At 40.6% G+C, this 288,358-nt stretch overlaps 15 protein-coding genes, 1 non-coding gene and 1 pseudogene across 50 annotated transcripts; 13 read left to right on the top strand and 4 right to left on the bottom strand.

Annotated features, from left to right (window-relative positions):
• Positions 1 to 9,368: 9,368 nt before the first annotated feature.
• On the top strand, positions 9,369 to 11,090 carry LOC144713182 (uncharacterized). The gene has a single exon (XM_078587694.1). It carries the CDS (start codon positions 9,711 to 9,713, stop codon positions 10,836 to 10,838), a length of 1,128 nt encoding a protein of 375 aa, XP_078443820.1. The 5' UTR covers positions 9,369 to 9,710; the 3' UTR covers positions 10,839 to 11,090.
• A 12,124-nt stretch (positions 11,091 to 23,214) lies between these two features.
• LOC144713269 (DExH-box ATP-dependent RNA helicase DExH12-like) lies at positions 23,215 to 30,721 on the bottom strand. Its single transcript, XM_078587830.1, has 5 exons — positions 30,548 to 30,721; positions 29,551 to 30,318; positions 27,182 to 29,464; positions 26,683 to 27,072; positions 23,215 to 26,570 (listed from the first exon to the last, which is right to left on the bottom strand). Exons 2-5 carry the CDS (start codon positions 30,244 to 30,246, stop codon positions 23,358 to 23,360), a joined length of 6,582 nt encoding a protein of 2,193 aa, XP_078443956.1. The 5' UTR covers positions 30,247 to 30,318; positions 30,548 to 30,721; the 3' UTR covers positions 23,215 to 23,357.
• Positions 30,722 to 31,227: 506 nt separating this feature from the next.
• LOC144713270 (squamosa promoter-binding-like protein 15) lies at positions 31,228 to 35,045 on the top strand. 3 transcript variants are annotated; one of them, XM_078587833.1, is made up of 10 exons: positions 31,228 to 31,940; positions 32,050 to 32,246; positions 32,321 to 32,880; positions 32,974 to 33,048; positions 33,130 to 33,237; positions 33,305 to 33,422; positions 33,486 to 33,621; positions 33,718 to 33,856; positions 33,929 to 34,477; positions 34,539 to 35,045. In XM_078587833.1, exons 1-10 carry the CDS (start codon positions 31,462 to 31,464, stop codon positions 34,917 to 34,919), a joined length of 2,742 nt encoding a protein of 913 aa, XP_078443959.1. In that variant the 5' UTR covers positions 31,228 to 31,461; the 3' UTR covers positions 34,920 to 35,045. The 3 variants fall into 3 exon arrangements, with proteins under 3 accessions (XP_078443959.1, XP_078443958.1, XP_078443957.1); XM_078587832.1 differs by having other exon boundaries at positions 33,697 to 33,856; positions 34,542 to 35,045; XM_078587831.1 differs by having other exon boundaries at positions 31,229 to 31,940; positions 33,697 to 33,856.
• A 12,339-nt stretch (positions 35,046 to 47,384) lies between these two features.
• On the top strand, positions 47,385 to 49,294 carry GALS1 (glycosyltransferase family protein (DUF23)). The gene is made up of 2 exons (XM_078587551.1): positions 47,385 to 48,739; positions 48,834 to 49,294. Exons 1-2 carry the CDS (start codon positions 47,673 to 47,675, stop codon positions 49,177 to 49,179), a joined length of 1,413 nt encoding a protein of 470 aa, XP_078443677.1. The 5' UTR covers positions 47,385 to 47,672; the 3' UTR covers positions 49,180 to 49,294.
• A 48,095-nt stretch (positions 49,295 to 97,389) lies between these two features.
• LOC144712654 (uncharacterized) lies at positions 97,390 to 99,892 on the top strand. The gene is made up of 6 exons (XM_078586923.1): positions 97,390 to 97,422; positions 97,524 to 97,662; positions 97,716 to 98,209; positions 98,609 to 99,228; positions 99,289 to 99,476; positions 99,672 to 99,892. The coding sequence occupies exons 1-6, from the start codon at positions 97,390 to 97,392 to the stop codon at positions 99,890 to 99,892; spliced, it is 1,695 nt and encodes a 564-aa protein (XP_078443049.1).
• A 3,454-nt stretch (positions 99,893 to 103,346) lies between these two features.
• Positions 103,347 to 105,058, top strand: LOC144712946 (uncharacterized). Its single transcript, XM_078587377.1, has 4 exons — positions 103,347 to 103,796; positions 103,859 to 104,059; positions 104,151 to 104,366; positions 104,451 to 105,058. The coding sequence occupies exons 1-4, from the start codon at positions 103,521 to 103,523 to the stop codon at positions 104,757 to 104,759; spliced, it is 1,002 nt and encodes a 333-aa protein (XP_078443503.1). The 5' UTR covers positions 103,347 to 103,520; the 3' UTR covers positions 104,760 to 105,058.
• Positions 105,059 to 123,981: 18,923 nt separating this feature from the next.
• On the top strand, positions 123,982 to 124,053 carry TRNAD-GUC (transfer RNA aspartic acid (anticodon GUC)). The gene has a single exon. It is a non-coding gene; the product is annotated as a tRNA-Asp (tRNA).
• Positions 124,054 to 124,448: 395 nt separating this feature from the next.
• LOC144713251 (Serine/Threonine-kinase, putative (Protein of unknown function, DUF547)) lies at positions 124,449 to 127,273 on the top strand. Of its 18 annotated transcripts, none has more exons than XM_078587804.1 (12): positions 124,449 to 124,943; positions 125,024 to 125,078; positions 125,163 to 125,217; positions 125,301 to 125,352; positions 125,433 to 125,487; positions 125,557 to 125,781; positions 125,842 to 126,161; positions 126,224 to 126,323; positions 126,404 to 126,448; positions 126,517 to 126,606; positions 126,676 to 126,807; positions 126,894 to 127,273. In XM_078587804.1, exons 5-12 carry the CDS (start codon positions 125,440 to 125,442, stop codon positions 127,185 to 127,187), a joined length of 1,254 nt encoding a protein of 417 aa, XP_078443930.1. In that variant the 5' UTR covers positions 124,449 to 124,943; positions 125,024 to 125,078; positions 125,163 to 125,217; positions 125,301 to 125,352; positions 125,433 to 125,439; the 3' UTR covers positions 127,188 to 127,273. The 18 variants fall into 18 exon arrangements, with proteins under 18 accessions (XP_078443930.1, XP_078443932.1, XP_078443934.1 ...); XM_078587806.1 differs by having other exon boundaries at positions 125,298 to 125,352; XM_078587808.1 differs by lacking the exon at positions 125,301 to 125,352 and having other exon boundaries at positions 125,166 to 125,217.
• Positions 127,274 to 127,287: 14 nt separating this feature from the next.
• On the bottom strand, positions 127,288 to 149,532 carry ZWI (kinesin-like calmodulin-binding protein (ZWICHEL)). 2 transcript variants are annotated; one of them, XM_078587787.1, is made up of 24 exons: positions 149,346 to 149,532; positions 148,668 to 148,858; positions 148,309 to 148,381; positions 146,349 to 146,480; positions 145,991 to 146,229; positions 145,555 to 145,882; positions 133,010 to 133,109; positions 132,731 to 132,912; positions 132,503 to 132,618; positions 132,298 to 132,400; positions 131,795 to 131,947; positions 131,555 to 131,701; positions 131,258 to 131,458; positions 130,756 to 130,920; positions 130,528 to 130,665; positions 130,275 to 130,415; positions 130,007 to 130,201; positions 129,807 to 129,933; positions 129,514 to 129,716; positions 129,253 to 129,435; positions 129,052 to 129,147; positions 128,747 to 128,944; positions 128,383 to 128,657; positions 127,288 to 127,574 (listed from the first exon to the last, which is right to left on the bottom strand). In XM_078587787.1, exons 2-24 carry the CDS (start codon positions 148,781 to 148,783, stop codon positions 127,403 to 127,405), a joined length of 3,783 nt encoding a protein of 1,260 aa, XP_078443913.1. In that variant the 5' UTR covers positions 148,784 to 148,858; positions 149,346 to 149,532; the 3' UTR covers positions 127,288 to 127,402. The 2 variants fall into 2 exon arrangements, with proteins under 2 accessions (XP_078443913.1, XP_078443914.1); XM_078587788.1 differs by having other exon boundaries at positions 149,482 to 149,524.
• Positions 149,533 to 161,926: 12,394 nt separating this feature from the next.
• LOC144713006 (Tetratricopeptide repeat (TPR)-like superfamily protein) lies at positions 161,927 to 177,153 on the top strand. Of its 2 annotated transcripts, XM_078587457.1 has the most exons (22): positions 161,927 to 162,044; positions 162,132 to 162,209; positions 162,297 to 162,515; positions 162,592 to 162,714; positions 162,939 to 163,022; positions 163,113 to 163,163; positions 163,436 to 163,528; positions 169,858 to 169,998; positions 170,104 to 170,184; positions 171,739 to 171,986; positions 172,061 to 172,232; positions 172,298 to 172,413; positions 172,485 to 172,545; positions 172,940 to 173,005; positions 173,526 to 173,738; positions 173,839 to 173,890; positions 173,996 to 174,366; positions 174,456 to 174,550; positions 174,995 to 175,213; positions 175,289 to 175,938; positions 176,040 to 176,243; positions 176,874 to 177,153. In XM_078587457.1, exons 1-22 carry the CDS (start codon positions 162,036 to 162,038, stop codon positions 177,065 to 177,067), a joined length of 3,540 nt encoding a protein of 1,179 aa, XP_078443583.1. In that variant the 5' UTR covers positions 161,927 to 162,035; the 3' UTR covers positions 177,068 to 177,153. The 2 variants fall into 2 exon arrangements, with proteins under 2 accessions (XP_078443583.1, XP_078443584.1); XM_078587458.1 differs by lacking the exons at positions 161,927 to 162,044; positions 162,132 to 162,209; positions 162,297 to 162,515; positions 162,592 to 162,714 and having other exon boundaries at positions 162,962 to 163,022; positions 163,113 to 163,140.
• An 18,961-nt stretch (positions 177,154 to 196,114) lies between these two features.
• CRR6 (chlororespiratory reduction 6) lies at positions 196,115 to 199,261 on the top strand. The gene is made up of 4 exons (XM_078587410.1): positions 196,115 to 196,420; positions 197,027 to 197,143; positions 198,041 to 198,261; positions 198,881 to 199,261. The coding sequence occupies exons 1-4, from the start codon at positions 196,198 to 196,200 to the stop codon at positions 199,088 to 199,090; spliced, it is 771 nt and encodes a 256-aa protein (XP_078443536.1). The 5' UTR covers positions 196,115 to 196,197; the 3' UTR covers positions 199,091 to 199,261.
• Positions 199,262 to 199,435: 174 nt separating this feature from the next.
• On the top strand, positions 199,436 to 210,671 carry LOC144712962 (uncharacterized). Of its 4 annotated transcripts, XM_078587396.1 has the most exons (21): positions 199,451 to 199,887; positions 200,203 to 200,779; positions 200,911 to 200,999; positions 201,124 to 201,222; positions 201,487 to 201,592; positions 201,989 to 202,120; positions 202,193 to 203,269; positions 203,393 to 203,513; positions 204,083 to 205,554; positions 205,644 to 205,737; positions 205,806 to 205,899; positions 205,988 to 206,071; positions 206,425 to 206,580; positions 206,704 to 206,859; positions 207,219 to 207,314; positions 208,349 to 208,492; positions 208,585 to 208,764; positions 209,481 to 209,591; positions 210,035 to 210,217; positions 210,298 to 210,342; positions 210,425 to 210,671. In XM_078587396.1, exons 1-21 carry the CDS (start codon positions 199,795 to 199,797, stop codon positions 210,557 to 210,559), a joined length of 5,244 nt encoding a protein of 1,747 aa, XP_078443522.1. In that variant the 5' UTR covers positions 199,451 to 199,794; the 3' UTR covers positions 210,560 to 210,671. The 4 variants fall into 4 exon arrangements, with proteins under 4 accessions (XP_078443524.1, XP_078443521.1, XP_078443522.1 ...); XM_078587395.1 differs by having other exon boundaries at positions 199,450 to 199,887; positions 201,487 to 202,120; XM_078587397.1 differs by lacking the exon at positions 199,451 to 199,887 and having other exon boundaries at positions 200,350 to 200,488; positions 200,572 to 200,779; positions 201,487 to 202,120.
• A 5,337-nt stretch (positions 210,672 to 216,008) lies between these two features.
• On the bottom strand, positions 216,009 to 218,772 carry LOC144712966 (hydroxyproline O-arabinosyltransferase 1-like). Its single transcript, XM_078587409.1, has 8 exons — positions 218,101 to 218,772; positions 217,661 to 217,728; positions 217,348 to 217,549; positions 217,158 to 217,255; positions 217,009 to 217,078; positions 216,852 to 216,923; positions 216,655 to 216,768; positions 216,009 to 216,306 (listed from the first exon to the last, which is right to left on the bottom strand). The coding sequence occupies exons 1-8, from the start codon at positions 218,527 to 218,529 to the stop codon at positions 216,247 to 216,249; spliced, it is 1,113 nt and encodes a 370-aa protein (XP_078443535.1). The 5' UTR covers positions 218,530 to 218,772; the 3' UTR covers positions 216,009 to 216,246.
• A 235-nt stretch (positions 218,773 to 219,007) lies between these two features.
• LOC144712963 (F-box/LRR-repeat protein 14-like) lies at positions 219,008 to 226,286 on the top strand. 8 transcript variants are annotated; one of them, XR_013583913.1, is made up of 10 exons: positions 220,738 to 220,878; positions 221,268 to 221,446; positions 222,418 to 223,005; positions 223,085 to 223,255; positions 223,370 to 223,509; positions 223,581 to 223,691; positions 223,773 to 223,849; positions 223,971 to 224,234; positions 224,314 to 224,550; positions 224,647 to 226,286. XR_013583913.1 is itself a non-coding variant. In XM_078587404.1 (7 exons), the coding sequence occupies exons 2-7, from the start codon at positions 221,318 to 221,320 to the stop codon at positions 223,810 to 223,812; spliced, it is 1,098 nt and encodes a 365-aa protein (XP_078443530.1). In that variant the 5' UTR covers positions 220,738 to 220,878; positions 221,268 to 221,317; the 3' UTR covers positions 223,813 to 223,912. The 8 variants fall into 8 exon arrangements, 7 of the variants coding, with proteins under 7 accessions (XP_078443531.1, XP_078443527.1, XP_078443529.1 ...); XM_078587404.1 differs by lacking the exons at positions 223,971 to 224,234; positions 224,314 to 224,550; positions 224,647 to 226,286 and having other exon boundaries at positions 222,499 to 223,005; positions 223,773 to 223,912; XM_078587399.1 differs by lacking the exons at positions 223,971 to 224,234; positions 224,314 to 224,550; positions 224,647 to 226,286 and having other exon boundaries at positions 223,773 to 223,912.
• On the bottom strand, positions 223,897 to 225,403 carry LOC144712965 (uncharacterized). Of its 2 annotated transcripts, XM_078587407.1 has the most exons (5): positions 225,074 to 225,403; positions 224,579 to 225,001; positions 224,424 to 224,503; positions 224,273 to 224,344; positions 223,897 to 224,195 (listed from the first exon to the last, which is right to left on the bottom strand). In XM_078587407.1, exons 1-5 carry the CDS (start codon positions 225,401 to 225,403, stop codon positions 224,042 to 224,044), a joined length of 1,059 nt encoding a protein of 352 aa, XP_078443533.1. In that variant the 3' UTR covers positions 223,897 to 224,041. The 2 variants fall into 2 exon arrangements, with proteins under 2 accessions (XP_078443533.1, XP_078443532.1); XM_078587406.1 differs by having other exon boundaries at positions 224,579 to 225,403.
• Positions 226,287 to 247,817: 21,531 nt separating the features above from the next.
• Positions 247,818 to 254,498, top strand: LOC144713176 (uncharacterized). Of its 3 annotated transcripts, none has more exons than XM_078587686.1 (9): positions 247,818 to 248,488; positions 248,566 to 249,985; positions 250,060 to 250,202; positions 250,273 to 250,350; positions 250,430 to 250,582; positions 250,651 to 250,814; positions 250,906 to 251,053; positions 252,225 to 252,435; positions 254,215 to 254,498. In XM_078587686.1, the coding sequence occupies exons 2-9, from the start codon at positions 248,575 to 248,577 to the stop codon at positions 254,403 to 254,405; spliced, it is 2,499 nt and encodes an 832-aa protein (XP_078443812.1). In that variant the 5' UTR covers positions 247,818 to 248,488; positions 248,566 to 248,574; the 3' UTR covers positions 254,406 to 254,498. The 3 variants fall into 3 exon arrangements, with proteins under 3 accessions (XP_078443812.1, XP_078443813.1, XP_078443811.1); XM_078587687.1 differs by having other exon boundaries at positions 247,859 to 248,488; positions 252,225 to 252,347; positions 254,215 to 254,364; XM_078587685.1 differs by having other exon boundaries at positions 247,862 to 248,488; positions 250,285 to 250,350.
• Positions 254,499 to 254,863: 365 nt separating this feature from the next.
• LOC144713010 (ethylene-responsive transcription factor ERF084 pseudogene) lies at positions 254,864 to 255,717 on the top strand (annotated as a pseudogene).
• Positions 255,718 to 288,358: the final 32,641 nt, after the last annotated feature.

Genomic DNA, 288,358 nt, shown 5'->3' with positions numbered 1-288,358 from the left:
ACCTTTATAGTCTGCCTTTGCCGCTTGCCCTTCTCGCATCTGTTCCATCTCTTTTTTAAACTCTTGCATCATCCCCAACATTTGAGCTTGCATTTGCTCCATCTTATCTTGTTTTCCTGCACATTTCTATAAAGCTCATCATAAGACGGGTTAGGGTTAGTGTTAGGCTGAAAAGCCTTTTGTGGACCACTGGATAGAAATTACGTTGCTCTTGTTGTTGGAAAGATGATGGGTTAGAGGATAAGATGGCCTTTGCATGTTAGGTCGGTTGTATGTGATATCCCTAGGGTTCCAAGAATTTTGACCTATAGGCCTATTCATTCCTTGCCGATCAATAGCCATAACCTGTTCATGTAAAGGACAATCTACCTCTACGTGATCAGCACTAGAGCAATGATGGCATAATGACATATCTATTTGGGATGGTCGATGTTCCTCGTGAATGCCTATCTTATCTAATCGACTAGTTAGTTCAGACGACTTTAACTAATTGATCAATACGTAAATCAGGTTCAACTGCATTCACGTCAATCATCCCTCCCCTTTTAGGATTTAAATTTCTCCCATTGCGATTAAGAGCAGCGTAGTATGCATCATTTTCAGCTAGTGTTTCCAAAATGCCTAGTGCTTCATCTAAATATTTATGCATAAACGTACCTCCACTAGCTGCGTCGATCATCTTTCGATCTTGATCTCGTAATCCTGCATAAAATTTTTGTACTATCTCCCATTCTTCTATGCCATGGTGTGGACATTTTCTAGTTAATTCTTTTAGCCTTTCCCATGTCTCCTAAGGATTCATCGGGTCCTTGACAAAATTCTCGTATTGCTCGTCGATATGAATTCGTTTTCCAACAGAGTAGAATTTTTTAGAATGCAATTTCCATCTCTTTCCATGAATCAAAATTCAGAGAGAGATGTAAACCAACTTCTAGCTTTATCTCTAAGACTGAAAGGGAATAACCGCATTTTAATCACCTCATTTGTAACATTACGAAAGTGAAATGTTTGACAAATCAAAGTAAATTCTTCCAAATGCTTATAGGGCTCTTCTTGAGATAAACCATGGAAATTAGGGAGCGACTGAATCATATGATGATCAATTTTAAAATTTGAACCCTCGTCGATAGGTGCATTAATCTTAGTAAGGGGCTCGTATCCTAAAGGAGCAGAAAATTCGTTCAATCTACGACGTCTATTTCCTTCATTTATAACACAATTCTCAGGGTGGTTGTTTTGATTATTCGACGCATCTCCTTTATCTCCTTCACTTTCATTCTCATTCTGTTTTTGTGATCGTCTACCGTTCATGATGAAAGATAAAACTAAATAAAGAAAATATAGAGTTTAAGACTTGTACCTTTTCTTCGTGTCTTTGTTGGCCTCGTAGAGCAGTCTGAACTATTTAAATCACTCTAAGAGATAAGATCACAAAAATAAAAGAACTTAAATCCTTAATGGCTATCGTTCCTCGGCAGCGGCGCCAATTGATAATCTCAATTTTAGGGTTAAAATTCGTCGTTGGTGATTGAGATTATTCAATAAAATATATTTGACCGTACTTGAAAATACGTAGTTAGTGATGAGTACGGATCGTCTCCACAGGGAACGATGATTAAGGAATTACTTTCTTAAACTAGTGATGATCAATGAGCGATCGACAAAAACACAATTCAAGGATATGAGCGAGTGATATCGATTAAGAAGTACTTAATTTATATGTTAATTTAACTTAAATAAAAGAGTAAGTGATTGTGACGGACACGATAATGAACTATGGTATGAACGAGGATAGTGGTTGGATATGGAATGGTACGATGGCAAGGATGGAGAGATGAGAGAGTGGGGACGTAAGTGAGTGAAGTGATAAATGAAACGTTGATAAAAAAAAACTATAACTATGATAACGATGATGTTGGGAGAGAAACAACGTAAGGCGAAGACACTTACCTTAGATCCTTACGTTCCGCCAGGATCACGGCGATTTGCGAGTGCCGGTAAGCTCCCCCTCTTCTCTTTTGTCTCTTCCACACACCCCAGACACCAAGAACACTCTTGATGGATCTCAAAACTCACTCTCTTTCAATCAGCCCACAAAAGTGGGAAGCAAGTTCAAGATGGTTTTTACAATGATCCAGGCCTCTATTTATAGATTAGAGGGTATGGATAGAAAGAGGAGGGGAAGATGAAAAGTTATGGCCGTTGGAAGTTGAAGCAATCCTAGCCTTTAATTTCTTCTCACTCCTCATCAATGTCATCAGTTTGTGCCTGTTAAGAAGTCAAAGCAATTGGTATTCTGTGGCTTTTCGTATTCCGTAGCTTTTCATATTCCATGGCTTTTCGTATTCCGTGACTTTTCATATTCCGTGCCACATGTACATGTCAAAAGGACAAAAAACAAAGAAAAAATCTCTTTCTCAATGCTGATGTGGCGGCGCATCCGCACGCCACGTCACACTATGCCATAAAAAAAAACAAAATACTTAAAAAATTTCATATTAAATCAAATAAAAGCCCAAAAAATACGTATAAATATATTTTTTGAATCAGAAAAATCATATCTTTCCAAATTTAATATCCAAAACTTCCAGAAAAATCATATTCTTTCTCAAAAAATTATATTCTTTTAGAATATACTATTAGAAAAATCCTAAAATATAGAAAATTCAGAAATTTGTTCTAAAAATAGATTTAATCATTTTAAGCTTGATAACATGCAAATATGAGTAATTTAATGCATAAAGCTGCATAAATATAATAATATAAGGCACTAAAAATGCATGTTATCAATCCCAGTTCTGGATTGTCGGATAAAAAGCTTGGAAGTTGTATGCGCGGCGTCAAGTGGCTGTGAGGGCGACCGGGGGCACAACGGGTGCGCGCGGGCTGCGACCTGCGCCGGCCACGGTGGTCTGCGTGGGCTGCAGTTTGTGCGGGCACTAGCGGTCTGCGTGGGCCACGTTTTGTATGGGTGACGACGGCCTGTGTGGGCACTGGCCTGCGCGGGCAGAGGCCTGCATGGGCGGCAGCCTATGCAGGCGGCGGCAGTGTGTGCGGCCTACGGCTTGTGCGGGTGGCGGTGGCCTGCGTGGGCTACGGCCAATGTGGGCAGCAGCGGCCAGCGTGGGCTACGCCCTGTGTGGGCTGCGGCCTGTGTGGGCGGCGTCGGCCAGCGCGGGCTGCGACCTGTGCAGGCGGCGGCGGCCTGTGCGGGCTGTGGCCTGTGCGGACGATTTGCCTGTGCGGGTGGCGGTCTTGCGAAGAGGGGCGGTGGTGGCAACAATGAGCGGCGACAGTGGCGATGTTGAACAGAAGGGGACGGGAGAGGGCTAGGGCAAATCTTCCAAGAAGAAAGAAACTTCAATTCTTGAAAATAAATTCGCCAAATGTTTCTTGCAACATTGTCTTACATATAGGCCTTGGAGGAAAGAGAAAATACGGGGCGTCTCGGATGATGGCGGCGACGAGTCCAAAGATGATGCGTTAATGTTATCGTCACCAGTTTCCTTTATCATCTTGTTAGAGAGTGACACATGTGCGCCATGTGTTGCGTGACAGCTCAACGGGCATCGTCATCTTTGAGCATTTCAAGGAGAGACAGGGGGGAGTTATTGGTATTTTTAATGGGTCTTTGCCTCGGTTTATGTAGCACATTTATTGCAAAAAATAATGGCTTTTTTTCTGATTAGTCCACATCTTGTGTGCCAGGAAAATTCAAAAAATCATTTTTTATCTATTAAATGTCATTATAGCATCACAATTAACGATGCCATAATGGTTTTACCTGAATGATTGCCTAACGCCAACCAATAACTGGGTTGATGATTGACTATCGCCAATCATTATATCTAACTATGATTCGTCGTCTTTCGATAAATCAAAAGGCGAAACATGGCGTCACGCATTAAAAGATTTAAAATGAGTTCTAAAATTCATATTTAATAAAATTAAGGCCCAAAAATACAAATAAATATATATATTTACATAGAAAATCCTATCTTTACAAATTTAATGTTGAAAAATCCATAAAAACTATATCTTGACTCAAAAAATTATATTCCTTCAGAATTTGATATCAGAAAATCCCCAAAAATATAAATAAATGCTTAAAATTCTGTATATCATTCTACAAATAAATTTAATCATTCTAAGCTTGATAACATGCATATATAGTTAATTTAATGCAAATAAATGTATAAATATTTTCAGATTAAGCTACTAAAATGCTTGTTATTGTGAAGGTTTGACTCGTTAACTGTAACTTTAGAATCAACTATGTCAAATATGTAACTCAATGTAATAAGAATCCATATGGATTCTAATGCATGCTGATTGTCTTGGTAAATGTCTTAAGCGTGTGTTGATCATGGATTGACCATAAGTTGGTTAATTTTTTACTTCAAGTTACGCTCTGGAATTTCTCCCATTTAGAGTCATAAAAGGACTCCCACTTGGAAATTCATCAAATGACTTTCTGACCTGAAATTCAATGGTCCTCAATCTTCATATTTTGACATCTAAATTGATTTTTTATAAATGCATGTCATTGAATCATTCACTTTAATTTCAAACTCATGACATGTTGTTTTTGTTCTCGGTCGCATATTTAATCTTCATCTTGTTCATTTATCTCTTTGCACTTGAGAACCATTTTTTCTACCTCTTAATTAAAGGCAAAACACAACAGAGTATATCTTTTTAAAATGTATTTCACACAGAATTCTTTTTTCCCTCCAAAATCATTGTATTTTGTTTCTCAGAGTGTTGACACGTTTAGTTCCGTAACTAGGATGGAGAGACATGATAAACTAGCGTATTTATTTTTTCTTTGTTTCTCTGATTTGTTCCTTCAGGAAGTTTCTGACTTCTTGATGTTAATTAGGTTTCTACTTGGTATCAATCAATGTTCATAATTTCATCCATATCATAAATTTCTTCTGCATTGACCATATGATAGATTTCATCCCCTTTGTACCTAAAATCATTCACATTACACTCCTGACATTGCTGAATTTTGGTCTGAAATATGTCATGGGATACTTAATTTCCATTTGAAATGTATGTCATGTTGTTCGTGGGAGCCTTCACACATTTTCCAATGGCACTACAATGGGGAGACACGATGACATGATAGGATTCTTTGATATGTTGGAGTCTTATGTCATTAGAAATATTATATTATTATATTAACTTTAATTTATTATTCAATAACTTATAGTGTTTTGTTTAAATGTTTTTGTTCACCTGTTTGTGCTTCTTATTGCATCTAAAATTTAATATATTGAGGTTCTTATTTAATAATGTTAGAAAATCTTTTTTTCCTCTTTAAAATAAAATAATGTGATATCTCTTACATGCTTTTAGAAAGTAGTTCTGATGCATGCCCAAGGCATGGTATACTTGTCGGGTCATGAGACCGTGATTACCATGAACCATTAATGATTCGGGTAGTGGAAGACAAAAGAAAATCATAATGAACATTTAAAGTACAATGATTGAATCACCTTGACACAAAACATGTCCACAATTTCTAGTTTCCCTGGTGAGTCGTGTAGAAAGATTCAATTTTTGAGTCTCTAGATGTATCAATGTGATTCTTGACACATCAAACTTTCTACTTCATCTTGATGAGCCCCATTATTGGTCCACCATCATCGGTTTGTTTTGTGTAAATGTTTGCATATGATCCAGTGGGCCCATGTATCAGTTTAGTTAATGACTACGATGCCCCACTAACCTTTATTAGTCAGACTTATTAATTATGACTTAACTATTGTCCAAGAGGAATGAATCGAATATTAAAAATGTGGGATAATTTTTGTACCATAATTCTTTTGAAGTTCCCTTCCATTTTATGTCGTGTTATTTACAATTTTAAACATGACTAATTTGAATGTTTCTATCAAGTTCATAAGACATAACACTGTCGGACTTCTGAGGCAACACCTGAATGATGTCTAGTTGGATGTAGTGCGACGATCAAATGGAGACAAGCAATATTAGAAGGAGAAAGGGGACCATTTTCTGGAACCCCATGAAATAAAAACATTATTTTTTGTGTGAAAAAAATTATTTTATCCACAATTTATTTAATAAAATTTATAATATATCATTCCTCATAGTGAAATATTATATCTCTTATTTTGAGCTATAAATAGATGTATAGTAACATGTGATGCGACAACCAAATATGTAAAATAACTCGCGATGGTGAGAAAAGGAGAAAGAGGGGCCGTGTATAGTGGAGCCCCTTGAGATGGGACCAATACGTTTTCCGAGATTGATTTAATACACTATTCTTATATGCTATTCATCGCGAGCTATGCTGATAGAAGATGCCTAGTTCGGTGCAATGCGATGACTAAATGAACTAGGCAACTTAAGAAAGATTAGGCGAACTAACAAGAGATGTCTTGTTGGCCACAACACAAGGACCCTATTTACTAGAACCCCTTGAAATACAAACATTATGTACCCCACAACTGACTCGCTACATTAAATTGTCATAGTCAAAGTTCATGCCAATATCTTACTTGACTTTTGGCATTGGTTCCAGGAAAAAAATTGAATGTTTATCTTTTAATATCATCTCTTAGCTCTTTACTCAAGTCAAAAACTATGACTTTGACACTGAATAGCCAAGCAAATAGGACTGATTCTAGACTAGGTCTGTCCTTGTCCTTGACCGCACCAAAACTAGAACTCTGACTTTGCATCTTTGACTTTTACGGTGACTAGTCACCCTGACCTGTCCAAGAAAGTATAAGAGCCCGTGAGAACACCACACCCAGATTCCCAGACTGAAGTGAACTTCAGGTCAAAGTTTTAAGTTTTTCCTGAAACGGATACGGAGAGGGTGACGTACCATAGATTTGATTTAGACCCATCATCCCTCCATCAGCCATAACTCCCCCATCAGCCAAAGATCTGTCATCTTCCCCCATGGCTTCGCCAGTGGCGTGACGGCGCCGCCAGTGAACGGTGGAGCGGGGCAAAGAAACGAGCCGCGGTGGGCCGCGCTGGTTCGTGTGGTCTGGGAGGTCCATGGGAGCGAGGCGGCTGGGCCCGAGCTTATCCGCGCCAGCTCGCAGGACCGGGGCGCCACTCGATCGGAAGGCAAGGATTGAACGGGCGTGTGATTGGCCGGAGATGCAGGAGAAGAAGAAGGCTTCTCTCCCGGCTCGTGGGGATTCGGAAATTCCTCGGCACGTGGAGGCCCACGCAGTTCAAGAAGATGACGCCGCCAGCCACATGAGTCCGCGCAAGTGGGCGAGAACGCCGTTCTTTTTTATTTGTTTTTCGCGGTGGTTGAATGAATTTATGCGCAAGTCTGGAAAGCTTCGACCGGAAGTTCGATAAGGCCTTTAATCTGAAGGGATCCAGCGCAAATGACGCGATATATCCTCTCTAGTCTCTATCCATCTCTGTCTCGCCTCTATTCTCGGCCGGAGGTTTCTTTTTTTGGAAAGAGAGCGATAGACAGAGGAAGATCCGAAGAGGGCGAGTTAGAGATTCGGAGAGAGAGAGAAGAGAGGTAGATGGAAAGATAAAGACAGAGAGAGAGAGAGAGAATAGGGATTGACATAAAGATGAGGACAGATGGAGAGAAGAGAGATAGATGGAAAGATAAAGACGGAGAAAGAAGAGAGATAGAAAAAGACCCAGAGAGAGAAGAAAGATAGATAGAAAGATAAAGACGGAGAAAGAAGAGAGATAGAAAAAGACCCAGAGAGAGAAGAAAGATAGATAGAAAGATAAATACAGAGAGAGAGAGAGAAGAGATATAAATAGAAAGATAAAGACAGGAGCGAAAGATAGACAGATAGATAAGACATAGAAAAATAGAGAGAGAGAGAGAAGATAGACAGATCGACAGATAGACAGAGCGATAAGACATAGAAAAATAAAGGGAGAGAGAGAGTGAGAGAAGATATACAGATCGACAGATAGACAGATAGATAAGACATAGAAAAATAGAGAGAGAAGATATATATACATTTATAGATAGATAGATAGATAAGACAGAAAAATAGAGAGAGAGAAGATAGATAGATAGATAAGACATAGAAAAATATATATAGAGAGAGAGAGAAGATAGATAGATAGATACGGCATAGAAAAATAGATAGATAGACAGATAAGACATAGAAAAATGATAGATAGATAAGACATAGGAAAATAGAGAGAGAGAGAGAGGAGATATACAGATCGACAGATAGATAAGACAGAAAATAGAGAGAGAGAAGATATATATACATATATAGATAGATAGATAGATAGATAAGACATAGAAAAATAGAGAGAGAGATAGAAGATAGATAGATAGATAAATAGATAGATAGATAGATAGATTAGACATAGAAAAATAGAGAGAGAGAGAAGATAGATAGATAGATAAGACATATAAAAATAGATAAGACATAGAAAAATAGAGAGAGAGAGAAGATAGATAGATAGATAATACATATAAAAATAGATAAGACATAGAAAAATAGAGAGAGAGAGAAAGCGAAGATAGATAGATAGATAGATGGAGCATCAACCAAGCTGTCAACTATGCCTCACATCAATGCTTGTCAACACCTCAATGCTCTTCAAGTCACATGCTCACCGGAGCTAACTCTCATACAAGTGGTGTTTGCCCAAGGGCACCTAAAACAATGTACTTGAACGTTCACATTATTAAATTTATTTTTATATAAAAAAAAGATAGATAGATAGATAAGACAGAGAAATAGAGAGAAGAGAGAGAGAAAAGACGTAGAGAATTAGAGAGAGAGAGATTGATAGATAAGACAGAGAAATAGAGAGAGAGGAGAGAGAGATAGAAAAGACAGATAGAGATATAGAGAGAGATAGATAAAAAGATAAAGATATAGATAGAAAAGAGATAGAAAGATAAAGACAGAGAGAGAAAGAGAAAGATAAAAACAGATATTGAAATAGAGATATAGACAAAGAGAGAGATATAGAAAGATACAGAGAGAGAGGGAAAGAGAGTTAGAAAGAGAGAGAGGGGAGGGAGAGAGATACAGAAAGAGAAAGATAGAAATAAAGATAAAGGGAAAGAAAGGTAGAGAGAGAGAGAGGCAGGGGGGGGGAGAGGGTATAGTGCAGAGTCCACGAATGATGGGGACGCGGTTAGTTTACTGGTTTAGACTGGTAAGGCAGACGGTGGGGGGCTTTTGAGAGGGGCGCTTTCCGCCGCCGAGTAGATGAGCATTCCGCAGAGGGAATTCAGGATTGGCGTGGCACCGATGGCGGCTTATTTTCGGGGTTATTTCTCAAATTCGTGGGACGATAAATTGTGTGGCTGATGGGGAGACGCGGGAAAGACGAAGAGTTCTTGGCAGGAAACGGAAAAGCGAGCACCGCACTGGAGCTAAGCGGGGCCTTTTCCCCTCCCCTTTTTCATCCATCAGGGCCTGCTCTCTGATCGCAAGACGCCGAAGATTCACTCACACTGCGTTTAAAACCGAGACATTGTAGTGAACCAGCCGAAGACCGCACGGTGGGGACTAAGGTGGAAAGAATAGCGCTTCTTTCTCCAGCACGTTATAGAGAGAGAGAGAGAGATGGTGGGTGCAGCTGTGGAGAGCGCTGCTGACGACATGAAAGGTATATTGTCCTGGCTTAGAGCTCTTCTCGAGTAATGAACGTTGGAGGGGGGCCCCGAGCGTGGGAAAGATGAAGGAAAGAGAGAGAGAGTGATGGATGGCTGGGAGAGAGGAAACGGGCCGGCGCCTATAAATACCACCCCTCTATCTACTTACCACTTCTCATCAACGCAAAGAAAGAGCTTTCCTTCTCCGAAACCTCGTGGCACTGTTGCATGCCGCCGCAGTCATACTTGGTACTCAACGCCTGCCTCCGATCCCTCTCTTGGCCGGATCCTCGCGCAAAGCTCGCGTCTTTCTCTCCCCTCTTTCTCCCCTATCATGTCGTTTTTCGTGTCAGAAAAGTACTCTTCCTTCGCCTTAGACGGGCTCGGAGAGGGCTCTCGCGGCCCCTCCCCGTCGATGAACGGCGGCGATTTTGACACATGGCCCGCTTACGTCCACCCTCTTCTTCGCCACTCGGCGCACTCTCTGAGCCAGAAGAGCCTCGAGATGTGCACAGAGAGCCTCGGCTCGGAGACCGGCTCCGACGAGATGCTCTTCTCCGCCATGGACGACGACTACGACGACGACGATTACCCCCGCCAGACCATTACCTCCGTCGACGAAGAGGTCAAGGAGGAGGAAGAAGAGGTGCCGCCACCGCCGGCGAGGAGAAAAGAGCCGGCGGCGGTGAATTATCACTGCTCGAGCGGCAGGTCTCCTGTGCGCTCCTTCCCTCCCCCTCTCACTTCAATCTGCCGTCGAGACGGCCCGTGCTTTAGCATGCGACGGCGCCGCCTGGACGGCCGCCTCGTCGTGGAGGCCGTCCCCGTTCCGTCGCAGAACTATCTCCACGTCCAGCGGTGCAACGGCCGGCTACTTCTCTCCTTCATAGACACCACCGCAGAAGAAATCTACCCCAACGGGCCTCCGCTCGCGGAGATCGAGCAACTCCCCCGCTGTGCCACCGAGGAGGAGATAAAAGACGAAGAGGCAGAGGAAGTAGCGGAGGTTAAGCTGAGCACGCCGCAGATCGACGGCGAGGTCGCGTGGGTAGAGAAAATCGCCCCCCCGGCGGTAAGCGCGGACGAGGCGCTAAAGAGCCACGCTCCGGAGAAGCTCTACTTCACGTCCAAGGGGACGATGAACAGAGGAGACCTGCTACGTCAATTGCGAAGGTGCAGCGATAATCGCCGCCCGCTCTTCTTCTGGGAGCCCTGCTGTGTCGCCTCTTCTTAAGTTTAGCCGCTAACCTCCGTCTTCGCCAATCTCTCTCCCCTCACCAAACGCGCAGTTCATCCCCCACAGATTTTTACTGTCGTTTGTCTTTGCCGAGTTGTTTCGGTTGGAAGAGAGGCAAAGAGACGTTGCTTTCCCCGGCTAGATATCGCCCTTCGGTGCCTCCCCCCTCTCTCCCCCCCCCCGCCTCCTGTACTTCCTTGTCCTCGTCTGTTCATAGATTGCGAGCCTATCTACTCTCTTTTTCTTCTCTCTCTCTCTATCGCTGTCTGAGTAGCTACCAGCCATTGCCAGCCAAGAACAGGAAGGAAAGCGTTTCAAAGTAGGAGAGATGAAAGGCGAAGGTCCTACGATCTTCAGGGGTGAGCCATGCACGTTTTGTGGTGCAGGGGAGGTGGACGGAGGGAGTAAAAAGCGATGAAAAGAGAGGCAAAAGACCGCTAAAGATTGGCGAGGAGTTTTTCTATTGTAAGAAAGATCTTTCACAGGAAACAGCAGTAATCCTGCTCCGGAGGGGATGAAAGCCTAATCCAACGAGTCTCATCTCTTCAGTCCTGTTCTTGTCCAGTTGTGCTACGCCATGTGATCTTCGGAAGCGGCGAAGATTCCTTCGACATGACGGCTTGGTAATTGTTGGGCCAAGCCAAGGCCCACTAACACCGTGACAGACTTGACAAAGGCCGATGCCTATCCGGTCCGGTTCACCTAAAGAGGAAGATGGGGACTGGGCAAAGACCCTAGTATGTCGTTGACCCCAGAGTCAAAGAAAGTTGTTGTCTAGTCATTTCTATCACTCTCCAAATCATTCATCGTGGTCTGTTGACTTGGCAACAGAGCTCACATGAGTGACATGTGTGTGATTGCCATGGTGTGACATGTGGGAAGACCATGCCTAACCTGATCCATAGTGGAAGGCAATGTATAATACAATAACACATGCATTGCCCTGGAGGTGGAATGGATTGATGGGTCCTAGTGTTGCAGTGTAGAATGGATTGTGCAAGCTCTTGGTGCTATGGGTTAAAGGAAGACAAACTAAGAGGGGAATTGGAATAATCTGTGGGCTAGGATGTTGTGCCAGTCAAGACAAATGTGGCACATTGTTGTCCAGGGAAACGGATCACTATGAACTCCATTTTGGGTGTTTAATTTATTTTTAATATATATGAGGAAGTATGGGGAACATAGTAGATATATGAGGGAAATTACAGAAATATGAAGGGTGAGAAGGATGATAAGTTGCAATTGATATTACTATAATAACAGCAAATATTTATGTAAAATAAGGGGGATGGTGGACAATAATGACTGGTGAATTAGATAGGGATGTATGTTAAGAAGAAGACAACAATGTAAGTGCAAGGAAATCACGGTAAATCCTTATATTTGTCATGATCAAGGTAATTTAATTCTGTAGAAGAGTTCTGTTGCTTTTCTTTTGCCTTCCAACATTCAAAAAATTTTCCACCTAGAAACTTGATGGATCCCATAGCCTACCAATGTGGGAGAGTATTCTAGATGATTTTTTCATTGATACATGGAGCTAGAATTATCTAATAAAAAATTTGTACCAAGAAACTTGTCGGATCCCAAACTCACTTTTATTTAACTAGTCCTACCAATTTGGGAGCTAACTATAGATCATTTTGACATGGATACATGGCTCAATTTTCCATATCCAATGGTATGGACATGGGGGGGTGAGAGAGAGAGAGAGAGAGAGAGATGAAGTTGCCTTCAAATTTTCAGCCCGAAGCTCCTAATGGATCATCAGATACTACATTTTAAAATGGGATCATCCAAAGCCATTTATTTTTTCCTCTCCTTGTCAATCTAGGTGTCAGATTATCAGTGTGTCAGGAAACCCTCTGATATTCAGCCACATTTATATTTTTAGTTGTTTATCTGAACCATTCTCAAATTCATCAAAATAAAAACCATTGACTGATTCGTTCTCCCAAAAACTCCTCAATCCACCATTCTTGTCCTCCCACTTTGGCTGTCCATCAATTTTTCAATCTTTGTGATGAATTCATGATGATATTGATAACATGCATTTTTAGTGCTATATGATCATATTTACATGTTTATCTGCATTAAATTATTTATATTTGCATTTTATCGAGATTAAAATGATTAAATCTATTTTTAGAGTGCATTTCTGAATTTTCTGCATTTTGTGTATTTTTTTGGGAACTTTCTGACAATAGATTCTTAAATAATATAATTTTTGAGTCAGAATGTGATTTTTTCTAGAAGTTTTTGGCATTAAATTTGGAGAGATATGATTTTTCTAAGTCGAAATATATATTTATATATATATATATATATATTTGACTTTTATTTTAATTAATATGGATTTTAAATATTTTTTAGCCCTTTATTTTGCGCCGCCACATGTAGTTTTTTGATTTGTCGAACTACGACAAATTAGAAATGATTGTAATGATTGGCGACAACCAATCATTTTGTCACGTAATCATCGCTTCACGATTCGCGAAGCGATGATTGCAATTATAACTAACAAATCAAATTTTGAATTTTCTGCGCAGGATGACATGGACAAATAAATAAAAGGCGCTCTTTTTTGCAATAAATGTGCGCATGGTCGAGGGAGAAGAAGACAAAAAAAAATTTTAAGCTTTCTCTATGTTGTCTTTTCTTGGTTGAGCAGGTAGCGATGTGGCCGCGCCACCCAAGGCCATGTGTACACGTGGCCCACACAAGGCGATGTGGCCTGCACGCGGCTATTGTTGAGAGGAGAAAGAAGAGGCCCACACTGATGTGGCGCGCCCTAACGCGCCGCCACATCAGCTGCAAGGAATCCTTTTTTTTCCTTTTTATTTTATTTTTGTCTTTTTTGTCTTCTTCTCAGGTACACATGGCGCGGAATCTAAAAAGCGTGTGTGCGGAAGATGAAATGACACAGAATCTCAAGCGATTGGACCATTTAACGGAAAGGGGAAACGAGGACAATGATGAGGAGAGAGAATAAAATCAAGGTCTAGGATTGCTTCAACTTCAAACGACCATAACTTTTGATCTTCTAACTCCGATTTAGCTGAAATTTTCAGCACTGCTTTGTCTTCCCCTCCTATTTCCATTCATATGCTTCGATCTATACATAGAGGCCTGGATCATTGTGAAATTCATCATGAACTTTCTTCCTACTTGTGTAAGCTGATTGAAAGATAGTGAGTTTTGAGATCCATCCAATGTGTTCTTGGTGTCCTGTGTGTGTGGGGAGAAGCATTGGAGAAGAGGGGGAGCTTACCGGCCCTCACAAATTGCCGTGATCGTGGCGGAACTTAAGGATCTAAGGTAAGTGTCTTCGCCTTACGTTGTCTCTTTCCCGACACCATAGTTAACGTAATAAGGGTTTATAATCGTATCTTCACTCACATTTTACTCTCTTATCTCGTCTCTCTATGCTCTCCATCCTACCACTCCACATCCAATCTCTATCCTTATTCATACCATCGTCCATCATTGTGTCCATCATATTCCCTTTTTTCTTTAAGATAAATTAACACATAACTTACGTATTTTTAATAGATATCACTAGCTCATATCTTCGAATCTTGCCCATACCTATCCTCTCATTGATCATCACTAGCATAAGAAATTAGTTCCTTAATCATCGTTCCCTGTGGAGAGGATCCGTACCCATCACTAACTAAGCATTCTTAAGTATGGTTAAATATATTTTTATTGAATAATCTCAATTACCAACGACAAATTAAACCTATAAAATTGAGATTATCAGATATCAATATCCATATTATGTGATGTCACCATGTTCCACTTTTCCATTGAAATTATGGAAATGTTAATTTCAATATTTTGGAGTTCTAACAGGTATCTGTTGTACCCAAATATATTATTGCAAATAAATTAACCGTTTTCCCGGTGCCATGTGTCAGTGTGCATTTAAAAAATGGATTTTATTTTCAAATGAGTCGGACTTACAAATTGCAATACAACATAACAGATCTTTTCACAATGTTTGGGAAGTCTAATCCTTTGTCCCAGAATTAGATAGGTCTTGGCCAATGGTTAACCTAACCACATTAATTGGAATGTGATACATGGAAAACTCAAAAATAGAACCAGAAAATAATACATCCCTGATAACACCCTAAATTCTGTCTTTATTACATGTTATTAGCACAATTTGATGCATTTAAAGAGCTTAGAATGGGGTTGTTATCATATATTTACATGAAAATAGTGTTTTCAAGTGATTTCTGATTTTTCCCTAATTTTTTGTTAATTCTATGAATTTTAGAGGATTTATTGAAGCTCGAAATAACTATTTTTGAATGAAAATGGCAAGTTTAATATTTAATTTTGACATTTATCAACATGGGGATGAATCAGTGAATTTTATAGAATTTTCTATAATTTTTTACGAATTTTTAGGATTTTTCTGAGATTTATTTGAAGAGGAAATGTATTTATTCTAAGGAAAAAAGGTATATTTATAAGAGAAAAAAAGTATTTATATCATTTTCGAACTTTGAAGGGCCTTTTTGCAACGTTTCATTGCAAAAGACCCTGAAAACAGCTCTCGGTCGCCACTGCAGGCGTAAAGATGTAATTTAAAATCTTCCAGGGTTTTATTGCAATTATTTAATATATTTTTTAATGTCTTTAGGAGAAACCGGAGGAGAGAGAGTGCGGTAGGGGCATATACACAATTACTTTTGGGCGGCGTCCAACATCAATTCCAGGCTTTTTAAGGACTTTTCTGCAAAAAGAAGGATCCAAAATGCGCCAGCCAATGAGAGAGCGACACGTCATGCGTGTTTTAAAAAAAAATGAATAAATAAATCAATTTTAAATCCAATGGATTAAATTGGTTTAAAATGGATTTATTAATAACTTTTGATCCTGAAGTCCGATTGAGGTGATTTTTTATGGATCTGTTCTTCTTGATTGCCTGTTTCTATCTGTACGGTTGGATCATTCAGGTCCAGCCTACATTGATAGATAAATATTAATTACTAAACGGGGGTAAAATGGTGAGTTTTACCATATAACCCAAGTATAAAAGCTAAATTTCGAGAGGGGGAGCTCATTCTTGATGGTGCTCTATCACAGATGCAAGACAGAGAGGAGCTCCAGCTTGGATAAACCTATTTGGTACTTTTTATTTCATTGTATTTGAATTTTGGTGCATTTTGAATGAAATCAGTTAAATTTCTTGTTTCTTCTTCTTGATTCTAATCTGAACTTCTAAATCGCTTGGCTTGAGCGGCACGTACAAGCCCTGATTAGGATTGAGAGGAAAATTTGAGGGATTTAACTAGGCATTCAACTGCATTCCCAAAGAAAAACTCTAAAAACATTAGATTTGATTTTTAGGAGATTAAATTACCCCCATTTTATTTCTGAATTATCAAACTTACAAAACCAACCCAACTCAAATCAAAACTTCCCTCTCAACCTCTCTAATTGACCTCTTGGACCCTTTTATTTGGATCAAAGAAGCCAATTTAGAGCTCCTTATTTCTTCTATTCATCTCATCTCTTCTACTCCCCTTTCTAAATTTCTCTTCTAATTAGGGTGATTTGATCCTCATTGAATATCAAATTCACTCTAATTAGGAATTAAACTACCAAGAAGATCATCAAATTGAATTCCTTACTAGCTTCCCTTGGACGACACTCGTACTTATCACTACACACCTCAAGTAGAGTTTTTATAAATTTTATTGTATAAGCCAAAATTGACAACGACAAGGGTTCAAAATTGCATAATTTTACCCCTATTTTTGGCTTGTCAATCCCCCAGAATAATTTCATAAAATGTATTCTAATTATGAAAACTATAACAAAATATAAGTTTAAAAGTTATTTTATGTACAGATATAATCTCAAAAAAAATTATAAACATACTTAACCAGTCAGGAAAAATAAGAATAATATTCAACATTTAGATTTACTTATTTCCAGTGTGATAGCAACCTCTCGTCCTGAAAGTTAAAGGGGTTAGCGTTAGCGGGATAAGGAGTCAAGGAGGTCGGATTAGATTAAAAGATAGCACACATGTATGGTCATTTTTCAAATAAGAATATAATTCAACATTTAGATTTCATTATTTTCAGTATGATAGCAATCTCATGTTCAGAAGGTAAAGGGGCTGGCTGTTAGGTAGGTAAGGAGTTCGGGGAAGGTGGGTTAGACTAAAAGAGAGCACATATATATGATCATTTTTTTTCAAATAAGAATAGAGCTCAATATTTATGTAACTTCATTTTTAGTGTGGTCGCAATCTGGCACTTTGGAAGGTAAAGGGGCTGGATGTTATGTAGGTAAGGAGACAGGAAAGTCGGACTATATTCAATATTTGAAATGAATATATGATGATCTCACTATCCAGATTATGTGAAACCACCATGTTCCACTTTTTCATTGAATAATGGGAAGGTTAATTTCAATTTGTTGGTATTTCGTGACATATAACATAAAATCCATATAACATACTCACATGCCAAATGGGCTGAGTGGCACTTTCCCTTCAAGAGTATTGAATTGAACACAATTCCTTCAATTCTTTGCCCTCAGAACATGAGAAAAAAACTAAACAAGATTATGAATCAGTAAAATACTCCGTTAATTGCAACTAGGAAAAAAAAACAAGGGTGGCATTTTTACAAGGACATGGATTTAGTTAATAGATCATAGCTAGAGGATGGATAGAGAGGATAAAGAAGAAGATACCCTCAAATGTTCAGCCTGAAATTTCATTTTGGATCAAGTTGAATCATTATTAAATTTTTATCTCTCCACCATCTAGATTGTGGATTGACAACATGTCATGAAGGGAAGACTAAAAACAGTAGAAAAAACTCATAAAAATATTTAGATAAATTGAAATTTGTATTGAATCTCTTTTAAAAATTTAATGACTTGTAAAAATTCCATAAATTTCATAAAATGAGTAAAAATCAGAATATCATTATAAAAATATAACATAACCCTTCAATTATTTCAAAAATCCAATATATATATATATTTGACTTATAAAATTGTCTAATTATGAATTGGATGTTATAAAACTCCATAAATGCCAGAAAATTAATAAAATCAGAATTTCATTCTAAAAATATGGTAAGCCCCTAAAAATATTTCTTCATGAATTTATTGTTAGAAAAATCAATTGAGAAAAAACATAAAATCATTCTAAAAATTTATAAAAATCATAAATCATTGAAAGAGATACTAACCTACATTTATGAAACTTATAACTATAAATAGCATGTTATTTATAGTTATAAGTGTCACAAAGGGCCTAAAAGAATACAAGGGAAAGCCAAGATGTCTCATTATCCTTATATCATTTAGGATTTATCTTATTTTTTATATATTTTCAAATTTTATATAAATTAAAATTTGGCATTCTGATTAAAGGTCTAATAAAATATGCTTGTGATTCTCTAGCACCATAAAATATTCTTCCAACGATAGAAGCAAAGATTCAAGTACTTGTTGTAGTTGTTGGATTGACCCATGAAGTCTCGACAACCCTTCTCTTACTACATTTAACACTTCTCCTTTCTAAGGTTATTCCTATTTCTCTGTTGTCATTGTACTAACATATCAATACTTGAGTGAGCTTTGTAACCAGAATAAGACAGTTTTATCCATTGAGAGAGCCAATCAAAACAACCTTCTAGTAAGAAATCCCACTCCTAATCTCCAAAGAAGCTTAATGTGTTAACCAAATGATCTCTCGGTTAAATTGATGGTTTTAAGAGGCTCTAGAAAATTTTATTTGAGTTTCAATATCCTTTTTGGGGCATGAAAATATACATTTTCAGGGTAGGGTTTCTAGACAGACATTTTTTATGGAAATATATGTATTGGGAAAGCCAAATGCATTCCATGTCTCATTCATGTTCATTAATACAATGTATACATTATAGTGCATCAGTGATGCTTATGATGAAGTCCATGAATACATGAGCAGACTTAATGAATTATGTTGAGATTACAGTACGGAGATCACTAGTATTTAAGAATTTGTTCTAAATATTCCTATTAGAAGGATACTTGAGAAGATCATCAAAACATCGAGATAGAATACTGTATAGCCTCACTCATATGATGAGTATGGCCAGTCTTATATCCATTAGTGTAGATACATTAATAATATATAGTGAATGCTCTTTAGTGGAAAGAATTTAATGAATTGATCTGTACAAATCCATGAATGATATTATACCAAAATGTCGATCAGGTTGATTCATGTCATGGTTATGTAAGTGGTCTTTAGACCGAAGACATCAAAGATGTCTAGTGGATGGACAATTGTACTTTGACTATGACTTCTAAGTTCCTAATCATGAAATTCTGAATAATCTTAACTTCTCCTACATCTTAACTACTTTATCAAGGGATTTAGTTACATTGTCTTCCTTGAGTCAATCTCCTCCTATACTAAGAATGTACAATCACATTTTGACCACTCAATCAGCGAAGTGTACTTCTTACTATATTTAAGATAAGACTTATTTGAATCCCATGGTTAGAGACTTTTACGCTGTATTTAAGACATAGTTGTCCATCCACAAGATGTCGTCGGTGTCTTTGGTTAATGAATCACTTATGCAACCGTGACATAAATCAATTGATTAACTTTTAGCTATAATACCATTCATGGATTCATACACAAATAAAACATGAGTAAACTCTTTCTTCAAAGAGTATCCACCGCCTATCCATAGATTCTCTGCACGTCTAACATAGTGTTATGTAATCCCATTTAATTCAATATTCATCTCAACTATCCATCTAATTGGAATATTCATAATGTGTGTTTAAAGCGGAACGATCATTGTGTCATGATCTCATAATAATTTACTAGGACATTGGATGTATTCAAGTACTTCATTATAAACATCACACAGGAATAATAATGGATCAAAAAATATTTCTTTCAATGAACTTAAATAAAACATGGTGGTGTGATTGGTTTGATGACCAAATAATATACATCACTGACCATTCATTGTATAAGTTCACTATATTCATAATTAGGGAAGGGCATGGTCTGACAGAAGCTCAGTCAGATCGGACCAAACCAGACTGTCAGTCCTTTTTAGGGCTGACCAAACCTTCCAATCTGGGTCCGGTTCGTAGGTCAAACTAGACCGAAGACCGCCCCTCTCTCTCTCACCCGATCCCTCTTCTTCTCCACCTCTCTCCCTCTTGTTCTGTCTCCCTCTCTCTCTCTCACCCTCTCTACTGCTCTTGCTCTCTTCCTCTTGGCCTCTCTCACTCTCTTCATCTTTCCCTCTCATTCTCTCTCTCTCTCTCACCCTCTCTTGCTCTCTTCCTCTTACCCTCTTGATCTCTCTTCCTCTCTCTGTCATCCTCACTACCTCTCTCATGCTTGTTCTCTCTCCCTCTCTCTCTCTCTCGTCTCTCCCTCTCTCCTGCTCGTTCTCTCTCCCTCTCTCTCTCTCTCGTCTCTCCCTCTCTCCCGCTCGTTCTCTCTCCCTCTCTCTCTCTCTCATCTCTCCCTCTCTCTCTCTCGCCTCTCCCTCTCTCCCGCTCGTTCTCTCCCCCTCTCTCTCTCCCTCACCTCTCCCTCTCTCTCTCTCTCGTCTCTCCCTCTCTCCCGCTCGTTCTCTCTCCCTCTCTCTCTCTCGTCTCTCCCTCTCTCCCACTCGTTCTCTCTCCTGCTTGTTCACTCCCCCTCTCTATTTATAGATTTCTCTTTTCCCCCCTTCTTTCCCTCTGTTTTGGTCTCACTCTCCCTCTCGTTCGTTCTCCCTCGCTCCCTCCCTCTCGCCCTCTCTCCTGTTCTCACTCTCTCGCTCTCATTTTATTTCCTCTATCTCTCTCTCCTCTCCCTTGTTCATTCTCTCTCCCTCTCTGTCGTCCTCTCTCCCGCTTGTTCTCTCTCCCTCTCTCCTGCTCGTTCTCCCTCCCTCTCTCCCGCACATTCTCTCTGCCTCTGTGTCGTCCTGTCTCCCGCTAGTTCTCTCTCCCTCTCTCACTCTCGTTTTGTCCCCCTCTCTCTTGTGCGCTCTCTCACTCTCATTTTGTTCCCCTCTCTCTCTTTCTCTCTCTCCCTCTCTCCCTTGCTCTCTCTCCGTCTGTTCCAATCTCACTCTCCCTCCCTTGCTCCTTCTCACCCTCTTTTCCATTCTCACTCTCTCCATCCCTCTCATCTTCTCTCCCTCTCCCTGTCTCTATCATCCTCTCTCCTCCCTCCCTCTCATTCTCTCTTTCTCAATATATCTCTCACGCTCTCCCCCTCTTGCACTCTCTCCCCATGGAATTCTCTCCCTCTCTTTTCCCCTCTCTGGCTCTCCCCCTCTCTCCCTATCTCCCTCTCACTTCCCCTCTCCAGTTCTCCCCCTCTCTCCCTCTCTCACTCTCTTTGTCTCCCCCTTTTGTACTCTCCTTCTTACCTGGTCCCTCTCTCCCTCTGTCACTCTCTCCCTCTTGCACTCTCTCTCTCAGTCTCCCCCTCTCTCTCACTCTCTCACTCTCTCCCTCTGGTATTCCCTCTGCCGTGCACTATCTCAGCGTCACTCTCTCTCTCTCTTCCTCTCTCATTCTCACACTCTTTCACTCTCTTATTTAATTTCTCTCTTTCTCTCTCCGTTTCATTCTCTCATTATCCAATACTGCTTCGGCACAGGGGGCGACATTAGATGCAGTGAGACGACCAAGTCAAATTAACATTGACTTTCACATTGACTAGTCAACATGACTGGCCAAAGACGGACCGAGACCGAGACTGGACCAAACTTCAGGTCTAGGTCTAGGTTTTTGGTCAAATCAGACCGAGACCGGACCGTGTCGTTCCCTAGTCACAATTCCATCATCAATCCTATCCTGCCATTTGTCCATGATGTAGAATGGAACTAATGCTTGGCTACGGATGCCGAAATAGATGAACTAAAGAAAATAGACAAGAAAGAGCTAAGACATGCTCTAGAGATTAATGGCAACATACAAAACTTTCTCATATTAATGTAATGGGATACCATGCTTGCACTGTTTTCAACTCTAGAATCCTCGAGATGAGCTTCTTCTTCTTCTTGAAAACAGAACTCTTGCCCCCAAAATGAGCTTCTTCTTCTTGTTCCTCTTTTCACACTAATTTATCCTAGTATCCTTCATTTTGTTGTTATTTTTTGTCTTCTTTTTCTTCTTTATGTTATTGTTGTTGTTATCGTACTCTCCACCAATTTCTCAGTCTATTAAGAAAAGGGGGAAGCTGAATTTGAATGGCCTGACATGAAGAAGTGCCAAAATCATTGTCATATTCATGTTGTCCTGTTGACAACAATCGACATCATTGTCCTCGAAAACGGACATCCTCATCAACGAGAGTCATCCTCATCAATTATAGTTCTTCTTGTTGACTAGTTATCTTGGATGAAAGTTTTCATCTTGTTCAATTACAATCATTCTCTTCATCAACCACAACCATCTGCGTCAACAATATTCATATTTATGACAAACAGTCATCATCATCGAGAAAATTTCATCCTTGAAAGCATTTGGCATCGTTCTCTTTGTCAATAAAGATCATCATTGTTGTCGTCACACTAATCATCATCATCACTGTTGTTGACAAAAGTTCAAAGTTCATGGAAGTTGTCATCCTCGAAAGTTCATGACAAAACAATTTTGTCATTCATCAACGACACTTCATCATTGTCCACTGTCATCATACAATAGTCTTCATCATCATAAAAAAATCATTGTCAACAATGATTATTGTCCTCGTACATGATAGTAATAATAGTGGTCATCATGTGCAATAGTCTATGTCCTCATTCACATCATCGACATTTGCTATCCTCATTGACGACACTTTCGACAATGCTTTCCATTGTTGTCATTCTGCAAAAATTCATCATGATCTATTGTCATCATAATGAATGTCAGTCGTCAATGCTTCCATCGGCATTGTCATAATATTGATAGTCAATCATCTCCGGCAATGAGCATTATAGTCCTTATCCTCGACAACAGTCATCCTTTATAACAACAGTCGTCATCCTCTTCAATAATACGAAATGTCGTCAACAATAATCATCATCAGTGACAATTGTCATTGTCATTGATGACACTTCTGTCAATGTTGTCAGTAGTTACCTATGCATCAATGTCTGTCATTATCACAATGATAGTCATAGCCATAAGAGATTAGCTGTAGAGAATGTTATTTTTCAATATATTAAATGTAATATAGATTATAAAGTTTACAACTTTTTTTGTTTTTCCCCACTTTTCTGTCCTTCATCTGTCATCTGCCCATTGTCAGCCATTTCTGACTGCTGACTGATGAGGTAAATGTTTTAATTCAGTAACCTGTCTACTTGTCTGGACAATGACAACCATATTTTGGGATAAGCGTCATTAAAAGCCACAAAAAAAGCTACATAGTTGGCTCGCAAAGTGGGGCAAGGCGACAAGTAACAAAGAAATGATAGATATTTAGTCAAAAGTCAGCGATAAAGCCGACAGGGAACTTAGTGAGAGTCATCATTCTTGGTCCATGATGTCATCGCGATCAACTTGGCCTGCCTCTCGGACATCGACATGGAACTCATACTCCTGATCGCAGCCGAGATAGGAGTCGCACATGAAGTAGATCATGTAGGATTTGTCGCCCAGCTCAGCCGGGGCGTCGAAGTTGAGCTCCACCTTGGATCTCCGCTGCAGGGACAGGCGCTTAATGGCGAGCAACTGGTTGCTAGCTGGATCGCCCACCACGAGCCACCACCCCTCCTCCTTAGCCTTGGGGAACCGCGGGGCACACACTGGCCCCACGTCCCCCGACCGTCCCTCGGCATCCCGCTCCAACGTCACCTGCACTGTAATCACCCCTCCAGCACCGATCTCCCCCGGCCGGAGCACCTCATAGGCCATGTCGATGTTGGGGTAGCGGTTGCAGAAACGTGCCACGTCGCGAAGCTCAGCTTCGGACATCTGCAGGAGGCGGCGCCTGTCCTCATCCTCCATCTCCATGAGCTCAAAGACCATCTCCACGGGGCGGCCTGGGTTTTCCTTGCACCGCTTGGCCAAGTCACGGGTGAAGTGGGGTAGCTGGAGCAGCAGAGGGTCACGGTCCCACATGGCCTGGGTCACCATCTGGCTGAGCTCCATCGCAGAGATGGCGAGCGCGAGCCAGCCACTGCTGGATATGACATCAACCATGGCTCGCAGCAACCGGTGAGCACACAGCAACACTTCCTGCTGGTCCACAGCGAGGTTGCCAACGACAGTGTGGCGGGACAGGTGAGCCTGGAGCAGGGCGTTGGCCTTAACGTGGGGGTCAGTGCAGCGAGGATTGTCAAAGGAGAACCTCTGGTGATTGATCAGCTTCCTCAGGGTCTCCTCCTCCCCGGGCCGAAGAGGCAGATGGGCGTATTCAGAGGCCGAGACCAACACCTCAAGCAGCCCCTTCATCTTGGTCTTCTGAGTGAGGGAGGAGCTGAAGCGCTCGATGGTGGTGTAGCTGATGTAGTAGTAGGACGCGATCATGCCCAGGTTGCGGGCAGAGAGGTACATGTCCTCCTCCACGGCGACGCACTTGCTGGCTTCAAGGTCGGCCAGAGTGGTCTCCACCAGCTCGGAAAGGTGGTCAGAGAGATGGCGGTGGCTCACTCCCTGAAGATTGTAATAGTTGGGGTTCTTCGTCAGGCGCCGATACATGAAGGTCCAGGTGATGTAGTCCACCGCATCCTGCTTTGTGAGTACTTCTTCCACAACGACCTCTGCGTTGAGGTGGTCGTGGAGGTAGTGGTGCAGGTGGCTCTCCACGGGGAATGCCTCGTGGAGGAACTTCTTGTAATACTCCTTGCGCGGGGCATGGCAAAGGATGATGCACTTGCCGGTGGCATCCACAAGCGGACGGCTGGCCCGGCCCATCATCTGGAGCAGGTCTGAGACGGGATAGTCAGCATGTGCATTCTTGTGCCCATCGTAGTACTGGGTGCCCATGACTACGACCAGATGAGCGCTCAGGGGGGTGCCCCAGCAGAGGGACCCGCTGGCCACGCACACCTGCACCCACCCTGCCTGGAACAGCTCACGCACCACTTCCTGGTCCATCTCTGCCAGCCCCTCGTGCAGATAGGCGACCCCGTGACGCAGTGTGGCGCTCAGAGCAGAATCCTTGACCCCAGCCAGAAATGGCTCTAGCTCCTCCAGCGGGCGGCGGAGAAAAGTGCTCGCACCAGATGCACCGCCATCGGATGCTGCAGCAGCATACGTGACCAAGTCGATGGCAGTCAGTCTCGCATGCTTCCGGGTGGGAACAAATACAAGAGCAGGCTTGCCATTGCGGGCATGTTGGACGATGGCTGCAAATACTGGCTTGGTCATGGCCTGCATCCGGGCTTCGAAGTTGGCAATGTCAATGCCTTGGATGTGGATCTCCAATGGCACAGGGCGGACACCAGGGGGGAAGTTGAAGAGCCCGTGAGAGGTGGCACCAATCCAGTCGCCCAGGTCCTTGGCGTTGGCCAGCGATGCAGACAGTGCCACCACCCGCACCTGCCCGCCACCCAGATGGCTTGAGACCCGCCGCATTCTTGACACGATCACCTCCAGAACAGGGCCACCCTGGCCCCCGATGAGGTGGAGCTCATCCACAATGTACAGGCTCACCTGCTGCACCGCCTTGAGCTTCTTCCAGCGCCTAGAGAGGGCGTCCCACTTGTCCGGCGTGGTGATCACGATCTGGCTTCGGTCCAACAGCTTCAGGTCAGTCGCTGACTCCCCGGTGAGCTCGGCCACACGCAGGCCCAGGGCCTGTCCAAATTTCTGCTGCCAATCGCGGAGACGCTCTTTGGCTAGAGCTTCCAACGGGGCCACATAGACCACACGCATGGCTTCCCCGGCCTTGTGGTGATTCCTCAGCACGGCAAACTCAGCGCAGATGGTCTTCCCACTTCCCGTGGGTGCTGCCACAAGCACATTGTCATCCGAGTTGTACAGCACAGTGAAGACCTGGGTCTGAATTGGGTTAAAGTGCTTGAACTCTTCGTACAGGGCCTCGTAAGCAGGGTTCCTCAGTGCCGTCACCGGCAGGGGCTGCAAGTCTAGTAGCTCTGTTGGAGGAGGGTACTTTTCAGGTAGGATCAGGTGCCGAAAGCAGACGGGAAGCACTGTCTGGGACCCCAGCCACTTGTCAGATATCACACAGATGAAGTACTGAGGAGGCAGAGGCTCGTAGATGGGCACAGTGAAGTTCACTGTGTGGTCCTCATCGATGAACTGCTTCTTCAGGAGAAAGTATTCATGGTGGAGGACGTACTCCCCATCATTATCCTCCACGATGATCCAGAAGGGCTCGACAAAGCCATGGACCTTGTCATCCCATTGGAAGTCGGGGGTGATGGTCAGCTCAAAGCTCAGAACTGTACGGGTGATCGGCTGCACGTGAGCGGCGAGGTTGAGCTTAGGCAGCTGGTGGATGCTCCTGTGAAGTTGCCTTCCCATCTTGGGGAAACGGATCAGCTCCCCAATTTCTTGAGAGGAGAGGTCGTAGTACCTCTCCCAGGACAGATCCTTCTTCTCTAACTTCATGAGGATTTCATTGGGTATGCCGTGAAACTGGCGGAGGGGCGTCTGCACGCCCCACATTCTCCTGTTCACCATCTTGCACATGTTCAGTGCCTTTTCTGCCAACTGAGCCCACCCTCTCTTCAATGCAATTTCAAAGAGTGCCCGCAACAGACGACCAGCGCTCTGCAACCAGCGAGAAAATGAGTGACCCATTTTGCGAGTAGATTTTCCTTTTTTTATATTTCTCCGAAAGATAATAATTATTTACAGGGTTAGATAGGTAAGAAGAGTGCACCTGGGTAATGAAAACCATGTCAGAAGTCAAGGAAAGCCCCTCAAGCTTCAATTTTGAGATGTACGCCTGAAGAAGAACGTTGATCTTAGCGCTGGATTCTTCCACACTTTCTTTAACGGGAATGGGAACCCGATCGAAGAGCTTCGCCAGCTCCATCTTCTCATCTTGCCTGACACTCACGTACTTGAACTCTTCACTGAGGGAGAACAATCGACAGAGCTCAATATCTCCCATTGTTGGCTTCAGATGCTCATTATAGGTTGATATTGTCCCGTGGGTAATATAGTAGTAACTCGCGATCCTGCCCAGATCTGTCACTTGAAAGTAGCCACTCTTGCGATCGTATTTTACCAGGTTGTTCTTGTCTAAAATACAAGCGGCTGAGTGGATCTGCAGCGTGCCAAGAACAAAGATGTTAGTACATTCGAATTGTATTAAAGATAAAAAACACAGATATTTATTCAAAGATATAAAATTTGAAAAAGACTGGATAGAATACCAGGTCAGCACGTCTCTCCTCCAGATACGGATCTTTCTCAAGAATATCAGCCGCCACACCATAAAGAGTCGGATTTCTAAGCATACGAATGTACAAGTAGGTATATCCTAGCCAATGGCAGGCCTCTCTTGCGTTTTGAACAGTTCCGAGGACAATCTCCGCATTCAATTGATCGGCTAATTTAGAAATGAACTGGCTCTCAATCGGCAGCTGCTGATTCATAAGCGACAGATAATACTGCAATTCACTGTGACCAGTCAGTATTATTCCCTCTCCATAAGAATCATACTGAGGCCTTCCGGCACGGCCAAGCATCTGCATGACATCAAGGGGACTGAGCTCCGTCCATGCTCCCTTCTCTGGGTTATAAATCTGAGTGCCTTTGATGATCACAGTATGCGCTGGTAAGTTGACTCCCCACGCCAGAGTGGCTGTGGATACGAGCACCTGTACGTGGCCCTCAGCAAAAAGCGCCTCAACGAGATCTCGGTCAACCCTAGCCATTCCCGCATGATGAACTGCAAATCCATAGGGCAAGAGATCCTTCAAATCCGTGTTCTTGACAAGATCTGTCTGACTCTGCAGAATCTCCCGGCTGGCACTATCATCCTTGAGGAATCGGCTGAGGGTGTCATTTGCCAAGGCCGTGTCGCGAATTGCTCGAGCCGTTTTTGCCGTTTCTTTTCGTGAATGTACAAAAATTAGAACCTGGTGTTTCCCGGCCACAGCTATGACCTTTTCGTAGCAAATCTCATTCATCAGCTGGAACCGCTGCAAAGGCTTCTTTACTGTAATTCCTATATATTGTTGGGCCAAGGGAACTGGTCGGTAGCTGTTGTCAAAGTGAAAGAGGCCACACACTTTTTGATCCTTCTCATCACTTTTCTTACTCTGAACTCGTAGAAACAAGGCCACGTCTTCATAGTTTGGAAGAGTGGCCGACAAGCCAACCAATCGGATGTGCTCTTTTGTGGTCTCAATCTGCCTGACAGTCCTGGCCACAATGCTTTCTAGCACAGGTCCTCTATTATCGTGAAGAAGATGGATCTCGTCAATGATGAGGAGCTTCACCAACTGGGTGTAAGTCCTGTCCCCAGATTTTCTAGTGACGATATCCCACTTCTCTGGTGTCGTGACAATTATCTGAGTCTCCTCAATCTGCTGACGCGTCAGCGACACATCCCCACTAAGCTCCCTCACAGTAACATTGTATGACTTGAGCCGATTGGATAAGTTCCCGACAACTTCAGCAACCAGGGCCTTCATTGGAGCCACGTAAACAATCTTGTACGCACTATGGTCGAATGAACCGTCTGGATTCTGAACCCGATGAAGAGCAATGGTTTGAAGGATGGCCAACATAGCAACGTTTGTTTTACCAGCACCGGTGGGCGCACACAGGAGAATGTTATCAGGCTTCTTCAGAGCAACTTCATAGACTCTGCTTTGGACTCTGTTTAGCTGTTTCATGCCCTCAAATGCCGGTTGCGCCCACTCGGGCATCTCTGATATCCTCACAAACTTTTCATTATCCTCCATTGGCTTGGGCTTCAAAGCTGGAACATGGACTTCTTCATAACCCTTGTGAGGAGTGCGAAAAGATCCCGAAGGCAGCTCACACTTCTTGTTTGCCATTAAAAGACCTCCCTGGTGGAACATGATGCTGTCGAGGTCGAGCAACTGGCGTTGACCCTTCAACCACCCGCTCTCCACCTCTCGATCAACAGCCCTGCGATATTTCTCGCCGTCATCGCCTCCGTGCTCATCTTTCAATCGTCTTGCTTCCTCTCTAATACCCTTCTCCAAATTTTTCTGGCGTTCTTTTGCAGACGCTCTCGTGGAATGCAACTGTTCCACAATTGCCGATAGACTCGGACCCAAAGCAATCATCTCCTCTTCAATCTTTTTCCTCTCTTCCTGGTCCTCAGCCCTCGCGAGGCGGGTGCACCACACTATCTTCAGTCTGTTCTTCACTAGCAACTTGATAAGATCAAATTTTTCGTAGTCCAACAGCATCACCAGCTGGTTCTCCACGTCCTTGCCCTCTCCCTCAGCAATAATCTTGAGTACATCCTCTGCAAGTTTCCTGCTTTGCTCCGGATCAATCCCTTGGAATGCCTGAGAAATCCTCCTCTGGAGCCAATATGCATCAATATCTTGAACATTTAACGACAATCCTTCATTTTCCTCCTCCATGTCTTCATCATCGATTCCACCCATCTGCATAGCCCCAGCGCCATTGGAGTCCAAACCTTCGTCCTCATCATCAGACTCCTCCTGAACCTGTAGTGAAGAAACAATTTAAGACAAGATTTTGGAAACAACTTTAGACAATCAAAAAATTATCGATGTTTGTGGCCTCAATAAACCTGGTCATAGTCGCTCTCCTCTTCTTCCTCATCCTCTTCAAACTCAACAGCAACGCCAACGTCATCCAAGTCCTCATCCTTGCCATCCGCCCCGGAGGGAGCAGCCGTATCGCCTCCCTCCTGATAATCTGTGATGAGTCTGGCTATAGAAACAAGCTGATCAAAAATCTGGTTTGAAACGGGGTTCAAGAGTTTCTCAATCTCCTTTCTTTTGTCAGGGTTCTTGAGCTTCTCGTTCTTTAAAACAGAGAGCACTTCATCCGCTGCCCCACTGAGGATATCCTGGGGCTGCCCACCAAACTGCTGTTGAATAACACTCAGAAGAGCTTCATAAGCAGCCCGTGTCTCCTTCGTTTTGGGCTGATACATTCCTTCTTCTGCGAGAGAAAGAACACTCTCCTCTTGTAATCGCCTCCGTTTGCTGTCTCTTCGATTTTCGGCGACGGCAGCAGGGTCTCTTTCCTTCTTCTTCTTAGATTTCTTAAGCTTTTCCTCAAGCTCTGGTGGCTTACCTCGATAGGCCCGATCTCCAAAGTTCCTCGGATCGATTTTCCCCCAGAGAGTCTCTGGCTCGCCTGTAGGCTCATGGGTATCTCGCGGGCGAGAGTCTGTGGTCAGAACAAGACTGGAATTTGCGCGGTACTCGTACTGTTTAAATCGGGCATGAGCCTCTGCACCACCGCCGAGATGGGCCATGGCGTCAGTTCACCAGTGCAAATCCGCAAGTAAGTCGTCCTCTAGGGTTAGGCTTCGCGATAGAAGCCCTTCCTACGAAAGACAACAACCCAATGAAGAAGAGCTCAATAACACGGAAAATCCAATGTCATCTCTCGATTACAAAGCTCCCGCAAGAACGAGCAGAAAGCGTAATCCGGAGGGGAATCAGACGAGCAAAATTTTAGCAGCACAACAGCGAGGAAATTTTCAAGACAATTTCTATCCCAAATTGAACATTCCTAAATCAGAACGAACATAGAGAAAAAAAAATGCAAAGTACCTTGAATCGGACGAGGAGGAAATACCGCAAATCCTCGCAACCTTAGAACAGCAGCGACGGCAGCTTTCTACTGAATCGAAACAATCAAAGATCAACAAAAACCCTACAGCATCAATCGATCGTCGGTAGCAACCCGCTCTTCCAAAACCCTAGTACCCCATCAGAAAAACTCAGAAGAAACTTTCAGCTCTTTTATTAGCGAGCCAACCGACTCCTCGACTGACGAACTGCTCGTTCAGCCAAAGTGGGCCGGCCCATTAACTAATTAATGGGCCCATACCCAGTCCAATACAATTAAGCCACACAGACGGACCCGCTTGAGGATCCGATAGCGGGGACCCGATCCGCGAAATTCTCACGGCCACCGTTTCTCCAAGCCCTTTGCCTGACTTTTCAACACAATTTTAAACCCCTCGAGGCTTTTAAACAATCCCCGGAATTAAAAAGGGCTTAAATGAAATTCTACGCCGTCCCCGTTAATTTTGACGTTACGTAAGCCTTCCCCTGGCACTTTGGAGGCTAGTGAGGGCGGCTCACCGCTGGAGCCCATAATCAGTCTTCCATGTATCTCTCTCTCTACTCTCGGCAGGAGTAGAAAGAGAGAGAAGTGACATCCATTGAATATTACGATAATGCCACTAGTGGAGGAAGAAGCGGGGGAGGAGGAGAGAAGAAGCGTCGAACGCCACTTTTTTCCTCGCCCTCTCGTCATCTCAAAACATGGGTCGTCTTCTTCCGCGCTCTGCTCTCAGATCTGCGCTCCGGAAAGGGATGATCATCGGCGGGGGGAGGCCGGTTTGATCGAATCGGAGGTGGGTTTGGCGAGCTCTCCGTTATCGATTTTGTATGGGCGAAGAAGAAGAATCAAAAGGGTTGTGAAATCGTGAAGAGATTTGGGGATTGAAGAGGGGGAAATGGAAGGAGAGGTTGCTCCTCCGATATTTCTCCGGCAAGGGCTGCCGACCCATTTCTTGGCGAGGAAGAGGGATTTCCCATGGCAGGGCCAAAGCCCCAATCTCGCTCCTCCGTCGCAGCCCAGCGAGTGGGAATCAGCGAACTGGGCTTGGGACAGCGCGGCCTTCATCGCCCAGCCGGCCCCCGAGGAACCCCCTTCGAAGAACAAGACGAAGAACGAAGAAGAACGTTTGACGTTGAAACTCGGCGGGCAAGCCTACGGGATGGATGAATCGGCCGCGAGACCCAGCAAGCGGGTCAGATCGGGATCCCCCGGCAACGTGGCCAGCTACCCATCATGCCAGGTGGACGACTGCAAAGCCGACCTCTCCAACGCCAAGGACTACCACAGGCGGCACAAGGTCTGCGAGGTTCACAGCAAGACGACCAAGGCGATGGTGGGCAAACAGATGCAGAGATTCTGCCAACAGTGCAGCCGGTAAGCTTGATTCCCGGCCTTCAATTTCATCAAATTTATCTCATTTTTGATGATTTCGTCTTCAAGATTTCATCAAGTTTCTCTCTTTTTCGATGATTTCGTCTTCAAGATTTCATCTGCTGGCGGAATTCGACGAGGGGAAGAGGAGCTGCCGGAGGAGATTAGCGGGGCATAATCGGCGGAGGAGGAAGACGCAGCAGGCCGACGACGCGTCTTCTCGGCTTCTTCTCCCTCCAACCGGGCAAAACCCAGGCGGCGCTGATCTCGACATTGTCAATTTGCTGGCGATATTGGCTCGTTTACAAGGTTTCTTCTTACCCCGCTCGTCGGAATTCTTCGATCGAATGCCTCTCACTCGATTGTTTTCTTCATCCGCCCAGGAAGCAGCGGCGAGAAGGACTTGCTTCTTCAGCTTCTGAGCAGGGTCAGCGCGATCCCCGCTTTGAATCCTTCTTCGCAGTCGTCTAAACATGGGGGATTCGATCTCAACGTCTGTCAAAGCGCGGAAGATCAGGGTAATTCCTCGGCCGATCTTATCACGATCCTGTCCGCGGCGTTGAAGGCTGCCGACGGGGTAGCGTCGTCTAAATTGGCCGGCGATGCTTGTCTTCCGTCGAAAGATCTCTCAGAGCGTCGTCGTTCGAGCGATAACGCTGGCCCGAGCTTGCAATTGCAGCTGTTCAGCTCTACGGAGGAGGATAGCCCGTCCAGACGGAAGTATCTCTCGTCGGGAAGCAGCTATCCGACGGAGGACAGGTCACATTCGTCGTCTCCGCCCGTCGAACGGAGCCTCTTTCCGTTGCAGTCGACAACGGAAGAGGCTCCGAAACCGGCCGACGGGGCGGCCGTCAGACGCTTGGGCCGTAACGCGTATCTTGCTGGGTATTCCTCGTCGTCTGGCTCCGATCACTCGCCGTCGAGCTCGCACTCTGATGGGCAGGTAGATCTTGCTCTTGTTTTATCCTCTGCTTGATCACAGCAACGTTTCATTGATTAATTGATTGATTGATTGGCTTATTATATGATAATTCAGGATCGGACGGGGAGAATCATCTTCAAGCTCTTCGACAAGAACCCCAGTGATTTCCCCCCGAGCCTCCGCTCAGAGGTTGGACTAACTGAGAAGAATTGATTGATTCTTTGGAAACATTGATTGAATTATTGACTTCTTCTTCTTCTTTTTTCTCAGGTATTGACTTGGCTCTCTCACAGCCCGTCTGACATCGAGAGCTACATTCGACCTGGCTGCGTGGTCTTGTCCATCTATCTTTCGATGCCGTCGTTCGCCTGGGAGGAGGTGCGTTGTTGTACTGCTCGGAAATTACGGAAATGAAACTAATTTTCTTCTTCGTTTCGTCTTGCAGCTTCACGAGGAGTTTCTCCAGAGGGTGACTGCGCTCGTCCAGAGAAGTGAGTCTGATCTTTGGAGGAGCGGGCGATTTCTGGTTCAGACGGACAGGCGGCTGGCATCACACAAAGATGGTATCTTTCTAATCTTCTATAGTTTTTTTTCTCATATTCTACATTAATTGGATTGGTTGGCAGGGAGGATCCGGCTGTCCAAGTCTGGGAGAAGTTGGACAACACCGGAGCTGATCTGTGTCTCGCCGTTGGCAGTGGTCGGCGGGGAAGAGACCTCCCTCGTTCTAAGAGGCCGGAATCTCGGTGCCCCGGGAACCAGGTGGATATAATTTCCTCAGTCTAGCCCTTAATGCCGAGACCCGTCTTCTCACCGATAAAGAAACGGATACTTCAGGGTTCATTGTACTCTTACCAGTGGCGGGTACTTGTCCAAGGAGCTTGCCTCGCCTGCCCGCCGTGGCGCCGAGGAGATCTGCGAAGAACCCACGAGCGTTGATGCCTTCGTCTTCCCTGCGACGCTGTTCTCTGATCACTTCGGTCGTTGCTTCGTCGAGGTGAGAGCAAGCTCTTTCATTGAATTGCACCGTAGATTATTGTATGGTGATGATAATAATTATGAATTGTAGGTGGAGAATGGCTTGAATGGGAGTAGCTTCCCACTCATCGTGGCAGACAAATCAGTTTGCAGGGAGCTCTGCCTCCTCGAACCGGAGATAGAGGCTGACCCTAGGTCGAGAGAAGACGCGCTCAACTTTCTTCATGAGCTCGGATGGCTCTTCCAGAGACGGCGGCGCCGCCCTCCCCTCTCGCTCGACTTTGCCAGCTCGAGATTCAAGTTTCTCCTTGCCTTTGCCATAGACAGAGACCTCGTCGCCGTCGCGAAGAAGCTCCTTGACGATCTCGCAGCAGCGCAGGGCAGCAACAGGGCCTCTGCTGAGGAGACTCTGGCCATGATCGCGGAGATCCAGCTGCTGCACCGGGCTGTAAAGAGAAGGTGCAGGAAGATGGTTGACCTTCTCTTACATTTCTCCGTTGACGACCAAGTCAATGCCTCAAGATTCTTCCCCTTCACACCGGACGCCAAAGGTCGCGGTGGGCTCAGCCCTCTCCATCTCGCCGCCTCCATTCAGGGAGCGGACGACATCGTCGACAGCCTCACTAGTGATCCCCTGCAGGTAAATCAAACCTGAGTATTACCTTAGTTGACTAGTGGTTGACTTTTTTTTTTGGAAACAGAAGGGGTTGACCTGCTGGGCATCGTCGGTTGATGATAATGGGGAGACCCCCTGCGACTATGCCACCATGAGGGGCAACCACTCCTACATTAAGCTGGTGGCCGGGAAGATGGCTGACATCAGGAATGCTCAGGTGTCAATAACGATAGTCAAGGGTGCTGATGCGGCCAAGTCATGTGCTCAGTGCGCGGCAGTGGCCGCAAGGATGGCGAGAACGAGGTCTGCATGGCAGCCACAGGCGCTGCTTCGGCGACCCTACGTTCACTCCATGCTCGCCATCGCTGCCGTCTGTGTCTGTGTATGCCTCTTCCTCCGTGGTGCGCCAGAGCTCGGCTCGGTGGCGCCGTTTGAGTGGGAAAACCTCGGCGTCGGCACGATGTAGATCACGCTGCCTTGTCTCTACTTCCACCACTTGACCGCTGGGCTCCGGCTCCTTCGGAAGAACATTTTATATATGTTGCGGCATCTGGATTATTTTTCCTGATCACGCCAGGTTTTGTTTGCTTCATGCTAGGTTTCATCTGATATTTTACATACGAGTCATGCCATGTCTTGTGGCTAGAGTGAATTTACAAATAAAGTTCACCAGAGATCCCATTTCTGGTATGAGAGACGACGTTCAATAGTTGGTGCACAGGAGGGGACAGGCAAGGTCTTTCTACCCAATTTGTGAGGTCTGGCAGACTGGCCATAGCTAGGCTTTGCTCTTCAGCCCAGTCCTTGACAAGCCTAGTGTTGTTCAGGGTCTTACGAGGAAAGTTCCATAGGCAAAGGCAAGGTCAATAACAAAGGCTTTGGTTTAACTCAGAGCCCGCCGAGCCCATTACCTTGCATGGAGGAGCATCGTCTTACAACAGGGGACAACAGTGTGGGTCTCAATCCTATATTTTATGATCAGGTCTGGTCCTAGCAAATTGGTTCTTTAACAGATCCTTGACTGGTCCAGTCCCAATCGCAGTCCCACAAGGAAACTCAAAGTCAAAGATAAGTATTAAATAAAGTCGAATTCCATCGGAAACTTTTTACCTTAGAAGTAGATGCACTCCTAGCTAAAAGTATGTGCTGGAATGGGATCAGTCTAGTCTCAATGTCTTGGTCAAAGCTTTATTTGAAATTCATAAAAATCAATGCTTCCCATCTAACATTGAGAAAAACTATTCTTTAAACAAGCGTGGATAAGATTCTATATTTTTTTATAAATCAAATGGTCTAAAGAAATATTTAATAGTTATTTGATAAGGTTCTTAAAGCAAGCCTCCATCCTTCCTAAAACAGCAATTTGGGTAAAAAAGGAGCATACACGAAGGAAGAATTAATTTGCAAAGGTGGTAGTGGGTGTGCCCTGAATATTCCATCAAGAAAAAAATACAATCCCTATAAATTTAATAGCTATATGTTTTAATGACTAAAGCCTCATAACGTAAAATCTACAAATTGATGGCCTCATCAGCCAAAACTGTATAAGTAACATTTTTTATCCAACTGAATAAATATACTGATTTTTTTGTCTCTGAAGTTTCATGTATTTTTAATAACTCAATTGATAAGTGACATCTTGCCAAAATAAACTTCATATATATAATACATAAGGGAGTATGATATTCAAATACTCACAATGATTTTTTTGTAAAAAATTCACACAACCTTCAAATCACGTACTTCAATAAATAATTTCAAAACCCTAAAAGCAGTTTTCCAGAAATAATGGATACGATAATGGTATTGGTTTTTGTAGCGATTTTTTGAAAATTATCACTAACCTGACCTGTAAACCTTTTTTTTCTAAGATAGCACAAAATCTAGTTGAGTGAACCATCAGCTAAAAATAAATATTATATCAACTGAAATATTTTAGTAAATTTGCATCTTTCAAATATTAACCCCACCAAACAATATTTTTTAATCGAGGGAAAATCACATCCAACTTACCATTCAAATCACCATGATGTGAGAGAAGAAGAACAAAGAAGATAAGAGAATTGGGAAAAGAGAATGTATGCTTGAAAAATGTGAGAAGAGAGCACAATCAAAGTAAATCATAAAAGCCTATCATAAGCAGTACATAAAATAAATCAGTAGTAAGAGTAGAATGAAAAGAAAAAGGAAAGCATGTAACCTAAGAAAACAGATTTCAATGAGAACACTTGCAATGATGGAGGGAGAGAGATGAATCAAAATTTCATTACCTGCCTCGTAGTCCATGGTAGAGTTTCACACAAGCGTGTTCTGTCTGACTCTGCCAATTCAACCCAATCCACCGATTAGATCTTGTAACAAGCTATAAAGAAAATCACTTTACTCCATTTTCCCTAAAACAAACCAGTCAAACTTAACTATAAATTAAACTATACATTATACTGTAATGCGATGATGACTCTAATGATAAAAGAAAGCGGGATTAGTAAAAATGCTTAGTTGAACTGATATCCTAACAAACTATTCGAGAGTTCAACGATCATATCTCGAATAAGTTCTTAATGGAAATTCTCATAAACTTTGGAAAATTTGGAAGACCTTGAAAGGAGAAGATACTTGTAGAATGAATCATAGAACTGGCTTGGACTTTTACATATATTGTAACAAATATATAACCTAAATGTCAATTGTAAGCCTTATTGGGTCTATTTGCCTAGAACAATGTGTGGCCACCTGTAACCTTTATAACTAACAACACCTCCCTCAAGCTGGGAATGAATATCCATCATGCCTAAATTGTACAACAAAAAGTATGATGATCTCTATAGTGGCCTTTGGTTAGGACATCAGCCAGCTGTTGCTTCATGTTGACAAAAAGAATCTCAAGAATCCTTATCTCTATTTTTTCTAATGGCTGTTAATCCAAATATGATTGGTGCTGTCATACTGAATGTGATCATGGACAATACTAACAGCCAAATTTATTATTGCAGCAAAGTTTTTTAGGTCCTATGAGGGGGATGCCTAACTATTGGAGAATAACCCCTATTTCAAGGACTTCATTTACTATATGTGTGAGGGACCTGAGTGCAGCCTCCGTACTCCGTACAAGAAATGATAATTTGCTTCTTGTTGCACCAGGTAACCAGGCTCCCACCTAGAAGTGATCAATATCAAGTAGTGGATTAATGATCAACCTGCCAACCAGCATTAACAGAGTCAGTGAACATCTCAAGAGTCAATACGTTACCTAGTTGGAATGTGAGGCCAAGGCCAATGGCCCATTCCACTATCAAAGCACTTCGATGTGCACATAGCTTTGATATAAGAGAGTATGGCCACCATTACATTGTTGATAATTAAGGGTTCACATAGCTTTAATACATTTCTCAAACCAGAATTGTGGTGATTGTTCCATACCCTGTAGCGCCTTTCTCAAGTGACACACTTGATAAGTTGATATGTCATTTCTAAATCACCATATAAAAAGACATTTTTTTACATCAAATCATTAAAGGTCCCAAAGTTGATTGGTACACAGGGATATGATAGTTCTAATTGTGTTACTTTTTGCTACATTGTTAAATTTCCCACATATTCGGTTCCATATTTTTGGGTGTTGCCTTGGACAGCCAATAAGGCTTTATAACATTCCAGCTTACCATTTGTCAAATACTTAATGGTATGAACCATGGACATCCGGTCGCCTTCTTTTTTGGTAGCAAGAGGAAATATATCACGTGTGATTGTCATGAAGTGCAACCATTTCAACATTCATTGCATGTTTCCATTGTGGATGATTGATAGTCTCAAGAATAGTGTGATTGTTACCAGTTGAAAATTTAGAAGAACGGTCTTATGTGTCAGTGAAACATTCTTTTAAGTTAGAATACTTTCTAGAGGATAAGTAGTATGAGCGTAGAGTGCCCCTTTGTGGGTGGAGATAATGGAGGGCCAGTTATCAAGGTAGGAAGGGATAGAGATGTCTGAATAGCTGGGAAGAATAGAACTAGGTCAGAATAAAGTGTTTTGGATGCCAAGGGAGGAGTCCTTTTGATGAAGGACGACTAAGGGAGACGGGATTGATGACAAGGGGTGGAAGACGTGGAGCGGCTATGGGAGAGACAACTAGGGAGACGGGTATGACAACGACGGTGGAGGATGGTAGACTGGTTCGGGTAGAGGAATAAAACGGGACACAAATTCACATGTTCGAATTCAAAAACCTAGAACCGATGAAATGATGGTGGTGCAGCACCGTTCCTCGTCGATGGCGGGAGTGCTGTCTTCAACCATCGCGACGATGCCGAAGCACCAAAACCAATTCTCGAATTCACGTTGCGTAAAATCTCTCTAGAGGAAGAATTTTAGCGAAAGGACAGAGAAATTCAAATCGAATCTCACGACGGTGGAAGAGTTCCCGTGGAACACTGGACGAAAAACACTTGACACAAAAGAGTTCAGGCGTACCTTGGCACCAGAGTGCGTGAAGAGGTTGCAGGGAATTCTCATCGTAACGAGACTAGATGCTCCGGGCATTGAATGGCCCACTGGACGAGAGGATTTGGACGTTCCGGGCGTTGGGCGGCCCTGGTGAGGAGCGTGTGGAAGAGCGACGAACACGGACGATCGGTGGGCAGAGGCAATGGAGTGTGCACGGGCAGGATCGCATGGGCGCCGGCGAGGCCGATGTGCGCAAGCGCCGGTGGGTCTGGTGCACGTGGGCATTGGCGCGGCTAGCACACATAGGCGGCCTGGCCGGGGTGACCGGCGCTGGGCGCAGGTGTAGGCGGCCTTGGGCAGCCCTGGGTAGGTGGCCTTGGGCTGTCTAGGGCGGGCGGCCTTGGGCGGCCCTGGGTGGGCGGCCTTGGGCTGTCCTTGGTGGGCGGCCTAGGACGGCTCTGGGCAGGCGGCCCTGGGCTGTCCTAGGTGGGCGGGCAGCCTTGGGCGGCCTTGGGCGGGCGGCCTTGGGCTGTCCTGGGCGGGCGGCCTTGGACGGCCCTGGGCGGGCTACCTAGGGCTGTCCGGGACGGGCGACCTTGGGCGGCCCTGGGCGGGCAGCCTTGGGCTGTCTTGGGTGGGCAGCCTTGGACGGCCTTGGGTGGCAGGCGGCAACGGAGCACCCTTGGGTGGGCGACCGACGCCACATGGCTGAACCCTAGGGCTGACGGACCAAGAGGAAGAGAGGGAAGGACAGAGAGAGAGAGAGAGAGAGAGAGAGAGAGAGAGAGAGAGAGAGAGAGAGAGAGAGAAAGAAAGAAAGAGAGAGAACGAAGGAGGAAGAAGGAAGAGTGGGGAGGAGGTCGGCGACGATGACGACGGCGGTGGCGGCAGCAGTAGTTGGGAGGAGACGGGATAGGGGAGGCTGGACAGTCCTACAAGAAGAGTTAAAACAAACTCAATTCTTGAATAATGACTGCCTAATTGTTTCTTGAAACATTGGCCTATACATATAGGCCTTGGAGGAAAGAGAAAATACAGTTAAAAGAAATAAAATAAAGACGAGCGACGTGACGAACGATGCGTTGTCACGTCACGTCAGGGGGCAGTTCTGGATCTGCCTTTGGCAACGCGTCAGGATGCGTGAAGGAGCGTGCGTGGGTGGAGACGTGCCTGATGCTGGCATGTTGATTTGATCCAGTGACATGTTTGATGCTGATGTGTTCACTTGATCCTGTGACGACGGCGGCATGTCTTCAGCGGTCGTGTTGACTTTCGAGGACGGTGGTGACGCGTCCGGTGTCGATGCGTTGACGTCGTTGCCACCACCTTTAATGGGATGACTCAGTTCCTTGAACCAGACCTCTTGAGTTTCCCCAGGATCAAATCATCCTTTTGCACCAATCTCCAAAGTCATCATAGAAATCACCACATCGACCTTAGTGTGCGGATCATCATAATAGAAGTGACTTCCATCAAATGTGACATATTTGGAGGTAATGATTTTTCTTGTTAGAGAATGATAGCACTTGTATCCCTTTTGAGTGCTAGAGTACCCAATAAATTCATGTAACAACAGATTTTAGATAATATTTTAACAAAGATCAAGCTCATATAAATTTGGGACATTTAAGATATTGGTTCAACTTGAATGCTACCAATGTCCGCGATAGTCAATAATGTGCCATCAGTGGTTTAGACTCTCTTAGTGCTACATCATGTTTAGTATGTTTTAAAAATGATTTTCAATGTGTAATATGATCGTGAGAACCTGAATCTAAGATCCATGAATCAGAAAACATAAATATTTTACTATGCAGGGGAGCTGGACCGACTAATATCCATATTTTCATTGAGTGACATAGTGGCGAAAATTTTTCTTTGACTTGTTCAATTTCACTTTGAGGCTTTTACATACTAGGCTAGGAAGTATGATCATTGTATTCATATATGTGAATCTCGTTGTTTCTCTTATTGACGAGATTGGATGCCTAGGTAGGGTGACCATCAATCTTCCCATAGGTGTTCTTGGTGTGATGGGAAATTTCTTAGTGGCTACACATGAGTTGGTCCTTGTCTTCATTTCATATAGCCTTGGAATGATAGTATTTTTTGTCGAATAAATTTTTGGATGTAGGGGTAGAGTTTTGACTTTGGGAATGTAGCGGCTTTGAGACATTCACCCCTCTCAGTTAGAGGCTTGATTATGAAAACAGAAGTTTTCACAGTGTTCTGACTCTGAAAACCAAGGAGGCTTTCCATCTTTAACGAGAAAATAAGATATCACTTGAAAATTAATATGACTGTCAAAGGAAAAACCATTAAAAAATATTAGCATTGCACTATATGTCTTGTTAAAAAGTACTTTATTCTTGTCCTTCTTTTAGTGCTCGAGGTAGACTATATCACTATTAGAGGGAATAACATTCCCATGCTGAATTCCAAAAGCTTTAAGAATTAGAAAAAGGATGTCATCATTTCTCTTGGATACTAGAATATTTACTATGTAATGATGCATAATCTGTTGGGTTTTATGGCCTTAATATAGATGAAAAAGTGGATTCTTGTAGTATAAAACTTTGAACGGAATCAAACCAAAATCAGTAAATCAATCAAATCACATGGGCATGGATCAAATATGTGATTTCTTGGATCCTTGAGTGAGACTACCTGAACTGCTCAATTGTGCAACCTCTAGACGTATTTGCATGATTTGTGGCACTTCAAAACTCCTCCTTTGCCTTGATGAGCTGTGTTCACACTCCATCGTCATATTACATCATTTTGATCGTATCGAGAATGGAGAGGAGCTATGAGGAGAATGGAGAAGAAATGAGATATCTCTGAAAAAATCTGTCATGGTGTAATTTTGCTCAGGGTCTTCCCATACTTTTACTAAGTGAGTATTTTGCATAAAACCCCCCAAACTTGAAGTATATCTTCTAAAGTCCAAAATACTATTTGTTTGCGACCTTCTAGGCCCATATATCAGTCTAATTAACTACTCCATTATCCTAATAACCTTTACTAGACTTCCAAATTAATTAAATATGTCATCATATAGATTAATTAATGTCATATAGATTTAACCCAATCAATAGGTTGAGACTCCTCTCCAAGCAACACCTCATGCTCTAGAAGATACAAAGGAGTGTGTATCGACTCAATCATAGAGCATGCCTTTCATTGGTCATCAGAGTTACCATTTAGTCCCTCATCCACTTGAATCTCATAGGATGACATAGGGTATGATCAACAGTCAAACCTGAATTTGTCATCAGAGTTAGTACCTATGCATTCGAATATGATCAGAGAACTCTTCTCAGATATTCCACTACCTTTGACAAGGACTTCACCACATCATCTTTTTTAAGCTGTCTCCTCTTATATTGAGGGTGATGGAAATATATGTGGCCGGCAAGCCAATCACACATTCCGCATCTCATTCCATATTCATTAATAGAACATATTCATGATAGTCCACGTGTGATGCTCATAATGAAGTCCATGAATACATGATCAGACTTAGTGAATTACGATGAGATCGTAATACGGAGATCACTCGTCTTTAAGCATGTGTTCTAAAGATTCCTATTCAAAGGATACACGAGAAGGACATCGAAGTATCCGGATAGAATAGCACTATCTAGCCTCACTCATATGATGAGTATGGTCGGTCCCGTAGCCATTAGTGTGGCGACACTAAGGATAGATAGTGGGTGCTCTTTAGTGGAAAGAGTTCACTGAATTGATCCGTACGAATCCCTGAATGGTATTATACCGAACTGTCAATCAGGTTGATTCACGTCACGGTTGTGTAAGTGGTCCTTAGACCTAAGACACCAAAGACGTCTTGTGGACGGGCGGTTGCACTTTGGCTATGGCCAACAAGTCTCTAATTATGGGATTCTAAACGGTCTTAGTTCGGGTGCATCAAGAATTACACAAAGGCGATTGAGTGGTCAAGATGGGATCGTCCACCCTCGGTATAAGAGGCGACAGCTCAAGGAAGACGATGCAATGAAGTCCTTGGCCAAGGCAGTGAAATATCGGAGAAGAGTTCTCCGATGATTTCCGAATGCATCAGTACTAACTCGGATGACCGATTAGGGTTTGACAGTTGACCATACCCTAAGTCGTCTAAGGAGCATCAAGTGGATGAGGGATTATACATACATGGTAACCGATGATGAACAGGTTCCATGAGTGAGTCGATACACATTCCTTTGTATCTTCTAGGACACGAGGTGTAGCTTGGCACCCCACGTGTCGGAGTCTCGACCTATCGACTGGGTTAAATCGATCCGACATTAATTAATCTATATGATGATATAGTTAATTAATTTGGAAGGCCAATAAAGGTTATTGGGCCGCTGGAATCGTTAACTAGACTGATACATGGGCCTAGAGGGTCACACGCAAATGGTCTTTTGGACGTTGGAAGATATACTTAAGTTTTGGGGATTTTTATGAAAAATACCCACTTAATATAAATAGGGGAAGGCCCTGAACAAAATTCACCGAGGACAGAATTGTTCAGGGGCCTTTCCCCTTCTTCTCCACTCTCCCCACACCCCCTCTCCATCCCTGATCTGATCGGGACGACGTAACGACAACGACAGAGAAAGAATGGGGCTCGTCAACGAGAAGGAGGAGATCCGACGCGCTGAGGACCGTGTGGATACGTTTAGAGGCTGCACACTTGAGCAGCTCGACTCGTCTCGCTCCAGGATCGAAGAAATCACGAATGAGATTTGTGCAAAGGTACCTCGTTTTAATGGTTTTTTGATGATGCCGTTCGATTCGCAAAGAGTCTTCCGCTGCGCATCGTTTTGTATTTGTTCATCCATCTCAAGGCCCCTAGAACCCAACAGAGGGAAGATGATCCCATCTTGACAATTCAATTGCCCTCGTGAACATCTTAGTACAACCTACTATGACAATTTAGAATTCTATGATTAGGAACTCGTAGGTCATAGTCAAAGTACAATTGTCCATCGACAAGACATCTTTCATGTATCTGGGCTAAGGATTACTTATTTATGATGTGATTCAACCTAATTGATAATTTGGTATAATACCTTTCAGGGATTTAATTCCATGAAATGTGACCGTAATTTTTATGGATCAATTCAAAGAACTTGTTTTGCTAAAGAGCACCCCCTATGTATTCTTAGTATATATGCACTAATGGCTACATGACTTGCCATACTCGTCATGATTTACCAAGTTTGATGATCTAGTCATAGACTTCATTACAAGCATCAGGTGTGCACAATAATGAATACATTGTATCAATGAGCAAGAATGTGATTTACAATTTGTGATTGGCTTGCCGGCCGCATATATTTCCATCATAATCAACCCATACAACGTGATCATCCCTACTTGGAAGAGTGATTGATCAAATCGTCTATGCCTTATGACTCTTTGGCATGTCGCACCAGATTCCCAACAGGCTGACTTGAAAAATAAAACATTACTACACTAGAAGTTATTAATGAAATGGAGAAGAAGTTTGCAACACATTATCAAGAACATATTATTGAGACGCAACAAAGATAAGTGAGCTACTATTAAAGGTGACACCTATCCAACAGAACCAAGGAACTAGCATAAGATAACAGATTATAGAGAGAGCATCTATTGATGCAAAGTTGAATTGCTTGGGCATGGACATACCAGAATTTTTTTTTGCACTTCATTATGAATTCACTTCCTATGAAGTATTATCAATTCAAGTTAATATACAATGTTCATATGGGCCATTGGATCATTAATGAACTAATATCACTTTGCACTCAATAAGAAAATAGACTAGTGGAGAAAACCATGATAATTTTCATTTGACCACAAAGGTCATAATGAAGAAGTGGTCAAAACCAAAAAAAATGTCACAAAATTCCTTATTAGGCTAAAAAAATAAGCAAGATAGGTTCCTTAATTTCTTCCACTATCGCAAATATGGACACTTCAAGAAAGACTGTCCCTAGTTTTATTATTGGCATGTCAATAAAGATAATCTGATTTCTAAAGTTTGTTCAGAAGTTAACCTTACCTTTGAACCCAAAGATATGTGCAGGATAGATTCTGGTGCTACTATTCACATTAGTGTATATCTAAAAGATATAAAAATGTGATTATCTACATGCGCAATGATAATATACACGAGCAATATATTATGAAAGATATATCTATACAAGCAACGGCAATGTTGCAAAGTAGAGGCGATCATAACATTTAGGATGCTTATAAAGACTAACCATCTATTATATCTGAAAAATACTTTTAAAAAACTAAATTTGAGATGAAACTTTGATTCAGTTTCCAATCTAGAAAAAGATAACCATTTTAATGCAAATAAATATATAAAAATTACGTCATTGATCTAATAAGTAGCATGGTAACATTTATGAGTTATATTTTACTCCTCTTCCGACTAGAGAATAAGTGGCTCCCAGGTGATGCAAGCCTACCTTATGGATAGATGGACATAGACCTGTTAATTAAAATTTAAAATACAGTAATTTTAACTATTTCCTAATTATTCATTATGAAAGTTTTAATCCGATTATAAAGTTTTATTTTAAACTTTGTAAGATGACTACTTGAGACTGGTTAATGTAATTCAGTAAATTTGATAAAAAAATTGATAAATGTTTTCAGAACCATTGAACACAAGCATTACTAAAATTTTAGATGTTTTGTGACAATACACAATTAATGTGGTCGTGCTTTATACACTTTGACCTTGGGACATCGTAGACTCACTGAATAGGCTTAAGGGAGGGAAATATCAATTACTACTCACTATTCTATGCTGATTAAAATGACTAGATATTTTTTTTTCACAATATGCAATTTCTCTGTCACATTTTCATTGACTTGGGGGAGAGAAATTAGGGAAACGAAAGAAAATGACAAATGCCTCATTAGTAATTAGCAAAAAAAATGGAGAGACTAAATTTATAAATTTGGAAGTGAAATACATCCACAATCTTCTGAAATATTGTGCTAGTTTTCTTGATTTGTTGCATTTTATTACAGAACCAACACATTTTTGGGCTCCACCAGAACATTCAGTAAATATGGATAATATTAAAAAATTTGGGTTAGACCATTGAGGACCAATGCAAGACTATCCATGTCTTAGTCAACAGGGTAAATTTATTTCCAGACTAGACCAACGCATACATGTCATACTCAAGGCCCGCGAGAACTGGACCCTCCCACTGCCTTTCATGTGGATGCCACAAGGTATGCATGTGGGACAACAAGGAATGTAGGAACCCAACATTGCTATTCACCATCCATTTGACTAACTGGTTTATATATAATTTTTAAATGTTATTGGTGTACGACATATTGCCTCAATGTTTGCTACTTTCCGATATCCGGTACCAGTGTGTACCACCATCCATATGCCACCATATGGCAGTGTCACCGTCATATTCAATATTGGAATGTCCCTACAATATAGAGACAGTTTTTGAAGGACAAACACAACTATCAGGACGCTTATGGAAGGCTTCAAATATTGTTATATTTTAAAGAAGAAAAAATGATTTAAGACATCACTTACAAGTTAAATTTGTGAGGACATCAGTCATCGGTCACGTGTTCCGCCCCTTACTGTCATCAGTCATCTATCGCGATCTCGGGATAAGAACAGAACGAAAGCCATAATGCATTCCATTCCATTCAGTCACATCCAGTTCCCTCCTCTAAAGTGCAGGGACATAGATGGGACGATTGTTTCGTCCGTGGACGAAAATTTTTTCCTGTCAGGACTTTGCACGATTGACGTGACGAAGAATCGTCCGCCCATCCTCAGACGGGACGGTTGCTTTGAATATGGACAAAATAAGCATCTCGTCTGGGGCTTGGACGGGGGACGGGACAGTAATTTCGTCCTGTGAGAGTTTAGTATGCACTGGCAGGTCCAGCTGCCCGACGTACGTACTGCACCATATGTCAATTTCTGAGTGGTCTAATGCTGACACACGCCCTGTTTTGTCCTGGGACGTCGGATGGGACGAGAATTTCTTGGATGGGACGGTTTCGGAGGGGACGGGACATGGACGAAAAAATATGGGACGGGATGAACCCTGGACAGGACGATTTAAACAGACTCTAAAAATTCGGAAATAGGACGGGACTAACTTCGTCCCGTCCCGTTCCGTCATCGTCCACGTCTCAGACGTTCCAGAACTTTACCTTCCTCTGGTGCCACTGATTTACTCTAGGGTTGGAAGGTAATGGGCCTAATGGGCCGCATAAGCAGGAGACCAACCTCTGGAACTTTCTAGGTGGGCTGCTAAGAGGGGGGACCCACTGGGCTAGCAGGCTGGCTCGTGCCTGGCGACAACGGGGCCAGGCCGAGATTATTCGTATACGCCAAGATTCTGCCAACTGCAGACTCTTCAAAAGCTAGCGAAAGATTCAACAGCGAGTCATAAAAAGTCTCTCCCAAGCATGGACAGAGATAAATTCAGCTGTAATCGACCCAAAGTGTAATCTACCGGCTGAGCTCCGAGCTCCAGCTGCCCTCTCAAAAACCTCACAGCGAAACCCAGATGTGTTTTTTTTTTTCTCTTTCTAAAATAACCCATCATGCAACGATCACGATAACATGATTTTAGCTCTGTCAAGTAATCAATTATCGGCTCGGCGGCGGTCTTGCAACGTGGGCTATCGCTGGATTTCTTGAAAAACGCCGAGAAGGGGCGGCTGGTGGAGAGGTTCGTGAGCTCTTGGAGGAAGATAGGGACAGCGACCAATGAGGAAGGGCGACGGCTTCAGCGTCGCCGTCGGGCACCCCTTGGCCTTCCCTTGCCTGGACATGAAACCCTTCATCGCCACCCTCGTCGCGCTCTCTCTTCTCACGGCGTTCTGGCAGCTCCAGCCCTACGAAACCCTCCTCTCCGCCCGTTCTTGCGCCATCCCCGCCATCCCCATCTCTCAGATTCAGAAGAAGCTCTCAAACTCCTCCCCGAACAAGCGGGTCTTCCAGCCCTACGGCAGCGCGGCGGCGCTCTTGGTTCAAATGGGCGCTTACCGCGGCGGCCCCGCCACCTTCGCCGTCGTGGGTCTCGCTTCCAAGCCCACCCACGTCTTCGGCAAGCCCTGGTTCAAGTGCGAGTGGGTCTCCAACGCGGCCAACTCCTCCGGAATCCGCACTAAGGCATTCAAGATCCTCCCCGACTGGGGCTACGGCCGAGTCTACACCGTCGTCGTCGTCAACTGCACCTTCCCAGAAAACCCCAACAAGGATAACCTCGGCGGCAAGCTCTTCATCAACGCCTACTACTCCCCTTCCCCTCGCCGCTACGAGCGATTCCTCGCCCTCGAAGAAGCCCCCGGGTCCTTCAACGGGTCGAGCTTCTCTCCTCCCTTCGCCTACGACTACCTCTACTGCGGGTCCTCCCTCTACGGCGAGCTCAGCGCGAGCAGGATCAGAGAGTGGCTCGCCTACCACGCTTACTTCTTCGGGCCGCGCTCGCACTTCGTCTTCCACGACGCGGGCGGCGTCGGACCGGAGGTGCGGAGGGTGCTCGAGCCGTGGGTCCGCGCCGGGCGAGCCACGGTCCAGGATATCCGAGCCCAGGCGGACTACGACGGGTATTACTACAACCAGTTCCTCGTCGTCAACGACTGCCTCCACCGCTACCGCCACGCCGCCAACTGGACCTTCTTCTTCGACGTCGACGAGTACCTCTTCCTCCCCGGCGGCGACTCCCTCGAATCCGTTCTTCGCGAGTTCTCCAACTACACCCAGTTCACCATCGAGCAGAATCCCATGTCGAGCAAGCTCTGCGTCGACGACCCTCGTCACGATCACTCCAGGTTCTTCTCGAGATTTTCTCTTTTCTAAGTTCTAACGCTGTCGCCATCGTGAAAGATTCGATCTTTGACCGAGAATTTCGGTGATTTTGAGCAGGGAGTGGGGGTTCGAGAAGCTGGTGTTCAGGAATTCGATAAAGGGGGTGAGGAGAGATCGAAAGTACGCGATTCAAGCTCGGAACGCGTTCGCGACGGGGGTTCACATGTCGGAGAACGTGGTGGGCAAGGCGTTACACCAGACGGAGAAGAAGATCAGATATTATCACTACCACGACTCCATTAACGTGCTCGGGGAGCCCTGCCGAGAGCTGGTGCCCAAGCCGGATGCCGGCAATGTCACCTGGTTTGAGAAGATTCCCTTCGTCTACGACGACGGGATGAAGCGGCAGGCCGCCGCTGTCAAGCGATTCGAGGAGGAGACGATCGGAGAGTTTCGAGCGTGAGTCAGAGTTTTCTTCTAGGCTTTCCTCTTTTTTCCATTCTTACTTGTAATTAACCATAGCTTTCGTCTCTTACTTACCTTGCCGCCATTATCGAGCTTCCTGCTCTCTCAGAATCTCTCTTTTTCTCTCTCTCTCTCTCGATCTCTCGATCTGAATGGGGTACGGTTGGCCTGCCATGTCTGAGCTCCTCGTGAGAGGTGAGGTGGGTAGGAATTGAGTCGCCCGGGTAATAATCTCAGCGTCAGGAAGTGCCCGTTTTCTTGTCTCGCAGCGATGGGCCCGTTCTGTCATCGTCAGTCGAATCGAATTCTGTCATGGAGACCTCCCAGACTTGCGAATCTATGAAAAAAAGGAGAGAAGCCGATTCAAGAATTAATCAAGATTAACACCTTTCAATTATGAATCCTAAGCTTTTCTCAGTTCTCAGAGCAAAGGTTATCAATTTCTAGCTTTCTTTACTCCGGGTAGGTTTTAATAGTATGATGCCTTGTCTCTGTGCTTGGATCGGCTTTAAAAAACTGGGGAAATGAGCCAAAGTGGACCAAATAGCTTCTATTCTGGTACCTTTACATGCTGCGGTAATGAATGAGGCGTTGTCTCACAAGAAGAGAGTGATACAGTTTTTTATTTTGGCTTTTGTGGAGCCCAATTAATTAATGGTATTTTTTTCCTAGGATGACCATCAAACGTGTTGTAATCTTTTTTATTCCCAAAGTAGACAGAATATCTTCTAACCGAGTACGTTAACATGCTGTGGTAATGAATGAGGCATATTCTCACAAGAAGACAGTGACACAATTTTTTCTTTTATGGAGCCCAACTTAGAGGAATTTTTTTTTTTCCTTGGATGACCACCAGACATGTAATCGTAAGATCTTCTTGATCTCTAGTGTTGGTCGCTTCCACTCTCAGACCTTGTTCCATCGTTCAGCTTATTAGAGCCTTCTCAGTGGCTTTCCTTCATGTTCAGTTGTGAGATTCTCCATAAGAGGGTGAGAATTTCAGAGCAGGAAAAACTAGAAAAAGGAAGAACTATGCATGGACTGATTGAGAATGAGACGAAGAACACAATTTTGAATTGTAATTTCTTATATGGACAGTACTATGCTTTATTATTTAATCCCTAGCTAGAGTGATCCATTATAATAATCTTGGGATGAAGATATTTTATTATGCGTGGGAATTAATTACTGTGCCAAGAATTTAAGTCGAACTTGAGGGGACCAGTCCTTGAGCCATAGATATGATTTTCCCTGAGAGATCCCATTATTCTCAAGAGCCTGGACTCTTGCCACCTGTTGACTCAAAAGACTATCTGTCAAGGTCAAGACCTCTATTGAATCAGGTATGTTATCCTAACTTCACGTATATCAGATCACCAATATGTTCAGTTATTTATGTTCTATCGATCATTGATTCACCCTTGAGATACCAATACAAGAGATCCTGAACATTTTACTCCGTTTGGTATCAGATCAACTTGCATAAATTCTTTTGGACGAATAAGATTACATTCTTAATATGAGCTCACTATTGACCATACCCTCCTTGTTAAATTGATTGGAGATGAGTATCTAATGTGGTTTGTGAAAATCTCATTAAAAGAACATTGCTTTTGGAAAAATACTTTCTCAACCACATTTACTTCTCATTTATATGATGGAATCAGTACAATTGGAGGTGCATCAGAGCCTGCTCTCAAAATCGCACAAAGGTACGGATGCCATCACCAATGATGCCACTTGGTCTAGTACGAGGCTAAAGCTTCAATCCACCCTTAAATGCAAGTTAACAATGGCCATATTCTGGCCACCTAATACTGGCTGCACTTTACAAATAATTCAGGGACCAACCCACATTGCGTCTACGAAGTTGGCAAATTCTTGGACGATTAAAGTTAAAAAAGTAAAAAAAATCTGCTTTTAGAATTTCATCTTCATATGATTTGAATATCAGAATAGCCATTATCAGGGTGTGCATTTTGGGCAGCCCATATTGGGCCCTTCCTGGGCCTCCTTAAAGTAGATTTTATTCAGGATGACCCGAAATGGGCCAATTACTTTAGGCTACTAAATGAGCCATCTCTTTCTAGGTACTCAGAAATAGCCCGATAAGGATCAAACTATTTAAGCCCACTTCAGCTAACCCATATCAGGTATTCCCAATTGCGGATTGTGCTTGGAAGTGGCCCAATCTTAGGCCTACAAATTTTGAACGCCCAAAACGGATAGCGACTAGTAGTACAGAAATTGGCCCAATACAAGCAACACTAAAAAATGGAAAGGAATGGGCAAATAAACAGATGGAAGGCGATTAAACCTATGGACATGAAAACCAATCTATTCAATGGGGTCATATGGAAATCTTATTTCCTCTGCAGATTTTGTAAGTCTTGTCGTATGTCACACCAAGGTACCACTTGCAGTTAGTGTTGGCATCAAAAGATGAGGCATTAATAGGCTACCAGTATCTCATAATGAGATTTTACTTAAGTTGCTATTTGGTGCATCATGTCCAAGGTTAGTGTTATCTCATGCCAAAAGGAAATTTGGCACTAGACGTGACTCATAGGGATATGATAATGAGATATTGCTTGCAAATTAATGGATTACCAATTGATGAAACATTAATCTTTTACCATATGTCTTGCAGAAAAATTACTATTTTTTCAATTCATAAATCTTTTGTGAGTTATTCTTGTCCTTTCAGCACGCTGGTCAGAATATAACACTATCCGAGGGAATAAAATTCCCTTGCTGAACTCCAAAAACTTGGATATGGACATCATGATTGAAAATAGGACATCATGATTGCTCTTGGATACGGACCATGCAATGATGCATAATTGACCCACAGAATGTGATCTTGATGACTTGGAAGAGTGTGATAGATAAAATTTTGTCTTATGATTCTACAATGTGTTGGACTAGATTCCTATAATGATGACCGTGACAAAGAATACATCCTTGCACTGAAAGTTATGAATGAAGTTGAGAAGAAACTTTCAACGCATGACAACAACAAAGACAAGCTAGCTACTGTTGAAACTGACATTGATTAGGTACAAGTGGGAGCTAACGCAAGAGAATCATATTATCAAAATGTTTTTCCATTGCGCTAAAGCTGAATCACATGGGTACGAACATACCACACAAAATACTTATGCAATCAATTATGAATTCATGTCCTATATAGTACAATCAATTCAATCTAATATACAATGTTCTAGAGGACTTGTGGACTATTAATGAACTCATATCACTCTGTACTAAGAAAGAAAAGAGACTGAGTTGAGAAAAGAGACTATTAATGGCATGAGAATTTCCATTTGACTATGAATTCGAAGGGCAAAAGAAAGAAGTGGTGAAAACCAAATAAATCTATGTCACGACCCTAATAAACCTGGAAAAATAATCAAGATAAAGTGCTTAATTTCTTCCACTATCCCAAGGCTGGCCATTTTCAGAAAGACTGCCCTAGGTATTATTCTTGGTGTGTAAAGAAAGGTAATCTACTTCTCAAGTTTGCTAGGAAATTAATCTTACCTACAAACCCACATGGACATGAATGATAGATTCTGGTACTCTTATTCACATTAGTGTATCTACATAAGGTGCCTCTACTGCCAGAAGCCAAGTGATGTCGAAAAAGACATACATACATAGGAAATGACAATATTATAGAAGTAGAGGCAATTATATTATTTAATATATTTTTTTCTAAAGACTGGCCATCTCGTTGATTTGAAAGAGACTTTCTATGAATTTCTTTTTCTGTTTCCAATCTAGAAATAATGGGTTATATTCTTCATTTTCGTTATAATAAATTTTCTCTCTTTTATGAATCAAATATAGTTGGCACACGATATTCAGTACAAGATAATAACCCATACATACTTCATGTAATCGCCTCACGAAATACACTCTTGCATACATATGCGAAGGGGGACAAATAAAACTAACTAGCGAGAGTTATAATGCACAATGGCGCAAAAAATTAGGTCACATTTCTTGGAAGAGAATTGACCATCTATCTTTAAATGGAATCATTGATCAATTGATCATCAGGATTTTAACACATGTCAAATGTATCAAGGGAAAACTAAAAAGCATATGAGGAAACATAACCTATCGACCGTCAAACATCTGATAATTGATACATATAGGTGATGTGATCCATTTTCTACGACATAATAGAGTGGGAAAACATACTTTATCACATTCATGCATGATTATTCTCGATATGATTGCCTATCTCATACTCATAATAAATCAGAATCTCTGGACATGTTCAAAATTTATGACTATGAAATCAACTCAAAAAATAGTTAATAGACTGTGAAATGAGATCATGGTGATGAATATTACAACTGATATGATGGTTCAGGTGAAAAATGTCTCAGACATTTTGCCACATACCTAGGGGTGCGGTATCATTTCTCAATACACTATGCTGGGTTCTCCCATACATAATGGTGTGGCTGAATGACAGAACCAAATACTATAAGGTATGGTCAGAAGTGTGATCTCTGGCCCAACTCTTACAATTAACCTTTGGGGTGAGACATGAAAGACCACAACTTAAATTCTGAATAGAGCGCCAACTAGACCAACTTTCAAAACCCCTTATGAACTTTGGACATGAACAAAACTCATTCTCTGGCATTTACGTATCTGGGGTTGCCCAGCAGAGGCTGACTCTACATGGAAAATGAAAGAAAATTGGAATCTAGAACTAGTTTCTAGTTTTTTTGATACTGTGAAAGACCATCATTTTATGATCCCTCTACTAAAGTAACTTTTGCGGTGAGGAATGGCCATTTCTTTGAGAACCATGAGTTTCAGGGGGGAGATCAAGTTTGAGATATTATATTTCAAAGAGATTAAGTCTTTACCCCAATAATTATTGAAGATGATGGATGATAATATGCAATTTATACATGTTTATGTATGACAATTCATGCATTTCTCGGGTTAAATTGACAATTCATGCATTTTATTATCTAAAATTTCCTTAAAATATAAAATAATTAATTTTGAATTAATTTGAATATAATTTGATCATTAAAGTTATTCCAATGGAAAATAGAATTTTAAACGATAAAATTTGATGAAAATTTCATGTTAAAAGGAAGAGCAAATCAAAAGATATTTAATTTTGAATTTTTGGAATTTATATGGAATTTTTTGAATATTTTCTTAGGTTAAATTCACAAAAGGAGGCTCATTAAACCTGGTTGACATGGCAGGCGCCCCAGCATGGTGTGCCATGTCAGCACCCAAAGGGAACAGAGTGGCGGTGACGGGGCACGCGTGGGCGCACACGTATGCATGTGCTAGAGGAGCAATGGGCGCAAATGAGGAGTTTTAATGGATTACACCTGACTTTAAAGAAAAGATCCAACGTTTAAATCCAACGTTGAAAAATGATCCCAATTATGATGATCAGACAATCCGATGGGTGAGGATCATTCCAATCATAAAAAAATTGAGAAAATGCCATAAAATATTAAAAAAATCAGAAAATGCCTTAAAATAAAAAAATCCTTAAAAGGGGCATTTTTCAAAGGGCCATAACTTTTGACCCGGAGGGCTTTTGACTCGAAATATTTTTGGTGGTTTCCTCTGATAAATACCTATTTTCTGACCTATAGACCCCCTATAAAAGGCCTCAAAGTAATTTTAAAATTTATGTTTTGTTCTGTACTCAAAATTTGGAAAAGTTGCAAAATAAAAGAGTTTTCATAGCATCCAGTTCTTCCATTTTCGCGTGGCTTCTAGCAAATGCCTAGCCGGAGTGAAAAAAAGCCTAAGGAGACGTAAAGAATTGTGTTTTCATCGAAAGGTTCATGAATTTATTTTCTTCTCATTAGTTGATTCATGTTTGAGTTAGATGCCAAGGCACCGGGCAAAATGTACGGGTCCATGAAGATATGAACGTGAAGAGAGCATCACTCACACAGAGTGAAAGCAAGGCTAGATTAAGAATAGATTTTGTTTTAATAGTTTTATTACAATCAATTTAGGTTTAGATAGATATCTCTAATTTAAATACACCACTTAGATCTTTATGTTTTGATCTACGGAAGGAGATAAATACATAAAGATAATTCCATCATCCTTCTCATCTTTCCATATTCTTAAGGAAATCCTAATTAAAATCTAAATACCTTTCATCCCTGTGGATTGATCCTTGCTCACTCTATATTAGGTTATTTGGTGATTACCGAGTTATACATTTATGGTATAAGTTGATTTGCCTAAAATGACACATCATAAACACTTAAAATCGACTTATCAATGGACATGATAATTTTAGTTTATAATGGCTAGGTTATGCCTGTGGGGGGGGGGTGAATTAGACCTTTTCAATTTTCTAGTTTAAGTTACATATAACTAGATATGATTTAATACATATCTAGTTTAGGATGGTTGAAGGAGATCGGCAAACAGATTTTTATATAGGTTAGTGCTAGTCCCTTACTCCTGTGTTGGCAATTTTAATGTCCCCCAAGAAAAAAAACTTGGTGAAAGGGAATACAATAGATATCAAAAAATAAATTTTTTTTAGGAGTTCAACGTCCTTAGCCCCCATGCTTTGTCGGATGTGTGCATCCTCTACCTTCTCAAAGGTTGCTCTTTCCTTGGCGCACTTAGCCTAGTCTAGATGATGCAAAAAATCCTCTAAACTTTATTAATAATTCAATTAATAATCAATAAAACTCACAAAATGATTTGAACGATTTTCAACTGTTAAGCACAAGTATTTGACATATAATTTGTGTCCATGATAATATGTTTGAAAAATAATGTATATTCAGGAAACTGTGTACTCAACAAGATATGCATTCAAGATGATATTAAATACAGCTCATTAGGTATCAGGTTTTTATATCTCTCTCTTATTCAATACTCTTTCCTATATTTTCTCTTCAATCTTCAACTTCCTCTCCCTTTCTTTCAAATCTTTCTCACCTCTTTTCTTCTCAATCTCTTCCATATTTTCTGAATCCAAATCCAAGAAACTTCCCTCTCCTATAAGGCCTATGACAAATAATAATGGAAATGGGAAACTTTTGATGATTCAAACCTTAGATCTTTGCCTCTTCTATTTTCCCTTGAAATTTCATTTTTCATATTCTTGTTTCAACTTCCACAAAGAGAAGATAAACCCATATTTACACAAAGAGAAGATAAACCCATATGTACCAGCAATGTTGAATGAATCCTTGATTCTTCCTCTTCCCTTGGTTTTCTTGTGAGAGATGATCACAATGGGGGCAAAAGCTTGAAGGCCTTCTCTATCTTTCTTTGGATATCTTACTTGCAGAGAGAATGATTGAGTATAGGACTTTCAACTTCAAACACTAGGGTTAAAGAAGGGGACATTCTTACCCTTTAAATGCAAACAACTTTTGAGTTAACATGAAAAGACTTACTTTCTTGTCCTTTTCTTTCTCTTCCCAATATAACTTTAAGTAAGAGCATATTTGAAACTTCTCGAGATCCTCTGAACTCCAAAAAATGGCATCAACTAGTCCAGGTAAAGAAGAGAATAAATATATAAAACAAGGACAAGGTAGCATGGTCAAACATCAACTTAAAGATGTTTGGCTGATGTGCACCACCTACATTCTCTTATACTTGTTAGAAACCTATAAAAAATAGTTATATAAATATCAATTAAAATTTCATAATCTTCATTTTGACAACTTCCATTGATTTGATCTTTATGAACAAATAAAAAAATGTACAATTAATTGATGCTGGTTGACTCAAAATGACATGCATAAACTAGTTGATATTTGATCTACCTCAATCTGCTACATATATATTCCTAAAATTCTGTAATTAAATTCCATAGGTTATTATTTCATATCAGAGAATATTATATTTAAAAATTAAACATTTATTTGATGTACATTTTCCTATAGAAAATATTCAATTCAATCAGTCAAGGTTATTCGTAAACAGAAGTCATATCTTGGTCGATATTTTTGACTGAACAAATGAATGTCATTAATCTATAAATTTGGGATCTAGTCACCCAGGAAGTATATAGTTTACTATCTAAATTTAGAGTCAATATTTTTTGGTGTGTTCCATTCACCTTACCCGCTAAGTTCACTAAGTCAAAGAAATCCATGTGCATAGGATATGTGTGCATGCATATGATGGTTTTGAATGTCCAACTCATCCAAAAACTCTCTGGATATGATTTCAAATTAGTTTGAAAATAGAATTGTTATTAATTGATGGAGCTTCAAGGCTAGAGCTCCATGTAGACTTCATAAGATAAATTCATCAATATCCATACATTGACTTGAAGTCGATGGCCTCAGTCTTAATATATGATCATCCAAAACTAAATATTATTCAAGAGAATGATCCTCTACCCTCGACACTATAGAAAACTCAAGAACTAGTGCCATTAAGAAGATCCAATAGACAAAGAAGTGCAATTCCAGATGGTTACTTTATATCTCCTCATATAGATGAGGCTGATTTTGAGACAAGGGAAGATGATTATTTCCACCTAAGACAAGCCGTTTGGAGTTCCAATTATGAAAAGTGGATAAATTCTATGAATGAAGATATGAGATCAATGTATGACAATGTCATTTGGTATCGTATCCTATTATTGAAGGTTCAAAACCTGTTGGCTGTAAATGGTTATTTTAAGATGGATTGAAAAGGCAATATAGAATGATAGAAAACTTTTTCTGTCTCAAAAGGATTCATTCAATGTGAATTTATTGATTACAAAAGACCCTCAATTTAGTGTCAATGAAGAACACTTTTAGACTAGTAAGGCTAATAGTAGCTCAAATTCAACCTTGAGTTACATCAGATGGTTGTAAAGACATCATTTCAAAATGGAGACATTGACAAGACAATCTACATGATGCAACAATATAAGTTATAGTTTGAGACCTTAAGTCAATGATTTGTAAAATAAAGGAATCCATCTATGGGAATAAATAATCACCTCATGAATGGTATCATAAATTTAATCAACTCATCATTTTATTAGGTTTTGAAATGAGTGTATAAGATAAGTTCAGTCAAAGTAAATTCATCCTCGCCATAAATTATGTTACCATATTTCATGAAACAGAGCTTTTTTATAGGAAGGATGACAATTATGATGATTATTGTTAAATCACAATCATACTCAAAACATTTTAGGTTTGTTACAGAAGGGCTATATAGAAAATATACTTAAATGGTACGACATGCAAGATTTCAGACCACTTGATACCCAACTTGCTAAATGATACTAGCTTAGTCTGAGCCAGTGCCCTAAGAACAACCATGAAGTTCAACACATCTTTAATATACCTTATGCAACAATCATAGGAAGTCTTATGTATGCACATGTGTGTACTCGTCAAGATATAACACACATAGTGTATATGTTGAACTGATATATGAGTAATACATGGGTGGATCATTGGAAATCTGTCAATAGAGTCAAGAGACATCTTTAGAGGGAAAAATATTACAGTCTCACGTATAAGAACTCATATCACCTGGAGATCCTTAGATATTCCCATTTTGGCTTTGCTGGATGTGCTGATAGTAGACTAAATACTTCAGGCTAGGTGTATTTTTTGGCAAGAGGAGCTAAAACACAGATAATTACTGACAGATACTTATAGAACCTTCTACCATTGCAGCTTATTGATGAGCCTATTTTGAGCCATCAAAATATACACATCTTAGAGCCATTCCATGAACCATCTTATTGATCTTATCTTCATTTTGATACAAATTCTCATTTCCTATATTTATTCTAGAATGATCTTAGTACCAACCATTTAATGATAATTCTACCTAAATTTATTTTAATGAAATTTATTTTGAATGCCAAACGTTGTCATTCAGAACATGTTTCAAAATTATTATCTTCAACTGAATTAATTCTCGTGCAAGTTGGATATTGTACATTTTGAAGGGCATAAATTGAATAAAAAAGTTTAAATAAGATTTTGAATAGGCCAAGAACCAAAAGCTAAAGGAGGTGCTGGCAGCGCTCAAGCCAGTTTCAAGCTGGCAAGCACGAAGCGCTCAAGCTGGCAGGCAGCCTGTGAGCGTCACCACACAAGGAGCCCTTGTAGCCTGCAACTAGGAACCCACTGAAGACTCACATTCACAAGGCACAACATGCACATACTCATGGCCGGCACATGCACATAAGTGGGGAAGTACTTTGTTTAATTCAAGTGAATTCCTAACCAGCATTTATATAGGATTTCAAGTTCTTAAAATTTTTTATATGGGATAATGTGTTAATGGATTACTTCAGTGCTGTGACGGGCAGGGCTGAGAAGCAAAAAGAGGGATCATGCCCAAACAGGCCACGATCTTTATAAAAATACAAAGGAAATATGACCGGGCTTTGACCTGCGCTGGCGTAAAGCCAACATCATAACATGCCAATTTTTAAGTTGGTATTCAATCTCAAATGCCAATATTGTTAAGGAGATTGGATGGTATATTTTATATCCCATGTTCTTTTATATTATTTCCTTTTTGACAGCCTCTGATTTGTCGACGATGGCTCATGAAGGTGGTGGGGCCAGTGAATGGACCAATTAGAGAGGGAAGTGTTGACGGGGTTGATGTTGTGGGGACTAATAAGGGTCCATGGAAAATTGAGGGCTCCACAACTATGACTTAATCACAGCCATTGGACCCATCAGAGGGAGATCAGATGGACAGGGGTAAACTCATCCTTCTTCAACCCCGACCATTATCCTCATTAGCTGGCCGGTAGAGGCCGGTGATGGAGGGACCACATAAAAATCCAAAGGCTTAGAGAGGGCTATGTATCAAGTCTAGTTGTTTGGGGGGGGGGTTGAGAAAACTTCTCTTGACCCTTTAAAATTGATTTTCTGAAGCGTCATGGTCATCTTCATTGTAGGACTCTTGGAAGAAGCCTGGTAGCTGAAAGGTGGTTGTGACATGTCTCTAACTACTCGAAGAGTTTTCATGACGATCAAGGAAGGGCCATGGCACCACAGAAATGTGCTAGCATGAAGGAGAAGATTAGGCAACACACACTGAGGTTGGTATATGACAAACGACGCCCTCATTGCTGCCTTTTGAATCGTGGCATTTTGTAAGTTCGGAATCCCCTGGATCATTCCCCAGTTGTTTTCATTATCCTTTTTTGAACATAGATCAATGTTGCTTGAAGGTCCATTGAAGCATTTCACAAAGACGTTTTCTCGGATTTCATTTTGTCTGATTTTTACTATTTCTTCTCATATTTCTCTTATTTAAAAATACTAAAAAATATATCTATAAATATTTAAATCATATAAACCATATTATGCTTGTATGTGGTATTCCCTAACTAAACGTTAATAAGTATAATTTATATTTAATTAGTACTACTCTACCTATTATCTTCTACTTCTCTCTCCCCTTTTAAATCTTATTCTAAAACTAATTAAAAACTATCATATCATTCCTCTTATTCTTAAACTCCTATATATCAATAATCATCCTTCTTCCCCGTTAGACCTATCTATCTACATATCTTACCTTACGTCAAAGAGCTAAACATTACTTCAAATATATAAGCACACTAAGTATATATCCTAAGGATAATAATATAAGCACACAATGTATATCAATTATCATCCGTCTTCCTTGTCAGACTTATCTATCTTTTTATCTTATCCTGATTCGAAGACCTAAAAATTAATTTAAATATATAAGCACAATAAGTATAACATATATTTATATTTTAATTTCTCTGCATACATATATTAATTTCTCTTTCTCTCTATACATCAATTCCTAAGGATAATATATATATTAATTTATCTACACCCTATTTCCCCCTATATATACTAACAATTCTCACATTCGCTATCTTACCTCGTTCATCATTGGTGATATAAGTAAATTTCACTCTCCACTCACTCACTATCTCCAATATCCATATCATTATTAACACCTAAAAAAATACCAGTAATATTTCATCTTATAAACACCTTACTTCTGCCTTATTTATTTCTCTCTTAATCATACAGCTAATTCAAACTTATTTATTACTTATCTTCCATCACTTCACTATTTTCATTATTATTAGTATCACTTCTCTTACTCAACTTAAAACTAATCTCTTTATTTACCCTTATTACCATCCTAAATTCTCCATAACTCTTAAAAATTAAATTCACCTATAAAGGTCCCCTATGGAGATGACCTCACTAGTGCTATACATCTATGTGAGTGGGTTTGTATTATTAAAAAAATTATTTGACTAAGGTGAATTGAACTTTCAACGACAGTAAACATATACGTGTAATTTGCCTTCATCACTTACTATACAGATTTGTATGAAGCATCCAACCATGAAAGTTTGCTGTTGAACTTTGTCTCCAACTTGAAACTGGTTGATCAGCCAACATTAAAGCTCTACTGTGACAATCACAACATTTATGTTTTACAATGATATCAGGACCTTGACGAAGTTCAAAAACATAGAAATCAAGTTCTTAATTGTTAAAGAAACAAAACTACTACTTTTGAAGGCCTTCCATTAACATACTTCTCATATGGGTCTGAATGTGTTATGATAGTATGTAATATGTAACATACTTCATAGATAGATGTACCTTTATTATCTTGTGCAATAAAAATATTTCAGGTTATCTCCTTTCTGGAAAAGCTTCAAGTGATCTGTGTTCATAATTCAGTGGAATAATTTGGAAATGTATATGTAGGAATTGTAAGAATTGGTGGCCTAAAGAGCCAATCAAAGTACATTCTTGAGTTTATAGTTAATTCTATCGAGACTCTTGTTTTCATTATTTCTATATTGTACATATATGATTAATGAAGTCCCAGGTAATGTCCATATGTTTGAGTGAATTATGAAGAGTTCATAATTTAGGGATCACTAGACTCAAAGGACATTAACCTAAACAATCCCATTCGAAGGAAGTCTAGTAAGGGACACTAGATATTCCGGAAAGAGTGGTGACATCTTTCATGATCACTTGGATGATGATAATGGCCGTTCCCAATAGCCATTTGTGTGATGACACTAATGATGGATGTCAGGTGCTTCTTGGTAAGAAGAAGTTCACTGTATTGATCCGTATGAATCACCTGGATGGTTAAACATCTAAGTCAACCAGGAAGATTCATGTTGTCATAGTATCAATGGTCCTTTGACCTAAGGTATCAAAGATATCTTGTGGTACGAAAGTTGTGCTTTGATCATGTTGACAAAGGCTTCTATTTAGAGGCCGGTATAAATATGATTGGGCACTTCTAGAGTATCATGGAGGTAATTGAATAGCCGATTAGGAATCATTCAACTTCGATGAATAGAAGTTATGGTCTTACTAATAGATTGCAGTGAATCTCTGGCCAGAGTAATAAAGGAGATTCCAATGATGTGATTCATTGGAGATCTCTTATGCAATCATATTAAAATTGATTCATATGATTGGGATTTGACTGAACCACCATATCCCAGATATCAATCATGAGATCATTAATGAATGAAGGACTATATTGATATGGTATTGATAACAGAAAGGTTTTCATGAAGCAAAATGCATGGATGAAATTCATTTGTCTTCTAGGCTAATGCAAGTGAAGCTTGTCCTTATGGCATGGCAGGAGACTCAACTAACCAATTAGGTTAAATTGGTCAAGGTCAATTAAATTATAAGTGAGTTATGAATTTAATTGACTGGTAAAGTTGATTGGATGATCATCAACTATTAGAGTCATTAAACTAGAATGAGAAGTGAACCTATAGGGTCACACACATAAGATCTTATGAGGTGAAGTTATAATTAATTGATGGCATAATGGAAATTAATGCCAAAGGACATGTGGAGAGCCCTATTTAAGGAAATGTGGGCCCTGGGCACAAGCAACCAACTCCAGGTCGAATTTGGTTCTCTCTCTCATCTTTTCTCATCCCCTTCCTCTCCTACTCACTTGGAATTGGAAGAATTCCAAAGAGCATGCAAAGGAGAACAAGGAGGGGTCAAAGAGAAGGATCTGTGAGAGCACCAGTGAACTCACCTCCAAGGGAAGATCGTGTGGATACCGGTAGAGGCCAAACACACGGGAGGCGCAAAAGTCCATCATCTTCTTCAAGAGGAAAGCTTCTTAGATCAACTTCAACCATTTCATCATTACCAATGGCAATGGTATGTTATTTATTTGCTTTATGATGGAAATGTGTTTCATACAATCATACTATGAATAGATGATTGTAATCCAGTTGAGTTTGAGGTTCAAGAAAAAGTTTCAAACCCCTAGAACTCATAAGAGAATCATAGAATGCTTCCGCTTAAGTCACGTTTTTGACCAAGTTAGATATCAGAATTCTAACAAATGGTATCAGAGCATGAAAGTAGACATCACAAGCTTTCCAAAACATCCAAGATCATCAAATTTGGACTAAAATTGGAGGAGTTATGATCATTTGAATTGTTGTGGCAAAAATGGCGCGCTTGGCGCGGCGCTGCCTGTGACCTGGCGCACGCTGCGCGCTGCCTGGCGCTGCGCTGAGCCATGGCGCGCAAGTGTGCGGCGCAAGCGCAAGGTAACCGCCAAGGTGGCGGTTACCGCGACGTGTCATAAGATAACACGCCGCTTAGTGGGGCCCGCGCCCAATAAAAAAACCATTTTTTTAATTTTAAAGGGGCGTGGGCCCCACCGGTTATATTAAATAACCTCCACCATGCCACGTCATGTCCGCGTGGATGACGGTCATTCGCGGACAATGACGTGGCATGGTGCCACATGGACAGATGATGTGGACGGTGCCACATCATCGAAACCCTAAATTTCAAAAAAAAAAAAAAGAAGGGGAATGTTCTTCCCCAAATTGGGGATTCGATCCCCGATCAAGATTGATCGTTAATATTTTTTTTTTTGTTTTGTTTTGATTAATCCTTTTGAAGGATTAGTCGATTGAATCTGATTCAATCGATGAAATCAAAAAAATAATAATAATAATGGATCGCGGGATTAAAATCCCGCGATTTATGTTCTTCCATCCGGAAGAACATTGACGGCGGATCGAATGATCGCCGAGAAAAAAAAAAAAAAGGGGTTTCAATCCATTAAATCGTTAATGGATTGAGAATCGAAAAAAAAAAAAATTTTGTTTTGTTTTGGTGAATCGCGGGATCAAATCCCGCGATTCAGTTCTTCCGTCCGGAAGAACGAACAATCATTTAAAAAAAAAAAAAAATTAATTAAAACACGAGATCGCAGATTTTGAATCTGCGATCGTTCGTGACAAACTTCGCTGCGCGCGGTGAGCACGCGAGCAGGTGCTGCGCGCGCGCAGGCGCTGCGCGCATGTAGCGCGCGCCTTGAGCGCTGGCGCTGCGCGCACAAGGCAGCGCACAAGCGCGCGCTGGCGCCAGCGCGCCAAGGCTGCGCAGCGCGCGCCTGCGCTGCGCGCGCTGCCGCAGCGGCGCACGCACAGGCGCCCGCGCAGTGCGCCGCAGCGCGCACGCCGCAGGCGCTGAACACGGCGCGCGCGACGCGCTGCACAGGCACTCTGGCAGCGCACGCGCGCTGGCGCAACTTCCAGCGGCAAGCGCTGCGCCGGCGCGCGCACTGCGCCCAAGCGCGCGCGCGCACGCGCTGCGCAGCGGCACAGCGCCTGCGGCCAAGCGCGCATGCGGCCCAAGCACGCAGCGCGCACAGGCGCTGCAAGTACAGCGCACGGGCACAAACACCAAATTAGAAAATTTTAAAATAAATTTTTATGATTTATTGTTTCAATTTTCATGAGATTTTTCATTTGTGACTTCATTGTTAAATGAAAAATGTATTGTTTTAAAATAAATCCCTCAATTTTAAAAATCAATGACTTAAATGCATGATTAACAAATCTTGCATGGTCCTCCTATGTTATAATCAATATTACATCTTGTGCATTGAGGGAATGATTGGAGTTACCCCAAATTCTCTTCCTAAGTGCTTGATGGTAATTATGATTAAGTATGTGATACAAGGCTTAACGATGAGGTAGCATGAATCTGATTGGAGTTACCCCAGGGTTCTTGTGAACTCATCGGAAAGCAAGTAACATGGGTATGTCTTGACTGAAATCGATGGTTGTTTGGAGCTACCCCAGGCCATTCGAAAGTAAGGGACCGAATATGATTGGATGTCATAGGTGTATGAATCTTATGAGATAAGTTCCTCTGGAACATAATGTAATTGTTTGGAGTTACCCCAGATTACATTATGAGAAGGAGGATTCCGATCCCCACGAGAAGATAATCAGAGTCTTCGAGTAGAAAACATACTATTGAGGGTTATGTTTCTTAGTGGGAGAATTAATGATTGAATTGACTATTTTTCTGCCTAATATAAATTTGTATGGTTTTCTCTATGTTTGATAGGATACCATGATGGGCCCTAGTCCTCTACGAGGGATTATGGAATCGCAAAAGTTGACGGGTCCAAATTTCGCTGACTGGCTTCGTAATCTCAGAATCATTCTGAAGAACGAACGCCGTCTCTATGTCCTTGATGAAGATGAACCCGAAATGCCGCCAGCCGGTGCCCCTGATGAAGAACTTATGAAGTTCGAAAGATACAAGCTAGATGTTGACATAGTTCAATGTTACATGCTTGGAACCATGTCAAATGAGTTGCAAAGGCAACATGAGGACATGCACCCTCGGACAATGTTGGCTCACTTACGTGAATTATATGCCAAGAATAGCCGAACAGAACGCTATGAACTTGCAAAGAATTTGTTCCGAGCAAGGATGCCCGAGGGGTCTTCGGTAGAAGCTCATGTTCTTAAAATGATCGGACTCATTGAAAGAATGGCTTCTTTGGGTTTCACATTCACTCCGGGACTTGATATCGATCTCATCTTGCAATCACTCCCTAAGACTTTCTCCTCTTTTGTTATGCAGTATAACATGGGCAAGTATGAAAATACTCGCTCGGAACTCCTCAATATGCTAAAGGAGGCTGAGGAAACATCCTAGCGGATAAATCCCAGGTTCTTCTTGTTGATGAGACTAGCAAGAAGAAAAGAAAGCCCAATTCGAACTTTGTAAAGTACAAAGGGAAGAAAGCAAAGAAGGAGAACCTCAAAAAGAGGAAGAATGCTAATGTCTCAAAGGACAAGGGAGAATGTTTCCATTGTGGCATCAAAGGCCATTGGAAACGAAATTGCAAGAATTATCTTGAAGAGATAGCCGCCAAGAAGAAGCATGCCAATGCTTGGGAGGTAAAATCAATATGATTGATTGTTACTTGTCTTCTTGTGATTGTTCATTGTGGGTAATAGATGCCGGATGCACAACTCACATATGTAATGACATGCAGGTGATGACAAGTAAACGAAGTTAGCGCACGGGGAGATGGTGATGAGGCTTGGCAATGGGGCAAAAGTTGCTGCTATGCATGTGGGAAGAGCCAAGCTATCATTATCTCCTGATTTCTCGTTTTTCATAGATGACTGTTATTATGCTCCCGATATCGTATCGAACATCATTTCAGTTTCATGTCTAGACCTTGCTGGTTTCTGTTTAACCTTTGGAAACAAATGTTGTTTGATTTACTTTCAAAGTAAATTGGTTGCTACAGCTCCTTTAGTGAAAGGGTTGTATCTTCTAGACACGTCGAAAAATGAAATAAATCTAAATGTGACTTCTAAGAGAAGTGAACATGAGGTGAACCCCACTTATCTATGGCATTGTAGATTGGGTCACATTAGCACAAAAAGAGTTCAAAAGTTGCATCAAGACAAAAGGTTGGGTGAGTTTGATTATGAATCATTTGACACCTCACGAACCTTGTCTTATGGGCAAGTTGCCAAAGCAACCTTTCAAGGGAAAGGGAACTCGTGCGGATGACATATTGGAACTAGTACATACTGATGTATGTGGTCCAATGTCCACACAAGCAAGGGGTGGATATTCCTACTTCATCACATTCACGGATGATGTGTCAAGATACGGATATGTCTACTTGATGAGACATAAATCCGAATCCCTTGAAAAGTTTAAGGAATATAAGCTTGAAGTAGAGAAGCAAACCGGGAAAAGTATAAAGACTCTTCGATCCGATCGGGAGGAGAATACTTAAGCACCGAGTTCACCAACTTCCTAAAGGATAATGGGATCCTTGCGCAACTTACGCCTCCCTATACCCCACAATTGAATGGAGTTTGGGCGTCGGAATCAAACTTTGTTAGACATGGTTCGATCCATGATGAGCGCTGCCGAGGCACCACGTTTTCTATGGGGATATGCGCTGGAAACAGCAGCATATTATATCAACATATTGCCTAGCAAATCCGTATCTTCTTCACCTTATGAGATTTGGTGGGAGAAGAAACCAAGTTATAATCATATTAAAATTTGGGGATGCTTGGCTCATGTTAAGAAACATGATCCGAATAAGCTAGAGTCTACTTTTGAAAGGTGCATGTTTGTTGGTTATCCTAAGAATTCTTATGGATATTATTTCTATCGTTCTCAAGAGCAAAATGTTTTTGTCTCGAGAAGGGCAATTTTCTTAGAACAAGATTTCATCTTGAATAAGAAAGTTGGAAGTAAATTTGAGCTTGAAGAAGCTCAAGACCAACAAACGGAATTGAGATCTTCAGAAGATTCTCAATTGACAGAATATGTTGATCCCGATACGCAAGAACCACGAAGGTCTACAAGGGTGACTAGAATCCCTGATCGATACATTGGACGTATTGATGTAGAGGATGAGGAGTCAATCACCACTATGAGTGGAGATCCCTTGAGCTTTAAAGAAGCTATAAATTGTTCTGATTCCATGAAATGGAAAGAAGCTATGGATTCTGAAATCCAATCCATGTACACCAACCAAGTTTGGAACTTGGTGACATTCCAAAAGGTAAGACACCCATTGGATGTAAATGGATCTTCAAGAAGAAGATTGGTGTAGATGGATCCGTTGAGACTTATAAGGCCCGGCTAGTTGCGAAGGGTATCGTCAAAGGCAAGGAATTGACTATGACGAAACCTTCTCTCCCGTGGCAATGATTAAGTCGATCACGGATACTTCTTGCAATAAGCTGCATACTATGATTATGAGGTATGGCAAATGGATGTCAAAACAGCTTTCCTTAATGGAGACCTAGAAGAGGAAGTGTATATGACACAACCTGAAGGTTACACATCCAAGTCCCATCCAAACAAAGTATGTCATTTTGTAAGTCCATTTATGGACTCAAACAAGCTTCAAGAAGCTGGAACAAGAAATTTGATCATGCGATCAAGACCTTCGACTTCATTCAGAATGGAGATGAACCTTGTGTGTACAAGAAGACTAGTGGGAGCTCCATTACTTTCTTGGTATTATATGTAGATGATATTCTTATCATTGGGAATGATAAAGTGATGTTGAATTCAGTGAAATCATGGTTGTCTAAGAACTTCTCCATGAAAGATCTGGGAGAAGCAACTTATGTATTGGGAATACGGATCTATAGAGATAGATCAAGGAAGTTGCTTGGATTAACACAATCCATGTACATAGACACGATAGTCAAAAGGTTTGGCTTGTCGAATTCCAAAGGCGGGTATCTACCAATACGCCATGGAGTTAAATTATCCAAAGGATTGTCCAAACAATCCTGAAGAGATAAAAGCATCTGAATCGATTCCTTATGCTTCGGCTATAGGATCGATTATGTATGCCATGTTATGTACACGACCAGATGTAGCATATGCTCTAAGTGTTACGAGCAGGTTTCAATCTAATCCAGGTTTCAAACATTGGATTACAGTCAAGAATATTCTTAAGTATTTGAGAAATACAAAGAATGATTTTCTTGTTTATGGAGGAGGTGAACTCAAAGTTCAAGGATTCACTGACTCTAGCTTCCAGTCTGATCCAGATGACTCTAAGTCAACATCTGGATTCATTTTCATGTTGAATGGAGGAGTTGTTTGTTGGAAGAGTTCCAAACAACCAACAGTCGCTGATTCAACTACGGAAGCGGAGTATATAGCGGCTGTTGAGGCGGCTAAGGAAGCGGTATGGTTAAAGAAATTTGTTTCTCACCTAGGTGTGGTTCCTTCAATAGAAGAACCCATTCCTTTATTGTGTGACAACAATGGGGCGATTGCACAATCAAAGGATCCAAGGTCTGGACCAAGATCAAGACATGTCTTGAGACGCTTCCATCTCATTCGTGAGATCATAGAGAGAAAGGACATAGTCATACAAAAGGTTGACACATCTGACAATGTGGCAGATCCACTTACCAAGCCAATGACGAAGAACATGCTAGACGAGCATAGAAGATCTATGGGTCTCAAATGCAAACCTGATTGGCTTTAGTCCAAGTGGGAGATTGTAAGAATTGGTGGCCTAAAGAGCCAATCAAAGTACATTCTTGAGTTTATAGTTAATTCTATCGAGACTCTTGTTTTCATTATTTCTATATTGTACATATATGATTAATGAAGTCCCAGGTAATGTCCATATGTTTGAGTGAATTATGAAGAGTTCATAATTTAGGGATCACTAGACTCAAAGGACATTAACCTAAACAATCCCATTCGAAGGAAGTCTAGTAAGGGACACTAGATATTCCGGAAAGAGTGGTGACATCTTTCATGATCACTTGGATGATGATAATGGCCGTTCCCAATAGCCATTTGTGTGATGACACTAATGATGGATGTCAGGTGCTTCTTGGTAAGAAGAAGTTCACTGTATTGATCCGTATGAATCACCTGGATGGTTAAACATCTAAGTCAACCAGGAAGATTCATGTTGTCATAGTATCAATGGTCCTTTGACCTAAGGTATCAAAGATATCTTGTGGTACGAAAGTTGTGCTTTGATCATGTTGACAAAGGCTTCTATTTAGAGGCCCGGTATAAATATGATTGGGCACTTCTAGAGTATCATGGAGGTAATTGAATAGCCGATTAGGAATCATTCAACCGATGAATAGAAGTTATGGTCTTACTAATAGATTGCAGTGAATCTCTGGCCAGAGTAATAAAGGAGATTCCAATGATGTGATTCATTGGAGATCTCTTATGCAATCATATTAAAATTGATTCATATGATTGGGATTTGACTGAACCACCATATCCCAGATATCAATCATGAGATCATTAATGAATGAAGGACTATATTGATATGGTATTGATAACAGAAAGGTTTTCATGAAGCAAAATGCATGGATGAAATTCATTTGTCTTCTAGGCTAATGCAAGTGAAGCTTGTCCTTATGGCATGGCAGGAGACTCAACTAACCAATTAGGTTAAATTGGTCAAGGTCAATTAAATTATAAGTGAGTTATGAATTTAATTGACTGGTAAAGATGATTCGATGATCATCAACTATTAGAGTCATTAAACTAGAATGAGAAGTGAACCTATAGGGTCACACACATAAGATCTTATGAGGTGAAGTTATAATTAATTGATGGCATAATGGAAATTAATGCCAAAGGACATGTGGAGAGCCCTATTTAAGGAAATGTGGGCCCTGGGCACAAGCAACCAACTCCAGGTCGAATTTGGTTCTCTCTCTCATCTTTTCTCATCCCCTTCCTCTCCTACTCACTTGGAATTGGAAGAATTCCAAAGAGCATGCAAAGGAGAACAAGGAGGGGTCAAAGAGAAGGATCTGTGAGAGCACCAGTGAACTCACCTCCAAGGGAAGATCGTGTGGATACCGGTAGAGGCCAAACACAAGGGAGGCTCAAAAGTCCATCATCTTCTTCAAGAGGAAAGCTTCTTAGATCAACTTCAACCATTTCATCATTACCAATGGCAATGGTATGTTATTTATTTGCTTTATGATGGAAATGTGTTTCATACAATCATACTATGAATAGATGATTGTAATCCAGTTGAGTTTGAGGTTCAAGAAAAAGTTTCAAACCCCTAGAACTCATAAGAGAATCATAGAATGCTTCCGCTTAAGTCACGTTTTTGACCAAGTTAGATATCAGAATTCTTTCAGGAATAACCTTTCACATAGTGTATATGCTACACATCCACACTTAATCTATGTCATATTTTGAGTCAATATATATGACTACTATTAGGGTTAAGTTATTATTTAATGTGACAAAGCTTCTTTTGTTCTATGTTGGTTCCACAATGGATGAGATTTGAAGAAATGTCTTATAATGATAATGTTTAACTCATTAACTTATTGTTTATGATGTCAGGTTATATATTTGAAGTCCAACTGGGAGATTGTTGATTTATATTTTCAAATAAGATATAACCTATCATTAATACCCAAATAAATTTATCTAATTTTATAATCTTGGGATAATGATATTTTGTTAAGGGTGAGAATTAAGTATTGTATGTAGACTCTAAGTTAAACTTGAGAATAATGATGGGTTAATTCTTCAAAGGCGCGAGATGATAATGATGTTCATCTTGCCTATAAATAGGGGCTAGTCCTTGAATCACATGTATGACTTCTTTGAGATATCCCATTATTTGTAAGATTAAGGATACAATCTGTTAACTCAAAAGACTACCTCTCAAGATCAGGGTCTCCATGGAATCAGGTACGTTATCCTAACTTACTCATATGTTGTTCGACTGGTGAGATTTCTTCCTCTCCAGTTGATGATCCTCTCTTTGTCAGCCACAAAGACACCTTTTTGGCAGGGGATGAATAAATCAAGAAGGAAAACATTCTATTCTTCCATGATGGACTAAATGCCACTCGCCTTCAAAGATAGGTGGGCCCACTTACTAATGTGAGTTATTCTTAGAAGAAGTCAAGTGAAACATATTATTGTGGGCCACTTATAACTGTGACCCACAAATGAATAATATTGAATACTTCTAATATGTGTCCTATTTATAGTACTAATAAAAAAAGAGAAATAAAATAAATTAAAATAACAACTCTAATCAACATATGTCAAACAATATGTTCAACTCTTTATGTTTTGTCAATTATTGTTTCATCTTTAAGATATTAATACAAGAGACTCTGAGGATTTTAGGTCACACATTGATCCAATGGCTGTACAGACCTGGTTTGATGCTTATACATTTCCTAGGGAGCATCTCATGTACGCGTAACTACATCTTCAACCATCTTTGTTAGTTCCTCCCTCTTTTCTTCTTTCTTGCTAAAGTGGGCCTAGTAACTACATCTTCTTTCCTTCTAGTCGTTTGGGGGGCTACATGTGTTTATAGAGCACTAACTAAATACAAAATACCAAAAAGAACAAGTGAGGGGTGGGTATCAAATCAAATTCTCAGTGAAATATTTTGTTTGAGTTAGATCCCTCAAATCCGCAATCATTCAATATTCTGTAAAAGCAACTGATGAATGTACTTCCTTTTGACTGAACTTCAAGTGAGCTTCAATGCATCGTGGACCTTATTACCAGAAGTCATTTCTCTCTACTCCAAAAATTTAGTTTCATGGGCATCTGGTTCACTTTGATCGCTTACTCTTCATGAAGTACTTCAATTCTCAAGTATGAGGTGAGTTAACCCTGAACACTCCTCTCAAACCTCTTCTTCATTTATCTCTTTAACTAAACGTGATAACACTTCATCCACAACCAACTTAAAAATTGAAATCATCGCATATATGAAAATAAAGATGTTCTTATGCACTTATGATGAAACAAAGACTGTAAATACTTTTCATTTTTGGTGTGCCTTGCGTGAGGGCTTTTCCTTTAACATATAGATATATTTTTACATTTTCAATACATGATGCTCTCTCCCTTCAAAAATAAAACATTAGAATTGACAAACACAAATTACTTCTCATCGGTTTCTGGCCATGAAAAATGATCTGAATCTGCTTTGGGATGCAAAATAAAAATGACTCAAAAGACATAAAAATAAAATTGAATGAAATTCGCTACACTTTGGTTCTTTGAAAAAGTTATCATGAGCCCCATAAATATTCTACCACTACATGTATTCATGAAATCCTTAGCATGTCAGATCTCCTCTTCTTCGAGTCATCAAACACGCCATCAATCTGGAGGGATCTACTTGATGTTACAAACACACATAGTGGGAAGGGCACTTAAGAACAACACAATAAGGGCTGTGTTGGGTTCAAGAGTCTTGGATCTTGATGAAGAACTTGAAACGATTAGCATGGGAGACTTGAACAAAATCATAATAACATCAACAAAACATGAAAAAAATCAAATGTGCATGGATCTCAACAACAAAATCCTCGAGCAAGATGAGTAAAACTGCTTATGTTTGCAGCCTCTAGACATATGCTATTCTCGACACATCAAATCTCTTCCTCCACCTTGGCTTATGTTTGCAGCCTCTTTTTTTATTTTGCATCCCATAGCAGATTTAGATCCCATATTGACCACTAAATCGTCTTCATGAACTTCTTGATGTCTAAACTAAGACTATTTAGAGTCTTGTGGGTCATAGTCAAAGTACAACTATCTGTCCACAAGATATCTTTGGTGTCTCAGGTGTAAGGATCAATAACACACCTTGATGTGAATCGACTTGATTGATAGTTTGTATACTACCATTTAGGGATTCGTACATATCAATTCAATGAACTCTTTTCACTAAAGAGCACCCACTGTCTATCCTTAGTGTCTACATAAAAATGGTTATGGGACTGCCCGTACTCATCATATGAGTGAGGATAGATAGTGTTATTCTATACATAAATTTTGATGTTCTTCTCGAGTATATTTTGAATAGCAATATTTAGAACACATGCTTAAAGACTAGTGATCTATGTATTACAATCTCATCATAATTCGCTAAGTTTGATCATGTATTTATGGACTTCATTTTACGCATCACACATGCACTAAAATGAATATGTTCCATTAATGAACATTGAACGAGATATGGAATGCGTGATTGGCTTGTCGACCACTTATATTTCTATCAAGTTGGCCAAAATAAATATTCACACTATTTTTATGGGGTTTTATATCATTTTATACAATGGCATTTTTCATAAAAATCTGCTAGCTCAATCTAACATTATTAGTGTTATCCTTTAGACCTATATACCAGTCTAGTAAATGAGTCCATCAACTGAACAAGAATTTATTAGTAACATAATTGTATACTCAATCCAACACATATTTTATTTCTATTAAATTTAGCTTATGCAATCAACAGGTCATCACTAGTTGCTGAGGTCCTAGCTATATTGTGTGCTCAAGAAGGTATAATAGAGTTAATCAATTATTTCATGGAAGCTTTCTTTCATCACTTATCATCTTAGTTTTTATCGATACGTTTGAGAAATCATTAGTAGGGTTTAAGGACTGATTATAACTAGTATGAATGGGAGGAGTAGAAAAGAAGAAAATTCAGCCAATTATCTATTCATTAGTGTTTCTTCATCAGATCTTATCCCGAAATGTTTATTTTCCAAAATGATGCATGTCTAGGTAGAAATTCTGTTTTGGCCCATCCTCCATCATGAACCTTTGCACAATAGGGACTAAAGTTAATGGTAGTTGAGCTGAAATTATAAGGGTAGCTTCATCTCTTTCTCTCTCTTATATCCATCCATACCATCTGATGTACAAGTGAATCCTCCCATTTTTGAAAAAAACACCCTTATATTTTGTTCCTAATGATGATCAACAGAGTGATTTTCTCATTCAAAATCTCATTTAGGCACATTCTTGCATTCCGGGAGTGAAAGATTGAAGGAGTGACATCTTGATCAATATGCACACGAAAGGAAAATCACCACTCAGCTCACTGGGCATGTGATGACAATTTTAGTGTATTATTCATATTTTTCAGGCTCACATCTTTATCCTTTCCCCTAGCATTGAACATTTCTTACATCATATAGATATATATGCCAACATCGACTATGACACTCATTGGTGCATATCCACCTGGATCTCTATCATCTGCAATAACATTAAACATGTACCACTATCAGGTTTCTCTATTTGTCGTCACATATCTGCCACAATTGCTATAACAATAAGTGGTGGTATTTCATTCATCATCATCAGTTGATTCATCCAACCACTATCAACCATCATCCTTAAAGCTCTAACGGGTTTAATTATAACTAGTTAGTAAAAAACCATTAAAACTCCCAAAATTATTTTTAAAATTGTGTATAAATCAGATTAAAGAGTAAATATATTTTCTCATTATCTATGAATTATTTTAAATTGGTTTTTATTAGTTTAATTTATTAAATTACATATAATTATTAAAAAATATAAAAAATCATAAAATACAAAAATTGAAATTCTCTTTTTCAGCACTTGCTTCTTGGGGATTCGACCCTTAATTTTTAATAACTTATAAGCAAAATCATAAACATTGTCGTATGGATCAGAGACCTTAAATGGTGTAATTTAACTTTATTTTCTAGTTTATTAGTGATATGTGACCCTAAAAATCATTTATTATATCACAATGAATGTGTTTTCAAAGGCCAAAATGGAGAGATAAATGTTTCAGCCTCAAAGTATGACAATTTAATTCACAATAAATGCTACATCATTTATGGAGAAAGTGCATACTCATGGTGTTTTTTTTCTTTGTTGAAAGAGAATAAATGAGGATTACGAATCATACATTTAGGAGAATGTAAGGTCACACTTTTGTAAAATCTATGTATTTGCTGACACTTTGGAAATCTGACACATGTATTGATGAGGGGGGATAAAATCCAATGATTGGGAATATATCAATCTATTTTTGTAGGTTGAGTGGAAGAAAATGATTTGGAGATGCCTCAAGTTTTCCTGGTGCCCATTGTTGATCTGTGTGCTAGATCCTGGAAGAATGTAATGTTCTTTAAGTGTCTTGCCTTAATCTTAAGTCATCATCTTCTCAACATACATCCATACACATTGATCCATCCTTATCGTTTTCACTCATCATCATCATTCATCATGCCTAATTTTACTTATTCATTATCACATATGTATATATCTACTTATCAGCCTTCTCATCTTACCATAATTCTTATTTTATTATATATATCTTCTCATTCCCTAACCACCAATTATAATAATTCGTAAAAATATATCCCCAAGGAAACGACCCCTTATCACTACCATGTCATCTTCTTTCAACAGTTAAATTAATTACTCATATATTAATGACACAGTAACACCACAAATTTGATTGCGTTTGTTTCTACTTTCTGAAACCCTATCAAGCTTGATATCTCAACAAGTAGTTCACCCTCACATAGAGAATATTTTGGTATATAAGGACACAAAATTTGTTTCATATTAGTTCCGCCCTAAGCAAATCCCAACCCAGACTTGTTCCACCCCAAATGCTACATGTCCTAGGACTATCCATAATTCAGACCCTCCATGGTTAACATCTTCAAGAAGAATAAAAGAACATCAAGCCATAAATTATTTGACATTATGACAACATGATTTGTGATGCCATAAGGACACTTTTGAAAAAATATATGTGCCCATAATTGACTGTAGCCTTCATTGGCTGCCGCCAATGATTAGCTGTATTCTAAATGCATAGTATTTCTAAAAGTGAAGACATGTGAATGAACCTGGAAAAATCACAAATCAGTTTCAAATTTTCTAGAAAAACATTTTCACACAGAAAGTAATTAAAAAATGTATTCTAACTTGAAAATATTTTATTAAGAAATTTAATGTTACAAATTTTAGAAAACTATTTTCCTAGTTAGAGAATTATTATCTTCACGAACATAATGTTAGAGATTTCTAGAAAATTACCTTACAATTAAAATATACAAATATGGTTCCAAAAATAATTTGAAGTTTATTAAGCTGTTTAAAAACACAAATAGTTGTTTTAGTCAAAATAAATGATAAATTTTATAATATTAAACAATAATTAGCATGTTACTTGATAAAGAGAAAATTGGGTGTTAATTTTTTGTTGTCATTATTTTCACTTCAATCAAATAAAATTTATGAATTAGTAATCTTACTCAGAAACGTATAGTTGAGAGTAAGCTCGCCTCTGCGGGGGTTGGCTCTTAGAGTCTAAGTTAACTAATGAGTTAAGGAATAGAGAGAACGGATGCCAAAATGAGACTACTCAGAAGGAATTTTTATGATTATTAATAGAAGTATAGTTCGTAGATTTTATTTAGTATTTTTAATGATTTTTATTTGGATCATAAATGTTAAGAAAAGTTGATCAAATTCATTTTCAAGAACAAGCACATCATGTGTTCGATGAAATGGACAAGAGAGAAAAAATTGCAGAAATCGGAAAAATATTTGGGTTATTGGGTAGTGTATTAAACTCCTAAGTCAAATTGAAATATTTTTCTAACTGTTGGGCAGTGTTGACTTACTGGATTTCTAGATTGCTCCTGGTCGCAACGGCTTCTGACCCCTTTCTGGCCGCGTCCTTTTCAGGTAAATTGTCAACAATCTTCTTGATTTATCCTCTCTTCTACGACTCTCTCTTCATTCTCTCTTCAGGTCACGGGTCCATCACACCCGTTGACCAAGAGAGCCAAGAGAAAGGGTGAAGGCAACAGGATCATCCCCGATTTTTATTTCAAAATGTAGATTTGAATGCAGTGGCAAAGATGGGATTTCTGGCAAGCCCAATTTTGTTTCTCTGGCAGCGATTTGGTGGGGATCTGCCTTCTCGTCACCGGAATGAAGTCTGCGGTACGGAGACGGCGGCGGGAGGAAGAGGAAGGTCGATCCTTAGTGGACACGACCTAGTCAGCAGTGCCACATAAGCTCCACCCGCCAAATGTCCATGTGTTATTCCTCCCCGTCTGCACTGCTTGTTGAGTTGTTGCCTGAAAATAAAACAAAATATTAAAAAATAATGACCGTTCATTCTTCTTAAAGAAGATGAACAGTCAAGATTATAACTTTGACTTATGAAAAGCCCATCCCAGCTTGGGCTTGGACCCGGGCCGTGTGAAAGCTTATGAAGCCAGCCCTAGCCCAACCCAATCCTCTCCAAACTACTTGTTAATCTCATATGTGCGGATATAAAAACTTCGTAACTATAGGACTTTCAAAATATAAGAGAAAGAACTTACCTCTTGGTGCGAGCACATGGGGCATGACTTAGCGCTTACGTCAGTTGTTGTGGCTAAGGCCTGTGGTCCTTTGGGCCATGGTTTGTGGTTGCGGTTGTGGCTCCTTGGCAGCTCCTTTTCTATTTATATTTATATATATATATATATACATATTTATATTTTTATATATATGTATATTTATATATGTATATATATATGCTCCTTTTTGGTGCGCAATATATATATATATATATTTCTACTTTATCAATGAATTACTTATTGTATCATATTCATGAAAAATTCATTGAAAACAGGAAAAATATAAAATATATGAATCAATCCATGGAATGAAATTTATTTATCTCATATCATGAAATATGTATATTAATCCCCTTATATACACATCATTTATTCTTTGAAATGTGAAATTGTAAGCATGATATTTAATACATCATTATCTGATAATTTTCAGGAGGAACTTCTAGAAGTGGAGTACGGTCATTTGAAAGGGAAGTGGGTCCAACAGATGGGGGAAAGTTTGAGGGTTTGTGAAAAATGGTAAGTTGCTGAAATGCTTATACCATATCCAATGATGCACTTTGATAAGTCCAAATTTAAGGGTTTTGATGTCGGACGTCACCGATGACGTCGTCCAACAAGCAAATCCCTAAGGGGATATGTAACTATGTGATGACTTGACCTATGTGAAAGTACGTGCAGGCCCCGATTCATGAAGATTCAGCAATATCCAAGTTCCGGGTGGGCGGCCAATGATGATGACGGTGACCTTCTGACCTTCATCGGAGCGACGATGACGACTACGACGTCCAACAGAATAATTCTGTTGATGCTCGCACGTAACAGACAGGCTCGACCTGTACCTAAGAAATCACTCGATTTTGTAGTTTTCTTTATATATTATCTCACCTAAACTAACCCGAGCGCGGTGGAGTGCAGTCGAAAGATATACTGAAAGACGTAAAATAACTGATGGACAGAGGGAACGACGTACCTCGTTGGCAATTTTGATTGTTATCAGAGTCTTTGTTAGTGCAAGGGGCAAATACGTGCATGTCTGGTGTAGCTCGACAACAGGCGGGTGCGATGATGGAGCGTGGCGCAGAGAGCAAAGGTGAGGAGGGTGGGTAGGGACATCCTTTGGCGAAGCGGTTCAAGTGATCGAAACCACAGAAGGTGCGGGTGCTAGCGAGACCGTGCTACGGCAGTGTCGACGGCAATCCAGCGACATAGATATGGTGGATGGAGTCCTACTGGCAGCAGGTGGGTTGGCATTGTGTGGCGTCAGAGCAGCGACCGGGCAAAGCCACGGCACCCAAATATGTGTTCACGAATGACACAATTGGTGACAGACAAAGCCCGCAAATGAAATCAAGTGGTTCTTGGATGACACAGATGTGGGTGAGCTGAGTTGTGTGCGACGCTTCAGTCTGGATGATCGGCAGTCATGCCGTTCACACACACAATCAAGCGCAAGCAATGGTCGCGTTGATCATTCGCCGGGTTGCGAAGGGGTCACAGCCGCGAAATGGATCCAGACTGCGTGAGGTTCGTGCGTCGCACCTGAGTATCAGTCTGTCCTTGTGGTGTTGAACTAGAGGGAAGAGAGAGTTGTGATCAAGCGATCCAACCCCGACGTGTTGAACGGATGAGCCATATTGTGGGCAGCATTCATTCGTGTGGTGGCATGCATGACGAAAGACTCAGCGTATGCACGGGGGCCAACGAGTGAAATCCCGAAGCGCCGTTGACGACTGCAGGCAGTGCGGGCTGATGGGAGGGTGCTATGAAGGACCGCAATTTGATTGGCGGTTGTCGGTTTGGTCGTTTGAACGATGCAACCACGAGGGTCAATGACGGCGGAGTCCTGGCTGTGACGGTGATCGTACAACACCAATGCTGACATTTCCCACCCCCCTTCCTTCTTCTTCTTCTTCCTCTTCATCCTCCTCTCTTCCTTCTCCTTTCTTCTTCTTACGTGAGATCTAAAAACAAAGTGTAACTTCCACAAATGAAAAACAGATCTAAATGTCTTGGCGCTAGCATCATGGCCTTATATAAGGCCATGATGGGCCCTTACAAAGGGTCCATTATGGGGTCCTTATGATTTGGGCCCCATTTTACAACAAAAAAATAAAAATACATTTTAGAATACACTTGACACCTGAAAAAAAACATAAAACGACTTGAAAACAACACGACCACGACTGGACGGTTATGGACACGACAAGAAGAAACACGGTAAAATGAGGAATCGAACGAGCACGAACCGATGAATATCAAAATGTGAAGATTACGGACATGCTTTACCCAGGGTACTTGACCTCGGGTGTCTTTACTGACGCTTAAGCGTACTGATCGGGCTGGACATGAAGTGGCTGGACCGTCTCCGGAGCGGTGGTGGAGGATCAGGGTGGCGCACTCCATCAGGTTTTATGTTGTTGTTTTGATTCTGACTTAACCAATAATTTTAATGAAAATCTTACACTTAAATACTCTATAATTAATATAGGGCAAGTAAGGGGTCAATCCACGGAGAGGCAGAAATTTAATTTCAGTTTAATTTCTTTAGAATTTTTTAATTATTAAAAATATTTAATATTGATTATATAACTTTTATGAATTTTTATGATTTTTTTGGAATTTTTAAATACAGAAAATAAGTAAAATACCTTTTTTCGGATATCGCCGGCAACGTGGGCGGCAGAGCGATTGCGGAGCGACGGCGATGGTGGCGGGGGTGGACCTTGTGTGGCCCATATAGGGGTGGACTTAGTGGGTCGGCCCACTAAAGTTAAGCCCAATTTGGCTAAGTTAAGACTTAGCCAAATGGGCTAAGCCCTATTGCGCTTGATCCAACATGGTCACAACTTGGTCGATTTGACTTAGTCCTACACACTCCACCTTTTTTTGCCCTAAATGATGGAATTCAAACACGATTTTTTAAAAAATTTGAAAGAATAATGATGGATGATCTAGATAGAGAATTAAATGGATTTTAGAGAGAGAAATAAATCATTTTTGAGAGAGAAAATGACTGAAATAAAGAGATAGAGAGAGAAAATGAAAAGAGGGTGTAGAAGAAGTTTGATATAGAATTTGAACCTACAAATGAAGGACACTTTTTATGAAATTTTGAAAGGATAAACTAGGTATATTTATTAAGATCTATAGAGAGAATGAAATGATTATAGAGAGAGAAAGTAGGGAAAATGAGTATTTAGAGTGAGAAAATGATGGATTCTAAGGGTAAATGGATGGATGATGATCTGAAAATGGAAATCTAGGCTCCTAAAACCTCAATGCAAGTCTGGTGAGCCCTCAATGCTTCCTCTCAAGTCACGATCCTTATATTTTTCCAGGATCAGGTGTTTTTCAATGCAAACAAGAGACGAGATTGAATGAAAACTTGCCCTGCTAAAATAGACATTGTCAACAAACTTATAGACGAGATTGACGAGATTGAAAGTTTGGTGGAAATCTAGGTGTTTTTCAACAAACTTACATTATGCAGGTTGAACAACATGGATTCTGAAATATACCTTGTCCTGCTGGACAGCCACTTGCTAGAGCATGTCCAGAATGAAAGGAAATGAGTATTTATACATTTTGAGTATTACTAAAATACCCCTTTGGGCATTTTCTATTCTCTTTTCTTGCCATTTTACCTCTTTTTCTCCACTGGTTGAGAGCTTTGCCTTGTAATTTCCAGCTTGTTTCTTTTGTAAGGTGTTTGAAGGCCCAATAGGTAGGTCAGGTCATGGCCCAAGCCCCTTTGATTTCTCTTTAAAAGCCCACAACTCTGTTTCATCCATTCAGCCCATTTTGATAATCAGTAAGCTCCCAAAAATTCTCCAATTTCCTAAAAATGGTATCTTCTAATTCCTGTAAATTTCTGCACATTTGTAACTATAAAATACTCATCAGTAATCAAACTGATTGACTTCATAGAAGTCAATGAAGTGAGTGAAAAATAATCATAATGCGCAAAAAGTTAGAATTTCTAGCTAATGCATAAATATTTGGTTAATTCAAATAATAACATGATAAATTATAAATTATATACCAAAATCATCTAAAATCTATGAAAATATATGTGCATTTATCATGTTATCGCACTATTATTTACTTGGTCTCATATAGTTACAAAAGTCAAAGCTCTTCCTTACTAAACATCATCCATGGTTTACAATAGAAGTTTTTTATAAGTGCTGTCATACTGTGCATAATACAAGATGAGAATATTGTTTTGAGATAACAGTCATTGATATGCCAATCTCTAATATACCAAAGAAAAGCAGAAGCTATTTTTTTTCTATTCAACATTAGAAATGTCTATCTAATGATTGATGCTTGAATGAGAGATAACATGGTTCCGTTATTTAGAATGAATGGGAGCTTAAGTAATATTTCTTGAGAGTACATGTTCCATGGGCACCATCAATGTAGGTATCTCATGCCATTACTCAGATACGCTATGGTGTACTTCAGACTATGCACAAAGATTGCTATATTACTACATATAAGAGAAAAAAACATGTTAATCATTGTATTTTTGCTAGCGCAATATGCCATGTGAATCCTACATTCTACATATTTTGCCACAAGTCTTAAAGAGTACACATCATCAACCATGCCATTCAAGGCAGCCTAAATGCCTTGGGTATACCTCCACCCCTCACCTTCAATGAAACAACAAAGCTACTGGTTGAGTCTGAAGTTGAATGAACATAATGTCTCAGACATTCAGGTTTGTTGGAAGATATGATTACACAGATGGAGATAAATGTAGCAACTATTTGTGCATGGGACCTGCCCATCGTTCCAAGAGTGCACACAGTTAAAGATGGCAAAAAGAAACTAAATGGTGGTTGATGTGGAGACGTGGTGTAACTCAATGCAAGAAATGCTTCCATTTGTATCATAGATAAGAAAGGGGATTTGTAAGATGGCTTTGATATAGTCAGACAACACAAAATTGAAAAAATTAATCGATGGAAATGAATGGCAGCTGGTGGAACACAATTTGATGACCATTTTGAAGATTAGGTCGATGACATTGGCCACGGCTTCCTCTTCCTCATTAGTGTTGTTATCATGGTGGATCAACAAGCATTGATGCAAATCACTTACAGACCCATGAGGAGAAGCTCCCCAAGTACTAGCCCTCACTTTTAGGAAACAATGCCCTCTTAGTTTCTCCATTTATAGATCCACAGATCAAGGTGGAGATGATTGCACTTCGAGACAATGAAGCATTGGTGGAGTATATTTGCTGATTTTTGAATTAAAAGAATATATACAAATTTAAAAGAATATTATGTGTCAAATAGAATTATGGAACACTTTTTACTCTAACAAGGATTGTAGTGGCCTTACCATGTTGGACCTGCATTGCCACACCACTTGAGGATTAGATCCAGGATAACCTGCATATGCCCAAAGTGATAAATGATACCCTGTTGTGGTGACAAGGACAAGGAAATGTCTATTCTGAGTCATTGATTAAGAGATTTTATCTCTAGTTTCTTCCCGCTTGTATCTCGAGTGCATTGATTAAGAGATTCTTCTCAGCTTAACAAGTAATTAATATGCATGAGGATTACATCATTTTGCATCAATCCAAGTGACACTAAAAGGCTGGCTGAACAATAGTGCCTAGAAGCTACATGGACAAGCCTTTGTTGGACATTGATAATCTCAATTTTAGGGTTGTAATTCATTGTTGGTAATTGAGATAATTCAATAAAAATATATTTAAGCGTGCGCTTTGTATTTCGCTTTGTATTCCGTGAATCATGAAGTGATGATTGCATAGTTAATGATTGGCTGCCGCCAATCATCATAGAAGGCTCTGATTTATCGCCATTTGACGAATCGAATGGCGACAAGGCGGCGCCAAATAAATAAATAAAAACTAAAAAACCTTTAAAAATTCATATTAAATAAAATAAGAGTCCTAAAAATAATATATATATATATATATATATATATATATATATATATATATATATATATATATTTGACTCATAAAAACCATATCTTTCCAAAATTAATGTCGCAAAATTTCAAACAAATTATATTCTATATCAAAAAACATATTCTTTTAGAATCTATTGTTAGAAAAATCCCAAAAATGCAGAAAATTGAAAATGCATTCTAAATATAGATTTAATCATTCTAAGCTTGATAACATGCAAATATGAGTAATTTAATGCAGATAAACATGTAAATATGATCATATAAGGTACTAAAAATGTATGTTATAAGTCATTCTAGGCAGACAATAAGAAAAAAGATTTCATCAGTCATAAATGCAAACATCGCTTTGCAAATCATGAAGCGATGATTGTGTGGTTAATGATTGGCTGAGACCAATCATTAACTCAGGTAATGATTGGCTGGTGCCAATCATCATAGACCACAATGATTCACCGTCGTTCGACGAATCGAACAGCGACACGTGGCAGCGTGACATAAAAATGCTAAAAATGCTTTAAGAATTCATTTTTAATAAAATAAAAGCCCAAAAATACTTATAAATATATATATTTCGACTTAGAAGAATCATATCTTTCCCAATTTAATGTCCAAAAATGCCAAAAAAATCATATTCTGTCTAAAAATTTATATTCTTTTAGAATCTTTTGTCAGAAATTTCCCACAAAATACACAAAAATGTAGAAATTCTGAAATTCATTCTAAAAATAGATTTATTTACGTATGCAAGAATAAAGAGAGGTATACAAAGGGAAAGATATCATAATAGGGTGATATCACAAAGGAAAGAGGATAAGAAACTCAGGAGTAAGTATTTCATAGTATTCTAGGACTAGCGAGGAATAGGTGGACACCTATAAGAATGCGTTAAATTGGGTTAATGGCGAGGGTAAGCTAGGAAAAATGGGTGAGAAGAATACATGTATAGGTTTCAAAAAGGTATTTCAAGGTGGCTCAAGGAAAGGTGATTATGTGCTGACAAATAATACTATTTTTTACTGTTAAGGACAGAGATACTAACTATTTGGGCCCAAGGCCTTGTAAATGTATTAGCCTAACCCTAGGGCATTAATGGAACCACTAACATCCCTAGAATGCTGCTAATGGACCACTGGAAGGCCCATTAGCAGCCCAGTAATGGTCCCTTAAGGACCCATTACACTCCTACTAAGGGCACATTAAGGGCCCATTAGTGAAGGCCCACTAGGGGCCTAAATATCAGGCCCACTGAGGGCCTGATATGTTCTGGGCCTGTCTAGGCAGGCCCAGAGTCCAACGGCTAGCAGAAACTAGCCGTTGGAACCCTTCCAACGGTTACTTTTTGAAAAAGGTAACCGTTGGAGGCTACTTGTTAAGCAAGTAACCTCCATAACACTGTTTGAAAGGGTCTAGTGACCCTGGATTTCTTGTATAAAAAGGGGAACTATGTATGAGTAAAAATTTACTTTAAGCCCCAATCTTGTGCACTCTCTCTCTACTTTCTCTCTCTACACTTTCTCTCTCCTCCGATTTCTTCATTTCTACATTTACTTCAAGAGAGATTCACTTAGTGGAGATCAAAACCTCTAGACATTATTCACTCATTGGTGGGTGGATGATGGGTGTCTCACTTGGCATTCCCTAACACAATAGTACTTCAACCCTTTGATTTTCATGTCTGTTCCTCACCAAACCAGATATCCTAACCATTTGGAAGAAAAACACATGCATCTAGACTATGGTTCATACCATTAAGAGGTGTATTTGATCCGTGACACAAGCCTAACTTCTATACTCATGTTGCTAGGACGTGGGGTGAGTGATTCTCCAAGATGGACATGATTAAATTTATACAAATACATGCTACCCACCAACTTGAAGTGATGTTAGGAAAAAGAAAAAAAAATTGGCAAAAAATTTCTCCCCCACACTTGAAATATGCATTTTCCCTAATGTAAGAGAAAAGAAAAAAAACATAAGGAAAGGGATAGTCTAACCGTGATTCTTGTGCTTCCAATGTCATTATCTTGTCGTGGATCCTTATGCTTGATATGGTTGCTTCCGTATTTTATTATCCTAAAAACCCAAAATTATCTAGAAAGATAGTTAAAAGAGATCAAATGGAAGATTAGTAAAGTAACGGTAAAAAGTGAACGAAACAATCTAGGTAAGATGCAAATTATACTAATGCAAGACTAAACCCCTAGTTCAAGGAGGTTTATCGTTGCTTCCATAGGTCAGGGTTCTAGCTCTAGGTATGGTTTTAACCTTTGGTCCATTCACCTTGAACGGTCTACCTGTCTTTGGATCTGAAATGAAAACAGCTCCATAATCAAACAGTTTAATAATGATAAAGCGACCATCCCATCTGCTCCTAAACTTTCCTGGAAATAATTTATAGATTATAGAATTTTAATATGCTTCATTTCTTAATTTTTGCAATTCTTGGAGTTGTAGGATGCAATTTTTCCAAGCATCCTTGATAACAAGATTCAATTTTCTAATTGCCCAATAAGCTCGATGTTGAATCTCAACAGGAAGATCCCAATGGGTCCCTTATAGGCTGTCCTATGATCCCACAATACATCCGATAATCTTTCGCATCCTTACCATCTAGTTGTACAATCTTTTAAGGATGTTTTTAATTTCACAATTACTAACCACAACCTGACCATTGGCTTGTGTATGGTTAGGAGTTGTCATTTTATGATGAACCCCATACTTCTTGAGGGGGGACCTGAAATGTGAGTTATTAAAATGGGGCCCACCATCACTAATTATTGCTCTTGGACATCCAAATCTAGGGAATATATATTGAGTTAAAATTTTCAATACTACCTTATGATCATTTGTCCTAGTGGGTATTGCCTCAACCCACTTAGACATACAATCCACGACCATCAATATATATTCATGTCCAAAGGATGGTAAAAAAGGTCCCATAAAATCTATACCCCATTAATCAAAGATATCTATTTCTATAATCATTCTTTCTTTCATTGATCATAGATTGGCATTTTCAACAATTTTTTCAAAAATCGTATGAATCTCAAAATAATGTAGGATAAAAAAAATTGCATTGAAGAATTTTTGAAGTAGTAATTTTTTATGCAAAATATTGCCCACAAAAAGATGAATGACATAACTCTAGGATATTCCATTGTTCATCCTCTGGAACACATCTCCTCAAGATTTGATCAGCCCCTAAATGAAATAATTCATGATCTTCCCAAAAATAGTATTGGACTTCTCACATAAATTTCTTCTTTTCTTGTTCAGACCAATTCTCCGAGGTTCTACATGAAGCTAAATAATTAACTATGTGTGCGAACCATGGGACTTTTTGAGTGCTAATATGGAGGACATGCTCATTAGGGAAGTTTTCAACAGTAGGGATTGGGTCACTTATATTTATTCAAGATAAATGATCAGCTACATAATTTTTAGATCCTCGTTTATCTTTAATCTCTAGGTCAAATTCCTGCATCAATAATATCCACCTAATTAACCTCGATTTTGCCTGTTTTTTATTTATTAAATATCTTATAGCTGCATGATCAGAAAATACTACTATTTTACTACCTAATAAGTAAGATCTGAATTTATCTAATGCAAACACAATCTCTAGAAATTCCTTTTCAGCTGTAGTGTAGTGTACCTGAGCATCTCCTCAGGTTTTGCTAGCTTAGTAGATATCCATGGGCTTCTTGTCAATTCGTTGACCAAGCACTGCTCTTACTGCAAATTTGGAAGCATCGCACATAAGTTCAAATGGGTAATTCCAGTTTGGAGTTTGTAGTATTGGTGCTTTCACTAGAGCTTCCTTTATCTGCAAAAAATTGTGCTTCCCTGCATCGTCAATTATGAAGTTTACATCTTTAGGCAGCACTTTAGTCAACAGTTTTGATAATTTAGCAAAATATTTAATGAACTGTCTGTAGAAGCCTGCGTGGATGAGGAACCCTCTAAGTTCCTTGGTCTTGGTGGGAAGTGGAAGGTTCTGGATCACATACACTTTGAGCCTGTCCACTTCTAACCCACGGCTGCTGACCATGTGTCCCAGTACTATTCCCTCTTTGACCATGAAGTGGGACTTTTCCCAACTAAGCACTAGCCGTTTCTCCTCGCAAATCTGCAAAACCTTTTCTAAATTAGTCAAACATGTGTTAAAATTTTATCCAAAAACAGAGAAATCATCCATAAAAATCTCTAGACAATCTCCAACTAAATCTGAAAATAAGGTTGTCATGCATCTTTGAAATGTAGCTGGTGTGTTACATAGTCCAAATGGCATTCTTCTAAATGCAAAAGTTCCAAAAGGGCCAGTAAAAGTAGTATTTCCTTGATCATGAGAGTGAATTTCTATATGGTTGTATCTTGAATATCCATCTAATAAACAAAAATACTTTTTTCCTACTAATTTTTCTAGTATTTAATCAAGGAAAGGGAGTGGATAGTGATTTTTCTTTGTGACTACATTAAGCTTTCTATAATCAATGCGTATCCTCCAACTAGCTTGCAGTTATGATTTTTCTTCCCCTTGATCATTTCGAGTTATAGTGATTCCTGTTTTCTTAGGGACTATGTGCACAGGACTTACTCAAGGACTGTCAGAAATGGAGTAAATAAATCCCACTTCTAACCATTTTAATATCTCTTTTCTAACTACATCTTGCATGATGGGATTTTATTTTCTTTGACATCCTCTAGTAGACCTAGAATTTTCCTCTGTAAAAATTCTATGAAGACATGTAGATGCACTAATGCCTTTGATGTCAGAAATAGACCATGCAATGGCAGATTTATATTTTCTAAGCTAGTCGAGTAATTCATTCTCTTGTTTCAAAGATAAAGATGATGAAATGATAACTGAAAAATAATTGTTTACTCCTAAAAATGCATACTTTAAAGTTGATGGTAATGGTTCTAAATCAATATTTACATCAAGAGAGCATATATCCATATCAACAATTGAAGAGTATGAAATTTCTTGAGGAGATTCATATAAAGAATTGTAATCAGTATGCTAAAAAACATCGAGAAAACATAACTCTTCAGATGATTTTTCTGGATATTTCATTAACATAGATATGCTTATCTCCACTATTTATTTACCAACTTTCAGTTCTACTATTCCTTTTTCCCAATCCGTGTTTGCCATAGCCATGGCCAAGAAGGTTCTTCCTAAAATGATTGGAGCATTTATAATGTCATCGGTTAATTTCATATCAACAATAATGAAATAAATACAAAAATAACATTGCTCTATTTTGACAACAACATCTTCTAATAATCCATATGGCTGCCTACTAGAACCATCTTCTAATTGTAACTCTAAAAAAATTATTTCTAATTCCCCAAACTTAAATTTATCATAAAAGGCTTTTGGCAAAATATTGACACTACCTCTTGAATCACGTAGTGATTTAGAAAAAATCATTCCTCCTATCTCGCACTTGATTAGAGGGGCTCTTGGATCCCTATGTTTTTTCTGGAAGATTTTGTAAAATAGAATGAACATTTTCAGATAATTGAATTCTCTTATGCTTTCAGCTAGGTGTGCACAGATTTTTAAAAAAATTTGCATAAGAAGGAATATGTTGGATTGCTTCAGTCAAGGGAATATTGTTAGTTACTTGTTTAAAAATCTCTAGAAGACTTTCATCATGAGGGTTTGGTTTAACTCTATAATCTGTTAGAGTTCAAAGGAATGTGTGGAACATAACCTATTGGCTTGGGCTCTATTTTGGTAGAATCATCATTATCTTCCTGAGAGATTTCTACTTCTTCTCTTTGAACCTCAGAAATATCCGGCAAGACTTTCCCATTTTGTAATTTAGAAATTGCATACATGGTTTCGTGCGAAGATGAATCATGACTTTAGATAAAATGTAAATTCCTAGGATTAATTAGGGGTTGAGTTGGGAGTCGACCTGTTTCATGGATAGGGAATCTATTCTCGTCTATTTTACCTTTTTGTTTGAGGTCGGCTCTTGAGTTGTTCTCTTCTCTCATTCGCTCCATTTCCTTCTTGATTCCTTGTAGCATTCCAATCATTTGAGCTTGCATCTGCTCCATTTAATCTTGTTTCTCCTGCACATTCCTATAGAGCTCATCATATGAAGGATTAGTAGCTTGATGAAAGGTATTGTGACTAGGCCTTGGATAAAAATTTCTCAGTTCCTATTGAAAAGGAATAGGATTTTGATATGTATTTCTTGGCACGTTATTCGTTGGATAGCCACTATCTCTAGGATGCCAAGAATTTTGAGTTATTGGTCTACTCATCTTGGACCCATCAATAGCCATAATTTGCTTATGCATTCGACAATCTATTTCTACATGATCAGTACTAGAGCAATGATGGCAAAGTGACGTATCCATTTGCAAAGAATGAGAGGAATTAGGTGATTTGAAACTATCAATTCGTGTAGTCAGATCAGAAACAGGTTTTACTAACTGCTCAATTCGTATACGGGTTCAATGGCATTCACGTCAATCATACCTCCCCTCTTAGGATTTGTATTTCTCCTATTACTATTAAGAGCAGCGTAATATGCATCATTTTCTGCTAGTGTTTCTAAAATGCCCAGTGCTTCATCTAAATATTTATGCATAAACGTACCTCCACTAGCCGTGTCGATCATCTTCTGATCATGATCTCGTAATCTGGCATAAAATGTTTGGACTATGTCCCGTTTCTTCTATGCCATGGTGCGGACATTTTCTAGTTAATTCTTTTAACCTTTCCCATGCTTCTCCTAAGGATTCATCGGGCCCTTGACAAAATTCTCTTATCGCTCGTCGATATAAATTCATTTTTCCAACGGAGAAGAATTTTTTTATGAATGCAATTTCCATCTCTTTCCATGAATCAAAATTCAGAGAGAGAGATGTAAACCAACTTCTAGCTTTATCTTTAAGACTGAAAGGAAATAACAGCATTTTAATAACCTCATTCGTAACATTAAGGAAGTGAAATGTTTGACAAATCAAACATTCGCTAACCTCAACCTGGCCATTGGCTTGTAGATGGTTAGGTGTTGTCATCTTATGATGAACCCCATACTTCTTGAGGGGGGACCTGAAATGTGAGTTATTACAATGGGACCCGAATCTAGGGAATATATCTTTGGAGAAAGATTTCACCGAATTGATATGTACAAATCCCTGAATGATTTTATACCTAAACATCAATCAAGTTGATTCAAGTCACGGTTGTATAAGTGATCATCTGACTTGAGACACCAAGGACATGTTTTTTGAATGGATGACTACATTTTGACTATGACTTACGAGCCTCTAATCATGGGATTCAAATAAGTTATAGATCAGATGTAGTAAGAAGCTTATAAAGATGATTGAGTGGTCAAGACGGGATCATTCACCCTCGGTATAAGAGGAAATTGATTCAAGGAAGACAATGGAGAAAAATCCCTAGCCAGGGTAATGAGGATATTGGAGAAGGCGTTCGCCAATGATTTTTGTTACGCATCAGTACTAATTGAATGACGGATAAGGGTTCGATGATAAATCATACCCTAAGTCATACAAGAGTCTGGCACAGATGATGGATTATACATATACGATGACCAATGATGCTAAAGATTCCATGAGAGAGTTTGAGACTATTTGGTATCCTGTAGAGCATGAGGTGTAGCTTGGCACCCCAAGGGTTGGAAATTTAACCTATCGATTGGGTTATATTGATCCTTATTTAATTAATCTATATGTTGATATAGTTAATTAATAAGGTTGGTCAATAAATGTTATTGGGCTGCTAAAGTTATTAACTAGAATGATACATGGGCTTAGAGGGTGGCACACACAAGTTCATGAGGGCACTGATGGATATATTTTACTTTGTAGGGTTTTTGAGAAAAACCTTAAATGAAATATAAAGAGGGAAAGGGGTCTCATTTTAAGCACCCATGCAAGCCTGATTTGAGAGCCCTTCCCTTTCTCCATTCATCCAAGGAGAGTGTTTTCATGGTGAGAAGATCTTCAAGATTTTCAAGAAGAGTCGAAGAAGAAGACATGGAGATCCAAGTGTCGAGTGATCGTGCGGATTCTTCTAGAGGTCGGAAGTGTGAACGTCTTCAGAAAAATCTCAAAGCGACAAGGTCAAAAGTAGGATGAGTTCCCCAAAAGGTACATTCAATGTTTTATTTTGAAGATCGATTGTGAATCGATCGAGGCGCTTTCTCATCCATGGAAACATGTTTTCTGCGGATGAACCAAGGCATTGAGGACTGCATGGATATGTCTAGAGGCTGAACACTTTAGCAGCTCAATTCATCTTGCTCTGGGTTCCAAGAAATCACATATGAGATCCGTGCACAGTTAATTTGTTTCATGATTTTATTGATGCCGTGCGATTTTGAAAAAGTCTTCCGCTGTGTATTGTTATGATTTATTTTTCAAGGTCAAGGCCTAAAGAACCTAACACCCAGTTCATGCCAGTGACGTCGTACGTGCCACAAGTAATGATGGGCATGTGTGAATACCACGTACGCCCTATGCACAACATTCAATTGGTGATGTATGTCTTGGTCCTATGCAATGACTTACGTAGAGTTGATGTCAGTCTTTGCACAAAGCATTGGTTGACTAAGGGTGGTGCCAACATAGGGTAGGCAGACCTTTTACTTGGTACCATAGCCTTCATATACTGCACATGGGGTGTCAGATTTTGAGGATGTACTGGAGCACATCCTTCGTCGAAGATTTGTTGGCACTTCGTGTGCCTGACAAGATTAATTGTAACCCCTTTGGGAGCACAGCATTAAAATCAATATTCCAACTGTGTGTCGGGAAGATGACCAAGTGGATTATGTGTGGTGCCTTCCTGCCATTTCTTATGTAACGACCAAGTGCTTGATGATCTAGGTTGCGCCCTCGTACAGCCATGCCCCACAAACTCTTGGATATATAGTACACATTGTTATGTATCAAGGGGCCAACCCCACTACTAATTCTGGTATACTCAAAGAAATCTATTGAAATTGAGAAGGTTTCTAGCCTTGATGAACTAGGTCAAGACCTGTGTGCAGTTAAACTGCAAATTCAGCCCCGACAAGTATCTCTACTACTACTAATAGGAATGAGTGTACCCTTCTGGATGCTGATTGATTGACAAGAGAGTGAGAGAGAAGAGAGAGAGGGAGAGAGAAGAGGGGGCCCACTCGCAATGCTCGCTATAAGAGATCATTCCTTTCTCGCTCCGCATATCCTTCCCGCTCTCTGATCCTGAATTTTGCACCAGTTAAGGGTTTCTTACTCTTCTTATAAGATGTTGTAGAGGCACTCTAAGAACAACAACGACCTCGCGTTCGTCACGTAGAAAGAGAAGAGGAAGCTCAGGCACGGTACTCAAAAGGAACGACTCGGCAAAGACTCGATCAAGTCCTTCGATGTGTGCGACCTCTGCCTTAAGCCCTTCGTCTCCCCTCTCTACTGCCCCAAGGGACACGTCTTCTGCAAGGACTATGTTGGAAGCTAAGAGGGGGGGTGAATTAGCTTATCTTCTTTTTGTTTACCAAGTTAGCTTTTAAGATTCCTTGATTTGACACTCACCTTCTTTCTCTCGAATACTTAGATTTACTTGGTTCCTCGATCCGCTTAGTGATCGAGTCAATCCAAGGCCCCCCTTCGAGTCCAAATTAGGACTCAAGATAATCTTACTAAGGATCCTCCCTTGTAAGGTACCCTAACCCAACTTACAGAGTTGCTTCTGCAGAGGAGTCTTCCGATGGCACGTCACGTTCTTTGGTGCATGAGCTTCAACCCCGAACCGCCTTCGGGTAGACCGTCACGAACTCTTCCTCGTACGTCCACTTCCCTCATCACCATCACATCCTTGGTGCCACCAACGTCACCTCCCTGCCTTCTTGATCTTCGTCACCTGTTCAGATTAGTGAAAGAAACGATATACCGCTCCCCGTGATTGATCAAAGGTCAATCACCGCTCTCAATGATGTATGAATGATCAAACAAACTAAGATTCAAATGTAATATCAAGATAAATTCTGAAAACCTGTTTCATAAGTACTTTCAAGATCAACAAATCAATTCCTCTTAATCACTTTCAAAAATAATATCAATCCCTTCACTATCCTTCACAAAATCTCATAAAAATCACCACTAACTCAATGATTGTGGAGGAAACTATCACCCTATTCAGTAAATAAATGAATGATGAAAATTAAAAACTTCCCTTATCAATGGAGAAGCACAGCCACACTGATTGCAGGGGAGAAAATTCACAAGAAGCAGCACTTTCTTCTTCAAGAGTAGCACAAGAGAGATGTTTTTCAAAAGGGATACCTCAACCCTTGCTCTGAAGGGGTATTTATAGGGGTAGAGGGGTAGATTGTAATTTTATGAGAATTTAAAAAAAATTCGATCTCAAAAGGAGCTGTAATTAATTTTTTATGATTTTTCAAAGTTTTATAGAAAGTTTCCTTAATTTAAAAATTAATTATAGTAATTAATGCTAATTAAAGTAGTTAGGTTTAATATAGGAATTTCAAAAGTCAGAAAAAATACAATTTTTAGAAATAAGAAATGATTTTGGAAAGTCAACCGTCGGACCCGACCTTTGGAATAAATCGAATTTCCTAATTCGATTTTTCGGATCCAAAGTATATTATATATAAATAATTTATTTCTACACTAAGAGATGACTTCTGGCGTAGTGGTAAATCGCTTCATTACTGAGGCGGAGGTCTTGGGTTCAAATCTCGTTCTCCCCATATATATATATATATATATATATATATATATATATATATTTAATTCAATCTTTAGTAGTGGACCCGACCTCGGATTTAACTGGTTAAATCCATTGGTCCGCTTACTATAAGGCTAATGGGCTCCGCCCATTTAGGCCTTATTGGGCCCTTCTTAAATGAACTAAAATGCCAGAAATTTATTTAGAAGTCAATTTTGCACTATTTAAAATACTTTTAATTGTTTAAAAAATTCAGAAAAATATTTATAATGATTTTAATGTATTTAAAAATATTTCTAAGGCTTCTGAAAATAATTTCAACATACGTTAAATATGAAATGACCTTTTAAAATATTTTAAAGTATTACAATAACATTTTAATACTTTAAAACTATTTTCAGAAATTTTGAAAAACATTTTTCATTCTCCCAAGTACTTTATGATTATTCTAGTTTATTTTATAGTTTTAACACATTTAAAAAACATAATCTTAAAATATTTTAAACTCTAATTATAAATTAGTTTCTTAATTATAAATTCATGATATTAATGTAATTTAGTGTACATTAAAACACAAAAACCTCAACAGACTACATCCTCGAATGCCTCCTCGCTCAGAAAAAAGACATCCACCAGTATAACGCCATCTATTAGTCGATTTCTTCCCTTCCCTAATTGAGTCAATTATGTTTTCTTTTAAGAATTTCATGGTCAGATTTAATTTTTTTCGTCATGTTTTTCTACATCTCAAAATTGATCTCTTTATCTCTTTATTTATGCCGATCTCTAGATTTCTCTTTGGTCTTTGAAATTTAGTTCCTTCTTATTTATCATCTAAGAGGCTTTTATGATTTTTCCCCAATTTTGTCTTACTATTTTACTCCTTCCAGGCTATTCATCTCTTTATATCTCTCTCTCTATTTCTCTCCATATTTTTAATGGATCTTCAAAAAAAAAATTCTTTAATAGGAGTTCTGCTTTTCTTCTGATCTCTATATCTGTCTCTCTCTCTTTCTGTTTTTCTTTCTACATCTATCTCTCTCTCTCTCTCTCTCTCTCTCTCTCTCTCTCTCTCTCTCTCTCTCTCTCCCTCTCTCTCTCTCTCTCTCTCTCTCTCTCTCTCTCTCTCTCTCTCTCTCTCTCTCTCTCTCTCTCTCTCTCTCTCTCTCTCTCTCTCTCTCTCTCTCTCTCTCTCTCTCTCTCTCTCTCTCTCCCTCTCTCTCTCTCTCTCCCTCTCTCTCTCTCTCTCTCTCTCTCTCTCTCTCTCTCTCTCTCTCTCTCTCTCTCTCTCTCTCTCTCTCTCTCTCTCTCTCTCTCTCTCTCTCTCTCTCTCTCTCTCTCTCTCCCATGATTTTTCCTATTTTTATCCCTCCTTATTTTCTTTGCGCATTTGCTATTGTTCTCTCCTGACCCATCCATTTCCTTCTCTCTCTAACTCTGTCACCCTATCTCTCTCTGTCCGTCTATTTTCCTCTTGTCCCTTCTCTATCCATTTCCCCATCTATGTAACTACCCCTTCATACTATTACCCAATCTTTTCTTCAATGTTTTTAGTATAGACTAATCGCTTTCATCTCTAAACCCTAAAATTTAACCGCTTACCCTAAACATGCACTTAACTTTAGTGCTCCCATCTCTACTACTAGTAATAGGAATTAGTTTACCCTTCTTGGCGGATAATGAATGGGTCTGGAGACCCGCTTTAAGGAATCAAACAGGTTAGACACGTTTTCTGTTTTCATTACCACGAAAACCATTTTCTGGAAGGGCCATCAGCAAACAATGAAAATTTGTGAAAAAGCACCTCACGTTCATTTGCTCCCCTTCACTTCATTTTCCGACAACCTCACTCCCTTCCCTGTCATCAATTCTTCTCTACAGGGCACCGATAAATCCTTTCCAACGACCTCACTTCCCTCCCAGATTGAAAATCTGTGATTTTAGATATTCCAAGGTTTGACATCGTTGGCTCCCAAATTGAAGATCTGCGATTCCAGATATTCCAAGGTTTGATGTCCTTGACTTTGTATATTTAGACTTTAAATCTTTTGTTGATTTTTCTCTTTTGAATTTAGTCTTTGGTGTTCCGTTCACAACCAAAGTCAACGGTTGGCACGCCTGATTATACCACTCATGAGGTCTTATCTAAGAGAGAGTATGATAGGAAGGTATATTTATATTTTTCTGAATAAAATATAGAAAATGGGCGTAAAAAATAAGAAATATTTTTTATATGCCCTTCTACGCTTCTATTGTCTTAGTAATGAAATATTATATCTCTCGGTATTATTTTGGATATTTCATTTTAAACATATATGTGTACTGTTAATCTCTACTACTAATAATAGGATTTCATTTACCCTTCTGGATGCTAATTGCGACCGCTACTGAGTGCAATCATCAGGCCGAGCGAATTGCGCACCTTTGATCGATAGGATCAAACAATGTGAGGACACTTGTTGTAGCTTCCCCCGATGTGGCAGACATTGGACTACATTCTCTCCGAGGCATGACTGCAACATGTGCTTCATGCCAATCAAAGATGTGGCTACAAGAATGGAAACCTGCCTCCAAACAGTGAAACCCAGTGTTCCAATTATGTGGAAAGGATGGCAAGGTTGCATTGTTGGCGTTTCCCAACTTGCCGGCACCGCTTCTTGCTCTGTTGGAGGGGACGACGGAGGAGGCGAAGCACTATCACAATTTTCTTCGAGCCTACAATTCAGCTTTCAATTTCACGTCCAACGGTACAAATTTTGACCGTTCGCTTAGCGACAACCGTGCCAGCTTGTACATGTAGCGAATTCAAGGTGGCGTCTATCATCGGATCTCAAATGCTTTGCCGTCCCCCTTGGTCAAGCTCCCTACTTTGCTCAAATCTACGACACAGACTGCCAGATCGACCGACGAAGCTCAATCTTCCCCGATCTGCATCGCAACATCCTTGAAAAGATCCACAATGCGCTAGCTGTGGCCAATCCCTTTGTTTGCCGGTTTCAAGCAAACAACAAAGAAGCGCTTCACTACGCATCCACCCAAGAGTTCGAGCTACGAGTCAGTGAGCCTTCTATCCGCAACTGCCGTTATAATCAACCCACAGGCTCTGAAGTCGCTGTTCTTATGCCTGGAGACAGAAAAAAAGGGGATGGAAGGCAAAACATTGTTCTTCGGAAACGTGGTGGGGGCCTACGGTTTGTGAGTGAGCTCGACGTGAAGTATGATCCGCTACACTTTGTGCTGCCCTTTCCATATGGCAGTCTAGGGTGGAGCCTGCAACTGAAGGAAAGAAGCAAGGTGATGATGAACTAATTTTATGCCTACCACTTGATGGTTTGAGATGCATTTGGAGTACGCCATGATTGAAGAAGCTTGCTTGTTGTGGGTTCGTTACAACCATGCAATGTTGCGTGCAAGCCTCCACCAAGGGTTGGTTGATCAAGTTTCCGTCGACGATGTTGCCGAGCCCCTAGGGAGGATGACCATTCTCCCCCTTCCTTTAGTGGTGGCCCGCGCTACATGCAAGGGCTGTACTAGGATGCCATGGCCATCGTACAAAAGATGTTAAAGCCAGATCCGTTCATCATGATGACTTGCAATGCGAACTGGCCCGACATCAGGGAAGCTCTACTAGCTGGCCAAAAGGCGTAAGATCTATTCAACCCCTATTGTCACATTTTTCGATTGAAACTGAAGGAGCTCCTCCATTTGAGCATCGACAAGGAAATATTCGACAAAGTTAAAGGTCGTGTGTACGTCGTCGAGTTTAAGAAGCATGTTCTCTCGCACGCACACGTGCTCTGGATACTAGATGATCTGCACATGCCGAAGACTCCTAAAGATATCGACAAGATCGTTTGTGCCGAGTTACCAGATCCCAACGACAAGGTGTTGTTTGACTGTGTGATGACACAGATGATACATGGTCCTTGCGGTTCTGAAAACCCAAGATGCCCGTGTATGAAGGACAAAAAGTGCTCCAAGAAGTTTCCCAAGGAGTTCATCGGCTCAACCCAAGTAAACCACGATGGGTACCCTCTCTACCAGCGCCACAATGATAGTTACGTCATCCATAAGGGTTTGCATCTCATCGACAACAGTTGGGTTGTTCCGTACAACAAGTTTTTGTGCAAGGTGTCCAACTGCCACATCAACATGGAAATCTGCTCTTCCATCCAGTCAGTGAAGTACCAGTACAAGTATGTCTACAAGGGCCACGACCGCATTCAAGCCAGAGTAGCTTCAAAGGATGCTCCAAGTGACGGCGTCGTCGTTGGTGCAGCTCAAGAGCCTTCGTCACGCGGTGAAGCCCAGCAGTATCTTGATGCAGGATAAGTATCTGCATCAGAAGCTTTTTGGCAAATTTGTGAATTCAGCATGCAACAGATGTATCCACGTGTGTACGCCCTCCAAGTTCACAATGAGAATATGCAATCTGTGGTTTATGCTGAAGACGAGTCGGTCAGTGACATCATGGACAGGTCGGCCTGCACATCCCTCACGGAGTGGATGCGGTACAACAGGGAGCATCCGAAAGACAAAGTCACCAAGCGGACGCTATACTGTGACTACCCGTCGTATTATACGTGGAACGATTCCACTAAACATTGGTCACCACGTCAACGATTGTAGTGTATTGAAAGGGTGCACTTTGTGTGCCCTCCCGATACTACGCGATAGTACCTCCGGCTGAGGCTTCATCACATTCCAGGTGCGACGTGTTACGAAGATTTGCGAACCGTTGATGGTGTTGTCTAAGACACGTATCAAAGAGCTGCTCAAGCGCGTGGCCTACTCAAGTTCGACGAAGAGTTCAACAACGATATCACGTTGGCGTTAGGCGTTGCTTCTCTCCGTCAAGTTTGTGAGCCCTTCGCGATGTTGCTACTCTACTGTGACATCTCACGACCATGCGTGCTTCTCGAGAAGTACCTTGACGCCATGTCAAAGGACATCTGTTTCACGAATGGTGCTTTGTAAGTAACTGAAGCGATACGACAGGAAGTGTTGAGTGTGCTCAAATCAATCCTCTACCACAACGAATCTTCACTCGCAACTTTCCCAACGTTGCTCCAAGGCATCGAACTCCCACTAATAGACACACAATGGAGGCCAAGCTAAGCAAACGATATCTTGCCTGTGATCTTCGCAGCAAAACGCCTACAAGGCATGCTGAACGAAGAACATCGACAATTGTACAATGCAATATTCGAAGCATCGAATCGACAGAACGTGCTACGGAGGCCAAGGTCTTCTTTGTTGATAGGTCTAGGGGCTTTGGGAAGACATTTCTCTACTCAACTATTCTCGCGCAGATCAAAGCCTCTCGCCGCAACGCCATCTCGACTGCTACAAGTGGTATCGCGGCGCTTCTTCTGGACAGAGAGTGAACACTGCACTCAACATTCAAGATTCTGATTCCCGTCACTCAAATCTCAACATGTGGAATCTCACCTAAATCCAAGATCGGCCGTCAAATTTAGTCAGCAAGCATGATAATTGTGCACGAAGCACCAATGATGCACCGCCACGTGTATGATACGTTTAATTGATCGGTTCAAGATGTGATGAAGAGCATCGATGAAAGTTTGGAAAGGGTCCCTTTCGGTAGCAAGGTAGTCTTGATGGGAGGTAACTTCAGAAAAATGCTTCTAATCATACCGAAAGGCTCACGCTCATTGATCGTTGATTCATCCCTCAACCGAAGCAATGTACGGCGTCATTTCTCTATTTTTTGCCTCCAAACCAACGTCCGCATTTCCTCCACCAACAAGCATGGAGCGAGTTCTTACTTGCTGTCGGAGAAGGACGCGTTTGCCCTGATGTCAATCTTTCAGCTGAGATTCAGTGTGTCTCCTCACTGTCAGAGCTGATTGCATTGGTGTATGACACCTTTGAAGATGGCGCAACTCAGCTGACAACGAAGACGATTTTGACGCCTATGAATGATGATGTGTTCAAGGTCAAAAACATGGTGCTCGACGTCTTCCCAGGTGAAGTGATGGAGTACTTTAGCTTCGACGTAATCCCTCCAAGCGAAGTTGATAACGAATCCCTCTACCCAACCAAGTTCCTCAACATGATTGACGATGCGACAATGTCGCTCAACAAGCTACGACTCAAGATCGGGTGCATCGTGATCCTTCTCTGAAACTTGAGCATTGTGCAAGGTCTATGCAACAGGACCAGGCTTCGAGTGGGCGGCTTTTTTCTGAAAATGCTCCAAGCCAAAATCTTCAGCCAAGGAAATTTCTACGGTGAACTCCATCTCCTACCACGGATCGCACTATACCCATCTCAATCGAGGCTTCCGTTTCGATTATAGCGCCTCCAGTTTCCAGTTTGACTCACCTTCGCCATGATGATTAAGAAGTCCCAAGGTTAGACTCTCAACACGTTAGGGTTATATCTACCAAACTTGCTTTTTCTCACGACCAACTCTACGTCGTTCTCTCAAGGACGCGGATCGGTCCAGCAGGAATCGTATTTTGCGATGGCAGCGCTAACTGACCCACTGTGACTAACGTTGTTTACATAGAGGTTTTCTAGTAGGAGATGGCAGGTAGAAGGCAGCAAATCCACCGTTGCTAGTTGCCCAGCCCAAACTGCGGCAACAAAACCCTAATTCGAGATGGAGAACATCAGAGAACCAGTAATCTACGCAGTTTCCTCTGAGATCGCCGTAGATATGACTAATACATTTCCTTCTGCGAACTCCACCATTGTCAATGCAACTGACAGAAAAAGGCCGAGAGGAATTACACGAGATCCTTCCTCAAAGCTTTCAGATTCCTCGGTGGAGATGAACAGGGGAAGAAATGGAGTCTACTGCGTGAGGGACTCCAATCGAGGGTTTTGGAAGAGTACGATGAACTGGTTGACAATCGAAGTTATGGGAGAGGAAGAATGATGACGTCGTAAGCAAGGGTAAGCTCACCCCTCTTCGTAAAATGATCTCTAACGTCTAATTGAAGCTGATTACATCTGATTACAGAGGGGAACCCTTAGGTCATGAGATAACTGATTTGAAGGCGGAATTGGCTAGCTGAAGATATCCTAGCGCCTCCTGTAGGTTTGTGATGGTGGGTCCGCCAGATTCCGATATTGAGGAAGAGTCCAAGGTATTAAAACCACATTCTCCTTCAGCCCTTTAGTCATCGTCTTTTTTATCTATCAATCCAGAAACTTATTAACGTCACTCTGTTGATTTCTTATTTTCACGAAAGCAGAATTCAGTTTGTACCGTATTGCGTAGAAATTTCCGATAAATGAGGTTTCTAAGAGATTGAAGATATTCCAGTTAGTTTTGAGATAAATTGAAATATTTGGCATACTGGATTATTTGGATGCCTGAAATTCGAACTCCACTCTCTCTAGGGAATATCTGAGAAACAACGCCCCTTAGAAATCGAAGATATTTCGTAATTCGTAAAAAAGAAAATAAAATAAATCAAAAGTATTTCAGTTTGAAGATCAATTAGGCCTCTTTATTCATCTATTGCTCCATCAATGTTTTCCATCATTCTGCTGAAGTTCCTAAATTGCAATAACAAAATTTCGGTTTTATATTCGCTACATAATATTCCTAAAATTCACTTTTTCTTTCAAAATTCTTGGCGGCTCTTCCCTCAATTTTTGTTGGTCATCTTATACATGATTAGCCTGAATGCCTCTAATCACTAAATTCAATCTCCGGAGCCGACGAAATTCTTTCTCCCTGACCATCTTCTCTCTCTACTCGAAGCGAGCATTGCGAGCGAGCCCCCCTAGTGGTCACATAATGCAGGTGAAGAGTGACATTCTGAGAGAGTTTCAGTCTCTAGAGGGATGAACAAGGATCTCTCTCCCGCTCTATAAATATAATAATAACAACAACAACATTTATAATTTTAATAAATACCTATTTCGTTCCCTACATTACCTTCCCTGCACACACTTGCGTTGGGTCCGAACGTGACCTTCCCTACATACAGTTGAATCAATTCTATATTATACATATCATTCTTAAGGGTTGAGCTGATCGAGTAATCTGACCAAGCCCAACTACCAAGCAGACCCAAATGAATTAAGTACGCTAATCTCATCCGGAACCGTGGTTGGGGGACTGCGCTCGCCGGTCCGCCGATGTGGCTCAGTTCCTCACTGCATGGCGGCAAAGCCCCTCCTTTCTTCCCATCTGGCAATGTCTCCACGCGGCGCAATCTCCCGGGCCATGGCTAGATTCGAGTTTGCTTCGTCAACATGTCAAGGTCATGACACGTAGCTTGATGCAGAGAGGGCGCAAGAACCAACGTCATCGGCCCGTGGCGGCCGCCAACGCTTATCCGAGGAAGACGCCAGCACCAGCATGGAGGGAACCCAAGACGCGAATATCTAGCAACTAGATAAGCTACCTGAATAAAGTTTCTGCATTAATTTCCGGTTCGATGACGAAGGAGACGGACCCCGCACGCACAGTTACGTGGCAGTTTCCATTGCGACGACCATCAAGTTGCTAGTGGCGGCGGTGGAAGCGGTAAGACCAATTATCCTCAACGGCGAAGATCAACCTGCTAACCCATCCGACGGTAATCTCGGCTCCGTCGTCGCCCAGTTTGTCGCCACATCCATGCCATTAAATTCGCCGGAGAAAACCCTCTACACGTTTCCTTGGTTTTTATCCTGCAATTCTTCAAACCGACTCCGAGAAAATCTCCAGAACCTACCGCTCTCTTCTCGCTCTCTCTCTATCCCTCTCTCGCCCCCCGCGATAAACGCGGTGGTTCTTCCTGTTGCTGTATCCGAGACCTCCCGAAAAACTCTGGCGAATTCGGAATCTGCCGAGCTGGCGATCGAGAGTCGTCTGAAGATTGATTTCCTGAGGACGAAGCAGAAGAAGGTTATGGTGAGTGGCATCGTCTTCTTTCTTTTGGCCTGACGGTCGTGATGACCCGGATGCTGTTTCAGGGAGGACCAGATTTTCAAGTGAGCGATGGCGAGCAGGAGCCGCCATGGCTGAGGCCCTTGCTAAATACAAGCTTCTTCGTCCCCTGCCGAGTCCACGGCATCGCCAATAAGAGCGAGTGCAACCTCTTCTGCTTGGATTGCACTGGAGACGCCTTGTGTTCTTACTGCCTCGGCCACCACAAAGACCATCACATTGTTCAGGTCAGTTATTCTCTATCTGTCAATCTCTCTTTCTCTCTTTCTCTGTCTCATCTCAATGACAAACGTCCTCTTTTTACCCAATTCTTCGCAGATTCGGAGGTCGTCGTACCATAATGTGGTAAGAGTGTCCGAGGTCTCCAAGTTCATCGACATCTCCTGCGTGCAGACTTACATAATAAACAGCGCCAAGATCGTCTTCCTCAACGGAAGACCGCAGCCAAGGCACGGAAAGGGTGTCACGAACACATGCGAGATTTGCGGCCGTAGCCTTCTCGATGCCTTTCGATTCTGCTCGCTAGGCTGCAAGGTGCTTATTTCTTTCTCTTCCTCTCTACTTTTGTTCTTTCCGAGGGATATTTCTCTGATCATCCTTGGCGAAACCGTAATTCAGCTCGGGGGCATGAGAGAGGATCCGAGTCTTAGCTTCGTTCTGCGGGCGAAACCGGGGAGAGAATACTTCACCGGGTCGGAGTCCGACGACTCGCCCACTCAGAATAAACTCATCAAGTCGTCCATCTTCAGCCGTTCGATCAACATCCCGTCGTTCTCGATGGACGGCGGCGGAGGCAGCTACAAGCGATCGAATACGGCCGGGTACGACGACGGAACCAACTCCGGCAGCATTTCCCCCGCGACTCCTCCGATCGTCAGCTACCGAACTTGCAGGCGAAAGGGTATACCACATCGGGCGCCCTTTTAGAAAATGTCCTCGATATATTCTATGTACATGAGCCAATGACCGTAGGTGTCCGGGAATATTTAGAACACTCGTACACCGGATATGATACGATACTTAGATAGAAGGCCGTCATGCATTATACATTAAACTCTCTCTCCCTATCCAGTCGTTGTAGGAGTTGGTTTGGATGAAGAAGAATGCAGTAAGGGGGCGAATCCTCAATATCGTCGCTTCTCGTCGCCTTTGTATGTAAATACGTTGGATTATTGGGTGTATGATTTTCAAGCAATACATGTACATGATGCTCGCTGGGTTTTCTCTCTCTTGATCCGACGATGCATAGGAGAGGAGACAAATCGAAAGAACGCTTAATCGCCGCGGAAAACGACCAGATAAGATCGGATAGGGAAGAAGAGAGGAGAAACAGGCCCTCCGTGGGACTCTAAAAGCAGGGGCGGTGCGAGGAGTGAACGTCAGTTTCCTTCTGGGCAAATTATTCGCGGGCCTGCTCGATAATGGTGGTTTCTTGGTCAACGTGTTCGTCTTATTTAAAATGTCATGTTCACACTGACGCGACGCAGCCTCTGTTTCAGAGCATAAAACTATTCCGCAGGGGATGAATGGCCACGTAGAGAAGAGGCGTGGCGAAGGAGCCTTCTCCGAGCTCCTGGCAGCACCCACGTCGTGTACTCGGCTATTTAAACGGGTCAGATCCTTAAATCCCACCACAGCTGATCGCTCCACTGGCTTAGGAGCTCCCCTTATTGGAAGGAATCTGATATGACCAAGTAGCATTTGGATTAGATCACGGACGGATTGATTTTAATCTTCTGGGTCTCGATGATCTCGTGCCGGCAACTGGCGGCCTTTCCCATGCCAGGAAGACTGTCACTAGCAGCTAGAAAGCGACGTTCGTGGAAGAAGGCAAATAATTCATGGCGTAGTGCATCAAGAGGCGTCGCATTCGCCTCGTTTCTTGGGGAGGAAGAACTACGATCCCGTCAACGCAAGGCACTGAATTAAAACCAAGAGGCTGCGCGGAAAAACGTTGAATATTTTAATGAGAGCGGCTGTTGTGCTTAGACTGAAGTTTATTCCATGTCGCGCAGCAGGAACATTTTCCAGGCACGGAACGTACATTAATCATTTTACTTCTCCGCCATAAGAGCGACGTACCCAGAAGTTCTTTTGGCGTCCTCGCCGTGGGCTAGCCGCTTTCCTCCATACCAAACAGGCTCTTGGATTCGAATAATCTAATTTCGCCTCCCGAGTCATGATGGCAAGTATTATCAAAATATCTAACGGGAAGTGAATAGAATAACTTAAACAACTGATCTTTCCTAGCCCCAGATCTAACGGAAAGTCGAGGATCCTTTTTACAAACGTCGTCCTATTTTGGGTCACCATAGGCCCCTTTCTAAAGGATGTGAATTGGGGAAATTTAAAGATAAGTATTGAGTCCTAGGACAGAATAAACCTATTTCGAAGTGTTCTGTTAAGAAAGGTAGGATGGATATCTAATATCAAATCTAGACATGAATCGAGCAAGAAGGAGGTAAGGAGACTGAAATGAAGAAAATAGGCTCGCATTCATTTTTGCAAGCTTAACATTGACTGTCCCAGTTTTATAATATAGATGGTCTGGGAAATATATTTTGCGAACGTGATAACATCAATTATAGACTGCACCCAATTTTAGATTTTGGGTGGCGCTAAAAATTATATCTGTTTGTAAACACAAACAGATTCAAACACTGGAGTAACAAATGAATTAGAAATATAGGCATGAGCACTGTAGAACTATATTAGAAACATTGACTTATTGGATGGCTAAACAAAATTTAAACAGGGACATTGATCAGCTTCTCGAATCAGTCTTAACCTCATCTCATGAATCCATCAGGAACATAGGTTGCATTGTGTGGACAAAATAAATGGTTAAGAAGAGGATCCTGATTCCCAAGTGCCATACTTAAGCACAAAATGGAGTTCTCTCCCAGCATGTCCTCCGTTTTCTTTTAACTCAAGAGCCACCTCTAAAATAAAAAGTAGGCTAGTTTTTTATGCACCTCTAAAATAACGAATTGTAGAAGAGCTATAAGCTGAAGAAAAAAAAATCAGAAAAAGTATTTCCCATTATATTTATTATGGTTTGAACCATTCTAATATATCTTAGTTTTCACATGCATAATGGAATCTAAAATATTTCTAAAACCAATCATTTTGATATTTATATTCGTTTTGCGAATTAAAAAATGTTAAGAGTTTTTTATGCATAGAAGCTCATCACTTAGGTCGATAAGTATTTGAAGAAAAATTTAATATACTATTACATCTTTATTTTTATCAGTATCAATTTTTCTGAACATCATTATTATTTTTAGAATAAAAATAATAATGATTTTTAGTTACTACAATTGGTGAAATGTCACTTTCATTACTAAAGCATGTTTTTAGTTGTACTTCTTTTTTTTTCTCTTAAGAGTGAAGACAGCCATTGTTTGGTATTAAAATGATAATTATTTTTTCAATAAATTATTTTGATTCATGTCCGAAACATTACACAAAATTCCTGAAAATTTAATATAATTACTACAATTATTAAAAATCAAATGATTACTTAGTTTGTCTGAATGATTTTTTCTTATTATATTATTTCTAATTGAATTTGATGTTAATAAAAATATCTCGAAATAAAAATAAAATAGAATTACGTCTAGAAATCCAAAAACATACTATTTGGCCAAGAAACCTTATCCTTCTGGATTGACCCCTATTGACAGTGCAGTTCAGGAAAAGTATTAAAAGTATTTTTGATAAAATTAGAACCTTAAAATGAATATTTTAAACCCAATTCCAATTCTCTAATTTTAAATTAAAATTTTACTTTATGATTTTTCAATATTTTCTAAGAATCAAATCTAACTTAATAAAATAAAATAGTAAATATTAATTTGTATGATTATAAAATAATGAGAATAATTTTCTTTTCTACAAAATTTATTCAAAATTTATAAAATAAAAATTGGAATTTTAATTGAGTTTTTTCATAGAAAATAATGAGAATAATTTTCTATTTTAATTAAACATATTTGGCAGCGCTTTCAATATGTGGGTGATAGCAAATGGGGCTGAAATGTGTGGCGTAAACTGATGAGTTTGGCCATTGTGAGTTTGACCTGTGCCAATTGCGGTACAGGGCCGAATGATGAAGATTTTACTATCACAGGTGGCGATGGAGATGAGGCAGATACATGTAGATGAGTGGCGGAGGTGGAGGTGGACTATGTGATGGTGAAACCCTAGGCTATTGGACATGATAGTGTAGGAAAAAGGAAGAAAACAGGTGAGAAAGGGATGAAGATCACACAAAGCTTGTCAACAACACTTAATCGTTTTTTAGTATAACTGATCTATGGGACCAAATCTCACAAAGTTAGTATAATCAAAACTGAATCATTTTTTAGTGTTAATTTTTTAGTACAATGTGGATATGATATGTGATTTCTTGTAAAAAAATTAATAAAAAACATTTTCCATGTCCATACACTATATCTGTATAAATGCAAGCATGTGGAACAACATGAGCCATCGGATAATCTCTCTGTGCAATATGTATGCTGAACTTCCAGCACGTCATGCAATTTTAGGAAGACCAGAAAAGGTAAAAATATATATATTATTAAAAAGATTGAAACTATATTTTATGAGTTAATACAATTATTGTTTTATGAAATTATACCAGAAAAATTCGTAAAAATATCATAAAATAGCAAAAATTTTAATTTTATTCTAAAAATAATAATAAACCTACAAAAATATTTAAATAAATAAATTTTATATTTTTTGAGTCATAAATTTATTTTCTGTATGGATATAATCTCACAATTTTCATAAAATACCAGAAAATCAGAAATTCAGAATTTCATTCTAGAAATATAAAAAACCCCTATAAATATTTGAATAAAGTAGAAGATGTTTTTTATGATTTATAAAAACATTTTCTCAATTAAATTAATGTCATAAATTTTTTTAAAAAAATCTGAATTTGATTCAAAAATATAATGAATCATTTTAAGTCTCCATAGCATGCATTTATGATTATTTAAATAAATATAAACATTTAAAATATATGAAAGTATTATCAAAAATAGCATTTTTGGTGATAACCAGCTAGATCCTTTTAATTTTTTAAAAAAAAATTATTATCGATCCAAAGTACATAAATTTAATAACATACAATTATTGTATTGAAAGTATATATGCAAGTATATAATAGGAAATAAAAATAACAGTAATAATTTTTATTTTTTAGGAGATACATGTATACATGGTGATAATTTACTTATGATATTTATGGGATTATGCCTTATACACTGCATGATGTACATGAAAATTCTGATTATACACAACATGATGTACTTGAAAATATTTTCATCTTTTTCATGGATTATCCTAAGAATCTGAAGTCCATGTCTCATCAACAGGAGACCTCTCTTAGATTTCTCCATCCCAAACCCCTTTTGGTGATGGTTTTTATGTTCATGTATTTGGACCATCTTGAAGACCTTCTTGCCCTATCTCTGTATATATGTACTCCCAGTATGTATGTTGTTTCTCCCAAATACCTTCATGCAGAAGTTCTCTTACATATACTCTTTCATTAAATTTCTACATTATTCCAATTATTGGAGCATCCTGTACTTAAAGGATTATGAGAGTAACCATGCTACCACTGCTCTTTATATTTACATACTAGCTTGTTTCCATTCTTCATGAAGACATTAGATTTTATCACTTTATCAAAACCCAAGTTCTAACTTGGGAAATTTTGATCTAATCCATTATTGTAACCTTGCACCTTACACATCTTGGATGTATAACCTTTTAGGTTGTATCATAACAAACTTCTACATTTCCCAGATTTCATAGTAATGTTTTGATTCTATGTTGTGAAGGGCTTTATTCAACTTTATCATGGCATCTAGTAAGAACCTTTTTTCCATGAACATTGCCTCTATGTTTTTTAACTTTTCCATCAGCGTCAATATTTCATGATTGATACAATTACACGCTCTGGATGACATACCTTTTCTGAGGGTTTACCAAGTTCCAACCTAGGTTAGGTGCATGGACTAAATTTCAGAAACCATCTGTCCTCACTAATTTTCAAAGTTAGAATGAGCTCTTCATATGTTAGAGATCACCGTCTCCGAGATAGAGTATTTTGAAATGTATTTGAATCGCTATTTCTAATATTATGATTAACTTTTCTAGTTATCTCGACTAGACATATGTTATTTTTTTATACCTGAATAAGTTAAGGCACCAGTCCTCATGCAACTAGGTGGTGATGGTTTTGGATCATTTATTCTGAAAATAAGGTTGTGAAGATACATGTCTTCCAAGAATAAATTTTTTTTCCTACAGAACACCTTTTGTTCCTCAGGACGGTAGTAGTATCCATAATTTTTTTTTCGATATCCCTAAAATTTATATCTCTTAGTCCTTGACTCTATCTTATCTGAGTAATGCCTCATCTCGTGAGCCATAATTTATCATACTTGAAGTTTTTCTTTCTTCATTTATCATGACTCTTATGGTTTAGAATCTGATATTTTCTAGGTCAACAGTTCAGCTAATATATAGATATACTGAGCACATATACCCAAAGGAACAATAGAAGTATTAGGTAAACTAAAAGTATCGTGGATCACATTATACCCAAAAAAGTGAAATTATGCATGTTTTATGAGAAGCTGTAGGTTTAGTATCCATTTAATGATCATTGGAAACTTTTCAAAAGTCCATAATCTCAACTTCATATTATATTTTCCACAAATTTCATCCAATTTTTCTGCAACTAAAGTATCCTCATACATCAACTTTTTCAAAGAAATCTCAACAAGGTTTGACATGTAGTTAATCTGCTAATGACCTTTCAGAAATAGGATAAATTTTCTTTAGGAATTTAAATTAATAAAATTAGTTAAAGCCCTGTAATTTTATAAAATTCATAATTATAAGATAAATTTTGCTTCAAAAGAATTTTGTATGTAATTATCAAGAATGAATTAAAATAAGAAGCAACATATATGTGCATGAAGACTTAAATATCTATAAACTAAATGAGACCATAATATTTTTCACATGAATAAAATAAATTACAACTATTCTTTAAATATTTTATTGAATTTAATAAACATATTTTCTTTCAGTAAAATTTGGGAAGTGTTAGCTCAATGAACACCTGAGCAAAGTTATTGAATAACTAAGGATTATAAACATGTCTATTTTTGCCACAAAGAAACTTAAAGAATGCATTATCACATGAGTTTTGATAGAAGAGTAGTAACATGAAAAGCTTTCCATAAATTGCAATTATAGTGAGATTTAATACATTATTGATGATTATTGAATAAGTACAGATGAGTATACTACACTAGAATTTTTTTTAAAATTCCTTAATAAGCTTTTATTGCATAGTATAGAATAATAATATAAGTATTTATAAGAAAATAAATTCTGTATGGGACATTTTTTGGGTAAAATTCTGCGGCCCCAAATATGATGTTGAATGTTAAGGAAATTGACATTTTTTATTGATAATTTAATGAGACATATTATGTAATTACAAAGTTTATGATACAACAAGTCAACAACTTATAAAATGATATTCAGAAGGATAATTCTAAGTGCACCTGTCAATGCATCTTCACAAAGTCAAAGGTCATTAAGTAATTCAACTAAAGAAGTCATAAGTCCAAAGGAAATAAATCACTTAATAAATTTTTCTTAATGTGTGAAGCTCAATAATTACACAAATATATTATACAACAAATGTCACATATCACTATTTATTGTATGCATGATGGAGCACACAATAGTGTCAATATCAAGTATGAATGATTTATTTTTTACCTCAGTTATATTTATTTTATTTCATGAATGTTGTATACCCCATAATATTAATGATAAAATGTTATAGTAAAAGTGTGCCAGAACCGATTAGATTTGCGTTCAATATTTTATTCAGCTTCCGGATGATTATTTATGTATTGAATTTTTTTATTAGTGCTACTTTTGGTAAATGTATGATAAATCACTCACTAATGTCATCAAACTCCTAGCTTCATAAATTAACGGTATTAAAATTGGTAATTTTCAATTATTTTGAATTATATTTTGGAAGAGGTGATCGATGAATTTCATATTTTTTTCCAAAACTATATATTCCATGTTCTGATAAAATGTTATTTCTATGGGACAAAAATAATATAGATGTGGAAACCAAAAAATTAAGAGCAAATATTTTGATTTTTTACCCAGGGTAATTTATTTTATAATGTCTTAGGGTTTAAAAAAATTTCATGTTTTAGTGTTTGAAATCATGAAGTACCATGTAGTCCATTAAACTATTGGATAAATCATAATAAATCCTGGGAATATGTAGAAAAATTGAATTTATCCAGAAAAGTTTAGTAATTAGTATTTATTTTTTATAAAAAAGCATTTGACCATACATTTGACCATACAGTTAATAATTAGAATATTTTATATTTAAAATACTATGAACTAAATTTTATTATGTAACCTATGAGGCATTAAACTTTTATATGAGGAGTTATTTTGATAATGTATTTTCTCTCATGTCGAAACTTATCATTGAGAACATTATTTATGAAGTTCTTATATTGTGATGTAGTCGATTAAATGCATTATTTTGAATATTTTCATTGCATATATTGTTTTTACAAAAAAGGAAGGTGTCTAAGTTGATTTTTCAAGAAAAAAATGAAAAGGCAACATGAATCATATGATCTTTTAGCAATGTAATTACAAGATTGTTTGAATTGTAAAAGCATTTGAACTGAGGATTCAGATGGCTATTTACAAAGTGAGAAATCATTATTGTCTTTTGATGAGCTAAATGTCCCATTAAAATGATGTCCCATGTGAAAAAATTTGTTCATTCTTTTCTCTTCACCCATTTTCATTCTCCCCATTAGCATTCCTTGCTCTTTCTCAACTGTCTCCCATGATCTCTCTAACAATCTGACATTTTTGGTTGAATATCTGACTCTCATTCTCTCTCCCAATCTGATTCATTCTCTCTCATGGTTTGGCGGTGTCTATCTGGATCTCGTTATTTCTCTCTGGTTCTTATGACACAAACACACACTCTCTCTTTAGCTGGGGAAAAAAGAAGATGGAAATGCAAGAAAAGGGTTTACGGTTTTTAGTCCCTGGATTCTAAGAAAAAAGACTAGGGTTTCTTCCCTAAATTCACAGAAGAGAATATGATTCTTGCTTCCTGCAACAGTGATATCTGCAAAACTCTCGCAGTTCTTGTTCTATGATAACTCTCTCATGATTTTTAACCCTTTGAGTTTCTTGCTTTTAAGATAATTCTGTATGTTATTTCCTGGTTATTATTCTCAGTGATATTTCTCTGCATTACCGTCTCTGCAAATGCTCGAAGTGAATTGTTCTCTGGTTATTTCATTCTGATATTATCTTTCAAGAAATTGCGTGTCTGTGATCCGATGGTGGTTTTTTTTTAGTTGAATTATCAGCTTTAATTATGCTTTAAAGATATCATTGATTCAATATTAATATTATGATAATACTTACATTTTAGAAATATAAAATCAGAAAAATATGTTTCAAAGTTTCAAGCATCATCAATTTGATACTAATTTATATATGTAATTTACAATAACAAATAAATTAGTTCTTATTCCAAACTGTATACATGAGTGAACAGTAATTCTCATTATGTATTATTCTGTATAGGAAAACATTGCATCTCATTCACAAATTTATGATCATCATGAACTTTTAGTATATTCAGTATTGGATAGTTGATTCAAGTGTATGCATCAGAAAACATATGTTCTCATTCTGTAATTATCTACAATATTAAACACCAAATCTCACTCTGCAACTCTCTTCATTCTTGAACCTATTTTTTTCTGTAAATCTCTTCATTATTGAATCTGAAATATCCCTACTACTATATTCATCATTGAGTCGAAATCTCCTACGATTGTCATTCTTCAATCTCTCTGTAAAAGCAGTCTGCAGTATCAAGTAAATTATATCTGCAGATTCCTATCGCTTTAAATTTGATTAAAGATACATATGGATCAGAAATCTTATTTTGAAAGATTTATTTTCAACGCCAAGTCTCAGTTATGTGATAATATTCACATTTCTTATAAAATATTTTGGTACATTTTTCTCCAGTACTGGCTCATAACTCTATGTGAAACTCAGCAGTTTGAATTATTTCTGAAATTTCAGTTATTCAACTATCCACACTATTAGATATGATTTATCAATAATTCTGTTAAAAATTAAAGTGCCAACTCCTTAAGAAATGTTTGAAGAATTTTATGTACTAAAACAAGATAAAAATTTACTTTTTGAGAAGTCTTTGAAGCATCGAGGAGAAAACTATGATAGCTGTATCAAGGAATTACGACACTTACATTTCGGGTTGAAGCACTGAGGTCAAGAAGACCTATCTATGAGAATCTTAGATGAATATGGGAGACTAGGATTTTCAGAGACATGTTAACATTCTGAGGAAGAGAGGAGCAGTTAAAGGGGCTCATAGGGAAGAGTCAAAAGGAAGAATTGAAAACATCCCAATTCTATATATCTTGAGATATTTTATGATTGGATAGGGTGAAGTGTACAGATTGAATCTGTAACTTAGACGATCTCTTGGTTTTTGACTTATGATCGTATAAAATCTAAGGGACTCTATTCGGCTAGATGAAGTAACCAAGTAGGTTGGCTCCCAAAATAGGGTAAGAGGGGTATGTGTTATTCCATTAAAATCAAAATTGAATTTATAAAAAGATAAGAGGTGAAATTTAAAATGACTGATTCAACCCCCTTCATAAAGATTTAACGACCACACAGTCCCATGGTATTATACATATTCATATTGGAGAAATAATTTATGAATTTTTATTTCATGAAATACTATCAATTATATTATTTAGGAAAAAAATATTACTTAGGATTTTTTTCTAATTTTATGGAGTTAAATTTTGGGAGATTTTATACTATTTTCTAAAATTTATAAGGTTTTAAATGTATATTTTAGTGAAATAAATGGGACGTGAATACATCATTTTAAGACATGTATACTTTTGATATAAACAAACCAAATATCCCTGCACATATATATAGTAGTATGAATATTTTTATGGAATATAAATTTAAAAGTTCAGGCTTAATCAAATGATTTTTAATAACCCTAACTGCCAATCAGATGGATAATTTATGTCAATCTGCCCACTGGTAGATGATGTTTTACCACTAGATGACTGAAATACCTTCTAAAAGAGGTTTATCAGGTGATAAGCTATCTCATAAAATGATTAAAAATTACTCTCTTGCCCCAAAATTAGACTTCTCTCATAAAAGTATGATTTTTATTTCATTTCACTTTTAGAATAAAGTCACCAATAAAACCCTACTAAATGTTAACTTTGGGGAAAAATCTATACATTTTTTTGCATATGCAATTAAACAAAAACTCTATTTCTCACTCATATTCATTTTGATTATAATTATTATTTTGAGATTCGACTCAGGCACTACATAAAACCAATAAAAATGACAATGGGTTCTTACTCATCAACGAGTTTACTATATGGTACAATCAAGTTAATATTTTTCATATTTTGATCCTATCTTGATTTTTCTTATTCCTATTCCAGTCATCAAAGAATAAACGTTTTGTTTGATGGAATATAGGACAGAAAAATCAACATGAAAATATGAGAAAAACATAGGACATTATTCTTTTAATTACCATTTATTTTATATTTGACATTCTGGGAGGCACCAGAACTTTCAATTGTATTTACAACTGAAGAAGAAAAACCAAAGTCAAGGAAGTAAACTTGACATCCTAAAAAATTTAAAAAATAGAACATGTGCATTATCTTGGTTTATGTCTTTGATGAAATAAATTTTAGGTTGCTTAACTTTTGGTTTAGAATTGGGTTAATCAAAAGTGTTTTAGGTTTTCTCCACAGGGAACAAATATTAGGAAAACAATCTATTTTAATATGGTAATTAGTGGGTGAGAAGTGAAATCTTATCAAATAAGAAATAAAAAGAAATATTGCTGATGATCATATGAAAAAGGTATTAAGTAGGGGCTGGTTATGTGATAACATCATAATAAACATATAAGTATCATAAATTTTACTTAATTCTATTCAATATCCATGTGATCATGGATTACCATGATTCGATTCACACTTATAACATTATTCCACTTTCTTTTTTGGGGAATTTTTCCAATTTTTTTTATCTTCAGATTCATTGAGAACCTCATTTTAAACCTCATTTTAACATTTTTTCATGGGTTTTAGCTTTACTTTACTTCTCCCCCAACATGGGTCATTTGTTACCAATCATTTCGGAGCAGGCCATGACGACATCATCTTTTTCAAATTGCTACACCAGAAATTTGGGTTCATAATATTTTTCAAATGGCTTACAAATAATAATAACAAAAATTAAAATCCTTACAAGCACAGAGCACGTTAGAGTTAAATTCATATTATATTGTACATTCTAAAGATATATAGGAATTAAAAATATTTTAATTCAAGAAAAATACTAAAAATCTCAATATGTTTATGTAAAGGAAATAAAATAATTATCCTACTAGATTTAAATGATATTAATTCTGTAGAGTATTTTTGGGAAGTTTGAATGAATTTCTAGTAGGAAGTACGAATGAGATCTAATTAAAACGCCTAAGTTGACACTTAAATATCAATAGGTGATGATTGATAGCAGAAACCCCACATGGTGTGCATGAAGTGAGTGGAAAAGAGTGGGATTTGTGGAGCACTACCACTGATTGCACCAGAAATTAATTCCATAAATGGTTGTATAAGTTGTGGAACAAAGCGAAAGTTTTGAGTGACTAATGTGGATACACACCAGAGAAGGGATGAGGTTGTGGTGGGGTATTTAAAGGTGTGGAAATAGGCTATCCTTCAGGAAGATGTACTAGCAAAAATAATTCAGACTAATGTGGATACACACCAGAGAAGGGATGAGGTTGTAGTGGGGTATTAAAAATAATTCAGCTAAAAAGAGAGAGAGAAGATTACACTAATGTTGTGGTCATGTGCCCAATGGGCCAAGTAGTGGCTGATGATTTCATGTTATTTCCACCATCCTCTCTTGATGACTCAAGAATAGTCCTAGATAAGATTTTTAATGAGAAAAGCACTCCACCAACTTAATCGAGGAAAAAAATCTATGGGTGCCTTCCTTTTACATTGATAGGGGGTCTATGTATATACCAGACACCATGGATGGATAAGGAAGAGAAAGACATAGCTACCCCTAAACTTTCAGTCCAAAACTCTACATCCTTTGATAAAGCATTTTCAATTTGAAAATTTATGGAACATTTAATATTGTTTTCTCCTCCTCGATCTTTGTCATGGATTACTAATAAACTAGAAATTCAGGTTAATTTAATCATTTAAGTTTTCGGATTCATAAATTCTTACGTGGAGCTGAATTTAGTTTTTTGGTCTTCTCGTTGGAACATGTAGGCATACTCCTTGCTTCTGGGGATCTTGATCCGAAGCTCGAGTATGGTACGTGCACCCTTTTCTTTTATACCATGATGAACCAATTGATTTAACGTAGGCATCACCTTTGGATAACCTTCAAAGCCTTCTCCCTTTCCCCTCTAACTTGTTGTTACTCCTGATCTGAAGCACCCTTTTTCCAGTCGTCAAAACTAAATAAGGCCATCATGGACCAAGATCCAAATGGATCACTCTTGTTTGGAGGTAATTCCTAAGGAAAAGAAAAGGTGACTTCCGAATCAGGGACAATAAATAAACTATCAACCAAATAAATTTTATGTCGAAACAACTCTGGCATAATATTATAATTTATATTATGATCAATGGGTAAGGGTCTAATCCATAGGAAGAAATTATTGAATACATAAATTTAAACTTTCATTTCTATTTCTAAGATTTTTTGTATATTCAAGATATTAATATATTTTTCTAAAATTAAACTAGTGAAAATTAAACAAAAATATTTCTAATATGATGATAAAATAATTTCCTTAATTAACCTGACTTATTTTAAATTTATAGATTAAATATGTGGATTGATAAATTAAAGAAGATATTTTAAAATAAAACATCATAATTAATTATAACTAAATACCTTAGCCAGTGCTTTGGCATGGTCGGATGATGATAAATAGCAATATCACAAATGTGTGGAGGAGATGTACCGATTTTGATTGCGACAGAGATGTGATGAACCAGAAATTGGGGTTAAATATGTCGCTTAAGGCTTCAGGTTTGTGCAAAAAAATTTATTTTCCTCACAAGAGTAGATAAAGAGTCAAATCCATATGGCGAAACTAATGAATAAGTGAATTTCAATTTTATGTTTTGTTTTTTGGATTTTATATTTATTTTAGGAATTAAAAAAATTAATGAAAAAAATGATGAAAATTAATTATAAATTGATTAGAATGGGCATGATCGATATGGTTCAACATGAGAACCAAAATAAGACCGGAAATTCCAATCAGCCCTAGAAAAAGGGGGAACCTCCTCTGAAGATTGATGTATAAGTCTAAATCTTAATTTACGAATTTTGAAGAATTTAATACATGTTCAGGAGTCAAAAATAATAAGAAATAGATGGACAAAGGTATACATGGAAAGTATATTTTTTTCAGATGCATAAAGTAAATGAAAATTGTATTTTAGAATACATATTACTAAATCTCAATTTTATTTTCTGTCTGGTTTACCCTAAACAAGAAGTAACTGGTATGTTAAGTGTTACAGGGGCATTTTAGTAAATGAAAATAAAAATAATAGTGAGGATTTTCAAATTTTAGAAATAGGCACAAAATAGAAAAGGTGGTCTTGGCGCTTTGCAATCTTGGTGATTTGGAGATCTTGGCGCTTTGCAATCTTGGCGATTTGGAGATCTTTGTGCGTTTTGCACTCTTGGCGTTTTGGTGATCTTGGCGAGCTGCACTCTTGGCATTGTTGCAATCTTGGTGATCAGAAAATCTGCACTCATGATCTGGCTTGTGATCTCAGCGTTCAAAATCTCATCACTTAAGATCTGGTTTGCCATTCTGTTATTCACAATCTGGTTTGCAGTCTCATTACTCGCGATCTGATTTTCAATCTCGTCATTCACAATCTGGTTTGCCATCTCATTATTCACGATCTGATTTTCAATCTCGTCATTCACAATCTGGTTTGCAATCTCGTCACTCATGATCTGGTTTGAAATCTTGACACTCACGATTGGTTTTGCAATCTTGGCATTCTCTCTCTGATCGACGATCTTGACTCTCTTCCTCTTGCCTCTAATTTCAACTGTCTCAATCTTACTTTTGCATTTTCGATTGCATTGTTTTTTCTCACTGGCACTGCTGATAGAGAGAGAGAGAGAGAGATCTAGATCTCAGTTTTCTTTTTCTGTCGTAAGTTTTTTAAAAAACTGAAGAAAGCTTGGTTACCTTCTGACATTGCTGATAGAGAGAGAGAGATATCTGGATTTTGTTTTGTTCTCCTGTTGCAGAGTTTGAAATCTGAAGAAACATTGATCACCTGCTGACATTTCTGTTTGAGAAGCTGTTGAACGTCATTGAGCATCAGATATCCTAAAATCGTAAACAATCAAAATCGGATCAGATAAATTTGTAGTGCTCTTGTTTGTATGTTTGTTGCAGGTTGAAGCAGGTTGATTGACAAGGTATAAAAATATTTTTAGTATTATTGAAATACATCTTGTTGAACTTTATCACGCATCTTGAGATTGATACATTGTGCTGAATTTAAATTTTGTAAACAAATTTGCCATCTTAAGAACATTATCAAAAAAAGCAGAGAAATCTTGCCTAAAATTTAGATATCTACAGTATTATGGAAATTACCTTGACTCATATCTGACATCAAGAAATCTGATACTCAAATTAGTCGTTGTGGTTATCAAATTAGATACTGTCATTTTTAAATCTGTGTGTGAAAGACATTGACCGTTGGTTGAAATTACATAATAAGGATTGACAATTATTCATCTTCCAGAGAAAATTTTTATATCTTAATTGGAATACTTTTACTTTCTAAGCTAACCTTTCAGGAAAATTGAAGCATACACCAAAGAATAATCTCATTCACCCTCCCCCACTTAGACCATTCATAGTGTAATAATTCAACATTCTCAACAGTCTGGTCTGTCCGATCAGACAAAAATTTGATCAGAATGCCCTTTCCTAAAATAAATCTTCATCAACACTTTAGAAACCAAGATATAAAGTTTCATCATCATTCCCATCTGTTTACCCTAAATGTTTTCATTTTACATCACTTTCCCTCTCTATCCACCCATATTTTCTACCATTTTCTCTCCCTCGAATCCAAATTTTTCTGACTCTAAATCTTTCAATATATATCTAGTATCTTCACCTAAATTTTCACTAAAAAATTAAGCCATTTAATCTTTCCTATTTGCATCATGTTTCATCATTATTCAAATCACATTCAAACTGTAGACTGTTTTTGGGGAATCCCTCCCATTCCAATGTCCAGACTTAACCAAATTTTGGCTAGGTCGAGGGCACTCTACAAGTTCCCTCTGACCAGTACATCACTCTGACCCCACGCCCAAAGCACAACCAAAATATTTTCTATTTACAACTAAAAGACATTTATTATTAAAAGAAAAAACACAAATATGAAAAGCATATTTATTTTTATATTATTTTAGCCTTCAAATAAATTTAATAAAATTTATCAAAATATTATTTATCATTCCAGTCATTTTTCTTTGAATTCCATTCTATTAAAGTTAATTAAAATATTATTTTTTATAAAATTTAATAAATTTAGGACTAAATATGTTACATAATTTTAATCACTTTCCTTCCTTTCTGCTTGAAAAGAAATTATATAAAATCCCATAAAACTCCTTAAAATATATTTTTGGTATTATTTATTTCATTTCCAAGCTTAGGAAAATTCTGATATTTAATAACAACCTACTTCTGGACCGACTCCTTACGTACCCTACATTTTTAATAAGTTATTTTATGAAAATATTATGATAAATAGTATCACTTAAATATAAATTAAAGAAAAGGTATAAAGCCCTAGATTTGAACTTATCAGTAACCATTCTCACTTGATTTAAAGTTTGTTTGGAGGCCACACACAGGAAAAAATTCAATGCCCCTCTTTTCTTCACTTCAGACCTTTTTAGGCAAGATTTTGACTATGCTTAAGAGCCACTTTGAGATTAGATATCAGAACATATACCCCTGTGGATTGACAAGGTATTTTTCCATAGAAAAAAATCAAGTTATGACTAAAGCAAAAGTTCCCAGTTTCATAAATTCATCTTATTATTGGGTATCTGTGTGGTGTCTAAATTAATATGAATAGCTTGAAAGGCCTAGAATTATGAAATAACATCCTCAGAGATAGAATCTGGTTTAAAACTGTATTGTTAAGGAAACAGAGTAAATTTTCTCATGAGATTAAGAACTCATGACTTGTAAGAGTATTTCACTAATAATAACAAGAAATTTCATAAGTTCTTCACGGCATATATAGACAAGAGGATAGTATTTCACCTCATTTGACTTTAATCATTATCCTTTTACCTAGAATGTAAGAGTATTTCACTAATAATAACAAAAAAATGTTTCACTTCTCACACTCATTTGTATATTCTCATCTTCAGATCCATTTTTTCATATCCGCATAAATCACCATTAATCCCTAAACCAGAATCTCCGATCACAGCTTTGATTTCCTCATATACACCCTTTACATTCCGTCCATCTGCATATTGATGCACTTTAAATACATGGAGGGTGCTCTTTAGAAAAAGAACTCAAAGAATGTATCTGCTTTAATCTCTAGAGTATTTTTTAATAAATAGAAACATGGTTGATTCAGGTCCCAACTATGAAAGGGGTCTCAAGGTAAGGCACGTTGGACATCTTTTGAATATGAGCTACCAGTCTGAATCACAATAATCCAAAGAGTGTTGGCTCATATGTAGCATTAACTACATGAAGATTACTCACTCTGTGATTCTAAAAACATTATAAATATTATTGCATTATCAGAAGCCTTTAAATCATATATCAAGTCCTAAAACACATTGTAAGTTGGCACCTCATGAGTCGGCTACTTGATGTTGGGTTATATCAATCTAATATATATTGATAATTATTGGCTAATTATATTATACACTAAATATTTTCCTGAGTCAATAAATAGAACAATGCATGGATCTAGAGGTTCACACGCAGAAGTTTCATTGTAGATCAAAGTATATATTTTTCTAAGGGCATTTTAAAAAAAGGAACCAAATTTGTAGGTGTGATACAACCATGAAAATTTTTCTTTAGGCATAACTCGGTCTGGAATTTGAGCAGTTAAAAGGAACTTGGTTGATGAATCAAAAGGTAATGGATTCTACATAGTGTTTTGGCTTTTTCTTTCTGAATGTTCAATTAGGTTTGTCTTTTCTAATATTGTGTGAATGTCATCTCAGGCGTCAACCATGGCCGAACCCACCAATGGACAATTACATAAAATTAATTATACTGTGTTAGATAATTTATTATTAGTGGCATGATAATTCTATAAATGTAAGGTTAAATTGTATAAATTTCATGCAAAAGCCATGTTATTTGAAACCCCACTTAGCTCAGTTTTAGTCACGTGTGGTCATTATGTTGTCTTGAATCTTATTTTATTCATTTACATGGGTTCATTTATAGGAGTAAGATTTATAAATGCATGTCTCTAAGCAAATAACACACTAAATGTATACCTTAGAGGATTTTATGTTTTTGGTGATAACATCAAATTAAGTTAACAAAAGTGTACTTTATTCTTGTCATTTCTATTAATTTTCATGTTTGAAAAGGTGTTTTACCATTTAGAGTTAAAATTATAAAAAAAGTAAATTATTGTATATAATTGATTTAGGAGAGTAACCCCATGTGAATCATTAGAGTCAACAAAAGTTAAATGTTGAGATTAGGATGAAAATGGGAGAAAAATAAGAACTTTATCCGCTAACTGGACCAAAAAGGGAAACTCAAGCCATGGGGTGAACCTAAAAAAGTGGTCCAACACAAGAAGTTTATTTTTTTAGCTCATTTGAGCCATTATCATGAGACAGGTCAAATAAAGGCAAGAATTGTGGGATTAACTCACAATTCAGTTTTGTAAAGGCTACTTCTGAATTTTGATTAGCAAGAGTGTGGATAAATTGGATGTCAACATATTTTAACCCTCCAAACCTTTGTAATTAAATCCACGGGCTGAGAGAGTTAGGGAATTGTACTTAAATTTATGATTGGTGGAGTTCTGCTCCCAACATGCATTAACGGCCTGGTAAACTATACTATTTGGTATGTTCTTGTTCTACAAGAGTGTGAGAGAAAATTCAATTTTGGTCACAATTTTTAGATAAAAAAAACCACTCAGTCTTCTAAGTAAGTGACAATGAGGTTTGTTTGACCTCTATTCTTTTTCATTATTTTCTGTAGGTAAACATTCCGTTGGATAACTAGATGATAATTTTCAAATGTCAAAAACCCATAAATAATTTTATTATGTGGCAACAGTCACAGAGCCCTTCATCCACGACTCATTGACTTCCAGCTTTTTCATTCATCAAGGTGCAGTCACTCTCAATTTCTTTCCCAATTAACTCAATTATCCACAAAATCTGCTGCTGGAGCACCAGCAAATGGCATTAAAATTTATTTTGATTGATTTCTTGTTCTAAAAATTCCCAGATTTCCATAAAATTGTATTCAATCAGTAGAAGCTTGTTTTCAAATAAAATAAGTAGTTGCGCACATGTTAAATTAGTTTTTTTTCATTTTAACAGATTTCTTCTTACAAAATATCTGTAAAATCCAAATCTATATATATAATATTTTTAAATAATTTTAATATATTTAAGATTATAAATAATTTAAGGCCTTATTGCCCTGCACTAAAAAAATATTATAATTTTTTTAATAAAATAAAAACCTTAAAAATGACATAATTTCAACCCAAATTCTGGTTTATGATTTGAGTACCTCGATTTATGAAGAAAAAATGAACTCATTTAAAAATGAACTTTTATAATTTTTCTTTTTTCCCTATCTTACAACAACGTCGTTGTAGTATAGTGGTGAGTATTCCCGCCTGTCACGCGGGTGACCCGGGTTCGATCCCCGGCAGCGGCGAAACTTTTTTATTTCACTTGCTTTTTCTTTTAGTAATTTCGCCCTTTCACTCGCCTTTCTTTCTGTGAAAATTGAACCGATCTTTCGTTAATTTCACCCGTTCACTCGCCTTTCTTTCTTTACAATTTCACCCACACTTTCATAACTTGTTCTCGATCTTCATAATTTCTCCCACATTCCCACGTCACAAACACAATCAGACAGATTTCTCCAAGAGACGGACAGAGAGAAGCAATTATTCCCCGCTATCTCTTGCACGGAGAGAGCGACATGAAGAAAGAGACAGAGAACAGACAGACAAAACGAGAGATTTCTGCAAGAAAGAAAATATAGCGAAAGAGACAAAGAGAAAGATTAAGCGAGAAGCTCTACTTTCCCATGCGTTCAGGCAAAACACCCAGAGCGATGGCCAAAGATAGCGACGTGGACCCCCTCTCATTCAAAGCCTTCTTCTTGACTTCCGGCGTGGGATTTCACTGCAATCTCGCACAACTCCCACCGACTGTTTTTTAACTTATTCATTACCCGGGTGAGATCTCGGCAGCCACAGCTGAAGCTTAGCCTTTATTCAATTCGCTTCCATTCAAGGCTTGGGAAGCGCTTCTTGTAAGTAATCAGTCAGGCCTGGAGACTGTTTAACTGTCGGCGTCGTGTTCTGAAGGGAACTTAAAGGAAAAGATGCCCTTGTTTCTTTCTCGCAGTCCACCCACCCCCAGATGCCCTTCCCCCGTTGCTTATTCCTCCTGCTCTTGGAAAGAAACGATAACAAGAGCCGTCAGTCTTGTCCTTGGTCTTGGCTGAAGATCCGGGTGTTCTTTTCTTGTTTGTATTCTGCGGTTGGAGTGTCGGAGGATGAGATACTGAGTTCTTCATCTGGGTTTTTCAATCTTGTAAGTTTCTCAAGGGTCGTGTAAGTCTTCTCCTTCATCTTGGCTGATGATCAGGCTGTTCTTTTCCTGTTTGTATTCAGCAGTTGGGTGTCGGAGGATGAGATGCTGAGTTCTTCATCTGGGTTTTTCAATAGTGTAAGTTTCTCAAGGGTCGTGTAAGTCTTCTTCTCCTTCATCTTTGGCTGAAGATCAGGCTGTTCTTTTCCTGTTTGTATTCAGCAGTTGGGTGTCAGAGGATGAGATGCTGAGTTCTTCATCTGGGTTTTTCAAAAGTGTAAGTTTCTCAAGGGTCGTGTAAGTCTTCTCCTTCATCTTGGCGGAAGATCAGGCTGTTCTTTTCCTGTTTGTATTCAGCAGTTGGGTGTCAGAGGATGAGATGCTGAGTTCTTCATCTGGGTTTTTCAAAAGTGTAAGTTTCTCAAGGGTCGTGTAAGTCTTCTCCTTCATCTTGGCGGAAGATCAGGCTGTTCTTTTCCTGTTTGTATTCAGCGGTTGGATGTCAGAGGATGAGATGCTGAGTTCTTCATCTGGGTTTTTCAGTCGAGTAAGTTTTCTGAATTTTCTTGGATTTCTTCGGGGTTTTTTTCTCTGGACTTCGCTTGTTCTTGGGCAGCCGGAGGAGGAGTTGCTGAGGGAAATCGCCGACACCGAGCTTGAAATCTCTCTCTTGGAGCAGCACCTTCTTTCTCTGTACAGGGCCGTCTTCCGCAGCTACGTTACGCCCGCCGGCGGCCAAATCCGCCACCAACGCCACCACTCCGCCTCTCTAGAGCACGCCCACGGCTTGCAGAACCATGAAGACCACCCCAAAGACTTGGAATGCCGACGTCAGCTCCTGGTAAGTGCCACGTGGACTAAACCCATTGGCTCTCCTCCACTGACGTTCACCCTTCTCCAGGCCGCCTCCAAACCCATCTCGCGCCACCTCAGAGCCGCTTATCGGGTCTCGGACTCGCCCGGGAAGCTATCCGAAGACATGATCCGATGCATATCCTCTGTCCATGCCGAGCTGGCCGACGCGTCTTCTTCTACGTCAAGCCCGGTCTTCCTCTGCGATGGCGCTGACTCACAGAGCGTTGACTCTTTTGGGTTGACTCCTCGCCAGGCCCACAGCAGGAAGACCCTCCAAGGGCCTTATGGTTGCATGCTAGAAGTCCCCAAGATCTCCGCCGACGGCGCTAGGTTCGCCTCCGCCGCAGCCAAGCTGAAGAATTACAGGTGGCCCACCCTTCTTTTACCTCGTCGGCTTGCACCGAGAGCTGACCCACGATTCTTCCCAGCGCGTTGGTTCGTCACCTGGAGTTGACTGATCCCCGAGGATTGACCGACGATGAGAAGCTGGCATTCTGGGTCAACGTCCATAACGCATTGGTGATGCATGTAAGTCCTTGTGGTCTTTGCATAGTTTGCCGACATCATCTTCCTTGAGTCAATCTTCAACAATAAGTTCCGGTCTGCAGGCTTTCCTGGCATACGGGCTCGGCCACAGCTCCTCCTTCTCTAGAGTAACTGGCTTCTCCCTCTTAGTATTATCCCTCATTGAATTCTTTCTCAAGGGTTGTCTGCACTCCAGGCGGCTTATGATGTGGGGGGCTTGACGGTCAACGCCCAAGACATCCGTAGCTCGATCCTCAGAAGTCAAGCCCACGGCCGAACACAGCCGGTAAAGCCCAGCTTTCTTCCCACTTCACTGCATTTTCTTCTGAAACTGAGGCCTTTCTCTTCTCTCCAGAGGCTGCGGACCTTGTTCCCTTCAAGATCACAAAAGTCAAACAGAATCAGCGCCAGGCACCCATACTCAGTTGACCAGCCACAGCCGCTTGTGCACTTTGCTCTCTGCGGCGGCGCTTACTCTGACCCTGCTGTGCGTAATTATCAATTATAATTTATAATTCTTTCTCTCACCATTGTTTCCAGCTGCTGGGTAGTTGATCAGATTTCCTTTGGCAGGTTCGCCGGTACACTGCAGGGAACATACGCAGAGAGCTTGAAGTCGCCAGAGACGAGTTTCTTCAGTCCAATGTCTGGTTTGAGAGAGAGAAGACGAGGGTCGTCCTGCCCAAGCTTCTTGTTCATTATGCCGCCGAAGCGGGTCTAAACCAAAAGGTGGTGTTGGAGATGGTGCGGGCAGCGATGGCGGAGAACTGGCAGAAGGCGGCCTTGGGAAGTTGCGCAATCGACTACACACCCTACAAATCAAACTTCAGATATATCATACACCGAGACTTAGTCCAAAGAGTTTAGGGGTAAAGTCTCACTCTTGTGTAGTCGGCCGGGAGACGTGTTGAGCTCTAGCTTGGAAAAAGAGAGAAGTGTCAAGCAAGATATAATGGGACAGCTACTATAAACAACTTCCATCTATGTTAGGGTGGAACATGTACAAGAACAACAGAGAAAACATTGAGTGGCTGATAAGAGGAATAAGAGTTACGAGGAGGAGAAAAAATGTTTTCTACCCATCATCTGTCTCTCACGAACCGTTCATCGGTTATGTCTTCCAGTTCCTCGTCATCGACCTTCTTTCCCGCTTGCTCCTTCCAGTAAGCAACCAGTCTCTTGAGACGAATGATCTCTTTCGATGACACATTCTTACTCGGGTCGTTCACAATGGAGCGCACCCTAGTTGCATACCTGAGATAGAGCAACTCAACAGTTAGAGAGAGAAAGACCTGTAGATTGATAGAGAACGATAGATATACAGGGAGAGAGATTGATAGATAAAAAGAGAGATATAGAGAGATTGGTAGATTAATTGAAATATGAAGAGAGAGAGTGAGATGGATTAATAGATGAAGAGAGAGATAGAATGCTAGACGAAAAGAGAGAGAGCGATACACTTGTAGACTGATAGAGGGAGATAGAGATAGAGAGATCGATTGATACATAAAGGGAGAGACAGATAGATTGATAGATAAAGAGATAGAAATATAGAGAGAGATTGATACGCAAAGAGAAAGCGATAGATTTATAAATAAAGAGAAATAGATTGATAGATAAAGAGATAGAAATATAGAGAGAAATAAAGAGAAAGAGACAGATTGATACATAAAGAGAAATAGATAGATTCATAGACAAAGGGCAATAGATTGATAGATAAAAAGAGAGATAGATTAATTGATAGATAGAGAGAGTGTGTGTGTGTGTGAAATGGATTAATAGATAGATATAGAGAGAGAGAGTGAATGGTTAATAGATGGAGAGAGAGAGAGAGAGATGGAATGATAGATGAAAAGACAAGAGATTGGTAAAAAAAGATGGATAAGAAGAAATAGATAGAAAGAGAGAGATAAAGGGATATATAGAAAGGCAGATGGAGATAGGTAGATAGAGAAGAGAGAGGTGCAGAGGTAAAGAAAGAGAAAGAGAGATATGGATACTGAGGTAGATAGAAAGAGAGAGAAAGAAGGATAGATAGGTAGATAGAGATAGAGGTACTTACGTAAGTGAATTATTGGTTTCCTCCAAGTTGTATTCCGCAGGGGAGACGTTGACGAACATCAAGGTCTTGGCATTGCCACCGAGAGAGTCGCTCATGAGCATGGTCAATTTATGGTTGCGGTAAGGAATATGCTGCTGCGCATCAGAGGAAAGTGCTCCGATGACGTCCCCCAAAGCCGACAGCGACTTGTTAATGCTCTGCGCCTCCTTCAATTGATGCCCCGCAGAGCCCGACTTCTTCACTCTCTCTGATCCCGCAAGATCAACGAAACTCAGCTGCCAATAACGCACATTTCATTCAAATTTATGTTCATGCAAAGGTTGAACTGTGCAAATAAACGTTTTTTTAGAAAAAAATAATTTACCTTTCCTCTGGCAACGGATTGAGTTTGGAGGTTTGTACTCTCGATGATGATCGACAGTATCAAATGGGATCTCGAGCTTTCAATGTTCATCTGTGTCCCAGCCGTATGTCGTTGCTCGGAGCCTCTCAGGATGATGGCTTTCAGCTCCTCGTATTTTGTAATTGAAATTACCGTCACGTTTTCCACGGTGACCATTCCCTGAGATGAAAAATAGAAAAATATCGTGAAACTGTTCAGGTTAACGAATTTCCAGTTTCCAAAAACTGAAAGCTGTAGAAGTCGAGGACTAATTCAAGATACATTACCTTGGAATCCTTTTTAATCTCCAGTTTTGAGCGCTTCGCATTTCTGGGTAACAGGAGGTCAACAAGGGTGTCTTGATAAAGCTCAACCATATAAACCTGCAATGCATCAAAATGGCAGCGGGAATTCCTGTAAAAACTGTGTTTCGCAATATTCTATTGCTCGAGAAAATAACTAAAATTGTGGAATAATGAAAAACTTACCTTAAGAGAAAAAGATAGCTTCTTACTGTCGCGCTTAATTATTCTAAACAGTTCTGTGGTTGCCCTTGGGGTGAGTCCGGGATTATTCTCCGACCCGTAAATTGTGAATGTTTTTCCAGAACCGGTTTGACCATAAGCAAAAATACAAACATTATATCCATCGACAGCAGATTGCACCACATACTGCATTGAAAATGACAAAATAATAATTAAATAAAATGGCTAAAATAACTATCACCAGAAAAATGCTCAGAACAATACCTTTGTATCTTCAAAAACATCGTCCTGGGTTGCATCACAATCGAAGACTCGGTCGTAAAGATGTTGTTTGGCCCTCTCGTCCTTCCAGGCGTGCTCTACTGTAAACTCGTCCGTACCCTTGACAGCCTCTTTCTCGTTTTCGGCCATCTCCTTTTCACTTGGCGGACGTATCCGACAGTAAACCCTGACCTTCCCTTTCATGTCTGAGAAAGTGATTAAACAAGGAACCCCATAAAGTCAAACTCAGGAACAAAACCAATTTTGTTAAAGTATATGGTATTTGATGAAATAACCTTCTATGGTATTGAAATAACGTTTCCTTAGGACTTGTTCTTCCTTATAAAGCGTATCAAGCGCAGTTATTTGCTCTGCTTGCCGCTTCAAAATGGCAGCCGTCTGTTCGTTTTTCCTATCGATGTCCTGTTTACACAGCAATTATTCCTAGAACTCGTCAGCCTCCAATTTTGAAAGGGCAAAATAATTTGTAAGTTACCTCTTTCAATTCTCGAAGTTCCTCCAACTCTTTTAAGTTATTTTCCAAAGCATTAATTTGCTCGTCCCTAAATGAAAGGGTGGATTCAGCAACGGTCAAGTCGCAAATAGCTTTTCTCAGTTTCTCTTCATATTCGAAAAGCTGATTCTTAAGCATTGCCCGCTCTTGTTCGAAATTTCTCTCCAACGACTCGACCTGGTATGATAAATACTCATAAAAGACATGTCCACAATGCGGAAAATAGGAGGTTTTGAGAAAAGAATAAGACCTCTTCTCTATGCTTGCTCTCCGCTCTAAGGAGTTTTTGCTCTAAATGAGTCTTTTCACTGGATAATTGTTTACAACTCTGCCTCAAGGCCTGAATCTCTTCAGCGTAAGACTTCAACTCACTTTGAATGTTCTCAAGTGCCTGAGGCAAAATAACATCGAGCAGACTGTGATTTCCATTTCAACCGATTGTTTTAAGAAAATTCACTGAATATCTCAGGAGAAGAAAAAAAGATTAGAACGAGAGAATAAACCTGAAGATTCGAAGGATTCCGAGAAGCTCCCCGACCGGTAGAAGATTCTCTACCTTGACCGCTAAAAGAGCCACATTTCACCTGGTCGTTTATGAGCACTAATTTTGCTTCCATTTTAGCTTTTTCCATTGTCGCTACCTGATAAAAAGGCTCAACGTTAAGCTACGTTTTTTCCTGGAGACGTGGTGAACAAACTCTCGAAGTCAATGGTTTTATGAAGATGGTTACCTGTAAAGCGGCATGTTTTTCGTCATACAGTTTTTGAAGTCGGTTGCACTCAGCCATTACTTCCCTAGAATTTTTCCCCTCAAGTTGAAGCGAATCCTTCAACGCTTTCAGCTCCTCCAGTAGTTCATTCTCCCTTTTCTCCTTGTCACGCAATTCTTCAAGTAGCTAAGGAAACCCAATAACAAATAAATTAGAAGAAATACTCATCAAAATCCAATAAGGGTATACAAACATTGCCGAAAAACTAAACCAAAATTTGACTTAGGCTTATTAAGCGATTTGAATGTAAGAGGTCATAAAAGTGGGAACTTCATTTATTTATGATACCAACCAAGAATGAGACAAATGAATGAAGTAATCCAAAAAAATAAATATAGACCAACCTCAGAAGCGACAAATTGATTATAATGACAAAAAACACTAAAACTGAGGCCTTTATTTCTGAGGCTCACAAACGGATTAGAACAAGGAGATACTTGAATAAGAAACTTCATTCACTCACTCTATCAGCATTTTTCTGAGCTTCTTCAACTGTCTTGGACAAATCTTGCAATCGCTTTTCATATACATCGGATGTGTTAGGCTTCACGGTGTGAGTAAAATCGGTATGAAACACTCCGTTAACAGTGGCGCGTGCTTTTGAGTATCTCCGAAGCATTACATCGTTAATATGCGTCTGGAGAGAGACACAAATTTCCTCACCCTGTCGAAAGGGGCAAACTACATTAAGAATAACTATAATACTTTGTGACGATCACTGACGATAATATTCATGTCTTCGGAAAAAATCGTACAACACCTGCTTGGTTTCAAACTGAAATATATGGAGGACTCCGGCAACTCTCATCTTAAAAAAAACGGCGGTGTTGCTGCTACCGAACTGCATGATATCTCTAAGCTCTGCAGAATGCATGTATTCCTTGGGAACGGGTCGGAAGAAATGAACCTGAGAGATGCCATAATCAATCCACGACTAAGTTTATAGTTCTTGTTCCGTCACCAAAAGGGAAGCATAAATTTTGAGAACGCTAAGACTCACCCCACGCTTATTGATCCCTAAAAGAATACGACCGGGTAGAAGTCCAATGGGATCATCTATCTTTTTGACGGGGAAAAAAACTGAGTTTCCATAAGGAAGATTTCTCAGGATTCGGAGGAACTGCTGCCTTGCGTCATCCTTTGACAGATTTTCCTGTAAAGCAATAAAAAACCCATGAAAAATATTCTCAAAAGGAGAAAGTCATTCACAAAAATTTATAGAAAAGGCATAGCTAATGAGGTATCTGAAGCATGAAAAAAGTGAAGAAAAATTATAAGCTTATGGCTTAGTTTAATTACGGCGTAAAGGGTGGGAAAACAGCGTTAATCATTGAAGTAGTTTCTTCTGAGACAAAAAAAAATTTAAGAAACTTAGAGGAAACAAGAGTAATGTATATTCCGAGAATATTTAGATCCTAAAGACAGATGACCAAGCGTTAATATCAAACCAGAAATCGCTTGACCTTCATCCACATTGTGTAAATGAACAGACTTCAATCTTACCATCAAACCATACCGCGAAATGATATCACTCTCCCATTCGCATCTTGCACGGGTCATTGCTATTTGCTTTGGTAAGAATCTTTCAATGAGTGAAGACCATTCTCTGGATAATATGAAATACATCAAAAACATTAAAAAATCACGATAACAAGAAAAGAAAAGTCTGATGGAGAAATTTAAACACGACATGCATAACAACACTGACATGCACGCATCGGGATTGCCAACATAGCCAATATCCGATAAAATCTGCAACGCACATAGTTGTGCTGCATCTTCTCTCCCAACAGGATAATTTCCTAGAATGTAGTCATGCTGCAACTGCACACCAGAGGAAGAGATATTAGAGAAAAAGTTAAACGATCGACCCTAAAATGGGGAGACAAGCGTAGCATGTTAGAGAACTGATTAAAGTTCATAATGGAAGCTCCACCTGAACATATGACAGCTGAACAAACATCGGATCTGTTATGGCCTCATCAGATTCCCTAAACAACTTTTTTTTAAATGATAGTTTGCACTGCAAAATTTCTCCTTTACTGCGATCTTTTGAAGCCTTGAACTCTGATAATAGATCGCCTATAAATTTGTTATCGTCCAGACCAATATATTCCTCTGATATCAAAAATAAAAATATATTAATCTTGCGCTCCAGTAGAGCGCATATTTTGATGGTCAGAAAAGCAGAATATTTTGAGTAAGAAAAATGTACCACTACTAATCTCTGATGACTTTGAACTAGTGACGATCTTACGACACTCAAATAAACTGAAACTAGAATAAACTGAAAGCTTGATGATCGCTGCGAGTTCCTGAAATATTAGACAATTTAACATAAGTCGCAGCAGATGGACAAAAATACAGATAAAAGGAACCAGAATTTCAACTCATTAATGGGACGGGGGTTAACAATCAATGAAATCAGATTACTCTTGATGAATTTCTACTCACTAATGAAATCACTAATGCGCTACAACCAAAACAAAGCAGTAACCAATACAATTGAAAATGATACGCCCCAGGCTAATTTATAACAAGACCCAGCACAACCATCCACATCACAAAATTAGGGCATAGAGGAGTAGGGGAGAGCTCATATTTTGGATGAATGGAGTTCGATCCTATCTCTCTCTAATTTTCTCCCTAACTTGGTCTCTTTTCTCCTCTGGAATTTCTCTACGCCTCACTGGTGTCATCCTCTGCTCTTTTATCGTCCTGAACACCTCTTGTATCGGCTATCTCTCTCTATCCTTCCCTTATTAACCGTTGTTGTTTTGGAAGTAGACTCGGCGTTTTATTTCCAAGTATTTCACTATTGTTAGTGATAGATTAGCCCTATTATCCTCTCTCCCTCTTAGGGTACATATACCCTTACATGTACTCTGTTCAAGTAATGTCATTATCTTCTTCTTCTCTTCCCCAACATGGTATCGGAGCTCCAGAGCTCCTTCCCTAGGGTTTGACATCGCCCACCTATAGCCGCCGCGCACGCACAGCAGCCGCAGCCCGCAGCCGCCGCACACGCACAGCAGCCGCAGCCCGCAGCCGCCGCGCACGCACAGCAGCCGCAGCCCGCAGCCGCCGTGCACGCACAGCAGCCGCAGCCCGCAGCCGCCGCGCACGCACAGCAGCCGCAGCCCGCAGCCGCCGTGCACGCACAGCAGCCACAGCCCACAGCCGCCGCGCACGCACAGCAGCCGCAACCCGCAGCCGCCGCGCAAGCACAGCAGCCGCAGCCCGCAGCCGCCGCGCACGCACAGCAGCCGCAGCCCGCAGCCGCCGCGCACGCACAGTAGCCGCAGCCCGCAGCCGCCGCGCACGCACAGCAGCCGCAGCCGCAGCACTGCCGTAGCAGCGCCGTAACAGCACCATGTCGTTCAACGAGACCGACTTCCTGGAGAAGCCACTGTCCTACAAGGTGGCTCATCCGCTTCCGTCGGTCCCGGAGACGACACTCTTACGGGGCCCGAATCTACTCCCGTGGATGCGCTTCGTCGAGACCACCTTGAAGGCGCGCCAGCTCTTCAAGCATTGCACTGAAGACCCCCTTACCGTCGACCACCCACATTATGCAGAGTGGGACGTTGAGGACCAATTCATCCTCGGCTGGATGTATGCGTACACCCTGGCTCCATATTTCCGCGACCGTCTTCCGCATCAGAAAACGGTGAAAGGCTTCTGGGATCAGGTGCGCTCCTTCTGTGGCCGGGAAAGCGACTGGTGGCGTCTTTATTCCCTTGCAAGTCAGGCCAGCAATCTCCGTCAGGGGTCGTTGACGATCTCTGAATATGCACTTGCCCACAAGAAGATGTGGGATGAAGTGGATTACTACCTACCGCCCGACGATCCGACGTCCAAGACGTTCCAGAATGTGCTTCTTCTGCGGATCATGGGCTTCCTCAGCGGCCTGAACCGCGAGTATGATGACGTACGTCGTCGTGCCTTGCACCGCAAGGAAGGTCCTCCTGCCCTCGAGGAGTTGGTGAAGGAGCTTCAAGAAGAGGAAAGCCACTTCCTCCTCCATGGGACTCCCTCCTCCGGCCCCTCCGGCGAGTCGACCGCACTACTTTCTGCCCTCTCTTCAGGCGGCAAGGCACCGTCGATCCTCCCTACGCCCACCTCCGCCGCTCCTCCAGCTGGGACGACGATTTGCTCGTATTGCGGCAAACTGGGCCACGGGAAGAACAAGTGCAAGAAGCGCCTGAATGACTGGCGAAATAAGAAAGAGGCCGCAGAAGGCAAGGCCATGGTGGCCCATTCTGATTCCTCCTCCGCCAGCCCCTCAGCAGTGACCATGGACCAGCTTCAGGCAGATTTGGCCGGCCTCCGTGACCAGATGGCTGCCCTGCAGAATCCGTCCACGGCCTACTTTGGCGGCTTTGGTGCGTCTTCCCCTCCTTCATCTTCAGATGCATGGTACTGTGGCCATACGGCCTTCCACTCACCTGTCGTCTCCGATACGATCTTGGGTCCTTGACTCGGGGGCTACCGAACACATGACCCCGAGCAATGCCCGGTTTGTATCATATGAGCAGCATCGTGGTGGCCGCACTGTCCTCACGGCCGGGGGTGGACGTCTCCGTGTGGCCAGAATCGGGGCAGTCTATGTGGACGGCCTTGGTGTGGTCCACAACGTTCTCCATGTCCCTGACCTGCGGGCCATGCTTATGTCTCCGCAGCGCTTAGTTGATGCTATCTCCTGCTCTTTCCACCTACAACCTGACGGCATATTTCTGTCTGACAAGGTGAGCCGGACTACACCGATTAGGCGGGAGAATGGACTGCTGATGCTGGACGATGGAGGCCGCTCCCAGTGCTTCATGGTGCACCGGACTCTTCTCTCGGTGGCTGAGCAGCGTCGGGGACGCCTTCTGATGGAGCATCAGCGACTTGGACACCCACCTTTCTCCACTTTACAGCGTCTTTTTCCCTTGTTGTGTTCACGCGTGGACCTTAAGACTATGCTTTGTGAACCTTGTCAGTTACCCAAGCACCGCAGATCCTCCTTTGCTTCATCCTCGTCTCACACATCGACCCCGCTGTTCCGAGTCCACAGTGATGTTTGGGGGCCGGCCCCGCAGATCAGTCTGAAAGGGCACCGCTATTTTCTACTCTTTGTGGACGAAGCTACCCGCTATACGTGGGTCTACCTCCTGACTGCGAAGTCGGAGGTTGCACAGAATGTTCGACACTTTTGCGCCATGGTACAGACACAGTTTGGTCGAGGCATCCAGCGTTTCCGTTCCGACAATGCCCGGGACTTCTTCAACGCTGACCTGGCCTCCTTCTTTGCCGACCGGGGCATCCTCCACGAGTCCTCTTGTGTGGCCACGCCCGAGCAGAATGGCATGGCTGAACATTGCTGTTACCTCGACGGCGCGGACATTGCTGTTGGACTCCAAGGCGCCGGGGCGTTATTGGGGAGAGGCAGTTTTGACGATTACTCACCTCATTAACCGTATCCCCACCCCACTCCTGGAGCTCTCCAGCCCCTTGGACCGGATGACTGTGGCATTCCCGAATACTTCTTTGCGGACGGGACTCTTGCCTCGTATCTTCGGCTGCACCACCTACGTCCATGATACTTCTCCCACACCCACGAAGTTTGATGCACGCGCACTCCGGTGTGTGTTTGTGGGTTACTCTTCCCTCCAAAAAGGGTACCGGTGGTATCATCCGCCTTCTCGGCGGTTCTTCATCTCGGCAAACGTCACCTTTGCCGAGCATGAACCCTATTTTGGGGACTACTATACCTCATCACGCCTTCCGCTGGATGAGGCTCCCTCGGCCCCCCCCTTGGGACCAAGTCCAATCGTGGAGTCCACTCCCACTCCACCCTCCTCACTTCCGGATCTTTCTCCCCTTAATTCCTCTTCCTCACTTCCTCCTGTGGGGTCCCTGGACGTGTCCTCTACCTCTTCTTCGTTACCTGCCCTTCCCCCTTCGGCAGCTCTCCCTCTCCCATTGGTCTCCGTTCCTCCTTCCGGCCCCCCATCCTTGTCAAACCCCGGTGCGTCACCCTCCTCCTCTCTCGGTGACCAACCCTCGTCACCCCCCCCTCCCGGCCCTCGCCCTCCGGTGAGTCTCCTCCGACTCCCGGTGTGTCGTCTACTGCTCCTCCCGGGGAGTCCCCCATTGCTTCCGCTCCTTCTCCTGTCGATGGTGACGATCAATTGGGGTGGCCTATTGCTCTACGGAAAGGGGTCCGTCAGTGCACTAAGGCCCCCCTCTACCCTCTCTCTCATTACCTCTCCTTTGACCGGTTGAGTCCTCCCTACCGGTTGTTCCTCACCCGCATCGAGTCGGATCCCGTTCCTCAACGCTTAGTCGATGCTATTGCTTCTCCCCATTGGAAAGCGGCGATGGACGAGGAGATGCAGTCTCTCCTCAAGAACCACACGTGGGACGTCGTTCCACTACCTCCGGGCAAGAGGGTAGTGGACTGCAAGTGGATTCATGCCAAGAAGCATCATGCGGACGGTACTCTCGAATGCCTCAAGTCTCGGCTTGTGGCTCGGGGGTTCACTCAGTCCTATGGCGTGGACTACTTCAAGACGTTCTCTCCCGTGGCCAAGATGGAGACTGTCCGGCTTCTTCTGGCGCTTGCAGCGCACTTCCACTGGGCCATCCGCCAGTTCGACGTCAAGAACGCATTCTTGCACGGCGACTTGACGGAGGAGGTGTACATGCAGCAACCCCCGGGGTACTCACTCGGCCCCCCCGGTCACGTGTGCCGACTGCGGAAGTCCCTCTATGGACTCAAGAAGTCCCCGCGCATGTGGTTTGGGAGGTTCTCCTCTGTTCTGAAGACCGAAGGGTACACTCAGAGCAATGGAGATGCCTCCTTTGACCGGTGTCTCCATTCTTGCCATGTACGTCGACGACATCCTTATCACGGGATCTGATGCTGCCGAAGCTGTCCGCCTCAGCACTGCCTTGGCTAAGGAGTTTGAGATCAAGGCCCTAGGCCTTCTTCGCTACTTCCTTGGTCTTGAGGTAGCCTACTCCCCCCGTGGGATCTTCGTCTCGCAGTAGAAATAAGCCGTCGACTTACTGGCACTGACAGGGATGACCGATTGTGCGCCAGTGAGCACTCCCATTGATCCCAACGTGAAGTTGGGCAAAGGGGAGGATTCGCCGCTGACGAATTCCCACCGGTATCAGCAGCTGGTGGGGAAGCTCCTCTACTTGACGCACACTCGGCCCGACATCGCCTTCGCCGTCAACCTGCTCAGTCAGTTTATGCACTCCCCACGGGAGATTCACCATCAGGCCACCCACCGGGTCCTTGCGTACCTGAAGGGCTGCCCCGGAAAGGGCCTGCTCTTCCCTCGCAGCACTGACCAGACAGTGAAAGTCTACACTGATGCTGACTTTGCCGGCTCCGTTGTGGATCATCGGTCTACCACGGGCTACTGCACGTTTGTTTTTGGCAGTCTCGTCAGCTGGAAAAGTAGCAAGCAGGACAAAGTCTCCCGCTCTAGCGCAGAAGACGAGTACCGCGCACTCGCCGATGGGGCCTCTGAGGGCCAGTGGATCTACGGCATCCTTCACGATCTTCGCGTGGAGTATGCTGGCCCGATTCACTTCTTCTGCGACAACAAGTCGACGATCGTGTTGGCCAAGAACCCTGGACAACAGGGCCGCATCAAGCACATGGAGCACAACCGCTACTTCTTCAAGGAGCGAGTTGACGAAGGGATCTTTGACCTGGACTTTGTTGCATCTGCCGACCAGGCAGCAGACGTCCTTACCAAGGGACTCTCCCGCCCTCTTCTTCAACGTGCCGTCTCCAAGCTCGGTATGGAAGATATCCATACTTCGCTTGCGGGGGGGTGTTAGTGATAGATTAGCCCTATTATCCTCTCTCCCTCTTAGGGTACATATACCCTTACATGTACTCTGTTCAAGTAATGTCATTATCTTCTTCTTCTCTTCCCCAACAACTATTCATGCTATTTGGTAGGAGGGAAGTAATCAGAAAGCCTTTCAAAGCACGCGGTATAGGTTTGGTGGTCACAACACAGATTTGGAGGAGAAAAAATATAAGCACAGGAAGAACGGATAACGCAAATTATTCAGCTGCTAAATAATGAGTGGAAGAGTAAAAAGATGGTGGATTTCATAGAAGGGGGAGCACTAAATGATATAAACCTTGCAAGTCTTAGGAGTAAAAAACCAAGTCCACTTCGAAAATATCCAAGGCTCACAAGGAAGAACGAGGCAGAGCAATAAGTGAGTGAAAAGGAGTTCAGAATGATGCCAGTAGGAAGAAGAACACAAGCGAGTGGGGGGGGGGGGGGAGAGAGACACAGGAGAGAAGGAGAACAGCAAGGTGAGATAACTAGATACTGAGAAAGGTAGGATCTAACTTCCATTCAGTCCAAAGACGAGTCATTCCCTAGTCCTCAGTGCCCTTATTCCACAGATACAATGATACATTCGTCTCAAGAACGTATCGCCGATGCGCCCTCAAGAGACCGCTCTAAATCAAGTCACACGTGCAACTTGACTATAAATAAAGCTCGGTTCAGCAGGAAGACCAAGGAGTTGTTATTCCACTGTTGGCAGCTGACAGCTGAGGCTGGTGCGCGAGAGCCTACCGCGACCAGAAATTGAAGAGAGTGAGCTGATCCACCTCTACATTCAGATCTTATTTCACCGTATCATTCTTTTCCCAACTCTTAGAGTTCTTCCTCTTGAATTCAATCTCTCCTTTGGGGAATTCGAACGCTATTATCAACAGTGTTAGATCATGCAGTACTAACTTATGGGCCAGAGGCCATGTATATGTAATAGAATAACCCTAGGGGATAATGGAAAACCTAACTGAGAGCAGCTGACTGAGAGGGCCCAATAGAGGCCCAATAAGAGCCCACTAAGGGCCCATTAAGGGCCCAATAGTGGGGAGCCCATTAGGGCTAAATATTAGGTCCAATAAGGACCTAATATTTACTGGGCCTGATTAACATCAGGCCCAGTCTCCAACGGTCAGGAAACTGACCGTTGGACATCCAGCTGCGAAAAACAGCTGGATGTAACCTTTCCAACGGACATATTTTTCAAAAATATGACCGTTGGAAAGGCTGTTCTCTCTCTTGTTTAAAGTGTATAAAAGGGGGCACTGGTGAAGTAAATAGATGATCCATTTTTCTGCCCAATCTTCTGTGCATCTTTCTCTCTATCTCTCTCCTCTCCCATCCTCTCTCTCATTACTTACATGGTATCAGAGCAAGGCCCGACCTAAGCCTTGAAGCCCTGTTGCAGCCCTGTTGCAGATCTGTTGAAACCACCAATTGAAGATTGTTTGAAGTCCTGCTGCAGCCCTGTTGCAGCCCTATTGAAGCCTCTGATTGAAGTTGCTTGGAGCCTTGATTGAAGCCCTGTTTGAAGACCTTTTTGAAGACCTGCTGAAGCCTAAGTTCTGAGACTATCTCAGCAAGGTATTGCAGCAAGATATTCCCTAAACACTATAGGAAAATCCAGAACCCGAATGGCCGCAAAGGCTGAAAGGGAGACAGAGGAATTGGCTTCCCTAGCTACCTCCACTCCCGTGGCTGCCCCGACCGTTGCTGCTCGAGCAGTCTCCTCTACTCCAGCCCCTGCTTTGGCTCCAGTTTCAGCACCAACCATGCCATTCACTGCACCAGTCCAGGGTAGGCCTGTCCTACCCGACCTGGATATGAAGTACAACGGCCTCAACGGCCAAAAGTGGATCACCATGACTCAGAGGGCTCTCAAAGCAGCATACCTTGGGAGACATCTGACAGAGGAAGCCCCGTCAGAAGACGGAGCCGGGGTGGAAATATGGGAGTCTGAAGAAGCGCTCATCATGAATTGGATGTTGAAGAACATGGAAGACGAACAGAAGGACGATTATCTTCTGGTCGACTGTGTCCGCGACCTCTGGTTAGAGGTTAACAAATCGTGTGCAGAAATGCACAGCGATTTCCGGGTCTACGACCTCCGCGAGCAAGAGCGGACGCTGAGGCAAGGAAATCTGACGATCTCCACCTACTCCGCCAGGCTGAAGGCGATCTGGCGGGAATTAGACCTCCTCTGGCCCACAGGTGATAAGAATTCTCCCTCCTACATTCGCGAAGTTAAATTTAGAACTTTGCAATTCTTGATGGGACTCAATCCCGAGTACGAGACCCTCCGAAGTCAGCTGCTGCACCGGGAAAGATTTCCCACGTTAGCAGAGGCGATCTCAGAGCTCCAAGGCGCAGAGAGCAGGAAGAAGCTGGGTAGCAAGGGAGGAGAAGCCTCCAAACCCACCGCAGCAGCCCACTTAGCAAAAAAGGAGCCTCAGCCCCCGGCACCACCTCAGCCCACGGCATTCCCCCAACAACCCAAGGCCCCTCCAAAGGAAGGTAATACCTCAGAACTCATCTGTGGGTATTGCAGAAAGCCCGGGCACATCAAACGGGACTGCCGAAGACTGGCATGGAAGGAGCAGATCAAAAAGGGGACCTGGAATCCAGGTCAGCATAAGAAGGCCTACGTTGCCAGCGAAGGAGATCAACCACTTTCCACCGAGAAGGAAGAAACCGGGAGCGATATCCAGAAGATCATACAAGCCGAAATGAACAAGATTCTGCAGAAGATCAGCTCGACGTCCCTCGCACAGTCAGGTAAAAGTCTTGCATTTACCACCTTTAAGAATACTCAGCCAATCTTAGCTTCATGGGTATTAGATTCTGGGGCGACAGATCATATGTCACCCCACAGATCACTGTTTCAAACTTACGAGCTTGAAACAAAGAATCTCAAAGTTTTTACTGCCAATGGTGGGGTTTTAAAAGTAGAAGGCAGAGGAACCGTCCTAATTAAAGGAAAAACCTTAAAGGGGGTACTCCACGTACCTGAGTTAAAGGCCAACCTCCTGTCTTTAATTCAGCTAGTGGATAGTACCGGGTGGCGTTTCTCCTTAGATTCTGACTGCTGTTTTCTCTGTGTAAAGGACACCGGGCAGAAGATTCCATCTGTTAGCAGGAGAGGCGGACTTCTCGTGCTAGATGAACTAAGGAAAGAAGAGGGGCAGACGGTGGTCTATGCTGCCCAGAGTAAAGAGCGGGTCACCCTTCTCCATAGGAGACTAGGACACCCCTCATTTCATATTTTGAAACAGTTGCATCCCCAATTATTTAAGGGAATTATTTTTGAACACTTAATTTGTGAAAGTTGTCAGTTTGCCAAACATAAGAGGTCCCCATACCTCAGTACGAATCACAGGGCCTCCTCGACCTTCGAATGTATTCATAGTGATGTATGGGGCCCCTGTTCCATATCTGGATTATCACACCAGAGATGGTTCATCCTATTTGTAGATGGCTTCACTAGGTATACATGGGTATATCTATTGAAATCAAAGGCAGAAGTTCCATCTATCATCTTGCTGTTTTCTGAAATGATTCAAAATCAGTTTGGGAGAAGAATTAAGTGCCTGAGGTCCGATAATGCCAAGGAATACTTCTGCGGAGAAGTAAACACTTACATGGCAGAAAAGGGAATAGTTCATCAGTCCTCGTGTGTCAATACCCCTCAACAGAATGGGCTTGCTGAGAGGAAGATTGGCCACATTATGACGTCTGCCAGGGCACTCTTATTTCAAGGAAATTGCCCCAAACACTATTGGACAGAGGCAGTGGCAACAGCCACACACCTCATCAATAGGACAGCGTCAAAGACACTGGGCCTCAAGGCCCCAATTGATCTCTTATCCTCTGAATTTCCTAATGTAACATTGAGAACTAACCTCCCAGCCAAGGTGTTTGGCTGTAGTGCATATGTTCATGTCCACAGTGCAGGAAAATTGGATCACAGGGCGGTGAAGTGCGTATTTTTGGGCTATTCCACCACGCAGAAAGGATATAAGTGCTACCATCCGGAATCAAGAAAGGTATACATTACTGCAGATGTAAAATTCGACGAGATCCGAATGTTTCATGGTATGGAAGATCGATCAGGGGCCTACCTAGAATCTGATGAAAGGAACGTCGACGGTGAAGTGCTCAGCAGACCTTCTGAATCGGAGGACGGTGAACAGGAATCAGAGGATACTACAGTGCCAGACCAAACCGAGGAGGAGGAGCCCCACACGTCCGCGGATGCCCCGAGAGAAGAATTGCTACCAGCAAAAGAAGCAAACCAGAGCAACAGTGGATGGTCGATCGCTGTCAGTAAAGGGACCCCGAAGTGTACAGAGACTAAACGGTATCCAGTAAGCAACTATATCTCCTATGACAGAATTTCCTCGGAATACAATCAGATTGTTCAGGCATTGATGGCTGTATCCATCCCTAAGAACGTCAGAGAAGCTCTGACATTCCCTGAATGGAAGAAAGCAATGGACGAGGAGATGGAAGCACTCGAGAAGAATGGTACCTGGGAGATAGGACCTCTCCCTGACGGAAAAAAGGTCGTCGGAAGCAGATGGGTCTTCACAGTCAAATACAATTCAGATGGGACAATTGCAAGGTATAAAGCAAGACTGGTAGCCCAAGGGTATACGCAGTCATACGGGATTGACTACAATGAAACCTTTGCACCTGTGGCGAAATTGAACACCGTCAGAATCCTGATTGCGCTGGCGGCGATGTTACGATGGAAATTACATCAATATGATGTGAAGAACGCCTTTCTACATGGAGAGCTCGAAGAAGAGGTATATATGGCTCAACCTCCTGGGTATCATGTGAGTGGAAATCCCAGAGATGTGTGTCATCTCAGAAAGTCCTTATATGGACTTAAGCAGTCTCCTAGAGCCTGGTTCGGCAAGTTTTCCAGAGCCATGCTAGCAGCTGGGTACTCTCAGAGTGAGGGGGATCACACTCTATTCATAAAACACGGTAAGGAAGGTAAGATTTCAGTATTGATAGTCTACGTAGACGACATTATAATAACGGGAAATGACGATGGTGAAATTCAGAACTTGGAAAAATACCTCTCATCATTGTTTGATATTAAATCTCTTGGACCCCTGACCTATTTTCTAGGTATTGAAGTGGCCTACTCGGGATCGGGGATTGTGCTTTCTCAGCACAAGTACATTCTGGATCTGTTAAAGGAAACTGGGAAATTGGAGTGCAGGCCAGCTGCGATCCCAGTAGACATTAACGTCAAATTAAAGGCACAGCAACATGAGAAGGACGCACCGGTGGACAAGACCTCATTTCAGAAGCTCGTAGGAAAGCTACTCTACCTCAACCATACAAGGCCAGACGTAGCATTTGCAGTGAATTCTCTGAGTCAGTTCATGAACAATCCTCGAGAATCTCATCAGAGCGCAGCTGACCGAATTCTGGCATACTTGAAGGGTTCCATTGGACAGGGACTGTTCTTTAGAACAGGAGGTGAGCCTAGGATCACCCTCTATACTGACTCTGATTATGCAGGTTCATTTGAGGACAGCCGCTCTACATCGGGATATTGCAGCTTCCTCGGCGAAAACCTCATCACCTGGCGCAGTAAGAAGCAGAAGGAAGTCTCCCTTTCGAGTGCTGAAGCTGAACTCCGAGCCTTGAAGAAGGGAGTTTGCAAAGGAATGTGGCTCCAAGGCATCTTGAAGGACCTACACCTATATAACGACAAAGGTATGATCCTACATTCAGACAGCAAATCGGCCATCGCAATGGCCAAGAACCCAGTTCAACATGAACGTACGAAGCACGCGCGTGTGGCACGACACTACATCAAACAAAATATCGACGAGGGCTACATCATCCCACAATACGTCCCTACTTCGGATCAGACGGCGGACATCTTCACGAAGGCATCCCAGGCCCACAATTCCAGACGTTGGTGTCCAAGTTGGGCATGATCAACATCTATACCCAACTTGCGGGGGGGTGTTAGATCATGCAGTACTAACTTATGGGCCAGAGGCCATGTATATGTAATAGAATAACCCTAGGGGATAATGGAAAACCTAACTGAGAGCAGCTGACTGAGAGGGCCCAATAGAGGCCCAATAAGAGCCCACTAAGGGCCCATTAAGGGCCCAATAGTGGGGAGCCCATTAGGGCTAAATATTAGGTCCAATAAGGACCTAATATTTACTGGGCCTGATTAACATCAGGCCCAGTCTCCAACGGTCAGGAAACTGACCGTTGGACATCCAGCTGCGAAAAACAGCTGGATGTAACCTTTCCAACGGACATATTTTTCAAAAATATGACCGTTGGAAAGGCTGTTCTCTCTCTTGTTTAAAGTGTATAAAAGGGGGCACTGGTGAAGTAAATAGATGATCCATTTTTCTGCCCAATCTTCTGTGCATCTTTCTCTCTATCTCTCTCCTCTCCCATCCTCTCTCTCATTACTTACAAACAGTGATGCTTGCAACTTGAATTTTTCATTGAATATTTGATCTACGATACCTGAACGGTATCAGACGATAAGCGGGCTGGATCTACTCAGATATGGGTCAATTCCCTATCAAAAAATAAACGCTAAAAGATTTCATGAGATGTCCAAGTCTAGATTACCATACCTCGTCAAAATAAATAGCAAGAAACATTCAAGTCAAGAGCGACTACCCACAAACTTTGGGTACACAATAATGGAGCAACAACATTTCGAAAGTCAAGGCAAATAAACTTCGAATAGTTATTGAAACATTGGAATGAGACATGAATCTCTTCATGTGATCGCATGCATGGCCAATAAAGGAGACAAATTAACTACAACTCTCACATTTGGAAAAATTACAGCGACCAATGAAAGACAAACAGGAACAGAGCCATAAAAGATTCATACCTCTACAGCATCAGCAACTGTGGTCGTCATGTCATACTTAATTTCCTCAAAGGTCTCGTCCAAGAAAAAAACGATGGTTGTAAGTTTTTTCCCTGTCAAAAGACCTTCAATTTCCTCGCGCCCAGGAACTGTAAGCCTAGGGCCAGCCTTCATAGAACGCTTCAGTGCATTTAGCGTGTTCAGTGCGAGGACACGAATATCAGGATCTGTGCTTCCTCCATGAGCAACATTATGAATATATTCTGACAAATACGCCCCAATCTCCTTGGTGGGAGGCATTGACGAAGCACAGAGGTACATAAGTTCCCATGCCTTTGCTAAGCAGATCCTACAGGAGAGGGGAATAAACAAAAAAGTAGCATAATGGTAAAACAGACCCGTCGGGGATTAGGATAAATAAAATGTAATAAATTACTTAGGGATTAGGAGAACAGACCCATCGGGGTTATTCCTTGTTTGCTTAGAAATCTGAATAAAGAGCTCATCTCGAAGTTCTGGACGTTTCAAAGAATCTTTATAAATTTTTCCAACGAGTTCAACTCGATCTTCAATGCTCAAAAGAGTTATTTTATCAGAAGGATCAATCCCCATGTACTTCAAAATACTTTGAAACAGCTTAACGGAACGGCTAACAAGATCACCACTAATCTTGAGCAAAGATGTTGGGATAGGATCCTGCATGAATGAAAGCGGCAGAACATCACTTGAGCACCACTTCTCAAGAAAAATTACCTTAAGGTAAAAAGCTCCACTGGAAGGAAAGGAAAAATGAAGAACTTCTTACGAAAAGATACCTTTTGGAAATACATCATATCCTCAAAAGTAAACTTTTCCTTGGCATGCACACCAGAAGATCTTTTAGAGAAAAATCCTCGCTTCCCAGCAGACAGAATTTGCTTTTGCATCAACCTAAGAAAAAAATCCACCTGAAGTGAAGGAAAAATATGATTAAAAAAACGTTTCTCAAGGGCATTGATTCCACAGTTAAAAATCAGACGAATAATTGTAAGTTGCACAGTTGGAATAAAAGTTGTCTCATAATGACACTGTGTATCAGATTCAAATGAAACACAACAAGACTCATGGAAACAATAAAAAACTTAGATTTCTCATAAAAATGAGATGCATTTGAATGATCATTTTTTACGCACATAAAATATGTAATAACTTCATGGTATTGTATTTCAGTTCTATGAAAATGAAAACTTATACCTAGTTCTAAATGACATATAAAATGAAAACTACTCCAGAAGAGAATGTTCATGGACACATCGGCAGAGTATGCTATGTGCACAAGGGGCAAGGACTGATCTTGCCTTTTTACTTGGGTGTATGGGCCTCGCAGAAGATTGTAAGGGTGGATGTTTCCTCCTCCCGATGATATGGGCAATATGGCTGCACAGTAATGAGGTTGGGTTTAAGTGGAGGGCTGCCTTAATATGTTTCATAACGTGGAGAGTTTCGTTTCATACTGGTTTAGGAGTGAAGGATCGGGGGCCATGATAATCAATTGTGTATTTACGATTAATATATATATATATATATATATATTTATATATATATATATTTGTGATATATATTAATAGCCTCAGGTTGATGACCGATATTGGGTGATCTTCCTTAATCTATTCAAAAAATGAAAAGCTTAGATATCAACCTGTCACCCAAAGTGTTTTTTGTTCCTCTGTTTACATATCCTATGTTGTCCATTGGTTCAAGTGCCCTGATGAGGCTCATGACTAAAGGTCTTCTTAGAGGGCCCAGTAAGGAGCACTCAATGAGAGTGACACACATCGCAACCATACATAACAATTCAGGGAAGCCCTTTGAGCTTAGTGAAAAAATAAGGTCGTTATTCTGTCCATCCCGTTAAGTGCCGGTTTTTAGATGGCGGCTTCTTATTAGGAGACGAATTATGACACGCGTCCACCAAAAGCGCATGATCACAGACACATTGGCACTGTCGCCCATGTGTGCCCAAGCAAAGGAAGACCGCTCTCACCTATTTTTATAGTGTTCCTTTGAACAGCCAATTGGGAGATCGTAGAAGTGCATCGGGGTGGATGCGACGTCCGACAAGGCATCATGGAGTTCACCCATGGGGGCGCATGCAAAGGAAGGCTCCTCGCAGTGCTTTGGGCATTATGGCTGCAACCCAATGAGATGGTATTTAACAGGAAGGATGTGTCGTTGGACTCAGTACTTCATGATGTGGATAAGTGTATATCTTATTGGTTTAGTAGGAGGTGAAGGACATAAAAGAGACCAGGATGATTGGCCATGTATAGATATTATTAATCTTCGGGTTAATCACCAATTTTGGGTGATCTTCCCTCTTTTTCTTCAAAAAAAACGCTTGTTCTCCCGGCAACGTGGCCAGCTACCCATCATGCCAGGTGGACGACTGCAGAGCCGACCTCTCCAACGCCAAGGACTACCACAGGCAGCACAAGGTCTGCGAGGTTCACAGCAAGACGACCAAGGCGATGGTGGGCAAACATGCTCGGCAAGATGAAATTTTAGTGTTCCCTTACAATTCTCCACGCTAATCTCCAGTCAGTATCATAATCAAATAAAAGATCAACGTAGTTTTTCTCGGAAACAGTTTTAACAAAAGAAGTCTATCAATTCCCCCTAGGAAAAAAAATCAATGCCAATGTGATGTCGGGCCATAATAGATAGTGAAATATTGATAAGAGATTCTATCACTTTGACGATGACTGGATAGTGGGAAAAAGGAATTCGGGATTTCACCTGGAATCGATCAAATAGTGGAGTCACACCAGCCAGATCTGGTGGGATAGTTACAGGGAGAGACATTGGAGTCCTGAAGAGAAAGAAAGTAAGATACTAATTTCAGAACCCAATGGCAAATGCACAATGAATGATTCTCCAGAAAACGTCAAGAAACAACGGAGCATTAATAATTTGAGAGATAACGGTTCACAGAAATTCGTCAAAAAAAAAACTTAGAAAAGCGAGCATCAGAATTTGATAATAAATCAGGCAAGTACGACTAGAACCGCATAGGTGGGGAGAAGAATGTCGAAGTCAGATTGCATATTAGACAAACAATAGAGGAGAAGGGTCGGAATAAATAAGCAGAGACTTACATTGGGGAATTGTCGCTTCTGTCAAAGTCACTACCATCTCCATTCGAAATGATTGTAGACGCATGCAACGAGGCGCCGTTGCCATTGTTACTAGAACCTAGAGAAAACCGACTCATGTTGATGGATTCTTATCGAAAGGCGCAATTTCAGAAGTCATTGCAGTTCCATGAGGTCGCCCTCTCCTTTCATTCCTGCAAATTTGAATCACTCCTCATCTACGAGAAATTTTCCAACAAAATTCATGATAGTTGAAGCAAAAGTAAAGATCAACGATCTTCCTGCGTTGCCCAACGATGCCCGCCACACAACACGCGGGAGGCAGCAGAGAAGTATCGAACTTTACCCTCGAATGAGTCGGGTATACGCAAGGAAACCCCCAAAAAATAATTGTTACTTGCATGTAACTAGGCCAAGAACAAAATCAGCGATAAAATCGAAAATGCAGCGGACACTAACATCAAAAATGCCCAACTGGCCCAATCGTGCAGTATTAACAGCAGACATTGTAGTGAATACCGCCCAAAAGTACACTAAAAAGAACGCAAATCGAATGCAACCCAGCTTTCCTCCCCAAACGAACCCCAAACCTAAACTAAAACTAAAACTGGGAAAAGCAGGCCGAAAACGACAACATCTTAAGAAGAAAACGGATCTGAGAAGCAAACGGGAAGTACATACTCGACGAGCGAAGCAAAACTGAAAGCTGCTACTCCAGTGAATCGAGGCAAGCTTCCTTCGACAAACGACCAAGATCTACCTTCGAGCAAAACTACAGTGAACAAGGATGACAGCGAGAGCGAGCAGAGGAACTCACGAGAGACCAAAACTGGAGCCTCTCGCAAGCGCCAGAACTGAAAGGACGGGAAGACGAGCTGTTTTCTTCTTCAAGAAAAAAAAATAGTAAATGTATTTATATTTATGTTTATTTTCCGGATCATAGAAAAATTTTAAAAAATATATATTCCAGCATTGGGCTAAAGCCCAATAAGCTACAGTTTGGGCCCATAAGAAATGGGCTAGGCCCGGTAGCTGCCATTCCGTTCGCACGTGGCAATCTGCCGCAGTTATTATTCCCTGCCCCAACCGGAATTTGGTATTTAATAGTTGTCCTGTTCACCGAAATAAATTGCTTTAATGCCCCATCGTCTGCTCTCACAGGAGGCGCAGCGTGGCGCGCGTGAACAGTTAATGAATTCGTTATAATCGGCTTGCGGCGGCGCCATGAGTTGTAATACGAATGACGGATGACGGATAGGGACGGGACGGACCTGAGTACGGATGACGGAATAGGCGAAATAGAAAGAAAAAGATCCATGACAAAGAGGGAGAGATACAGCGACTGATAGCAAGGCATGTCTCAAACAATAGTGATAAATAGTGGTATTCCACTATTGTCTCAAACAATTGCCAACAAATCTAGTTCACCTCTAGATTCTGTGTAAAATAAAAGAAAGAGAATAACTCTGATCACGCCTGTATGGAGGCACTGCCGATTGTATGCCAACAAAGTCTAGAAAAAATGCTGCCACGGCTTTGTGCCATTTTGGGCTTGCATATGCAAAGGGAAATATGGACATCAAGGAACATATGCTTAGCCATAGTTCGTTTGTATTATCACAGTTGACCTCTGGCATGACACACATAAAAATTGCTTTACTTTCCTGGTCGTGGTATTTGTCGTGATGCCAAGACTTTATGGATAGGACATAAAGACATGTGATAAGGTTCCATGATTAACTATGATGCTTTAAAATCACTATATTTTGTTTGGAATGTAAGGTAAAGAAATTTAGTACTCAAGTAAGGCAGTTATTGAGGATGATAGAATGAGGCAATGATAGAACTTTAGGAATTGGACATTAGGCAAGACTCAACATAGGCTTGCCAAAGGCACCCGTTATTGAGTATTTTAATAATCAAAGTTGGATTCAGCGGATAGATAAAAGTGGAAAAGCCAAAACTACTCCTGTTTTGGACTTAAAGGATAGGTTATTCCAAATTTTTGTTTCCACTTCTATTCTCCTCTCAAAGTTGAGGCATGAGTTTTCAAATGGGAGCAAGAATATATTTTTGTCTCTTTCTTCTAACAGTTAGGACTGTTGAGACAAGGGAATCAACGAGAATATAGAACTAGGAGATTGTTTCATGAAGAGAAGAAGAACAGAAGTGAGATGAACAAGAAGATCTTTAGAGTACTTCATAGCGTGTGTTAAATGATACATATATGGTCCTATTTATAAACCCAATAAGACAACGGACTTGAGGCTTAACCAGGGTTATCTAACTCTGGTTTAGCCCACTGTGCTTTGGGAAGATGCGAGATCTTAGAAGCTACTAGATTGCAAGTGGATGTGTTGGATGCTCGATGCTGATACTTGGCGACATCATCATTATGTGCTTTGACATGTTGTGGAGATTTGGTGTCATCATCATTGTGTGCTTTGACGAGGACATCATCTTTTCATGTCAAAGACATGTCCGATTCATCTTAAGGATACATAAATTTTCCCAGTCTGTAGTATCACGGTGATCGCTCACTATCTAGATTCTAAAAAGGTGGTTCAGAAGCTTCCTCTCTTCCAACAAGCAAGATGACTTGGGATCACCACTTTTCATTTACTTTTTCTACCACTTCTACATTTATTTTCACTTTGACTTTCTTTAGAACCTTAATTTGCTTCACCCCTTCACTCAGTCATGACATCATATATGCGAATGTTTCATCAAGGAAAAGTTTCTAAATAATGTCTTTGTCATTTGATTGGTTATCGAGCTATAGTTTCTAAGTTTACACCTTCCCCTCCAATGATGTTAATCATCCCAACAATGATGATCTCCTTCTTCTCGAAAACAGTCATTGTCTACCTCAAGGATGTTTGTTGTGTTCTGCGTCTCCAGAGACATCCATTGTCATGGTAATCATCCTCATCAATGATAGTCATTTCCATCATAGTTTAGGACATTTGAAGTTGTCATCCTTGTTAACGGTAGTCATCATTTTGCAAAAAAATAGTCATTGTCCTCATTGAGGTTAGTAGTAGTACTACAAAAGTTCATTTATTCATCTAAAATGTATCATCAAATACAATAGTCATCCCTATAGACGAAAATTAATGGTGTGATCCATGATGGTCATTGTCCCATCAACAGTGCTTCCGAAGACCTTATCTACCAACGTTGTAAAAATAGTTGTAGAAAGACGTTGTAGAAATAGTTGTAATCGTTTGCCCAAATAAAGATTCATCAATGATAGTCGTAGTTCATGTCAATGTGCATCATCATCATATCCTATGATGATGATGATGGTAGCTATTGTGGGTACAAGTCTCCTAGATCTGGATGAAGACGAGGATTCTACTCAGCGGAAGACACGTAACGTAATCGAACGACCTTGATAAAATCATTGAAACGAAGTACCTTTGCACAGATCACATCCGAGATTTCTTGGATCCCGAAGCGAGACAAGTTGAGCTACTCAAGTGTGCAGCCTCTAGACGTATCCACACAGTCCTTGACACATTGGATCTCCTCCTCCAACTGACGAGCCCCATTCTACTTCCATCATTATTATTACATCGTCCCGATCGCATCGGGAGTGAAGAAGGGGTGTGGGAAGAAAGGAGAAGAAGGGGAAGGCCCCTGATTGCATCATCATCAATTTTGGCCTAGGTAAATTTTGTTTAGGGTCTTTCCCTATTTATACAAAGTGAGTATTTTTCATAAAATCCCCCAAAACTTAAGTATATCCTTCGACGTCCAAAAAACCAATTGCATGCGACCCTCTTGGCCCATGTATCAGTCTAGTTAATGACTCGAGAGACCCAATAACATTTATTGGCATTCCAAATTAATTAACTATATCATCATATAGATTAATTAGCATCAAATTGATTTAACTCAATCGATAGGTTGAGTCTATGACACGTGGGGTGCCTAGCTACACCTCGTGCTCTAGAAAATACAAAGGAGTGTGTATCGACTCACTCATGCAACATGTTTGTCATCGGTTACCGTGTACGTATAATCTCTCATCCACTTGATGCTCCTTGGATGACTTAGGTATGGTCAACTATTAAATCCTAATCAGTCATCTGAGTTAGTACTGATGCATTCGGAAATCATCGGAGAACTCTTCTTCTATATTTCATTGCCTTCGCCAAGGACTTCATCGCATCGTCTTCCTTTAGCTATCACCTCTTACACCGATGGTGGATGATCACATCTTGACGACTCAATCGTCTTTGTGAACTTCTTGATGCACCAAGACTAAGATCATTTAGAATCCTATGATTAGAGACTCGTTGGCCATAGTCAAAGTACAATTGTCCGTCCATAAGATGTCTTTAGTGTCTCAAGGTTTAAGACCACGTACATAACCATGATGTGAATCAACCTCATTGACAGTTCGGTGTTATTCCATTCAGGGATTTGATGGATCAATTCAGTGAACTCTTTTCATTTAAGAGCACCCACTATCTATCCTTAGTGTCTCTACGCGAATGACTATAGGAACGGCCGTACTCATCATATGACTAGGGCTAGATAGTGTTATTGTATTTGGATACTTTGATGACCTTCTCGCGTATCCTTCGAATATGAATGTTTAGAACACATGCTTAGATACTAGTGATCTCCATATTATGATCTCATCATAATTCACTAAGTTTGATCATGTATTCATGGACTTCATTATAAGCATCACATGTGCACTATAATGAATATGTTCTATTAATGAACATGGAACGATATGTGGAATGTGTGATCGGCTTGCCGGCCACATATATTTCTATCGGCTATGGCAGTCAGCTGAAACAATATTCATTCTCCTCAACGATAGTCGGTGTCCTTGTCAATGAAAATATTTCTATCATTGATGATAGTTGTCTTCTTTAACGATAGTCATTGTCCTCACCAACGATAATCATTGCCCTTGTCAAAGTCAGTAGACCTCGTCGATAGTCATTGTCATTGCCAACAACAATCACATGCACCATCAATGGCAATCATAGTCCTCATCGACGATGATTCTCTCACTGTGTTAGTTGTCAATGATGCTCTCATTGTTTGTCGCCATCTTTGCTAATTTTGTCGTTTTAAGAATACTAATCATAGATAGCATAAGTTTATATTTCAATATATCAAATACAATGTAGATTTCATTTTTTAAAACATTAATGGTCAAACATTTTTTTCAGTTTTCGCCATACTTACAACATCCTATGACCATTTAAAATAGTTTTGGGGATGACTGGAGAGGATATAATTGAAATAGGAAAGTTTTGGGAGCTTTTAATTATGTCCAACTGTTGTATAGAGGTCATATTATAGTCAATGGCATAAAATACTACCTTTTATGTCACTATCAAATTTTCAGTGGGATAGGATAGACTAGAAAAATCCTGGGACACTAGCTTGTAGCCTCGTCAAATCCCGAGATTTTCTGCTAATGAAATGTTGAGAGAAACTAATGTGACTAAAACTGTTGTTACATTAGCTTTTATGGAGCATGACGTAAAAACACTTGTCGAATCCCAACGAGTGATGTGGGTAGAGAAGCACAATTTGTGTGACTAATGTGAGTTTGGTGTGATTTGTGTTTTGTTTGAATTTCGAGCCACACATTGCATACACCCTGAGGAAACCTCATGCACGTCACATTAAGCCCTATGTAACACGAATATGTGTGATTTAAAATATGAATAAAAAAATATTGCATTCTTTCTCTTATGTTTCTATATTTATCATACACTAGCTCTTCTCTCCCCATCTCTTACTTTCTCACTCTTCTCTCTTGCTCTTTTGATCACTCTTCTCTCACTCACGCTCTCTCCCTTCTCTCTCTTGCTATTTCTCTCCCTCTCTCCCTTGATCACTCTTATTTCTCCATCTCATATTCTCTTTATCGTATCCCCCTCACTCTCTATTGTTGGGTTATATGACCTCCATCTTGATGAATCTAAGGTGATTCATTTGATGGAAGAATGTGAATGGAATTATAATGGTACTTACAAAATGATGATGAGATCCATGATTTGTCAATTCCTTTAGCACGATGTGTTGATGAGCTTAAGTGTGCATCCTGTAGATGTACCTATGTGGTCTGTAGCCCATTGAATCTCCTTCACCTTGACAATCCTTGTTCTTACTTCAGTGTCATTGTTACGTTGTTTCGTTCACCATCAGAAATGGAGAGGAGCAAAGGGGAGAAGGGAGAAAAAAGGCGGGCCATGAACAATTACGGTCGTAGTGAATTTTGTTCAAGGAATTTCCTTATTTATTATCAAGTGGGATTTTTTCATGAAAACCCATAAACTTAAGTATATGTTTCAAAATACCATTGTGCATGACCAGCTAGGCCCATGCATTAGTCTAGTTAAATTTCTCTAGTGATCCAATGACCATTATTGGCTTTCAAAATAATTAATTATGGCAATAAGCTTTTATGAGAGATTGATTTTCTCCAATAGACATGTCAAGTTTGCATCCCTTGGGATGCCATGATACACCTTGTTCCATAGAATATACAAATATGTGTATTGACTCATTCTTGGAACATGTCTTCTAGTGATTACTGTGCACTTAGAGTCTCTCATATGCTTGACACTCTGAGGATGACTCTGGGTGGGGTCAACTTTCAAACCCTAATAAGAGATATGGGTTAATTAGATGTGTTCAAAAATCATCGAAGAGCTATTATCTAATATTCACTGCCTTAGACAATGACTTTGCCGTCCACTCAATTGTCTCCTCTTGTACTGAGAGCGAGAAATCCCATCTTGACCACTCATCTTTTAGAACTTCTTGCTAGAACCAAACTAAGGTTGTCTAGAAACAATGATTAGGAATGCATAGTTCATGGTAAAAGGGCAATCGTTCTTCCACGAGGTATTTTTTGTGTCTCGTGTCTAAGGACTGCTTACGTAATTATGATGTGAATCAACATGGTTAATAGTTCAACATGATATCATTCAAGGATTCATACTTAACAAATCCATAATTTTTTTTTGCTAAAAAAACCCTCTATATATCATTAGTGTCTCTGCACTAATGGTTATAGAATCTTCCTACTCATCGTAAAAAGTGAGACTAGATAGTGCTACTCTTTCTAGATACTTTGATGTTCTTCTCTAGTATCCATCGAATATGAAAATTTAAAACAAAAACTTAAAGACTATTGATCTTTTACTATGATTTTGTCATAGTTTACTAACTTATATCGTGTAATTGTGGACTTCATCAAAATCATCATCACACTTGCATTATAATGACTATATTATATCAATGAATGTTGAATATTACATGTAATGTGTGATTGGCTTGTCTTCCATATATATTTTCATAATATATCTCACTCACCCTTCTCCTTTTATCTTTCTCTCGCTCGCTCCTCTCCTCTAGATCTCTCACTTCTCTCCCTCTAGCTTTCTCTCATTCGCTCCTCTCCCTTCCGTCTCTCTCTATATCTCATTCCTCCCCCTCTAGATTTCTCTCACTATCTCTTCTCTCTCTCTCTCTGTCTTTGTTGCTCCCCTCTCGCTCACCATTCTCTCGATGCTCTCCCTCACTCTCTATCTCACTCATTTTTCTCTCTCCTGTCTATTTTTCTCAACACTAGTTGTATGATTTCGTGCCACATGCAATGCAAACTCATGGACGAGTTTGCATGGCACCTCATGATGGGAATACATGTGACCGACAAGCCAATCGCAACCTCCATATCTCGTTCGATGTTCATTAATATAACATATTCATTATATTGTACGTTTGATGCTTATAATCAAGTTCATGAATACATGATCAAACTTAATGAATTATGATGAGAATACGAAGATCACTAGTCTTTAAGCATTATTTTAAATATTCATATTCAAGAGATACTCGAGAAGGACATTGAATTATTTGACTATAATAAGACTATCTAGCCTCACTCAAATGACGAGTATGGCCGGTTTCGTAGCCATTAGTGTGGAAACAATAAGGATAGATAGCGGGTACTTTTTAGTAGAAATAGTTCACATGAATTAATTTGTAAGAATTCTTGAATGATATTATATTGATTCACATCACGGTTGTGTAAGCGGTCCTTATACTTGAAACACCAAAGACATCTCATGGACGGACAATTGTACTTTGCTAATGACCTACGTGTTTCTAATCATGGGATTCTAAATAGTCTTGATTTGTGATGCAGGACACCTAGATGATGTAGGACAACTTAGAGGAATGGGTGCAGGTGACTAAGGAGACGGGATGGATGACGATGGGTGCGGGATGCAGGAATGGTTTAGGATTGGCGGGATAAAGCAGACCACAAAATCCACACGATCGGTCTCGAAAATTTAAAACCAATGAAATAATGGTGGTGCAGCCCCTTTCCTCGTCGAGGGCGGGAGTACTGTCTTCAACCACCGTGACGATGCCAAAGCACCAAATTCAATACTTTCGACTTCGCATTCGTGGAAAACTCACTAAAAGACCTAATCCACTAATCGTTGAAATTCCAAGAAACTCAAAGCAAATCCGATGGCGGTGGAAGAATTCTCGTGGAATACTGGACGGAGAACACACGACACCAAAGAGTTCAGGCGTACCTCGGCGCCGGAGTGCGTGATGAGGTTGCGGGAAATTCTGGTCGTAACGTGGCTCGGCGATCCGAGCATTGTATGGCCCACTAGACGATATTGCTGGACATTCTGGGCGTTGAGCGGCCCTAGGGAAGGACGAGACTAACGAGCGAGGACAGTTACTAGATGAGTGATGAACGAGGATGGTGCGGTGGCCTGCGCGGCCAAGGAGGGTGCGGGTGCCAGTTAGGCTGCCTGTGTGGGCGGCTAATGCTCGGGTGGCCGGGTCGGTTGCCTGCACGGGCGGCTTCAGCGTGGGCTACTGGTGGCAGCCTGCGCGGCTGAGAGGGGCGCGGGCGCCGGCTAGGCTGCATGCGCGGGCGGCCTAGGCGCGGGCGGCCGAGGTTGGTTGCCCGCGCGGGCAACCTTAGTGTGGGCAGCTGGCGGCGGCCTGCGCGGCACTGCGGCCGGCTGGCTACCTGTGCGGGCGGCGTGGGCGCCTGAGTGGGCGGCCGGTTGGTGGCCTATGCGGGCGGCCCTAGTGTTGGCGGCCGGCGTTAGGGCTCTCGGTGCGGGCGGCCTTGACGGGCGGCTAGCGCTAGGGCGCGAGGTAGCCTGAAGCGTGGGTGCAGGACGAGTTGTAGAGAGAAAATGGAGAGGACAGCGGTCGGCGGTGGTGGCGGCATCGACGTCGGCAATCCGGAGAAGAAGGAGAGGGAGTTAGGGCAAGTCCTCCAAGAAGAGAAAAGTTTAATTCTTGAAATAAACCGTGCCTAAAAGTTTCTTACAGCTTTGGCCTTCATATAGGCCTTGGAGGAAAGAGAAAATATGGGAAATGACCTAAAAATAAAACGTGGGAGACGTTAATTATGTCACGTCGATGGGCAATTCTGGATATGTCGTTGACGACGTGTCATGATGCGGGACGTCTCGAGAGGCGATGGTGGCACGTCCGAAGTCTGGTGGTTATTTCGTTGATGTCGTTGACGATTCTACGTGCCCGGCGTGTCGGATGACGTTGGTGGCGCGTCCAGTGTCGATGCGGTGACATCGTCGCCACCAATTTGGGTGCATCAAGAAGTTCACGAAGATGATTGATCTGTCAAGATGGGATCATCCACCCTCGTTGTAAGAGGTGACAACTCAAGGAAAACGATGCAATGAAGTCCGTGGCCAAGATAGTGAAATATCGGGAGAAGAGTTCTCTGATGATTTCTGAACGCATCAGTACTAACTTGGATGGCCGACTAGGGTTCGATAGTTGACCCTAAGTTATCTTAGGAGCATCAAGTGGATGAGGGACTATACATATACGATAACTGATGACGAACATGTTCTATTAGTGAGTCGATATACACCCAGTTGAATCTTCTAAAGCTCGAGGTGTAGCTTAGCACCCCACATGTTGGAGATCTAACCTATCGATTGGGTTAAATCGACCCGACGTTAATTAATCGATATGATAATATAGTTAATTAATTTGAAACGTCAATAAAATTTATTGGTGATGAATATTATGTGGTCATCAAGCCAATCACACTGCCATGTTAATTTAAGTTTATTGAATACAATATTTACGTTCATTATTATTCCAGTGTGATGTTTATAATGAAGTTCATGAATACGTGCAATGACTTAGTGAATTATGATGAGATCATAATACAGTGATCACTAGTCTTTAAGCATGTATTCTAAATATTCCTATTCGATGGATTGTCGAGACGGACATCAAATATCCATATAAAATAGCAATAGATGATCCTACTTATATGATAAGTATAATTGATCCTATGGCTATTAGTGTGGCAACACTAAGGACACGGTGGATGCTCTTTGGAGAAAGACATTGAATTGATCCGTATTATACTTAAACATCAATTATGTTGATTCATGTCAAGGTCGTATAAGTGATCCACTGACCTAAGACACCAAGGACATCTCGTGAATAGATGACTACATTTTGACTACGACTTATGATCCCCTTATCATGGGATTCAAACAAGTCATAGCTCGAATGTAATAATAAGCTCACAGAGATGATTGAGTGGTCAAGATGGGATCATCCGCCCTCGGTATAAGAGGAGATAGACTCACGGAAGATGATGTAGAAAATCACTAGCCAAGGTAGTGAGGATACTAGAGGAGGAGTTATCCAATGATTCCCGTTATGCATCAGTACTAATTAAATGATGGATTAGAGTTTAATCATAAATCGTACCCTAAGTCGCTCGAGAGTCTCGCACGGATGATTAAAAAAATACACCTCCAACTTATGGCCCTAAAGATTATACATATACGGTAACCGATGACGGTAAAGGTTCTATGAGAGAGTTCAACACTACTTGATATCTTCTAGAGCACGAGGTGTAGCTTGGCACCCCACGGCTTGGAAACTTAACTTGTCGATTAGGTTTAATCTATCCATAATAAATTAATATATATGTCGATATAGATTAATTAATAAGGTTGGCCAATAATTTTTATTGGGCCACTAAAGTCATTAACAAGAATGATACATAGGCCTAAAAGGTCATACGCATAAGGTCATAAGGGCATTGGCGGATATATTTTACTTTTTAGGATTTTTGAGAAAAACTTAAAGTAAAGTATAAATAGGGAAGGGGCATTGATTTCAAGCACCCATGCCATCCCTATTTGAGAGCCCCTCCCTTTCTCCACTCTCTTATCTACTCATCCAAGGGGAGTGTCTTCATGGTGAGAAGATCTTCTAGATTTTCAATAAGAGTTGAAGAAAAAGACGTGGAAATCCAAACATCGAGTGATCACGTGGATACTTCTAGAGGTCGGACGCATGAATGGCTTCAGAACGATCTTGGAATGACAAAGCCAAGGGTGGAATGAGTTCCCCAAAAGGCACACTCAATGTATAGTTTTAAAGATTGATTATTAATCAATCAACACACTTTTGCATCCAAGGAATCGTATTTTCCATGGACGAACCAAGGCAAAGAACCCAACAATTGGACCACTGGAGTTGTTAACCAGACTGATACATGTGCCTAGAGGGTCACATGCAAATGGTATTTGGACGTCGGAAGATATACATATATTTTGGGGAGATTTATGAAAAATACCCACTTAGTATAAATAGGGGAAGGCTTTGAACAAAATTCACCCAAGCCATAATTGTTCCGGGGCCTTCCCTTTCGTCTCCTTTCTCCCCACACCTCCTCTATGCTCTCGATGTGATCTGGATAGTATAATTATGACAACGAAGCGTGAACGGAGTCCGCAAGTGTAAATGAGGAAATTCAACATGTCGAGGATCACATGGATATGTCTAGAGGCTGCACATTTGATCAGCTTCAGTCGTCTTGCTCCATGATCCAAGAAATCACGGATGTAATCCACGTACTAGTGCTTTGTTTCAAGTTTTTAATGATATCGATACGATTCCGTTATGAGTTTTCCACTGCATGGAATCCTTGTCTTCATTCAAGTCAAGGCTTCTAGAACCCAACACTTCACACACGTGGTGCAAAGTTAACACTTCATTGCACATCCTTCTCTTGTTTGGAGCATTTGCAAGATAATAGCTAGCATACTTGATATGATAATCCACGACTAATTTGAAATATTATTGAAAGATCAAATCTAGGATGTCCTTTTTTTGTGATGTGAGATTTTACAGTCATTATGTAGTCGAGTTCTAATTTTGGGCCGTTTTGCAGTCATTGTATGGAGCTTTAACTATTGGGAATTGTTGTTCGCCGTCATGTGCAATCATTGGCACTTTGGTTGTGCAATTTATTGTGTTTTTGGATAAAACTCCTAAAAAATTCTGAAGCTGACGTGCGACTCAAATTTGGAATTCCATGGTAGACTTGCTGGCGACATGCAATGAAACTCACAAGTATTTACATTCTGACGCGATATTTCCCAGACATTTTTACAATGAAGAAGAGTTCAAAGCCTCATTATTTTTCTTCTTCTTGATTCATGGATAGTTTTTATTTAACCATTAGTCCTATTCTTTAATCATAGTCATATTATTATTTATCATAGTCTTCGTCTTCTTCATGTCTCCCTCAATCAAGCTTTGACTATTTCATCAACTCGTCAATTTAGAAACCCAAAATTTAATAGTATTTGTTTACTTAAAACATTAAAAAAAAATTTCTCAATCTAAACCCTTTTTATTTTAAAAATATTTAATTTATGATTTTAAAGACGTAAAATGTTTATTTTATGATTTTAAATTCAGTGTAATGACATCATATATCTATATTTAAGACTTTAAAATCATAAAGTAAACACTTTAGAAATATGAATTCAAAATTTAAACATTTATCTTCATCTTCTCCCTCTTCTCGTTCTTCATTATAGCCTTATTCTCATATTTAAAATCAAGAGTTTAAAGTAAACATTTGAAAATTATGAATTCAAAATATGAATATTCATCCTCATCTTCTTTCTCTTCTCGTTCTTCGTCATAGGCATCTTATTTTTCTTCCTCGTCTTCTTCAGTCAAGCTTTGACTATTTCGTTCACTACTCCATTTAAAACTCCAAACCGCGCTTTTATTTATCATTAAAAATAAAATATAGAAAAAAACAAATCACTTTTGTTATACCAGATTATACAAGATATAAAACTTTAAAATAATACTAAAATAAACACACCCACTTCCTAGTATTTTTAATAGGGCCAATTTATTCAAAGTTTAAAACTGGCCCACGATCTCATTTAGGAACGAGAGAAGTTCATTCAACTACTTCCTGAATTCCGTATACCGATTGTAGCGTTGATCATCGTCGTCGCTCGTCAATCCCTCCTCCCCGTCATGGCAGAGGTTTCTCTCTGTCGATTCCTCTCGTCTTTCGTCTTCTCATTGCTGCAATTTCGATTTCTCACCCCGCTACACCGTTCTGTCTCGCAGGATGGAGATGAAGAGCTGCGGCGTCTGAAAGAGTGCCTCAACGCCGATCCTCAGAATGCAGATACTCACTTTCAAATCGTGGGTTCACTTCTCTGCTTATCATCATACATTATTGTATAACATAGAAGGAGAAGTTCTAATCTTCGGAGTTTAATTGGTGCTCAGGGTAATTTATTATGGAAACGAGGGGAAGAAGAGAATTCTAGGAAGTTGAAGGAAAAAGCTGTTGAATCTTTCGTACTCTCGGCGAGGTTGAATCCGAGCAATGGCGCCGCTTTCCGAGCGTTGGGACACTTCTACAGCCGTGTTTCAGTGGACGAACAGAGGGCGTCTAAGTGTTATTTGAGGGCTGTTAACCTAAACCCTGAAGATTTCGACTCAGGGGTAAGTGTTTTAGTTGAAATTCAGCTTTTCCGCTTCCTAGGGAAGATCGTTCATTTTCTCGGCCTGATAAATGCAGGAAAGTTTGTGTGATTTGCTTGACAGAGGAGGTAAAGAAAGCCTGCAGATTTCTATTTGTCGGGAAGCTTCGGAGAAATCGCCGAAAGCCTTTTGGGCGTTTAGGAGACTAGGATACTTGATGGTCAGTCATTTTCTCCATCATTCTCGTTGTGTGATGCAATTTTAATATATAATCCTCGGTTAGATTATGCACATTCTTATCCTTACAGCGTTCTTCATTAATCACCTGCTTTTATCACTTGTATCTATAAATTGGTTTTCATCTCAAAATGAAAAAAATCCCTAATGTAGGATTAAATGAAATTAACTCGTTTTCAACTACAATATTCTTATGATTATATTAAGGTATCGCAAAAGAAATGGTCTGAGGCTGTGCAAAGCCTCCAGCAGGGGATTAGAGGCTACCCGACCTGCGCAGATCTTTGGGAGGTATTCCAGTCTCATCATTTTCCTGCCAGTTCAGAGGTTTTGGGCATTTACTGATGTTGTGAGCTCCTGCGTTGGAATTTATATTTTCAGGGTTTAGGCTTAGCTTACCAGCGATTAGGTATGTTAACTGCAGCCTTAAAGGTATATCCTAGTTTTTGATCCTTCAATTTTTTCTATTGGCTGTTGAAACTCTTTGGCATCGAGATTCATCTTCAAAAATTTGGGAATATTACGTTTCTTCCTCTAGTTGGGATTGGATGTCCGAGTCCTTTGTAATATTTTACACGTAGTCAAATATTTATTCGACAGCTAAGAAAATTAGGATATGCCTTTATGGCTCCATGATTAATCGACCTTTGAAGCCGTTTCTTTATGACTCCATGGTTAATAATTTTTTGGTCTTTCGTTTGTAGTCTTATGGGCGTGCTATTGATTTAGAAGGGATGAAACTATTTGCATTGACTGAGAGTGGAAATATTCATCTAATGCTGGGCTCTTTTCGAGAGGCAAGTTTCTGGTTCTCTCTGTGAATAAAAAATATATTCTACGGCATTTGTTGAATTCAAATTGTTCAAATGTAGATATCTGAAGAATATGGAGGATAGTTTTACCATGTCATTTCTAATCTTCTTATGCTTGTTCAGTTGTTTGTAAATTTCGTCTTATCTCTGCACATTAAGAGATGATTTCTGATTATTTCTCTACTCATAGATTTCATTTCACAAGGACCACGGTAATATACTCTTGCGGAGAAATCATGTTTCTCCTAGGACAAATTATAATTACCATGATTATGCTTTTTGGACTAGACATTCGTCTAATATTATAATGCGATATTCGTATGGGGTCACGTATCTTAACTCGTTGCTGTATCTTGACACAAACCTTGATCTAGGTTCGTATGGGAAAGAGTAGAAGACGAGGCGAGGTAGGAATTCCCGGGGTGGAGAAGTGAAAGGGGAAGGGTAGGAGGGAAGGCCAAGCAGGGGAGGTAGGGATCGGCCTGGGACGGGCCTCCTCAAGTCGCGGTGAAGCAGAGACGATCACAAGGGTGGGGATCGTGGAGGGAGACAGGGCGTGGATATAGAAGAGACAAGAGGGAAAGGAAAACCAACATCCAGTCTGCCCTCCCCAGAAGGAGGGCTGTGCTATTTGAAGGAACATAAAAGGGAAACATGACAATAATGCCCTTGATGCAGCCCGGGAAACCTATCATATCTTTGGCTGTCAGATTTGTGCAGTAATAAACAAAGTTTTTTTCATGATTCAGCTCTATTGGGCTAAATATCTTTTTTTGTGTTAGTGATATATTCCTATATCGGGCTAATGGGCCCTGTTCTATAAGCCCATTAGCCCTTTATCTCTCTTCTCTCACTTAGGGTATATATATATACCCTCTTCTTGTAACATCTTTGGTACATTATTCTATTTTCCTTCTCACTCCATCTCTCTTGATCCACTTCCCCCTCCTAGGGTTAACATGGTATCAGAGCCAATGGCTCTCTAAGGAGTGAGATCCCTCTACCGGACGAACATTCCCCGCGCAGACTATCTTCGTCACGCGGAACTTCGTCTCCATTCTCTTGCGGAACTTCCCCTTCCGCTTCCGCAATTTCTTCTTCATTCCAGTCATTTTTTCGGTTTAAAATCGTTCCTCTTCCGATTTTCATCCTCAAAATCTTCCATACCGTCTTCCTCCTTCGATTTCCGGCGTCTGACGGCCGTTCCGGAGCCCGCAGCCGAAGCAGCCGCAGCAAGCGCCGAACCGTCATCCCGGCGCGTCATCCCGAGTCGATCCGTCAACCGATCCCGTCCGAACCGTCATCCGATCCCGTCCGACCCGTCATTCGATCCGATCCGATCGATCACCGTCCGAACCGTCAACCGACCCGTCCGAACCGTCATCCGGACGATTTTTCCGTCATCCTCTTCATCTGTGCGTCATCCCGAGACTGTTTTTCGTCATCCATTCCGTCATCCGCCCCCTGGACGGCCCCATTACGTCCTCCAGGCCCTGTTCTGGCCGTCTGCCTCTCCGACGCCGGTCGCCCCTCTAACCGGTTGCCGTCCCGCACCCAAAACTTGACATCATGCCGTTCGAAGATGCCGATTTCCTCGAGAAGCCTCTCTCCTACAAAATTGTGAGTCCCCTCCCAGCGGTCCCCGAATCTACTCTTCTTCGGGAATCTACTGGAATGGACCCGCTACGTCCAAACCACCCTGGAATCACGTTTCCTGTTCAAGCACTGCACCGAGGCTCCGCTCCAACCGACGCATGTCCACTACGCCACGTGGAATGCGGAAGAGAAGTTTGTCCTGGGGTGGCTCTACACGCATACGCTGTCCCATGATTTTCAGCAGCGTTTTCCTTACCCAACGACGGTGAAGGGGTTCTGGGATCAAGCGAAGACGTACTGTGGTCGAGACAACGACTACTGGTGACTGTTTGCGTTAGTGGGACAGGCGTACAACCTTCGTCAAGGCACAATGAGCATCTCCGATTATGCCTTAGCCCACAAGAAATTGTGGGACGAAGTGGATCACTACTTACCGCCTGACGATGTGACGTGCAAAATTTGGAAAGATGTTCTTCTTTTGCGACTCATGGGGTTCCTCAATGGCCTCAACCGCGAGTATCATGACATTCGCCGCAACGCCCTACATCGCAAAGAAGGCTTCCCGACCATCGACGAGCTCCTCCCGGAACTCCTAGAGGAGGAAAGTCATTTTGCACTCCATGGGACTCCGTCGGCGCCGGCCCTTGACTCGGCGGCCCTCTTGGCGACACCTTCCGACTCCACGACTCGCCCCAGTTGTACCTACTGCAAGAAGGTGGGGCATACTCGTGACCGCTGCTGGAAACTCCATGGTGTTCCCCCGAAGTTCCAGCACAAGCAGAAGAAGAAGGAAGTCGCCGACGGACAGGCCCTGGTTGCCGCCACGTCCACCAGCACGAGCAGTTCCGCTTCCACCATCGATCAACTCCAGGCTGACTTCACTCGTCTCCGTGACCAAATGGAGTCCCAGATGGCTGCCCTTCAGACTCAGACCCAGACCCAGTCCACGTCCTACTTCGGCGGTTTTGGTGCGTTTCAGCCCTCTCCTTCCTCTGAGTGGTACTGTGGTCATACGGCTCTTCACTCACCTCTCGTCTCTGATACTACGTGGGTTCTTGATTCGGGGGCCACCGAGCATATGACCCCCTTCAATGACCGGTTTGTATCGTACGAGAGGCATCGTGAGAGCCGTACCGTTCTTACGGCGGGCGGTGGACGTCTCCGGGTGGCCGGAATCGGGGCAGTTTTTGTGGATGGCCTCGGTGTGGTCAACAACGTCCTCCATGTGCCTGATTTGCGGGCCATTCTCATGTCTCCGCAACGTCTTGTTGATGCCCTTATGTGCTCCTTTCACCTCCAACCTGACGGCATGTTTCTGTCTGACAAGGTGGGAAGGACTACACCGATTAGGCGGGAACATGGACTGCTACTGTTGGACGACGGGGGGCGCTCTTCTACTTTCTTGGTGCACCGGGCACTTCGACCAGCCGACGAGCAGTGTAGAGGACGTCTCCAGTTGGCTCACCAGCGGCTTGGCCACCCTCCTTTTTCTACTATGCAGCGAGTTTTCCCTTCTTTATGTACTGGACTCGACTTATCGAGTGTTGTTTGCGAAGCCTGTCAGTTGGCCAAGCATCGCCGATCTTCCTTTACTCCTCTGAAATGCATACGAAGAGTCCGCTGTATCGGGTTCACAGTGATGTTTGGGGACCGCCCGCAGCCTAGTCTGAGGGGCACCGCTTCGTGATTTTTGTGGATGAGGCCACCCGGTATCGTGGGTCTATTTGCTGACCACGGTCAGAGGTCACATCCACCGTCCGACATTTCTGCGCCATGGTCCAGACTCAGTTTGGTCGTGGTATCCAGCGGTTCGGTCGGACAATGCCCGCGACCGTCAATACCGCACTTGCCTCATTTTTGCGGATCGTGGAATCCTCCACGAAACTTCGCATGTAGCTACGCCGAGCAGAACGGTATGGCAGAACGCCGCATTGGGTATGTCACTTCCACCGCCCGGACGCTGTTGGTGAACTACCAGGTGCCTTGGCAGTATTGGGGTGAGGCGATTTTGGCAGTACCCACCTCATCAATCGTCTTCCTTCCCCTACATTGGAGTTCTCCTGCCCCCTGGACCGGATGAATGCGACTTTTTCGGATATTTCTCTGCGGACGGGTCTCCTTCCTCGGGTCTTCGGCTGCACCGCCTACGTCCACGATACCTCTCCATCACAGACGAAGTTCGATGCTCGTGCTCTGAGGTGCATCTTCGTCGGCTACGCATCCCTCCAGAAGGGATACAGGTGCTACCATCCGCCCACAAGGCGTTTCTTCATCTCGGCAAATGTCACCTTTGCCGAGCATGAACCCTATTTCGGGGACTACTCTTCCTCATCTCGCCTCCCGTTGGATGAGGCTCCTTCGGCTCCCCACTTGGGGCCTGTTCCGAGTGTGGAGCCCACTGCTCCAACGCCACCCTCGTCTCTCCATGATCCTTTTCCCGTTGATGTCCTTTCTTCTCCGTCGGTGACACCTGAGGGGTCCTTGGACGTGCTGTCCACTCCTCCTTCGCTTCCGGCACCCTTGCCGCCTCCTCCCCCGGGCATTCTCACTGGCCAGGATTCTCCAGCTCCGTCCTCACAGGATCTCCCCTCTTCGGGTGAGTCCTCTTCCTCTCCTCCCGGTGAGTTGGCTTCTTTCTTCCCATCCGAGGATGATCCTATCCTCCCTTGTGCGGGTGACTCCACTTCCCTTCCCGCACCTTTGTCTCCCCCACCTCTCGCTTCCGCTCATCCTCCGTCGGACGATTCCGCTCAGCCCTCTATCGATGATGAGGAACAGCTGGGTTGGCCTATCGCCCTTCGGAAGGGGTTCGTCAGTGCACTCGCACACCCCGCTATCCTCTATCTCATTTTCTCTCATTCGACCGGCTGAGTACTCCCTACCGGCTGTTTCTCACTCGCATCGAGTCGGATCCCATTCCTCGCCGTGTAGCCGATGCTATCGCTTCTCCTCATTGGAAAGCGGCGATGGACGAGGAGATGCAATCTTTGCTCAAGAACCACACGTGGGATGTGGTCCCCCTTCCTCCTGGCAAGAGGGTGGTGGATTGCAAGTGGATCCACACCAAGAAACATCATGCGGATGGCACCCTGGAGCGGTACAAGTCTCGCCTCGTCGCTCGGGGGTTCACCCAATCATATGGAGTGGATTATTTCGAGACCTTTTCCCCGGTGGCGAAGATGGAAACGGTTCGTCTTCTCTTGGCATTGGCAGCTCACTTCCATTGGGGGATTCGGCAGTTTGATGTGAAGAACGCCTTCCTACATGGCGATCTGAAGGAGGAGGTGTATATGAAGCAGCCCGAGGGGTACACCCTTGGTCCTCCCGGCACCGTCTGTCGATTGCGGAAGTCCCTCTATGGACTGAAGCAGTCACCTCGGATGTGGTTCGGCCGTTTCTCCTCCGTTCTGAAAGCCGAAGGGTATACTCAGAGCAACGGTGATGCCTCATTGTTCTTCCGTCATCAGCCGACCGGTGTATCTATCCTGGCAGTGTACGTCGATGATATTTTGCTCACGGGTTCCGATGCTGCCGAAGCTGTCCGTCTCAGTGCTGCCCTGGCCAAGGAGTTTGAGATTAAGACTCTCGGCCTCCTCAGATATTTCCTTGGCCTTGAGGTGGCTTATTCCCCCCGGGGGATCTTCGTCTCGCAGCAGAAGTATGCCGTTGACCTGCTCACCCTGACTGGTATGACTGAGTGTGCTCCGGTGAGCACTCCCATTGATCCCAACGTCAAATTGGGCAAAGGGGAGGACTCTCCACTGGTGAATCCTTATCAGTATCAGCAGCTGGTGGGGAAATTGCTCTATTTGACACACACTCGGCCCGACCTCAGCTTTGCAGTCAACTTACTTAGTCAGTTTATGCACTCGCCTCGAGAGGTTCATCGCCAGGCCGCCCACCGGGTACTTGCATACCTAAAAGGTTGCCCCGGGAAGGGACTGCTCTTCCTCGAGTTCGGACAGAAAAGTGAAAGTGTACACTGATGCAGATTTCGCCGGCTCGATTGTGGATTGCCGATCCACCACCGGGTACTGCACGTTCATCTTTGGCAGCCTAGTCAGCTGGAAGAGCAGCAAGCAAGACAAGGTATCCCGCTCAAGCGCGGAAGCTGAGTTCCGCGCGCTCGCCGATGGGGCATCCGAAGGTCAGTGGATTTACGGGATCCTTCACGATCTTCGGGTGGAGTATTCCCGTCCCATCCATTTTTACTGTGACAACAAGTCAGCGATTGCACTGGCCTTAAATCCGGGCCAGCAGGGACGGATAAAGCACATGGAGCGTGATCGCTACTTCTTTAAGGAGCGTGTTGACGAAGGGATTTTTGATCTTGACTTTGTTGCATCCGCTGATCAGGCGGCGGACGTCCTCACCAAGGGACTTTCTCGTCCACTTCTCCAACGTGCGGTGTCCAAGCTCGGTATGGAAGACATCCATACTTCGCTTGCGGGGGGGTGTTAGTGATATATTCCTATATCGGGCTAATGGGCCCTGTTCTATAAGCCCATTAGCCCTTTATCTCTCTTCTCTCACTTAGGGTATATATATATACCCTCTTCTTGTAACATCTTTGGTACATTATTCTATTTTCCTTCTCACTCCATCTCTCTTGATCCACTTCCCCCTCCTAGGGTTAACATTTTGGCTAATTATCTATCTTATCTAACTTTTGCTATTTTCCATTTCTCTCTGACTTACAATGAGTTATATCATACCAGGGAGTTGAGCAGTTTCGCCGGGCTTTAAATTTAAGCCCCAATAACTTTTCTGTCCACTTCGGTCTTTCATCTGCATTGTTAAGTCTATCGAAGGAGTGCATCAATTATGGGGCTTTTAGCTGGGCCACGTCGTTACTAGAGGTAAGCTTATAACATCAATCTTTTTCCTTCTCGTCAGTAGTAAGAATCACTTTTTCTACTTTGAGATCCTCAGTAATAAGAATGTTATTCCAACCGAGCTTTTAGGAAGCATCTAGTATTTCAGAGGTGAGCTGTCATTTGGCGGGAAATTATTCATCTTCATGGAAGCTTCTCGGTGATATTAAGGTCTGTCGATTGTTCTGATTACTCGTCTTTTCCACTTTTTTCTCGCTATGTGTTCTATTAGCTATTAACTTGTATGCATTCATGCTGCTGAACTCCATTCTTTTTTTGCTCATAAGAAACTGTTCTATCAGTTTCATGATGTGTTCTATTAGTATGCTTTCGTGCATGCAAGAAGTTATTCTATAAGCTTGATGATGTATCATAACTCAACGGCCCTACTTGCAGGACTCTTTTCTGCAGTTGATTTTTTTGTCTCAAGGGATTGCTAAAGATTTCTAAATAAATGTGATGAAAGAAATTGGCTTTCGACAAACATCGTAAAAATGAACATAATTTGTTCTATTTCTTTGTTAATACCTTTTTGAACGGTAAAGACGTTTTCCGGAAATTGACTAATTTATCAATAACTTAGCTCGAGTCCTCTGAAGATATCACGATTTACTATTGCGAGGAAAATATCAATCAAATTATTTTCAGTAAAACATTTAAAATCCGCAGGATTACATTGTCTTCAAGAAAGGGAGAAAGAAATTAAAACTCGTGAGAACGGAGGAAATTTTGGAACTTAGTCAGTCTGGATCATCGAATTAGACCTCCAGAAAAGCGGTGCCTATGTGAATTTGTCTCAGATCAACTAATGCTGCATGTTTGAGCTGACCCTCAACAAGAACTGAGGTGTTCTTATCGGGAAAGAGAGAGGGAGGAGAAGAAACTGGCAGAATGGACATCGCCGAGGAAAAGATACAAGCCAGGATGGATGCCGCCAGAAGAAGACACTCCGTGGAATGAAGGTGGAGGTAGAGGATGGACTGCTGAATGAGCGTCGTTAAAAGGAAGAGAGAGCAACTTCAACTTCTATAGCTTTGTGGCTGCTGTCCAACAAGGAAGGCTACATCTATTAAAAACTGACCTTAAAGAGAATTATTAAAATGATGTTAATGGCTGTAAAGATGAAGATAACAGAAGATAGTGGATACAAGTGGGATCAATCCACTCCCTGCTGAGGCCAACTTCATAATTGTGGCTTGTGAAATTGGTTTTTAAATTTCATCGCAAGTTTTAAAAGACCTCAAATCAGGAAGATAGCAGCCACAGTTGAGAGGCGCCTACCAAGGATCGCTATTGTTTTTTGTGGAACCTGGCAGATAGGATAACTTCGTTCAGTGTATACTCTAAAGTCATGTTTAAATCCCCGTTCCTATCTATACAGTCAGTATTCGGATCTAGTAATCCCCGCCCACTTTATTTTGTGTTTGTATGATATATGCTCATTCAGACGGACGAAGGGAAATGAGTGCACTAGTCGTTGTGCTGTATCATGTGCGTAGGTTGTCTCATTCGAAGTGTTAGGATTACTAGATCTATAAATTGGAAGTTGCGGTCGTTTAACTGATATCCCCTTCGTGACCTGCTCCTGTGTTATTAAAATCAGTTAGAGTTGTAAACTTGGAGAGCTAAATACATTCTTTTTTATTATTTGGATGGCCACATCCCTGTCGATGTGAAGATATTGACAATTTAACTGCTAATTTTTTGAAACATCGCCTCTTTTAGATTGCCTATGCGCAATGCTTGCCATGGGTAGAAGATGGAAATATTGGTGAAATGGATCAAGAGTCGTTTGAAGACTCTGTACGACATTGGAGACAAGCGCTTGTTTCAGCCATAGAGAGTGCCAAACTTTCTTATCAGCGTGCATTGCACTTGTCACCGTGGCAAGCAAATCTTTATACTGATGTTGCCAATTCAATAGAAGTCGCAAATACATTCAAAGATAGACAGGGCACTGGTGATGATGTTTGGTAATATACTTTAAATCAAGACAATGTCAGCGTATCTTGATTATGTTGGATATAATGATTACTTTATTTTTCAGGCAATTGCCAGAGAAAATGGTTTTAGGTGCCTTGACTCTAGAAGGAAAAAACAGTGACTTCTGGTTGGCTTTGGGGTGCTTATCAACTCATTACTCGTTGAAACAGCATGCTTTCATCAGGGGATTGCAGTTAGATATGTCTCGTGCATCAGCTTGGGCATTTCTTGGAAAAGTAAGCGTGTCAATGATTCTCATTTTGTTCTGTTTTTTCATGGGTTTAATTCATGCTTCACTCAGCTCTACAGAAAGTCTGGTGACGAGCAATTGTCTAAGGAATTTTTCGATCGAGCTAGGAGTATTGATCCTTCTCTTGCATTGCCTTGGGCCGGAATGTCAGCTGGCTCTGTTTCGAGGTACACCTGTTGGGTCACAACTTTGTTCCTTTCAGGAGACATTTATTCAGTGACGCTTGGTTATTTACCAGCGGGGATCCATTACCCAATGAGGCATACGAAAGTTGCCTACGAGCAGTACAGTTACTTCCTGTAAGCACTGTTCTTTTTTGCAGTCATCCCAATTAATTTTCTAGACGTGCGTTGTGACCTCATCAATCATTAAGTGTTGTGATTTTATAGTCGAACAAGATAATTCATCTGAGGCTCTATAATCATTTTATATATTGCCACATTAATCAAGAGTCAAAATGTGATGGCTTTGATTTATGGAAACGGAATGACAATCCCATTTTCCTGGTGGTATCTTTATATTAATGGAATTTAATCCAGTCTCCTCTTTACTTGTCATCCCTTTTAAATATTTGACTCCATAACTCTTCCGAGGCTACCCAAAAAAAGATTCTTTTTCCGAATTATATTAATACAGAGGATTAAGTTATTTTTACATTCTTTCTTGAAGACTTCTGATAGGCTTGTTTTGCAGCTTCCGGAATACCAGCTTGGCCTTGGGAAGCTTGCATCACTTTTTGGCCATCTTTCATCTCCTCAGGTGGTAGCTTGCCTGTAATGTAGAGGCAGATACGATAGACATTTTTGGAATTTTCCTACACGCGAATACTCTATCGCTCTACTTTTCTCGGTGTCAGCACATTCTTGAGACTGCGGATTTTTGAGTTCATGCTATTTATTCGACTCTTTCATGGGTTTTCCGGACGTGTATGTTTTTCCGTGGCAAGTTTACTAAGATCGCCCTTTCCAAAAAAAGGCTTTACTATGATTGTCAGGGCAGATAGTCCATGGAAAGTGCTTTTTTTCAGCATTATGTCCTCTATGTGTTTTATTTTTTTTCTAACTCGGTTTTCAGTTTTTTTTATTTCTCAGGTTTGGTGAAGAAAATTTATTCTGAATTTTGCCTTTTGAGACGGAGTAATACTTTATGAATTTATTTGCGTATTGCTTTATTTGCTGTTTTTCAAAAATAAAAATTTGCGTATTGCTTTATTTCTTGTGAAACTGGTTAAAATTTTGATCATTTAAGAAAAATATTAAATGAGTTTGCTGTTCTTCAGGTGCATGGAGCCGTGATTCAAGCCGTGCAACGTTTACCCTCCATCCCCGAATCTCACAATCTCAAGGGTCTGTTGTGCGAGACACGTCTCGATTATCCTTCAGCAATTGTCTCTTACAAAAACGCATTAAATGCGTTAAATGTATTTTGCATACAAGCTGATGGTGATCAACTCGCCGATATATCTCTTAATCTAATAAGATCCCTGTGCAAGGTGATAAAAAACTATTCAGAAATTTTTTTGAAAACATATGTTTTGCATTTTTTTCTCATTTTTATTAAAAACGACATGCATACGTTTTATTTCCATCCAGGCTGGTCGGGCTGCTGATGCTGAGAAACTCTGCAACGATTTGAAAGCCAAAGGTATGGCCCGACTGCACATGAATCAATTTTACCTTAATAAACATAGTTATCTTGTTTACAACAGAAACATGGACGCAGAATCCTGAAGTTTGTGGACATTTACAGGGCTTTTGGACGGCATTGGCCATCAATTATATATCATGGCATTATGGCATCAAGGAAAGAAAGAACTTTTTCTAACTGAGGCAGCTCATCTAGCGAGGAACATCCAAGAGATGGACAGATCATCCGGTGCTGTTGCCCTTGCCTTGATCTGCAAGCTGGTTTACTGCAGCCTAGGCCAAGATCAAGCCGTAAGAACTGCCTTGAAGAGCCCTAGGGAATTGCTTCGGATCCCAAAACTCTTCATTCTTGTTGCTGCACTGAATGCCTTCAACGCCAACAGCCCACTTCAGCCACTCCTCTCTGCAGAGAGTCCAAAACTTTCTCATGAGCAGGCAGCCGAAGTCCATTGCCTCCAAGCTGCAAGCAAGATTGTACGAACAAGCATACTTTTTTCAAATTTATGTTGACCTCAGAGTATCCAAGCTTTCCGTTTGACAATTCTTGTGTGCTGGATTTGCAGCTTGTCAACGGTCTGAATCTGAATAAACAGATATTGTCTGCGCAGCGCCAGCTGAGGAAGGCCCTCCACATGTTTCCTGACAGTGTTCCAATACGGTAAAGTTACTCTTGTCTCGGTAATTTAGACTACAAGGTTCAACCGTGTGTCATCCTGGTGTGAACGAGCGACAATGCCGAGTTCGGATGAATGATGAGGACGATGACAACAAACTTTTTGCCAAATTACATCATTATCCTCTCCACAATTGCATCGTCATCACAAGGGTGTAACTAGAGTTTGGCACCCGTCTACTTCGTTTGCCCTCATTGAAGATGACTACTATGATGACGATGACGACCACATCATGGGCAAATTATCAACCAACATCAATGTCACTGTCGTCAGGACATGCCAAACCATGTTGATGACGATGTCACATCATGATCTCAGCAAAGGACAATGATGACCCATCATCATCAAAGACACCAAACCCTACAGATCCACAATCATATTACATTATTGAGAAGACAATCTAACCAGATATAGTTTCTGCATGTCAGGAAGAAACTTGGGTTCTCCATTCTTTCAGGCAAACAATGGATGGCCTGTCACTCTGCCATCCGATGCATTGCCCCGTCTCTCCAACTCTCAGCCTCCGAGGTCCTTGTATCTGCCACCATGGCCTGCTGCGGCAACTCTACTTCACTTCCTGGCCTAAGTTTTCTCACATGTGGGGGACGTTCTTTTCCTATCTCAAAGTCCATCAACCTACTTCAAAAGTATTCACTCAACTGAACCTTCCCATGTACTTTCATGTGAGCTTGACTGATGCATTATTATGAATTTCTGCGTAGGTGGCTGCTTGAAGAACCTTGGAACCTCAGGATAAAGTACCTGCTAATCGTCACCATGATGCAGCGGGCTCGAATGGAGAAATATCCTCAGAATCTCCTCTCTGCCATTGGGCGCCTCCTACCTTCCGTTCTTGGGAGAGATCGCCAGCAGATTCAACTCCAGCCGTATCAGAAAGCCCAATTACTGCTCTGTTCTTCGGAGATCAGCTTACAGAAAGGTGATTACCATACCTGTGTTGACCTTGCTAAAGATGCCACCAGACTTTCAACCTCCGGCGACGCCCTATTCTTTGCACACCTGCAACTCTGCCGCGCATGGTCAGCAATCGGTGATCTGAAGAATCTTAGAGAAGAATACTTGAATTGTTTGAAGCTGGGGACACGTCATGAGATCGGCTGGGTACTGCTCAAGCTTCTTGAATCCAAGCACAGGCTGCAGTTTGAAGAAGGGAAAGATAACCGTGTAGACTTGGGATTGGTGAGGTGTTTGGAGAATAACGAAGAGTCTAGAGAGATGTGGGAGGCAGTTTACGGTCTGGTTCGTGCTCAGGGCTTTATATGGAATGGAGATCTACTTCTAGCTGAGCAAACTCTAGCCCAAGTATGTTTGTTGATGCCGTCGACTGACAGATGCCTTCTTCTCTGTCACGGTGAGTGAAACATAATTACAAAGAATATGGTGAATTTTTTTTTAAAGAGAACTGCAATTCTGAGTTTTTTTCGAGGAAATTAAGATTTGGATTATGTGTAGGTGCTGTCTGCATGGAGCTTGCAAGGCAGCAGGTGGGTGCACGGTTTCTCTCGCTTGCCATGAGGAGTCTTACAAGAGCTACGGACTCCTCGTCTGGTCGTCTTCCCGTGGTCTCTGCTCTGCTGGCTCAAGCCGTGGCAAGCTCCGGTGATAGAGATCGGTGGGCAGAGAATCTACTAATGGAATGGTCTTCCTGGCCGGCAGGTGCGAGATGAAATTTTTGGCCTCTCTTTTCTCTTGTGGCAAGTTTTGATTCTTGTTCTTCTTGGTCTTCTTTTTCTTCTTGTTCTTCTCGTTGCTCTTGTTCTTCTTCTTTTTATTCTTGTTCTTCTTGTTGCTCTTGTTCCTCTTTTTCTACTTGCTCTTCTTGTTGCTCTTGTTCCTCTTTTTCTTCTTGCTCTTCTTGTTGCTCTTGTTCTTCTTCTTTTTCTTCTTGCTCTCTTGTTCTCCTTTTTGCTCTTGTTCTTCGTGTTCTTCTTGTTCTTCATGTTCTCTGTGTTCTTCTTGTTCTTCGTGTTCTCCGTGTTCTTCTTGTTCTCCGTGTTCTTCTTGTTCTTCGTGTTCTCCATGTTCTTCTTGGTCTTCTTGTTGCTCTTGTTCTTCTTGTTCTTTCTGTTCGTCTTGTTCATGTTCTTCGTGTTCTCCATGTTCTTCTTGGTCTTCTTGTTGCTCTTGTTCTTCTTGTTCTTTCTGTTCGTCTTGTTCATGTTCTTCGTGTTCTTCTTGTTGTTCTTGGTGTTCTTGTTATTGCTCCTGTTGTTTTTAATGTTCTTGTTCTTCTTGGTGTTTTTGGTGTTCTTGTTCTTCTTGTTGTTCTAATGTTTTTTTTTGCAGAGAGAAGACATCCGGAAGTGGGTTTCCAGATGCACCTTCTCGCTGGGTTCCATGACTCGGAGGCGTTACGCTCATCTTTGGGCTGGATTCTTCGAGCGGTACACTTGAACCCTTCGTCTGAGAGATATTGGAAAGCGCTGAGGAAGATTGTTGTTGAATTTGAGCAGGAATTTGATGGTTCACCGTTCGATTAAGCAAGACTCTGCTGGAAGATTCAGCCGTGTAAAATGTGTTATTCAATCGTGAAAAGTACTTGCTAATTGGCAGTAAATGTTTTATTCATAGCGTTGCATACAAGGATTAATGAACCCAATGGTAGGCTTTAAAAATGGGAGATTTCTTCCATGTCAGAAGAACACATTTAAATCAATTATGTACATTTTGTCATTGTTTTAAAACACAAATCTCGACTTTGTTAATACTGAAGTTAGCGCACATGCTAGAATGATGTTGGATTTTGGGTCTAAAGCAGGCTATATGTTCAACAGATGAGAAGTATATTTTGGTTATTCTAATTTATAAATTTAAATAACATCTGAATAAATGAAAATGCTATGTAACCATTGAACTCGACCCATTAGGTTGATGCTAAATAACATCCAAACTTCCACTCGATGTCTTCTTACACAATAAAATTCCGTAGCACGTGACATCTACCTTAATAAATAAAAATGTGAATTTTAATGTCAAATTAATTATCAAATACGAGGCATAAACAAGGGAAAAACACCAAAACATTGGTTCCTACAAGCACAATATGCAAATTAGAGTTATAGTTAGTGTAAGAGATGAACAAAAACTATAAAAAATTTAGGTTCAGAGGTACGATATTTGATGACAGTATAAAAATACTTTCAAATTCAACATGATTCCTTCTCTCCAGCATCTGCAGTGGAGAATCTTTTAATCTCAAACAACTTGATTCTTCAAAGGCTCCTTAAGCGTTTGCACCCACATGATGACTTCAGCATATGATTTTCCACGAGAAAGATAAAATTTCAAGTGCTATGAAGAAGACAATGCAGTAATGCCACACAACATAACTTTATGATATATTTTTTCGTTGTGCTTGTGTTTTGTGTATGGTTTTATCCTTAAAAATATTTACTGAATTTGTATTTAATTGTATCGTATTTTTATTTCTCGTCTTCTGTTATTTTTTGAGTGATGATGATATTTGTTGACTAATGTGTGTATTCCACTTGCCAGCATGCTTATGCAATCCACTAAGGGATAAGATGGTCCACTCTGATGGATATTATGTAGCCATCAAGCCAAACACACATCTATGTCACATATAAGCTTGTTGAATGAAATTTTTTTTTTTCATTTTGATAGTTGTGTGATGTTTAGGTTGAATTCCTTGAATATATGAAATGTCTTAGTAGGTTATAATGTGATCATAATAACAGATCACTAGTCTTTGAATACGTGTCATTAATATTCCTATTTGAATGATGGTCGAGGAAGACATTGAACTATCATGAAATAATAACACTATACGATTGGACATACATGATAATTATGACTCATTTTGTGGCCATTAGTGTAGAGGCACTAAAAACTGACAATGTGTGCTCTTTAGAGAAGAGATACCTGATTGATTTGGCCAATATGGGATTGCCCACCCTTGGTATAGGAGGATATTGACTCGAGGAAGAAGATGCATAAATCCCTGGTGATGTTAATGATAATACTGGAGAAGACATTCTCTAAGGATCCCTGTTCAGTATCAGCTTAAATGGAATGATGGATTAGGTTTTGTCCGTTAACCATACCTTAAGTCAATTAGGAGTCTCTCGCGGGTGAAGGATGATACATTGCCTGATGACAAAAAGACTCAATGAGAGAGTTCAATCCTTGTTTTGTAGATCCTAGACCCATATAGCATCCACGCCATCATGATCTCATCCAGTTTTTCCCTCTTCCTCACTCACTCCCTACATCCACATCATCCAACTTAACATATCACTTCATTATCTCCATCACGTCTCATCTTCAAGCCCTCCGATCCTATATTAAACCCACAATTATATATTTCTTATTATCACTTCTCCTTATTTCCCATCCCAAATTATCATCACCTCTTCATGTCTTCCTCCATCCTACTATCTCGTTTCACTCGTTTTGTTCTCGCTCCACTGTCTACCAGTCGTAAAATACTTGTATTAATCTTATAACAGGTATCATTCCTTTCTCTGATCACCATCTTCATTCTATCGCTATCTATTGCGCTATAGCTATCCCTTATAGTTCTCTTAAAATTACTTATCAAGTGAGTTATTTCCATAATATCCAATCCTATGGAGACAACCTGTATTCATACACTATCTAGAGTATTCAAGTGAGTATTGTTTTATAAACTCAAATCCAGCAACGACGAGATTTTGCCCTAAATTTGAGTTTATCAATGAGAGGTTACAATCATAGATATATGTAATGATAATGTATATAAAAATAGAATAAGGCGCCACGGCAGATGATGACGACAAGTGATATTTTTAGTTAGATCTGTATGGATGGTTGTGGATGGATAGCTATGATGTATCTATGTCAAGAAGTTGAGGACAGAAATTTTAAGGAAATCTCTGGAAATCCTTATAAAATCCACGATCAAGGTGATTTATAAGCAGCGAGAGAGTCCCTCTCACTCACCGACTATTGAGGAGTGCTTCTGAAGATTATTTTTTACACAAAAGAGGGTCAATTTATAGATCAGTGCAATGCATGGATAGAGAAGACAGAGGGGTACAAAAATACCATAAAATTCTCTACAAAAACTCCTTGATTAAAGTTGGATCATTATAAGTTGTCAGGGTTTTTCTTTATCTTTATCGGTTGGCGTGTTGGGTCACAGCTGAACTCAAATTTAGGGTGTCATTTTGTCATTTCTACTTGAGTTAATTCTATAAGACACTGACCCGTAAAATAATATGCATATCTAATAATGTGGAAGGTTTGTTACCACCTGGAATATATATTTGGAATTTAAATGACTTTTTATAAAATTAACGTACAATGAGATGAGAATGCTGATAAGTAAAGATGTAATCATTAATTTAATATAAAAATTAAATTAATAACTAATTAATTTAAGATGTGGAATTTGGAACAATGAAAATATTTATTTTTTGATGCCTATGTTTGTTACTGGCGTCCATCACATTACGTTTCTTGTATAGATGAAGAATATTGTGTGATGAGAATGCTAATTAATGATGGCATAACAAGTGATGCACTCTAAATTCAATATAATAATTAGTGAGGAGGTGGTCACGAAACTACATCCAGTGCAATCAAAGTTCTAGATTTTGTGATGCCTATGTGTGTCTTTTGTGTCCATCACATTTCCAGTGAATAAAATCAACCTCTTTTCCTACAACCACATGTACCAACTCATTAAAAAGTAATTTTTACCTTGTGACTAATAATTATGGTATTTTTATTTGTAATGCCATTATTGTGCCTTTTTGCAATGATTGGAAATGGCAATCATTGGTCACAGCTGCAGATTGGCCACAACTAACGATTAAACATAACTGGAATTATTCAGATTTCGAAATGCGTCAAACTCAAAATAAACATAATAATCATAAAATCGTTTAAATCGTTTGCGATATATAAAATTTAGAAAATAAAAAAAAATTCATTTAAGAATATAATATTGGGAAAAACTTAATTAAAATATTAGAGAGCTTAATATCATTGTGAAGTATACTTGATAACACACATATCTGATTATTTTGATTCAAGTAAATATATAAAATTAATAATACTGGTATAAAAATTATTTTGTTCTCACATGTATGTGTGAGGTTCCTACTTAGACCAGATCAGTGATCTTAACTTGTGTTAGAGGAAAATCATTAAGTATAGAGTATGTAGACCCGTGTAATGTATGTTGGGTTTTATATTCTAGATTCACGATCCCAAATAACCCTCACAGGGGAAATGAAAACGAATCAAAATAGAGGAAAACCAATTTAATAGTGGATCACATCACCTAGCACAGAATAAATTCCATCATTATGAGGCATGTCGAACGAGCATCTTTGAGTCGTTGATGGCGCACCAATTATTAGATTATTATCATAAATTTTGAATGTTTATTTCCATTGAAAATGATTACATATGCCTATTTCAAAAGTTCAAACGAATAAATGTATTTTTGAATGATATCATGAAAATTTTAATTTTTTTTGGAATTTTCCAACATCAATTTTCTTAGCCAGAATGTATTTTTTAATTTTTCTAACATTATATTCTGACAGATGTTACTTTTTTGAGGTCGGAATATATGTATATTCATGTTTTTATGAATTAAGTATATAGAATTAATCCAGGGTTCTATAATCATTTTTGGAATTTTCCAAAAATAAATAAAATAAATAAAATAAATTTCTAAGTTGGAACGTATTTTTCAAAATTTCTAACCATATACTGTAAGAGATGTTCTAAATCAGAATATATGTTTTTAAAGTTTTATAATTTAATGATAATTCTACATAATTATTAATGGAATTTGAAATTTTATTGGGTTTTTAAATAAAATATGCAACATGTTGGAAATCTAGCACATGATGAGAGACAGAGAGTCCAATGTTGTATTATGTGGATGATGTGTTTGCGAGTGATTCAACTTGAAATCACGACATCTGAGTTCCAGAAGGAGTTTCAGAATAAAATTTGAGGCTATACCCACTGATTTATAAACAGAACCCTTGGTCCATTTAAAATATCTTTCAATTTATTCAACTTGTATAGGCAAAGTTAAATAGAGAAATGCTGCCCATCAAGTTAAACAATGAAAGAGAAATGCAGGGGCTCACCCATTGTCAAAAATTGCATTGAACCCACTTATATCCATCTCATCCACAAGTCTCATCCATCAGTATTTAATTTAATTATCAAAATTATTCACTGTGAAGCGTTGTTTCATTTTTATAGATGGGCAGTTACATTCTTACTTATCATTGTTCTAATCTTTTACTTTACTTTATTTGTAAAATGTCTCATATCCTCCCCTCATTACCATCTAAATTTTTTTACATTCCTAATTTCTGAACTAGCTAGGCATATCATTTTACAAATTAATATCGTATAATTTTATTGATTAACTCAAATAACAATGACAATATAACTCCCAAATGTTAGTCCATCAGTGCCAGCGAGCACCTCATGCTCGATAATTTTAAAAATAAGTATGAAAACCTCATAGAATCTATAATGTCATCAGATGGTGTATATGTATAATCCTTCATCTGTTTGAGACTCATGAATTACCGCAGGCACGGTTAACCTTGAAAACGTAATCGGTCATTATAATTAATACTGATGTGTGGTAGAAACCATCAAACATGTCATCATAATACATGGAATAAACATGTATGTAATTTAATTATTAAATTTATCTATCCCTTGTTATCATCCTTCTCATCCTTTCACATTCATGCGATTTATCTCTCATCTATCTTATATAATTATATTCCCCACGTTTCAGATATATTACGTTATTAGTTATCACCTTCGCACCTCACCATAATTCTTATATTATAAAAAAATATCACCCCTAAACACCATTTAAAATCCATTAATTCCCCTAATGATTAGGACTTGCTAAAACTATTATTGCAACATTAATGTATCATATAATTTTTATTGAGTAACTTTATTGTCAACAATAACTTAAACACCCAATTTTTTTAATCAGTATTTGACTTTCGCTTGGATAAAAGAGAACATTTTCCCTTCTAATACACTTATCATACATGAACTATTTAAAGCTATTATAAAATCAGGGCACATGTAGAGTATGTAGTCATGCTTATAAAAACCCACACAAATAGTAGTATTCATGCTCCCTTTCATAGTTTCCTCACTATGATTTTATTGTGTCCAACTATTATATTGGGACCAAATGAAGTATGGCTAGGATTTTATCTTTTCCTAAAAATCCATTATCTATGATGACATGTTTTTTGCTTACACTAGACAATATCCACAATGAAGCACGTAGGGCACATTTAATATAATCAATTTCTCCATTTTCAAACAATCCAATGTGATCAATTATGTGGCAGTTTTATTCTTCCATAGAAGCATTTGATAGGCATCCAACTTCATCTTCATCATGTTGGTACATAGTCTCCATTCATTCCATATCTGCTAATGCTAGATTTTTCATGTCCAAAAAAATTTGAGTTATCGCCCTAGCCAACCATATTGTTCGTACGGTTCTCCAATTATTTCAATATGAAAAAAATGAGAAAAAAAATATGAATAAATAACTATATATTATTTTGGGGTTTTAAGGACTTGTGTGTGATAAAATTTAAATAATCTACACAGTAAAAGATTTAAATTGGGATTTTAACAACTCTTTAAAATGTGATGATCAAACCATCTTGTCTAGGCCAGACCTGCAATATCTTGGTTCCTCAAGTGCACCATCTTGAGCTATTCACACAATCACATAGAATCTCCTCCATCTTGAGGACTCCTGTTATCACTATGTCATTATTGTTATGCCATGCTTTAGTAGCGGAGACGAGCCAAGGGGGGAAAGGAACATCATGGTGCAAAACCTGAAAAATTCTAGCATGTGACCCTCTAGGCCATTGGCGTGGCCTAGATTAATTAGTGAATGATCGATTTAACCCAATCAATAGGTAAAGTCTTTAGCTCGTGGGTTGCCATGACATGCCTGATGCTCTAGATATTTGAAAGGAGTGTATTGAATCACTCATGGAACATGTCTATCATTAATTACCATGTACATATAGTCCCTCAATTGCTCGACATCCTAGGTCAACTTAGGGTTTGGTATACGGCTAATGGCCTAGAGGTCACACACAAATGGTCTTTTGACATCACAATATATACTTTATGTTTTGGGGGCTTTGTGAACAATAATCGCTTAGAATAAATAGGATAAGGCTGCAAACAAAATTTTTCAGGGCCCTTCCTCTTCTTCTCCTTTCTCCCATCTGCTCATCTCCATTTCTACTAAGATCAAGATGTCATAATGATGATGGTGGAGCTTGATGAGGGTTGGTCAAGAGGAAGGAGTATATTTGATGTGCCAAGGGTCATGTGGATGCATCTAGAATATGCACACTTGAAAAGTTCAACATGGATCACTTGAGGAGTTGAGAAATCACAGATACGACCCGTGCAAATGTTATTTGATCAACATGTTTTTTAATGTCGCCTTGATTCTGTTTAAAGTTTTTCATTGTGCGAAAATTATTAGAGAACTATTCTCCAATATTCCACTATCTTGTCGAAGGACTTCATCACTTCGTCTTCCTCAAGTTGTCTCCTCTTATAATAAGGGTAGGCAATCCCATCTTGATACTCAATCATATTCATGAACTTCTTATTGAATCTGACAAGAGTTTGGAATTTCATGAATAGGAACTAACAGGTCATAGTCAAAATCCAACCGTCCATCCACAATATGCATTGGTGTCTGAGGTCTAAGGACCACTTACAAAACCATGAGGTGAATCAACCTGTTTCACAGTTTTGTATAACACCATTCATGGATTTTTTACGAATCGATTCAGTGTACTCTTACCACTAAAGAAAAGCCACCGTCTATCCTTAGTGTTTCTACATTAATGACTATGAGATCAACCATACTCATAATATGAATGAGACTGTACATTGTTACTTTATCTGGATACTTTGATGTCATTCTAGAGTATCCTTCAAATGGGATGTTTAGGACTTGTGCTTAAATAATCGTGATCTCTGTATTACGATTTCATCGTAATTCAACAAATCATATAATTTATTCACGGACTTGATCATAAGCATTGTATGTGCATCATAATGAATGCATTGGAATAAGCATGACCAACTTGTCACATATATTTCCAACCAATTATATGGTCTCATATGGATCTATTTGGAGGCTAAATAGTCTCATATAGTACTTCCCTTGAGGCTAAATAGTCTAAACATGGCCAACTTCTCATCCAATACATCATATGATACTCCAAAGAGGCTCTAAGTAGAAGTGTTTATCAGTCGATCAACAGAGGCACATGTGTCGTGGATAGGATGCCACATAATATCTTCCCCATAACATAATGTCAGAAAATGTTGACATACTTCATGTGATCCTGAAAGGCATCCACCTAGTGATCACAATGCATGGCCTCAAGCACTAGTGATACAAATTCCAACGTCTCCAATAAGGAACTCTACCAAACCATCTCTCATGATTCTCAGCCATGGCCATAGTTAGCTTTAGCTCTAGAGAATGAAACCATCTTTTTCTTTCAAGATTACCATGTCAAAAGATGCCTAGTGGCTAGTGGCCATCTTGCTTATGCTTTTGTCTACAACATGTTCAAAGTTGGAATATGCCATTATACAAAGATGAACATAACTCATGTAGATGGGTTCTTCTTTAAGAGCTCACATGGCATTTGCAAGCACTTGTATGAGACACTTAATGAACCTAATGATGTTCTTACACAAAATGGATAATAGCTCCCATTTTTAAATAACATCTAGTCCACCAACTATCAATTAGATCACATTGCCCAACAATATGTGATGTATTGTGGCATACTCTAGTATTTGTGATGTGTCATATTAGAAATTGAACGGAGCCTCTGTCAGCGAAAATTCTAGTTGGCACCCAAGAAACCTTGTGTCTTGCAGTAGAACAAGAGCATACTTATTTTGCAATAAATTCAAATTTCACTGCTGGTAAATGAACTCAATCCAAATGAATTATCACAATTGTCTCAATACTTGCATGATGGAGCATCATAAAGATATTGCTTAGCATAAAATATCCCTTGTCATTGCTAATTTTTAGAATGTCATCTAATGCCCTCACATGGCATCTTCCACATCACAATCAAATCAACTATTCATAGAGTAAAGCCTTATGTATTTGGAAGAAGGCTAAACCTTACAAACCAGGACTGCAAGCACTACCCCACTCCCTATATTGCTTGACAAAGTAAACACACCCAATACGTCTCTCCTTCAAAAAATGATACCACTTGGATATGTCTAAAGACTGGACATATGTGCTGCTTGGGATGACTCACTTGAGGAACCAAACTGTAGCTGAATTGGGTCGACACAAGGGGATACGATCATCTTATGTTTCAAATTTTGTTCTGAAGCTCTGATTCGATTTGTTTTTGTTATATACTGAGGAAATCTCAACTCAGATTTTTGATCATGGACGGATCAAATCAGCTCTACAAGTATTTAAAGAGAAATGTGCAAATTAACCTAAACACCAAATGATTAAAATGCACCTAAATGCATAAAAGCGCCTAAGATACCCATGACGTATAGGATTGTATCTGAGTCACATATTTGGCCAAGTACTTGCATTAAATGTCTCTAATTACCAACATCAGATATTAGTGGTACAGAACCCCAGAACAAACAGATCGCTTGAGGAATATCACATAGAAGATATGGACACAAAGAAGAGGAAGACTCACTTGAGAGAAAAACTTCACCTCATGGATTATAGCAAAAATGATCATTGACAATGATGAAAAATCACAAAATGATATAAACAAGATACCATGTGAATGATCACGAGGAGAAACAAGAAAGAGAAATCTAGGAGCATAAAATGTGTGATGATAGAAAAGGAGAGAAGTTCAAAATAGAGGGCTCATGAGATTTAAAGGTCTAAATCTGAACACTTGAGGGTATTTACGCCATTTACTATGGTATGAGCTGAATGTAGGGCTCGGCAGCCATCATCTGTCACATCTAGACATGGTCGTTCTGTTCCGTTGGTGCGAATTGGTGCGAATCGCGCGTTCTGTTCGGATTTCCGAACAGAAATTTTTTGAAAACGAACAGAACATCGCATAGACGGCTGTGCGGTTCTCTTTGTGCGAATTGCGCGAATATTTTTTCAGGTTTTTTAGAAAAAAAAATGCTCAGTTCTCGCTCTCACTTCTCACTTCTCAGTTCTCGTTCTCCCGCCCTCGCTCTCGTTCTCAGAGTCCCAGACTCCCATTCTCCTTCTCGTCCTCAGCTTCTCATTCTCGTTCTATCGCTCTGTCCATCTCTCTCGAGTCTCGACACCGGCCAGGACACAGCTCTTTCTTTCTTTCTCCCATCTCTTCTCTCCTCTTTATTCTCTGCTCTCACTCCATCATCGGACTTCCTCCCGGCCAATTTGGCGTTCTATTCGGAAGGGGGTCAAAGTGGAGGCAGAAATCAGAGTCCGCATTAGGTACGTTTTTTAATGTTAAATGAATACTGGCGTATGGTTAGAATCCAATGGGCTTAGGTGGTATTCCTCGGAGGCCACCAAGGTCTGGTCGGTATGCAGATCCTCCTCCTGGGTCTGCTTTATTTGATAGGCCAGGAGCCTATTCCAACTTCTCTCGTCCAGGCAGTTTGTCATCCCAGTATAACTCGTCCTTATACCGTTAGTCTGTCACTGAGGCAATTGATCCGTTTTATCTTGAGAAAAACATATCCTTCTGTTGAACACTCTACGCATAGGCGATTTACGCTGTTAATGATCCTAATTTTGACGTGCGACTTTTGTTATTTTCATTTATTTTAGTCTGGTTTTAGAGTGTCTGATGGCTTAATTGGATTAATTTTCTTTGGTTCTGCATAGTACATTTCATTCAGTTTTTTTAGCCATTTTTAGTTACTGGTTCAAATGTGGACCTACTTTGTTGCACGGAGATTTCACCTCACCTGATAAGTCTAGAGTTAACACCTACCCAGTTCATATCCTAAGTATTGAAACAGGGCTTTTAGAAATTTGGAAGACAACCCGATTTGCATGCATGATTTGTTCTTACCTTTTCCAACTTATACCAATTTGACTCTGCCGGGTTGATCTAATTTGAACTACTAACCATATTTCTTCCCCCAGTTCTATAGCCAGAGTTCTGAAAGAGCAAATCCTTGTTGGACTCTATGGAATCGCAATTTCAATGAGACTTCTTTCTTATGGGTTTTTATATTATGGACCTACTCTGATGGATCCGTATTCATCTCTGAAGTCTTAAACCAAAATTTTTTCAGTAATTTGCACATATTTGGTTGTAAATTTGTCCCAGTGGTAGCCGTGCGCGGCATAAGAATGTCTCTGAAATCATTCAATAAAACGATTTTTATGGCATACTTTACCTTTCCATTGATAGAATTAGGATCCTTCTGCGGCCATGCAATTCTTCGAATGTAACTTTTTCTGCAACTATTGCCTACTGTTTTATTTGACTGCATTTGCGGAGTGGTCATTAGTTGGAATCACAAATTTGTGGCCTTCTAAGTAGATTTCTCATGGAGTAAGAATTTGGACTCTTAAATATTGTTTAGCACCTTATGAATCTCCTTCTTTCAATCTCTCTTCCTTTCAATCTCCTTCTCTCTTACTCTCCGTCTCTCTATCTCGCTGTCACTCTCACTCTCTCCTTCTCGCTCACCCTCTACTTCTCCATTTTTTTTGTCTTCACACTCTTCCTTATGCTCTCCCTCTCCCTCTCCTTCTCTCGTCCACTCACTCTCCCCTCTCCATATCCCTCTCTCCTTAAATTATCTATCCAATGCTCTCAGTTCTCTTCCTCTAATTGTGATTTCCTCTCTCTCACTCACCCTCTCCCACTTCTTCACTCTTCCACTCACACTCTCCCTCTCCCTTTCAATCTCCTTCTCTCTTACTCTCCGTCTCTCTATGTCGCTGTCACTCTCACTCTCTCCTTCTCCCTCACCCTCTACTTCTCCATTTTTTTTGTCTTCACACTCTTCCTTACGCTCTCCCTCTCCCTCTCCTTCTCTCGTCCACTCACTCTCCCCTCTCCATATCCCTTTCTCCTTAAATTATCTATCCAACGCTCTCAGTTCTCTCCCTCTAATTGTGACTTCCTCTCTCTCACTCACCCTCTCCCACTTCTTCACTCTTCCACTCACACTCTCCCTCTCATTTTAATCTCCTTCTCTCTTACTCTCCGTCTCTCTATCTCTCTGTCACTCTCACTCTCTCCTTCTCCCTCACTCTCTACTTCTCCATTTTTTTTGTCTTCACACTCTTCCTTACGCTCTCCCTCTCCCCCTCCTTCTCTCGTCCACTCACTCTCCCCTCTCCATATCCCTCCCTCCTTAAATTATCTATCCAATGCTCTCAGTTCTCTTCCTCTAATTGTGATTTCCTCTCTCTCACTCACCCTCTCCCACTTCTTCACTCTTCCACTCACACTCTCCCTCTCATTTTAATCTCCTTCTCTCTTACTCTCCGTCTCTCTATCTCTCTGTCACTCTCACTCTCTCCTTCTCCCTCACTCTCTACTTCTCCATTTTTTTTGTCTTCACACTCTTCCTTACGCTCTCCCTCTCCCTCTCCTTCTCTCGTCCACTCACTCTCCCCTCTCCATATCCCTCCCTCCTTAAATTATCTATCTATCACTCTCATTTATATCTATGTAATTTTGACTTCCTCCCTCTCACTCACTCTCTCCCACTTCTTCACTCTTCCTCTCACACTCCCTCTCTTACCCTCCGTCTACTTCGCCATTTGTTTTTGTCTTCACACTCTTCCTCACGCTCTCCCTCTACCTTTCCTTCTCTCTTGCACTCACTCTCCCCCTCTCCCTATCCCTCTCTCCTAAAATGCATATCACCTATCATTTGCATATCTCTGTACATGTGTTCTTCTAATTTTTACTCTTTATCTACAGAGGAGTCGAAGACGGTGACGTTTGGGGAAGCAGGGATAATAGCTTAGAGAGGAGACGAGGTGTGCGCAAAGATGGAAGAACTTGTGGAGGAATGGGATGCAGCCAGAGAGGTGGGCGCAAATATGGAAGAACTTGACCAAGCTGCTACAGTACCTGAGGATGAATTCGGTGCAGAGCTGGAACAGTTTATCTAGATCGCTTTCCATTTCTCTTTTTGCGTTGAACCCCAAATGTCTTTTGTTGAAATTGGATCCTTATCCTTTTCCCGATTAGACATTTTTTGGCAAGAATTGTATTCTCTATCCTTGCAGTTGCCTCAAATTTTCCCATTTGTCGAATTCCAACTTGTGGTACTTAATTTGAAAAAAGCTGCCCCTTTATATATAATAGATTATTATGCTTGTTTCTTTATCATTTTAGATATTTAAACTCTCAATTTATATCTTTAATTGATTTATCTCTTATTTTTAAGGTATAATACCTTTCCTACTAAAATCTCTATTCATCTTATACTAACATTAATTAAAATTTCTCCTCGCTCATATTATCTTTTCAAATTTGCCAACATCCTAGTAAACTATTTCATCAAGATAGTGTGCGGTCGTCACCGGCCTGGGGCCGCGGGACGCGGCCCCAAGGGCCGTCGTCCCGGCGCACGTCCAGGAGCGCGCGGCCCCTGGGGCCGACGGCCCCCCGGCGACTCCGTCTCGCGTCCTGCCCTATGGACGGGACGCGGTGACGCGGCCCTTTATAATATAGAAGCCCTAGAAGGGAGTTTCCGACGACTCTGCAGAACTCGCGGCCCCCCCTTCAGACCACAGTCCACATGCTACCGTCCAGAGTCCAGACTGGGTTCCCCCCTGCAGACAGCGGAGTGCACTACCCAACTCTTAGTTGATGAGGTAAAAATCAAGTTTCATTATCTTCTTCTTCTTCTTCTTCTTCTTCTTCCTCTTCTTCTTCCTCTTCTTCTTCCTCTTCTTCCCTCTTCCTCTTCTTTTTCCCTCTTCCTCTTCTTCTTCCCTCTTCCTCTTCCTCTTCCCTCTCCCTCTTCCCTCTTCCTCTTCTTCTTCCCTCTCCCTCTTCCTCTTCCTCTTCCTCTTCCTCTTCTTCCCTCTTCCTCTTCTTCTTCCCTCTTCCGATCTAAATCTTCCGATCAAATTCCTCATAAGAATCTTTTGATTGCAATATTCTTATTGTAATTTTGAATGTTTTGTCTTATCTGTAATTTTGAATGTAAAGTAGTGAGTCAAATTATTATGGGATTGAATGTCAAATTTGATTGCAATATTCTTATTGTAATTTTGAATGTTTTGTCTTATCTGTAATTTTGAATGTAAAGTAGTGAGTCAAATTATTGTGGGATTGAATGTCAAATTTGATTGCAATATTCTTTTTGTAATTTTGAATGTTTTGTCTTATCTGTAATTTTGAATGTAAAGTAGTGAGTCAAATTATTGTGGGATTGAATGTCAAATTTGATTGCAATACGCTTCCTCTTCTTCTTTCCTCTTCCTCTTCTTCTTCCTCTTCTTCCCTCTTCCTCTTCCCTCTTCCTCTTCCTCTTCCCTCTCCCTCTTCCCTCTTCCTCTTCTTCTTCCCTCTCCCTCTTCCTCTTCCTTTTCCTCTTCCTCTTCTTCCCTCTTCTTCTTCTCTTCTTCTTCCCTCTCCCTCTTCCTCTTCCTTTTCCTCTTCCTCTTCTTCCCTCTTCTTCTTCTCTTCTTCTTCCCTCTCCCTCTTCCTCTTCCTTTTCCTCTTCCTCTTCTTCCCTCTTCTTCTTCTCTCTTCTTCCCTCTTCCTCTTCTTCTTCCCTCCTCCCTCTTCCTCTTCTTCTTCCCTCTCCCTCTTCCTCTTCCTCTTCCTCTTCCTCTTCTTCCCTCTTCTTCTTCTCTCTTCTTCCCTCTTCCTCTTCTTATTCCCTCTTCTGATCTAAATCTTCCGATCAAATTCCTCATAAGAGTCTTTTGATTGCAATATTCTTTTTGTAATTTTGAATGTTTTGTCGTATTTGTAATTTTGAATGTAAAGTAGCGAGTCAAATTATTGTGGGATTGAATGTCAACCTCGCAAGTTGGAAAAAAGGTTGACAAATCTAATATTGAAATCAGTTGCAGTATGGATTCCGTCGAAGAGATGCATGAGAATTTATTAGTCGATGATGACAGTGGGGAGGCAACATCATCGACTGAATGTAGCCCTCGTCCAGAGTCACCGGTGGATGAATCATCAGCCAAAAAATTAGGTGGGCAGAAGTCAAAGATTCTGCAGTATTTTACTCATTTGGAGGGAAAAAAATACAAGTGCAACTTGTGTGCTTCGGTGAATCCAGTAAGAGAAGTTATATTAACAAGGAACAAGGATAACAGCACGAATGTCTTTTGGCGCCATTGTAATCGCCTCCACAAGCAGATACACAATGATTTGAAAGGGATACGAGAAAAACAACTTTCTATGCTGTCATATGCCGGCAAGTCATCATCGACAAAACAATATTACACAGGTTTTTCATTGGACATTTTAAAAACACTAATTGCACGTCATGTTGCGGCGACCGATCATTCATTTAGAAGTGTGGAGCACCCTACATTCAGAGAAATAATACAACACGTCTACCAAGGAGACCTTGTTCTTCCAGGAGCAAAGGGTGTGCGGAAAGAAACTGTCAAAATTTTTTCAACCATGAAAGAGAAGCTGAAGCAGCGTTTCGATGATGTGCGGCGTGTTTCCTTGACTGTCGATGCTTGGACATCTCCCAATGGTATCCCAGTTCTTGGTGTTACTGTGCATTGGATAAATGCCGAGTGATGTTTGTGTGACGGCGTGCTTGCTGTTCGAGAGCTTGTGGGCCCACACACGGGAGAGGCGATGAGTGAAGTGTTATATACAGTGCTTGATGAATGGAACTTGTTGGGTAAGGTATCATCCATAACCACCGACAATGCATCAAACAACGGGACCATGATGGTTCATTTAGCGAGGAAGTTAGAGGGTACAAACATTGGTTTTTTACCTCAAAGACAAGTTCAGTGTGCTGCCCATATTTTGAACCTAGCAGTCCAAGCAGGTTTGAAGGCACTTAATATCACTTTTCCAGATTTGTCTTCGTTGGAAATACCGCATGGTCAAACATCGTCTACCGTGGGAAACGATGTTGTTCATGTTCGAGCATTGATATCAGCACTTTGTGGGTCCACTAGACGATACGCCCAATATGTTGATCTATGCAAGAGGCACGGTGCGCCAGACGCGAATAAGATACCACTTGACTGTGCGACCCGTTGGAATTCTACATTTGCAATGCTTAAGAGCGCTTATGCAAAGAGGACCATCTTGGATGACGCTGCTTGCTGCTTGGTATCAACTTCAAAGAAGAATTACTCTTTGTCTGCACAAGATTGGACAATAGTGAAAGATTTATGTGATATATTAGAGCCGTTACGAGATGCAACACAAATGCTCAGCGCTTCAAAACGAATTTCAGCATCGGACGTCTATACCACTATGGACGCATTGTTGGAACACATGTATGAAGTGATGGAAAAACTCGATCATGCTCAGTACTTTAATGTCAGCACTTTCCTACCATCAACAGAATTGTCGGCCATCTCGAATGCATGCACTGCAATCCAAGGAAAGCTTGTTGAATATGTGGAAACTTTGAGGGGCAATATGATTTTGGCCGCGGCTACGTTGCTTGATCCTCGAGTGAAGCAGAGTGCTCTCAGGCAAGAAGTCTACGAAGAGGTGAGAACATTCATCTTAGGGCTTCTTAAAGAAGAAATAGTGGAGGCGACAACAAATGGGGGACAACAAAATGATGAGGAGCAGAATGTGGGTCATAAAGATCCCCCGTTCTTGGCGAAATATAAACAACGTTTGCTACCAAGTGCATCAAATACATCAATGACATGTCCGGGTAATGAGTTGGACAAGTTCTTAGCGGAGCCACTTTGCAATGATGATGCATTAATTTGGTGGAAGAATGCAGGAGCATTTTTGTTCCCAAATTTGTGCAAAGTGGCTCAGGATGTGTTGTCAATCTCGGCCACAAGTGCTCCGGCCGAACGCTTGTTCTCTAGTGGCCGAGATATTGTAACAAGTAAAAGATCACGTATGGAGGACTTAAGTCTTGAGGTTTTGATGGCCACGAGGAGTTGGATTAATGCGGAGTACAAGATCCCTCTCCCCCTTCCACACGAAGAAAGTGGCGGGCATGGCTACGTTGACGGAGAATGGTGACTAATGTACGTACTTCTCTTAAACTCTTCATTTTTTCATACACTAAATAATCATTCTTCTTTTAACAATTTTTAGGACAACAAGAGAGAAAACAAAGTCTTGAAGCGCATGCCGGATGACGTGTTTGCTCCCGTCAACAGTTCTCCATTTGGTAGTTAATTGTCTTGTTTTTCTTTTATAGAACTATTGCAGTTATTACACTAAAGACATACATGTGCAATGGATTCGTTTCTTTCTCCATTTGAGAATATAAGCAGGCAAGGCACTTTGCTGGAATGTGTTATTTTCGTGTTTGAACTTTGAATGTGGTCTTTTCTGGAATTTAGGTAGTGGAAGAGGAAGAGGAAGAGGAAGAATAAGAAGAGAAGGATAAAGAGGAGAAGAAGAGAAATTTGGAAGAGGAAGAGGGGGAAGAAGAAGAAAAGGGAGGAGAAGAAGATGAAGAAGGAGAAGAGGAAGAAGAGGAGGGGAAGAGAATTATCTATTTTCTCAAGTAAAAATTCAAAAAAAGTATAAATGAATGAGAAATTGAGAACTTTGGGCCCCAGAGTCTGGGGTGCGGTCGACTGACCAGGGAAGCGGCCCCAGGGCCGGAACGGCGTCCCGTCCAACGTCCCCCCTTCACCGCCGGGGCCGGGGCCGTGTCATCCGGGGCCGTGAGCCCCCGGGGCCAGGGCTGGGACCGCGTCCCGGAACGCGTCCCAGCCCTCCGCGGGGCCGGGGCCGCGTCCCGTCCGGACGGCCGCACACTGCATCAAGATAACAAACACAACCTAATAAGCTCTCTATTCAAATATATAATACTTTAGATTATTTTTAATTTACTTTACTTCGCTAAGGGCAGAGCAAAATTTTCCCAAAACTGTGTCATTTTACGCAATTTACGACCAATAAATGCAATTTTTAACTTTATGTGCAAATTTTTGTTCGATTTGTGCGAATTTGTTCGGATGTGCGAATTTGTTCGCTTTGTGCGAATTTGTTCAGTCGTGCGAATTTGTTCGGTTTATTCGAACTGTTCGGATTGTGCGAATTTGTTCGGATTGTGTGAATTTGTGCGAATTGTGCGAATTTGTGAGAAATGTTCGAACATCTGTTCTAATTTTCACACATAAAGAGAACAGGACAACGGACAGAACCTTGTGCGGTTCGTTTGTGCGAATTTTTTGTTCGTTTTAAACGAACAGAACAGAACGACCATGTCTAGTCACATCATACGTCATGTTGACGGCATCATGATGGATGACATGACGGTGATGGATGATGGCCTGGTCGTGGCAGTGATGTGACGGTGACGCTGGCCATTGGACGGGGGACGTGACGGGGCGACCGTAACAGATGACAGCCGGATTTTTATGAGTCTTTAGAAATCACCAAAAAGGCTTAAAGACCGTTAGATTTAAACTTCCTGACGGCTGAGGTTTAGTTCAGGGGCGCGGACGTGACGATTTTATCGTCCCCGGGCGAAAAAATCGTCCCATCTGAGGATATAGACGAATTTGGGGACACAAATTTGTCCTAGAGACCACTAGACGGGACAATTTTCGTCCCGTGGGACAAAAAAACTGTCCGCCCCGAGGTCTCAGACGATGGACGGACGGATGTGGACGAAAAACTGCCGGATTCACTTCCGACGGTTGAGATCTCGCCACGTGGCCTCGCTATGACAATTTGCAACAATTTGCATCAAGGTCCCTGCATTTTTTCGTGCGTGCAAGTTGACACCGATCAGAATTAATTGTACATATGTCCATTTGCATTCTCTCCCCTCCATATTTCCCGTAAAAAACTTAGAAAAATCTACATTAATATATTAAAAATATATAATGGATTTTTTTTCGTCTGGGACGAATTTCAGGATAAAAATTCGTCCCGGGAGAACTGGACGGGACGAAAAACCGTCCCAGTATGATTGGACGGATGGTTTTTTATTGTTGGACGAAAAACCGTCCTGTCCTTTGTCCATGAACTTACTCTGGAAGTCAGACGAGACGAAATTTGTCCCGTCCCGTCCATCAACCACGTCCGGGACGATCCGGAACAATAAGCTGAGGACGTCCTGTGACAGAGACGTGACGGAACGTTTAATGAGGGACGTGAATGATGCTGTTGTGACAGATTTTTCCAAAATCCGTGGACGTGCGACGCACGGTGATGGAACCTCCGTCACGTCACCGTGCGTCACGGATCGTCGTCCGTCCCGTCACGTCCGGGGCGTCACGTCCGGGGCGTCACGTCCGGGGCGTCACGTCCCGGACGTGCCCTTCCCTAGCTGAAAGACGGACGAACTACCCTGACCAGAAGAAACTGATAGCACGAAGGTGGCCGTAGAAGGTGGTGCCTCTTCGTTCTCTCTCTCTCTCTCTCTCTCTCTTCTCTCCGACATCGCCATGGCTGCCACAACATTCACTGCAAGAGCGGCGCTCAACGTTGTCGTATCCCACAACAGAGGCGGGATTGAAGGCGCTTCTTCGTGCCTATCCATGAAAGAACTATCAATTTCCCGCTTTCCCAACAGGCGAGTCTGTAGGAAGAGTGGCAGCGATTTCTCGGCATCCGTCGCCTTCAACCCGTCTGGAAATTTTGATCTCTCTTTCAATGATTCGGAGGAAGGTTAGTGGGTTTATTTCCTTGATCTCTCTATTCTTTTGTCGTGCTTGCAAAAGCAAGTCTTGGAAGTTAGTCTTTCTTGGGTGACTTTTTATTCAGAAAATTGTAAGAATGGTTGTCGTGATTGATCTGAACCGAGGATACTAAACGGTTGAACTGAGAATTTTCTGCTCCAAGTGCATCTGTTAACGATTCAGCTGCTTCTGAAGTGTAAGCATGTGCGAGGAACTGAAAAGTAATGCAAATGTCGGGATGAGATTGAACTGGTTGGTTATTTTTTCTTCCCCTCCAAGATTAGGTGTTTCGCGATTTTTATTGAAAAGAGACAAAATGACTTTTTGGCGTGATTGAATTGAACCGAACCGAGGAGATTGACTGGCCGAACCTCGGATTATCTGCCTGTGCTTCATCAGTAAAAAATTCTGATATTTCATAAATTGGGAAAATAGAAAATTTCGGTATGTGATGGAACTGATCGACCAATTTTTTGTCTTACCCAAGACGAAGAATGCAAACTTCTTGTTATACCCTGCGGAATTTTCCCTTCTGTCGTTGGAATTTTGCATTATCTGCTCCAATTTCAGGCCGGTTAGATGATTTTCTTGACAGATTCATCCAAGGTGGTGCCTCCTCCTCCTCCCACTGAAGGGCGAATTGAAATTGTGATCGACAAAGCAACCATTCAGAATCTCGATCTGTCCCCGTTCGATTATGCCATTAAACAAGGTTAGATTCAAAATCAGCATTCAGGCTACGGTCAGTTCTTGGCCTTTGACCATCCTGTTAAGTTTTAATTTCTTTTATCGACAAAAATGTGCGTTAGTGTAGATTCAAACCAGCATTTAATCCCTTATAAACTGACTTATATATGAGAAATTTTTAATTAAGAAATTTCATGAAGTGTGTGGTTTAATTAATGCATCGATGCTAAGTTTTTCCTAATAAAATGATAGGATAAAGTGGAGAAGACAAAACAGGATTAAGCTTCTCCCGTTGCCTGTAAATAAGTGCCAGTTCTTGGGTCACACGTAAGGTTGAACTTTTCTAAGAGCCCCCATTACTCTTGAGAGACTTGACCAAGTTCCTTCACGTTGACTCAAAAGGCTACTGATACGAACCTTGATCTAGGTTCGTATCGGAGGGAGGTTGGAGGACGAGGTAAGGTAGAAGTTCCCGGGGTAGAGAGGCGAAATGGGAAGGGTTGGAGAGAAAGCCGAGCAGAGGGGGTAGGGATCGGCCGGGGACGAGCCGCCTGGAGATGCGGTGAAGAAGAGACGATCGCGAGGGATGGGGATCGTGGAGGGAGACGGAGCGTAGATGCAGGAGAGACGAGAGGAGAGGGGAAAACTAACATTCACTTAAGAACCAACATCCAAGTCTGCCTCTCTTAGAGGGAGGGCTGAGCTATTTAAAGGAATCTAACAGGAGGACATGACAAGAATGCCCTCGACGCGGCCCGAGAAACCTATCAGCTACCCTTCAATATCAACTTTACTCCATCATTGATCTGTTCTTAAATTAATGTTATGCTCGCCATCTTCTGTCAATCCCTGGATTCATTCTTAATAAATAAATTTAATATTATCCTCAAGAATTCTTCGCATCCTTGTGGTCTCTGCTCAGGTGGGTCCACACTCGATCCCAAGATCCTTCTAGAGAGGACCGTTGGATTCACCATCAACTACGAAAGAGATGATCCTTCGGACATGAGGGAGCTCTCGGAGTTGCCAGATGTCAGGCTCTGGTTCGTCAGGCTCGACGCCTCGTATCCCTGGCTTCCTGTTGTCCTCGACTGGAGATCTGGGGAGCTCGCCCGGTATGCCGCCATGCTGGTTCCACATCAGGTGAGAAAATACTAAACACTTGTTTCAGCTATAGTTCAATTAATCCATAATTTTTTTTGCTGATATGTATAGAATATAAATTATTTTGTAAATAAGATAAGCATATAAATACATCATAATATTCTAATAAGTTTATGATACATGATATGATATCGGAATTTTTAAAAAAATGATATGATCATCAAAGTGGAAAAGCTCTTTTTGATATAATCAGAACATTACTGTCATTATTAGAACTGCTTGGACATTTTTGTGTAGTTTTTGCATTTATTTAGATTCTAGTATCATACTTGTTTCAGCTATAGTTAAATTAATCCATAATTTTTTTTTGCTGATATGTATAGAATATAAATAATTTAAGTAAATAAGTATACACTATTCTTATAGATAAGCATATAAATACATCATAATAATCTGATCAGTTTATGATATATGATATTATATCGGAATCTTTAAAAAAATGATAATGATCATCAAAGTGGAAAAGTTCTTTCTGATATAATCAGAACATTTCTGTCATTATTAGAACTGCTTGGACATTTTTGTGTAATTTTTGCATTTATTTAGATTCTAGTATCATACTGATTTTTTAAATGTTAACGCACGATTAACGTTGTAGATGAGCATGCGGCTTGGGATCGTCTTCAACCCTGAAGCTCTGGAGTTGTTCGTCATGAAGAAGGTCTTTACTGTGCATTCATGGCTGACCCAGCAGGGAATCCCAAAACCGAGGTTGAAGACGAGCGACATGGCGAGGATGCTCGGTTTTGGCATCGGAGACGAGCTGTACAGCATGATCGATGTCCCAGATCGCCCTTCGTTGGGCTGAGCCTTGAATTTTTTCTACCAAATTTTGGATTAATTTGCATTTTAGATGTAGATAAAATGGCTCATGTTGGCATGGCACACCCAGTAGAAAATGATTAAATCTTCAATAACTCGGTCTGTATAATGGGCCAACGATGGGTTAACTGGGCCTTGAATTCAGCCCATTTCTTCTCTCTCTATCCATAAAAGCTAGTTTTCATCTGGGCCGTTGATGCGGTACTAAGACACGTTTATCCAAACGGACGGCTCAGATGTGCGATTGAGGCCCCCAAAATACGGGAGGAATCTCTGTCCATATCCCCCTTTCACATGAATACATGTTCATTCCTCGCCATCTCTCTCTCCTCCCATTTTCTCTCTATGTCCATCACCCTATTTCTCTGTGTGGGATCTATCCACTCTTCTTTCTATTTCTCTCCATCTATCTCTCTAGTCTCTATGTCTTCCGTCGTATCTCTCTCTCTGGGATCTATCCACTCGCTTTCTATTTCTCTCCATCTATCTCTCTAGTCTCTATGTCTTTCGCCGTATCGCTCTCTCTGGAATCTATCCACTCTCTTTCTATCTCTACTTCTTTTCATCTCTCTCTCTTGTTATAGTGCGCAATGTAGAGAGGAGTGGCGGGGGAGAGGGCTGAAGAGGAGGCGATCGTTGCCTTGTGATGGCAGTTTAGAGAGAGAGATGAGGTGGCGTGAATGAATTGATATGGACTGGCCTTGGCAGATGAAATGCGGTTCGGCGTGGACTCCCTCGGAGTCGCCGTCGCTTTCGCGGCCACCCCTGGATGTTGTGGAACAGGTTTTCTATTCTGCAATTACTGCAGTTTTTTTTTGCTATCTTAACCGCTAAAACTTGATGTTATTTGAAGTTTTGCTGCTGTTTTGCGGTCTTATTAGCTGGAACATTATGTTTTTGAAGTTTTGCGGCTGTTTTACGATGTTGTTCGAGGTTTTGCGTTCTTATGAGTTGAAACATGATGATATTTGAAGATTCCGGGCTGTGCTGCGATCTTATTCGTTGAAACGCGATGCGATTTGAACGAATTGGTTTCCGTTTCATCTGATTTCTTTCGGGACCTGGCTTATGGAGCTGATATATTGCCAACTGATTCAGATGGAAGCTCATCCGCAAATCAAGTTTAGTCCTTTTGTGCCATGGGAAGGTACCTCCGGAGACCGTTCCTTCGATCAAGATCCGAGGGGTTTCAGCAATTTGAACTCTTTCTCCTGCGCATCAAGCAAGAAAGATTTGGGGATATCATTTCAAGCTCTTCCATCTGGGCATTGTCCTACAATTCGAGCACATTTGTCGTCGAACAGTAGATTTCAAGCCGTCAGTGTCGGAAGTTCTGGGGACTCGAGCAACAGTGTTTTTGCTCCATATTTAGCGGTCTCTTCAGGTAGCCACCCGGATGACAGTATGACAAAAAACACTGAAAATTCGCTCTCTACGTCTAATAATTTCCTTGGATCTGGTTCTCAGTTTCCAATCTTCAGTGCTGGTAAACCAGTTGGGTTAAAATCTCATGTAGACAGTGAAAGGGTCTCTTCTGTACCATTACCATGCTCTTGGGGCGAATCTCAAACACGACCAGCAAACATTTTTCCTCGTCAAGTAGAAGCAGTGGAGTTTAAATCTGACAGAATGTCGTTTATTAGAGGATGCCCTCGTGTTTTTTGCCTCGGGAAAGGTATGTTGATCTCATGGTTTTAATACGTAATTCTGTCATTAGGATCGAAATATTTTCTGGTATATGATCAAATATATATGGTTTGGTGCCTCAGTCTTCGCCTGATCTTTTCTTTAACAAAACTGAGACAGTTGGTGAACTCTTTGTGAGTGACGATGGTCTTCTGGGCGTGTACTGTTTTTGCCATAACCTGCGGATGTCTGTGGCGAAATTCTGTGAGGTAAGTCTTACTGATCGACTGTGTGCTGGTTCTATGAAGTAATAAGCCTTGATTTGGTTTTTGCGTGATGAGATGTTAAGCGCTATCTGGTTACAAAGAGATTTTACCTGTAATAATTTCGCAGCATTCTGGCTTGTTCGTTGTCAATCCTGGTGATGCGGTCATCTTGGAAAATGGGGAAACTGTTGCCCAGTGGAGGAGGTTATTTTTCCAGAACCTTGGGGTAAGACGACCACTTGCTAAGTTACGCTTTCTAAATTTTGGTCACTCTTGGTTGCAACAAACGTTATAGCAAACAATTTCAGACCACTGGTGGAAGAAAAATCTAAGGAGAACACATATTTTTGAATATTTCATGCTATAATCTTGACAATTGTGTACCAATAAAGTATTGCTTAATCGTTGCTCCAATGTCAGTGGTGTGGCACGTCTCTTTGTATAATTTTTTTCTTAGTTATATTTCTAATGGGGGCTAATCGTACTTCAGGTTACCATTCCAGAAGATGCCAGCGTGTGGGAGTGGGGAACCGGTGCCAGTGTATCTGGTCGATTTAGCCGATCGGATGTTGATACTTTACCGAGTTACAAGAACAGTATGGGATTTCTGACCCATGGACCGTTTAATGAAGTGAAGAAACCTGATGAAAGTTCTACTTGGGAGAAATTTCAGATCAATTTCGGAAACATGAAACAGAGAAATTCATTTAGTTCTACTCACTGTCCCTCTTCTGGGGTAGTTAATGAGCCTCTGCCCAATGATGAAAATGGAGATGGCAATCCGCTGCCTCATTCGATCTTGAACTCTACGTGCAGTTCTGGAAAGCAAATGAGGAAACAAGTTTCTGATTGGGGTGTTGATATTGGGAAAAAGTTATCCACTTTAAGCCCTAATAGTGATCCTATCAGGGTTTTTGGCAGCAATTCCGATTATAATGGATATCCCTGGTCAGCAATCTACCGCTTCTCAGACAGTGACTCTGCAATTTCAGGTGTTGAACTGAGGTTAGGACAGCCTTCTCAGCAGAATCGCCAACTCTCTACGCTAACTACTCTCGGCAATATACAACCATCGGTGGAGACGGAACCAGAGAAAGAGCAAAATTATTCCATTCGATCTGGATGTAAGCGCCTGATCATTTTTATCTCAAATGTGTTTTTAATCTTTGAAAGTTGTAACCTGATGTTTCTTGCAGATGCAAAGTCCAGATTATCACATAAACCTACCCAAGAAGCGAATTTCGCGCCATCAGAAATTTCTAGCTCGACTATGAATGAGATACGACACTATACACATAATTATGCAGAGCATGCTGCACGTAACCCTGAACTAGTGATGGCCCGGCCAGGTGCAGATTGTGGTGCTGTAATGTCATTTTTACAATCCCATCTGGGTGCCTCTGGAGGAAAACCAATGGCAATAGCTGAAGAAAATACTGCATCAGGGAGAAAACCTATGGAAAGAACCAAAGAAAGTACTACTTTCAAAAAAGATGTGTATGGGCCTGACAAAACTGATTTCAGCCCCCCTTCTGGAATCTGCTCCGTAGCAAATGATTCGACTAACACAGCTATGATTAATGAGATTAATTCAAAAATGTATGTTTCTCAAGTCCCAGATCATAAGGAGATAGGAAAGAAGCCGACAGTGACTCCTGATGATGAAATTTATGTGATGACTCACAGCACGGCAGTCGAGATCAAATCCAAGAGACAGCTTAGAACACGTGACAAGTCCAGAAATTTGATTACTTATGAGGACGGTAAGACAAATAATAATTGCTTTGATCAGTCAAACAGCAGAGCATCAACAGGCAACGAGCTGGCATCATCCAGAGAATCTAGTCTAGCGTCTAAGGTTTTGATCTCCGAGAATGGGGATGATTCGGTTCTCTGGTTAAGAACTGCAAGATCTTCAACTTCGGCATCCCCCAAAAGAAATTTTTTGCTTTCAAACACAAAAAACACAATTCCAGAAACATACTTGTCAAACCATGTGGACCTCAACAATTTCACGCAACTGGAGAGCAATAATGGAAGTTTGGCAACTTCTCAAGGAATGAATACAAGAAAGTTTCTCTTTTTTCCCTCCAAACAGACATTTATAAGAACAAATAATGGAGATCTGGGATCGTCAGAACGTTTCGATAGTGGAACAAATTTAGGGTTCACACAGGATCAGGCGAATAATATCTTGGGATCTTTTCAATCTTATTGTAAGCTTGGGTCTTCAGATCATGCTGAAAATATCTCTGCCGGAACTGTTTTATCAGGTAAGTCAACAGGCATTTAGATTGTTTTATTTTTCTATTTCCAATAGTGTGGGCAGTCTAGTAGATTATCGCTGCGACGTACTTTAATCAAGCGAAACCAATATGTGGCGATTATTCTTTCAGGGAGTGAATACAGATGCCAACAGTCTAGCGGTATACAGGATCTCTCCTTGCGCTCCAGTGAACCACCAGCAGACTCTCCAGCTACTCACGTTTACGAAAATGAGGAGAAACCTATTTCAAGGTATTCTCTTCTGTTGTAATTTTCTGGCATTCCTTATTTCCTACGAAGCTAATTTCTGTTTCAAGGGGTCTTCATTATTTTCTTTACCTTCAATTCCCATTCTGAGCATGCTGTTGGGAACTTCCATTTATATTTAGTCAGTATCTGAAATAAATTCTGCTGGGCACTACGAGATTTAATTCATGTAACAGTGTAACGGAGATGGACGCATGAAAATGCCACTCGTTCATCTGGGTTACATTAAAAAATAAACGCGGTGCATTTGATGTACTGCCTAATTGGAATCCCTCTAGAAATAGAGAAATTAGTCCAGAAGACCTCACCGATCAGTGGCGAATGAAGGCAGTTATGTCTTAACAAGTTTAGCTTTGCTTGGAAAATATAGGCAAGCCTCTCGATTTCCTTTCTCTACAAAGACACTTAGCTGCATCCTACCTTCTGATGGATCACTCCCTTTATCCCTTTCTCTTTCCTCTTTTTTATCTTACCGCTTTCTTCTGTGGTCTGCTATACTGTCCTGTTTGGATATTCTTTGTTTGTGGAAATACTAATTTATGTTCTTTTTCAAGGGTCAAAAAAACTCATGGGAAGATCTTAGGCTCGGAAGAAGGCAGAATCCCTGATCAGAGAGAGGAAATGCTAATCCATGCCAGATCCGCCAAGAACTATTGTCGATTGCTCCCAAGTGTTAGGCAAAAAATCTTGCCAAATCCCCGCAGGGAATGCATCACTCGTAGTAAAATTCATAAGCTTGTTGCATCAGGTCAACGCCATGAGTCCCGATCTGGACACGATGGAGATGTTCCGGTCAACAGATTTGCAAATTCTGATCTTATAACTTCTAATTACGTTGATAAAGCTCTTTCTTCTGTTGGTAATATTCATAGCCAGATTACTTCCCCTGCAGATAAAAATTCTGATTCAAAATTTGTCCCAATTGTTTCATCGGAAGAGGAATTCCATAATACCAACTCTCAGTGCAATGCTCATTTGGTCGCCCTTGCAGAGGATGATTGTAATAATCTGGATTCTTCCACTGGTGGTTTTCGAGATTTGAAATCTCTGCGTGGTCCTGCTCTTGATGAAGGGTCTGCTGTTGAAAAATGTGGGTCATCTGATGATGTGGTGGAACATGCAGAGAGATCCAACAATGCGTCCTGTAGTGCTTTGAGATTTATGCCAAATGATGAGCACGATCATGACTCAAGTGTTTTAAAGTTTCATAAATGTTTTCTCAACAATAAACAGCTGCCAAGGAGGAAGAGAAAACAAGGTCACATTGAATCCATCAGGGATAGTGGTCATGGGCCTGAGGAAGATAGAAATAAAGCGGAAGCTGATAAGAAGAAGAAGAAGGTCCCGAAATGGAAGAGACTTGGCGATTCCTTCCAAGCTTCATGCTCATTTAAACTGGTTTCTCCCTCCTGTAACAGCTATATGGAACTGAAAAGTTCGTCTGAGGGAGCAGAGTTTTCTGTACTTGTTCGAACACAAGACAAAACTGAAGGTTTCAAGCATAAACGCTCCCTTTTTCACAGATATCGTAGACCTTGTAACAGTGGCCGAATCGGAATTGTGGAAGGTGATTCTCTGAAGAAAACAAGTACAAGCTTGTCCGCGGAAGGAAAGAGAAAGAGAACTTTCAAAGCTTGTGATAAAGAAGGGAAAATGCAAGATGCTAACACACTTGATGAAATCCACCGAAGAGATATACTGCTGAGACCTGTAGTACGGGGAAATTCTGGTATTATTTTTGACAGAAGTATGGACGGAAAGTCAAAGCCTGTGAAATTTGCGTCTTTACTAATGATAAATAAAAGGTGCGACATCAAATGGGAGAGGACGGAAGGTTTTGAAAATTTTGAGTCGAAAAAAAATGGCAAGCCAAATCAAAAGAAGGAAAATGGCAAAAGAAAATTTGTCGACTTTAAACGACGTTCCAAAGCTGATAAACAAGCAGCTTGTGTTCAGAATTTGGGGGATAAACAAGCAGGATGTATCCACAGTAATCGGAAAAGAAAAGCAGCTGTTCACTCGGCTCGTAAGTTGTTTTAATATTCTACCTTTAGAGGTCTTTTAGCTCGCCTAATTTGATGCTTTTAATCATTTATGCGTTTCTTAAATCTAAAGGGGGATGCACAAGAGGGAAAACCAAGAAGAAGAAAAAGCTAGCCTTGGGGGATAGGCGGGATCCAACAAAGTTCTGTCCTGCTGATTCCACGAAGTAGGCAACCACCATAGGCTTACTTCTATGGTTTTCGTCTTTCGCTTAATACTCGGTGTTGCTTGCAGAGAGTGCGATGCAGATGTTTTCTGTTGTGTCTGTGGGAGTTACAAGAAAGAGAATGACAACTCTTTATTGGAGTGTCGCAGTTGCTTCATCAAAGTTTGTGTTTCACAGATACCCAGTCGTGTCTGTTTAAATGTGTTATTTGTACTTACTTTCCCCTTTTTTTGCTTTTATGGTGTTTCAGTTGCACCAAGCTTGTTATGGTATTACGAAAATTCCCAAGGGGCGTTGGTCTTGCAGACCGTGCAGAAGGAACTTAAAAGACATTGTTAGTCACCTAACCTTAAAAAGCTGCTCTATTTTTATTCATACTTCTTTGTTTCTCTTGCTCTAGTTGTATCACGTGATTTGTTTGCAGATCGACTTTGATTTAAATTGCATTCTAGTTGTTTAAATTGACTTTATTTGAGGTTTCCACCAAAATTTTAGAGGCTGAATATGTTTTTTCTTTGAAAGAATATTTCAAAGTTGTTGGTCATCTGTTCATACTTCTGAATGCTCTATATTCTAACTGGTCTAAATTCAATCCACTCCTGCTCAAGGTACATGCGGCTATGTATAATTCTCTCTGATTTTGGTTGCGCCTAAAGTCGGTGATCTTGGCCATTTACTTGTATTCAGGCTTGTGTGCTATGCGGGTATGAAGGTGGGGCAATGACTCGTGCCCTAAGGACCCGAAATATTGTAAAAAGTTTGTTGAGGGCTTGGAAAGACGGGGAAGGATGCAAATCTTTGGACCAAAAACGGTTGTTTGCAGATGGCGGTGCACTATCCGAGGTAAATAATATATGAGAACGAATAATCACTCATGCAAATCCTGCGATATATGTAAGTAGTACCAGATTTGAAGATGGCCATATTTTTTTAACTATTTGTATGCTAATTTTTGTGGCGTTCCAGATGCACAACAGCATAACTGCGGGAGATCATGACCCTAGTGTTCTGCAGTGGGTCCACGTGGTTTGTGGGCTTTGGACTCCCGGCACACGATGTCCAAACGTAGCTACAATGAATGCTTTCGATGTATCCGGTGTTTTGCCATCAGCAAGGAGAATGGTGGGGTTTCCTTTCTTCAAATCTTTTCTGCCTGGTGAATTTTTAATTAGTAATATACGGAAAAATTGTACGAGCCTTTTTTTTTAAACATACTGTAAGAGACTTGTAGACTCGCCTCAAATGTCATCAATTTATTTTGTTATGGTTAGACATTGCAGCTGAAACTTAGTCATCCCGACTCCAGATTGTAAAGGGATGTGAGAAGTTAAGCAAGGTTTAATTATAATTAACATGTGTCCTTCATTAAGTTATAAAAATGTCTTTGATTATTGCTATTAGGTAATTAATTGGCGATTTAATTTTTCGTTCCTCCCTTCAGTTGACTGATGAGATGAGAGTAATTTGATGGCCTTCAACAGGTTTGCGCGATCTGTAACCGGCCTGGTGGTTCAACGATAAAATGCAGAGTTGAGGATTGCTCTGTTCACTTCCATCCTTGGTGTGCTCATCAGAAGGTTAGTTCAATCATTGTTCATGCATACATTTTGTTGGGACGAAACGGATGGGATCTTCTTTAATGTGTTCCTCCTATTGTTCCATGTGACCTCGTCAGCTAAAGGGTTACAGCTCGATATTTTTCAACTTTCATGAAAATCGCAGTTCATCAACTATGTTACACCATTACTATGAACGTTACTCTGGGTTTCAGGATTTTTTCTGTCTCCGTGTTTTGCTGTGCATTCAATATCTTACAGTTCTTGTCTTCAAGGAACATAGCATTACCGTCTGTAGTCATCGTCAAATGGTGTTATCATTTGATTTTTAATATCAGCATGAGTAGCTATCTAGTGCTTCACATGCATTTATTTTCCACTTATAAAGTCGCGCTTTCTGAGTCAGATACATTGACTTCGGTACATTTATCTTAACCTAAAGCAAGGGAAATAATTAAGCATTATTAGATTAAGATTAAGATCAATCTCAACTGGCCCGTACAATCCAATCAAATGAATATACGATTCATGATTTCAACTCGTGCCTGCATCTGAAGATGAATTGACCACTTGATTTTCATCTTCAGATAAATATGTGTGTCTTAAAGTCGCACCTGCCCTTAAACTTCCACACGCTAGGATATTTTGATTATATAATCCAGAGGATGCCAACTAAAATCATGCATTTTGTTGTTTCTTCATGAAGTCAGTGAGAGTACATTGGAATGATAGAATATCTTTTTGAAAATTCTGTTCACCTATCTTGCTTTTCTTCCGAGTTCTTGCAGATCTCTTAAAAATTTTAGTGGTGTGGTGACTAAGTCGTAAATATTAACTGAGAGATGTCTCCTTGTTAATCATACTTTCTAGCGTGCTGGACTTTTATTGGGTATCTTTTACCAGGCTTTGTTCGTATCTAGCAAAGTTTGATTGTAACACCAATGGTTGGTGTCGAAGGATTAGTACTTCCCCCTGTCAATGTTCCCTGTTGTTTGATTTACTATGCACAGGATCCAGTGAAGAAGCCATCAATTATCATATTTTCATGTTCTTAGGGCTTGCTGCAAAGTGAAACCGAAGGTATAGATGATGAGAATGTTGGATTCTATGGAAGATGCCTTCTTCATGCTACCCATCACATTTATCAACCGGAAATGGAAAGCCCATGTGTCATGGAGTTTTCTTGTGCCCGCATTGAGGTAACTATGTGTTATACGAAGCATTGTCAGGCTAGAGACTTGTATTTTTTTTCAGTCAATAAATTTAAATGCGCCAAACTTTGTTATGTTAGGGATTTAAAGGCCGGGAAAGGGGCTACAGTTTCTTAGTGACTCAGAATCCACTAAGTGAAGTAGGTAAAAGCATTGTTCCGGCGGAACTACTCAAAAAGTGGATCCTCGTTGATGGGCAGAAGTCGTGCCAAAACAAACCGGAGAATCCTGTGTCCGCAAAGGCTGAGCATGACTGCAGGGTAAATTTGAAATTTCATTTTTTTCTTTTATGAAATCTATTTTTCTTTGAAACCCATGTAATCAAGTACATTTTTTAAAGAAAATCTTTCAAAATTTTGGAAAAAAATTTCTTTCACTATAGTTTCAAGAATTTAAACCTTCCAGCTTAATGCTACTGATCGACCTTCAGTTATAGAGCCCAGATCCTGCCCGTCTGGTATTATACTTTTTTCTTTAGATCTTTCGTTTGGTTGGTGTTATACTTTGGGATGTCGTTTTGGTCAAACGGTGGTGACTGTATTGACTAGCTTGGATGAATACTAGAAATCGTAAAATTTCATGTCCAGGCTTTGCGTTTTCTTGTGGTTTTGCTCAAAATTCATATTCCAATCTATATTGTTCCATTAAATCGACAGGGTACAGTATCCTATACAATGAAAAGTAGTAAAATCGGTAATGTGGGTTTACTATATCCTCTAGTTTTTTATTTTATTTCCTGTCCTTCTCCCTCTGTGTTCTTCTCAACCCTCTTGAAGATTCCTTCTCCATCGTGATCTCTATCTCTTGTTCTTTCTCTCATCTTTACTCTTAGGATAAGGAAACAGAAAACCTAACGCTCTCTTAGTCGTTTTCACCTTACATCAAAACAGGATCCCCTCTTCTTTCGACTAAACAACTAAAGCAAGCACATAATTTTGTGCCTTGTCAGACTGATAAGAACAGTTTTTCTTTGCAGAAGTACACTCGTTATAAAAGGATGATGGGCTGGAAGCATCTCACAGTCTACAAATCCCGCATCCACGGGCTTGGTCTCTATACATGCAAATTTATTCCACGGGGAGAAATGGTTAGTCAGTTCAGAAAAAAAAGTAACCTATTTTCTGTAGGCGTTTGTTTTTGGAGCTTTCCTCTGCATACACTGAAAAGCATTTCCTTTCTCTGCCGGGCATCTAGTTTGCATATATCTGGGATGCTAATGGGATATAAATTACTTGTCCCAACACAGAATTATTTTTCTTGGGAACAAATGAGGGACCATGTCTGTGATCATGTTATCTGTATAAACTTTATAAACAATTTCTTAAAAAAAAGAACTTTGTAAACAGTGCTGACCTGCAACTCTCTTTCCAGTATCCATTTCCTATTTTTCCGAATACTTATCCGAGAACAGAGACCTCTAAATTCCATTTCATTCCTTGAAATATCAAAAAAATCATCCTACCTTCCAACTGTTGTATTCCCTAACAAAATGCAAATCGTGGTATCTGAAAGTCATGTATGGGTTTCCAGGTTGTTGAGTATGTTGGCGAAATCGTGGGGCTTCGAGTTGCCGATAAACGAGAGCTGGAGTACCAGTCAGGGAAGAAGCTCCAGTACAAGAGCGCCTGCTATTTCTTCAGGATTGACAAAGATACCATAATTGATGCCACTCGGAAAGGTGGGATAGCTCGCTTCGTCAACCATTCCTGTCTGGTAAAGTCAAACTCCAATTTTCATCTTATACTGTTGATGATCAAGCAAAGAACCTCTAAATTTCTTTCTTATTTGTTCAGCCCAACTGTGTTGCCAAGGTGATCGCCCTGAGAAATGCTAAAAAGGTCAGAGTAGCCTTTGATTAAGCGCTAGTTACTGATGATCATGTTGCTGATGGGACCCCTGCTACCGTTTGATCTTCGGCAGGTTGTCTTCTTCGCGGAGAGGGACATAAAGCCCGGCGAGGAGATCACCTATGATTACAACTTCAACCACGAAGAAGAGGGCAAGAAGATCCCCTGCTTCTGTAGGTCAAAGAACTGCAGGCGCTATCTTAATTAGCTTCAGATGGTGGGTTTTCACTGCATAACTTATCCGAATGGTAGTGATAAGAACCTTGATGTAGGCTTGTATTGGGAGGGAAATAGAGGAGATGCGAGGTAGAAGTTCCTGAGGTCGGAGTGTACAATGGGAATGATCGGAGGGGTCGAACGGAGGAGACAGGGATCGACCAGGGACGAGCCGCCTGAAGATGTTGTGAGGGGTTGACAATCTAACCTTAGTTCTCAACTGTCAGCTTAAGGAGAGGGCATCATGTATTTACATAAAAATAGACATCAAACGAATAAATATGCCCCTAATGGCCTAAAATGCAGAAGATACTGTTAGTTTGGGAGAAATAGAGAGATGTTGAGGAGAGGAGAAGCTCCAGCCAAGGGCGGCGCCTGAGACACAGTCTTGTAGACAAAAAGAACAAAAACAAAGAAAGTGTTTTTGACGGCTAGGGCTTGGGGCCTTTTAAGAGGCCCCATTACAAGGTCCCACGTGTGAGTCACTTAAAGGCTCACACGTGGGATTTTTCTTAAGTGAAATTCGAATAAAATGAAAGAACTCCCACGTGGGCCACTTATAGAACGTGGCCCACTCACAATGGAGAAAGAAATAAAGTGAAAAAAGAGAAAGAGAGAGAGAGAGAGAGAGAGAGAGAGAGAGAGAGAGAGAGAGAGAGACTCGATTCAACACCCCCCGCAAGCTAGGTGTGGATATTGACCATGCCTAGCTTGGACACTAACTGTTGAAATCTCGGACCAGGCAGAGGCTTGGTGAAGATGTCGGCTTTTTGGTCGACGGATGGAATGTACTCTGGTCGAATGATTCCCCGATCAATGTTCTCCGAAAGATAATGCCGATTAATGGCCATATGCTTGGTCCTGTCATGTTGAACAGGATTTCTGGCAATTGCAAGGGCAGACTGATTGTCACAGTAGAGTTTGATTCCTTCACCATCATATAATCCAATATCCTCCAACAAATGCTTCAACCAGCGACATTCTGAGACACCCCGCTTAAGTGCTCGAAGTTCAGCTTCCGCACTAGACAGAGAGACTTCCTTCTGCTTCTTACTCCTCCAAGTGACCAAACTACCACCCAAGAGTGTACAGTAACCGGATGTAGAGCGACGATCAATCACCGACCCGGCCCAATCAGAGTCAGTATAGGCTTCTAACGTCAGACCTCCTTCACGAGTGAATAGAAGTCCTTGTCCAACAGTGAATTACAAATATGCTAGAATCCTGTAAGCTGCTCGCAAATGAATTTCATATGGCTCACTCATGAACTGACTCAATAGGCTGACAACATACGAGATATCTGGTCTTGTATGGTTGAGGTAAATCAGTTTCCCAATCAACCTTTGATAAAGATGTTTGTCTACCGCCGCTCCATCATCTCCTTTTCCAATCTTTACATTAATATCAAGGGGGGTTGTCGCTGGCTTACACCCCAATTGCCCAGTTTCCTGCAGTAGATCCAACGTATACTTATGTTGGCTGAGAGAAATACCTTCGTTGGAGTATGCAACCTCAATACCCAAAAGATACTTCAATGGTCCAAGTTCCTTCATATCAAATTGTTTGGACAGTGCCTTGGTCAATCGATCAATTTCTTCTATATCTCCACCAGTAACAAGTATATCGTCCACATAGACTAGTAGAACAGTAACTGCTCCACCTGCTCCCTTCTTGATAAAGAGAGCATGATCTCCTCTAGCTTGATAGTAATTCAATTCTACCATGGCCTTGGTGAAGCGTCCAAACCATGCCCTCGGTGATTGTTTCAACCCATACAGAGCCTTCTTCAGTCGACATACTTGATTTGGTTTTTCTGTCAATCGATATCCCGGGGGAAGCTGCATATAGACTTCTTCTTCCAACTCTCCATGGAGAAATGCGTTCTTCACATCAAACTGAAAAATTTCCCAATCACACTTAGCTGCAAGTGCAATCAAGACTCGGACGGTGTTAAACTTTGCTACTGGCGCGAATGTCTCACCATAATCAATTCCCTCTGTTTGTGTGTAACCCTTTGCCACTAGTCTGGCCTTGAGCCTTTCCAACGTTCTATCTGCCAGAAATTTGGGTGTGAACACCCATCGACATCCCACTGCCTTCTTTCCCTTGGGCAGGGAAGTAATCTCCCAAGTGTCATTCTTCATGAGAGCATACATTTCATCATCCATAGCTGCTTTCCAACCCGGATCTCGGAGGACATCCTCGACTCTGTCTGGAACAACAATTTCGCCCAGCAGAGTGAGAAAACTCCGATACTGACTGCTCAGTCTTTCATATTTCACGTAATGGCTGATCGGGTACTTCGCCTTAGCTCGGCACGACCTTACTCCCTTCCTCAATGCTATAGGCCAACCTGAGTCATCATCCGGTGCTTCTACATTCGTATCTGCAACTGCATCTTCTAGTGAGTGTTCCGGAACTTCTTGGGTCAATTCTTCCTCAGGATTAATTTGATTGTCCATAGCTCCCGCTGGTTCACCCTGCTCATCCGAAGGCTGAATCAATTCATCTTCGGCATCATCAACTATCTGCCCGCTTGTGTTGACCTCGATCTCCCCAGCTGGAGTGGCAGTAGAACAATGGGTTTGATCAGGAGTCAAATGACGTAGAAATTCAAATACGTGTGAGCCTTGTTCAGTCTGGGTTGTCGCAGACACATTTTCAGCAGTGGAGTACAGTTCTGTCTCGTTAAACACCACATTTGCCGACACAAAGAATCTTCTTGAAGGAGGGTGAAAGCACCTATATCCCTTTTGAGTCCCAGAGTATCCAACAAATATGCAACGGATTGCTCGTGGGTCAAGTTTGCCTAAATTCTGATGCACATACACCACACATCCGAATACTCGAGCAGGAAGTCCAGAGAACAGACGAACTTTCGGAAAAAATTCTCGTAGTCGATCCAGGGGACTATTAAGATCAATGACTTTCATAGGAATTCTGTTAATCAGATAGGCTGCTGTCTGTACCGCCTCTCCCCAGTATTTCTTGGACAACTTTGCTTGAAATAATAGTGACCTGGCAGTGGCCAATGTGTAACCCAAACGCCACTCAGCTAGCCCATTTTGCTGAGGGGTGTTAATACATGACGTCTCATGTATAATCCCCTGGCTCATAAAGTACGACTTAACTTCGGCATTGAGGAACTCAGTTCCACTATCAGATCGAAAACGTTTGATCTTCTTCCCAAACTGATTCTGAATTAAACTGCAGAATTCGATAATTACTGTTGGCACTTCTGCTTTAGATTTCAGCAAGTATAGCCACATCGCCCGACTGTAGTCGTCAACAAACACAATGAAATAACGACTGCCCGTTAAACTCTCCACTGGGCAGGGCCCCCAAACATCACTGTGTATACAATCAAACGGGGAAGAGCAGCGATCATCCATAAATTTAAAAGTAGTTCTTCGAAGTTTGGCCATACAACAGGCCTCACAAAACAATTTTTCAGCTAAAATCCCATTAAACATAGAGGGATAACAAGTCTTACGTAAGTCAAAAGGAGGGTGTCCCATCCGTTGATGTAGACGGATCACCCTTTCCTCCTTGGTGATCGTATGTTGTGACACCATGCACTGTCGAGGCAAGCCATCAAGGATGAGTAAGCCACCTTCCCTCCTAAAGGATGAGATCTTCCTCCCGGAGACCTTGTCATACAAAAAACAGTCATCACTGTCCAGAATAAATTGGCAACCCAAATCATCAACTACTTTTTGTATAGATATCAAGTTTATCCTTAGGCCCTCTACATGTAAGACTTCTTTGAGGAGCCCAAGGGGGGGAACCCGAATCTTTCCAACTCCCTTTACTGACAGATAACCATCTCCAGCTGTTTGGACTCTATGTGTCACTTCAGCAGGGCTATGCTCGCTGAATTGCGACGCATCTGGGGACATATGATCTGTTGCCCTAGTATCGACAATCCAATCATGGGGAGAGGAATTACCTGACTTTGCCAATGAGGTAGAGCTGAGTTTTTCTTGCACTTCTTCAACTGCTTGACTCGTCCCAGCTGCTCCAGAGTTTTGTGGTTGGGAAGTAGATACATAAGCCTTCTTCCCTGCGTTCTGATTCTTCCATGCTAGCTTCCAACAATTCTCTTTAGTATGTCGACGCCTTTTGCAGTAGGCGCAGAACAGTGCATCACGACTGTCTTCCCCTTCTGGTGAAGCAGTCGAGTTAGGTGGCGATGGACGAGTGGGCCAGCTCGTATTTGGAGCCGCTTTAGCCTCTGGCTTCCTTGATAAAAATGCAGCGGAATCTTGAGTCTGAGGATCAGAGGCAACACGCAGTCGACTCTCTGCCTGTCTGATTGCTCCAATAGCTTCTTCCAGACTAGGCAATTTTTCTCTGTGCAGGAGCTGGCTCCTCACAGATTCATACGTGGGATTGAGACCCATCAGAAAAGTAAATAATCTATGCTTCAAAATATACTGCCACTCCACTGACTGTGGGTTGTGAGTGGGCCACAAGTAGTCAATTTCTCTCCAGACTGCTTTCAGTTTTGAGGAGTACTGAAGTACATTGTCCGTCCCTTGACGTGCTTGAGTCGCCTGGACATTTAACTCGTAAATCTTCCAGTCATGACTCTGTTCTTCACTGAATTTCTGAATATCATCCCACATTTCTTTTACTGTATCACAGTAGAGGAAATCTCGCCGCATCTCTGGTGTCATCGATCTGAGCATCCAGCTGAGGATCAGAGATTCCTCAGCCCTCCATTTTTTGTACTCTGGATCCGATGCAGCTCTTGGATCATCTGTCAAGTGGTCTCCCAGCTGGCATCCATACAGAGTGAGAGTGACCATCTTGGACCACTCAAACATATTTCCCCCATCAAACTTGACTTCTGGTGGGGGAAAAATAAAGTTAGGACGACCAGCATCTTGAACTTGAGGCGAGTCAGACTCTCCTTGTCTAACTCCACTCAGTCCTTCATCAACAGTAGCCAAACTTTCATCGCCATTGTTTGGCATTGCAGACAGAGCTTGAGGAAATCTGAGACGAGCTAACAGCAACAGGGAACACCTCCAACAACGACTTGATCTGCTCCAGTTGATGAGCCCTTCGAGGATCAGAGGTGCTCTGATACCATGTTAGTTTGGGAGAAATAGAGAGATGTTGAGGAGAGGAGAAGCTCCAGCCAAGGGCGGCGCCTGAGACACAGTCTTGTAGACAAAAAGAACAAAAACAAAGAAAGTGTTTTTGACGGCTAGGGCTTGGGGCCTTTTAAGAGGCCCCATTACAAGGTCCCACGTGTGAGTCACTTAAAGGCTCACACGTGGGATTTTTCTTAAGTGAAATTCGAATAAAATGAAAGAACTCCCATGTGGGCCACTTATAGAACGTGGCCCACTCACAATGGAGAAAGAAATAAAGTGAAAAAAGAGAAAGAGAGAGAGAGAGAGAGAGGGAGAGAGAGGGAGAGACAGATACCCTAAGAGCAATAAAAGTAGAGAGAATTCATGTCTTCCTTGTCCAATTTTTGTTAGGTAAGAAAGTGATACAGGGCCAGAAAGTAACCACGCCAATTTTTCTGCACCTCACAGGTATATAGATAGCACTAGTGAATAAGTTTTACTCTGAGAAAAGATAAATATACTCTATATGACCCAACCCATTTCTCGAGAGGTACATGATCTGAAGATCTGGCCCAAGATGAGCGGCTCACATTTCTCATGATTCCCAGTTCGGAATGTTAGCCGTTGCTTCATTCACCATCTTCACCAGGGTCACCTGCGAATCGCAGGAACAAGCCACAAACGTGAGTGTTATTTCTTAGATGATTATTTGATTTTAGTTAGTTATAAACGCATGATAAAATAAAAATACAGAGAATGGCGGACGTTTGAGAAAAGGAAAATCTCCAAGATTATTTGGTCAGTAATTTTCCCTTAGATAAATCATTCGACATCAGTAACATAACAGAAAATGAATATCAAACGTATCATCTCATACAATTTCTTTCTTACTGAAGAGGATTAGAAACTTTAATTGATTTCCCCATCATCAGATGCCGAGAATATTGTAATGAATTACTGGACCACATCAAAAAGGTATAAAAATGGTAGATGAATGACATACCACGCTCTCTGGTACACCCTTTGGAGGCATGGCGAGGTTCTTTGGTGGTGGTCGTTCACTGTAGGATCTCTTATCAAATCTCCACTCCCCAAATTTGCCAGGCGTTCCCCGCCCCTGTCGTTGATAGCAATATAAGAGGGAAAATTTTGATTTTATGGGCAGTCAAAAGCACAGTTCAATGGCAGAGAGTTCATTACCTGCAGATCATAGTCACAACCGTAGGTGTAATGAAGGATATACTTATCCCCAATTGTTAGATCCCAAGGAGGCTAATAACAACCAAGAAACAAGGGATGCTCAGTTTATATGATAAACTAGAAAGAGTGACAGATGAAGTAAGGTAAAAAAAGTAACCTGGAGCATGAAATCCTTGTGCAAAATATTATCTACCCCGTGAAGAGCAGACGCAACAGCATAGGCATACCTTCAAGTTTAAGAAAAATTGATAAAGATTAGACAGCATGCGAGAATTATAAGGGAAATGCGGCGAAGAGAGCCATTACATCTCAAGCACCCAGCCGAAAGCTTTATCTGCAGCCTTGTCGTTCTTCATGGCCAGTGAGATATTCATCCATGTGGGAGCAATCTTCTTTAGGGACTCCTACATAATTTTTTTTATAATAAAAAATCATAAATTAGAGTAGCCACCACTGGATTTCTTTCTTCACTTGATTTTCACTGAATTAAAGTTACCTTATCTATGATGACAGGCGAGTTCCCAATGGGATCAACTTTTTTGATTGGGCCTTTTTCAACGGGGAAGAACTTCCTCAGGACTGATTCAAACCTTGGGGGATCAATGTAGAAAAAAGGGAACGCAGCAGCCAGACCGCCTTTGGCCAGGTTTGGTATAGGTTTGACTATAAGATGATCAGGCTCTGCCATCAGGATATAACTGCAAGAACAGACCAGTTGAAATTGCATCGGTTAGAAAAAAAGGTAAACAGATTGGTTTAGACAAGGAACGAAACTTCTCTCAAATCCCGAAGGCCAAAGGTTGACTTACTCTTCTTGAATTTTTGCCTTCTGAAGCCACTGGACAAATGCCCAAGGCCTGTTCAAAACAACGTAACCCTGAAATTGCAGAATTACATATTATTTTAAGTTTCTTGACGAATTGGAGAATAAGATAGACATTTAGATATTCTTTATCACAGCATGAATCAGGCAAAGTTAACCCTTGTATCTGATAGTTCTTCATAATTTAAATAAACTATGGATGATGCTCAGGATAATAGCCTATCCAAAGCATGCCATAGTAAATCGGGAAAAAAGCGCTAGAAAATTTCGTCTGAATCCATTGGGTGTCTGAGAGATCTCCCGATATTGTGAATTATCGAGGATTAGCACAATACAATTCGGTCATTCTATAAAATCCGGCAAGGAAAGTAGGCGATCAATTCGGATGAAAACGGCAAAAAGATCGATAGAACGAAGAATTGATACCTGATGCACATTTGATGAGAGAGGATCGGCGACGAAGGTGGGGATTTCATCCATATACTTGTCCGGCCTTCCCGAGTGCAAGATCCTGGTGAATCCGCCCATCTCAGATCCAGGCTTATCTTGGAATTTCTTGTACCAGTAATACATGATCCTCGTCTGCCAAGTATTGTACACAGCGTCTGAGGAGGTAACAGCCGTATGAAACAGCCTCTTCTTCTTGTCTCCCCCTCTGGATTTCCTCATATACGAGGGCATCTCAACGACAGGATCAACACCACTGAAACCATGAAAGGTAGAATCCAAAATCGAGAGTCCATGGCCAGGGAATCCGGATTTAAATGGAGCAGTGGACGAAACCAAGATGTTGTAGGTTATGAGCGCGGCTGAAATCGATATGAGCAAGGAATAGAAGAAACTTTCGCAACCCATCCTTCAAACTTCGCCACAAAGATCAGATCTTAGGCAGGAAAAACGTTTCCGGAAGAGGCCTTAAGACGACTTCGCCTTCCAGTTGCGTAACTATCAGATTTCAATTCGGATCTGGCCCGCATTGACATTTGCCGATTGATTGGCAGCACGTTATGTAGATGCTCGATTGGAATAATAGAATAAACATAAAGTCGCCGGTCCCCGACAGGAACTAGTAATTTGATCCTCAACTATGCGAAATAGAAGAGCTAAAACCTGGTTTTCAAACCTCTGATCGTCGATTTACTGGCGATAATCTACGCCGCGATGACTGTTCTTCCGCTGTGACAGCTCACGGTCTTCGCTTCTGCTCTGTTCTTCGACAGCGACGTGAAGTAGACAGAAGGGATGTAAATATTAAAAATATTAATGGGCCGCTTTAGAAGCCCATTAGTATGCACGAGTGGGCTTATTTTTTATAAGTACGCGAGTATTTGAAAATAAGGAAGGTATTAAAGCTTCGATAAAACAAATCGCGTTGGTTGATATTTTTGCCAGGGTGCTGCTGTTCGAACAGAACTGTCCGCCTGCGTCTGTCGTGATCTTCAAGTTCGTCAATTCTTCTGGTTTGTTTCGTTTGATTAAGCTTAGAAGTATGTTCTTGTTCTTCAAATTGTTGGCTATTTAGCTGTCTGACCAACGAAACATTCATCTTCCTGATAGAGGAAAACCGAGAAACTTGCGGCAATGATTCTTAAAATTCAATGGAAGAAAAACGCTATGTGGAAGGAATTTTACCAATATTTTCAAACTAAGACCGATTTCTGTTTTTCAGACGTCTCCTACAATGTTCTGTTCGTCGTGTTTTATCTCTTCCGCGGATTTTGGACGATAAGCTTGGGCGTTTGATCATAATCTTTTTGTCCACAATTACGATGGAAACATTCGTCTTCAGGATAGAGAAAAGCAAAAAAAGTTTGCCGCGATGATTCCTAAACTCCGACAGAAGGAGCCGACGGTGTTCGATTCGTGGTTTATATCTTTTCCCTGCGTCCGATGTCTGATGTTCAATCGTCGCCTTCACCAATGTTCATCTTCCTCGTGTTTTATCTCTTCCACTGATTGCGAAGGATATGCGTGACCGAGAGTATCAAATCTGGATAGATTACGCAGAAGCTTAGATCAATCCGCATTGCGAGGAAATCACCTTCTACAAATTTATTTCTACCATACTCTGACGAAGGAATTTTCACTCCAAATCCCAATCTAGGTGACTCCGGGGATTCATCATCACAAAATGGACGAACTTCCGTCGTCGATTCTCGCCGAGATTCTACTGAAGATCGACAACACCAAAGACATGAACTCTGCCGCGCTGGTCTGCAAACGATTCCACTCAGTCGACGGAGATCAAAGAGGATCCCTTCGAGTCGGCTGCGGCCTTCATCCTGCCATCGAAGCCCTAAATCTGCTCTGCATGCGCTTCCCGCACTTGAAGAGTATAGAAATCGCATACCCCGGCTGGACTCCGAGCCATGGAAATCAACTAGACGATCAAGGCCTTCTCCTTCTCCCCACTCTCAGTCCCTCCCTTGAAACCCTAACCCTAAATTTCTGCTCCTTCATCACAGACTCAGGCCTCAGCCACCTCTCCTCCTTCAAGCACCTCAGATCTCTGCAACTCAACTTCGCCCCTTCCATCAGCTCCAACGGCCTGCTCACCCTCGTCGTCGGCTGCAAGAATCTCTCCAAGCTCCATCTTTCCCGATGCATGAAGCTGAGGAGCTCTGAATGGCTAGATTATCTGGGCAAATTCGGTGTTCTTGAAGATCTCACCGTCAAGAACTGCAAAGCCATCTTCGAGCACGACATCATGAAGCTCGGATCTGGTCTGCGGAGACTGCGGCGTTTGGATCTTGAGATCGATTCTAACTACAGAGACCGGAACAACCGCCATGGGAGAAATTCAGTTAATTCTCCTTCATCTTGCGAGGCTATGGAGGAGATTCGTTTGAAGAACTGCGAGCTTCTGGATGGAGAAGGCCTCTCATTACTGCTACCCAGTTGCGGGAGCTTGAAGAAACTCGCCATAAACAAGTGTTTTGGGCTGATGGACTCTCATCTGATCGCCATGGCTTTGAAATCTGTCTCTCTGAAGGAGTTGGAGCTCGTCTGTTGTCATGACTTCAGCGACGAAGGCCTGCGTCTGGTCAACGCGTTGCCTTGTTTGGAGACTTTGACTCTGCGAGAGTGCTCTGGGATCACAGATAATGGGCTGTTATCGCTTATTGGGCCAGGCCCAAAGAAGCTGCTTAATCTGACGGTGGAGGATTGCCCTCAGATCTCCCTACAGGCCATAGCCGCCGTCCGGTCAGCATCCTATTCCCGAGACTTATACTTCTAAATTGTTCTGTATTATTCTATATGCATGAATGTAGCCTCTTCCGTGGTTGGCTTGTTCGGAGGGCGACTGACGGCCCTCCCGGTACCATAAAAAATGAAGTAATTTGCGGTTTTCTCTCTCTTTTATGATGTAATTAATGCATTTATATTCGAAAATATCTTGTCGTCTTGGGCAAAATATGACTGGATTACCCTTCTATGCCGCTTCTAAAAACTTGTTTGAGCCGTCGGTGGTGAGGGTCTTGTAGGAAGATCGCGTTAAGCGACTGTTGATGGAAGTATGATTTAATACTATGACTTTTTTCCACTCGATAGCTTCAGTGTTTCTTTCTGGTCCTTCTTTTGCATTTGCGCAGCTCGTGAAATCAATTGAGGGGAGATTTCTAGAATCGGAGAAATTTTTAGTATGGGGTCGGGGGCCAGTCGATCGGGGCCGCGGCCGTTGAACTCAGCAGGAACGGACGTGCCTCGACCCAGGTTTAGTCTATGCAGTCTTCTCTGCGGCACCTCCTACTCCGATGATGAGTATTCTCAGGTTTGTTCTTCGTTTTTTCGTCCTGTTCTACAACAATCGGTGTTTATCCACACTTCTATACCCTTCCTCTTTTCTCGACATTTTTTGAAGGGTGGGGGTGGGGGGGGGGGGGGGGTGAGAAACCTACTTGTTCATTGGGTTTTATTCGGGCATTAGTTTTCTGTGGTACCCTTGGGCCCCAATCAGCCCTGCATAGACGACAAGTCTTCAGAGTACATACTTAAATGTTCTTTTTTCTTGGAAAATTTCGGTGGCCTACTTGAAGATTTATGACTAATTGGGAAATAGACTTGTTTGCCTGCGACAATAGGAGGCTTTGCGTGGGGATCCGTCCCCAAAAGTTGACGGTTTTTTTCGTCTCTATTTCTCATATAGTCGGCAGTGATGTATTTCGATATAGATACTATAATCGGAGCAGATTTTTGGGTAAGTGGTGGGGCGCTGGTCAAACGGAGGGGGATTATTTATGAAGAATTCGATTAATCTGTAATGATTTGAAGATAAAGATATTTATTTGGAAATTCTAGTTTGAAAACTGCATTTGCCGGGTGGAAGATCTCGCATCGATCCTATGACGGCATAATTGTCATTCCAGAAACCGATCTAGCATCGATCCTCTGGTTAATTCTTTTTTTCGCATGGATTAACTGCCCCTGGATTTGACCGCACTGGTTGTTACTTTACAGCCTTAATCAAAACAGTGGTGATGCGGATTGAGTCATGTTCATCGAGTCTTATGCTTTCTGAATGCGTGATTTTTTAAAAAATTCTTATGTTTTCCCAAGTTTTCCTTTTCTTGCTACATTCCAGTTCTTTCGTCCGTTTTTTTCCGCATTCATCTTAATGATTTGACGCACTGTAACCGGCTCTCTATCCTGGATTGGTCTGTCCTGTTTTTTCTCCAATTCACTTTATCTATAATCGGCTCCAAAATGTGGAAAATTTAATCCTGGGACGTCCTACACTTACAGATCAATGAAGAAGACCGTTCCAGCTCAACTGGAACAGGAAATTCAACAATTTCTGTTTCTCATCTTCATGGAAATTTGCAGACATCAGCAGAGGAGGTGTCCCATGTAATGTCTCCTGAAAGCGGCATCTCCGCGTCGCCTCAGCCTATGGCAACAGAACCCGACGACCGTATATCAGATTTTCCCTTGAGGAACATCTCAGAGAGGAATAATTCTTCGCCCCTGAGCATCATCTCACCAGTGATAGGAGACATCAACGCGTCTCGTCCTTCGAGAAACCCAGAAGCTGTTACTCATTGGGTTCGTCGATCTTGGCTCGACCTTGACTCTCCTCACTCTTCAATTGAAGATCCCATCAGAAGTCAACGGGGAAGTGGAAACATAGTCCACGTTGACATATTGACAGTATCTTCAGTGTACAGCAGAAATCTCGGTGCCGGGAATAGTGGTAGAAGGGTGATTTGGGAATCCTTTTCCCGACCAAGTTCAGGGAGGGCTGCCTCTCCATCAAGATTCTTAACCACGGATGAGGCTGATGACTCAGCAGCTCATGATCGTTGGCTCCATGATATGGGTATTAGCACAGAAGTAAATATCATCCCATTTAACTCAATGATTCATGCTTTATCTCTCCACCATTGTCTAACTTTATTGTATAATTGCGCAGGAGTCGTCGGCTCGTAACGATACCGACCTCGAAAGTCAACAGTCTGCGCTTTGCCCGTCCGGACTTCATCGATCCGGCACATGTTCTTGTGAAACAGTAATGGTGGCCGAAGGGCCCGGCACTCGCGCGAGCATCTCGCGGATAATCATGCTTGCAGAGGCCTTATTTGAGGTGGGCATCCGTTTCAACCATAATTCACTGAATTTAGGATGTTTAAAAAACTGCTTTCTTCCAAAAAAATTAATAAAAAGGCTTATGAGTGTTACACTTGAATTGATATTTCAGGTGTTGGATGAAATCCATCGGCAGCCATCTCCATTCTCATTTTCAGCGAGGTCTAATCCGGCCTCAGCATCCGTTGTTAATTCGTTACCGCTGAAAAATCACAAGAAGTCTACAGTAGCAGAAAATAGCGATGCTCCACAGTAAGTTTTTATTTATGGTCTCATTCATCCATGCATTTTCTTAGAGACTTTACCCATCGGTCAATGAACAGGTGCTACATCTGCTTGGACGAGTACGAAGAAGGCGATGGAATCAGAGTTCTTCCTTGTCAACATGAGTACCACAAATCATGTGTAGATAAGTGGCTCACCGAGATCCATGGGTAAAAAATCACTCTCATCTAGTAATCGTTCTAGTAATCGTTCTTGGGAACTAATTATAACTCCGTTCTTCTCGAATGTAGTGTCTGCCCTCTTTGCCGGAGGGACGTCTCCGGCGACTAACGCCCAAGGTTATGGCATAATCTCATACTATGTCAATGTAAATACCTAAATCCCCACCCAGACTCTGCGTTTACTCTAATGAAATAGTTTCAAGTCCTAATCGCCCCTTTTGGAAGGCGCAAACTCTTTCTTGATGATTTCAAAATAACAATTAGCAGTGGGGTGGGAGAAGATCTCGTTGATCTTCTCCACGAGCATGCGGAAATCAAACTAGTAAAAAGAAACTCACTCAACGACGGAATTCAACGTCATCTTCGTCGATGAAGGGGTTGTACGCAAAGCAGCTCCTGGGTTTTTCATCGAACAGATTCGAGGCGACGTGGTCCTTGAACTCCTTCTTGACGACATCGAGCACCACCCCACCGTACCTGTCGCACCACGTCCTGAGGAGAAGGCAAGAACAGTAAGAACCAGCAATGGAGGTTCGTTCCTTGATTCCAATCTCTCCTCTTATTCTTACTTTGGGAAGAATCTCTCCAAATCGGCCTTTTCAACCGGCAGCCTGGTGGATATCGCCTCGATCTGATCGTCCCTGCCGTCACAAAGATACAGATTTCTTTCAGTCGCAGGATCGAAGATCAGAAATGGAGCCGGAGAGGCGATTCGCTTACGAGAAGGCGAGATTCGGATTGGTGGCGTGGAGTTCGGATTGAATCCTGGAGAGCTCCTTCTTGATGTTCTCGCCTAGGACCTTCGGAGGAACAACGAAGAACGATCAGATCAGATCAGATCGCGAAGGTTTGTGACATTCCATGAGATTTTAAACCTTGTCGATGAAGAAATCGGAGGGGGCGCCGTCGGGATGTAACTTCTTCTTCATCCGCTTCGTGTCAGGGCGCTCGTCGGATCGCTCGCCGGGGGGAAGATACGGCGTGGCGGATTCATCGTCGCTGCGCTTCCATCGCTTGATCGAACGGCTCTCCTTGGCTTTCGTTGCGGAGGTTTTGACGAAGGAGACGGCGCGCTTGATCGAGGGAAGAAGAAGCTTGGGCTTGCTCTGCGGCTTCTCCGGCGCCGTCTCCTTGTCGCGGAGATCGATCTCCGACCACTCCTCCGCCGTCGGATCGCGCGGGCGGACGATCACGTCCCTACAATCGACTTCCGCGCCCTGCGCGGCGAGCTTCCGGAGCAGCGGCTGCTTCGTGGCGTGGTACTCGTCGGCGGAGATACAATCGGCGTAGAGAAGCTCCTGAGAAGAACAAAGAAGATCGTTGGCGATGGCGATCGACCGGATCGAAGAGAAGAGGAAGAGAAGACGGACCTGGAGGAAGAGAAGCTTGTCTCTGGTGATGGCGGGGGGTTCCTGTTCGTCGTCGTTGGAGGAGGAGATTAGGGTTTGGAGGAGGCGGGATCGGGCGGAGGAGAGCTCGTCGGCGGTGGTGATGCCGGCTTTGTGGAGGCCTATGAGGTTGAGGATCCGGTGGAAGGACTCCTGCTGCCATTTGATATTGTCGGATTGGCGCTTGGCGAGCTTCCGCTCTGACTGGCTGATCAGGCGCCTGCTCTTGAACGAGGGGAGGATGTTCTTGCAGAGCCCCGTGATCGTCTCGTGGACGGACGAGTAGTACGCCGGCGTGTAGCTGTACACCATCTTCTGATGATGATGATCTGAGATCGCAGACGGAATTTGCGGTGGAAAGTTTCGGATCTTCTTGGCGGAGATCGAAGTTTGCTTGGCAGCTTCCTGGATCTGAGATCGCGGAGGAAATTTGTGTTCGGATCTTCTTGGCGGAGATCCAAAATTTTACTTGGCTGCTTCCTGGATCTGAGATCGCAGAGGAAATTTGTGATGGAAAGTTTCGGATCTTCTTGGCGTAGATAGAAGATTGCTTGGCTGTTTCCTGGATCTGAGACTGCAGATGAAATTTGTGATGGAAAGTTTCGGATCTTCTTGCCGGAGATCGAAGATTGCTTGGCTTCTTCTCCGATCTGAGATCGCCGAAGTAATTTCCGATGAAAAGTTTCCGGTCTTCTTGCCGGAAATCGAAGATTGCTTGGCGTCTTCTTTGATCTGAGATCAGAGGCGAAATTTGCGGTGAAAAATTTCGGCTCTTCTTCGCGGAGATCGAGGATTTCGTGGCTTCTACTCCGATCTGAGATCGTAGACGTAATTTGCGATGAACAGTTTCGGCTCTACTTGGCGGAGATCGAAGGTTTCTTCTTGGCTTTTTCTTGGATCGGAGATCGGAGGCGAAATTTGCGATGAAAAGGTTCGATTTCTTGGCTTCTGAGGAGCTTCGTCTCTTTAACTTGCGAAAAAGTTCGGCCGGCAACGGTGCTATTTCGGAATAGCCGTTGGTATGGATTTTGAAATTGCAGCGCGTCTGACGCTCCGCGGAATAACGTAAGCGTATAATGCTCCGTAGTCGCTTTTTTTAAACAGTGGTGCTTTTTTTGTCGTCTACAATAATTTTTGCGGACATAACAGTAATCATGATGAAATATTTGGCAAATGTCGTATTTTATCTTAGCAACTTTTGTGTCTCAATAAGGGTCTGAATTACTGCCAGTAGATGTGAGAGATTTTGGTGTCCTTAATTCTTATACATCTGCAGCAGTGATTTTTTTCTCTTTAAAATTACTAGGGCACCCAATGAGACGGGAGAAAAGTGACCATGGAGAAATTGGCAATACCTTGACAAAACATGAGCACATTAAACTCGTATCTACCTTTGATTTTTCTCTATAAGATGTTTCTACTAGAATCATTGGATAAAAAGAGCAAGAACCGGAATTTTTAGGTGGTTGGTTAACCCCAATAGAGAGAGGGAAAAAGAAGGACATGCCAGCTACGGGGAAGGGTGATGTAACCTGTGGGTGGGGATTTTCCCAAATAGTGAATGTAACCTTGATAAATTTATTTGAATCAAGCTGCTTAAGTTGAATATCACAAAAGTTTGGAATATATTCTACATCAGAATGACTCAGTCTGGAAGAATATATTCTAAAGGTAAGAAGTAAAATGCAGCATAAATAAAATTTTTTATTGAACTAATTTCATGTTATTGGAAAAAGTCTTCATTGCCATGATACTCCACATAAAAGCCTAGTAAAGTATCCTAGACTAGTTTTATGGCATGAATTTTCTATTACGTCTATATACCTCTCCTTCTAATATTTCTTTGTTTCTTCTTATGGCTTTATTTTTTGTACTCTGTGTTCATATCTTGAATTGCTCAATCATGAGTGGCTTATAGGAATAATATCTTGTTGTGTATTCAACAATTTTATTTCTAACAGACTATGTTTAAGATTTTTTGTTATGATAATTTGAATTTTTGTTATTTTATATCAGATGTTAAGGTGTTATGTATAATCTATTTTCCATGGAATCATGGAATTATTTAAACATATTTTTTTTGTTTTTAAATACATAAACGACCTCCAACACCATGGTATATTTTACAAATAATAATGGCATTGGTCGCTTTAATATTTCCAAGTAAACGAAGGTAGCATTGAAGATTTGTAATATGTATAACACAACGAAAATATAATAGCACTAAACCATATTTTAGATGATCACCATAGGAAACACACACCTTCTCATCCTTAGTCTTCAGAGTGATCTGACCAAGATTTTGGTGGAGTAATGAATTCTCATGAATAATTATGGATTTGAAATATGAATTTATCTAAAACAAATTATTACCACAAATATAACCTTCTAGTTGTTTGTAAATCCAATGTTTCAACAATATTATTCATTGCTAGCACTAGAGAACATGATAAGATAATATGAAGCTCACTTGTCAAGATGTTTGATGCTCAGAAATGGAAAATGAGAAATGCTTCAACAAGTTGATGAAGTTTCTCTCACAATAAACATTTGGAAAACCTTGTAAAATTTTTCAATGATTGGAATTTTAATTCACAGGATTGATAATGCAAGTAACCACTGTGAATGGGTTCTTAGTTTCAGGAGTTTTGGGAATCTCATGTGAATGGGTTTATAGAATTGTAACAGAATTCAAGGCATATTAATCAAATTACTTGTGCACTAAACAAATTTATTGTTTCTCAGTTCGTCAAGAGAGATGGGTTTGAGTTTTTCATGTGTTTTGCCACGAGATGTATCCATGTGATCCCTGGCACGTCAAAATCTATTACGTCATCTTGATGGGCATTTTTATTGCTCCTATGTCATTTTTACACCACTCGAATTGCTATAGCTCTTGGATCTCCAATTCCTTTTCTCCAAGTCTTCTTGGAGAGCTTGTAGATCTTCTCACCATAAATACATTATTCTTGGTTGATGGACAGTATGAGAAGGAAGAAAGGGGGGTGCCCTGGCCTAGGCACCTAAAATGGGTGCCCCTACCCTATTTATACTTAAGTTAAGATTTTTTGATGAGGGACCATCCAGCCTTGAAGAAATATCTTCTACATTTTTTGCACGCTCGGCGTGTATTTGTATTTTTTTCCCCCTAATTTGGGCCCTCCCTTTTAAACTTTTGAGCCTTCTTCCTTTTTTCTGAAGGGGAAGGCCCATATTTCCCCTATAAGAAAGGGGGGGGGGGTTGCTCATCATAAGAAAAAGAGCCAAGAAGAAAATAAAGAAAAATGTAGTCCTTTGTTTTTTTTTCAGTTTTATTTTTTTAGAAGTTTTTTTATTTGTTTAGAGTTTGGGAGATTTACAAAAATGCCCTCAAAATTAGGGCATCATCGCAGCCTTCGCCAGAGTGCCGCCGCTGCCATGGCCGGCGTTGGCGTCTCCGCCAACGCCAATACCGGCGCCGCCGTCGCCATCCGCAGGTTTTGCCACGCCGCCACCTGACTAGAGCACAACCGCCTGCCGCGCTCCGCCGCCGCAGCTGCAAGGAGCGGTCGTAGCTGCCGGAGCAGGCTGCATCCGCCAGAGCGGCCACAGCCGCTGGAGTGGCCACAGTAGCCCGTAGCGCCCGTAGCTGTTGGAACGCCCACGGCCGCAGCTACTGGAACGCCTGCGACCGCAGCTGCTAGAGCGCTTGTAGACGCCACAATGGCCTCTGCCTTTGGAGCGACTGCAGTCGCCCGTAGCAGCCGTAGCAGCCATAGACACCGTAGTAGCCGCCGCAGTGACCGCAGCCACCCGCAGCAGCCGCAGTTGTCATCCACGGGCAAGCAGCCGCTCAGCCGCAGTCGTGCAGCCAAGCAGCCACGCAGCTACGCAGCCGCGCAGCCGTGCAGCCACACCACCGCGCAGCCACAGCCGTGTAGTCGCACATCCATGCAACTACGTGACCGTGAATCAGCCGCAACCGCACAACTGCGCAACTGTGTGCAAAGCTGCAACCGCCGCCCATAGCCGCGTGCCAAGCTATAGCAGCAGCCGCGCAGCCGCGCAGTCTCGCAGCCGTGTAGCAGCCGCAGCGGCGACCATGCCATCGCGGGCGTGGTCGCCTGCTTGGGGTGCATCTCCCACCATGTCCTGCCGTCGTGCCACCGCAGTGCCTACCTGCGCCATCGCCATCCTTGTCCTTGCGCTCACCATTGAGCCCGTCACCGCGCCTAGTTGTGCCACCGTTCTCGTCACCACGCTTGCCACCAAGCCATTGCCACGCCTACATGCGCCATCGCCGTCCGAGCCATTGCGCTCGCCTCCGAGCCTGTCACCACGCCTGGCTGCACCTCGGTTGTCCTCATCACTACACTTGCCTCTGAACCAGTCACCGTGCCTAGTTGCACCACCGTCCTTGCTAGTGCACTTGTCTCCTAGCCCGTCACTACGCCTAGTTGCGTTGCCTCTAACCTTGCCACTGTGCTCACCTACGAGCCCGCTGCCGTGCCTACACGCGCCACACGCCCGCCTAGTGTTCTCTAGAGTAATTTCGAGGAGAGCAATCACCGGATGATCTGCTGCCGCCTCTTCACCGTCGTGAAGTACATGCCATCGCAGGATGAATCGCCACTGCTGACGCCGCCGATGCCTACCTCCGTCCGCCAGTAGTTAGCTTACAGCCCTCTTCATCATCAAAGTGATGCCAAACATCACCATCGCTGACGTCCAATAGTACCTTGATGCAACCGCCCTATGCCACTGCGCCTTTGCATTGTCCTATGCTTGCCGCTACGGTCTCCTAGAGTAGCTTCACGGGAGACAACCGCCAGATGACATGCCGCCACTAGCTCACCTCCACTAAGTACATGTTGCCGCATATACAGCCGCCGCTCTACACCATCGATGCCTGTCTTTGTCGCCTATAGCAAATCATAGCCGAGGTTCACCCAGTCACCATTATCGACGCGGCCACCCTGTGTTGCCGCTCCGCTGATCAGCCCTCCTCTCCTTGTGGTGTAAGATGAGCCGTTCGATCCTGGCACGTCACGTTACATCATTTTTCATAAAAATCCATTAAGTAAAATTATATACATCAACGCCCCTAGTCATATGTGTGTGACTCTCTATGCCCATGTAAACGTCCTATTTAATAACTTTAGTGGCCCATCAAAATGTTATAAATGTGGCCATTACAGAATATCAGCAATGCTTGGCTGATATAATTTAACGCAATTGAAAAACTACTGGTGTTAACAATTCTTAAAGTAATTCAAAATTTTCCTCAAGAGTAGAATTTGTGAAGCTTCCAAAAATAGCAATCATCTCGGAATAATAAGTTGTTCCCAAAATGGAAAAATCAATGTTGAATGTGCTCTCCATCAAAACACAGTACATACAAGAGAATGTTGGGACAGAGTTAGCCTGATTGGTTTTCTCTTAAGTAATGATGAAATCTAGCTTGGCCTGATCTCCCTCCTCGTGCAAGTAACTGACTTCTTGAAGCTAGGTCTCTTGATTGTTGACTCCTTGATTTACAGTGTCTTCTTTACACCCTTTATTTGGTTGAAATCACATGGGATCACTGCTCTCACATGCCTGGTTGGGCCTACGCCTTTTTTCAGTGATAAGTCCAATTAAATAACGTGGAAATGGTCACCGACTTTGATCTTCAGCATAGGATATTATAGTCTGAGATAAACTCCCTTAAATCGTTGACTTTAATGGCATTCTTTGCATATGTTTTACATTTTAAGAGTTGTGCATCTACATACTATTGCCATGTGTATTTGCCAATGGGTGTGTCCACTTGATGCTAATAAAAGTATGCATTGTGCCGACATTGATAATTAAAAAAATGTGTTTTTTAGTTAGCTCTCCTTATATTTTAAGAGTGCACAGATAAGTTTAATGTTATGGTATCAAGTGTTGGATTTGTCTCATTTGCATTGTATTAGTGTTAACTGTTGGATAAGTCCTATTTTCATTGTATTAGTGTCAAGTGTTGGAAAAGTCCCATTTGCATTGTATTAGATTCAAGTGTCGGATAAGTCCCATTTACAATAGGTTGAAAACTAGATGTTCAATCTCTGAATTGTGCCACTATAAGTAGTAAAATCACATCATGATGGGAGGGGCACCTAAGGTTAGGAGAATGTCCAGGTCCACCTCACGTGGTGGTATCCTGGGTTTGGTAATACTCCTAAAATTTCTACTTCAGCTCTTGCACTCACCGTCAATGTATTCCGTCATCTGATGGCCAGTCGTCGCACATCAGTAGATGCATTTCAATATGACAGCCTGAATGTCAAGGTCACTCACAACCAATCCACATCAATTTTCCTTATACTATTAGCTCAATATATGCCTGCCCCCTCATTTTGTTTCTTCATTTCATTGCCCATACTAATGTTGTATTCAATGGTCTAACTGGGAAGGAGCAACTCCATGAGAATTTGGCCTATAATTTCTGCATAGCATCACAACCAATGAGGATGGTGACCGTCATCTGGCCAAGGTATCCTTAAAGCTTCATCATCCCTATGGCCGTGAGACCTACACAGAGTTCATACAAAGGGCAATGTGTGGCTCTTAGGTATCATTATACTCCACGTCTGCCTCAAGCTCAGGGTTCTAATTTCTCTCGCGATCCTCCTCATCTAAAAATAATAGGTGAAACTCAAGCTAACATCTTGAAGTTTCACATTCATCACCATCAACCTTTATTTGACCCATTAGAGCCTTAGCAGCAAAAGCGTGGGACTCAAACAACACATCTCTTGCCTTGAGGACAAAGGTGAGACTTTGGTGTCAAAGCGTGGTTCCACGTTGAGTAAAAGGGGGGTTGGACTCCAAGTATGGCTGAGGTGGTGGACTTGGGGCATTCCCAACTATTGTTTTTTTTTTTTCCTTGATGGCATATCCATGAGGTTGACCAACCCTCCAAGTGAAAGAACTTGAATTGGGCATCAATATCACGACACAAATTCATGGTGGCCGCCATGGAGTGAGTCTATTGGAGTCCAAGGAGATGATTGGAAGGTCTCCGTCTAGAAAACCCGGCCCAAGGGGTGACCCTCAACAAATATGGGTTATTGTTGTTTCATAATTGTATATATGTTGTCCTGGTGTGAGCTAGACCCTAGGTGCTCTCGGAATCCTTGAGTAGGGTGGATGTGCCTTTGACAGACACACAATTAGTGACGACAATGGCATTGTGGGCAAAACCTCATTCAAGCTCGACAAATGAGACTTGAATGCAGTTGGTACGGCTGGAGTGCATGAGATTGCGAGATCAATTGAGATTTACAGAGCAAAGGATAGCGAGTGATTGAGAGATGGATATCAATTGAGAGAGCAAAAGAGAGCAAGTGATTGAGAGATAAACTGCAATTGAGAGAGCAAAGGAGAGGGAGTGACTAAGATGTGGATTGAGATTGAGAGATAAAATGAGATTAAGAAAGCAAAAAAGAAAGTGACCCTTGAGTCAACAGACACTTATGAAAAAGAGAACATTTAGGAGGGAGAAACAAGAGTTTCAACAAAAGAAAATACTCCAATAGTACTCCTTTAAGGATTACATGGGAGCCTTATACAGGCCACAACAAGCATGTTGTCCTTGATGAGTCCACATTTCAGGGTTTTATGTTGTTGTTTTCATTTAGACTTAAACTAACAATTTCATGAAAATTTTCTACTTAAATAAATACTCTATAATTAATATAGGGCAAGTAAGGGGTCGATGCACAGAGAGGCAGAAATTTAATTTCAGAATTCTCAGGCTTCGAATGAAGGAAGTGAGTATAAAAATGAGTAATATAATTTCTGAGATTTTAATGGATTTTTAGTCAATTTATAAAAATTCCTATGATCTAAATTGAAGCAGAAATACAAAGAAAAACACTAAAAAATTTCAGACTAATTTTCATAATTTTAATTAACACTAGAAATAGGAAATAAATAATTTTTTCGAATTTTCTTGAATTTAATTAACAACAAAAAAACACTAGAAATATTAAAAACGAGAGTTAAATATTTTTTTACAATTTCTTTAGATGTTAAAAATACTGAATATTGGTTATATTAATTTTAGGGATTTTTCTATTTTTTGGAAATTTTAAATACATAAAATAAGGAAAATATATATTCTGGCTATCGCCGACAACGGTGGTGGCGGCGGCAGACCAGATGAGTCGGCGGTCCTTGTGTGGCCCGTATAGGGCTGGCTTTGGTGTATCAGCCCACTAAGGTTCAGCCCAATTCAGCTAAGTCAAGACTTAGCCAAATGGGCTAACCCTGTTAGACTTGACCCAATATGGTCAGGACTTAGTTAATTTGACTAAGTCCTCCACTCTCCATTTTTTTGCCCTAAATGATGGAATTCAAACATGTTTTTTTAATATTTGAAATGAATAATGAATTATTATCTAGAGGGAGACTGTAATAGATTTTAGAGAGAAAGAAACAGTCTTAGAGAGAAAATGACTTAAATGAAGAGATAGAGAGAGAAAATGAAGAGAGAGTGTAGAAGAAGTTTTAGATGGAATTTGAACGTGCAAATGAAGGATATTTTTTATAAAATTTTGAGGTCATGAAATGGGGATATTTATGAAGATACATAGGGATAAGTAAATGATTCTAGAGAGATAAAGTAGGGAAAATGAGTGTTTAGAGTGAGAAAATGATGGATTTTAAGGGTGAATGGATGGATGATAATGTAAAAATAGAAATCTAGGTTCCTAAAACCTCAATTCAAGTATGGTGAGCCCTCAATGCTTCCTCTTAAGTCTGGATCCTTATATTTTGAAAAGATAAGACATTTTTCAATGCAAACAAGAGACGAGATTGAATGGAAACTTCAACAAACATACATTAAGCAGGTTTAACAACCTGGATTCTGAAATATGCCTTGTCCAGCTGGCCATACACTTGCTAGAGAACTTCCAGAATGAGGGGAAATAAGGGAGGAAAAGTGTATTTTATACATTTTAAAATTACTAAAATACCCCTTTGGGCATTTTCTATTCTCTTTTCTTGCCATTTTTCCGCTTTTTCTCCATTGGTCGAGAGCTTTGCCTTGTAATTTCCAGCTTGTTTCTTTTGTAAGGTGTTTGAAGGCCCAATAGGTAGGTCAGGTCATCGCCCAAGACCCTCTGATTTCTCTTTAAAAAGCCCACAAGACCGTTCCATCATTTCAGCCCATTTTGATAATCACTAAGCTCCCAAAAATTCTCCAATTTCCTAAGAATTGTATCTCCTAATTCCTGTAAATTTCTGCACATTCGAAAATATGAAATACTCATCAGTAATCAAATTGATTGACTTCATAGAAGTCAATGAAGTTAGTGAAAAATAATCATAATGTGTCAAAGTTGGAATTTCTAGCTAATGCATAAATATAATGTTAATTCAAATCATAACATGATAAATTATAAATTAATAATACTAAAAACATCAAAATATTATGGAAATGTATGTTCATTTATCATGTTATCAGTCCTCCATACTGACAATACCCATGAAAAGACAACTCAAAACATTTAGCAAACAACTATGACTAGCTAAAGCATATAAACAACAACCTGATAGGCCTGAGTAGAGATATGGTGTGGCTCAAGAAGATCATGACAAGACAAAATATGAGATCCTCACTTTGACAAGCTATAGCTGAGATATTATGTAATATTTTATCACAAAAGAATATGTTGAATTTTTTTTCAAAGAAGAACCTATCATAGGATTATGTCAAAGAACAATTTGTTAGCGAAGAATCTGCCACATAATTTTATGGGTCTCTAGGTACTTTTTATGGATCTTGTCAACTTCTTGAAGGATCTCCTTCTTGGGACACTAGTTGCTAATGGGATTCAATAAGTGGGCTTTTGGTCTACATCAGAACAAAACATTGAGATAGCAAAGGAAAGCGAGATATTAGGAGATCGATCAAGATTAAGGGACAAGGAGAGGGAAATTAAGAGAGAGATAGAGGGAAGGAGCAGAAGATAAAGTTGAAGAGAGAGACTGAGAAAGATAAAGAAGGAATGAAAAAGAAATGTACTGCCAACTACCATGGTCGTCACTGTCGCAATCAATTCCCCTAGAGTAGTCATTGTCTTGAGCAGGAAAGGGAGTGTTAAGCACAAAACGTTATAGTGTGAGATCTTTAAATACACGATGTGGTTAAATTTGTCGCTAAATATACCCATGGAGGATTATTTTCTAATAAGGGTTTAAGAGGTGATTTTATAACAAGGGGATTAAGAGGTGAAGAGATAACAGGAGGGGGAGAGAGATAAGGAGAAAAATAGAGAGCATGGGACAAAAAGAGAGGTAAAGATAGAGCAATCAGGGGGAGAGAGAGAGAGAGAGACGGATAGACAGACAAACATGTAGACGAAGAGAGATAAAAGTGGAGAAAGGGAGAGAGGAAGAGAGAGAGAGACACAGGAAAACAAAAAGACAAAAGGAGAGAGATGACTAAAGGGGGAGAGGGAGATAGAGGAAGAGAGAGAGAGAGACATACAAAAGTTAGAGTAAGATTGACTTAGAAGAAGAGAAGTGATAGCAAAAACGAGTGAGAAGGAATGATAAAGGTAGTGAGATTGTGAGATGGAGAGAGATGGATAGGTGTAGAAAGTGTAAATAATCCATGTGCTTCCCACAAAGTTATTCATACATTGGTTGGTACTTATTTTGGGATATAATAAATGCTTTTTAGAAAATTTTCTCTATCTTAATTCTAGTCGTTATAACTGAATACAGTGGCTACATCAAGATGAAATCCTAGTCATTGAATTACTTCCCATCTAAGATTAATCCTCACAGTCTATCTTTCACCCTAGGTAGCTTTAAACTTACACTAAAATCTACCATTTATCTTCCATATCTGCCTTTATGATATGGAAATTTTAAAAAATATATTTCCCATACCTCTAACTTGACTTTTCTTGAACCATCAACTTGTCCAAGATTCTAACCAGTCAACCATCAAAAAGTCATGTGAATGGTCTTTTATCCTAGGTTTACTACACAACCAGACCTAACCATCCTAGCCTCCTACACTATAATGGAAAATAATATCCATCTATTTCTTCCGTCATGATGCACTTCTCTCCCTCATTGGGCCTAGATTATGATACTGAAGGGACCACCTAACAGATCCTAAATTCATTGTATTTTTAAAACCAAGAAGAACTAGAAAAGATACATGATAAAAAAGATGAAAAGTTAGGCAAGTTTTTAAGAGTGCAATGTATCCTCTTCAAATTATAAATAAATTATAAGACCAGTTAGGCAATTTTTTTTTTTTTTTGCAACAATGCACTAGAAGATACAATGTTGTGTTCGAACTCTCTAATGGAGCATTTACCATCACTGATTTTTGTTTATGTATAATCCGTTATCTATGCGAGACTTCCCAAAACTTAGGGAATGGTTACTGTCAAACCTTTATCTAATATTAGATTACTACTGATGTGTGACGAGGATCTTTGGAGAACACATTCTCTAATATGCTCACTATCCTGGCCAAGGATTTGGCTGTACCTGATGGCTAATGTGCCTTAGTTCGTCCATGGAAAACACAATTCCAAGGATGCAAAAGCTTGTTGATCAATTAGTAATTGATCTTTTAAATCAAACATTGAGTGTAACTTGTGGGAAACTCGTTCCACCCTTGAATTTGCCACTCCGAGATCATTGTGAAGCTGTTCATGCATTCGGCCTCTAGAAGCATACACGCCATCACTCGGCGCTTGGATCTCCACGTCCTCTTCTTCAACTGTCCTTGAAAATCTAGAAGATCTTCTCACCATGAAGACACTCTCCTTGGATGAGTGGAGAAGAAAGTGGATAAAGGGAGGGGCTGTCAAATCTGGCTGGCTTGGGTGCTTGAAATGAGTGTCCCTTCCCTATTCATATTTTACTTTAAGTTTTTCTCAAAAACCCGAAAAGGTAAAATATATCCACCAACGCCCAATGACCTAATGTGTGTGACCCTCTAGGCCCCATGTATCATTCTAGTTTATAAATTTAGTGGCCTAATAATAATTATTAGCCAACCTTGTTAATTAACTATATCGACATATAGGTTAATTAACTAATGATCTATTTAACCCAATTGATAGGTTAAGTTTCCAGCCCCTAGGGCGCCAATCTACACCTCGTGCTCTAGAAGATATCAATTAGTGTGGAACTCTCTCATGGAACCATTACCATCATTGGTTACATTATATGTATAATCAATCATCCACACGAGAACGACTTAGGGAATGGTTTATCGTCAAACCCTAATCCATCATTCGATTAGTACTGATGTATAATGAGGATCATTGGAGAACACCTTCTCCAATATCCTCACTACCTTGGCCAGGAATTTTTCTGCATCATCTTCCTCGAGTCAATCTCCTCTTATATTGGGGCGGACGATCCCATCTTGACCACTCAATCATCTCTGTAAGCTTCTTTCTACATTTGAGCTATGACTTGTTTGAATCTCATGATTAAAGGCTTGTAAGTTGTATTTAAAATGTAGTCGTCCATTCACAAGATGTCCTTGGTGTCTCATGTCGGTGGATCACTTACACAACCGTGACATGAATCAACGTGGTTGACATTTAGGTATAGTACCATTCAGGGATTCGTACAGATTAATTCAGTAAAATCTTTCTCCAAAGAGCACCCACTATCTGTCCTTAGTGTCGTCACACTGATAGCCATAAGATCAGCTATACTTATCGTATAAGTAGGATCAACTAGTGTTATTTTATCCAGATAATTCGATTTTCGTCTCGACAATCCATCGAATAGGAATATTTAGAATACATGTTTAAAGACTAATAATGATCATTGTATTTTGATCTCATCATAATTCACTATGTCATTGCAGATATTCATGGACTTCATTATAAACATCATACTGGAATAATAATGAACATAAATATTTTATTCAATGAACTTAAACAAACATGGTGGTGTGATTGGATTCACGGCCACATCATATCCATCAGTATCATCATTTATGAAACAATCTCCTATTATACCAAGGGTAGACAATCTCGTTTAGAGCACTCAATCACCTATATGAGCTTCTTACTATATCCGAGCTAAGAGTTATATGAATTCCAACATTAGAGGCTTGTAGGCTATAACGAAAACATAGTCGTACATCCATGAGATATCCTTGGTGTCTCTGGTGAACATATCACTTATACAATCACGATTTGAATCAACATGACTGACATTTAGGTATAATACCATTTACGAATTCATACATATCAATTCGGTGAACTCCCCCAAAGAGTACCCACCAATTAATTATCTACATTGTCATATTGACACCAAGGATTTTTCATGTTGATTCATATTGACACCCACCAACTAATTTTCTACATTGTCATATAGGCACCCTAGAGCACCCTAAGGTGCCAAGCTCCACCTAATGCTCTAGAAGATACTTGGGGGTGTATGAACTCACTAATGGAACCTTTCTATCATCAGTTATGGCGTATATATAGTCCATCATCTACTTGAGACTACGAGGATGACTTAGGGAATGCTCAACATTAAAACCCAAGTCAATCATTGGAGTGCATATTGATGCATTTAGAAATCATCAATGAATTTCCCTTAATCTTCCACTACCTTGGCCAAAAACTTCATCACATCATCTTCCTGTAGCTTTCTCCTCTTATATTGAAGCCAAATGATTTCATCTTGATCACTTAATAGTTTTTGTGAACTTGTTGATGTACCCCAGCTAAAAACTTGTTTGTCATAGTCAAAGTACAATCTCCCATCCATATGATGTCTTTGGTAACTCAAGTCTAAAGACTACTTACACAACTAAGATGTGAATTGACTGGATTTATAGTTTGGTATTAATGCCATTTAGGGATTCATTATCTATAAATGGTGTCTCCACACTAAAGACTATGACAACAACCATACTCATGAACCCATGGATACTCTGATGCCCTTCTCTATTATCCTTCAAAAAGATATATTTAAAATACATGTCTATGTCTAGTGATATCCATATTATGATCTCCTCATAATTTACTATGTTAGATCATGTATTTATAGACTTTATTATAAGCATCACACATGAACTATAATGAATACATTATATTAATTAACATCGAATAAGATATGGATTGTGTGATTGGCTTTCCAGCCACAAATATTTTCATTGATCAAATTACATGATTATTCAAGGAGATTAACTAATAAAAGCTTGAAATATCATGGAATGAGAAAAAAATAATATTCTCATTGTAGGTGTCACCATTGTGGAACTCAACATATGATTTGATCAAAATGGACGAGGAGATGAGATACATTGTAAAACTTATGACAATAAACCATCATAGTAATAACATAAAAAAATCATTATTGATGTTGAGTAGATTTTTTTGAAGATGTTTGGAAATGTACTTGTCTTTCTGCGACATCACTAAGTGTATTTAAAAATCGAATGTGATTACTCCCTTGTTAATTTTAAGTCTTTATCAACTATTAGTAAATGATTTGGAATCATAAATTTGTGTTTTGAATACATATTCAAAAATGTAAATGAGTATAATAGGAAGTGTTGAGCATGTGCTGACTTTGCAACTCACATTAAAAAATGCAATAAAGGCCTCAATGAATTTCAAGAACATTGTTATGTTTTGGAAATGTACATCAATTGCTCAAGAAAATACTTACCTTTGTTAGTTTTCAGGATAAAATATCCCCAAATACCAACTCAAAATAGATGATAGCATCTATGTCAATAACCATAGAAATTCGACTGCACCAAGAATATTTATTGAGGGTGACTTAGAAAACTATTTGGAACGAGATCTGTTTGAGTATGATGATGACATCATAGGTTGGTCGAGGAAACCTGGGGGAAAAAGTATCTATCAAGTTCTCAAGGCAATATATCATTCAGATGGGAATTGTGATACCTATAATAAGTATCAATGATGATGACTAAGCATAGTTGGCCTAGAAATGACTGTGTAGCCTGTCATTAAAGTATTTTCAAGAATACTTCTGCATCACTGACATTCATGAATACATATTAGATGATCCTAAATATGAAGTTGGAGTCTAAAATCTGTAAGATTAGAACCCATAAGATGATTCTCAAGGATCTAATTGGCCATTTAATTTTGAATTCAATAATTTCAGTAATCTACTCAAATTTTCCAGTAATTTTAATAAATCATTCATGGGATATTGCTATCAATGACTATAACTTATAAGGATTTTGAAGTGTGTGGCAAACTCATAATTATGAAAGTTAAAGTTCAAAGGGTTACCGCTTCCCTACCTACATTCTCTATCTCATTTATTGAATTTTATCATTAGCCATTTCTATACTTCTCAGATTTACTTTTCATTTTCAAACTCCAATGTATTGCTTACCTCTAATATTCTAGAACTTTGCCTCTCTTCATCCTTGTGAAACAGCTCCAAAATCAACAAAAAAATATCACCCTCCAAAAAGATTTGTGGTTGATTTTGGTTTAAAACTCAAGAGAAATATTTTTCCTAATATAAATAAAAATATTTACGATCTGGAGTCATGTTTCTTGGAGCAGGTTTCATGGAGGTATTAGGGAAGCAATATTATCTTATGAAAATCAAATTTTATGCAACATACATGATAAGGTTTTATTCTATGGACGTTTAATAAAAAGATAATTTAGTTTTTTATTGGGTAAGAAATATGTTAACATAAATAAAAATCATTCGAGTGGATACTCATGCCATTCGATGCATATTTTAGTAAGCAAATTAAAAGAAGATTTCCCCCTAGATATTGTGCTGTCAAGGCCATTCTTGTAATATTAAAATTTTCAGCTTTTAAAACACTATTTGATTTTAAATGAAATAAAATGAATACACGTTCCTAGAGTCTATAATTTTTTCATGCGATACAAGAGCAGGATAAATTCAAATCAGATTATAGGTAAAACATGAAGGAAAAAAAAACTTGAGAGGAGGAAAATACAAGACAAAGGGAGCTACATGTGAAGATAGGTAGATTTAAGTATTATTTGGTTACTATTTATTTTGGATATCTCATATTTGAAATCATGAATTGAAGATCATTACAATAAGTAATTTTATACAATCTCAGAAATTATTTAACATTAAATATCAACTAGAATTTATCTTGTGAATAGATTCAAGAAATACTTGTCGTAACTTTAGCCTTCATGATATTTGAGTTTGTTGAAAGATTGCATGGATTAAATTATCGCCATTATCGTGGAAGCTTTAATGGAATACTCTAGAAGGATTTGGGGTTAAGCATGAGAAGGCAGTAAAGGCCAATTAGAGTAGATTTGGGGATCAACTTGGACCTGGTAGCTCTAATAATTGATGCAAGTCTTTGGGGGTCAAGGATATCAAAACTGCACCAAGTTTATAGTTTCTAATAGATTTTCTCTGGCATGATCAACTGACAGATTCATCTCTGACATAATCTTCTTACATATTCTTCTTTTGCCTTGATCTGTAGAATATCTACAGATCTGTAGCTATGACATAATGTCATAGCTACAGATCTTCTGTTTTGTCCCATCACGATATTCTTGAGCCACACAAATATCTCTTGACAGTTCCTGCATGTCCTATAATCTATAGAATATCTCTTCTCGGGCTTATCAGGTTGCTTATCCTCTGTTTTAGCTAGCCTGAGTTGTTTTTCTCAATGTTTTGAGTTATCCTTTCATGGGTATTGTCATTATGGAAAACCCTGCACTTGTTGTGACCTATATAGGGCAACCATTTACCCTTGATGGATCATTATTGAAGTGTATTTTTTTGTTGAAACTCCTGTTTCTCCCCTCCAAGTGTTGTCTTTGCTAAAGAGTGTTTCATTGCTTGTGAATTCCAGCATAACCCCTTGCGGACTCAAGGGTTGCAGAAGCTAGTTATGTGGATTCAGGACTTAACTGCTTCCAGTAGAGCAAGACCTGTGGATTCAAGTCTTGTTCCTGCATTGTTCGTGTACTAAGGCTGCGTCAGGACCAACGTACACATAAAATGTATATTGATTCAGCCTCATTCCATCGATAGGAAAATCTTATATAGTATGAAGAATCTAATTTTGCTTCACCCCTTAGGTTATACCTCAGCCTAGTTTTTGCCCATATGTTATCCATTATACATCCAATATCCGAATGAAATCCAGATGATGTTTTATGCTGGCATCAAATATCACACCAACATCAAATATTATCCCAATATTGGATATTAGGATGGATGTGGAAGGGGTTAGGGTAGCGTATAAATTATCTAGTAGTCAGCTATGACTTATGACAAGCTCAAAAAATGTGTAATTAATGTTGTTATTTATGGGTTGTCAATCTTAACCAATAAAATTTATTTACCCCTTAGTGCTCAAGTACAGGGTCAAACCGGAGGGAGGCGATGGTGAAATTCAATTTTGATCGAACTAGGGTTTAGAAATCTCAATTTAAATGATATGATTTTTTAACTGAAGTAATAGAAAATGCTTGTAACTTGTATCTAACATTCTAATCTTTTTCAATTCAAATTATCACAGCTAACTCTCTGTTATTTATTGACAGAGACTTAAATTTTATTTTTTTGGCAATCAATGAGAATCAAATTTAGGATTACTCAGCAATTCATGATAAGATTTGCTACATAATCCCCTAACTTGGATTGATTGTGTGCCAATTTGAATTTAAATTTTTGCAAATTTAATCCTACTCTTCACTAACTTCTTTTGACAATGAAATCCAGATTAGAAGTCGACAATTGACATTCATATTTTATTTGATTTGCAAACTTAAATTGGTTTGAATTATGTTTTTAGGTTATTTAGTGCATTTTAGCAAATTGATTAAATTCTACTTGATTTACGATTTTTTATCAAGAAATGGTCATTGGTTCTTTACAGATCATAAAATATGTTTTAGAATTTTTTTATCCAAATATAATCCAGAAGTCGTAAAAATACCTTAATTAGCAAAGTTTGATCAACCTTTGCTAATTAAGAAAATTAGGGACTAAATTGCTCTGATTTAAGATTCGATTCGCATGATACACCCTTAGCTAATGAATATTAAACGATTGGAAAACAAAAGAAATTTGAAGCTTAAAAGAGTTGAAAACAAAATTTTAGAAGAAATCGTGAAACTAAACAGAACGATGAAATTGCTAAAATTGAACACGAAATAAAGTGTGAATTGAATTCAAATTGAGCTTAGAAATACCAGGAATGAACAGGGAATCATCTTGAAAGAATTCCGTGCAACAAACAACGAGCTTTTCAACGGATTGAGGCTTGAATTTTGGGGAAGAACACGGTGCCGGATCGTCAGATTTGCTGTCCAATTCGAGCTCCTAACTCACTCTAGGGCGTTCTTGAGTCCTCAAGGGATCCAGGCGATCTCTCCTCAAGCTTCAAAATCAAGAACTCCTAATTTCCTGTTTACCCCATTTTATAGCTGCCGAATCGGAAGAACCATTTCTTTTGATTCTATTACTAATGCATTTTTTTCTTTGTACGCAGGTTGAATGAAGCACCAAGATTGGGTCACATGGTGCCGCGTAGGCGTCAGACTTCATTTTCAAAGCGCTGCATACGTACGATTTGCACGAACGAGGCTTGCGTGGACTATGTAGATCTGAAATCCCATTGGTCCACGTGAGCTTCGCACGACTTAACTCGTTGTGTCGCACACAGCGATGTAAGTCGCACCTTATTGGTCTACGATCGCTATGTGTGGTGCGCGACACACACGATGTTGTGTGTGTGCGTGTCGCGCGCCAAATACACTATTGTGCCCTCTGATTGGCCGTGCATGTCTTCCTGTATTTCCTGCGCATTTAACACCAGATTAGAGCTTAATTGGCCCAATAAGGGCCAGTTTCCTAAAAAATGATTTTTATTAAAAAACAACTGAAATAAATAGTAAAAAACCATTTATTAATGCATAACAAATCCTTTATTAATTTATAAAATAAGTTTTATTGTTAATTTCTTTTTATTTATAGAAATAGGTCAATTAAAAATATTTAATTTCTTATAAAATTCAATTTTAAAACGTTTAAAATGTGTTAATTGACCTAATTATTTATCAGAAGTATTGTTTCTCTTGAAAATTAAGAAAAATCTTGCTTTAACATAGAATCATGATAATATGCACTAAAATTTCATGTTTTTAAACGTTAAAAGCCCACAAATATGATGAAATTAGCATTTTATCAGCTCTTATTTGCATGTTATTAACTTGAAATACATGATAAAGAATGTGTTTTTTTGGCCAAGTCAAGTTAATGAGTTTCCCAATTGCCTTTTAACATTAGTGTCTCACTCCTGCCTTTCAGTTTTCTTCTAATGATTTCAACCTGTTCAACTTAATTAAATAACTTAACAATGGTTAATATTTATTCACACGATGTAGAATATGAAAGTCTGGTAACTTAATTTCTCGCTTATATGTTTCGTAATAATAGGACAAAACATATAATTTATATTTCAATTTATATGTTGCATATTGAAATAGCTGATATCCAACACCAATATTTGATAATGTTGTATAGCCCTGTGATGAAGATAAATGCTGATATTGGGATGAATAAGATTAGTTGGTGTTGATATTGTAGCAACCGATATCTGATATCATCAACCAATATCTGGATATTGGTGAATCTGAATATCCGATTTCCCATTTCTGGTATCCAGTACGACATTCATCTTGAAATCATCATGACATATTGGAAATGTGAGGAGCGAATAATACCTCAGACACATTAGCAACACCTATAAGAAATTTCGATGTTTTTCTCTATTTGTATGATTATAGTTGAATTTTATGACACGACATGAGCAGTAAGACACTTGGGTAACTATTATGATAGTTAAGGATAACTATAATGATAGAGACAGCTGAACTGAAAAAAATGCACGCGTATGAAGATCTGGTCAAATTTCATTGTTTGATTAACTTTCATTTATTTTTTATATCATTTAATTCCTGAAATGATTACTTTAAAATTAGGTATGCTTAAATATGGTTAATGCATAAATTATTGGTCATTCTGTACCTTTGAGTTAAACAAAAAATAACCGTTTTTTCAGTAATGTTCATTTTATTATTACATATTAATAAAAACATCGTTATTTGCAACAATATTAAACATGATTCTGAAGTTTACTAAAAGTGATATTAACATGATAATTACTTGATGGATTGAATTGACTAGTTTGATTTGATAATCATTACAAGGCTTTTACCAGACCAAAATCTATTTCTTTACCAGACCAAAAGCGGTATGTAGTGGAACCAGACAACATGATATCCAAAGAAATTCAGGGGCCCACCTTGCTTATCAATCTTTTTCTCTATATTTCTCTTTATATCAAAATCTAAGCTTCTTTACATATCTCTCTCTCTTCCATTCTTTATTATTCCGTCGTTATCATGATTTCTCTCCCGTTATCGTTCTATCCATTTCTTTATCGGTCTATTTATTTATGTATTTATCTCTATTAATCCCTTTCTGTCATTCAATAATCTTATTCATTTGTGCAACAAGTAGTCTCGACATATGATCGAAGTCTGTTTGAAATTCTTATTTTATAATTAGGGTTAATAGCACGAAATATCCCAAACTTGTTCAAAAATCTGAGACTTATCCTAAACTTTTTTTTGGCACGGTATATCCCAAACTGGCTAAGTCAAAGACGACATATCCCAGTGATGACGTGGAATCCATCGTGGTTGCCAGGTGGATTTCTGGCCAGATTTTGACCTGGCGGAATCCACCTGGCAGCCACGATAGATTCCACGTCATAACGGGAATTCCACCTGCCAGGTGTTTTCCGATAAGAGAGAGAGGCATTCTAGAGACAGAGAAGGAGAGAGAGAGTCGTTCTAGAGACATAGAAAGAGAGAGAGAGAGGCGTTCTAGAGAGAGAAAGAGAGGCATTCTAGAGAGAGAAAGGGAGAGAGAGGCATTCTAGAGAGAGAAAGGGAGAGAGAGGCATTCTAGAGAGAGAAATATTGGCATTCTAGCGAGAGAAAGAGAGGCATTCTAGAGAGAGAGAAAGGGAGAGAGAGGCGTTCTAGAGAGAGAGAGAGAAGAGAAGAAGGGAACGAGCAGGGAAATGAGAGAAAACTCACAGAATCGGACATGAAAGCGCGGTCGGGGTCGTCGACGTCGTAGTCAAGGAACAAGGCCACTCTTTCTCTCTCTAGAACGCCTCTCTTTATCTCTCTAGAATGCCTCTCTCTCCCTTTTTCCTCTCTCTCTCTAGAATGCCTCTCTCTCTCTCTCTTATCTGAAAACACCTGGCAGGTGGAATTCCCGTTATGACGTGGAATCCATCGCGGCTACCAGGTGGATTCTGCTAGGTCAAAATCTGGCTGAAAATCTACCCCGCAACCACGATGGATTCCACGTCATCACCGGGATATGTTGTCATCGACTTAGCGAGTTTGGGATATACCGTGCCAAAAAAAAAGTTTAGGATAAGTCTCAGATTTTTGAACAAGTTTGGGATATTTCGTGCTATTAACCCTTATAATTACATCCATAAAAATAAAGACCATCAGAGATCATAGGACATACCCTGAACTTAAATATCATGGTTGGAGACTTCCAATGAATTTGAAATTTATGTACGTGTATTTAATTCACAATGAATGGCATTCAATGTTTATGATAACGTATTCGGATGCTCCTTTGTGTGCATTTAACTGTAGAAACAAGGGGACGACATGTCCGGGACGTGACGCCCGTGACATGACGAGACGGATGACGACCCGTGACGAACGGTGATGTGATGAAATGTTTGTCACGTCACCGCCACGTCACGTATCCGAGTATTTTCAAAAAAATCCGTCACGTACCTGTCACGTGTCCATGCATCCTCGTTTCGTCACATCACTGTCACAGTGACGACATCACCGTCACAGGTGACGGAGACAATAATATTTATTTTTATTATGTTAATAAACATAGTCGAAGCATAATATTATTTATTTTACTATGTTATTATTTATAATATTTATTTATTTATGTTAATCCGTCACGGCCGTCATCCGTGATGGGCCTGTCGTCACGCCACGCGTTCGGGGTATCCCATCACCGTCACGTCACCATCACGTACAGCCCGTCACGCGTCACCGTCACCATCACGCCCAATGCATTCCGTCATCGTCACCGTCACGTCATCCGTCACGTGTCCGTCATGGTGACGTGTGACGCGACGGATGACGTTTGCCGATCCCTAGAACTAGAAACAAATGAGACTCTGGCAAAACACACATGGATGAATAATTTTTTAATATTTTATGTATTGTTTGAGTCGTTTCATTCTTAAAATAATGACCCAAATTAGCAATACAGATCTTCTGAAACATTTATCCACTGTTTAGTATTTACCCATGAGTTGCCCAAGAACCATCACAAATTATCTTTTAATACTGATAACTATCTTTACCACATCCAAGAGAAACTTTTTAATGCCTTGCAATGCCATTAAAACGATACCCTAAGGGTGGATCAACTCAAAGACCTAAGTTGGGGAAGCAAAGTTTATGCAAGTTTGAGGCTTTTGAAAAAATACTTACTGTTCTTCCCTAGATAAAAGCATACGGTAGGCTCTGCCACGCGTGGAGATGTGAGGAAATCCACGTTTCCCCCGCCGCTTATCTGGAATCGTTTGAAAGCGCCGCGTGTTACCAAGTTTAGAATCTCCTTCTTGTCTTCCAGCAACGAATAACACGCAGCTAACGGCCATCCTCCACCGCCATCCCTCTTCATCCTCCGCCATCTCTCTCTCCTCCCCACCGCCACCATCCTCTCCATCCCCTGCTCTCCTACATTACCCATTTCTCTTCATCCACCCTCATCTCTCTCTCCTCCCCACCACCACCATCCTCTCCATCCTCTGCTCTCCTTCATTTCCCATTTCTCTTCATCCGCCCTCATCTCTCTCTCCTCTCCGCTGCCACCATCCTCTCCATCCCCTGCTTTCCTTCATTACTCTTAATCACCCTTCATCTCTCTCTCCTCTCCCCGCCACCCTCTCCATCCCCCACTTCATTCCCTATTCCTCTTCGTCTGCCTTCATCTCTCTCTCCTCTCCACCGCCACCATCCTCTCCATCCCCCCCATTTCGTTCCCTATTCCTCTTCATCCGCCTTCATCTCTCTCTCATCTCCACCGCCGCCATCCTCTCCACCCCCTCTTTTCCTTCAAACCCATTTCTCTCTGCTCTTCACCCGCCGGCATCTCTCTCTCCTCCCCACCGCCGTCATCGTCTCCATCCCCAACTTCCTTCATTACCCATTTCTCTCTGCTCCGTTTGCATGCGAGTTCTGCTCTCGGCACGTTCGTAGCATCTCAAGAATCGATCTTTCCTCCGACCCTCTTCAGGTCTGTTCTTGATCTTCCTCGTCGTTCTTCTCCGCTTCCGGGTGCAGTTCTTTCTCAGTTCTTTGTTCTTCTTTTAGATTTCTTCAATGGCTTTCCAAGATGTCTACTCCAGAGCTCAAATTTTGCCGGACATGGCTTCCTGCCCAAGCTCTATTCAAGGCCTCAAGCCTCGTTCGCATTCATCGAAGAAGGCGAAGTTTCTCTGCAGCTATGGAGGGAAGATCCTGCCGCGCCCCAGCGATGGAGTTCTTCGCTATGTTGGCGGGCACACTCGAATCATCGCTCTTTGCAAGGATGCTTCGTTGCAGGAAGTGATTTCGAAGATGGAAGAAATAATCAACGGGCCCGCAATTTTGAAATACCAGCTTCCCGGGGAGGATTTGGATTCTCTGGTGACTGTCTCCTGCGCGGAAGATCTCGAGAACATGATCGAGGAGTATGATAAGCTCGCAAGGGAATCGTCGCCGGAAGGATCTTCAAAATTGCGGATTTTCCTGTTCCGTCCGGCTGATTCTGATATTTGGTGCGTTCGTTCTTCTTCCGAGTTCATCAGTCACGAGCAGAGTTACATAGAATTGGTGAACAATGGCGTTGCTAAAGAGGCGATTGGATTCAGTCGCAAGGAGAGTGCAACGAGTCTTTCGTCGGTTGAACCCATCGAGAGCGCGAACGAAATGAACTCACTCTCGATTTCGATTCCGACCATCTCTTCTTCATCGGAGTCTCCAGATGCATCCATCAATCCCTCATGCGATGAACAGCCGAGCCCATCTCAATTTGTTCATCCAACTGCCGTAGAAGAAGCTTATCTGCCCGCCGCGTACATGGAACCGGTTGATCTCGCCCAAATTCCTTATCAAATTGAGATTATAAACCCTCAGCAACCAGCAGCAGCTCCAAATCTCCCCCAAATTCCCTGTCAAATTGGGATTATAAACACTCAGCACCCAGAAGCAGCCCCAAATCTCGCGCCTTTTCCATGGTTTCCATATGTTCCTGCCGTTCCTATCTCTGATCTACCGGTTCCGCCATTTCCTTCGTCTCTACTACAGCAGGCTTCGCCGCCCAGGAAGCAATTTGTTCAAAATTATGAAGACGCCGGGGAAGAACATTCAAGCAGTGACATTCATGGCTGTCACATGAACTTGTCCGATCTTCTCGGGCCTTGTAGCACGAATCTAGCGGATCCAATTTCAACAAGAACAGATCAAGAAACTGTAACAGTGGGAAATAACGATCCTCTGATGATGGGATTTGACTCACAGGTAGGAACTTATTTTCCCATTGAAGGAGCAATTCAGAGTTTCTGCATGAGTTTTGCAGATGATTCTTCCTGCCTGAAGGAAAGTGAAGTTAAGGTAGAGACTGTTACATTTTTAGCTGAAGCTTCTGTCCCACAGCAGATAGAGGATGATGATTTTTTTAAGCTGGTTGAGGTGGATCCTTATTTGAAATCTCCTCCAACTGAAGATCCCGTTGCAACTAATGTGTTGGAAGGTATATTATGATTGCCATTTCTATCTCTCAGAATGTTAATTATACCAAACTTAAGTTATTTGCTCCTCTTTTAGGGACCCGGGAAGATACTGTTAAGATGGAATTACAGGCTATCGCTGTGGATGTGGCATCATCAGTGCTTCTGCCGTCTACTCCAGAAAACGATGACAGACCAGGTTTGGAGAGGAATCAGAATCCACAATCTCAAACCGACGAGGTTAGCCAATTTGAATTTCTCGTTCCTTAAATAAAGAAATTGATCTGGGATTCCTTAAAAAAGAAAAAAGAATCCTTTCCAGGGATATGATTCGACAGATCAGCTGAAAATTGACTTTCAACCGCTTGATGGCATTAGTCATCTTCAGGTATAAAACCATAACGAGACTTTTTCTTGATTCCCTAATTTAGACTGGATCTTTTAAAACATTGCTTCTTTGGTCGTAGATAATAAAAAACAGCGATATTGAGGAGTTGGAGGAATTGGGTTCTGGGACGTTCGGGACGGTTTATCATGGAAAATGGAGAGGTTCTGATGTGGCAATTAAGAGGATCAGTACTTCATGTTTTACTGGGAAGAAATCTGAGCAGGAAAGAATGGCAAGTATCGTTTTTTTTATTTTCCAAGGATAAAAAAATTTCGTTTTACCCATTTCCTTATTTTCTAGAGAGATGATTTTTGGAACGAAGCCTGCAAACTCTCTGATTTGCACCATCCAAATGTTGTGGCATTTTATGGGGTCGTTCTTAATGGACCGGGGGGATCTGTGGCAACGGTGACGGAGTTCATGGCCAACGGATCTCTTCGACAAGCTCTTCAAAGAAGCCACAAGTAAACGTTTCATTTTGCGCAAAAAAAACCATGTGATTGCTAAATGTGTTGAGAAGATGTTGATTTCATCGTAAATATCTTGTTCTGTTAGGAGTCTCGATCGACGGAAGCTTCTGATAATCGCTATGGATGTTGCATGTGGTATGGAATACTTGCATGGAAAAAATATTGTTCATTTCGATCTTAAAAGCGATAATCTGCTCGTCAACTTGAGGGATCCTCAGCGCCCAATATGCAAGGTATTACATCTTTTCTAATGGACTTTATGCTCTTTTCTTTAAAAAATTGAGGCTTGAGACTCAACCCGAGATTTATTCTCTGTAATCGAATGAGTTTCCTCTTCTATGGTAGATTTATCGTTGTCGAAATAATCCTATAAATTCTTGCAGTTGATATGTTTTCCTTGGTGTTGCAACTTTTTTAATGGACTTTATGCTTTTTTTTGTTTGAGGCTTGAAACTTAATCCGAGATTTCGAGGTAGATTTGATGTTGTCGAAATATTCCAATAAATTCCTGCAGTTGATGCATTTTCCTTGGTGTTGTAGCTTTTTAAATGGACTTTCTGCCTATTTTTTTGGTTTGAGGCTGCAGACTTAACCCGAGATTTATTCTGATAGGATCCTCAACCTATCTAGGGGTATTTTTGTCATGTTAGCCCACAACGGCATTTCAGTCACTTGGTTACTGTGTATTTCCTTTAAATAAGGATGCCCTTCCCTTACGAGGGCAGCCAAGAAGAATGAAGTAGGTGCCCTGTCTCTCCTCCCCATGTCTGTGGTCCCTCTTTCCCTCAACAATCCCCGTCTCTCGTGATCGTCTCTACCTCACGCGTCTTCAGGCTGCTCTCTCCCAGTTGATTTCTGCCTCATCAGTTTGACCTTCCCTCAGATCATTCCCATTTCTCCTCTCTACCCTGGGAACTTCTTTTTCGCCTCGCCCTCTACTTCCCTCTGATACAAGCCTAGATTGAGGATCCTATCATATTTGAGTAATCTAATAAATTTAATCTTTCAAGGTAGCTTTAATGTTGTCGTAAGGATCTTTAAAATTCCTTCAGTTGACATTTTCTCCTTTGGTGTAACAATTTTTTAATGAACTTAATGCTTATTTTTTTGGTTTGAGGTGTCAGAATTAAACCAAGATTACGTTCACTGATCTAATGAACTTCATATTTTGAGGTAGATTTTATGTTGTTGAAACTTCTTCAGTCGACACATTTCCCTTGGTAATGCATCTGTTTTTTACGGACATTAATGCCAACTTTTTTCAATTTTGGCTTGAGAACTAACGCGAGATTTACTCGCTCTAATCTAATGAGCTTCATCTTTCATGATAGATTCAACATTGTTGAACTAATCCTAGGAATTCCTGCAGTTGACAGGTTCTCTTACTATTGAAAATCTCCGCAGGTCGGCGATCTGGGCCTATCAAAGGTCAAACGTCAAACCTTAATCTCCGGGGGGGTGCGAGGAACTCTTCCGTGGATGGCCCCCGAGTTGCTCAATGGCAGCAGCAGCCTCGTCTCTGAGAAGGTTGATGTCTTCTCCTTCGCCATCGTAATGTGGGAGCTCCTCACCGGCGAAGAGCCCTATGCTGACCTCCACTACGGCGCCATCATCGGTCTACCATCATCCTCACCATCGTTGTTAACTTCCTATTATCATCATCATCTTTTGTACTTCTTATCTTCATCATTATACTCACTATTATTTACTTCTTATCATCATGATCATCATCATTATTAACTCCATATTACCATCATCATAATTATCATCGTTATTAACTTCTTATTATCATCATCATTGTCATTAAATCCTTATCATCATCATCATGTTTACTCATCATCATCATCATTATCGTTATTAACTTTTTATCATCATCGTCGTCATCATCATTATTGACTTCATATTACCACCATCATCATCATTATCATTGTTACTAACATCATATTACCACTGCCATCATCATTATCATCGTTATTAACTTCTTAGCATTATTAGCATCATCATCATCGTTATTAACTTCTTACCATTATCATCATTTTATTAACTTCTTATTATCATCACCATCATCGTCATTAACTACTTACTATCATCATCATCATCATCGGTATGAACTTCTTATTATTATCATCATCGTCGTCATTAACTTATTACTATCATCATCATTGTCATTAACTTCTTACTATCATCATCATCATTAACTTCTTATTATCATCTTCATCTCTATAAACTTCTTATTATCTTCATCGTTATTAACTTCTTTATTATCGTCATCATCGTTATTAACTTCTTATTAACATGATCGTCATTATATTGTATTTTTTATTTTCATCATCATTATATTTTACTTCTTATCTTCATCGTCATTATATTCTACTTCTTATCTTTATCATCATCATCTCTATTATCATCATCGTCGTTAACTTCTTCTTATCGTCATCATCGTTATTAACTTCTTATTATCATGATCATCATTATATTTTACTTCTTATCTTCATCATCATTATCATCATTAACTTTTTATCATCATCGTCATCATTATAATTATTAACTTCATTATTTCAAAAAAATTTAACTATTGACTTCAAATTACCACCGTCATCATCATTATATTTTATTTCTTATCTTCATCATCATTATTGTCATTAACTTTTTATCATCATCGTCATCATTATAATCATTAACTTCATTATTTCAAAAAAATTAACTATTAACTTCAAATTACCACCGTCATCATCATTATATTTTACTTCCTATCTTCATCATCATTATCGTCATTAACTTTTTATCATCATCGTCATCATTATAACTATTAACTTCATTATTTCAAAACAATTAACTATTAACTTCAAATACCAGCATCGTTATCATTATTATCATCGTTATTAACTTCTTTGCATCATTATCATAATCATCGTTATTAACTTCTTTGCATCATTATCATAATCATCGTTACTAACTTCTTATGATCATCATCTTTGTTATTAACTTCTTACTATCAACATCGTTGTTATTAACTTCGTATTACGGCCATCATCATCATCATCATTATTAACTTCTAAGTATCATCATCTTCGTTTTTAATTTCTTATAATCATCGTCATCGTCGTCGTGATTAACTTCTTAGCAACATGATCATCATCGTTATTAACTTCTTATTGATGATCATCATCATCGTTCTATAAGTCTCATGATGATCATCATCATCATCGTGACTAACTTCTTAATATGATCATCCTTATTATTGACTTCCTATCATCATCTTATCCTCGTAATTAGCTCATTATGATCATCATTATCATCGTTACTTAACATCCTGTTATCCTTATCATCGCTATTAGCTTCTTATCATCATAATCATCATCAGATTTTTTAATCTGCCTGACTTTGATAACAGGGGGAATCGTAAACGACACTCTGCGGCCTCCGGTGCCGGATACGTGCGACCCAGATTGGAGATCTCTGATGGAGCGATGTTGGTCATCGGAGCCGTCGGATCGGCCGAGCTTTGCTGAGATCTCCTTCCAGCTGAGAGCCATGGCTTGTCCCCCTGCCGAGAAGGTGGACAAACTGTTCGAACCGCGTTGAGCCTCATCCTCCCCCCTTAGTGTATCATAATATAATACCATTATGAAATATTCAATAGATGATCTTTACTAGGCAAGTTTGGTTACAATTTGATTATTCAACTTGATGAACGCAGTTTGAAGTCACCACCGAACTGATAGATATGTTTAGATAAATGGGTTGATTGATAGATTACAAATACTGATAGATGTCGATTTATAGAGAAATATAGAAAGACAGATTGGCGAATAGAGATGTAGACGGATGCCCAGAAAAGACGAATAAACAGACGGATAGTGGTAGACAGAAAGATTGATAGGCATGGCGCCAAACATGTCGATAAACAGATTGAATAGATGGTTTAAAGATGGGTTGATAGATAGATTGATGGATGGGTGTTGGACAAAAGGCATTGTTCTTCGGACAAGGACTACACAAACCTTTTCCGTGAATTAAAACCTCGCGGTCGCGTCCGTCGACGACAGGTGACGCGAAGCTCAAGTCACAGCTCGCAAGCCCCAACATAAGAACTGACGGGCCGCTGATACGAAGACGTGCACCACCAACCATACGATTTGATCCCAGGACGATAGAAAAAGGGGCGTTCTTCCCCGAAAATCTACCGCAAATTTTTTACTTCGCCGCTTCGGCTGAGAGAAAAGAGAAGAAGAGAAGAAAAGAATGGAAGATTACGATGGGTCGCCGCCGGTGCTGGAGGGGATAGCGGCAGTGGTCGGATACTACGTGCTCTTCGGAGAGAAGCCGCCTGCATGTCAGCAGAAGGAAGAGAGGAAGTTCACGGAGGAGCTCGGTGGCGGTGTGAGGAGATATAGAGGAGTGAGGAAGCGGCCGTGGGGGAGATGGTCAGCGGAGATAAGAGATAAGATAGGGAGGTGTCGTCACTGGCTGGGGACCTTCGACAGCGCCGAGGAAGCGGCCAAGGCGTACGACGCGGCGGCGAGAGCTCTGCGTGGTTCCAAGGCGAGGACGAACTTCGGGCTGCCATCGTCCGTTCACATCCCTTTGCCTGTCTCCCCCTCGTCTTGCTCTTCTCCTAGCGGTAGCTCTGGCGATGTGGGTGATCTGAGCTCCTGCTTTGAAGTTGGGAAGAGGAGCAAGTTGTGGGTGGAGGCGGAGGAGAGAGCATGCAAGCGCAGGATTGTGATTTTCGATTGAGTGTTGGTTTGCGCTTGAGCTCGCCGTCTGATTCTCGTGTTTGATGTTGGGAGTTTTAGAGTAGTGTTGTGTACATGAGTTACGGTGAGAATATACGAGAAAGAAGTGTTGTTTTGTTCGTTCGTGCAAGGATTTTTCTGGCTAGGTTGGGTGGTTATTGTTTTTCTTCACATGATTATGGGCTGATCAGAGATAGGTCATGGAGTTCATGGACGTGAATCGCGTTGTTGGGTGGTAACCGTTTGTCTTGACGTAAACCTTTTGCACATAAACCGAATAATATGGGGTTTTGATCCCCTTGTCGAGTGGTGATCGTCTTCTTGACCTGAATAACCATTGATAAGAGAGATATCGTAGATCATGGACGGACTGTATGTGCTGTTTACTCGCGTTAGATGGGTGGTTATGGATGTTCTTGAAGTGAATACGTACCGATAAGAGATAGATCTTTTAGTTCATAAACTGGCTATGCGGGCTGGTAATCGCGTTGTTGTAATCGTTCATCCTGACCTAAAGACCATTGAAAGCAGATAGATGTTGTGTATAGTTCAAGGACTGACTGTATGGGCTAGTTAATCGTCATACTAAGCGATACTCGTTCTTGAAGTGAATACCCATTCATATCATGAGAGATTCTAACCGATGAGAGATTCTAACCGATGAGAGATTGATCATTTAGTTCAGAAACTGGTTTCCAGGGCTAATAATCGCCGTAGTGCGTGAAAAATCGATCTTCGTAATCTGAATAATCAATTTTCTAATACTAATTGCGACTGCTCTTCTTATACGATATATTGCAGTCCGTAAACTCGTAGCAGAGGAGAAAAAGGAAAAGTACTGTTCTTCTTGAGCAGAATACCCACTGATTAGAGATATATCTTGTAGTTCATAAAATCGGCAGGAGAGGAAAATAAGGAAGAAAGTATGAATGGTATGTCAACTATAATAAAATATCTTATCAGCAGATAGGAAAAAAGGGATTTAAAAAAAAGAAGAGGAAGGGGTGTGGTTCCGCCATCATTTGCTTAGACGTCATCACGTCAGAATCACCGAGCGCGTGGAAGGCGGGCTCGGCGCGATGAAGCGATGACGAGACGGGTTTGATTTGAACAGAGCTGAAGGAAACGCCAATCCTTCAAAGATCCGATTTTTAGCGTATTACACAAGTAATATTCTGAGATTTCTCAAAGATTATGAGCAACTAATCCGCCAAAAACGATCAGTCATCCCCTCTGTCGACGATCTCATCCCGGTCACGCTCGCTCACTTTCTTCAAACGCAAGTCGGGGGATGTCTGTCTGCTGCAGTCCTTTCCACATATTTTAACTATATTCCTAGGGAATAATCCTCTGACGGCAGAAAGAACAGCCGGGATAACCAGCAACAGTACTATTCTCTCTCTCTCTCCCCCTCTCGGTAAAACTGATGACGAGGACAATAAAGAAATGAGAGGAGGATAACGCGGGCGGGGAGGAAGGGGGGAAGGCCGAGGAGGATGTAGGAGCAGGGTAGTTAGCTTGTTAGCAGGGAAGAAGCAGAGAAGAAGAGAGATAGATGTAGATGGCGAGAGATAGAGAGGTAGAAAATCCGATTTGTCGGGTGGGAGTGGAGGTGACTGCGGATAATAATTCCCCGGCGCAAAATAATGGGGGATGACGTGAGGCTGCCTTTGTTTCTCCTCGGGACTCCACGCGTCCCCCTTCTCTCCGTCCTTCAACCTCTGGCGCCTGAGCTGGCCGAGGACGCCTGGTACGGCGAAGGTTCTACTACATATGTATCGCCCTCAGTGGCCGGGCGATGAGAATTATCATTGATGATAAATCGATATCAGTTTCTTTCCATCTCATTCTCTGTATCTACTTATCCAGATCTTTCTACATCCATCTATCAACATCTCGCAATCTAGCCATCTATCTACATATATCCGTCTATCTACGCATACCCATTGATCTATCTATCCCTTCTCTATCCACATACATCTAATATGTGCGTATAAATAACCCAGTTCAATCCATATCCATCCATCAACATCTAGCCATCTATCTATCAACCTATATCCGTCTATCTACGCATACCCATTGATCTATCTGTCCCTTCTCTATCCACATACATCTAATATCTACGTATGCATACCAACCCCAACCTTAACAATGCTATGCTTAGGCTATCTTCCAAGGTGGCTATGCCTCCATCTTCACCGATGAGGTTTCCCAGATTATTTGTTTTGATCTTGTTGTAGTTTATTGTATTTCCTTGTAAATATTTCAGTTGCCCAGATGTTGATTTCGAGCCATGAACCTATGGACACCTGGTTTCTCTTTGATACCCCCCATTAGAGTTCGCCTTTTCATCTGTTTCCAAACCTGATATTGAACAATCCCGTTTTCAGGAAAATGAAGAGATTATGAGATGATAACTGACGATATCTGACAGATCTATGAAATATGGCCGATTTCGGACTTTCTGACGAATACTAAAAGGGTGTGGACGATGGCAGATGCCGCTGCTTGATACCAGAATCCGATATCAGAATCCTACATCCGTACCGATATTGGATGTTTATATTGGATATTGGCTTTTATTGTAAATTTTTGTCCAATATGGATAAAGGTACATCCGTAACGATATTGGATGTTAATATTGGATGTTCGGTGTGACATAATTTTTTAGTATTATATATTTTTTTATTTTTATTGGACTTTATAATATATTTTGATTTTTTGTATTCATATGAAAACTAATGGAATGTTGAAAATATTAAGTTAACATAGAAAAAAACTGATATCTAGGAACCATATCTTACGCCAACATCCAGATCCACCAAGCAAAGGTGGATGTCAATATCAGGACATATATGGATATCAGATCGGTATGATAGCAAGCAGTATCCCATATTGTCGACATCTGGATATTGGTAAAGGCGGATATCAGAATTCACATTTTCTAAATTTGTTCCGAAATCGTCATTCAGATATGCAAAAATTTCCAAATTTGTACCTTACTCATGGGAGCAGGTCAAGCACGGACCATTACTTTTACTCTAATCAAACCTTATCTATCTTCAACTTCTCCGACTCAAGCATGGACCATTTCAATTTGTTTGAACCCATTTCATGCTGTATATCCTTATTCTCAGTATAAATTGGGCATACTTTAATGGCTTTATGAATTTGATCCCCCTACCGCACTAGCTAGAATGCAACATGCATGCATCAATAAGATTTCTGGAGAGGTCACCCGTCTTGGAACATTGACTCCTTTGGATATAACATGCTTAAATTTGGAGTTCCCTACAAAAAATATCAATTGTGACAAGTGATGAAGCAGAAATCAGTGTTCCTTTCTTTGTTTATTCAAAATATTTATAATTTTTTTAACATGCATAAAGAAGTAATGATCATATCTGCATGGACCAAATATTTTATAATTGAACTCTAAATTTAATTTATATTTTTATTTTTATATATTTTTGGAACTAAACCTAACTAAATGGAAGCAAACTATTAAAAATTAGCACAATGTAATTGTAGAAACCAAGGACATATTTATCTTAATTAATCTAATTTATCCAACCTTCTTGAATCACTTTGAGAAATTTCTAAAATTGTGTATAGATATATGCTATTTAATTATAATTAAGGGTTAATATCACGTGGCAGTCCAAACCACGTTGAACGTCTGTGATCTAACCTCAGCTTTTTTTTTGGTACAGTATATCCCAAACTCACTAAGTCGTCTGAGATATATCCTAGTGATGACGTGGAGTCCATTGTGGCTGCCAGGTGGATCGTCGACCAGTTTTTGACCTAGCAGAACCCACCTGGCAGCCACGGTGGACTCCACCTAGCAGAACCCACGTCATCACCGGGATAGAGAGAGAGGGGCATTCTAGAGAGAGAGAGAGAGGTGGACTAGAGAGAGAGAGAAGGAGAGAGAGGTTATAGAGAGAGAAAGAGAGGTGTTCTAGAGAGAGAGAGGCATTTTTTAGAGAGAGAAAGGGAGAGAGAGGCACTCTAGAGAGACCCGACCAAATCGAATCGCGCGGGAGAGTGCGGGAAATATATGATCAGAGAGTGAGAGGGGGGGGAGAGAAAGAGAGCGAGGTTTATCAAGGGTTCACGAGAATGAGAGGGAGGGGAGAGGGGCCATATTTTCCTTCACTCTACGATGGAGATTATCCTTCACTCTACCATGCTTCGAAGGCCGTTGTTCGATCCTACAGGCCATCCTTCTCTCACGAAGGTCGTTTTACTCCATTTTCTTCTGATTGGAGCACCGTCAACTTTCTTCCCTGATGAGAGAAGAGTGTTTGGTTCTGTTTATGAGCGTTTTACTTTACACCAGAGCTGAGGATAGTTGTTTCTTTCTTTGTTTGTTTGTTTATGCCTGTGTAGGGATTGTGGAGTGTGGTGGTGTGTTGGGGGTGAACGGTGGGTTTGTGCCCAACGCACTCAAAAGTTTGCCAAACAGCAGGTACGTCGGTGCTCATGCGATAGGGAAGGTGTTTATCCTCAATCAACTAGGTGACATGACTCTTTGAGGCAGAAAGTAATATCTTGATTTTTCTTCGTTGGGTGGTATCTTGCAGTATTAAGCTGACCGCCTTCGACACAGTAAAGGGGCTGACTCCGATGAGTCAGAAGGAGCTCCGGAGAATCATAGAGGAGAATTGAGCCAAAATGCTTAGCTGAGAAAGTGTCACAACTTGAGGGCCTGAGGTGATCGCTTGCCGTCCATTTTGCCAACGTGTGTTGCAAGATTTTAATTTTTAGGGTCCGGTTTATGCCCAATTGTGTAAACGTTTGATTCCTCCTGTTTGGTGGTGCTCCATGTTGGATGAGATTATTGAAATTCCCAAAGAGAGTGGGAGGCAAAGAGCCAAATGGAGAGGGAGAGGGGAAGCCCAAGGACCCGAGCATTGATGTCATCAGTGGGGGGCCTACTCTTGGTACTATAGTTGCACTCCAAAAATAAGAGAAAAAATTAGAGAATTTCCAAAAATGAGAGACTCCCTCTGCATTTTCAATTTGGATAAGAAGATTGGAATTCAGCTAGATGAGGCTAGCTTGGACGTTCTGCTGTCTCTCTCTATCTTCGTATCTATCACTATCCCTCTCTTTCATGTTTCATCTCTAAGTATTTCACTGTCTTCTTTATCTTATCTCTCTGTAAATGTTTATTAACTCTTCTTCCTCTCTATATCTTTTGCTTACTTCTTTACATTTGTCACTGTCCCCGTCTATATAAAGATATAACTACATGCGAGGAATCGATATGAAGAGAGAAAAGAGAAAGAGATGCCTCCACTTTTCGACTAGAAGAAGGTAAAGGGCATTAATTAACATTTCATGTTGGATAGTGACAATCATCACATTTCAAAAACTAAGACCAAGTTTCGCTTGTGCCTTTTCAAAAATTTGACTGTAGATGTCAATCATTGGTTCATTTGCGCCATCTACTTCAACATATGGGGGTTATGTAGCTCCCTGTCATCCCTGCATGATTCATCAATACGTGTTAATTCTTTTATGTTGAATAAACTTCAAAGCATGTAAACAAAGTTAAACAAAAAATTCAATCTGTACTTGGCCTGCTGCTCCTCTCCTTGTTTGGGTGCACTAAGACGGATTGTTTGGGTGCATGTCTTTCGATTATGGCCAACTTGGTGGCAAAGAGAGCACCACATTTGTACGCCTTTCTTGGATAATCTTTGACCTTTAAGTTCTTTCTCACTAAGTCACTTCTTCTCTTTTGCTTAGGCCTTCTAGGTTGTCTCTTCAGGAGAGGATGGAATACATAGTTCCCTTCAACTTCGGTCCACAAGTTTCTTCCATTCATTGGTGGGATACCATGTTTATAAGCTAGCTGATATACATTTTTCTTCAACCATTCAGAGACAAATCTGTCAGGGTCTTGCTTGATCTAGTGAATGCAAGCAATAGCATGGGAGCAAGGAATGCCCCTTATATTCCAATACCTGCAACTGCAGCTTCTATTGGGTAAATTAATCACAAATCTGTTTCTGAAGTCTGTAACTTCGAATTGATACTGGCCTGCATGTCTAAGTGTGCATGTCCTAGACTTCAACGTGTTCTCTTCCACCAACTTTCTTACCCAAGGGCATAATGGATCACTTCTACCAGAAAATAACTCCCTTTTCTTCACTATCCTCTCCATGAAAAGACTTCTAACATCTTCTAGCATGTCTATGATAGGTTTTGACCTAGACTGTATGATATAATTATTGAATAACTCACAAACATTATTATCAATCACCTCACATTTTGGCGCCTCACTGATGTAAGCCCTGCAAAACTTCTTTACTCCTATATCTCCAAAGTCATGCGCGGCTTGCGGTTTCAATGTGCTCATTTGTCCCATGATCCTTTGGAAATCTTGATGAGTCGTGCACTTCACAACATTCCAAAATAGGCTCTTCAGTATATCTGTGGAATGTCCCTTCTTCTTCCAGTTTGCATAAATATGTCTGGCACAATTCCTATGCTCCACATGCGGTAATAGATATGCCACTGCATTTTCTAGCCCCTGCACAATGTGAGAGACCATCAAGCTATTTGTGCAATAAATTAGTTCCACATTAATCAATGAGACTTCAAAGAATTATAATATTATGAACGAGTTAGTTATGTACCTTCTGTTGATCGCTTATAATCGTCCACCCATTACCGTCAAAAATTCCTAAATCACTCATTAGCAGTTGAATAAACCAAGTCCAAGAATCTCGATTTTCCCCCTCAACCACTGCCCAAGCAAGCAATAGGGAACATTTGATTATTACCATCCTTGCCCACAACACTCAACAATTGACCTCCCAGTTCGGTCTTCAAAAAGCATCCATCCAAACCAATGACTTGTCGGCAACCTTCATGAAAAACCTGTTGCAAGTGAATCAAAGCATATATAGAGTCTCTTAAACCTAACCAAAGAATGAGGAGTGTCTCTATCAAGCACCATCTGGAAAGTACTACTCTTATAAACCTCCTTTAACTCATCAAGATAAGTAGGAAGCAAGTGATAATGTTCATTCAATGATCCTGCAAGTATCTTGCGCGCCGCAGATCTAGCTCTATAACAGGTATGCTTTGAAATTGTGATTCCAAACTGTTCGTTTATTTCTCTCATCATATCTACCACCTTCCAATTCTTATGCAGTCGAATTTTCTCTACGAAGTGGTTTGCAATCCAATGATAATCGGCTTGTCTATTCCTCGGAGCCCTACTGCACCTATGAGTATCATTTAGAGTCTTCACAACAAAAACCTCCTTCATACCATCCCAACTAGCATATATCCTCCATGGGCAATCTTCATTGCAAACAACTTCAACTTTTGCTCACCAGACTTTAAATACCTGATGTTGAACTCAGCCCACATAGCATGGTTTTTCAGAGCTGTCCTAAATTGAGAAGGTGATTCAAATTTCATGCCTAATTGAAATTTAATCTTCTCCATGGGGCATCTAGGTTCATACTTTATGCCCCTGTGGACGTTCTTGCTATTGTCACCCTCATCATCAGACTCATTAGGAGTGAATATCTCATCAGCTGAATCAGCATACTCACTATGATTTCCATCAACATACACTCGTTGCTGAACTTGTTCTTTTCTATTTCCCTGGCCAGCAGATTCATCCTTCCATTCTTCACTTGAATATCCATCGGGATCACTTGTATACACATCACTGTCCTCGTTTTCTTCACATGGATTATATTCCGAATCATCATCACTTTCATAAACAGAACCAAACACTCTTCTCTCATCATCAGCCCTATTAAAGAAACAAATGGGAAATAGTAACTGATGATGTGTGTAATAGATTTAAATTCTCGAGGGAAAACTTACATTCTTTTACACTTTGACTTGTGAGACAACCTAAGAGAAGCACGGTGAGTGAGCGTACCACTGCATGATGAAGAACCAGACCTTAAATCCGACCAGACCTTAAATGATTTGGAATACGAGGTTTCAAAACTATAAATAAACATAAAAAAGAAGTAAAAATAAATAAAACTGAACTAAAATTTATAGAAATAATAACAAAAAGCAATAGAACAAAACAAAATCAAGCAATAGAATAAAAATGAGAAATTTAGTTTTTCAGACAGAGGGGTCAATTTAAGAGAGAGAGAGAGTTTTGAAAAGATGAAAAAATTTTAGAGAGAGAAACAGAGAGTTTGATTATGATTATTAGATGACACATTATTATTATTGGGATGTTGAGGCCCGTTAGCGATGTTCAGTAGTGCTATGGTTGTTGATCGATCTGTTATCCGAAGAGGACAATGCCAACATCGATCTCAATTCACAAGATACAGAGAACTAATTTCTCATTGCTCCATCATTGTCCTCTAATTCATGAATGCAATGTCATGTTCCTTTCCGTATTGAATCAAAACTTCTTAAGCCAGTGAAGCCGAAAATCAACTCGCCAGAAGATAAAATAATAACAAATTCAACATCGGGGTATACCTCTGAGAGCCCACGACAAAATTGTAAGTTCGGCAGTGAAGGACTGAGAGGCGACTCTTCGCAATGAGAAATTAGAGGGAAAAGTTGAATTACAGTCCACCGATAAGTTATGGAAGAAACGGACATAAATTACATCCACTCTATGTCAGGCGAGATAATAAGAAATGTATTAATGAAAGGTGAAAAAGAACCAAATTTTGCCTTGAAAATGATTCATGGGCGTGATGAGGACAAAATCCACAAAGATGCACGAACGTAATTGGAAAAATTAAACAAATGCTCTTCACAGATGACAAAATACAAGGGTTGATTGACTTTACCAGGTTACCGCCGCCGTCAAGCAATCAGAAAACTGCCTTTTGAAGATTGAAATCGCCTTGTGAAGATTGAACCACGGTTGACCGTTATTCAGGGAAGAAAGTTGACGGTGCTCCAATCAGAAGAAAATGGAGTAAAACGACCTTCGTGAGAGAAGGATGGCCTGTAGGATCGAACAACGGCGTTCGAAGCAGGGTAGAGTGAAGGATAATCTCCGTCGTAGACTGAAGGAAAATATGGCCCCTCTCCCCTCCCTCTCGCTCTCGTGAACCCTTGATAAACCTCGCTCTCTTTCTCTCTCCCCCCCTCTCACTCTTTGTTCATATATTTCCCGCACTCTCCCGCGCGATTCGATTTGGTCGGGTCTCTCTAGAGTGCCTTTCTCTCCCTTTCTCTCTCTAAAAAATGCCTATCTCTCTCTAGAACACCTCTCTTTCTCTCTCTATAACCTCTCTCTCCTTATCTCTCTCTCTAGCCCGCCTCTCTCTCTCTCTCTAGAATGCCCCTCTCTCTCTCACCAAAAAACCCTTGGCAGGTCGACATATCCCGACGATGACGTGGAGTCCACCGGGGCTGCCAGGTGGGTTCTGCTAGGTCAAAAACTGGTCGACGATCCACCTGGCAGCCATGATGGACTCCACGTCATCACTAGGATATATCTTAGATGACTTAGTGAGTTTGGGATATACTGTACCAAAAAAAAAGCTGAGGTTAGATCGCAGACGTTCAACGTGGTTTGGACTGCCACATGATATTAACCCTATAATTAAATACCATAGCTAGAACTTTGGTATCAGCAAATGACAGTTAATAGTGGTGGTGTTAACGGAAAGGCGTTTGACCATCATATATTGTGTCAGAGATGAATGTAGATACCCACCAGTGAGCAGTGGAGCTGGGAAATTGACATAAATTTTACCATCGAGGGTGGGACGGTGACAGAAATGGAGATGAATTTACTTTGATAAGCAACAGAGTTGATGGTGGCATCTTCTTTGAGTTTTTTCAACGTTAACTAATAAACTTGTTTGATCAATCATGCAGGGATCTCAGCGAGCTACATATCCGCCAATTATCAAAGCATGCAGGGATCGCCGGTGAAGTTGCAATGGGGCTACGAAACCTCAACGCGCTCAACCTTATTATTCACTTGCACTGTCAGAACATTTGTAGAACAGGATTTACTTGTCATTTAATGATACGAACTTTGTTATCCAATTGCCCAGAAGTCTCGTTCATGTTCCCCATTTCAAGCCATCTAGCAGTCCATGGCTATGAGGAAATTATGACTAAATGCCCAAAATTTCCGTATTCTCTATATATGTGGCCGTCTATGTGTTGCTCTATCACAATTGATATGTTTGTCTTCGTTTATGTTAATCCCTATCTCAACATATATACTTTGATAGATATGTCCGCTCTACATATTCATGTCTATATCCTTATATATATCTATCTTTATCTCAAAATCTGTATCGATCTTCGTGTATTTATGGTTCTATCCCTATCTTTACCTCTTTATATATTGCTGTTTATCTATTTCTATTTATGTCTTGTTCTCAAAGTTTGTGTCCTAAAATATTTGAGGGGACTGGTTTTAAAATCATTATTCTCTATGCGAGATATTTTATTGCCACCCATGTAATGGTGATATAACTCAATGGGGCTTATTTAAAATTTGTGCCTATAACAGTTTCATGACTACTAAATATAGAAGCGAGAAAGTATCAGATATTTAAACTTTTAGCAGGCATTATGGAAGAAATATCACTATGGATGGGGATGTCTAATGGGTGAGGGCGCCAACATGACACTCGTTATATTTAGATCTCCATTACATTATATTCTTTTATTTTGATTCTGATTTTAATTTTTGGAAGAGCACTTTGTAACACTCATTTTGGAGTGTCCCTTAAGGAATAAAGCAAAACCTTTAATTTATGATTTAGTATATTAGATGGGTCCTTGTATGATAATCATTCAAGAAATGAATTTATACATTTATCCTTCATTCGTGGTCGTAATGATTTGTGAAAAAAATTCAAACCGCTGTTTATGATTTTGCTTTTAATGTGATTGTTTTTATCGTCATAGATGTGTATCAAAAATTCCTGTTAAACATCCCCTGAAATTTGTATGTGTTCGCTTCCTCAGGTGGCATAATATCAAACATTTAGAAGTTAATTTCATTAGTTGTATGTGTTTCCTTCAGTTGCACAACCACATCAGTTATGGTCGGCCTCTCATTGGAGTTGAGTGATGTACAAGCCAGAGAAATATCTATGAACTTCCACACTGAATTCAACTCATATTCGCCTTCTATTCTTGGGGCCACAATACTGCATACATCTCCCTGTTCCAGTTTTGTCTGAACTCTCTGAGTTATGTGGGTTCTTTCCACATCAATTGCTGGCCTTCCAGTAACAAGCTCAAGCAGAACGATCCCAAAACTGTAAATATCACTTTTTTCAGACATCCTATTTGTTTGAACGCATTTGCAAAAGAAAATTTCAAGTTAACAATATAAAAGAACGCGGATATTATTCATTGTAGAATAAGGTAAAAACAAGATAAAATTTGATTTTTACTTAGGGTCGATGTATCCCGGAGTGCCAGCTACAACTGTCGATGGGGCTACATTTCCATCATTATGTGTATAAGGCCTAGATAGCCCAAAATCTGCCAGTTTTGCCTCAAACGTCTCATTCAATAGAATGTTAGAAGCCTTCACATCTCTGTGAATAATGGGTGGCGTGCATCCATAATGCAGATAGTCAAGTCCTGAATTTTAGATGATCATATTCAGAAAATGCTTTCATCATAAACCAATTTATGGGAAAGAAGAGAGAAATAATTTCAGCGATTCACCTTGAGCGGATTCAATGGCAATTTGGAGCCTCAAATCCCAGTTTAAGAATTTATTATATTTAGAGACACCTACAATAATATAAATTTGACATTAAATTATGAAATAAATTTAACGTAGAAGATCATCTCCCACGCCAAGTTTCTCCTGAACCTCATTTACCCGCATGGAAAGAGCAGTCAAAGCGCCACCAACAGACAACCTAGTAAACAATAGAAACTCAGTTATGCTGACTAAAGTCCAATTTAAAGGGACAGAGAGACATGGCGGGGGAGAGAAAGAAAAGATGGACACAGAGAGAGGTAGAGAGTAGAATACTGTGAGATAGAGACCTTGATAGAGAAAGATAATGGCAACTAAAAATGATAGATAAGTTTCTGATTTTTTTTTAATAAGGTCATTATCTCTATATTTCCCTTCGATAGATAGATTGAGGGAATCTTTCGAACCAAAAATGTAGATAAATCAATGAATTGGTGCAAATTGTTACTCTAATGAGATCATTAAATTCATCAGATGAAGAGAAAGAGATCCACAGATCATAAGGGCTATGAATCTAGTCACATGACACTTCTAAGAACTATTATGCAGCAGTTAATCATCATCTGTGCCACCAGAACACGGATAAATTACTGGAACTTCACCATCCACGTTTAAAGTGTTAAATTCATTGAAAATGTCCTCTCACGTCCGATCAGTTCCAAGAATCAGTAAAATTTCATGAAAATTCACACTTCATCTCAGCAGGCATGTAATAAATTGTTCAAAATTTTATCTTAGACCCAATAAATAGAGAAGTTCAATAATTGATCGAAATATCGCCTGAGAAACCATGATTCTAGAACAACCAACTCTCCCCAAATTCAAGAGAAATTCGCTCTAAAACCACGGATCGAAGAACTCGCACCGCCAAAAACATAATCACTCATCGATCAAAGCTGAAAAGAATCGACGAGGAGGAAGAATTGAAGATCAATCAAACCTGGAGCTCTGATCGAATGCGCCGACGGTACCATAGTGGCTATCAGCAGGCATGGGAGTCAGCCACTGAGAGAAATCACGATCGAAATACTCCCAATCCAGAAGCATAATCCCAGAGATTCCAAGGATTCCGAAGGTATAAGTGGCGATCATCTTCTTGACGGAGAAGGTCAAGAAAGCCACAACAAGAACAGCCGCTCCCAAGCTAACCGGGCACGTCCGTAGACCATCTTCTCTGCCCATATCCTCTTTTTCGACGAACCCTAGAACAGCAAGCGCAAATGGGCAAATGGGTATGGAAGAGCATGAATTTAGCTTGCCCATCTCCTCTTTCTCCCAGGGCACCTCCGTGGCCCGGGTGCAGGCGTTGATGACGGTGTTGTAGGTGAGGACCGTCGGCGCGACAGAGTCGGGCGGCCTCTTCAGTCGATCGAGGAGGGCGAGGGCGACGGCGTGGTCACCGTTGTGGCCGAAGGCGTTGATCAGCGCGGAAGCCCCTTCTCTCTCACGCCCTTTCTTCCTCCTTCTCCACCGTCTTGTCTCCTTCTCCTTCACCACCTTTCTGAGCTCTCCCGGGTGACTCACATTGGACGGACTAATCGTTCCTATCTTTCTCACTTTCTTCAAATCACGTTATGACGTGGATTCCACGTGTCTGCCAGGTGGATTCCGCCTACGTGGACTCCGCGGGAAATCCACCTGGCAGCCACGTCGAGTCCACGTCACGGCCGGGCTACGGCGGCGGACCAAATGGGCAGTTCGGGCTGTGACGCGGCGAAAAAAAAGTTATGGCTGTAACTCGAATTTTCGAAAAAGTTTAGGCTGAATCATGATATTAACCCTTTAATTAATATATATGTTGATATAGTTAATTAACACAGTTCACCAATAATTGTTATTGGGTTACTAAAGTTATTAACTGGAGTGATACATGGGCCTAGAGGGTCAAACTCATAAGGTCATAAGGGCATCGGTGGATATATTTTATTTTGTAGGGTTTTTAAGAAAAACTTAACTAAAATATGAATAGGGAAGGGGCACTCATTTCAAACACCAAGGCCAGCCAGATTTGAGAGCCCCTCCCTTTCTCCACTCTTTTCTCCACTTATGGTGAGAAGATCTTCAAGATTTTCAAGAAGAGTTGAAGAAGAAGACGTGGAGATCCAAACATCAAGTGATCTCGTGGATACTTCTAGATGCCAAACACGTGAACGGCTTTAGAAAGATCTTAGAGTGATAAATTTAAGGGTAGAATGAGTTCCCCAAAAAGTACACTCGGTGTTTTATTTTAAAAATTGATTATGAATCGAACCAAGGCACATAACCCAACATAAATAAGAGAAGGCCCTACACAAAATTAATCGAGGCCAGAATTTTTCAGTGGCCTTCCCCTTATCCTTTCTCCCCAGACTTCCTCTCCACTCTCGATGCGATCGGGACGATGTAATGACGGTGACTGAGATTAAGCGTGGGCTGCTCAATGAGAAGGAGGAGATCCAACATGCTGAGGATTGCATGGGTACTTCTAGAGGCTACACACATGATCAGCTCCACATTACTCTTTAGAGGATCGAAGGAATCTCAAATGCAATCAGTGCCAAGGTAATTCGTTTTAATTTTTTATTGGTGTCATTATGATTTCGTCAAAGTCTTCCGATATGGATCGTTATGAGTTCTCCATCTAGATCTAGGCCTGTAGAAAACAATAGATTATTGGCTTCAAAATAAATTAATTATGTTATCATACAGACTAATTAAATGGATTGATTTAATCTAATTGATAGCCTGTGGGTGGCAAGCTACACCTTTTGCTATAAAAGAAAAAAAATGAGCATGTATTGACACACTCATGGAACATGTCTATCATTGGTTACTGTAATCATATAGTCTATTATCCGTTTGATGCTCTAACGAGGGTCAGACTTAAGGTATGGTCAGTTGTCAAACCCAAATTGGTCGTCCTAGTTAGTACTAGTACGTTCAAAAATCATCTTATAACTCTTCTCTATTACTTCACTACCTTGGCCAAGGACTATATTGCATCATCTTCATTGATTACACCTTATGCGTTTTGAGGAATGCACAGATTTTGTCATCTTTTGTTGGAAGCTGCTACATAACAAGCTTCCTTGGATACTAATATTCAACATATTGGGATTCAGCAAGCATCTCAATGTATATGCTGTTCAAATCATCCAAATGAAGAGAACAGATTTCACGTATTCTACAATAGTGAACTAGTTCACAAGATATGGAGTTGGTTCCTATTAATGTGGAGACTGCCAAAAAAATCAACTAAAACATTTGGGGGTTGGTTATTATTTTTCTGCAAAAAAATAACTAAGGAGAGGAAGGCACAGATTTTCATGGGGGGCTCACTTATGTTTCTACTGTGGGAAATATGGAAACAACAAATGAGAAAAAATGGGCCAATCGCCTCACTTCACCACTAAATTTTACTTGAAGGTTTAGGAAAGCCATACACCAAATGGATCTTATTGCACTGCCTAAAAGGATTTTGCATCAACAACATCAAGAAGCCCTATGTAATTGGGGATAAAATATTGGAGAATTAGTCTATCATAGACGGATAATAATAGTGAAGTGGCACCCTCCTCCGCAAGGGTTATTCAAACTAAATATTGATGGGGCATCACAAGGCAATCCTGGTAGTTCTGCGGGAGGGGGAGTAATCCATGAGTACCTCGGAAATATAGTAGCGAGATTCTCTAAAAATTACCAGAGAGGAACAAATATGGAAGCGGAATTTAGAGCTCTGCTTGACAGTCTGAAATTGTGTCAGCAAATGAATATGCAGGCAGTAATTGTTGAAATTGACTCTCAAAGCTTATAGAAAATGATTGCTAGCAAAAGGTGTAATGTGAGAAATTTTCAGCACAGATGGAACAAGATGCTAGATTTTCTTCCTCTAATTAAGCGAATGGAGCATATATTCAGGGAAGGAAATGCAGTAGCTGGTGGACTAGCCAATCATCGTTTGTGTTAGTTTAGGTGGCCAAGGAACAACCTAAGAGGGGGGGTGAATTAGGTTCTATTTTTTAACTTATTTTTATTTTAATTAGCCTAGGATTTTTCTACTTAATAAATGAGGTAGAGGAAATGAAGTTTTTTTTTTTTGACGGCGTATGCTTATCCTTAATGCTGTTCGTGTGATGATGTGCCCTAACCAAGTTTGTGTGAATGCCCCCCAAGTAAATCACTTGGAAATAGGGCTGAACAAGGATACCAAGAAAAAGAAAAAGTCGATGAAGCTTTGTCGTCCTCAACCCTCAAAGGCTTCCACAGAATGACGTTTCTTAATCTACTTCAACTTAGCCCCCAAAGCCTTCTTCTTATGGCCCCCAAAGCCTTAACCTGAGTGATCACAAAGATCTAGAAATAAAAATATATTTTTGAATAATGTATTCACCTCAACAGCACTTAGTATTGATGGCTACTCAAAATAGTATTCAAGATAGTGATCAATTTTAAGTATTTCAGCAAGAAAACTTTTATGTCAAAAATTTTTAATTAACAGTTAAAGATTCACAAATCTAACTATGACTTCCCTTCAATAATACCTCCTTGTTTGTGGTCATCCTTTCTTTAGTCCTTTTCTCCCCCACGTTTTTCTTTGGGAAAAATTCTCAATTCGCGTCTGACCTTTGATGCTTAAAATTCCAACATCTTTTTTCAATCCTGCACCAAATGCAATGATTCTACCTGGAATGGTTTTGTAACACAATTTTGCACAAATATTATTTCACACAAAGTATTCAAAAATGATCTTGAAATACCCTGCACCAAAAATCACGATTCCAAGTTCTATGGACTTGGATTGATGTTAGCAACAAATGATCTCTTCAAAGAATGCTCAAAAACTGCTTGAGAATTTCTCCAGGACTTGAAAGATCTCTCTAGCTTTTAGACTGCAATTTTCAAAGGGCAAGGAGAAGGGAGTTTGAAATTAGGGCTCAAAACTGCATATATAGATTTGGAAATCTGAAAAGGGCATAATGGTAATCTGTCAATAGTCCAATAGAAATATTCATTGATTATCATTAAGAAATATAAAATATTAATCATTTTAATTTTTATTTTTTATATTTACAATTTTTCCATCAATTCAAAATACCTTTCAAGAGTTAAGAGCAAAAACTAGCCGTTATGCCAAGGACTTGAGATTAAAATAATATTTTACATTTTTCGATATGTTTAACACAATATTTAACTAAAGATATCACCATTGGATAATAGTATCTTGATGTAATTAATTTTCATTCAATTATCAATAAATTCAGCTTTAAATACTCGAAGGTAGTAATTAAGATTTTGAGCACATTATTCAACAAATCGAACGAGGATAAATTCACACAAATACCTGAACCGTGGTAAAGACTATGTTTATCTTCATTTCATAAAATTACAAGTCCTAAATACAAGGTTTGACTTTTTTAGTGTATGGCCAAACTAAGTAACCTTTTAATATATCTAAGGCTCTTATTTTAGTTTTGCATACAATCAGTCAACTACTTGAGTGAGGCCTATTGTGCTTTGATCACAACCCATATTGAGGCATGCATCACTTTGAACATTCATCAATACATTGTGTTAAAAATACCCTTAAAGCTTAATATTCAATCTCCCCCTTTTGATGAATTTCAAAACATGCCACAATACTCATATTTTTCTCCACTTTTTTGAAATGGATCAAAAAGATCATGATGGCTCCCCCTAAGCTTTAGCTCCCCCTACATTCTAGCTCCCCCTACATTTTTGCTCTCCCTAACACATAGCTTGCATACTCTAGAGATTTCCATCAGCAAGGGTTAGTCAAATTGGAGATCAACACATAGGAAAAGATTCAAGACGATAATGGGAATTTTTGAGACACAGATCTGGGAGAATCCACAAAAGTGGCAAGTACTCATCAACGAAAGTGGCAAGTACTCGTCTATCAAGGAAGTAGAGCATGTTCTGCACCAAGGTTTACTCATGGTGTAAGCTTGTACCAATGGCAGATGTGGCCAAAACAATAGTTAACGAATGAGGGAACCAAAGTCTGAAATGGGAAACTGGGAGGCACATTGCTGTTTGAAATGGGTAAACTCAACTAGGTGTGGAGTACAAGGAAGAAAAGAATGTCCAAAAAGGAAAAGCAATAAACAATGATCCAGTTCAAGGAGGAGCGCTGCAGTAAGGCGCAAAGCTGGAGTAAAGAAAAGAAAGGAAAAGAAGAATGAAAAAAATAGAAAGGAAAGAAGAAGTAAAACAAAACGCAACACCTTCAAGCAACCATCAACAAGATGGAGAGGTATGAATTCAAGAGAGGAGAAAATACAAAGAGGAGGTATACATCTATATTCTTGGGTCAAGGTTACCATTCCCATGATCACCAAGATTCCTAGTAAACCATCCAAGACCTAAGCTAACCTTCTTCGATGACTTTAAATATTTGGAACTTTAGTTGGGGGAACAGGAGTACGAAATGAGTTTTTACTTTGGTTCAGTTCATGCTCCATCAATTGGTTGACAAAATACAGGCTTCTATCAAAGGGAACATAATTCATCCATGTCTCTAGCTTATACATCATTTTTTCCAACTATTAATCCATATTCTGTATCATGGTGACAAATAAAATACGCAAATCTATTTCGATGGTGCAAAGTTCTTTATTGCCTGTTTTAATCATGCTTGTCTAAGAATGTAGATTCATTTCACAAAAATGTGTACCTTTGTGCAGATACAAAGTTTTTACTTGAAGATAAAGAAAGAAAGATGGGTAAAGACGCAAAGGCAACATACGAGATATGCAGCTACCGATAGAAAGGCAAACAAGATGATATGGATTGTATGCGAAGATACATGCCGACTCTTTCAACTAAGGGAAATAAGGGCCACATGAAGAGGTCATACAAAACAAGGAGAGGGAGAAGTAAAAGATCCAAATTAGACAAAGCATAATCTGCAATATTCAACCACAAATTTGTTCCTATCCCTGATGTTTATGCCAAGAGGGCATTTTTAAAACAATGTACTTTCACGTTCATATCAATAAAATTTCTTTGAGAAAAAAAAAGATAGATAGATAGATAGACAGATAGAAAGATAGGTAGATAGGTAGATATATAGAAATATAGATAGATAAATACATGGATAGATAGGTAGATATAAAGATAGATAGACAGATAGATAGATATATAGATATATAGACAGACAGATAGATAGGTAGACAGATAGGTAGATAGATAAATAGATAGATAGATAGATAGATAGATAGATGGATGGATAGATAGATAGATAGATAGATAGATAGATTGATAGATAGATAGATAGATAGATATATGATAGATAGATAGATAGAGATATATATAGATAGATAGATAGAGGGTGAGGGCGAGGTTTGAGGGAGGTCCAGGGCGAGGGATGGAGAGGGAAGGGCGAGGGCAAGGAAGGGTGAGGGCGAGGGCGAGGGCGAGGGAGGGCCAGGGCTTAGGAAGGAAGAGGGTGATGGAGGGCGAGAGAGGGCGAGGGAGGAAGAGGGAGGGTGATGGCGAGGATGCCAACACATCACCATCGAACGCATCGCCACAGTCAACCAGAGTCAACATGCCTGCTATGGAACCAATGGAGAAGTCAATCGAAGTCAACACGCCACGGTCAACCAAAGTCAACACCGAAGTCAACACGTCGCAACCGTCGACAAGCACGTCTCCACCCGCGCACGTCCCTACGCGCGTCATGACACGACGCTAGAGGCAGATCCACAACTGCCCTTTGGCGTGACACGGCGCACGTCTTTAATTTCTCGTCATTTTCTCTTTCCTCCAAGGCCTATATATAGGCCATTGTTTTCAAGAAACATTAGGCAGTCATAATTTCAAGAATTGAGTTTTGTTTAACTCTTCTTGGAGGACTACCCAGTCTCCCCTATCCCTCTTAACCCTAGCCGTCGCCGCCGCCGCTGATGCCGCCTCACGACGTCGGCCTTCCATTCTCTCTTCCATCCCTCTTCACTCTCCTTTTCCCTCCCTCCTCTTTATTTTCTCTCTCTTTCTTCACGCCCAGATCACCCAACAGGGCAGTCCCTAGTCGCCCCCAGGCAGCCCTGCCAAGGCCGCCAAACAGGGCAGCCCCACCAAGGCCGCCTAGGGATGCCCCCACGGCGCCCCCAGGCAGCCCCGCCAAGGCCGCCCAAGGATGTCCCCAGGTCGCCCCCAGGCCGCCCCAATAGGGCAGCCCTTGGCCGCCCCTAGTAGCCTTACCAGGGCCGCCCAAGAATGGCCGTCCTCAGGCAGCCCCGCCAAGGCCGCCCAAGGACGCCCCCAGGCCGCCCCAACAAGGCAGCCCGTGGCTGCCCCTGGTAGCCCCGCCAGGGCCACCCAAGAACGCCCAGGGCCGCCCTTAGGCTGCCCCGCCAAGGCCGCCCAACAGGGCAGCCCAGGCCGCCCCAGGCAGCCCCGCCAAGGCCGCCCACGGGCGCCCCCAGGTCGCCCCGCCAAGGCTGCCCAAGGACGCCCCAGGATGCCCCAGGCAGCCCCGCCAAGGCCCCCTCCCCCAAGGACGCCCCCAGGCCGCCAGTCGTCATCGACGCTGTCCGACGCTTCGAGCCGCGCGCGCTACGCGCGCTCCGGGTGCGCTGCGCGCCCTCCGCGCACTCCACGCGCGCGGGTAGTCGCCTACGCCTGGCTCTGCGACAACGACATATACTCACTACCAGGGCCATTCAACGCCCGGAACGCCCAGAATCTTCCTCGTCCAGTGGGCCACTCAACGCCCAGATTCGCCCAGCCTCGTTACGATCTGAATTCCCCGCAACCTCTTCACTCACTACGGTACCGAGGTACGCCTGAACTCTTGTGTCGAAAGTGTTCTCCGTCTAGTATTTTCTCGAGAAGTTTCCACCGCCGTCAGAATTAGATTTGGTTTGGGTTTCCCACTTTCTCTCTCTTTTTCGAGTGTTTCTTCGTGACGCGAATTCGGATATTGATTTCGGTGCTTAGGCATCGTCGCGGTAGGTGAAGACAGTACTCCCGCCCTTGATGAGGGTCGGAGCTGAACCACCAGTTTTTCATCGGTTTTAAAGTCCGAATCCGACCACGTGTATTTCTGTGGCTGTTTTATCCCTCCCCACAAGCCCGTCTATTACCCTTTACCCGTCATCATCCATCCGTCCATCCCCTCAGTCACCTTTTCCTTAGTCGTCCTATGTTAGAGGGTGAGGGCAAGGGGTGAAGGAGGTCCATGGCTAAGGCAAGAGAGGGCGAGGGCGAGGGTGAGGTTTGAGGGAGTTCTAGGGCAAGGGAGGGAGAGGGAAGGGCGAGGGTAAGGAAGGGTGAGGGCGAGGGCGAGGGAGGGCCAAGGGTGAAGAAGGTTTTTGGGGTGAGGAAGAGAGGTTGAGAGAGGGAAGGAGGCCAAGGGGTAAGGGCGTGGGAGAAGGCAAGGGCAAGGGCAAGGACAAGGACAAGGGAGGTGAGGGTGAGGAAGGTCGGGGATGAGGGCGAGGGTTGTGATATCAAGAGAGGGAAGAAGGTTGAGGGCAAGGGAGGGAGGGCGAGGGTGAGGGTGAATATTGATCAAAGGGGATGTACAAAATGGTGATGGAGCTCACCTAGAATGACAGAGTTCCAGATAGGACATTGAGAGTCAGAGACAGTGCTAGGCTTCAAATTCTGGTATCCTCCCAGGTATGATCAAACTGAACAAGATTAAATTATCGATGTGTTTTCAAAAGAATTGTTAGTGATTATAATATTTACACCGAGTTTAAATGTTCATTAATTGAAGGTCAAATGGAATATCTATCTTGTTTTTGAATTTCTTCTGGAATGGTGTTGAGCTTTTTTCAGTTTTTTAATTGTTTACTTTAAGTCTAAACTAGACAAGACGAAACAGCACATAACACTCTTTGTAGAAACAAAAACAGACACAAAAATTTATATAGGAATTTTTACTTAGCTAAATAAGTATATGTAACATTAAAGAGAGAGAGAGAGAGTGAAACACTAGGAAGAAAAAATCTGACATTTAGGATTTAGGGATGAATGAAATCAAAACACAAAGTGTTTTTCTTCATGCATTAGACGTAGAAATATGTCCCAAGAACAAGAGGAAATATGTAAAACTCGGGCATCCATTATGAAAAATGAACTTGAGGTTATTAGCATTCCATTTTTTGGTGATACTGACCTGAGGAAATATGAAAAAATACTAAAATAAGCTGGGTTGTGGAAGTTGACAAAGATTGATCATGAGGAACCAATTCGGAGAGAATTGATTATCCAAATATTTCAAAAATTATGAACCCCAAGCAAGGAGAACTTGGATACATGGATCTAGGATCTCAATGTGTAGACCTGATTTAGCGCATGTACTTGGGATTGATTGGAAACAGGAATAATATCACAACTCTCGCCTGATTCAAGCAGATATGCTATATGGGGATTGGGAATAAAAAAATTCCATGTTTAGTCTTCTTCTCCAGAATTTGTGAAATTTGATTGGTGTTGAGGACCCACAATCCAATTTTGAAATTGTAGTTGCCCAGAAATTCTTGGACGAGAAACGAGAGCATAGGATAGAGTGGAGTACAATCATCTGGTCTTTAATGGAAAAGGAGATTATTGCAAAAGAGTGTCCCAACATATGTAGGTTCGCTCACCTATGGCAAAAATTGGTAAAATTCCAAAAACCTAAAGTTTTTCTTGATCTATCCATGCCTAGTCAAACTATTAAAGTTTTGAACATTGATGAGGAATTAGTGGAAAAAGAGGATCAGATTGATCAACAAGATATAAAAAAGGTGTTAACTCTATCCAAGGAGATAAGTGAGGAGGTTGATCTTACATTACAGGACACTGGAAAAGATCTGTTTAAGAGGTCAATCAAAAAGGACAATCTAGTGATAAATAAGAGAGTCAAGGGTCCTAGGCTGGTTCATACAAAGGACGCACTTTGCCAAAAAATATCTACTAGGATAAGTACACCTAAAGGTTTTCAGAATAAGAAAAAAAAATGTACCACAAATAGGAAAGCAAAGCATTCAAACACAGAAAACTAGGCAGGTTTCTATGGGTAGAACCAATAGCCTAAGAATTTTACCTTTTAAGTTTAAAACTTTATCCCACCAATGGTTGATGAAGAACAAAATTTAAAAAGTTCATAGGAGCTTTAAATGTAAAGCTCAGTCCCCTCTAGCGAGTATAGAAATACCAAGTATCATATCATTATCTGTACAATCACTTGAAAATAGAAAAAACTATAGCAACACAGTACAAGACATTGACTCAATAAATGACACAATACTAGAAATTAAAGAGGGGATGGATAGTTCCAGTTCTGATAAAGAGAGTTTGATCATTCCCCAATTTAGGAATGACATCCCAATTAAAGACTATACCATGCACAATGGATTTAAAATGATTAGCTTCTCAGATGAGGAAATAAGGTCAACGGCAAAACCCTTTGAGGATAGCATTGTTGGAAAATTAACTATGGGAGGCCTGATATAAAGTTTTTATTGGAGGCATTAGAAAAATTGAATATTTTTGTAGATAAATTTTTAGTCTCAGCTCTTAATGAAAGACGTGATTTTGCGATTCAAGAATCACGTGGATTTTTGAAGGGCTTGGGGTCAAAATTTGTGGCACCTTGATAACATTCCTATGAGAACTTTTCATTGGACCCCACACTTTTCCTCCAAGAAAGAATCCACATTAGTCCCAATATGGGTTGGATTTCCTTACCACCGATCACAATTTTTCAACCCAACACCTTTCCAATCCATAGTATCTATGCTGGGAAATTTTATTATTATGAACGAGGGAGTCAAAAATTTTACTAGGCTAGGTTATGCCCAAGCTTGTGTCGAAATTGATATATCCAAACCGATTCCAGATTTCATCTTGATCCAGAATGGCTCAAGAGAAATTATTAAACAAAAGGTAGTTTTAGAGAACTACTCGATGTTCTGTGCACATTGTCAAAGGATTGGACATAATCAGGCTGGTTGTAGGAAGAGAGAGGATAAACATTTCATCACAAAAATTAGACTTCTCAATACAAACCTAAGCCATTGCAAGAGACCAATGATGTACATGAAACAAATACCTTCCGACAATGGATTTGCTCCCAAGAAGCGGATCAATATGCAATGGCTTAGTAGAGAAAATGTTACCACAAGTAAAAAACAGCTTCTGCATTAAAACCACCACAAAAACTTACTGTACCCATCCAACAGGTACATGTGTAAGTTCAAAATATGTTTCACCTACTCATTAACCCCCAAAATGTGACATACGTCATGAAAGAACATGGGAAAAATCAGGAACATCAACCTTTTGTGAAGCACACGAGGTTGGACAAAGGTAAATCCCAAGCTATAGATGGAAGGAAAAAACTACTTAGGAGAAATAAATCTCTTTAGAATTTATCTCATATGAGTATACAGACATTTGAAAATATGAGGATAACATCATTATCAGATGAGCAATCTAGCCTACTAATTAGAAGATCAGAATTTAGCCCCTTAGAGAATCAGCGGCTATATTTTATGGAGGATAATGATTAAAACTTTATTTTGGAATTGTAGGGGTATAGCAAAGTCAGAAACATGTGTTAGAATAAAGCGATTGATTTAGGAAAACCACTTGGAAATTATAGGTATTATCGAACCAATAGCTAACCCAAACAAACTAAGTAGTTATAAAACTAGAATAGGAATGCATGAATGTTGGACCCATCTTGAAGGGAAAATCTGGTTAATCTGGAATGAGGATATATGTATTCATATTATAGATCACTGCGGACAAAAAACTACTATACAGGCTCAAAAAGGGGTGGACATTGTAATGATTACCTTCATTTATGCATCTTATCATAGTCAAATTCGAACAACATTGTGGGAGCATTTAGTATGTAAATTCCGTGATACACCATTACTGCGGATCATAGTGGGAGACTTCAAGAGACATGGAAGAATTCAATTATGCGATTATGCAGTTGGAGCTTGTCGAACCTCATCATGAAGGAAATCATATGTCATGGTGCAATAGGAGATATGGATACTATCAAACTTATGAACGACTTGACCGCATCCTTATGAATATACATGCTAGTTCACATCCCCCAAAAAAAATACAATACCTCACAAAAAATCTTTCATACCATGCACCCATGCTATTAACATTTCAACTGTTTCAACTTAGGAATAGAATACCTCCTTTCAGATTTCAAGCTATGTGGACTAAAGATCATAACTTGTGTGCACTCATAGAAAATATTGGAACAAAGTCAGTGAAGTAGAGCCTATCGCCAATCTGAGTACTAGACTTAGAGCACTTAAACAAGCTCTTAAAAATTGGAATAGAGAATCCTTTGGTAACATTTACACAGAGAAATAAAAATTAAAGAACCAAATGATAGCCTTGAAATTGAACTCCAAAAAAATTGGGATAAACAAAAAGAAGATAAATGGAAAGAATTAGTGCAAGAGCTGTCTGTACGAGAGGAGCAATATGAAATGTTTCTTAAACAAAAAGCAAACAAAAGATAGTTTGCAGAGGGAGACAAGAATACCAAATATTTTCATATGCTTGTGAATGCTAGAGAAAAATGAGATTACTACTCCAACATAAGAGAAAATTATGACCACGATCGACAACAACTAGAAAATGCAGCTATGAATTTCTACCAAAATCTTCTAACTTCACAACCTAGACAGATAGATCAAGGTTTATTGGAGGCTATACCAAGTACTTTAACAGTGGAGTACAATATTATGTTATGTAAACCACCTGATATGACATAAATTTTTGAGACATTAGCCTCTATGAATCCCAATAGTGCGCCAGGTCTAGATGGCTTTACTCCACGCTTTTTCACCTTATGCTGACATATTATGCAAGATGATGTTTTTGCTGCAATAAATGCTTTTTTGGTGGAACATCTTTTCCGAGGGCATGGAAGGAAACATTTATAGCCTTAATACCTAAAACCTAAACGCCATATTCATTTGTTGATTTAAGACCAAATGGTTTATGCAATGTCACCTATCGAATAATCACAAAAATTCTAAATCAAAGATTGAGTACTGTACTTCCAAAGCTCATCTCAGATGAACAATTTGGATTTGTTAAGTCTAAATCAATTCATGAGTGTTGGACTCGTACATGAAATCTCTCAATCAATACATCACAAAATACGGGGGAAAAATGTGATTATGAAACTAGATATGGAAAAAGCATATGATAGACTTGAATGGAACTTTCTGTTTTCAGTTTTGTATAAATTTGGATTTAGGGAGGCATGAATGAATATGATTAAATCTTGTGTAGAGCATAATAATTTCTCAGCGCTTGTGGATGGGAATTCCACCCCATTTTTTCAATCATCACGAGGGCTTCGACAAGGTGATCAAATATCACCAAGTTTGTTCATACTTGAAGAAGAAATCCTTAGTCTCAATATTAAAAAGAGTATGGCTACTGATCAGATTGGTCATTATTTTGTAAAACACGGAGCTCCACTCATATCCCATTTCTTATTTGCAGATGATACTATCATATTCCTTAATGGAAAAAACAAATCATTGAGACATATGATGTATCTATAAGACAGATATGAGCGTACTTCAGGGCAGAGGATTAATAGAACTAAAATTGCATTTTATGTGGATGATAAAACATCTTTACCCAAGAAAAATGAAATAAAAGAACACACTTCTTTTTCTGTTGGTTGTTTTCCTTTTTTCTATTTGGGTTGTCCCATATTTACTAGTCAAGCTAAAAGTATATATTTTTATGGCATACTAACAAATATCAGAAGAAGGTTGGAAGGGTGGAAAGGAAAATGGCCATCTCCAGGAGGGTGACTTGTTTTGATAAAGCATGTATTAAACAGCATTCATATTCATACACTTTCTATTTATGATGTTCCCCAAAAGTTTATTGCAAGGATAAATAGGACTTATGGTCGAGAAATGAGGGAGCCAAGAAGAGACATTGGGTGGCTTGGTCAAAACTTTGCTTTACAACAAAAGAGAATGGGCTTGGCATAGTGTCGTTACAGGACACAATGAAGATTCTTTGAATGAAATGGGCATGGTCATTTCATAAGAATACTTCTCTTTGGGTTAGACTTATTAGAGCAAAATTTGGAAGCTGGGACATCATGCAATTTGACCGACCGCTGCCCCAACGAACACAAAATGTCAAGGTCATATGGAAAGAGATGGAGGTTGTCTTACAACGGGATTTGGGTTATGGAAATATCGATATGTGGACTAAAAACTAGAGTGGAATGGGTCGATTTGAACAGTTTCCAGGCTATAGTAGGCGAGAATCAACACTAGCAGTCAAGGATCTACTCACCCAAGATTGGGAACTCTATCTTCGACATCACGATGTTCCTGAACAGATTATCACACGAATGAGAATCAAGGAGTACAAATTATCTAATGTTTCGGATACAACAATTTGGACTCTTACTACACATGGAGAATTTACTACCAAGTCAGCATGGCAACATTTTTGCAGCAAGAAACCCCAAAATATCCTAAACACAATAGTATGGAAAACTAGGATACCTACTAAGATTAAGTTTTTTATGTGGAAATTTTTCAATGATGTATTGCCAATGGACAAAAATACACAAAAAATTGGGTCCATCTAAATTTTCATGTTGCCCGAGAAACCCTCACATAGAGGATCGAGATCATCTATTTTTTGTAGGGGATTGGGTGAGACATCTCTGAAATTGGCTAATGCAGAAGTGGAATGTGACTCAAACTTCACAATTGTCACCGAAGGAATGGTTAATGAGCATAATGAGGCCTACATCCAAAGAGAGTAAAGCCTCTATCTTACGAAAATGTTCATGCCAACTATTACTGTGGGAAATATGGAAGAAAAGAAATCTAAGGAAATGGGAAAATGGAGATAAGGGATATTGGTCTATCACTCAAAAGATACAAGGGTGGATAAAAAATATTGAACACATCAGTACACCCACAAAAACCATAGCAATCAAAGATGTCTTAAGCCTGATAAACTGGAATATAGACCTGGGACCACCTAAATACAAACATAATATTCTACTCATTACTTGGAGGCCACCTCAGGGGTCAATATATAAACCTAATGTAGATGGCGCATCAAAAGAAAATCCTGGGAAAGCAGTAGGAGGAGGAAAAATAAGAAATGTGCAAAATGCGATGATTTTCGCCTTCTCCTATGGATACCCAGAAAGGACTAATATGGAGGCAGAAGGTTGGTCACTACTAAATGGATTAAGACTATGTGAAAGTAAAGGTATCAAAAGAATAATTTTGGAATCTGATTCTACAACACTCTGTCAAATAATATAAAGTCGTATCTGCTCTCTATGGAAACTAAAAGAATGGTGGGAACAGATTATGAGACACATAAATTAAATAGCAGAAATAAAGCATATTTATCTAGAAGGAAGTAGCGTCGCAGATGCGTTAGCTAACTATGCTATTGACAAAAATGAGAATTTTTTGTTTTGCAGGGTAGAAGATTTACCAACTCAAGCAAAAGGCAGATACCGGATGGACAAATTAGGTATGCCATATCCCAAATACTTTAAATCAATGAGCACAAATTAAAACCATTGCGAAGATATGGAAGATAGACACACGCCAAGAGGTATGTTTTTTTTTTCCAAAATTTAAATCATCGAACAATTCAAAACTTCAATGCAAGAAATGGACTATAAATATATTTTGTTCAATAGGTTTTTTTATGTTGTCATGAGATATGATGTATTTCATTTTATATTTACTGAAAACTATGAATGTATTTTCCAAACTGCATACATGATGGAATGGGAATTCCAGAAGATGAGACAGCTTATATTCCTCTGACAGAAGAGAAAGTGGGATAGGAGCGGAATATCCAAGGTCAATAATGAAGTTATATATATAAGATCATCAATCTAGTAATACAGACTCTATAGCAGGGACAACTAGAGTATGCTTGTTAGTTTGGGGGCTTGTTATTTGAGGTACGTGAAAATGACTGGGGGAACCATGACTAGAAGGGGGAAAGAGGCTTAAACAGAAATTCCACGTGTTATCGCAATCATGAAGACCTCTGAAATGGCAAACGTCCATCAACATGACCACTAAAAATGCCCATCAACATGGGAAGTGCAATAGAAAGCAAGTTTCTTGAACAAGAACAAAAGGGCAACATATCAATCAGGGAAGAACTCAAAAAGTTCCTATAAAAAAAGAGAGAGAAAGGAAAAACCAAAGCTCAAAGTGAAGTTAATGCAGCAAAGTGGGACCATCAAAGCAACTGATTATGGTGTTTAAGCTCAAACCAAAGGTGAAAAATATCAATCAGGGAAATGCCATAGAAAGCAAGTTTCTTGAACAAGAACAAAAGGGCAACATATCAATCAGGGAAGAACTCAAAAAGTTCCTATAAAAAAAGAGAGAGAAAGGAAAAACCAAAGCTCAAAGTGAAGTTAATGCAGCAAAGTGGGACCATCAAAGCAACTGATTATGGTGTTTAAGCTCAAACCAAAGGTGAAATATATCAATCAGGGAAATGCCATAGAAAGCAAGTTTCTTGAACAAGAACGAAAGGGCAACATATCAATCAGGGAAGAACTCAAAAAGTTCTTATAAAAAAAGAGAGAGAAAGGAAAAACCAAAGCTCAAAGTGAAGTTAATGCAGCAAAGTGGGACCATCAAAGCAACTGATTATGGTGTTTAAGCTCAAACCAAAGGTGAAATATATCAATCAGGGAAATGCCATAGAAAGCAAGTTTCTTGAACAAGAACGAAAGGGCAACATATCAATCAGGGAAGAACTCAAAAAGTTCTTATAAAAAAAGAGAGAGAAAGGAAAAACCAAAGCTCAAAATGAAGTTAATGCAGCAAAGTGGGACCATCAAAGCAACTGATTATGGTGTTTAAGCTCAAACCAAAGCTGAAATAAGCCTCCCCCCCCCCCCCCCAATGGTCAATGCTAACCCTCATCAAATGCACATCCTTGGATACCAAGTCAATGGACTGATGAACATATCCTTGCTGTAAACTGCTACAGTTTCTGTGTTGCTGTTTTTTAGAGTCAAATTCTATTAGTACTTGGTTAGCCTTGTGTATGCCTCCAAGTCACATGTCAATTCCTAACGAGGCTCTAAGCGTCATAGTCTTAGGTATTATAATAGAGTACTGTGAAAAGAAAAATAAATATATAAATACTTTTCCATGACGTCAAATTTTTTACTTGAATGATTTCTGAATTTACTTGAACCAAGAGATCTAATAAAAATCCTAACGAATATCCAAGTTTTACTTGAGATGCATTTGTGCATGCCATGGTGTGTTTTTCAAATGCAGATCAAGTATTCAACAGAAATGATGGAGCATGAGTCCAGAAAAGATCATTATTCACCATGATTCAAAAATGAAATATCTGAAGCAAACCAAAATACAGGGAGGAAAACACATAGCATATTTCTGAAAATGCCTACGCATACAAAGGATTAAACCAAAAGCAAATCGCAATGCAGACTGATACACGCCAAAATACATCGTGAAATGAAGCCTCTAGCTCCACAAGAGGAACAAAGAATCATTGTTATCATCATTGCTAGTGACATTCATACGAGGGGGCTTTGTCAATTTCATTTTTTATGTAACCCATCCACCGGATTATTAACACTCATATAACATGTGGCAGTCACATGGCAAAAAGCTACTCTGTAAAGTCACGTTCATATAAATGAAATCTCCTCTTTATTTTTATTTTTTAAAGATAGATAGATGGATAGATAGATAGATAGATATATATATATATATCGATAGATAGATAGATTGATAGATAGATAGATAGATAGATAGTTAGATAGATTGACAGATAGATAGATAAATAAATATGTATATAGTTGATTTGTATACAGAAATATAAATTATATATATAGATAAACATATAGGTGTTTATATAAATACTGTTATATTTCTTGACTTTTCGCCATGACCAAGGACAAATCGATAACTAATTAGATATAGATAGGTGGATATAACCTGCTTGGCTTGTTGATAATCACAAACAGCAAGTTAATTTCTTACAATTATACATTTAAGTTTATTAAATTTATTAAATTTATCATAAACGTCTGATAGTCATGGTTGAAATTATTTATTATTTTTTGAATGAGTTCAGATATTTCTATTTTATGGTATTTCAATTAATTGCATAAACGAAATATGTTTTTGAGTTGGACAATATATAATTAACCTTTATGTATTTTTAGAGTTCTAATTTATTTTTAATCAAAATTATGATTTTTATGATTTAGAATATATATATGTATGAAATTTATTTCAACATATATAGGGGTTTACTATATTTTTATGAAAAAATTATGATTTTATCAAGTTTATGGTATTGTAATGGAATCTTATGAGACTTAATTCATAAATAAAATAATATTATGATTCATAAAAAATTGATTATTTAAAATTTTTAGGGTTTTATTATATTTTTATAACAAAATATGACTTTGGCTATTTTATGTTGTTTTTATGGAATTATTTGACATCAATCCATTGGTAAAAAAAATTATAAGTCACAAAATATAGTTTAAATTTATTTTAATATTCGTTTGTAGTTTGATTTATTTTGTGATCATGCTAAAATTTTGTTCCATGCCATCAACCCTCTCCATGGACCAAAGAAGAGAGAAAATTAGAGGGGTACCAAATCAGAAAACTCAGATTCCTCCAACTTGAAATAAATATCCAAAGGTAATTTTGAGCTCACTATTTGAAGGTAGTTCTGTCTTTCCATCGTACATATTTCTTTCATCTTGTTTATATAAATATTCCCCTCTGTCCTTTTTAACGTTGAACCTTTGCTATCGATGAAGATAACCTAGAAAACACAAAGAAAATATTAGTTTGAAAAAAATACAAAGTTCACTCCACTCTCATTGGCACATTTCCAAGGAATAGAACAACAGACCGCATGAGATTTTAAATTAGACTGTCACTCCACGAATTGTACTTCGCCTCTAGCTTCCATTCTTGGTTGGGTACATGTCTTCCGATTATGGCCAACTTGGTGGCAGAGGGAGCACTTCATATGCACGCCTTTCTTCGATAGTCTTTGTACCATGGGTTCTTTCTCACTGACGTCAATTTTCCTCTTCAGCTTGGGCCTTCCAGGTTGTCTCCTCACAAGAGGAGGGAATACATAGCTCCCATCAGCTTCACACCATAAGTTTTTTCCATTCATTGGCGGGATACCGTAACTATAAGCTAGTTGGTAGACATCTTTCTTCAACCACTCACTAACAAAAATGACGGGGTCCTCCTTGATCCAATGAATGCAAGATATAGCATGGGGGCATGGAATGCCCCTTATCTCCGAATATCCGCAACTGCATGTTCTACGAAGTAGATCAACCACAAATCTGCTTCCCAAGTCTGTAACCTCGAATTGATACTTCCCCGTATGCCTAAGAGTGCATGTATTGGACTTCTTCTTGTTCTCTTCGACCAACTCCCTTATCTGGGGGCATAACGTATCAGTTTTTTTAGAAAACAACTCCCTTTTTTTTGCTACCCTCTGCATGACTGCACCTCTGATTTCTTCCAGCATGTCTATGATAGGCTTAGATCTAGCATGTATGATGTAATTGTTGAAGCACTCGCAAATATTGTTGTCAATCACCTCACACTTTGTATCCCTACTAATGTACACCCTGCAAAACTTCTTTATACCTATGTCTTGGAAGTCTTGCGCAGCTTGTGGATTCACTGTTCTCATCTCCCTCATAATCCGTTGGAAATCTTCATGAGTTGTGGACTTCACAGCTTTCCAGAATAAGTTCTTCAAAATTTTTGTGGAATGTCCTTTCTTCTTCCAATTTGCATAGATATGCCTAGCACAATTCCTATGCTCCGCATTGGGTAATAAATAGGACACTGCATTTTCCAGTCCCTGCACGATGTTAGACAGTACCAATCTGTTAATGTACTACACTTGTTCGACAATAAGCAGTAAGAGTTCAAAGAAATAAATATTTATGGGCGAGTTAGTTAAGTACCTTCTGCTGATCGCTAATAAGAGTCCAACCATTTCTGCCAACCATTCCTAAATCAGTC

This window comes from Wolffia australiana, chromosome 15, assembly GCF_029677425.1.
Source record: "Wolffia australiana isolate 7733 chromosome 15, ASM2967742v1".
NCBI lineage: Eukaryota > Viridiplantae > Streptophyta > Magnoliopsida > Alismatales > Araceae > Wolffia > Wolffia australiana.
Note: the sequence above shows the minus strand (reverse complement) of the source record. Positions and strands in the feature narration are given on the sequence as shown.

Excerpts from the sequence above, each read along its gene's own strand:
- LOC144712966 (XM_078587409.1), bottom strand. The coding sequence starts at position 218,529 with ATGGGTTGCGAAAGTTTCTTCTATTCCTTGCTCATATCGATTTCAGCC. Across the intron at positions 217,256-217,347 it reads CGCCTGTCATCATAGATAAG|GAGTCCCTAAAGAAGATTGC; the intron begins GTAACTTTAATT and ends AAAATTATGTAG. Across the intron at positions 216,769-216,851 it reads GTTGTGACTATGATCTGCAG|GGGCGGGGAACGCCTGGCAA; the intron begins GTAATGAACTCT and ends TATCAACGACAG.
- ZWI (XM_078587787.1), bottom strand. The coding sequence starts at position 148,783 with ATGAGTCGGTTTTCTCTAGGTTCTAGTAACAATGGCAACGGCGCCTCG. Across the intron at positions 130,416-130,527 it reads GGAATCCTTCGAATCTTCAG|GCACTTGAGAACATTCAAAG; the intron begins GTTTATTCTCTC and ends ATTTTGCCTCAG. Across the intron at positions 129,717-129,806 it reads TTATTTCAATACCATAGAAG|ACATGAAAGGGAAGGTCAGG; the intron begins GTTATTTCATCA and ends TCACTTTCTCAG.
- LOC144712965 (XM_078587406.1), bottom strand. The coding sequence starts at position 225,403 with ATGGTGTACAGCTACACGCCGGCGTACTACTCGTCCGTCCACGAGACG. Across the intron at positions 224,504-224,578 it reads CCGATTTCTTCATCGACAAG|GTCCTAGGCGAGAACATCAA; the intron begins GTTTAAAATCTC and ends GTTCCTCCGAAG. Across the intron at positions 224,345-224,423 it reads AATCCGAATCTCGCCTTCTC|GGACGATCAGATCGAGGCGA; the intron begins GTAAGCGAATCG and ends TTGTGACGGCAG.
- LOC144712962 (XM_078587395.1), top strand. The coding sequence starts at position 199,795 with ATGGACTGGCCTTGGCAGATGAAATGCGGTTCGGCGTGGACTCCCTCG. Across the intron at positions 202,121-202,192 it reads TTATTCCATTCGATCTGGAT|ATGCAAAGTCCAGATTATCA; the intron begins GTAAGCGCCTGA and ends TGTTTCTTGCAG. Across the intron at positions 203,270-203,392 it reads TGCCGGAACTGTTTTATCAG|GGAGTGAATACAGATGCCAA; the intron begins GTAAGTCAACAG and ends TTATTCTTTCAG.
- LOC144712963 (XM_078587399.1), top strand. The coding sequence starts at position 221,318 with ATGGGGTCGGGGGCCAGTCGATCGGGGCCGCGGCCGTTGAACTCAGCA. Across the intron at positions 221,447-222,417 it reads CCGATGATGAGTATTCTCAG|ATCAATGAAGAAGACCGTTC; the intron begins GTTTGTTCTTCG and ends CTACACTTACAG. Across the intron at positions 223,510-223,580 it reads GAAAATAGCGATGCTCCACA|GTGCTACATCTGCTTGGACG; the intron begins GTAAGTTTTTAT and ends GTCAATGAACAG.
- LOC144712946 (XM_078587377.1), top strand. The coding sequence starts at position 103,521 with ATGCCATTAAATTCGCCGGAGAAAACCCTCTACACGTTTCCTTGGTTT. Across the intron at positions 104,060-104,150 it reads AAGACCATCACATTGTTCAG|ATTCGGAGGTCGTCGTACCA; the intron begins GTCAGTTATTCT and ends AATTCTTCGCAG. Across the intron at positions 104,367-104,450 it reads TCTGCTCGCTAGGCTGCAAG|CTCGGGGGCATGAGAGAGGA; the intron begins GTGCTTATTTCT and ends ACCGTAATTCAG.
- LOC144713251 (XM_078587796.1), top strand. The coding sequence starts at position 125,440 with ATGTCAGAGGATGAGATGCTGAGTTCTTCATCTGGGTTTTTCAGTCGA. Across the intron at positions 126,324-126,403 it reads ATAACGCATTGGTGATGCAT|GCTTTCCTGGCATACGGGCT; the intron begins GTAAGTCCTTGT and ends TCCGGTCTGCAG. Across the intron at positions 126,607-126,675 it reads CCCACGGCCGAACACAGCCG|AGGCTGCGGACCTTGTTCCC; the intron begins GTAAAGCCCAGC and ends TCTTCTCTCCAG.
- LOC144712654 (XM_078586923.1), top strand. The coding sequence starts at position 97,390 with ATGTGGCAGACATTGGACTACATTCTCTCCGAG. Across the intron at positions 97,423-97,523 it reads TGGACTACATTCTCTCCGAG|GATGGCAAGGTTGCATTGTT; the intron begins GCATGACTGCAA and ends TTATGTGGAAAG. Across the intron at positions 99,229-99,288 it reads TCACGCGGTGAAGCCCAGCA|CATGCAACAGATGTATCCAC; the intron begins GTATCTTGATGC and ends TTGTGAATTCAG.
- LOC144713176 (XM_078587686.1), top strand. The coding sequence starts at position 248,575 with ATGGCTTTCCAAGATGTCTACTCCAGAGCTCAAATTTTGCCGGACATG. Across the intron at positions 249,986-250,059 it reads TGCAACTAATGTGTTGGAAG|GGACCCGGGAAGATACTGTT; the intron begins GTATATTATGAT and ends CTCCTCTTTTAG. Across the intron at positions 250,583-250,650 it reads AATCTGAGCAGGAAAGAATG|AGAGATGATTTTTGGAACGA; the intron begins GCAAGTATCGTT and ends CTTATTTTCTAG.
- CRR6 (XM_078587410.1), top strand. The coding sequence starts at position 196,198 with ATGGCTGCCACAACATTCACTGCAAGAGCGGCGCTCAACGTTGTCGTA. Across the intron at positions 196,421-197,026 it reads TTTCAATGATTCGGAGGAAG|ATTCATCCAAGGTGGTGCCT; the intron begins GTTAGTGGGTTT and ends TTTTCTTGACAG. Across the intron at positions 198,262-198,880 it reads CCATGCTGGTTCCACATCAG|ATGAGCATGCGGCTTGGGAT; the intron begins GTGAGAAAATAC and ends TTAACGTTGTAG.
- LOC144713182 (XM_078587694.1), top strand. The coding sequence starts at position 9,711 with ATGGATGGCTGGGAGAGAGGAAACGGGCCGGCGCCTATAAATACCACC.
- LOC144713269 (XM_078587830.1), bottom strand. The coding sequence starts at position 30,246 with ATGGCCCATCTCGGCGGTGGTGCAGAGGCTCATGCCCGATTTAAACAG. Across the intron at positions 29,465-29,550 it reads AGGAGAGCGACTATGACCAG|GTTCAGGAGGAGTCTGATGA; the intron begins GTTTATTGAGGC and ends TCTTCACTACAG. Across the intron at positions 27,073-27,181 it reads AGGAGAGACGTGCTGACCTG|ATCCACTCAGCCGCTTGTAT; the intron begins GTATTCTATCCA and ends GGCACGCTGCAG.
- GALS1 (XM_078587551.1), top strand. The coding sequence starts at position 47,673 with ATGAGGAAGGGCGACGGCTTCAGCGTCGCCGTCGGGCACCCCTTGGCC. Across the intron at positions 48,740-48,833 it reads CCTCGTCACGATCACTCCAG|GGAGTGGGGGTTCGAGAAGC; the intron begins GTTCTTCTCGAG and ends GATTTTGAGCAG.
- LOC144713270 (XM_078587831.1), top strand. The coding sequence starts at position 31,462 with ATGGAAGGAGAGGTTGCTCCTCCGATATTTCTCCGGCAAGGGCTGCCG. Across the intron at positions 31,941-32,049 it reads TTCTGCCAACAGTGCAGCCG|ATTTCATCTGCTGGCGGAAT; the intron begins GTAAGCTTGATT and ends TTCGTCTTCAAG. Across the intron at positions 33,423-33,485 it reads GCTGGCATCACACAAAGATG|GGAGGATCCGGCTGTCCAAG; the intron begins GTATCTTTCTAA and ends ATTGGTTGGCAG.
- LOC144713006 (XM_078587457.1), top strand. Across the intron at positions 162,210-162,296 it reads CAGATACTCACTTTCAAATC|GGTAATTTATTATGGAAACG; the intron begins GTGGGTTCACTT and ends ATTGGTGCTCAG. Across the intron at positions 163,529-169,857 it reads TGCTGGGCTCTTTTCGAGAG|GGAGTTGAGCAGTTTCGCCG; the intron begins GCAAGTTTCTGG and ends ATATCATACCAG.